The 288,358-nt window shown below is 44.9% G+C and overlaps 4 protein-coding genes across 4 annotated transcripts; 3 read left to right on the forward strand and 1 right to left on the reverse strand.

Moving 5' to 3' along the window:
* Positions 1–39,222: 39,222 nt before the first annotated feature.
* On the forward strand, positions 39,223–211,476 carry LOC8030752. Its single transcript, XM_029987492.4, has 28 exons — positions 39,223–39,329; positions 51,375–51,556; positions 53,006–53,124; positions 54,015–54,080; positions 56,989–57,385; positions 59,287–59,976; positions 87,327–87,434; positions 91,462–91,652; positions 166,628–166,822; positions 171,240–171,464; positions 172,475–172,618; positions 174,205–174,387; positions 175,056–175,240; positions 176,442–176,535; positions 177,259–177,423; positions 179,057–179,237; positions 179,815–180,078; positions 181,326–181,456; positions 182,399–182,755; positions 186,491–186,535; positions 190,961–190,993; positions 195,319–195,513; positions 195,677–195,785; positions 198,981–199,160; positions 200,244–200,362; positions 200,890–201,066; positions 203,635–203,822; positions 205,080–211,476. The coding sequence occupies exons 1-28, from the start codon at positions 39,223–39,225 to the stop codon at positions 205,825–205,827; spliced, it is 5,778 nt and encodes a 1,925-aa protein (XP_029843352.2). The 3' UTR covers positions 205,828–211,476.
* A 19,157-nt stretch (positions 211,477–230,633) lies between these two features.
* Positions 230,634–232,252, forward strand: LOC121836492. The gene is made up of 6 exons (XM_042291404.1): positions 230,634–230,649; positions 230,732–230,919; positions 231,141–231,229; positions 231,321–231,534; positions 231,633–231,887; positions 231,985–232,252. The coding sequence occupies exons 1-6, from the start codon at positions 230,634–230,636 to the stop codon at positions 232,213–232,215; spliced, it is 993 nt and encodes a 330-aa protein (XP_042147338.1). The 3' UTR covers positions 232,216–232,252.
* Positions 232,253–239,868: 7,616 nt separating this feature from the next.
* LOC115326541 (testicular acid phosphatase-like) lies at positions 239,869–240,840 on the forward strand. Its single transcript, XM_029987451.4, has one exon. The coding sequence runs from the start codon at positions 239,869–239,871 to the stop codon at positions 240,838–240,840; it is 972 nt and encodes a 323-aa protein (XP_029843311.2).
* Positions 240,841–264,394: 23,554 nt separating this feature from the next.
* LOC115326544 (methyltransferase-like protein 7A) lies at positions 264,395–276,155 on the reverse strand. Its single transcript, XM_029987452.4, has 2 exons — positions 275,539–276,155; positions 264,395–267,085 (listed from the first exon to the last, which is right to left on the reverse strand). The coding sequence occupies exons 1-2, from the start codon at positions 276,049–276,051 to the stop codon at positions 266,849–266,851; spliced, it is 750 nt and encodes a 249-aa protein (XP_029843312.2). The 5' UTR covers positions 276,052–276,155; the 3' UTR covers positions 264,395–266,848.
* Positions 276,156–288,358: the final 12,203 nt, after the last annotated feature.

A 288,358-nucleotide genomic window follows, 5' to 3' on the forward strand; every position in this document is an offset into this window, starting at 1 on the left:
ACCCCCAAGATCACGTGACCCCCAAGGTCACGTGACCCCCCCTGGTTAGTTTAACCCCCCCCCCCCAGTGCCCTTCCCTCCTCCTCCTCAAGAGCTGCGCTCTAATTCGGCGTTACAGGGAGTTGTAAACAGCTTTCACTTTTTTTTCACACAATTTTTTTAAAAATATTTTAGCGTCCTCAGGGAAAACAATCTAAGTATTTTTTTCACCGCATAAATGAACCATACGCCACCGACTGCCAGGTCTCCGCCCCAAATGTAGCGCTAGCGGTCCGGACCAGGTTCCAGAGTTTCAAAGCTTGCCGTTATCTGATTTAAAGGTTATAAGCGATTTTCGGAACTTTTCAATGGGAAAATGGCGGCCGACGACGGAAGCCCGCGAACACATGGAGCTGAATGGCGCCAGCTACCTGAAACGGGTTCCATATCTTCATCGAATCTCTCAATAAATCAATTATAACTTTCGAATAATATTACGGCCAGCTTCAAAATTATGGCATCTAGCTGGTCCGAATCGCTAGCGATACATTTGGGCTAAGACTACACTTTCGGTAATGCGTAGTTATTATTATTTTTTTTTTTACATACATTCAGGAAGAACTGGTTTAAATACGCTACAGATATGATACATCGGGATTAAACAAATACATATGATCTAAGTAAAACAACACAAACATGTATAAACTGCTCTTGGTGAAAAAAAAAAAAACATTTTGCAGGGTTATAATATACCTGGCACAAGAAACTACAAATCGGTAACCAGGTAATTTGTATAGTATATACGTAAAATATAACTAAACCTTGATCTCTCACAACAAGATCTGTACGAGAAGTCGGACCCCCAAATCTGCCGGGGAAAAGTGGCTCTGCTAAAAAAAACGTAGCATTTTTTTTTTGTGTCACAAGATGGGGCGGAATATGTACCTGGAAAGTCACTGGCGGCTTAAGAAATGCAGGTCGTCTCGAGCATCTTATTATTGACCAGGGATGGGCAGTTTTTCAAATACAAGTATTTAAAATACGTATTTCAAATACTTTGTGTATTTTGCATTTGTATTTAATTACAAATTGGGTAATGTATTTGACGTGCGTATTTAAATACTAAAACGGGTATTTCAAATACGATTGTAATTAAATACAATTTTTTGGGCGAAAATACATCCCTCAAATGTATTGTCACTGTCCAGAGCAGGAAGAAAACTACGTTCTGCGCCGAAGGCAATGTCTCTCAATCAAGCACCAGCGTTTAGTGACTTTGTGATTACGGTGCTAGTCCAAGGCAAAAATAGTGACGAAATGGACGTTCACGGGCAGACTGGCTAAATAAGTGCCTGTGACAACTTGTGATGCTTTCCAGCCTAATTTCCATCCACATTTTTGCCTGGAACATTCTAAAAGCGTGGGTTGTCCAGATTTTCGTAACTGGTGCGAGTTGCAACAATAAAAAATTCTCTAGCTAGTGCTGCGCGTCTTGGTCGTCTCGGTTCTTTGTTGGTCTATACCAAAATGTAATCGACTAAAAAGCTGTTTGAGGTTCTGCACTTTTTTCACCTATTACGTCCAAGCTGATTACACTTTTTGTGATGATATTTCTATTACGTTACTAGAGCCTTGCACACTAACTCCCGGGTGTGCGATGCAAAATTAAAATGAGATGCACAGAAACCCGTTGCAGGTGCCCTGAAGTCGCTGACGCAAATTTTGAGGAATGTATTTGGAAAATTATTTGGAGGAGACCAAATACATCAGGTTGTATTTGTATCTTGTACTTAAATGCTTTTTTGTAAATGTAATTAGATTTGTAATTAAATACATTCTTGACGAAGTATTTTGTATTTGTATTTCGATACATATTTGCGTGTATTTTGCCCATCCCTGTTATTGACATTTGTCGGTAAGAACACAGAAGCGTGGACTTGATCAATTGGACGGTGTTTAGCACCCATCCCTGAGCAGTATTTTACAGGAGAGGGCCACTGACACAGCATTCCTGTTCTGCGTGGACGTTGCTTTGTGTAGGGGAAGCCTCTACCGTAGTAAAGTCGCGGGATCCTGGAAAAGTAGCGCCGCTGCCTTCCCTGCCTGCTAGCCGGGCACAAACAGATACTAACATGCAGACGACCAAACTTCGGAAGGTGATTGGCTGATCGGTCTCAGTTGTCATGGCAGTCGCCACTTTGGTCCATTCAAATTTTCGAAGCTTCGAAAGGGTCGTTCTGAACCAGTTGCGCCAAGATCGCTATGGAGAGCCATCGCACTGAAAACGTTCATCGCCAACATAAACGTCCTTGGCACTGTGCAGGTGATCAACTTATCAATCAAGCTGACCTGTACAGATCTCTTATATTGATATATTATATTGTTCTTCTCGCGTATTTCAACAGTGATGTGATAGCTGCGTTGATTGCGCGAAACTGCTGCAAGTGGCTAACCCTGCTACATCCTGCTACATTTTGCCAAAATATGGGCAACCTGCGTCAAGCCTGCGCCAAAAAAATAATTTCGGTCTCCTTTCGAAACCGAAACTAAACTGAGTACCGTAATTGAGTATGCGTGTGTTATGTGGCGCAAGCGGCCGCCCGACACAAAGTACCCTGCAGTCACGTAGCCAGAATTTTGATTCGGGGGGCCCGGCCATGGACAAAATGCTGTATGAGGGAGAGGGGGGAGAGGAGATCCCAGCAAAATGGCCGATTTTTAGGGTGCCTGGCACCATGCCCCCCCCTCCCCCCCTTCTCCCCTTCCCTGGCTTCGTGAATGGCACCCTGCATCAATCGTCCGTTCGGTCTTGCATGGTTTTCCCGCCGCCTCGCGTTTCGCGCTTTCGTCGTCTCGTGGGCCTCGTCTCGCGTCTCTTGAAATATTTTCAACGATAGACGCGGGGGTGTGCGGACGCTCCGACGCTAGCGTGCCAGGTACCAGCATATGCCGTCATGCTGTGATACGAAAGCACGTGTTTTTGCGCGGCGGGAGTTATTTTGTGAGCTGAAGCACTCGCTTCTGAAAGCAATGGCCGTGGGAAAACTACTTTTGGTCCCCGCCTTCCAGTCACCGTAATCGCGCGACGTCGGGTGTTGCCGTCCCCACGTCGCTGCAGATATTGCGCTTTCTAAATTGAAACTAAGTACCGCCACATGTTCATCAAAATTTCTGTTTCTTGTGTAAATCATACGTTACTACAAAAATCCCTTTTTAACTCAAAGACTGCTATGTCCAGGCATTGATTACGTAGGTTTTCTCTCGGTGGTCATTTTTTCGAGGGGGACCCCGGTACGTGAAAAATCTGCCGCGGAAGAAAGTTGGCGAAGAGAAGTGAGCTAATGCAAGGAAGGCAATGTCTGCACGCTGAACCCGCACAGCGTGCTTGTTTGTTTCGAGTTCAGTCGTTGCACAAAGTGCTCCAAGAACTTTTTCACCCTGGCTCCCGATGTTTCTCATCGGTGCGCTCAGGTTCTTTTTTTATGTGTGTTTAGCTTGTACCTTGTTTGCCGGCCTGGGAAGCACGCGCCGCTGGGATTTTCTTGTTTTTCGTTTTTGTTTTTTTGTCGTATGCTTGACAGTTACATTTTGCATACAATTTTGGGAATCAGTTGGTGACGAAGCGGAGTGGCATGGTTTCGGTTTCGATCGAATAGCCGTTGTCTCCGCTCGCGCGACGAAGCACGCGCAACTGCAAGCCTGCCGAAGTTGCCCTCACGTGCATGCGATCATGATTGCACGACAGAGGCACCAGCCGGGATGCTTGCAATCCATTGTTGTACGTTTTCTTACTTTTGACGAAAATCTGCACGTCGGGAATCGGTAAACCGGTGGCAAGCAATTTTTCGGAATTGCTCGGCAGCGCCTACAGCACTGTCCACTTGTGGGATGTCTCAGCAGTAAAAACACTGGCAGCGAGTTTCGTCGCAACACATCACATCAGAACGCAACAGAAAGTACATTCGTTTATAGAACCCTTAAAACAAATATTTTTGTTTTTCTAAGAATATCTGCTCCAAAAGTCACTTTTGCTGCTCTAAAACACTGTTTCGGTTTCTCCAAAGGCCATATTTGCTGCTCCAAAACGCTGTTTTGGCTGTTCCGAAAGGTGCTCCCAAATGGCTTAGGCCAATCAGATCACTGATTTCAAGAAAGGTAAACTATTTTTAAATGCCGCCAACCGCCGACGTCGCATGTGGTCCTGTGCGAAGATGTGCCCTTGTTACGCAGCTCTGTGTCGATAACAAACTGGGTAAACAAGAAATGTGTTTATAAAACAACCTGTCGCCGTAAATTTGAATCGGCTCAGCAAGAATCGAGAGGTCGATGAGAAACTGCTCGGTCCCTGAACCAAAATGGCGACCATACGGGGAGCTCGGTGCTATCTGTTCAAAGATCTGGTGACTCTACTGCTGAGAAGCTTCGTCGGCCTTTACGGCGTGCGCTCGGGCGTCTTCCCTTGACTGCGCGTGCTCAAGAGGCACAGTTGCTGACGGGATAGGAACGACATGGATGTCTCGCAGCAGTAGACATTAAAGGGATACTGAACCAAGGAATTTGGTGTCCATAATAAGTGGCGCACGTTCTTTCCACGAGCCAGCAGCCGCCGGTGTGCGCGAGCACACGCAACAAAAATGACGTCACAGACCTCCATTCGTGGTTGAGGTGACAGTGAAATGTATGGGTTTCGGACCAAAGGAGAATAAAGACAAGTTTTTCATCTACACAGTGGTGCCTGGTGTAAAAAGTAAGCGATGAATTGGTCTAACAAGCACGTAGCTTTCACTTGCAGAGATGAAAAGCCTGTCTTTATTCTCCTTTAGTCCGAAGCCCATGCATTTCACTATCATCTCAACCGCGAATGGAGGTCTGTGACGTCATTTTTGTTGCGTGTGCTCGCGCACACCGGCGGCTGCTGGCTGGTGGAGAGAACGTGCGCCACTTATTATGGGCACTAAATTCTTTGGTTCAGTATCCCTTTAAAGCCCCTCTATCATAGAAACAGTGGCGCCATTCATTGTTGTGGAACTGCTCGAGACACGTGCCGCGCGCCACTTCTGGGAAGAACATGGTGTCTGAAATCTAGCTTAGCGCTGCGCTGTGCCGCCATGAGCTTCCCAAGGGCGTGCACGTACCTCGTGCATCGACGCACCTTGCGCTTCTTTTAAAACGTAAAGGGGGTTCAGTAGACATGCCATTAGCGGGAGCAGTCAAAGCACGACGGAAGGTAGCGTGCGCACGATGGAAGGCAGGCACCCGAGAGGGACGCCTCTTGTTACTGCTGTCAGCGACTCTAAACCGGTCAGGCTGGAGGTGGAGCTTCTGCTGCAAATATTGTGTTGCAACGGGCTATAAGGTATCGTTAACTCTTGGCGATTATAACCTCATTTAGTTTGCACTAATTTATAGTTAAGATGCGTTAATTTCAGCATCTACTTTCCTGGAATCTTCAACCCCCCCCCCCCTAAAAAAAAGGAAAAAAAAAAAAGAAAGGTTTTTACCTGCAAAAGACGGCCCTAAAGGGTGAAATCGTAAAAAAAGGACGCTGTTCTAGACATCATCCTCACATAAATTATATTTTTCCGAGCAAGGTGAAGAGTGATGATCGAAATTCACTTGGCGCCAGATACCTGGGACGAAGCGTCCTTGTATGAAGAGTCTTGGGAAAAAAATCAGCGGACCTAAGCAAAAAGCTAAACGCGTCCCTGCAAAAAAAAAAAAAAAAAAAAAAAAAAGAAATTGGATTGTTTTTTTTTATGCATTATTTGCAGATCTGACACATGCAGTTCCACGCAGTGTCACGAAGTTGAGAGGAAATTATATGTTTATTAGCCTAATAAGGTATCTCAGCTACCATTCAAGTCTTTCTCAGTTAAGATGTTGCTATGACATCAGCTGTTCATTAATTGGCACTAAATTCGTTCTCACCCCCCCCCCCCCCCCCCACACACACACACACACAATGTGGCGTGCAAAAATACATTTGAAGTTACTGCACGTTCACCTGCATAAATTTGGAAAGCATTATTCCTGACACGTACCCTAGCTACACTTGGCACGAGCAGATGCAACCGTCTCAATTTTTGGAGTGTCTTTTGCAACCCAGCCCCTGGAGCCTCTGCGCAAAGAAAACTTCACACAGATAGAGAAATCCTTTGAGGCGCGTTCTACACTCAACCGGAGTCGGTGCTGCTCTGTACGCGGGCAGCACAGCGAAGATAATATCACGGTCCCCCGTTGATCATGGCTAGCATTCTTTTCCGCAAAGCATACGAGAGGGCTAATCAATGATGTTTAGAGCTAGAAACAAAAACGCTCTGCTCTGACACTAAGCATGACATTTCACCGTGCCCAATGCCACAGCGCAGAAAGCTTTTTTTTGTTTTGTTTTTTAGCATGTTTTTAGTTTTTTTTATTTGCCGAGTTCCCTCTAAACCCCAGCGTGCTATGCAGGAAAGTACACGCTTCGGATTCAAGGATTTGTTCAGTGAAGTTATCGAATCCAGGAAAAAAGCTCACCAACTTTTTGCAATAGCGGATAAAAGCTCACTTTTTTTTTTGTTTTTACAAACCCAATAAAAAATTATCGTTTAATTCTTTTTGTTGTTTTGTGCGGGTACAGAAAAAAGCTCGCCTTTCTTTTTTTTTTTTTTTTACAAGCCCAATAAAAAATTTACATTGATTTTCGTATTGTTTTTGCAAGGTGGTCATTAGTGTTTTCGAGTGGTATTGCAACCAATCAGCTATACAGGTGTCTTCTATACGCAAACGGTACACACTTCAAAGCAGGGCGGGTACTTCGTATTTTATTAGTCGTATATGGCGTAGCCTGCGTAGAGAAAATATATAAAATCTCCTCATTTGTTAATCGTAAGAGCTTAGAATTGAAAGCGGATCTTAGATAAATGGTTAATTGTGAAGCATTTGTCAATGCAGTGCGGGTACTACATACTTTCAGATTTCGCAAGGTATTCAAGCTGAAGTCGACGAATCCCGGAGAAAAGCTCACCGGAGAAAAGCTCACCGGAGAAAAGCTCACCGGAGATAAGCTCACCGGAGAAAAGCTCACCGCAAAACCGGCGGATGCGGAGAAAAGCTCACCGGCCATTGAGCGTGTGCGCAGAAAAGCTCACCGATATTTTTTCTTCGTTTTATATGGAAGCTGTTGGTTCGTGCGTGACATATCTCAATTTATTATCATAAAATTCGTCAGCTTTGTAAAAAATAAAATGTCCTCTTTTGTAATATTTGTTAGGCTTAATGGGCATATTTCTCCCAAATTAATAATTGCGGGCCAGTGTTTTTTGTGGCTTACTCTCTTGGCAACGAAAGCCTAACTAAAATCTTTATGAACTTGAAGAACAAGAAAAAGTAAAAAAAAACGTAATGATGACTGCCTAAAATTTAAAAATCAAAGGTGTAAATGCCGAAAATTCAAAAGTCTACGCGCTACACCGCGGTGCCAGAAATTCTCTTTGAAGCTTTTGTTAACATTTGAAAACAGGATAAAACAGTCAATAGGATATCGAGGCTTCCACGGACATGCACGCTTTCTAGCCGTTCGTGATGGTGTTTCCACACGTTCTTTTTGTGTGATAGAGCCTTTCTACGGTGCGCCAGCCATGACCTTCAGAGGTGCACACTGTCCCTGTTGTTACTCGTGAGCTATATAAGAACTTGTTTTTTGTAAGGTAGGTAGCGAATTGGGCGAGCTGGTAAAAGTTATACATGATGAAAACCGCTCAAACGACGACGACGGAGTGAAGACAACAAACACGACACGACGAAGCTGTTCTCGGAACTAAAGTTTTGTTAGTGGAATTAACAGAAAGAAAACAGCGTAGCCGACACTGATTACATTAACAAACATCTACTTATCTATTAGGCACTACGCAATATTTGGACCTCAAGCGATTCACACACCGCTATTCATATTAGCTCGAAAAAAACAAACCTCTTTATCTGACAGAGCTACCGACGGCGCACCCTCAGCTGTCAATAAATTGTTGCCTTTTTTACCGGTGTACGATATTCTGATTTTATACTTGCGGTTTCATTAATTTACAGAATGGGTGATTACTAATTCCTAAAAAATTAGTAAATATGCCCAATTAACTTTAAGAATATTACAAAAAACGAGGACATATTTTAATGAAGTAACGAATGCGAATTGTGTTAAATTGCCACGTTTTACGCAGAATCAAGCTGAGCTAAAAAAATATCGGTGAGCTTTTCTCCGCATCGGCCGGTTTATCGGTGAGCTTTTCTCCGGTGAGCTTATCTCCGGTGAGCTTTTCTCCGGTGAGCTTTTCTCCGGTGAGCTTTTCTCCGCCGCCCGAAGTCGACTACGCTGTTTATGTTCGTTCCCCAGCTATCCTTCAATAACCATTTCATAGTTAAAAAAAAAAAAAATATTAGTTGTTTTATTGTTGTTGTGCCACCAATGACGTGTATGAGATGGTATAGTTGAAAAATAAAAGTTTTCTGCTGGTGAAATGCAGGATGATCGCATGCACATATGACATTCAAACAGCACGTCAAACAGCGCAGTCATAGGTTTGTAGGTGACCCTTTCTCCGTGCCTGTCAAAAGGCTGGTGAGCTTTTCCCCGCACCCAACAAATCTGCTGTGAGTTTTTTTTTTTTTTTTCACGGGGATTTTATTTTTGGTGAGCTTTACTCCGGTGAGCTTTTCTACGCCGCCCGAAGTACTCTCACCCAAGGTGTCGGCCAGAAACCTCACTGAACCTCCCGCGTCCTTGTCTAACACTTTTTGCCGCGTTTTTCGTATATTACCTTCTTTGTGGCCGCCTGCCGTTTTGGCAGGCGTCGTTAAAACTGCCGCCATCGTGTTCACGTTGATTGGATGGACGTCACCCTGAGCAAGGCCCCCGAATTCTTTCTACCCTCCAATTTCTTCCTTTTTTTTTACGAAAAAGACGTTTTGGAAGTAAAGCCTAGGGTGCGAAAAGAGGCTGTTAGAGGACGAGGAGGTTGAAAAAAGGGCAGCTGAGGTCTGGCCTGACCAGGCGGACAAATTAAGGAACACCGTTAACGGACGGTGTGTTCCTTTGATGACGCGGGAAGGCCGCTCTTTATGACTGCATCTTTTTCTTTTCGCTTACTTTCATTCGTTCTGAGTTTGGCGGGGGGGAGTCTGGTTTTGAAGTTAGCATCGACAAATTCTTGCTCCATCGTTCAAATGATGGTTTCGGGCTGTCGTATAACTCTTTCCCCGGGTGTTTTCCCAGAGAGTGAACTTTATATAGAGTTAACCCCCTTCTTGCTCCGACTCTAGTTTACTTCAAGGTAAGCTCCAATTTTTATTGGTGTATTGCGTTTCAACTAACTCGTACGATGTCGGGAGTTAAACGTGGCTTACCGAAATTCCACTCGTCGACAACTCGAGAAACGCGGCGAGTCCTTGCACGCATCTCGTTATCATCTCATTATCGTTCGGGAGCCAATGAGAGTGCGGCATCAGCCGCTAAGAACGACGCAGAACCAATCGCTAAGCAAGACGCGTGAACGTCATAGGCCACGCCCCGCCTTTCCTAAGCTGTCATTGACTGTAGTCCACTCGACGGAAATAAGAAGGGAAATTGGTCGCGGGACAACTCGTGATCGTGCAGCCGCGCATTCAGTGTTTTCGCGTGATGTTTTACGAACGCAGTGTGACGCAGTTATGCCAACTTGGACTCCATTATGGTGCATGTATTTACCCATTTTTTTGTTTCTCTACTGACACTCACTTAAAAGATGAGCTCGCACAATGCTGCGTGTCGAACACGAGAGATCCATATTTGGAGTAGAGGTCGCGTTTCGTCCTTTCGGACGTTTTTGGGAAGTGTGGAAGGGTAACTACAAGGTAATGCACGGAAGGAGAGTAATTAGAATCCAAACGCGCTAAAACCCAAAAAAAACAACACTTTCAGTCTTTCTATTTTGGTGAAGAAGGAAGAGCAGCGATGCTGTAGTTAGGAAGGATTGAAGTAATGGCCAGCCGCAAGTCGGCAAGCCAGAGTGGAAAGACTCGAAAGGTTGCCGCCATCTATGAACGACGGTGACAACCAGACAACCGGCAAGCCGGTTGTCTGGTTGCCGCCGTTGATTATAGACGGCGATAGCTGTTCAGAGTCCTGTACCATCAGGTCATTTGAGGACGGACACAATCCTGGGGAAACTAGCCCTCAACACTCCGCTGTAATAAAAAAAAGGGGACGATTACGCGGCGGCAGCTTTGCTGCTTATTCGGCGATATGGCGATGGCGATCGTCATTTTTTGCGCCAAATTCAGCGGAAAAACCGAATTGGTGCATAGGTCACGTGACGTCAATTCTTCCGTTAAATTTAGCGGGAAACCTGAATTTGTCCGTGGGTCGCGTGACGTCAGGTCACGTGACATCAATTTTTCTGCCAAATTTAGCGGGAAAACTGAATTGGTGCGTAGGTTTTTCTGCCAGATTTAGCCGGGAAAATTTTCGTTTACGTTCACGCCGTCGCGAAACGGGGGGAGGGAGGGGGGGGGGGGGGGGGAACACGTGCCCGTAACAGCTACCGTTTAAAAAAAAAGTAATGAAAACGATTAAATTTCACGCTATTCATTGTTTTGTTGATGACTTTCATGGGTACTGCACGTCCACCTAAATAACGTCATGCATCTTTTTTGCCACCAAGAAAACAACACGTTGTGGCACCACCAGCTCTACAATGATTATAACTTCATAATATCCGCGGAACTGTTTAGGGATTACAACTTCATAATTTGCGTGTAACTTTTCAGTGATCATAACTTCATGACGTTCGATGATTATAACATCATAGTATTAAATGATTATAACATCATAATGTTCAGTGATTATAAATCCATAAAGCTCAATGATAATAACGTCATAATGTTCAATGATTATAACTTCGCAATGTTCAATGCTTATAACATCATAATGTTCAATGATTGTAGCGTCATAATGTTCAATGATTGTAACGTCATAATGTTCAATGATTTGAACTTCATAATGTTCAATGATAATAATGTCGTAACGTTAAATGAGTCACTTCATAATATGTTACATGATTATAAGATCATAATTTTCAATCATTAAGACTTCGTAATCTTCAATGATTTGAGCATCATAATGTTAAATGGTTATACGTTTATAATGTTAAATGATTGTACATTTATAATGTTCAACGATTATAACTTTATAACGTTCAATGATTACAGCTTTATAATTGTTCAGTGGCTATGACTTTATAATTTCCAAGTAACTGTTCAATGATTATAACTTTACCATTGTTCAGTGGCTATGACTTTCTAATTTCCAAGTAACTGTTCAATGATTATAACTTGATATTGCAGCGCAGAGTTCGTCGACCTCCCACACGCGAATACTCACATCACCTCTCAAAATCGCAATGTTTCTCCTACAGGAACTATTTCGTAGAGTTTAAAACTCCATCTATCGTAGCGCTGGGCCAAGTCACGACCTTAGCCGGCCTCGATTTCACAGAAAAGCGACGCTGGATCCAGGCACGTTTGTGAATATGAGCCTGGCAAAATGCGCAGCTTCCTCCTGAAATATTCACGGCATTCCTCTAAGCTCTTCTTCTTCTGCCTCTGCTTTTTCTGCTTTGTGCTTCTTACTCTTCGTCTCTTGCGAGTTTCTGTCTTGGCTCAGGAATCGTTACAGCTTGAACTCTATTGTTTAAATAATAAATACAAGCGCACAAAAAACGACAACAATAACAAACAAATAAGCGAGGTAATGGTGCACGTAGCGTATTTGATGATGTTCGGAGCTTAGCACGATCGACTAGCGTATGCCTACGGCCACACCCAAACGTTGCCAATAAGCTAATAACAGAAAAATATAGACAACTAAAACACCAGTTGTCAAAAATAAAATACAAATTTTAAGGAAAAAAGATTGTAGAGATGAGGCGACATTTTCTGGAATTCGACCCTTCCCAAGTTTAAAATCAATAAAACACACTCTAATGCGTTTTGCGTGATAAAGAAAACGGGAGAACGTTTTTAAGCGGGAAAATAAAGTTAAATACGCTGAAAAAAATAATAAGATAAAAAAAAGGACGAGCACACAATTGTGCACACAGGCAATGATTGAAAGTGTATGTGTGTGTGTGAGTGCTTTACACAATAAAGATTCACCAAATTCTTTCTTTTTCTTTATTTTTTCCGTATGGTCGTTTTCACTTGTGAGGTTATCGCCGTCAGTTGATCTGCGGTTAGCGCACTCGAGGCTTTCGTTTGGTATGCGGCTGTTGTGCAGACGTTCGATCAGTCGGTGAGTGTCGCACAAAAAAGGTACGTGAACGCGTATCGACGAAAGGCTAGTGGTAAGCGTGCGCAAATTGTTCTGCTATCAAATCGGACATCTTCGTTTGTCGCGAATGATGCAAAGACTGCTGCGTTGCATTCTTCGAAGAAAGAGCGTATTCTTGGGTTTCTTGGCACGGGAAATTTTTTATTGAACGAGAAATTTTCCTTGCTTTTGCGCGAACCAAACAGGCGTGGATTTATCCCATAAGAAAAGACGCCGAGAAAGTTTTATAAATTCCCTTTTAACGGTTTGCCGTGTATTATAGATACCTTGCTCAGTTCAACTTTTCATGTGCGGAACGCCATTCCATGCAATTTCTTTCTTTCCTTTTCTCTTTTTATTTCCCTTGACGCTATTGCGAAGAAGCGGAGCACGTTCGATTAGTCGAGTAAGCGCGCCGCTTTTTATAAAGCGCCGACATTAGAAACGTCTTTTGTTTGCCGAACGTAATCTACATTTCGAACAGGTCAGCGAAAAAAAGCATCGTGTGTCGTTTTTATTTGGTAAACCTCCCGCTTTTCGAAGTGTGCGAGTCCTCGGGGAATGGCTGTCGTCTGCTGGCTTCGCAAACTCCGCGCTCGTCTGCTTCGAGCCTCACGGTTTTGCCGCACTCGACGGCTGGCGCCACCAATAAGCTACCTTTCGTTCTCTAATATATATATAGATATATATTTATCTGCTTACAGTTTTAGAACTTTGTAATACATATATTCTTTATTTCTTTTCGATTGAAAATTTACCGTTTTCCCCCCTTGTACGTTTGTTTTGTTATGATGCTATTTTTACTTTTACGCATCTCGCTCACCACGTCAACCCTCTCTCGCTCTATCTCTTTCTCTCCCTCGGTTTTTCTTATTTTCATTTAGCTTGTCTATTTTGCGCGCTCTGGTTCGTTTTTGTAGTTCTTGCTCTCGCTGTCCCCTTCAATGGCGGCGCGCAGGCGGCGGCAGCACGGCAGAAACAGAGGGCTGCTGCTGCGACGCGTCGAAGGGTGGCGTTTTTCCGTTGGACGACGTCTCTATCGGCGAGCGGAGTCCGTGAAAACCCCTCGCCGTCGTCGCTGATGACCGGCTCACGACCGCGCCTGCGTTCCTTCCGGAAGAGGGAATGTCTCGCCCGGATTGTCAGATAACCGCACGCACCGGTACTTCTCCGCTTGCTCCGAGATGAGGATGACGCTTCGCACCTCTTCGGCGGGTGAGACTTGATTAACTCCCTCCGGTGTTTCTTCGCTGTGCTCTTTGGGTTTTTGCTTTATTTGATATTTGCTTACTCGCAGCTTATGATGCCTTTCATGTCATTGATTTTATTCTGTCGTTGCCCAAATGGTCTGAAATGCCTTTTGTACGTCTCCTTCTAACGTTGGGTTTTACGCCAGACATATCGACATACGCGGTCCATTAAACATATTATAATTATCAAGATTTTTAATATAAAGTGTATGAATTGAACTGCGACAACGGTGAGTACCGATCACGATCGTGTTTCGCTCGCAGGAATACTCGCGCGGGGAAACTCCACTCCACGAAATGCCCACTTTCCCACACAGCTCCGAGCGAGCCAATCACCGCGGTTACAAAGTGATTGTCTCTCTCTCTCTCTCTTAGCCATTGACGAGGTCGGGAAGAACGTTTCAACTCAAATATGAAGGCACTATTATAAAAAAAAAGGAAACAAAAAACAAATGAACTGGTTGTTTACGTTTTTACTTTGAAATCGAAATGTTTTTTCGGGCCTGATCCTTCGCCGATCCCTTTCTGTTGATCGTGGGGCTGGTTCATTAAGTGCTAAGCGGGAATGTAATGAGCCTTTGGATGGATGGATGGATGAATCCGGCTGAGCCCTTTGGATCGGGCGGTAGCTTACGCCACCTAGCCATTTTGTTTTACCATTTAAGCTTAGAATATTTCCGCGAATGTTGGGCGCCATCTATCTGCAGCTGGAGAAACATTTTTGATGGCCTGCCTTGCTTTCGGTTCTGTCTGCTCTAAGCTATGTTGGCTGTCTGAACGCGGTCGGTAAACGTGCTCAACGTTTGTTTTTCCTTACCCAACGCGATCGACGACAAAATTTTTTTTTTTTTTTAATGAACGCGTTGATTACGGACGGCTTCCTCCGTTCGCAAATTTTTTTCCGAATGACTGACAGCACAGCTGAAGCTCTCTTCGACAAATGATAAAGTACAAACGGTTACGTTAAACTAGGATTAATGTTACTTGTAGTACCGGCCAGCGGCGTACACTTTACATTTTCCCCCGGGGGGGGGGGGGGGGGGGGGTAGGGGTAGGGGTAGGGGGGGGGGTAGGGGGTAGGGGGGGTGGTGCGCGTTACCTATTCGCCAGAACTGGAGATTGAAGCTGACAAAAGCACGCTGAGATTCCATTTCCCATATATTTTGTCAATAAAGGAAACGTGGGCGCTATTTTGTTTACATGCCACTACTATATAGAAGCTCGTTACATGGCACGTAAACAGCGTCTCGGTAAGGATCATGGCCCGAGCCCGGGGGGGCTCGAGCTTCGATGCACCACCTAAGTCTGCGCCTATGGTACCGGCAGTAAATTCAGAAAAAAATTCGAGAACAAAATACAGTTAAGGCAAGCTTTTTTTTTCTATTTGTTTGTTAACCTGCTCAAAAATTTCAATTGATAAAGATGTATTCTCATAAATGTGGAGGCTCACCCAAAAATCGTCCGAAAAACTCGGCGTTTCCACGTACCAGTCTCAAATTTATATCAAAGGTGTATTTAAGTCGTAGATTTCACCTTGTGAAATTTCAAAGCGTAGCTTCATTCCTGTGAAAAGAAGAGACAAACAAGCTTGCCCGGGTCAACGGCGGACGCGTTCGGGGACCACTAATTCGCTTGCGAGCGCCGCGAACCCTGGCAATTAAGTTTGTTGGTCTCGTTTTTTTACTTGGAAGGGAGTAACACTTTGAAATTTCTCAAGGTAAAATTCACGACTAAAATACATTCTTAATAAATATCTAAGATGTATACGTGCAGCCGCCGATTTCTGAGCGAGCCTAGGTAATGATGTCTCCCCATTTCGGGCTATAGCTGTGTGTGACTGTGTAAGTTCTGAATAAAAAACACGAAATCGGCCAGACCTCTCTATTTTGAGTCTTGCGCCTGTAGACAATGTTTGGAAGTAATTCTTTTACTTGATGCATACATGAAGACAACACATCAAGTTGATTGCTTCCTCTTTCTTATTTAACCACTAGACCAGCAGATTGCAGTCGTGGTAGTGAAACAGCTGCTCTCATTTATTTCTCTTTCCGGGTATGCACATAGCAACAAACTTTGCAGCGTAGACACTTTACCTCAATGCTTTATAAATATTTGGAAACTGTGGGCGATTTCAACCTTTACAGCAACCAAAAAGCAGACAGGCAGTTTCTATAGCCACGCGAGACCGTCACTTTAGCGAGAAAAAATGTGCTTCAGTCAAACGCACCATCACAGAAACGCGAACTCCGAGGCTCTCGCACCGCGTGGCACATAAGCGAGACGACATCATACCTATTGCCGACTTGTATTTCCACACCAATAACAAATAAAAAAACAAAAACTTAAACCTTTCATGAAGTGGAAGGTTTCAGAATCCGCAGCTGTTGCTTCGTCGGTTGCAGGCTAGTAGAAAGAGACCTAAAGAAACATAAACGGCGACAACGCTTGCTCTCGTTGCTGCGGCCGACAACGGAACAGCGTTGGAACACGTCGAAGAACTTCGAAACGCGCGACCGCCGCTGCCTCCCGCAGTCGCGAGCCGGACGCACCACGCCACCAAAAATGACGGACTCCTGTCTGCTGCTGCTGCGCATGCGCCGTGAAAACTCCGGAAAAGGGCCATTGAGCTGGCGATTGCACGCTGTCGCTAGTAACGCAGTGCGTGGTGCTCTCGTCCCATTCCCAGTTCAGTACAATGAAAACTTTGACCATAGTTTAGGACGTAATTAATGAATTGAATATTCAAAGCGCATTCCCAAAATGCTTGCCTCAATAAAGAACAAGAAAAATACGTATCATTGTTTGGATACGGTGGGAGAGTTATTGACATAATAATAATAATAATAATAATAATAATAATAATAATAATAATAAGATGTGATCGAAATTTGGGATGGAGACTGTGAAACGTTAATAAAACAACCACTTCTAAGAGTTAAAAATTCGCCTAATAAAGTTTTCAATTCAGTTCGATATTCATTTGATGAAGTGAAGAATTTGACGTATATTGTGGGATCGGCTAATTCAAATGAAGCCTTGTAAAGGGTGCATAATATAAGGTCTACAAATATGAACGTTGTACACGATAGGTAATTACACGTCAAAATCTACACTCTAAAAAAAGTTTGTGCGTCTACTTTCACGCACAAAACTCGGAGAGCCAATCACCGCACCTTACGGAGGCAGCTCAGCGAATGACAATGCCGAAACATGTGTTTAGACCAAAAAAACGCAGTCTGAGTTGTGACATAAAGCAATGCAAAACATCACGCTTGCAGTGCTTAATGTCACAACTGAGTCTGCGTTTTTTTGGTCTAAACATATGTTTCGGCATTGTCATTCGCTGAGCTGCCTCCGTAAGTTGCGGTGATTGGCTCCCCGAGTGTTGTGCGGGAAAGCAGAGGCACGGGCTTTTTTTAGAGTGTAAGGGACTTTCACTGTGAGAAATATAATCTCGCGACGAAGGTGTATGTACAACCATAGCCTCCTCTATACTCACAAAGCCTGGCAGTTTGACGACGTAGCCATAGAGTGTGCGGTCGCAGATATGGAGCGCGAGGATCTGGTAGAACTCTGCATCAAAGAACCATTTTTCGGGGAACCTGGACGTCAGCGCACAGCTTTTGCAGCGGCGAGGACCCGAAACAGACTTCTTCGCTCGGGAAAAGTGTGTTTCGGCGTCTAGCCGCAGCGAGGCGCCAGTTACGTGGCTTTCCTCTCATCAGTTGTCTGCCGCTCCACCTTCTCGTGGCGATCTGCCAGGCTTTGTCAGTATATAGGAGGCTATGGTACAACAGCTTACGGTGAAATAATAATGAAATATATACACCAACAAAAGAAACTGGTTGACGCGTCACTTTCGCTCTCATTATGACATTTAGTTTCGTCACTAATCCGACGTAGTGACGTTAAAGATTGACAACCGCGTCGCGCATTTTCGCTTTTCTTTTTCACATGTACTACGTTGTAAAATAGCTCTCTGCAAACGCGTAAAAAAGAAATACGTGAAAAGTTTTGCGAGAACGTTTTATAGTAGCGTTCTAGTGTCCGCGCTGACGTAGCTCCGCACTGCTGCGCGAGCACATGGCTTCGACTTCATTTGCGTCTGGTTTGCGCGCTTTCTCGTGCGAAGGAAGTGCCAAACGAAGCCACGTGCTCTCGCACCTTTTCTCATTATTATGCCCGTGTCCCACTAGAGCTACATACAGAAACAAAAGACAACGACAAGCCTCAAACCACAGTCTTCCGCGATTTGAGAGCTACGCTCAAACACGAGCATCATGCACGCGAGGGTAGCTTTGGCAGGCTTGCAATCGCTCGTGCTTACTTCACGAGCACCGAACGACTAAACGCCTGCCAAAGGTACCATCGCGAGCACGCTGCATGGGTTTGAGGCTTGTCGCTGTCTTTTGTCTCCTTCTGTCGCTCGAGTGGAACACGGGCATAATGACGCTTGTCTTGACAACGTGGAGTTTCCGAATATCAAGGTGAAATTCGTGATAATATTTGACTCTCCATGCAAGCTAAAACAATATATTAGTTTCTTTTCTTTTCTTTTTTTGTTGTTGTCCGGAGCACGGTCGCGCGCTCCATCACGTAACCACTCTGCAAAAGTGTAAGGGCTGGTTCAGATAGCACCGGTATCTTACGTTACGAAGCCTCGACGTCCGGTGTCTTACGTGTCGCTTACGTCGAGGTACGCCCGCAAGTCACCGCGGCACATCCGTGCTACGCGTTAAGGAAGCAGCTTGGCACGCGGAATACGAAACACGGACGTGCCGGTGACTTGCGGTCGCACCTCGACGTAAGTGTACGTAAGCTTCGTAAGAAAACGGTGTTGTCTGATCCAGCCTTAATTTCCCGTATTAATCTTTCGACACAGGGAAGTTAGTTTGACAAAAGAGATGTATCCGCTATGCATGAGACAGACAGTGCGATACGACCGCTAACATTTTTTTTTATAGGTAGCTGTGCTAGAACATTCTGAAGCGTACAAACCTTCTTCAACACACACACACACACACACACACACACACACACACACACACACACACACACACACACACACACACACACACACACACACACACACACACACACGCACGCACGCACGCACGCACGCACGCACACGCACGCACGCACGCACGCACGCAATGTTATATTAAAAATTGCGTTTTAGATTTTTACGTTTTTTTCTTCTAAACTGAATAAATTATTCTAGAATGCTTCTGTAGTCGTATCGAATTGGTTCCTTAAACAGTCGTGATCTAAGAAGAAAAGCCTCATAGAGCGCTCATCACACAACGAAAACAAAAGCGTTCTTATAATTGCTTGGCGAAGAGGATTGGGGCCAGTTTGACTCGTGCGTTATCCAGAACACGATTAAAATAATTTAATTACTTGTTCAAAACTGATCCAAGAGCAAAAGAAAAAAAAAATTAGAAAGCAAACAAACAAGGAAGAGCACGGAGAAACAACAGAAGCATAAAAAATGTATCGAGCGAAACAAACTAGAGCCTTTTCTTTTTTCAACGACGCTGCGGTTCATTAATTCGTTGATAATTAATTTATTAAGCCTCATTAACGTCGTTTTCAAGCTGCAAAATTTAATTCATTTGCACTTGTTTTTTGCTCTTGTTTTGTTTACGTTAGAGAGTGTCGCCATGGCTAACAGACCCTCAGCTATTTACATTCTTGTGCGCTCGCATCTTTTGTTTCTACGTATTTCTGTTCTCGGTTTCATGGATTGATGACGATCGGCTGTTCTGAACGCTATCCCAAATAAATATAATATTAGTGAGTAGAAAAAAAAAGATTAGATAAAAATGAAGACTGGAGAAACCGAGAAAAGCATGCAAGCAAACCAAAATTTGATTCTCGTGTTCAAAAAAAAAAGAAAAAAAAAGTAACAGTATAAGAAGTAGCGTGGGCATGGAAAGAGGGGGAAAAACCAAAAGAGAAAACAATCATTTTTAACTCGTTATCTCGCCTGTTTGGCGAAAAGAGAGAGACATTTTTTAAACGGCTGGGATTTTTAATCATGGCTAATGCATAATCCCCCGACGCTTCCCAAAAATTTACGGTCGTCCATGCTTCTCGCGCAAGTTTCGACGCGCGAGCTGAGATGTTTTGACCATCGCGTGGCGACGAACGCTCACTTAACTTTCATACGGGTAAGGGATATCGAGCTAATCTCCTCTGTTTTGAATAGTTTACCCGGGTAAAAACTATAGGAAGATGTCTGTTTTAATCTTTTGACTGTGCTTTTAGCACAGAGTTCAGCAAAGGCTGTATACGTGCGAGTGGGGAAGCTCTGGAAAAGCGCTCCCGTTGCGCGAAAGCGAGTACAGACCTTAGAAATGTGATACCCTGAGAAGGGGAGATGTGCAGGGGAGGACAGAAACCATAAGAGGGTGCCACCTGAAAAGTGTCATCTTCATGTGTTTGTGGATGTGACACATCCTTTGTTCGCTTTTTGATTCGACGAACAGACGCGTGCTGGGCTGCACAGATTGCAAGCCGGGTTGTTCGTGTGGTCAAGCAAAATCTGCAGACGGATAAAACACAGGAAGGCCTAAGCGCCCCCACCGCAAACACGCAAACAAACAAACAAACAAACAGGAACATGATAAAAAATATTATCTGCTCGTCGTTTTGGAATATTTTCGAGGTGCTCTAAATGCAGAGTATTTTTAGGACCTCAGTTACATCACAGTGTCACGTCATCAGCGTGACGTCACGATCGACACTACACGCCAGGCTTGGACAGTTAAACCCTAAGAGATGGCCCTATACATGCTAAGCATTAAAATGAAATAACGGTCAGTGGAAAACGAACAGACCAATAAACAGATGCCGTGAACGCCGTTCCTACATCTTTTTTTCCGTGTACCTAGCCGACGCTTTACGTTTATAGAATTCCGACTCGTGGTATGTAACACGCACTCTCTGGTCTTGCGCCGAAAATAAAAGAAAACAATAGATACAGAGCCTAAAGCCTGGAAGACAACAGTCGAAATGTTCGATCACTTTGTCGTCTTCCGTCTTGTTATGCTGAGATGTCAGACGCATTCTCAGCTGACTTTTGGCGGATTACCCGGCTGTTGATTACCGTGGCAAACGGCCACTTTACTTCCTCGTCAATTTTCATATCTTTTAATAGCGGCTGCCAGACCTCCTGTTCTGCGGGCTGAGACGGTACGCGAGTGGCGATGTATCGCATTCGGTTTGTTGAAAGGCCAGAAGCAGACTCGCGGAGACGTCCGAGGCTGAAGCGTGTCGTCGTGTGACGGCAGTATATGCTGGTCGGTGAGGCGACGATCGTACCACGCCTTAAACTCACACAAGCAGCCTCCCCATATATATATCTATATACTATATGTATATATTTACATCTACTGCGTTTGAACTTGGCACGATGTCGGGTCAATACGCGCCGCACGCGTAACCAAGCGTGCGGGGCGCGTGCGATTCCGTGTGCCTCGTGTGTTTACTGTGGACGTCTTCGGGGGAGCACGCGGTTGTACTTCTCGATTAACGGGTGCTCGGTCGATAAAGAGGCGCGTACTCTGAAACATCCAGTGCGTCAACCTTTCCGCAAATCATTTGGGGATCGCCGTTGTCTACGGAATGAGGGCAAGACTGAAAATATGTTTAAACATAAAAGTAGAATAAAAAAACATAAAAAAACCTGCGCCCCGACATTAACGGTGACGTAAACACGCGAAACGCCATGTTCTTTGCCACAGTGCAGAGAACGTTTTCTTTGGGTCTAACCATATTATGAGCCCCGTCATTCGCCGAGCGCCCTCCGTGGATTGCAGCCATCGACTTACCCAAGTGTCTTGCGAGAGGGCAGATGCTCCAGATTCCTTAAAATATGAACTACCCCTGACTACTCAAACGCGCGACTTCTAACAAAAAATAAAAAAAAAGATAGGCAGTTATATTGATTTTTGAAGTTCTATAATCCATCCAATGCATTACAGGGCATTTGGGGAGAGAATTGGTCTGGATTGTATAGGTCACGTGACGTCGATTTCCGCTTACTAAATTTAGCGGGTAATCTGGATTGCTGTCCTGGTAACAAGACGTGAATTTTGCCCAGCGCGTAACTGAATTGCTGTAGAGGTCACGTGGCGTCAATTTTCCGCTAGATTTAGCGGGGAAACTGAGTTGATGTATAGGTCACGGGCCGTCGATATCCCCAAGGTGTATATGTCGTGTGACGTCACGTGACGTCACTTTCCCCGCTAAATTTAGTGGAAAATGCACGGACAGACGGACGAACGGACGGACAGTTTTTTTTGGGATTGGGCGGCCGCGTTAAAAAACATTTCATACTTAAAGAAAGAAAAAAAAAAGTTAATGGTCATTTTCTTTTTTCGGGATATTTTTTTATTTCAAATATTGCGAAGAAATAACGGTGAAACAAGTGGCCCGCAACAGCGTCTGACTACGCCGTGAGAGCTGATGTGAGCGGAACAATTGCCTACGAAGCGTGGCAACCAATCCAAGGAGAGTGGCTTTGCACGCCGCATCCGAAACCCGCGGATGTCCCCTTGACTTCGACGACGGCGCGTCTCTTTCGGATGCCTCCAGCAGGCGCTCGTCTCCTTCCGGCGTGCTTCGGCTGCGAGTGCACGCTCACTACGCGCTGAAGCGTTATCGAAGGCAGGAAGCTCGCGCTGGGGGCGGGAAAGACCTCCCTGTCGTTCCCATTCCTCTCGGCGACAAGAAACGAGCCAACTCTTCAGTTTGAGAGCTTACGAACCACTAGGTTTGGGAGCGAACTTTAGAGAACGCACACAAATGACGAACAATGGCTCGCTGCACGCGCTGATCTCTCGCTGCTTCGGCGAGGATGTCAAGTCCGTCGCTGTCGGGATTAAACGATTGTTCCGAGCGCTTGTCCATGTCGCGTCTGACGATGTCTCTCCGGAAGTTTGTCGAACATGTTCGGGTGAACGCATCCCCTAGGTCTGATGCTTCTAGGCCAAAGGAAGTTCCTGTCGTCACAGTTATTAAGCGTGCTAGCTATTTCTATACTTCCGAACAACGCGTTCTTGGCAGGATACGCTGGCGTAATCGAAGTTAATTGTACGGTAACCCCCGCGCGAGCTCGCAAAAGCTAGAATGATTCTATATTACCATCACACAGAGTCACATGGTGTCGATAGATGGTTCCTAATTTTGTCGTTTTTTTTCTCCGACACGATTCAGAGTAAGAAATCGGTAGGTATTTAATGAAGACAAAATCGGCGTTTATCGGCGTTTATCGGCGCATAGACGGCACGGCGTCGAATCCAGTAGACGAGATTTGCGAAAACGTCTTGTGAAGAAACAAATGGAGGTACACAGAAACAAGGAAAAGTGGTACGGTCAGAATGGTAAATTTGGCAGACTGGACCTTATCGTGATCAAATATCGGAAAAGCAACGTCTGTTTCACTGACGTTTTCACATATATGACATATACCTACGTGCAAAGATCATTATGCACAAAGTGGCAATAGGTGGCGAATCATTTCGGTGTACATTTGTAGGGATTTTGGGGGGAGCTATAAAACTGGAAAGCCTTATACCAAGCGCGTTCAATCGGAAGTTCGGGCTGCACGCGTCGAGTCAATATTTTCTGAAAAAAAGTATCGCGCACTTACTTTTTAAAAAAAATATATTTATACATCGCGCGGGCCAAAATGGTCAAGCATGTTGAGCAAACTTTTTTGAGAACACACCCTGCAATATTCGCGAGCACTCGATCGATTGATATGTATATATATATATATATATATATATATATATATATATATATATATATATATATATATATATTAGAGCTCAGCAGCGCTGCGGCTGTTTAGACTCGTGGTGTTCTTATTGTTTCTAATGTCCCTGTTCGAGATGGAGGCGACAGGCCTTCGTTTTGAGACCCGACTGCTCGTAGACTGATATTCCGTTTCTCATCTTGGAAGTAAATGAGCTCATGGTTGACCCATTGTTGAGTTTGGAAGCGAGTGTGTGATGTTTTGGTGGGCAGTGCAACGAATGAATTGGGTAATTCATTATTTTTCTGTAACGCGTCCTCCAGCGACATAACGTCCAAGGTATATACCTGAAACAAAATTGCGTATCTGCTTTCGGATGTTCTTTGTGACCCTCGCTTGGAGGCTTACTCTGTCCATCCAGGATACAAATGGGACTAGAGCAAAGACTAACTTGCAGAAGAGTTATTAAACTCCGTGACTGGGACCTAAACGGAAACGGAACCGCCATATTTGAAGACTGTAGTCTCTGGTTGATGTTTAGCATTGTGATCTTTTGGTTTTGTGATGTTTTACTTATGATTAGGAGACATTAAAAGGACGCAAAGGCCTGTGCAAACCGAAATCGGCTGCCGTATCAGACATCCAATTTTGGCAAAAAAAAAAAAAAAAGTGAGGCGGCCACTTTAGAGTCGATTTTATGTTTGCACGCATCCACAACCCCCCCAGCTCTGAGGTTCGGGCGGACAAAAAGCCTTTCACCCTCTCCACATTCTTCTCGCAGGCGTCCGTCCAAAATCGGGAGGCATTGGGGACGACCACGTGATGTTTCTTCCTCTCCGGACCAATCCACACGACGGACCAAATTGCTGGTTTGGTCCGCGGGCCGCGTATCACGTGATCTTACGTCACCGGTTTTCGAGGTTTGCCGGCGGTCCGCGGCCCGCGCTTCTGAGAAATGCCAAGCGACTTTTCTCGCCCGGACCTTGGCGGCGGACCGCGGCGTTTTTAGTATAATTGAAGTGCGAAGTCTGGCAACAAGCTGACTTTTGTTGTTTGGATTGGAATCCAAATCAAAAGTCGTGTTCTTTTGGCGCCAAGTGTTGAAGACGAAGAAGACGAACCTTTTGTTGCGCGACGATGGCGGCATGGTGCGACGATGCAACTTTTTACTTCATCGCGCTCGTGGAACAATTCCCCGCTCTGTGGGACAATAGATGCATGCCCTTTTCGGTTCACTTAAAGGGACACTCAAGCGGTTTTTGGAGAAGCTACTTTTTGGTGCGATGGTGTCAAGGAAGTGTCAGTGAATGAGTATCTTCAGTTTTAGAAGGCAGAAACGCCTATTAATCTCGCAGGAATAAAATACGTGCGGACTCTTTTCTGTACTTGCGAGGACCAATGAAATTATCGTATGTTTGAAAATTTTGGCGCTTTTTTTAAAGTTTCGCTAAAAAAACAATTTTCAGTTCATTTAAATATGTTGTGCATGATAATTTCACAAGACGTCAAATATTTCTAGTTTAGAATACGCGGTAGCGCAATTATCGTTTCACAAACAAGGAACTACGTTTTCTATTTGCCTTCCTCCGCGGGGGATGAATTTCCCGTTCCCCAGGGATGCGCGGAAGCGCACGTATCTCCGCGCGTTGCAGGCCGGTCGTGCCGGTCGCGGGCCGGCCGGCTCCTTCTATCCGCAAACGTGGCGTCGGTGGTGATCGTCGGAATGGACGGCCTGGTGAAAGCTCATCGTTCCGCGTAAAAGCGCTATCCTTGACTGTGAATTTTCGTCGTGTTTCGCTATGATAACCCAGCGCGTACTAGAAGGGAACATCCACCTACTCGTGCGGCGATGTCGTGGCGGCACTCTCAAGATAGCAGAAACGCCCGTGCCGTCGTGTTTGTTTACTTCGACTACAGTGGTGCTTTCTAAGCATTTGTGTCCTCGAACATCGCCCGGATTTCTGATTTGGCGCATTTCATGCGTGTGCTCAAGTTCAAGGTATTACTGGCGCGTACCGTATAAAGGATACGAATTTTCACGCGTTTTCATCACCGGAGAAAAGTGATTAGTGTTAGCAATCCTGAACGCTCGCAACGTCTATCTGATCACGAAATCATATTTCTACGTTGCTATATGGCTGCTAAGATTACATTGTCTTTTATAATCGTAGAAAAGGCGTGTGGCGATATTTGTACTATTGCAATGTCGTGTATTAGAGTCGTGATCGTCCAAGACGGCGCTGCATCTTTTTATTATATTTTTTTCATTCGCTGTACCCTGCAAGCCTATCAAGAAAAAATAATAAAGCTTTAGTGCGTCCCCTTTTTTAGTGCAGTGCGTCCCCTTTTTTAGAGGGGCCGCTGACACAGCTGACGGCGGCGTACAGAAGCGGTCGCCGTGCTGACGACCCCCTGCGCTTGTTGTAGTGGTTACAGGTGTGTGTACGCGCGGCGCAGTGCGGTCGTTCCGGTCGCTCCGGTTGCAACGGACGCAGTTGTAGGTACGCGCTCGTTGCACATGTCTGAACCAGCCTTCCCCCCGTTCTCCCGAGGCGAAAGTCAACGTGGCGACATCGTTTGACATCACGTACCAGAGGTAACGCTGCGATGTCAAACGTTGGTTTGGTTACGACTTGCCCCAACCGCAAATCGAAGAACGCCCGAAAAGGTCTGCGTTTCGTCGTCCTCGGAACCCGAACATGACTCCGAAGCGCTGCTATCGTCCACATCGCACGTCGGAGTGGCGTCATAGGAAATCATCCCCAGGTCGGCTGTCCGCCGAAGAACTTCAACCTCTAACGGCGTCAGGTCCTCGAGCGTAGAGAACTCCGCCATGATCGAAGCTCGAATGACAAAGAGGTTCGGCCGATGCGGCTACCTCGGGATCACTGCGCGACGGAACGTCGTCCAACGCCATTGGCCCGAGATCCTTTTGATAAGCGTGCGACGACCAATGAGAGTGGTTTCGTTTTCGGATGGATCCGAGACCTTATGCGAAATTGCTTTGTGGTCTGACAACACTGAGAGTGTCGCCATTTTAATGTTGGCAAGCGCTGTCGGTACCGAAGCACGGTGGAGGCATCGGAGACAGCCGCACGGGCAATGTGCGATGGCACAGCAACTGTTTCCCGCCTTTTGACCATGTTATGTGAACGAACAGTTTAAACAACCTACCGTAACTGTCTGACAAAACTCTCGGAGGCCTCTGCACGCTGGCGACAACCCCGTCGAAGCAGCGGACCAAGCCCTACGCCTTCGCTGTGGAAGCTTGTTGTCGCCAGCATGTGCACCAGGCCTCCGAAAGGACTCGGCCGTCATGCGTTTCATCTTTGAGATCATTTTTAATTATTTTTTCGATGCGAATACGCTTAAAGTCGTACTGTTTAGCGGTATGCTGCTCCTTGCAAGCGCATAACTAAAAATGAATTTTTTTTTTTTTTTTTTAGTTCTTACTGGCGGAGGGTTGTTTTGGTGGAACACTCTGGTGTTCTTGTAAAAGAAAGCCCAGGGCAATATTTTTCAAGCGTTGCAAAGGGCTAAAATTGGTTTCAGATAGCATTGACCTCAAGCACAGTTGACGGATGTTGCGCTATTAATGAAGATTTGTTTAACCCTGGCAGAATAACTGCAGTGACTTTCTCAAAACTACCCCCGAGCTTCTTTGCACAAAACAAAAATTCTACCTCGGCTGCACAAAAAGAAAAAGAAAAGGAGGTTGTAAAATGGAGTTGGCGCCGCCCGTGTTGCTTCATTCGACGTCCGCAACGTAAACTTTTGCCGCCGCCGACATCGAAGTTTTAGCCACTGCAATAAACATAACCCACACCGTCACCTAACCATACCACTGTTAACCATACGTATCTTCAATTATGGTTGGTGGCGTAGATTATAAAAACTGCAATCTTATTGCCTCGCATAACAGCCTTGGTCTCGTCCGCATGCATTGAGCTGCTTGCGCATCAAGAAAAAGGCCAGGCCGACACTACAACGCACATAAAATAAAAAAAGGAGGTCATAAGCAAATTTGTTACAATTTATAAGAAAAGTATAGGGCTCAGTTCAATAGTTGTAAATTGCTTCACGCCGCGTGATAACGTCCGCATGTTTCTTCGCGTTGTCACCGATTGTTTTTGTCACAAGCCGCGTCTCAAGTGACAAATAAAAATAAGCAAAAAAGGTGAAACCTGTTCACGTTTGCGTTCACGTCATGCATGAATCGAAGGTTTATTGCTGCATCCGCAGCGGAACGCAGCAATCATTTCTCGCCACTAACAAGATGGCGGACGTAGTTCTCGGCGCGCTACTAGATGGCGCTCTAAATTTCGCATATGGCTTTTATTAAAGAAATAATCACCGTATGACTATACTTTTTGGTTTTTAGGGATACTTAAGGCGTCTAAATTCAGCTGTCATTATCAAAACACGAACTCAAAAACCACTTGACTGCCCCTTTAAGTCCTCCTCGTCCTCAATAGTCAACGCCAGGGCCACCGCGGCCAAACTAGCCAAACGTCTCTTTCGTTCAACCTCCATCTTGGCTCCTTACAAATAGCCTCAAAGCAGCTCGCTGCATGCGTTTGGCGGAGCTGTGAGGTCGAGGGTTAGACCGGCCCGTTCCATCTGTCGTCTGCTCTTTTGGTCCGCCGTGTGGATGCTCATTGCAGCCGGGCGGCCCGCGGGCCGCGCATCACGTGATCAATCGGTCCGCGGCCCGGTCCGTCGTGTGGATACACCTTTACCGAAATCGGATGGCGGATCCGACTGCCGTCTTCGGTTTGCACCGCGCTTAATCGCGAAACGATTTTCCTACTTCTTCCTTCTTAGCTTTAATCCTCAACTCAAATGCGAATTGTGAAATCACCTGGTCGTGACATTCCTTCGGCACCGGTGCGATGACTCCTAGCGTCCACCGTGCTTTTTATGCACCCCATAGAACTTGTCATTCCCCAGTGACGATAAGTTCCGTCTGGGCACTCATTGGCCACGAACGCGAATCCAAATATTCGTCGACGGATTGATTGTTGACGAGCGCATACGTCCGAGTGACGCAGTTCTCGTGTCCAATGCGTGAGCTGGGCTCTGCTGACGTCAGTTTGGCGCCGGTGACGCACTTTTGGAACCGGGGATGGATCATAGTGAAAAAGCGGAGAGCTTTCGAAAGCAAGAAGGTACAAAATAGTCCGCTATATTTTCAAATGTTCGTACCGAAAAGCTGGCTTTTGACTTTCTAGCCTCTTTCGTTTGGCCAACTAAACGATATGCGATTAGTAAAGTCCCAATTTAAAATCATTCATCCCAACCCAAAATTCGTTTCATGAGCCCTTTAATGGGACCGTGGGAATAACGTTGAAGAGTCCGAGGAGACTCTCCTTCCTTGAAAGGGAGGAAAGGAAGGCGTCTTTTATATTTGGCTCAAGCATGTTAGAAACATGTTTGTGTCATTCGTATGTCTGCCATGTCTGCAGACCGTTTATATATATATATATATATATATATATATATATATATATATATATATATATATATATATATATATATATGTGTGGTGTGTTTTTTTTTGTTTTTTGTTTTCTATCGGGTGCAGCGAGTTTGCGGTATCAGTGCGATCATGGCGGCGCGCAAGGTCGCGTGATAAGTAATCCCAGCGTTTGATGGGACCGAATCATTTACACGCCCCTAATAGACCCTTTCCGAAATTCAGTGCCATCTGGTGGTTCGTAAAGCAGTTTAGGTTTTGCCATATCAATGGCGGAAATGAACTTGTATCGGCACCGTGACTTTCGCAGGTCAACGGCACGCGAGGAATTGTTCGGTGTGAGCTTTTTCTCGATCACTTTCAGTTCGATGGTGACCAAGAACTTGCATTCAGAACAAAGGTCCAACCCACTCAGATGCGTCGAGAAAATTCTATACTCCAAAGTGCTTTAAAGCCAATTGTGTGCCCCCCGCAGATTGTCTGAATCTGAGTTATTAGAAATAAACGCTTACGTAGCTCGTGTGTTCCATTCCTTCGTCGCGTCGTACTGACCCCCCGAATGTACAGGCCTCGCATCATCCGCTGAGGAGCATCTTCAACGTCTTCCTTTATCAGTCACTAGAAGGTCGCCATTGGTATGGAACAGATGCTGTTCCACAGATGATGATAGTGATCAAAGTGGCCAGACTGAATTTCGGAAAGGGTCTATTTCTGGCCAATGCGAGAACCGACTCTTTACTGTCCGTCAGGTGCCGGCTGTCGACGGGCTTGCGCCCGTAATGTGGGTGGTTGCCGCCTGCCTGGACGTACTTTACCGATGCGTTTGCCGCTGCTCCAATAACGACCTGGCAGAATAACAAATCAGGATAAGAAGTAATTTAAAAAAAAAAAGAAAAAAAGATGAGCAAGGGGAGGGAGACGCGTCGAAAACGCAGAGGGAGAGAGAGAGAGAGAGAGAGAGAGCGAGCGACGGGACACGCTATTTCGAGCCTAAAGGACAAACTTGGAAGGGCCTGTTTTTATTAACGTTCGTTTCTGGTTGTTGTTTCTGCGCCATGTTTTTTCAGTCTACGATTTGAAGACCCACAGAGAGGTTCAGGGAGGGTGGAAAAAGTGTGAAAAGTGAAGTTGTTGAGAGGAAAGGGTAGAGGGTGACGGGGTCTTGGGGGGGGGGGGGTGTATTTGTTTTGATTGGGCTATGTGTTCTTTTTGGCAACTGGCGCATTGCCCCACTTCGGGTCACGGTTACGTCAGCAGTGGGTGCGCTGAACGGTTTTGGGCTCGAAGCCAACCAACTTAGGAAGTTGCCTACATTCAACGGTGTAACCGTGAGATCAGTAGCATGCGAAAATATACAATATTTTGCATGCTGTTAGAGGCAGCTGTTCGGCGCTGCTTTGAGTGCTTGGCATTTACCAGGTTGTGTATTCATGGTTAGAGGAAGCTTTGGTAAGTGAGCTATTGAAGGCTTTATAGGTAAACACCACATGATCTTACGATACAGGAAAGAAAACAGTATCTAAGTGTTACCTAGACGCAATGACTGATGTTTACATCCAATATGAAAGCTTTTGTTTCATTTAAAGGATGTATTTGAATACATTGACAAACCATCTTATTACGATCAAGCCATCAACATGTTTGACATTAAATTATATATATATATATATATATATATATATATATATATATATATATATATAAGTTAGGCAGTGAGCATAATATGGTCTCATTATTTTGAGCGATGCCCTGCTAACACGAAACGCCCAAAACCATGAAATAAAATTAATAATTGAAAAAAACATAAGTTATTAAAGGGGTACTCCGGCCGTTTTTTTGAGATACCCGAACTAATCGCATTTTCTGACTACCCGAACTTTAGTCTTCACGGTATGCTATTTATTTTCTGGAAATTCAAAATAGCAATTGAGAAAACCGTAAATGAAGATGATGCCGAAACCAGCATTCAAAGTTTCGCGCGCTCTTTAGTCGTGTGACGTCACAAATGGTACGGACTTTCACGTCATGCAGCCAGTCTTAAACAGAGTATGTCGAGTGTTGTTTCAAGTTTCTTTATTCCTCTTCATACAAGAAGAGAGGGAGGAGGGAAGAAAGCAGTACAGAACTGCTTGACAGTGCCCTCTCCTCCCCCAACAGCAACAGCAGAAGAGACACTCAAAACAAAACCGCCCTCAAGAGTAAACAATCAGATTTCTCACGAAACTAGAAAAAATTGTATGCGTTTTGTTAGAACAGTTTTCAATTGTAATATTCCGCGATAAAAAAATTGTTTAACATTTTGGGCAGCTGGTATCTCACCATCTGATTTCCGTAGTTTGTTCTCGAGCGCGGGACCGTCCAGGCGTCGGCATGGCGGGTGGCATACGAAGTGTTTTGTAAGTGAAGGGAGGAAAGAGGAAAGAAGACTGTTTCCCGGGTGGTTTATCGCTGCTTTATATGCTAGGGCAAGATCATACTCATAATAATTCGTGATTGGAAGAATTTCAAATTTACTGAATTACGGTACCGTGTGGCTGGCATGTGCTTCATTACACAAAATACGAATTACCTTTTTCTGAAGGATATGAATACGATGAATACCTGCAAAAGTTGTATTTCCCCATACCAAGAAACAGTAATTAAAACAAGAGTAGAGTAAAGAGTTATAAAGAAGTCGTAGTACAGACTGGGTTAAGGTTTTTCTATGCTCATAAATTATGCCTACCACCTAGATAGTTTTTTCGCTATCATCTGAACTGTTTCATTCCATCGCATGTATTCATTAAACATAACACATAGAACTTTGACATTCTGCACGATTTCTATACCAGTGAATCAGCTACCAAGCATTCTTTTCCCACCATCAAAAGTCTTGTAATCAGTTGGGAACATCGCTTACTGCCCACTTTGTACCATTTCTGTCGTCACACTTCAATGTGGCCAGTAAAAGCTCCCGATAAAAAAAAAAAAAAAAAGAAACACGATGAAAACGGAATTCCAAAATCCAAAACTTCGCGAAATGTTTTTCTTCTCGCACAATACTTGGGGGAACTTGTAGAGCCGTGTCTATCGGTGCCTTGAGCCAATTGTGAAGCAAATCGGCGACCATGAAAAAATCGCCGGAGTACCCCTCTGGGATTCACTCGCTTGTCACTCAATGGGCAAATTTTCGCTACACAAATCTGAGTTTCAGGAATGTACAAGGTGTTGATTGTTTTGGAAGTTCATTACGAAGATGTAATGAAGGTCCTACGGCCTTAAAGTTTACTCTGAAAGTGCTGTAGATTTTTAATAAAATCCAGAAATATGACCGTTTCCACCCTTTTGAGTGTATTTTCGGGCAATTTTAAAATTAATGTTACTCAGAAGACAAATCTGGCAAAACGTATTGTAGTATGCACTAGAGGTTTCTCCCCCCTTAATTTTAAGACCGTAGCACCAATACTAAATACAATTGTATTTGCGTATTTGTGTAAATTAATTTGAGCGGACTGATTCAGTTTCATCAAGTCCAACGAGATGGTGACACCAGCATCATGTCACTAGGTGAAGACATTCATTGTTGCCCTGAATGTGCCAGCGCGTGACACGCTCTCGCGCACTCGGTGCGTGACTTGGGCGGTAAAATGGCGTCCATGCGTTAGCCAAAGCTACGCGTTCGAGCTGAGTGGCACCGGATTGCGCGCACTTCAAAATGCGTAAAAAACGATTGGGCGGAAAAAATGGCTGAGATGTCACCACCCAAGCAAAAGCGCGCGTATATATAAAGGCACTCTACATGTGCCTCATGTGTCCCAAAAAAACTAATTTGTTGTTGTTTTCAATTCTCGAGCTCGCACGGACGGCGCCTCGCGGCACGCGTTTGCCTACAAGATCGGTTTTGCCCATCGACGAATATTTCCCGTCCTCCATTCTATGACCTGTGTGATTTATTTCGGCTGCGCCGCACAATAAATGGGACCAATGAGAGGAAACGGATGTTTGACGTAGTGAGGTCATGGCAACGTGCAAGTTGCGATGTCTCACCGCCGCGCTCAGTGCTTTCACTTTAAAGGCCCGTTCACACTCTTGCGACTGAGTAAGACCGAGAGACCAGACCGGTTTTTAAGCCTCTTGTGATCTCTTAGGACCAGCTCCGCAGCAGCGCATCCGGTCCTAAGAAGTCGCAAAAGGCTTAAAAACCGGTCTGGTCGCTCTGATAGACCGCAGCCGATGCCTTAAGCTATGCCAGCCAATCCAGCGATAAGAACAGTATAAAAACGCTGCTTTTGGGTCTTCAAATTCGCTCGCACTTATGACAAAATAGTGATGTGGCGGTGTCGGCTACCTTAATAGAGTTCTCTTGAAAACGTGCCTTCTGTTGATACTGTGGAATCCTTGCACAATGGCAGACGCAAAATACACCGTTAGTGTTGGAAGCCTAGAGGTTCTACTAATACCGCTACACTTCCAGCTAACAAAGTTTTAGTATCTTGCGTTTTGTTGTATCACTTGTTGCGCAAATTTTGCAGTGCTTGAGACCTCTGAACAGTAGGTACGTGACTTTCCAAAGGGGTCTATTGAGCCTTATATATATTCTACGAGCTCGTGCCGAGAGATGCAATAGTTAGTTGACTTTATAAACACATAAAAGAAGATGGGCCAATGAATAGCCGAGATGTGTCAAGCGAACGCTACAAGCCACCGTAGTTACTCCATCACTGTGAGCATATGCCTTTTGGTTTGGATATGGTGCCTGGAACGCGTCTCCGACTGGTGTGTTTACCGCGGCCAAAAAAGTGGTCCCTCGATTTCCGCCTGATGACGTCATAAAAGTGTCATGCTGTCGCCGGTCGCGACCCTGGCGGCGTCTCAACAGTTGTGGTATAAGTGGCAAACGCCTGTTGTGCTGCAGGTCGCTGTCCACTGTGACAGTTCACGGAAGCTGAAGCAGCCGGAAGTTGGGACGCCTAAAGGGACAAAATGACGACAGCGACACTCGCGTTCGCTCGTGCTTTTCGCCAGCATTTCTATGGCCAACCGCCAGGATCGCAACAGGCAACAGCATGACATTCGCGTCATTTGTTGCCACATTGGGACCACTTTTGATGTATGGGCGGGATAGGGCGCTAAACACACCAGTCGAAGACGCGATCGAGGCACCATAGTTTGGATTCGCGATTCGCGGAGCTTGATGTAACGTGGGGCCGGATTAACTGGGATACAGCCACTCTGGGATAGCTCGCTGCACGTGCCGCGGTCAGCTATTGAAAGTGAAAGGAAGGCCCACGGCGGCGAGGTATTGCGAGTTACCATGGCGTCACTGCTTCATGCATCCATCGTTTCGAACCTATTCTACGGCAATGAAATCTAGCTGTGTCAAGCAAACGGCGCCTGCCACGCTCCGTATGCTTGACACCACTCTCCGTGGCTATGAACCTAAAACATAGAAGAAAAAAAAAATTGTGTTGTCTGTATGTTTATACAGCCTGAAGTTAGTCTGCCTTAATGGACGACTTGTCTCCCAGCTCTAGATGAGCAATTTAGTCAGTACGGTACAACCGCTAGCCTGGGGTCTTTAGCGTGCATCACGCAGTGGTGATACACGACCGCACGTCGGTACGATGCTCAGTCAGATCGAAACAGGCAGGGGGGACGATTGAGCCCAGGATCCCTGGGTTTTGCAGCGCCAGCTTGCGCTCCACGTGCTGCGAGCTGCTGTGCGCTAAAACACTCGACCACCGATCCCGAACGTTTTCTGACGTTGGACACGAACAATAGTTTTGGTAGATCGTATTCTGCACAAAGCGTGTCCAGCGGGCGCGTGCTGAATCCGTGCTTCGAAGTGACGGCACGAGCTCCCGCTAGCAGAGCGTAGTTTTAGAGTACGGTCTACTAAAACTGCCTAATAATGGCTGATTCTCACAGTTCCGTTTTTATGCGTTACGTTACAGGAACTTACGTCCGCTTACAACGAGAGTCACCGGGACATCTTACTTCGTATGCAGCATGGCAACAAATTTAAGGAACAACTTTGCACATGACATTGAAAGCACGGATGTCCCGGTGATTTATAGCGTAACATTAGAAAACGTAAGCAAACACGCCTGTGTGAATGGGCCTTAAAGATCCGTTCACACAGTACCGTTTGCTTTCGTTGCATTATGTTACGGGAGCTTACATCTGCTTACTTTGGCTGTCACCGACTCACCTGTGCTTTGTATGTGCTTTGTATGAAGCGCAGCTTCATATATGTTCTTCATACGAATCACAGAAACTTCAAGCACTAGCTTTGCGCGCAACATAGGAGGCAAGGACGTCCCGATGACTCGTAACGTAACGTAACGTAAGAAAATTTAAGCAAACGCTCTTTTTTGAATAGGCCTTACATGCCTCGAAAAAAGCAAGAATTACAAAAAAAAAAAAAAAAAAGTCGAAAGGAAATTATTGTTAGCGTTTTGATAACACGCTAAATTTGATGTTCTAAGTCTTTTTACAGCGGAGCTGTTAAGGGCTAGGTTCCCCAGGACCGTGTCCGTGTATGTCGACACAAACCTACCTGGGCAGCTGCCGCCATCTATAAGCGACGGCGGCAAGCACACAGCCAGTATGGTTTCCGCCGTCGCTCGTAGATGGCGGCAACCTTTCGAGCTATAATAGAAGAATGGATAGTTGGGCGCGTTGGTGGGAATTCATCGTAGGAAACAGCGCGAAAAACAGACGACAACGAAGAAGCACACAGTGTATCAAGTACAGCTCCGCTGGTCTTCCTTCTTCACGAGAGTGGAAAGGCTGAACGTTTTCTTTTTAACGTTTACGCTTTAACATTGTGGGTTAAAAGGTGATGATGGAACTTTATACACCGTTTCCATGTTCACAAAATTCCAGCCCAGCCTACTATCTTTATAGGCTAGCACACGAATCTTCGTCGCTTAGAAACGCGACTATAGTACCCGCCACCTGTACGAACGCTGAAGATCGCACTGGCCAGAAGGTGTTTATTTACAAAATGCCGGGCTGAGAAGATGGCATGCTGGGCGCAGCTCAGCCAACACCACCTAGAAGTTCGGTCTATAAGTGGTGCTGGCTCCAGGCACGTAGCCAGGGGGGGTGACGAAAACGCAGTCCCAAATTATAGACCCATTTTTATCTTGCTCATATTTCCAAAGGGACTAGAAAACATAGTTTGCGTCGTTTACACGATTTTTTTATTAAAACATTCAGTGCTAACTGACTCTCAGTGTGAAATTCGCGAGGGAAAGTCTGCAGAATGTGCTCTATCATTGCAAAAGGTACTTATAATACATTATAAAGGAGAGAAACAATTGACGCGGGGACGTTTCACTGACTTCAGTAAAATATTCGACTGTCTTAACCACACCACGCTCTTTGGAAAGTTCCTATTTTATAGTGCGCGGGGATTTTTTTTTAAAATTTATTAATTCGTATTTGGAACAGCGTAAGCAGTGTGTCTCAGTGAGTGATTATGTTTCTCCTTTGGCACTCTTGAAGTCTGGTGTGCCTCAGGACAGTATACTTGGCCCGCTGTTATTTAATATTTATATTAATGATATTGTCAATATTTGCCCGCAATCATGTGCTATTATGTATATGTAGACAATCGTTAAAAATGAACTGTCAACATTGGTAGCAGCCAGATCGAAATAGTAAACCAGCACAAAACGCTAGGTGTAATTTTTTCAGAACATATGCAATGAGTTGACAATGTTGAAAACTTATTTCATAAACTGGCAAATATAGTTGGCATAATCGGTCATGGTTGTTTTCCCTTACCTACAAGTATTAAAGTTCAAACGTATCACGCAATTGTTTGGTTCGCATATTAACTATTGCCATTCTGTTTGGGGTACGCCAACTAAAACTAATACAAACTAATGAATCTCCAAAGAGGATACTACGTTTCATTGCGAATTTTCCTATACGGCACTCATGCCGAATCATTATTTTTTAGCGAAAATATTATGAAGGTTGACAGTGTCTATGAGTGTCGTTTATTTATTTTTATCCATTTTTAAGTGTAGTGTACAGATTTTTGTATGAATCCGGATCTGGCATTTGGGATCGTTGCCCATTACCGTACTAATTATGCACTTCAAAACCTCTTTCGTCTCCGGATACATTGACATTCGTCGCTTAAATAAAAACAATGTGCACTAGGGACAGAACGAGCGGGTTAGTATGGATAGTTCAACTTGAGGAAGAAAACGTCCGTCCTTTCTCATTTTCTTCCTCAAGTTTAAAAATGTGCACTAATTTTGTTCAGGTGCGTAATGTTGTTCTTTCGTATTATTATTGTATCTTGTTCTGGTACGTGCAGGGACACCGGACCTAGTGAAGCTTCCTGTTTAAATCTTCTTGTTCGGTGTACTCAGCAAAAAGTTGTTGTGATAAAGTTGAAAGGTCGAAGTTCGAAGGGGGGGGGGGGGGGGGGGGGGGACTTTGTCGAATTTTGCCAGAAGTGCAAAGGTTCGTCGAATTTACATTTTTGAATAAAGGTTCGCGACACTCACAGAAAAAATAGCGAATACCCGACAGCTGGGGGTACGACGCCGTATTTGAGTATGCTGTTCACTGCGCCAGCTGGGAACGTGCTCTTGCTAAGAACAGCAGCCTTGGCGTTCTGGAACGCACGTTGCGGTCGCACCGTAAAAGTATCGTGCCTGGTTCCTCGATTTCCGCCTACTGACGTCATAAAAGTGTCTTGCTGTCGCCGATTGCGATCCTCGCGGTGTCACAGCAGCGCTAGTGGACGTAGCAGACGCCTGTTCGCCGCGGTCGCTCTCCAGCCACACAGTGCGCGAAAGCTTCGGCAGCCAGGAGTGGGAACGCCGCGACGACAGCGACACTCGTGGCGTTTGCTCGCGTTTTTTTTTCTTGCTGGAACTTCTAGGACCAACTACCAGGATCGTGACATCCGACAGCTTGACACTCCGGCTCTTTGTGACGTCATTTTGTTGCTACTTTGGGACCGCGTTCGGTGCATGGGGCGGAATAGGACGCTAAACACACCAGCCAGAGACGTGCTCCAGGCAGCGTATAGTGGAAATCTCGTCGTCCGCTAGCATTCCGTGGACTCAGTAATGGCCGCTGGAGCCCTCTTAAAGAAGCCGCGCTTAGGTGTATACGACACTGCGGCCGTCTCGGTACCTAAAACCTAAAACCGCCGTCGCCGGTTATCCGAACGTTTATCTAAAAACGCTGGATATACCTTTTTCCCCGTCCTCCGGAGACAATAATAGAGTTCGCCACGGAGCAAAAACAGTACCGGTCAAGTTTTCTGTCACTGCATCTATACTTTGTCTCATCCTATGATTTACTAAAGGCCAAAGCCACGGGCCGTTGTCCAATCACGTTTCACGCTAAGCTATGACATGCCTGGCATTGATTAGGGGTGGACAAATAATGCTCCAAACCCGAAAACGCTGCGTCATTTCTATAGCTTCGACACTGCAAACAGCCTGTACGTCGTGGCTTTTTTTACAAGGTAACATTGTTGAGTCACTCACTGCTATTCGATTCAAACCACTGTGTGTGTGTGTAAGCGTTGTGAATAAGATAGGAAGGGGGGGGGGGGGGGAGAGGGCCAATTTCGAACCACTGTCCGCCCATCCTCATCAGTGATCCGAGGGGCACTGATACGTGCATCAAAGCGCAATACCACGCAATTTCTAAGTGGCTCATGATTGGATTTGTCGGCCCGTAGCTTTGGCCTTTCGCCCACCGTAGGGTGAGACGAAGTATAAAGCTTGGAAAGTTGCTTTTTCGAATCGTATACCTATGGCCAATCGCGCGCGCCTTCTACTAAGCACCAACATGGCGGCGCCCACAAGATAACAGGGAGGGGGATTGGAGTGCCGACGCTCTACGCGTAGCTTATCTTTTTTCTCCGTTTCACTTAAGGTCCAACCGCAGCCGACAATCCAATGCAGCCAGTCAAAAAGCAGCGCCAAAAGTACATCGTCACGGCGCTCGTTTTCTCTGGGTTAACTATCACCGGCTAAACCAATCATGCGCAAAAAGAAACTAAAACAACAACGCAGGATCGCGGCGCGTTCATTGTGCGTGATTAGTTCAGTCGCTGATAGCAAACGCACAAAGGGGCCGTGTGCCGTGACGTTGCACTTTTGGCGCGGTCTGATTGACTCCCTATGGGAACGTACTGCATAGCTTCGGCTGCGATCGGACTTCAGAGTGACACGGGGCACAGTGACTCTAATGGCCGGCAGTGAGTACACCCTCTTCTCGTCCGCACCCGGTGTTACCAGTGTCTTAAAAGAACCGCTCGGTGTTCTTGTGGTCCGCTGCAGAAGGTCCAGGAGGCGAGGTGCGCGGCGGCCCGGGACCGAGGAGCCCCGGTCGTCGTCGAGGAGCAGAGTCGGCGCTGGAGACCAGGGCTCCGTCGGCAGCCTCGGGGATCCGTTGAGGAGCGATGGGCAACAAGTTGAGCTGCTCTTGCGCACCGCTCGTCCGCAAAGGCTACCGCTACGAGGATACCCCATGGCAGAACACGCGCCGCAGGGACGGACACCTGCTCAGGTGAGCCCGGAGTTTGCAACTTTGCTCTCGGTTGAGAGAAACATACTTTTATTCCAGTTTCACTGCCGTGACATACACCGTGTGTTTTTTTTTTTCTTCTGCTGACGAAACAAAGTTGGCTTTTTGGTAACGAACATCGAACGATCACTCGCAGTGCCAGTACTTAACAAACGTGTTTTGCGGTGGCCGGGGGGGGGGGGGGGGGGGGGGCTCAAGTATAAAACAGATCGATAACAAGGTCTCTGTGACATGTGTGCGGCAAGTGTATGCGGTTGTACTTAGAGTCGTTGGATCCTATCCGCGCCTGAAACCATGTAATGCTGTTGAGCTACGTTCAGCTGAACTTAGTAAACTGATGTCCATTATGGGACGCTTACTAATATGGGCGGCTTGAATAACGGTTTTCTTTCTGTTTCTCTCTTTCTTACGGGGTTCTTGCATTTAAAGAAACCACGAAATGAAGTTTGGGCTGGGATAATTGCCTGTAGGTTCGGAATTCACTACTTGCATAACGTTTAATGGGCCTAACAAAACAAAATACAAAATCTAATACACGAGGGTAGAAAAAACAAAAAGCACGTCAGCAGAGCCCAGCTCAAGCATCGGCATTGGACACGAGCACTGCGTCACCCAGACGTATGCGCTCGTCAACATTCAATCCATCGACGAATATCTCGATTCGCATTCGTGGCCAGTGAGTGCCGTGACGGCACCTATCATCGCTTGCAAATGACAGGTTCCATGGCGTGCTTATAAACGACGGGGGAAGCTCGGGGTCATCGCATCTGGTGAAATACTACGACGTCATGACCACGTGGTTTCTCATTTTGCTTTTAAGTTGAGGAGGAAAGCTAAGGAGGGAGTTGTTGAAAAATCATTTCATGGTCCCTTCACTGTGTCACACCAATGTCTCTGTCACGACATCCGAGCTGGTGCTCCCTCCATACGTGCCAACACGCGCCGTGTGCACGCGGATGTTACTTTGGCAGGCTTGCACTTGCACGCGCTTGCTCGCACGAGTGCACATAGTGGCGGCCAGAGGATCTGTTTGAAATGTATTCCAGCGACAGGGCGAGCACGTGCATCACGTGTGCTTATAAATCTGGCATGCTCCTTAGAGTTCCTGTTATTTAGCAAGAAGGGCTAGCTCTTACCTCGAGCAATTAGCACCATTTGAAGGGGGGGGGGGGGGGGGGGGGGGGGCGTCAGCTCCGGATAAACTTTGTGATTCGGAGCTCACGCAGGACGAGGCAACTCCAGAAGGTCCAAATGTAGCCTTTCCACAGGCTACACGTCCTTTAAACGATGCTTCAGCCATCTTCCAGTTACGTGAAATACCCAAAAATATAGCGGTCGTACTGCACTCGCCAACTTTCCTCTATATAGTGGACGCAAAAGTGCAGAAGTTGCACGTGATATTAATAATAATGCTGATAATAATAATATTAATAATAATAATAATTTTATTTCCACAAACAATCAAAACACAATACAGGATACTGGTCTGCCCAAGCCAAGTGAGGCTTGTAGGGCAAGGCCTGGCAAGTCGCGCCGCGCAAGGAGGAAAAAAAAAAAAAAGGAAAGGAAAGGAAAGGTCAAAAGGTAACAGAACAACCAATACTACTATAAATATAAAAAAAACCGATAAGGTGATACTACAGTGATATATTTGTCAACATTTTTTTCAACTTTCTCATCGTATTTGCATTGAAGATGTCCTCGGGAAGCTTGTTGAAAATAAAAGGCACATAATATGAGCGCACTCTTTTCCCTTAGCGCGTAAAACATTGAGGGTCACAAATCGCGCAGTATGACGAAGACTTCTACCAGGGATGAAAGGGCGCTTAAATTTGTGAGACCAAAAATGGCGGAGCACAACACTTTGCACAAAAAGGGAAGAGAAATTTGGCAGTCGTAAAAATGTGAAGATATCGTCTTCAGATGAGGTCACCAAATTGTACCCAACGCTCTTTAATAAACCCTTCAAAATACGATCAACTTTGATGTGCCACAGCTCGGAGCAGTTTGCAAATATTGTAATTCCATATCTAAGAATGCTGTAGCCAAGAGCGTGCGCAACAAATTTCCTTATAGCAAACGGCATATAGGTTCTATTATTGAAAAGAATACAACTAACGCTTCGAAGTTTCCCACACACGTAAGATAAATGTGAATTCCACGACATGTCGGAGTCAAAAAACACTCCTAAATACTTTACACAATCAACATACTCTAACATAATGCATGCGCAATTGACACACCCTGACCTGTGTAAAGGAAACGGCAACTTATGGTCCACTCTCTTTAGAGGATTTCTGAACCAGATTAATGTTGTTTTTCTTGTGTTAACTGTAATTAAATTTTCGGCGAACCAGTCCATGACTCGCGCGGAGTCGTGGCTCAGCAGCCGAAGGGCTTGATCGTACTTTAGATGACGAGAGATAAGGACAGTGTCGTCAGCGTACTGGAAGATGATGCAACTCGATACTCTTGATGAAATGTCCTCTACATACAGATTAAAAAGTAAAGGTGACAAAGTGGATCCCTGTGGGACGCCAGCTTTTATTGCTACACGCGTGCTTGTAAAGTTTCCTACAGATACCATCTGAGAGCGACTAGAAAAAAATAATAATAATAATAATTACTATGATTATTTTTTGATCCGTGCTTCAGAACTACCGAAGTCTTGATATGGGGCACGTTCGGGGTTATACAACTTGCACAACACACATATAGGAAAGCGATAAGGTTATGATGAGTAAACCAACGTTTCAAGTTCACGTTTAAAATACGGATAATTTGTAAAAGAATCCAAATACGTTGGTCAAATGAAAGTGAAAGACACTTGCATCCGGGTAATCGGACACACTTTCTCCTGAAAATTAAACGCGCAGAAGTGCCTGCTGATACGTAGATGCACTTGAGAGTTAACAAAAGACAGCAAGCTGCTATGTATATGCATGGCCACAAATCATTCTATGCAAAATTAAAATATCCCCCGAAACTCTACGACTTGATAAAGTCTGTAAGCTGAGAGTATCAGGCATGTAGGTATAGTCATAAGAACACCTTCGACCCAAAATATCGATCGTAAACATTTCGAATACAATTATTTTGTACTTTTTTTTTAATTTGCAATGCATAAGTTTTTTTTTTTTTTTTTTTTTAATTACACGACGCTTGCCAGCTTGAGGTGGGAATGAAGGATACTACAAAACAAGCGAATAATGCACAATGGATTCAGAAATTTCTGGGCCAAACGACAAATCATGACCCGCAATCTTACAGCTGAACCAACAATTTGAGAGATATGGTAAGAAAAGAAAAGATTACCATGGAAATAAACACCATGGTCAGGAACTACAGACACACGTAAAATAGGATTGGAGCCAAGAACGCAGTAATTGAAAATCTTCGTCTTCTACACATTTATAGCACTTTGATTTTATCGGGATTGATCAACAAAACAATTACACGAACACCACTCATGCACGCGTGACACGTCCTCTGGTCACAAATGCACGGTAAGCGAAAGACCGTACATTCGAAGGAAACTTCGAGTCATCAGCAAATATGAACATGTGAGAATTTTCGACGCACGGCTCCACGTCATTAATAAATATAAGAAACAAGAATGGTCCCAAGTTAGACCCCTGGGGCACTCCAAACAAAAACATATAATCATCAGAAAAAAAAAAAAAAAAACTGCTCACAGTTTTTACAGTTGTTTTGCGATCGGTAAGATAAGACCAGCTGGTGAGTGCAGGAGAAACTCCATACATAGAGAGCTTATGCCGAAGCAAGTCGTGGTTTCCTTTGTCAAATGTCTAATACCCTCGCCACACCGCAAAGTAAACGTCATTTCCATCAAACGACATAATGTGACTGGCGAATCAGCTCGCAATCCTGACCATCAGCGTCGCGCTCGCACCGAGCTCCGCCAGAAATGGCGCGTGCTGATTTGTGGGTCACATAATATCATTTAGTGGAAATGACATTTACTTTACCGTATGATGGGGGTTTTAGACACGTAAAAGTAGACAGTGTCAACTTGGCCGTGACCAAAGACAAACGGCACAAAAGAGTGAAAGAAAGAACGGAGGATTGTTTCCGCGGAAGGGTCCTTCAGGAAACCATACTGAAGTTCGCTTATCTTGTCCCGAAAATAGTCAGACAGACGGGCATACATAACGATCTCGAATACATTAGAGATAATAATAATAAAGAAACCGATATATAGTTGTTAACAGCAGAAACATCAATGTTTTTGTGAACATGTACTACAACTGAACTTTTCGATAGGAACGGGAACGCTACCAAATGCAAAGAAAAGTGGAAAATGTGCCCTAAAAGTTGCCCAGGATAGGATGGGCTTCGCCGCTTTGCTCCGGTGTGTTTGGAGAAGCGACTGACGATGAGGAGCGGGTTAGCTGGGCGGTCTCAGAAGTCTAGCTTGGGCGCTTGGTATATGTTTTTTGCTTAGTTCTTAAAACACTTCAAAAGTAGCGGATGGGCGTTTATTGCGACATCGGCGCACGCTCACTACTTTATGGTAGACACTATTTGAGGAATCTGACGTCACGGACCGATGCATCGTCACTGCCGAGGCGTTACCCATATTTATCTTGTTGACCTAATAATTGCCATGTCACCAGAAACTAAACATTTCTTTCTATAAGAAAAAGAAAACACACTGTCTTTTTTTTTTTAAATGAAATGTTTAGTTTCTGGTGGCATGACAAATATCACCAGAAACCTTCATAAAGGTTTTTTTAATAAAAAAAAGTTGACCCTAAAAGGCGTAGAAGAGGGGAGGGGGAGAATTTACCACCGGGATAACTGTTTCGCATACAGCGCAGACACCGCTCGTCCACTCGGGCCGAATAACTTCCCGCTGTCTAAAGAAACACGGAATACGATTACAAAGTTTAGCTAAACTTCGCGTGTAGACAGGAGACTCAGGAAATCACTGAGGTTGAGCAATCTCTCGCGTTATTCAAGCAACAGACACAAAACGCGATTCCTACAGAAACCGAGTGTCGTCGCGCGGAGGAGCCGTGAGGCCGCTCTGAGCTCAATCGCTCGGTCAATCGGTCAGCAGTTGGTTCCCTAGCGCGACATCCTACAGCAGGACACTTGTTCGAAGAGTACCGACGCGGCGACGCGCGTGCACCTCAAGCGGCGAAACAGCGCGGACGATGCGCGTGAACATCGCTGCCACCGGAGCGGAGCAGGAGCCCAGCGGACGCCACAGTGGCGCCGCGTTGCGTTACCTATTCACAAACTTTGGGGGGTGGTCGATACTTGGCTGCTGCTCCAGGAAGCCGCCATTCGAGACACGCCTCTTCCGTGCCCGAGGCGGCACCCGCGCACCCCGTCCTCCTGGCTTCCCACCCGCGCTTTCTCCGTCCATCGCCTTTTCCCGCCCTTTAGTTTATTTCTTTTTGGGCTTTCTTTCTGAGTATGTTCTGGCGCAGTTTTACGTGATTCATTTATTTAGCTCGAGAAACCTCCAGCAATACCGGCGTTCTTGGAGGAGAAGAGGCCCGATGCAGCCGACGAGATATCATGCTTCGCGAAAGTTGTCGCGCTTTGGTTTAAGGTTAGGGGGGTGACGGCTGAGCAGTCTTGGGTAGTATCGCGACACTTGTATCGCAATGCTGTAACTCGTTCCTTTTTTGGTAACTTTTAACTGTAACTCGATACATGTTTTTGAAGTAGGTAACTGTAACGATTGCTTAAATACTTTTTTTTAAAGAATTAACTAAAAAGTATTTGCAAAGATAAAGATACTTTTTTGCAAAAAAAAAAAAAAAAAAATTACCCTATTTTGTGAACACTGCAGCGCGTTCGACCATGTGCGGAGGTTGGGCCCCACATTAGACGAGACAAAACAAAACAAGAACTCAAATCCTTTTTCATCGGAGCAAAGTGCCGGCGCAGAGGGCAGACGTTTTTCTACATCTGTTTTTCCTTTCTCATCGCGCGGAAAAGCGCATGTAGCATTTGCTTTATTTCAACCTTTTTGTGCGTGGCTCTATCGCCTCGGCTTCATTCTTTCTGGCCTTATCGAACACCTCCGCCTCTTCAGCCGGTCGACAGAACCACCTTGCGGAAACACGCGACGCGTGGACACCTAACCATAACAACCTAACGGTGAGCTGCCTAATGCCGAACGAGCGCCTTCGTCGTCGGTGCGGCAGCAGTCGCGGCGATAGCTTTCTTTGAGAAAGCGAGCCGCCGCCAGTAGACACTGTCTGACCGGGGCCACATACGATGCTTGTACTGGTCGACTTGCTCTTGAACAGGGGCCGTGAGCCTGTGATCCACGGTTGAGTCCTTTGTTCTGCATTGCATATACTTCATTCAACCTTAAGCTGAGACCAGATGCTCCGCCTTCAGCGCGAGCTTTCTCCCCTTGTTAACACAAGGTTAACACTTGTGTTAAGGAACAACTACAAAACAAGTTTTGCGAGTAGTTCTTTAAAGCAGCAGCTGTTACTCCGCAAAATCGAAGTATACGTCCAGGCTTCAAGCGGGAGTATCTCTGTGTTGTATGCATATTTTTTTGTGCGTGCGTACGTACATGTGTGCGTATGTGCTTTTCTGTGTGTGCATGTGCGTATAAAAAGACGCGTGAATATTTTTGTCGGTATTAGAGGGGGGGGGGGGGGGGTGCATGCGTGCACGTTCACGCACGCTTGTATATCTGCGCTTGTGTATGTGCGCGCGCGCGCTCGCGTTGGATTGTTGCGTATTTATTTTTGTGCAGAATAGCATTATTGTCTTTTCTATAGCCACCGGCCACCCCGGAGATGTTCCCGCTTTTTCTTTGTGATTTGTTCTTTGTGTTCCTAGATTCGCAGGACTCGCCACGCTCTGTGTTTTTTAAATTGGCTATAGTGACTATAGAGACAGTCATTTTATAAACACAGAGTAGGTGCGCAAACCAGGTGGTATGAATTAAACACAATCACGAAAAAAATATACCGAGTTTGTAGGATAAAATAAGAGACAGGACAAACATGAAGTTTCAGAATTTGTGTTTGTCATGTCCATTACTATATCGTAGTCTCGTACTTTTTTGTAATTAAATACATTTTTGTTCATTCAGAAGAATCATGATTCAACCCCTGAAACTCGAACGTACACTTAAAGTGACAAGTCTGTACTAATCAATGATCTTTCGAATTTTAAATCCTTGCCGGTCATATCTAGCTGTTAGAATCGATTTCCTATTAGCACAAGTTAAAAACAACAGTTACTATTTACCCTCGTATGTACTACTCCATAACGTGTTACTGCACAAAAGCTCTAAGTTTAAGGCACGGAATCACGCTATAAGGTGAGCGCAGAAGTCTGGCGGAAGAAATTCTTAGTTAAGAGCTGAACAAGAGTTCAAAACATGAGTGTACCGATTTACGAAATGCTTGGGTGCACTCTTCTCATTCGAGTTTCCGCGCAAACAGAACCGGCGCCTGAAGCATAATCTGCAGTCAGCCAAGGCTCCGAGTGGAGTAGATGGATCTTCCCCTGGTAGTACACGAATCGCCGTATGCAGTAGCTGCGAACTTTATCGAATTTTTCAGGGCGCTTGTGGCGTCCCCTCTTCTTAATGCTGAGCCGCGGGGGGGATTCATTCGGTGTCGAAGAAGAGCGGCATCTTTGGCGTGCGCCGCCAAGGATCGAAACATTTCTCCCGTTGGGGCTCTTTTCAGCCTTGCCGCCCTCTTGTCCTTGTGGATTTGCGCCTTTCTGTTCCTTTCTCTGCTTAGCTGGAAAGCCGGCCGGGCCGATCCGGGAATCTTAACAACGATTTCGGCGAGGACTTGGCTTCTCTTTCGCCTCGGCACGTTCCGTCAGGATCCGGATTCTTCAATACGGAACGGGTCGATCTCGGCGCGCTTTTCAACTTCTTCATGATCTCGTAGTACTCCCTCTCTTTATATCCTCTTTGTTTTTATTATTTATTATTAGGTTTTTTATTATTCTTATTCCGTCCTCGTCTCGAAGCTTGTCCCTTCATCCGATTTTTGTTCTTTTTATTTTTTATGAAGACTTTACCACTTGCAGTTAAAAAGGCTTCGTCGTTGGCTCGTTTTTGCTCTGATGTCGCTGGGATTTTCCCGTCGTGTTTTATTTTTAGAGTTAAATATTTTTTTTATTCGCTTTAGATTAGAAATTTTTGTTTGAGTCGCGTTCATTCTTGAACTTTGCGTTTGTAGCGTGTATATTTGTTTTTGGTAGATTTCCATTTGTGTTTGAGGGGGCCCAGTGAATTTGGGGGAACTCGGAAGTCTCTGCTGGGTGAATGGAAAAGACCGTTGGCTTTTCAATTCTAAGGGCGTTTTTCTTCCTCATTCTTTTATCGAAAGACGAGTCGATTGGAGCGGTTTCTCGCTGCTGAGTTCATTCCGCATATCAGGGAAGAGCTGGCTTACCGCTGAAATGCACTCAGCACGGCTGTGTACAGTACGCGGCACAGTTAGCGCGAACTCGGCTTCGGAATTTGTTTTCCCCCGCATAGTGCCTAACATTGGAGTTCACTACTGTGTCCAACATGTGCACATTCCACTACGCCTGTACGTTTAATGGCAACATATCATTCCTATAAAGCAGCGTGATAAGTGCTACGTCACGTTGTTCGTCTTCCTTCCGTGCCGGCTAAAGGAATCGCGCTCGCTGAATGTGCCATGACCTCGTGGTTTCAGTCTGCGCGTTCGCGCATTTGTGTGTCTTGTAGTCTTTGAACGTACTTTGACGACGCAACTTTGCCTCGTTTTATCACGGGTCCGTGCGCAGTCAAGGGCTAGGACATATGGAAACACGAACACGCGTGTCTGCTAAAATCGCAAAGCCAGAGCGCATTCGCTGCTCTTGATTTGTTTACTCAACGATGACGCTGCATGATTGTCCCTCTCGGGTCGGGGCGTAGGTTGCGCTCGGACTGGAGAAGAAACGATGCACTGCGTATGGATGTTGTTCAAATACAGCACGCTACACTCTCGAAGTCGTGTACTACTAGAAACCGAGGAAGAGAAGAAGACGAGAGCGGGCAGGGATGTCAAAACACTGAGCTCTGGTTGGAACGGTTAGTGGGTAGACGCAAAGCTAGCTGCCTTTGCGTCCATTGCACTCGTCGAACGCATTCGAAAAGTGAGTAGAGACGAAGGCAGCCGGATTTGCGTCTAGCCTCTAGTCATTCCAACCAGAGCGCGGGGTTCTGACGCCCCCGGCCACTCTTGTGTCTTTCTCTCCCTCCTTTTCTATCCATATTCTAACGTCTTCATCTGCGCCTTTCTAGAACTTTGAATACGAGTGGTGATCTAAAGTAATCAACACCAATGTTTTCGGAAAGCGTACAAAAAGGATATTCTTTACGAGCCAGTTTATATTTTTTGTTTTATTTTTATCACGTGCGATAATATCACCAAACTGAAAAAACTCCTGACAGTTGTACAATCTCTCGTAGTATATAAACGTGCATATTAAAAAAAAAGTCCGAGGACACCTAAGCACTTCTTATGAGTTGTGAATACGAAAGGATGCCGCCTGCGGCGTATTGCTTCCGCCCCGTATTGTCGAAGGCCCTCTTGCTGCCTGAGACGCCTTGAATCGCGATCCGCTTGCGCCTCCCGACGGCCGCGGCGCACGCTCTCGTAAAGAAGTGGCCACGCCGCGCTGGGCTCAGCCGTGCAACCCCTCCGGAATCTACCCGTGCTGGCTCTGCTGGCTCGGCCGGCTCGGCGGCCAGCCGCTCCCTCTTAAGTGCGATCCAAACAAACACATTTTTGTGCGCACGAAAGTCGTGCGCTTTCCGGAAATTGAGTATTTGTGACTTTTTTGCTGTTTCCGGTGCGCTTTCTGAGTCACAAGCGTGCGCGTTGGTTAGGACGATGCGCTTTCCGGCGAGCGGAAAGCAAATACGCCCGACGGCGAACAAACGCGGAGCCGGAACTGGTGTCCTCCGCCGACTGGCCGGGAGAAAATATGGGAGAGGAGCGTCCTACTACGTCACAGCGCGTTATTGTGTGCGTTCAGAAAAAGTTGAAATCATCCCAACTTTCTTATGCGCGCCTGGAAGGTGCAAGGAATCAGCGCGACGTCACGAAATACGCAATTTCCGGGAAGCGCACGACCTACGGTTGCACAAAAACGCGTCGGTTTGGACCGCGCATTACCGGCAGCCGGGCCGCTGCGCCGCCATGGAGGGAGCTTCTCTGGTGGCGTTCCTTGGAACTATCCCGCGCGAGAGCCAATGGGAGCCTCGTTCCTTGAAACTATGACGCGCGCCGGCCAATGGGAGCCTATCCATCAGATCGCAGACGACAGGCTTCGCTCACTTGGGTCAGGGGAGTTTAAGTGCCCTTTGACGCGGCTTCAAAAGCTGATAACGCCGGTCCGCTCCACAAAACAATTAATGCTTTCGCATAAAAAAAAAAAAAATCCTTTTTGACGATCGGTCTTGAATCTCGCTTGACGCGTGCAAAGTGCTATCTTTTTACGTTCGCAAGTCGAGCTTGCAACACGTCTCCTGTTTGTAGGCGCTCCCACCATGTAAATAAAGTTTATACCGATGTGTCAGCTTGCTTCCGCTCTTCTCCGTGTTTTGTTCTTGTCGAAAGGAGGTTCTGGCAAGTGACAAGGTGACGCGAATCCCTTAATCACGTCTACTTGCCGTCGTCGTCGTCGTCCCAACGGGGTTTCCAGTTTTTTTTTTTTTTTTTTTTTTTCATTTTTTCTAAGCCTTGCGTTTTTGTTGTGTCGTTCTGTCCGACAAGCACGGTTACGCGCGCATCGCGCTTTTGATTGAATTCGCGAACGGTTTTCTTTATAGAGTGCCACATTGCGTCCCCTGAACAACAATAGCGAGGCAAAGGTGACGTGGGACGAAGCCTCGTCGCTCGTCGATGTCACTTTTGTTGACGCTGGGCCTGTCGCGTCGAGTCGACGTTTCGATTGAAATCCCGACGGTGACGACACGGAAACCCTGTGAATGGGTGCGACCGACAAACGCCGCTGTTTCCGAAAAGTGTTCTTACGTTTTGGCTCTGTTACTTTGTTTTTGAAAACGGAAAAACCGAAGCTGGTCGATGGACCAGAACCATCTGTCGAACTACGCTACCAGATGCGCGCCATTCGGACAGGTCTTGAAACGTTATTTGGCTAGTGATTTCGAGGTGTTGCGCGTAAATCAAATAGATTAAAATTTGACCTTTGCTTTTTATTAGCCAGGATTGAAATCAGAAAACAAAGCTTAAATCGATACAAAAAAAGCACTGTTTGTGTGTCAGGCGTCGCACGGCGTGTCTATAGGATGACCCGCAAACCCGTTTTGACACCTCACTTTTTAACATGTTTTCGTTTGCATCGTGTGGTGAAGGCCGGTGAGCAAAGCTTCTTCCGGACGCTCCATTCATCGGCTACAGGGACACTAACCGAGGAAAGAGGACTCGCGGTTAAGCACTAGTCGCCTTGGCAGCAGGCCGCTGGTTCAATCCCAACCCAGTTACGATCGCTGCGCGTTAGCGCTCGTTGCCCAAGGAGTGATCACGCGCTGAATGTACGAGCCCTGAGCCCGAGGGCACGGTCCTCAGCGGGTGATGGTTTCCTCCAGCAGGCACCGCCACAGACTATTACACGCTCGTTCTGTTGAACGGTCCAGCATTCGTATAACTTCGGGAAGAAGCTTGGCGTGCCGGGCATTGTTTGGGATCCATGTTGCTATGCTGTCGCTTCTACAACCAGCCATCAGGATTGCAACAGTCTGTAGCGTTCCTCGGCGGCTCTTGTGACGTATTGTATATTCTTCTCGAGACGCTAAAATACGTGCGTGGTACTAGGCGCTTAACATTTCTTAACATGACTGACAGTTCAGGAAACGCAGGGTTTTGCCTATTATGTTCACACTTCATTGAATGCCCTTATATGGTCCTAAAAATATACTTGAAATGTTCGAAGCTACATGATTCCAGGCAGCCTATAGTAGGAGGAGTGCTCTTGGTGTGGCGTGCGTCATTCTGAAAGTTGGCGTGATTCTCGCAGACTCTGGGCCGAGGTGTTCCACGTGAGTGGCCAGGGCGGCGCCGTCAAGTGGCAGCAGGTGTCCGAGGACCTGGTGCCCGTGAACATCACCTGCGTGCAGGACACGCCCGACTGCGTCTTCCACATCACCGCCTACAACTCGCAGGTCGACAAGATACTCGACGTCAGGCTCGTGCAACCAGGTGCGCCAGGCTCGTCTCGCTTAGTGTATAGAACCACTAAATGGGCTACGCTTCGGAGCAGCGTCACTGGGGTCACCCTTGTCCTTCAACTTGGGATTGCCACATTATCCAAAGTTTTGTCCAAAGCCGCAGGGAGCGCTTGTTTGTTCTCCGGAATTGTTAAAAGAGTCCGCGACAAAGACAAACGCTATTGTTTGAACGTCCTGACACTATATCTCAGGAAGTCGCATTTCCAAATAAGTCACGTCTGGTTGATATTTTTTTAAATATTTATTTATTGATGCCCACCAACGGCAACATGCCTTCCCGCTGATACATCACAAAACAGACGAAAACGAAAGACGTAAGCGTATCGAACACCCTAACAGTAAGCCTACAAAAAATGTCGAACGGATATGGACGCGGACATTAGAGAGTTTTAGTAGATCGTTTTGATTACCTCCGATAACGATACCCGATATCGATACGATGAACGTGCAAAGGCGGCGGCGGAGTATCAGGCATCGTTATCAGAGTTATCGGAACGATCTACTAAAACTCTCTAATGTGGGTAGCCCGCTGTATAGGTGCATTTTTCGGAGGACGAATTGGGTTAGTACATGCATTTTTGTCTCATTAGCATGGACAACTCACGTAACGAAGGATTGCTTGTGGTGAGAAAGGAGGTGTTCGTAGTAATGAGACATGACTATAGTAGTGACCGTCTTTAATTGCGCTCGATCTGCACTAAGCACCAAAATGACGTCGCCCACGAGACAAGCGAGGAAAGAAGTGCCATTTCTTTTAGCGTATTTAGTGCCTGAGTTCCGTTCATCTTGAAGAACTTGGGAGGTTGGACTTGAGCTGGCGGACCGTTAAACGTTTAGGGGAGCGAAACGTCTGCGAAATTTTATGAAAGCAAGAGCAAGGATGCTGTCGACCTCGTTTGGTACAATAGACGTCTCTCAAAGCATAGTATTATTGTAGTTTTCCGTTTTTCTTCACTGTCCGGGATCGTGTTGTGAGTGTATTTCATGAAAACAACCAAGTCTGGCGCTCAGGCAAACACAGAAGACGTAAAACGGTCACGGCGATGTTTTTTTGAACTCCCTAATGTGGTCAAAATAAACACTTTGTGCTACAACTAATTGCTACACATAACCGAGGTAGCTTGGCACCGGCAACTGCGTAGCAATAAGGCATATTTTCACGAGCTGTATTTTAAGGAGTTAGGGTTAGGTGGGGTTTTAAAGCCATTCATCAAAGTTGACATAAAAATTATGACAATAAATGAAATAAAAGATCGTAAACGACGTATATTTATGAGGAAGTATATTTGAAGTTAAACTTGGAGGCACGTAGATGTAGCTTCGGCTGAGGTCCATAGTAGGACGAGGTGAACTGAAAATAGAAAGCAGTTCTTTGAGGAAATGACAGCGTGTGCCACCTAATCTTTCTCTGTTCGCCCAGGCACACGGTTGGGCCAGGCGTCCGAATGCTTCGTCTACTGGAAGGACTCTCACACCGGAGACACGTGGGGCCTCAACTTCACTTCTCCTCTAGACGCCAAGCAGTTCAGAGAATGCTGCGTGAGTTGGGTTTAGTAGCCTGTCCTCTTGGGCAGCAACGGCCGTGTGTATATCGCAACCCCAACCATCTCGATAATGCTGGGATCTCAACATCACCTTGTGAGAGTAACCACGAACCCATCTCACAGCGACGAACGCCGTCATGATTAGCCACGTCCTGTCGTAAGGACCACATACTTGCCTGTTAAGCACTTAAAAAAAAGACTATACTTCGTTTCAGCTTCGGTCCGAGCGCGGCCGATGTTATGGGCAGAAGGGCCAATAAAACACCGCAAAAAGCAAAACGTCATGGCCTGCTCTCTACAGTTGATAGGACCATCCGGTATTCGCCGAGTCTCTGTGCGCGCTCCTCCGCCGGCTAGTCCTCTCAGGAGCAGAGAGCACGCCATGACGCTGCGCTTTTTGTGGTGTTTGATTGGCCCTTCGACTTATAACATCGGCCGCGCTCGGACCGAAGCTGAAACGAAGTATAAAATCAATTGAAAGCCATTACTGGATGTATCACGATTTCGTCTCTGTGACACCAAGAACGGGTTGCCTTGTGCTTTGGGCTTGAATCGAAGAATGCTCATTTGTCAAGCGTTTTTTATACCCAGCGGTAAACTGTTTCATGCGATTCAGAGAGCCATTTAAGACATTTTTTATGAAGCTGTGCATATTATCAGCTTGATAATTAGGATGGTTGGGCTTGGCTGATTTATGCATTCTCCTCAGTTTGGGATTGAAAATGACAAAAAATAAATAAATATAAGAAATGGAAGTAGACGGTAAAATTCGAGGTCGTCGATGGTTAGCAGGAGAGGAATTTCTGGTGGGCAATGCTGAACCAAAATTGGAGTGACCACTGGTCGGTGTGGACGACTAAAAACTGTTTTCTTTGTCTCACACAGTCCCCGGCTTTCAAGTTTTCCCGCAAGGCATCCTCCTCTTATTCGCTCAAGCTAGAACCCCCAAAGGTGAGCCTTCTTCATTACTAAAAACATATCTTTAAAAGTCCCAATCAAACGATAATATGCTGGCACAAGTTTATACCAATCATAGAGGCTGACCGTACATTGGCCGCTCTCTCTTATTTGGTCCTGTATAATAACCCGCACACTCTAATTGTCAAGTAATCCCGCGGTCGTCCATGCGCTCGCTCGAGGACGAAGTCGCTAATATTCTTACGCGCACACAATCTGTCTCTTCTGGTTTTTTGTTGGTGCCTCATAGATTATTGGCACATGACCAAGTAAAGTACTAATCAACAATAACTTTGCTGCACAAAAAGAAATTAAATAAAAAAAATAACAGCACAAAAGCAGCACGAAATAAAGGTAAATAAAGGTAAAAACCAGGCATGGTCAAGCGCTACCTCCGTGTTCTGTTTACATTCGTGTTGTTGCTACAATGATCAGATACCAACTTGGCCATACTTCCATTTTCTTGGATAGCGTTGCTAAGAAGAATCGAGGAACCGAATTTTTTGTTTGCGCTGTTCACAAACACTTCCCGAGACACATATGCTGTTTATATTTATTATACTCGATAGTTTCTGAACGAATCCTACGCGATTTTTATATTTTATTTACTTTACAATACTCGAGGCCATTGCAGGCCCAAGCAGGGTGGGTCAATACAAAGCTTGAACAATTTACTTGGTGTGCTGAAAAATAAAATAAAATGCACAGTACCATGGTGTGCGCTAACAGAAGTAAAGTTATGACAGCGGCAAAGACAAATATACCGGCAAACAAAATGTTATCAGTACATGAATGGCCTACACACAGGCGTATAAATAATAACACAAAAAATACAAGAATACAAAACACGCACAAATCGAAGTGTTACATCATTACACAAGTTTAAACTACAAAGTTGAAAAAAATTGGAACTCGATGAAAATATTATGAATGCAAATACTCGTTGTCTAGCAGACTAGGAGTGTTTGTTATTTGTTTATTATAAAGGATCATCACATTTAAATTATAGAAGAATATGCTTTAGCAAATCGCTTAACATATGAACATTCCAAAATTTCGTTCGGTAAAAGGTTTTATTCTTCTATAGTCCGGGAAAAAAATGGAAATTTAAACACACATATTGTCGATTGAAAGGCACGGATATGTTTCGAGTTACTTGTTCAGGTAGAGTGTTCAAAGGAGGCGAGAAAGTACGACATAGGGTCGATACCCTTTTGTTTTTTGCAATACAGTACAGTAGTTTTAATCTTGATAACTTTATTCGAGTAGGCAACAGTTCAACATTTGATAATGACATTGATCGGATGGAAGTTTTGCAGGCGGTCAATCTTGTCGTTGCCGAGACTAATCTGAGCTTTCTTCTTCTAAAACAAAGTATTAGAAATGCAGATGAACATATCTTTTCTATGTGCACGCCCCGACTGAGGCCTGGTGTAAGCGTTATTACTAAATAGTTTACAAAATCGACCTTGGACTGTTCAGAGCGATTAAACACGTAGTAAAAAATGAGTGGGCCTTTCTTTTTAGTATAAGTTATAGAAGCTGTCTTTTTTTAAGGTTAGGTTTCATCTTTTATTTTTGGCGCTAATCAGATACCATGCTCAAGCTGTTGTTGAGTGTAACTTGATCATTAGTAGTTTCTACTTTTGTGTACAAGACACAATCAACCGCGAAGCCTGTTTTTAATTTGTTTCATTGCATCCGTACGTTTAACTGTGTCCATATATCGGTTTGTAACCAACAAGGCAGGCGATTCGCATATGTAATATACCTACCGCAGTTATGCATATAGGGGATAATGCCCCCCACGAATGTGATGTGGTATATTGGCCTTTGATCGACCAGTGATATATTGGCCTCTGAACTATATATTGGCTTCTGAACGAGTTGTCAAGAGTCTGATTATGTTTATATACATATACTAAGAGGGAAACATTCAAATTGCCGGAATGCTTTACAACAAACGTGCCTGGTTGGTCGTGAGAGTCCCGTCCGCGGGAAGTAGACTGTTGGATCAGAAAATTTGGAATTGGTTTTAAATATAATAGAAGACGTCGTGGTACGTTGACAAAAATATTCCTAGAATTACCACATCATTTATTAAACAGCTTAAACAATCATTAAAAAGACACGGCGGTGCAAAACGCTATCGCATTTAGCCACACTCTGCGCAGAGATTTCGACAACTATTTTCTTCATCCGAGGATTGCTAAAATTCGCGGCTTATCGGTTTGAATTGATTTTGATGAAACAAGATCGGGAAATAATTTTTTTTAGGGGCCGGGGGGGGGGGGGGTTATTGGTAAATATTGAAAACATGGAACCATAGAAAGTCGCGGTCACCTACTGCTCACCCATCGTACAAAAAACAAGGTGTTCACACTGCCGTCATGATCTGCTGACTCGCCACAGGCATGGTCGAAGCGCGTTGTATACTTAGAACATATATACAGCCTTTTTTGTATGACCCAGAGCCGTGGTATGACCAACGTGAGTCATACAAGGACGCCGCAGACCGCAGCTTGTCCGAGGCGTGCATACGATGTCCCTGTCAGGCTGTTTATAGACCGACACGCTGTTTACGAAGAATCGGGCGTTTGCCCACACCAGGTGTGGGCACTGCGCGTGCGCAGAACCCGAATTCGCGTGAAGCGTCTGCGCATGCGCAGTGTCGTCGACAGCGCCACCGCAGCTGCGTGACGTCAGGGCCGCGTGTTGGCCTATACAAAACCTGCCTGCAGACACGTTTGAAGCATCCATACGTACGAAGAAAACGTGCTTCGTGCTCGCTCGACGCGCGTCCGAGGGCAATCCTGCCATCGTGTCTGTCGCGAAGAGCGTGTTTGTTTTATTGCGCGATGCACGGGCCTTAACTCGTTCTCCGTGGCGTTCTGGAGCGCAGCAGAAGAGCAAGAGCAGCAAGCGCAAGCCCCAGTCGACGCCCAGCTCCCCGTCCCGGGGCCGCGCCGAGCTCCAGTGCACCTGCATGACTGCCGAGAACCTGCACCGGGCCCGCAACGGCCGCGTGCGTTACACCGGGGGCGCGGCCACGCTGCCCAGGGCCCAGCAGCAGGCCGTGTCCTCCTCGTCGGCGAGGCCGGACGCCCACGGCGGCGGGAGGGGCGCGTCGGCCACCGCGTCCCGGGCCCAGGCCGGGCGCACGAAGACCTCCCAGGCGTCGACGGCCGCCACCGGCGGGTCGAGCACGACCACCACGGCGGCCAGCGTGCACGGGGGGACCTCGGCAGCCGCGAGGGGGCAAACACAGGGATCGACGCATCATCGCAGAGCAGCCGCCGGTAGGGGTTCCTTGTTTCTTTTGCGTGATTGGTTTAGCGGGGGATAGGCAATACCCGAAAATGACGAGCGCCGTGACTGTGCGCTTTTGGCGCTGTTCGACTGCCTCCATCGTATCGTCGCCAATAGGGTCGGACCTAGAGTGAAATGTTGTATAGGGTTTCTCGGACACAGGGTTGATCGCAGTTGGACCAGTCGTGCTTTTGGGCACGTTATTCCTTTACTATTACTATTACAATTTCAAATGCCGAGAAGTAGTCGATTACTATTAGAACTACGGGCACATTATTTCTAAAACGTAATTTGGTTACAATTACGGATGCTTAGTAGTTAATTACGATTAGAACTACCGGGACGCGAAGAGTGGTTTACTAAAATTATAAATTAATTTCGGAAACTAACGATTCTTTCTAACGTGGTCTGCCCTGCTTCGACGATGGTGATGTTTTGTCCACACTGAAATGTATGTGTCAATCTTTTGTTTGACCCCGAAGGGTTCAGAGTGTTCGGAATTTTACTTTTGTCCAATTTCGTGTCTGTCTCTTACCTACTTCAATATTGGCGTGATATCCTGTGATCTTTTTATTATGGTGCGAATCAGTTGTATTATTTTGAAACGTTACCAAAAATTTCAGTGATCTTTTTTTTTTTTTTTTTACCACTGCTTAAGTTAAGAGCGATCTCTAAGTGTTAATCGGCACCAAAGGAATCTAATCGAGGCTCAACTTTATTTTTGAAAGATTTGGAAAATATCCGACAGCAGCTGTTGAAGGGATGTTCAATGTGTAAATTTTGATCGTAGCATTTTTATTTCTTCCCTTCATCCTCAAAATTTATGGCACTCGCTTTGTGTGGGGCATCTTGATGGCATTTCCTCGCTACTGCGCATCTTTGGAAATTGCTCGCAGGCGTGCATCTACGGTCGGCGTCCTGACGCTGTCTCGGCGCTTTCGATGCACCATGAGTTGTCAGAATCGCAGTGAGGTAGACATTAAGGGAATTAGGACAGAACTATTAAACGGGTAGATTATTCTTGTATTGGAACGCTCATAGGCTACTTAGCACATGTAGTAAGATTCGATATTGTTAGAGATCTAGCAATTGAATTAATTAATTTACAAATGTTGACCAATTTTATTTGGCGACCAGGCAACACTGTGCAAGTTAGTCACATCGTGGTATGGTGCCTGGAACGCGTCTCCAACTGGTGTGTTTACCGCCTCCAAAAACGTGGTCCCTCGATTTCCGCCTGATGACGTCATAAAAGTGCCACGCGCACTCGATGACATCAAGTGCGCGTCCTGAGACAGACAAAAACATACCGGGTCAATTTAGATATTAAAGTGCGAATATTAAAGTTATCCCGATATGCCAACGGCTTTAGAGTTTGAGGAGGAGGAGGATCAAAATGAAGATAACGTCACTGATGTGGTCAATATAGACTGTGCGAGAAAATGAACTACGGTTCATCGACACATTTATATCGTACGCACCTTGCGTACTTTGCAGGGAACCCTATTTGTGAATTTTAAAGGCCTTCAGAGTTGCCAGGAGTGTTCGGAATATTGGAAAGGAAGGGGGAGAAGGGGGGGGGGATCCGACGAAAGTGGGGATTTTTTTCCCATTATCCCTACTTGTTTACTAGAAACGTATGAAGTATCTGAAGGCCCCCTGCTCTGTGTTCCGTCGCCACTGCACATGTTCGTCGATTTTTAGTAAAATCGCATCGCGGCTGTTGTAACACGCATGCGCGAAAGTGTTCTCCTGGCTCGCACGTACAATAGGGGCCCTGTAAGTATGCGCTGTGTCAGCGTCAGACGAGAGCCAGATGGCTTTCTCGGTTGCCCAACCCTATTGGCGCAACTGTACAAAGCGCACGCCTGTCCGTTCCTCCCCGATGCAGCGGGACCGTCTCGCGGCGGCGGCCCGGGCGGCGGTGGCGGCGACTCCGCGCGTGCCCACTACGCGTCGTCGTCGCGCAAGGAGCAGGCCAAGAGCGTGGACTACAGCCCGTCCAGCCCGCAGCTGCAGGCCTCCAGCCGGTCCAAGAGCTCGGACAACGTGTTCGAGGAGGCGTCCGGCCAGGGGGACCTGGCCGCCCTCAGCCTCGACTCGAACACGCTGAAACGCATGCTGGACCCGCTCCCCCCGTCCTCTTCCTCTTCGCCCGACCAGCAGCCGCCAGCGGCCACGCTACCTTCGGCGCACCGGCGAAGCCTGGCGTCGGCGCTGACGGCGTCCCGAGACCGCCAGCACCGGTCCGAGTCGGGAAGGAGGCGGAGTCTGGAGCGGAGCGTCGGTCTGGACCTGGCGGACGGCTCGCCGCCGTCGGACCACTTCCTCTACGATAACCTGTGCTACGCGACCACGCCGCCCAGCTCGAGCAACGAGAGCAGCTCGGATGAGGGCGGCCACGGCGTGGCGTCGTCGGCGGACCAGCGCGGCAGGCAGCCGCACGAAGAGTCGCCGACCAGCAAGCTGCTCATGGAGTACGAGACGCACCTGAGGAACGCGCTGGCGCGGGGCTTGGACGCCGAGAGCTATAGTCTGCACACCTTCGAGGCACTGCTCACGCAGAGCATGGAGAACGTCGGTGAGTCGCCTCGCTCTGGGGACGCTGCTCTTCTCCTCTGGTCGCACCCTTCTGGTTGCGTAGCTCTGAGTGTTTGCAGGTCGTGTCTGAAGTTTGCTGTGTGCTCGAATGTTTGAAAGAATTTCTTCGCGGTAAGCACTTGAGCCGACTTTACCAGGAGTGAACCATCAGACTTTTCTTGTAGACCGGTGGTTCTCAACCAACGATGTTTCGCGGGCCCCTTGTGGATCGGCGGAGATGATGGAGGACCCCGTTCGGGGTGATGGGGGGGGGGGGGGGGGGGAGTATAGGGTAAATATAATATTAAATGAATAAATGGATTTAAGTAAGGGCTAGTGTAAAATAGACCTTTCTTATTGACATGCACGCGAGGAAACTCGCCCAAAAACTGAAACATTTCTTCTAGACCTGGAAAAAAAACTTTTATTGCCGGGCTTGACTGATGAACGCGGACCCCGAGACTTCCTTCGCGGACCCCCATTTGAGAACCACTGTTGTAGACGAACAGAGGTCTTGTTGGCAGCCTTAAGGGTATACTGCGCGGCACAGTTAGTGCGAACACGGCGTTTTTGGCTTTTGCACTTACGGGCTGTTGACGACCGTAAATGTATCATTTTTTTAGACCACCTGAGACTGTATACCGCTTTGGTTGGTGCCACAGATAGGCACGTTCCATCACACTATAGTGGCCGACAGGTTAAGAGTTCAGTGACGCAAGTTTACGCCAAAAGCTCCGCCAGTTATGCACCCGCTTCACATCCATCCGTTGTGTAGAAAATAGTGCGTCGTCTGCTCCGCAACATTGTATTCATGCGTGGACGAGGAGAAAGGGGGGGGGGGGGGAGGGTTAATTAACTCCGCTGCTGATCTTCTAACTAAACGAGAGGTGAATGATGGCAGGACACGACTATGATCTTGTTCCGTGACGTCTTCATTCGTGATCGAGTAATCAAAGCCTGTGAATCTACGATCTCCCCGTAAAGCCATCACACTGGGATGGCACCAGCTCAGTTTTTGGACCCGAATCCGACTCAGAGCGTCCTTTTACGCATTGACTGGACACAAGACTCGGCCGAACCCTATATCCAGCACTCGTGCCCAATCCGCGCCTGCCCCAAGAGGGCACAGATTGGGCCGCTTGGGGCAGGGCCAACCCTTCCCAAGCGGCAAAGACGCTAAAGCTTGGCAAGAGTCACCGCGAAGCGGCAGACGCGTCGCCGCTTTGCGTCGTCGCGGGCTAGGGTCGCGCTTGTTCTGAGACGCTGCAAAACGCGCTGACGGACACGCTGACGCAAGCTACAGGCAGAGCTGCGTGGATACATTAGTGATGACGTTTTCTTGTTTGTTTTTTCATTTGGAGACAAGGTCTCCAGAGAACAGGGCAAAAGGCAGATACATACTTCCTGATGCGAGGCCCAGTCACCCTAACTCATTGCGTCGGCTAGCACTGGGAAACAGAACACAAGTAATAAATATAAGGAAAACAAAACATGGGCAGATGCCAACAGCACAATTACTATAACAAATGACAAAACTACAACAACAACAACGATATGTGGTAATACATTGACGAATTATATTTATTATGTCGGATACATAAGAAAATACCTTTTTGCTGTTTTCTAAGCTACGATGAGAAACACTATTTTGTCTTATTTCCATAATATCTTGATAATTGTAAAAAACAATGAGGTATTAAATATGCTAATTCCGATTCCTGAAGGTCGTCCTTAACAGTGGTATTTTATAGGATTTATTTCTCGAATTATATGAAGTATTACCCCAAGAATATATCTAAAAAAAATCTTGCTTGGCTTTGAATTACATCATTCCCAATATGAATTGAAGTTTTAGATTAATCAATTTGCTAATATTGAGTAAATTGTGCTTTAAAAACTACGGAGGGAAAAGTTGCGTCTCGATTGTCAAAGAAAACGAGCGAATCCGCCGTTCGCTTGTTCGTGTAACTCTGTCGCTCTCTGCTTAATGACGTGGTCAATGGACAATCGACTCAAATGTGTTGGTCAGCAGTCAGTGTCACTGAAGCGTGGATCGCGAACAAAGTATTCTCAGCGTCGACGAGCACGAGCATCAAACAAGAAACCTCCGATATTAGAGCGTCATAAACAGAAAATATCTGAAGAGCACGATTCGAGTACTGATCTGCTGCAACGCTTGCGTGATACTGTCTTTGCATTGCGGGCACGACAAGAATATTGTCGTCGCTGTAGTTACTCTTCGAGGGTATCTGTAATTGTTAAACACGTTTGGCACAGTTGGCGACGTTGAAGCACTCGGCAGTTCTCAATGACGAAGTATCCTTATTTATTCGTTTTTATGACAATAATTTGTCTAGTATACGCCTAGCAGACTACGGTCTGTTGCGGGCCAAGAATAGAAGGACAAGCTCCTCTTATAACACCTCCACTCTTTCCAATTTAGCAGAGCGAACGCTGGAGAGGGGCCGGCTGGAGAGGGAAACACCAATCGTGGCGGGCAGAGAACTTTGAGGGAGCGGCTGGTCTCGCTATTTGTAACCTGCAACAAATTATAGTCCGCGGCAAATGCTCGAGAGTTATTATGTACGGTGGCGTTTCAACCCGAGACTTTGGCAGTGTACCCGTCAGACACTGTACCGAATGCAATACGTAGGTGGTCGAAGCTAATATGTGAAACCTAACAAAAAAAAAAAAAAAAAAAAGAGAAAACAAAATATTGAGGAGATTTGGCTTCTTGACATCTTTTAGCGCAATGTCGGCCGCCATTCGGAGGGCCACAGGAAACTCTTGTCGAAAATACGGTGTACAAAAAAAAAAAAAAAAAACAAAAAAAAAAAAAAACGAAAAAAACAAAACAGGAAAATTGATGAAGTTTTTTTTTGGTAAATGCAGCGTCTTGTTTTCGATGGAAGAGAGCTACTGCGCACTCTCCGAACGTGTTCTACAGCCCAAGAGAGAGAAAAAAAAAACAATAAAAAAAAAAAAAAAGATGGCAGCGCGCTGAAGGCGATTATAGGAAAGGTCTATTCGCGACTCCAATTCACTACAGGTGGCGCCACTCGTTTTCCAAAATGGCGGTTTTAGTGAGTGTCGGAGATGCGTGTCGGTATAGTACCAGTTGCTGAGCCTGTCTAGTGTGCTGGCTTCACCAAGCCACACAAATTATTCCTACCTATACAAGGAAGCAAGCGTGTTATGAGCGCAGGTCACCTCCTTATCCTAAAAACTGCTTTTAGCGTAATATCTATGCCAGAAGGAACGTTTTAATTCTGGAATAAAACCGAAACTAACCTCTCTTTGGGATTTGATTTCTTGGTAGTTCATTTCGGATTCTTTCATAACTCGAACCGTCTCGGAGTGTAATTATTGAACTAAAAAAGTTGCTCGCGGAAAAATTATTTTGTGACGTACGTGTCCGATCCAAGCACTTCGAGATATTTTGGAGAGTTCTGTGTCCCTTTTTGATATTTGTGTTCTTGCTACTTTTTCTCGCTCGGATAATTGTCGTGTGAAATAATGAACTACGGTCTTTTTAATGAGTTTTTGGGTATTTTGATAATTAATTGTGTTAACATTCTTCCCAAACACAAAAATAACACAATCGATCCGAATTTTACAAAATATCGCTACGGGTGATGAGTTTAGAATATGTTCACAAAACATATAAATTAAAAAAAATGCTGTTCTCACTGAAAAAAAAAAAAAACAGACAAAATTTGAGTCACACAGCATAAGGGTGGGTATTTTAAAGCAACGCAGAGGCATATGACTTTATATCATATCCAGTGTTTGACTGTTTGTCTATCTTGATAACGATGTCAGAGTTTTTTCTATGCTAAAAACAAAACAAAATGAGAGCTTTCTGGGAAAAAAAAACTTTTATGGTTAAATGGGGTATTTTTGTGATCCTGACATTTATTGGAAGCACAAATTTCCGCATTTTCTATTAATAATAATAAATATAATTGATATTTGTTACTACATAGTTTTTCAAGCTCTAATATAATTTGTTTTTCATTATCTAACTTCAAACACGCTAACAAGTATGGCAATCGAAACTGCAAATTATCCTCACTGGTGCCAATTTCCGCTTGTTTAATTAACAAGTTATAACAAGTTATCAAATAAAAATAGTCTAAAATCAATGAAAACATTCTAGCTAATCTTAGAAATTCATATAAAATTACACAAATTGTGTGTCAAGTTATCAAAGTCGCGACTTTTGACAGTCGGCAAAACTTCCAAAGTCGCCACCAATCCTTCCAAACCAAATGCCCCAAAAGGAAAAAAAAAGAATGGATTTACTTTTTTTTAATACTAATCTTCGTAGGACCTTTACTCTCTTTAATTTTTTACGCGCCGTCGCTTTGCCAATCTCCGCCTTTCATGTTCGAAGGAACACCTCCCCGCTTGCACGCCTGATCACTGCAGCAAGTGAGTTTTAGTATTGCGTATACGAGCGAAGGCAAGCACTGTGTGTTTGCGATACATGTTTCACACTGCGCGTGCCCGAAATTGCGGTCTTGGGTTGGAGCACGGCGACGGCACGCGTGCACAGCGTGGACGCAACTCTAACACAAACGCACAGCGCTTATGTTTGCTCCTATACGTAATATTAAAACTCTCTAACAAGGTGCTATCCCATACCGGCTGCAGCGCTACATTGGCACACTGAAGAGTGTTGTTTGTATTCGGAAATGACATTTCGCGAGCCATGATCGCAAGCAGTTCCGCCGTGCCCGCTGAGCAGGAGAAGTGGGGGACCCTCAGTAGAGTGCTTCCCGTTTCGGCCGCGGGAGGGCGAGCAACAAGCTGGAGACGCAAATAGAGTCACCGACAACTCAAGAAAGGCCGGGCGTTATCGGTCCGCCGCCAATCAGGTTGCAGCATTAGCCGATAAGGAATATAAAGAGCCAATCACAAAGCAGCAAGAGGCCTGAAGTCAGTGAGACACGCTCATGCGCTTTTTGAGCTGTCAGTCACTATGCCACGTAAAACGTTCCGAAAAAAAAAAAAAAAAAAAAAGTATCGCAAGTTATTCTTATTGTACTTTTTGGCTTAACAATTTTTCATTTTATCAGCGTTGATGGGGCTTTCTCCAGATTCGTTCGAATATTTCTGCTGGGACACCCGGTATAATTCCCGGAAACGCGAGAAAATATCTTTTTAGGGAAAAATCGGGACAGTAGCCGGTTTCAGAAAATGGAAACTTATTCTTCGCTTCAGAAAATGAAAATCGAGTTCGGGTATTTGATGGCACGAGGCACGTGACCTTCTATAACGAATCACTCGTAAGATAAGGCTGCACCTCTACGACGAGGAAGGAACTTTCTAGAATGAACTCCAGGGGGGGCTGTATGCAAGATGGCGGCACAAAGGAACCGGGACATCGCCGCCTGCTACGATTGGTCAGCGCCACGCCGTTGACCAATCGCAGCTAAGCGACGATGTCCGGGTCCCGCCGTCTTGCATAGACCGCCTGGATGGACTCCACCGAGACCGCAGAATGATTTCAGGCGTATTGTTATTCCGTTCACGTAGATTAAAACAACAACACCGGCTGTTAGCTGACACCAGAAGGAAAAAAACCGTCGTGGTGTGCGACGCGCCTTTGAAAAGCAACGCGCGTGTTTTTTTTTCTTATTTTCTTGCTGCTTTTTGAAGCCTGGTTTTCGTTTGGTGGCTGTAGACGAATGCTCATGTGCTCGTAGGGTCATCATTCACGATAAAAGACCGCAGAAGTCTGGTCGAATGCATTGTTTTTGTTGTGGTGCGCGAGTTCGGGGTGGTTTGGGGGGGGGGGGGGGGGGGGGTTGAATGCTTTGTTGCCTTTTCTCTAATCGATTTTGCGATTTGCTCGTTATGTTTAAATTCTGCGTGCCCTGCGTGTTCTTCCTCGACCAAATACGAAAATGACTCAGCCTGGGTGGAAGTGGGCGCCTGGGGCGCGACTGAACTCGAGAACTCGGCTGGAGCGAGACGTAGTTTGCCGCCAGTTGGAGGGCTGAATTGGCGCAACCATTTCTTGTTTTGTTTCCTGAGTTAGTCGAGAGACCCATAAGACTTCATGTATCCGTTTGCCGTTTAATTAATCTCGATTGACTTATTTTATTCCCCTTGCGTCTTTCTAAGTCAATATTAAAAACAAAACAAAATATCAAAGGGGTTTCACTTCGTGTTTAGTGGATCGATTGTTGCACAAGCGAGCATTACTCGCAAGAAAAGAAAACAGAAAAGTTTCAAGAAACCTTTAGCGAGTAATACACAAAGAAGTGATGACGGCAGGGTAGGGGCCACAAAAATGTTTTGATTTCTACGTAGCTTCGGAATAATTACTCGCAAGCGCGCGGTGTCGTGTTCTGCGTTATGGAATTCCTTAAGCACTACCGCTTACGAAGCGGGAATTGTCTGCTTTAAACTTGCATTTGGAAATTGAATAGAGTTTGTTTTTGATTTCATATACCTCAGGAGCTCAAATAGCCTACTATTTTTAGAATAAATATTACATTAATGCGACTACAATCTTCAAATTAAAAACAACAACAACAACATTACAAATAAAACAACTTTGCAAAAAAAAAAAAAGAAGAAAACTACCTGAAGCGATGTAGAGTCGCCATGGACATGAAGGCATAACATTATATACGGCGTGCTTGTGCCCTTTATTTTACCTCTGCAGTGTTTCAACGCAGGGCATCGAAGAGACAGCGCAGAAACATTGAAAATCTTGAAATACACGAATCGGTATCCATTGCGAAGGGCATGATGCCTTATAACTGTTGTAAAGAACACAAGATACTTCGGTGCGTCTCGTCGAATATTATCGTTAACCGTTTAAATACTGTATTTGAGCGGGTACTTAATTTTCTTTCAATCATTTTATTTGTAAGCAGAATGTTTACCTATACACGTGCGCGTACGGAACTTGGAGGTAGAAGCTCACACTTTCACACTCTCACATTCCAAATGATATCTTCAGTGCTAGATAATAATCCTCCTTGCATGTGTCTACCATCAAAACATTTGTTGTTGTACCCTGAACTATTCGCCGAAGCTGTTAGCTGAGATATTTTTAACTTAGCAGCAATAGCGTGACTTACGTTACAAGTCTATAGCCACGTGTAGGCGTTACGTTTTTGAGTGCTCCAACGAGAATCTTGGGTTCCCGGGATTAGAGCTCTGTAGATTGTAATCCTTGACTTTATTGAACCTGCAGTCGCGTTCGCGACTGTGGCTCTGGCGTTCCAGAGATTTCGTATTTTAATCGTGGTTAGAGATTTTTTTACCTACTTCTCCTTGTGCATGTCTTTCTAGTGTGCATATTCGTTCACATTTGTTAAACAAACGAGGACTACTATATCTCGGTAGTAATCTCGAAATACAGACATCAAAGAAAACATTGAATAACCTAGATATTTACATTCAATACTACCGGAAAAACTAGATTGTCGATCCAAAGGGGACAATTCCTTTCTCACTTCAATACGGATGATGTTTTTTGTGCTGTTCAGACTCGAATCCATCGCAAACTGAGTCTCGGGGGACAAACACGCCGTGTATACACACTTGGACCGAAGGCGCGCCGCGCCTTCCTTCCCCAATCTCGCAACGTTTCGCCATATCTCGCAATTCCCTCTTTCCCCAACAACCACGCTCTTCCCCAGTCTTCCAGCGAACACACAAGACAAACCGACCTCCGAGCGAGCGAGCGGGCGAAGCATGCCTTCCCCGCAGAAAGATATAGACGGACAACAAACAATCTGTCCTCCGAGAGTCGTGAGATTCTCCATCTCTCCCCCTCCCACAAAAAGGGGAGAAGAGTCAGCGAGGTAGATGACCTCTCCCTCCTTCTCCTCCCCCTCACCATCTTCACTGCATTGCCGGCTTCTCCTCATCACTAATTAACGTACGGATGCCTCTTCCTCCCTTTCCCTCTTCCCGTTAGTCCACTTCTGGGTCGCGCATAGGCCTCGCTGTCTGCGATCGATGAGAAGGCCGGCCTCTCTTCCTCGCCTCCTTCTCCCTTCTTTCCATTTCCTTTGTCACGTTTACCGGACCTTTCTTTCCCTTCACACTGTGGAGCACTGCTGCCGAGGCGACGCTACCCCCACTTCTCGGTCTAGCGAGGAACCGGGACAGAGTTCGGGAAGCGAAGCTGCTCCTAGGTTCGGAAGGATGGGTTGGGATATGATGGGGAAAGGGGAGAGGAAAGAAAAAAAAAATTGGTCTAGGGGGAACCTGGTTTTCTTAGTCTCCGACAGATGGCGGCACCGCGTGGTGTGGCACCGCCGCGATCGATGCACTTGTGTGAGGGGCACGGGATGGTGGGGGAGAGACGCGCTTTGCGTGACGTCACGGATGGCGGCCATGCCGGTGGGCCGGTACAACAACTCCTAGTCTTCGAAAATTGCACGGTGCTGACTGCCACTTTATAATTTGAGCCGAGCATGAGGCGGGGCATTCCGAGCCTCGCTGTGCGTAAGGATTCCAAGCTCTGTAAGACGAGCTTTTGTGCATTCTAGTTAAGACTTTGAGGTCAGTGCGCAAGGGCTCGGTATTTACCACTAAATGTTCTTTTTCTTTCTCGAACAAAGCCTAAAAGACGACATTATTTAGTGACCATCATCAGCACGCAATCGTTGACCCGCCTTGCGTCGGTATTGCCTTAGAAGTCTTCGAGGACAACTAAAGATGCAATTCAATTATCACGAGCGTGTTGGTAGCGCTTTTACAGTACGGAAAGAATAAGCACCGCCCGTACCTTTGCTATTTTATTCAATGGTGCCTAGTAAACATACCAAACAGGTATCAGTGCTCATTTGAGGACGAGAAACTTTGTCTACTTTATGGAGCAATCGCGTGCTGTTGGCTTAGATCAAAGGTGGCCAAACCGCAGCTCGCGAACCGCATGCGGTCTTCGCTGGTCCAAGTGCGGCTCGCGGATCCCTCGTAAGGGGACACCCCCCCCCCCCCCTCCCCTCCCCTCCCTTCCTCCCTTTCCGCGTTTCTCAAGGATTTCATATTAAAGAACAGCTTGGGGTTTGGCAGCCTTGTGCCCCCATACGTACGGTCGAACCGCTTTTCACTCTTATGTTTCCACAGATCCTGTTTCTTTCATGGTTCGAGGGAGTTTGCCGGACCCTATGGGGAAAGGCATCAAGGACAGGGACTGTCAAACCATGCATGCTCTTTGCCCCCCCCCCCCCCCCCCCCCCCCCCCCCCCCCCCCTCTGCGCCTCTTGCAAGTTTCTTGGTTTTGTTTGCGGCTCATAGGCCGGGTCAGCCTGGCCACCCCTGGTTTAGATCGTGAAGATTTAGCTACCATTGAGGCTGCGAATTGTTTCCTGACCGACGGGTACTGGGAAAAGTATAAATGAAGCCCTAGCGAACACAATAAAATTAATAATAAATAAAAAATACCAAACAATGACCAGACTGCTCCGTGTTCTAATTGATATGCCAGCAAGCACCAAACTTCTTGAATCAAAATTCCTGTGGTTCGACAAAAAGATTGCATTTCTGTCCGTGTTTTTCATTGGCAAATGATGCAACACAATTTTTCAGCGTCCCACAGTGTTTTATTGACTTGTAGTAATTAATAGATAAGTCCAGTTGATTTTCTGGCGAAGCTCTTGTTTTATTTTCGAGGTTGGTAAAATCGTAATTTTTAAATTTCTCTCACCGGATGCAACGAATTTATTTATCTTATCATGAGCATCAGAGACAATAAATTATTTTCAGGTTTCGTCCGAAACCGCGTTTTGTCTGTTAAACTACGAATTCATCGCAATCGTGGATACACCGATTGCGATTGAGGATATTACAGACAACAGGGTGCAAGCAGCTAACTTTTTACAGTCAAACACTATAACAGACTAGCTACTTTTGATCTTTTCAAAGTATACTTACCATCGCCTAAAAAAAAAAAAAACAATTGCTGGAAGGAGAATTAAGAAAAGTTTTGGGCGGTTATGGTAGAATTTTTAGTTGACTAAAATGCAACATTCGTTGCAATTTAGTCAATTATCTAGAAAACAAATGAAGCCAATTTGTTTCCGCCAAAATTTTCGAAGTTTAACGAAAAATTGCAGGAATTTCTTTCCTCCCTTTCTGAAGAATTTTCCCTTGCTTTTCTTTAGAAGCACAAGATTGTTAATTTCACCTTTAATGCTTACCTTTTTGTTCCAAACTGTATTTTATGGCCGTATTACGTATTGTGTAGTCCAAGCTTCTAGAATAATTAAATGAGCCTGCTACTAAAGCATGTTCAAATAAAAAAAAAAAGCATGAAAGAAAGAGACGGAGTTAACATTTTTGTTAGCTACGCTGCTTTTCAAATACTCCTGTGACTCCCAAAATATTTTATTTTGAAGTGCAGAGACCGATTACCAGTTCTCTAATAAATATCCAGTGCGGTTGCGTTTGATCTGCGCTTTATGCTTTTTGGTGGCTTGACCTAACCAAAATTTCGCTTTGGGCACCACATTTAAGACAATCCTAAGCTAAAAAATCGGTTGTTTCACTCTTTTTTTTGCGTTTAAAAGTAAATATTTTTTTTTTGTTTCTTTTACGCTATTCGACCATTGCGAGAGTACAAAAAATAATTGCCAATTGAAGGCTGGCTTGTAAATTGGTTGAAGGGCTCCGATGTGTAAACAGAGCTGGCGGGGATATATTCCGTGCAAAAAATGAAACAAAGAGATGACCCAATTCATTATTTTGTGTAAGATCTTTCCGTTTTTTTCGTAGCATTGTTATTAGAACATTCGGTTCCTCATGACAAAAAAGGAACCAAGAAAATACGGAAGTGATATTTTTTTTCTGGGAGGGGAGATCTTACCTCATGGCGGCTTCCTTCTTTTTTTTTTTTTTATATCCAATTTTGTCCACAAACAACAAGCTTTTCGTTCCGCTCAAAGTAAGAGTAAACAGACGAAGAAAAAATAAAGGGGGGGGGGGGGAAGGTGCACTGGAATCGATGAGCGGTTTCTTCACTTATATTTTTTATACTTTATCCAAAAACAAACAAACAAAACAAACTGACAGACGTAAGCTTTAGTTTCCGTCGAACTTGGTGCGTTTACAACATTGCATTTTTTTTTTTTTTATGCTGGGATTTTGTAGAGAAGCTTGAGCCGTTCGCTGGGTTTTCGGAGAAGACGACTGTTTATCTGGAGCGGCGGAACAACGACATCGTTTCGCCCAACGATTTTTTGAAAGCGAACACGCCCCATCTTTCTTTTCTTTTTTGCCAGCTTTGACAGAGACGCAACTTAACGAACTGTGTCTCCCTCATCTTCTTCCGATTCGTTTCACATTTTTTTGCGTCTTTTGTGCGCACAATAAAAAAGAAGCAGACATTTTTAACGCTTCTTTATATATTTTATTGATTTTCGTTTTCGTTATTTTGTTCTTCGTTTCGCTAGTTGCTTTTCAACGATAGCAACGATGTGGAAGTAGAAATAATACGATATAAAACAATTGGTGCAGCTACTCTATGAAGGGGTTGTGTGTGTCGGTGCGGTTTCACCGCGCAATTTCGTTTGGTTTTAGTATGCATAAAGCGTCGCAGGTTTCACTACATTCCGTGCTCGTTCTGATTTTGTTTTGTTTTTTTAGTTATATATAAAGTGCTCTCTTTTGTTTTGCTTTTGTCTGGAGGCGGTCTCCTCAATTTTCTAGCGTTCCGGTCTGTAAAATTCGCGCTCGTTCTTCTTTTTTTTTGACTGCATACTTTGCGGTTGCAGTGTAAAGGAATGGTGTTTTCGTTCTTTGCGCTTTTGTTAGCCCACCGGCATAGTTTATCCTCGTTTTTTTCGCAAAGAGGTGAAAGAAAAAAAAAAAGAAGAAAAACCTTAAAGCAAAGTATGGCAGTCGGCACGTCTAGGTTATTTTTGTTTCAGCACAAAAAAAAAAAAAGATTTTTTTTTTTTTTTGCGTTTTGTTATGGAGTTTACGGCACAGACAGTTTTGATGTGAATTTTTTTTGTTAGTTTTTGAAATCAACGTTGGAGTGGTTTTGGTTGTTTAAATTTTCTAACGGAAATCAGTTCTGCCATTTGTCCTCGATGTCTTGATTTTTACTTTTATACATGTAACGGAATAAGAGTTCAAATTTCCCCGTCTTTTGTCATTTGCTTTTTTCTTCGGTTAGCGAACAAGCTTTTTTTTTTTTTTTTTTTTTCGTAATTCTTTTGTCGTTTCGATTGGGATGGCTCATTTGGGAGCCGAATATATTTTTGAATGTGCTTATATTGAGTGCAGTTGTTTGGAATAGGAACCTGGGTCGATATGAGAAAATAGAGTCGTCGTTAATTCGTCGAGAAATGCTGTTGAATGAAACTTGGAATGATTTCTAGACGAGTTATAACTAGGATTTTGTGAGTGTTTTCGGAATTTATTTTTCGGCAAATTCGGAGGGTCTTTTTCAGAGTTTATTTTTTTTTTTACGGAAATTCAGAGTTCATTGGACTTTATTTTTGTTTGATTTTAAATTTTCCGAATTCACGAGTTTATTTTTATTGTTTACTATTAAATAAATAAATAAATATTCGAGGGTAAACGTATGCTAGATAAAAAAATAAAACGCGCTTCTATCAGTTCTTATATCTTCAGCAGGATTTGGCGTTTGTGACACTGTCATTAGCAAAACTAATTTGTCACACGACAAACGTTGCACACAAGTGTTGCCCCGATAAACGCCGATACCTTCAAACCAAAAAACTCCTGGAGGTGGTCGCTGGGAAACTCGTTTTCATCCCATCCTCCTATCCATCAACCATCCCATCCTATTCCATCAACCAACCCCGATGCCGCGCGAGGTGGAGTCGTGAATGATGCAATAGAGAAGCTTCATCTGTCCCATTTTCCCATCTTATGCAATATCCATGGTTCATTTCTTTGACTGTTACCTCAACACCCTTTCTTCTCTTAAAGCACACATAGTATCGTCCAAACTGGAAACCAAAACAGTGGCCTTTCTCGTGACGCGAAAGTACAATGTCCTGTTCTGGGAGCTATACTTTGACAATGGTTCGAAATTTGAAAGATAACTCTGGCACCAGTCTCTCAGAGCCATTGGCCCTGTGCACTGATTAAAATTAAATAGAAACTACCGTGTTTGTTTTTTTTTTGTTTTTTTTTGGGGGGGGGGGGGGGGTAGAGGCACATACAAATTTCGAGTTGATAGGAAAAATTCGAATTGACCAAAATTTTACCGGCGGGTGTTTTTCGGGGTTTTTCGAATTTATCCAAAAACACGGAGCCCTACTTATAACACAAGAACGTAAGCAACTATGCTGCACCTTATTAATGAAGCAGAAATCACAGTACCATGAACTCCATTATCAGCCAGTCATTGCGCACGCTAGGAATAATGTCTCGCTTAACTAGACCATTTATCACTCATCACTGTCTCTTGAAATTATATAGTACCCATGTACGTTCGAAACTAGAATTTGCATTTGTAGTCTGGAACTGCATATCTATAACAGCAAGTGAAAGTATAGAACATGTACAAAAGCGATTTGTGCGCATCATTTACGACCGATATTTTGGAAGAAAGTGTTTTTATGAATATAATTCGATTTTAGCAAAATTAACATTGGGCACCTTAGGTAAAAGAAGGTCCATTCGGGATGTTCAGTTTTTACATAGGCTAATTCATAATGCAATAGACAGCCCTACTCTCCTCACCTGTGTTCACTTTCGCATACCACTTAGAACGAACTCTAGAAATCCTATAGAGTCTTTTACCCAGACCTTATTTGAAACGCATCACCGGTTTCGCGTATCCAACATGTTTTAAACACGCAATTTACTGACGTCGATATTTTTAGTACAAACCTGTCTTTTGGAGAACGATCATTTTGATGCATGTGTTCTTAATTGGCATATATACACGTTTGTGTGCTTGCATGTTTTTTTTTTCACAACTCTTTATTTTGTCTACTCTGCATTTTGGGTGTATTTCAATTGTGTGTGCTTAACCCAGTAGGCTTTCGAGCTGTTGGTTAACACAAGAGAAAAATAAACATTGATTGATTGATTGATTGATGAACGTGAAAATATACCCAGGTTTCTTTTGAAACCAGCTGAGTCCGGGTTAGTAATAATCAACCAATCAATTAGTCAGCCAATCAATCAATCAATCAATCAATCAATGTTTATTAAAGTGTCCAGGAACAACCAATCGGTCTTATTGCTGGCTGGCACAGTTAAAAAAAACAACGAGTAAAAACCCATACATACAAACACATACACGCGAGTGCAGAAGGGGAACGCAGGTCACCAGTCTGAGAATAAAAATATTAACAAGTACGAAGGACACTCAAATAAACGAGGGGAATCAAAAGCACAAAGCAGAGACATTCCCAAGTGTGAGAGCAAAACGCAAATACTTGGATATCGTACTACAAACATCAACCCTTCTACTGATCAGCCCTTTTCTTGCAAGAGGAAGTTGCGAATAATAATAATATAATAATAATAATAATAATAATAATAATAATAATAATAATAATAATAATAATAATAATAATAATAATAATAATAATAATAATAATAATAATAATAATAATAATAATAATAATAATAATAATAATAATAATAATAATAATGGTTTTTAATTTGTGAGTTCGTGGATAATTATAATGTGCCCACATTTTCATTTTCTGATACATTTTAAAAGGAATGAAGAGTGCGCGTGTACAGCTTTGATGGGTGCTCAAGATGCTCAAGCGTGCGTGCGCTCATAACTTTGACTGCATAGCCACATAAAGTTGTCCGCGAGTATGGTCGAAAGGGTGCCAATTGGGTCGAGACTGAAACATTGCACAATCTTAATCATGCTGACAAGGACCTGCGAACACAGAATATGTCGAGCGCAAACTACCCTCTAGCAAAACCACTTCGCAGAAATCGACGTCACGTAACTTGAGGTAACACGACGTGGACACGTCACGTCGATTTCCCCGCTAATTTTAGCGGGGAAAATTGACGCGGCGCTTCCTCATGGCGGATCTCCATGACGGTGTTCTCGTACACTTGGGCTTCTAAAACGCAATCTACGTTAAGAAAAAAAAAATATGGTGCGTGGTCTGTATATACTATATCCACTGCTAATCTGACGAGGCTGTGAAAGTTATAGGTGCTCGCCGGACCCATCGATAGCCTTCTTTTCATCGCTTGACCTCGCTCTCTGCGTATATGGGTATCAGGGCGTAATTACGCTCTGCAAGACCGACGGCTGATTGGTCCCAACGGCACGTAGTTCCCACCGTTCCGCGAGTCTATCGCTAAACGATAGTTCAAATGCCCGGGTTCTTCGTTTCATCGTAAAACATAGCGCAGGCAAAGGCTGAGCATATGCGAACACGGATACACACACACGCACACACGCACTAAATGTGCGGAGTCGCGGCAAATTCACGTCGCTCGAATGACTTATAGCGGACGATAGCAGACACCGAGAAAGGGAACGAGGGTCGTGACATTGCACTTTTGACGCTGCTTGATTGGTTCTATCAACTCGCGGTGTCGTACAGGGGGGGGGGGGGAGGGGATGCGTAGCAGACTGTTGGATTCTTTAAATTAAAATACTTCTGAATCCTCCCAGCGTCGACGAGGCTGCATTAGAATGACTGATTTCGAGATATTTCTCGATTACCATATAGCTAAACTTTCTTTATATTCTTCTCCACGGCGTTGCGCCTGCACACCACATTTTAAGCGTGCACGAAGGCGTCTGTCTGACTAGCTACGTTTGTGCCCGTGGACAGCTTAAGAAACACCTGGCTTATTAGGTTGACACTTAAGCTCGCTCCGGGGATTCGTTCCTTGGCGTCGTTATCGGCTAATGCTGAAATCTCATTGACTGAAGAGCGATAATGAGATGTCGGGGAGTCGACACGACCTGCCTTTTTTAACCTGCTGATGACTTGATAGGTGTGCTTTGCCTCGACGTAGCGCGCCCTTAGCGGCTTCGCCAAAACAAAAACAAAAAACAAAAAACGCCCCCTTCCATCAAAAACACACACACACACAAAAAAAGGAAGAAGAAAAATCGCTAATCGGCACTCACTTTCATTAACAAGCACGGCACTAGGTGACCTCTCTGGCTTTTCTTAATGATGATCCTTTTTTTTTCATACGATATTTAGGAGCAACGTTAATGACGCAATTGCTGTAAGCGCTAAACTCAACAAACCTATACAGATAAAAAAAAAAAAAAAAAAAAAAACCGGGAATTATTTATCAGCTGTTGTTGTGCCGGCAAACATTACGCTTCGCCACCGTAATTGACGGCTCCTCATTCTTCTTCTTTTTTTTTTCTCTCACAAAGCCGAGCACAGAGCTGCCCTACATACTCTTATCGCGTGTGCCGTACTCCAAACCCTGGACACGTTCCCTCCGTTTTGTTGTTAGTGACAGGGACAATGGCTTAAATAGCAGAAAAGGACGGACGGAAGCAAATGCCTCAACGAAAAGTTCGCTTTTTTTTATTTTGTTTTCCTATAGATCAGGCTTATCTTAATATGGAAATCAGTAAAAAAACGCACTTTTGTTTGGCGTTGGTTTACTTTAATTTTTGTTTTTTGCTGTACGCTCGAGTTTACGCTTAGGAATTCCCGTTCAAAATGTGAGACTATGTTTGCCTTAGAACACGGTGCGAAAAATGCCCCAATTTAAATGCACCTTCGAAAATTACCTTTTTATTACTTGTTTGTTTGTTTTGTTTGATCTTCATGTACGGCGGCTTTAGCAAACGAATTATTATTCAACTGTATTTAACCCATTTTGTTTTGTAAAGACAACCAGTATTGTAGAGCCTTTTAAAGCGTTGACAGAATCAACTTTAAATACCGACTGGAGCATTCTGTTGCTTCGTTTCTTTACTGGGGACAATAATAACTTGGCAAAACTGAAACCGTCAAGAAGGACTGATTGAGGCTTTTGTTCATGCCAACCTTTCGGAAAAAAAGAAAATTCTGTTTTTTAGTGTTCGTGTTGTTAAAGGGGCAGTGCAACAATTTTCAGACTTTGTCCAATTAACTGCGGAAATTAATCTGCGTCACATATGGAACGAAAAACCGAAAGCCGCATTTTCTTGCGACCGCTAGTTCTTATTTAAAAAAAATTAACCAAATCGAAGGTCGAAGTGCCTCCCAACTCTCCACGCCGACTTTCGAGTGACGTCTCTGGGGGTTCACGTGGTCACCCCTTGGGCCTTCTCTTCAGAGACCCCAGCCGCTTCCTCCGCGATTGTCGACTTTCAAAGGATTAGCCTCGTCGAAGGTCGCGGCTAGCGATAAACACAAAGGACGGTTCGCCACGGGGCTGACGGCGAGTGTAGCAGCGGAGGGGGACAGGGTTTGTTGACTTCCGCGTATCCCCCAGAGACGCCGTCATTTTAGTTCCCGTAGCCGCCACCGGCGGCTGCAGATCGGCAAATAATTCGTTTTTTGCCTTGCGATTACGCAGCAGAATAGCCGTTTTTTGGGTAAAGGTGACGCGTTTTTGGTCACTTGGGCTTGTATAAACGATATAAAAAATGCAAACTGGCAATTCTTTCAACATTAAAATCGTTGCACTGCCCCTTTAACCCCACTGCGTCGTTCATGTTTGTTAAACGATGTTCTAAGTCGTGGCGACATCATCTTTTTATAGAAAATGCTAAGTTTTGATGGAATTAACGAAGAACATGCAAACGAGATGGTGAACTTTCATTTTATTTCAGCTTGTATCGTCCTAACGTTTTTGTTCCTTGGTCTCGGAGTTTCAGGGGGCTACGTCTTTTCCTCGTTTTTTTTTTTTTTTTTTTTAGATTCCCTGTATCGGTAACATATCAACGAGGAAGGTTGGCGTGATAAAGAATTCAGTGAAAAATATTCGCCAAAGATAGCTTCTTGTTGAAGTTAATTTATTTATTGATTTAGTTTGAGATACTTTTAACGTCACTGGGAGTCTTTTGCAGATGGTGTTAAAACAAGATATTGCACAAAAAGTAAAAAAAAAGTATAATGAAATGTTTCAAAAGGAACGTATTTGCGCAAAAATATGCCAACCCTAGTAAATAAAGAAACATGTAGCTAAACCTTTTCACGGCATGTTCCCAATACTTTCAAGAACTACTCAGCTGAGAACGAGTTGACATGCAAGGGAGATTACTTTATTCTTCAGAAGTTCATGAAAAAAAAAAAGAAAAGAAAGTCATCGCATGAAAGATAAGTCAAAGTAACTTATGCCCTATCACGTAAAATTTTCGCGGATCAAGCCAGTTGTGAGGTAAATGCCTTGAAATGGTTATGCCAGTAAGTAAAGAGTATAAAAACTGTTAAGCACCGTGTCGATAGCAACTGAAAAGAATCCACGTCGTTTTAAATACTAATGATATTTTTTTCTAGAGACGTACATGTTAATATAGTATAAAATATATAAATATAAAGTAAATACAATAAGAGTAATAAAAAAATGAAGTGTTCTAGTTCTAAAGCATGTCCCGCTCTCCCCAGAAAAAGCATTTCTGTAGGGTTGGCTTCACCTGTAAGAGAGCCACTAGGCGGAGAAGTATCCTTCCGGGCTATGAGCTGTTCAGCGTTGTCAGGGTCGTTGGCCTACTAACAGAGATGGGGATCGGTGGCCGAGAGGGCAAGCGCGCACCAGCTCCGTCGGAGCACGTGGAGCGAAAGCTCGCACTATAGAACCCAGGGATCCTGGGTTCAATCGCCACCCCTGCCCGTTCCGATCTGGATTAGCATCGTTGTGGCGTGCGGTCGTGCATCACTACCGCGCGGTGCACGTTGAAGACTCCAGGCAAGCGGTTGTACTGCACTGGCTAAATTGCTCATCCACAGCTGAGACACCAGGCGGCCATTTGGGCTGACTAACTTGCGGCTGTAATAAAAATACCTACATCATAATTGGTGACCGAGTAAGGTTTTGGTCTTTGAGAGGCCTGTTGCGCTAAGGTGGGTTTTCAGTTGCTTTATATATAGCTGAGCTGTAACCATGACTGTGTGGCTGCTGTTGAACGGGACTTTAAGATTCAGAAAAGCTTGCCGCTCGATGATTTCAGGAACGTCAGATTTGTAACCCCCATTTGACTTTGTCAGTCTGAAGATGGCACGCTCAGGCAAACATGACTAAATATAATCGCGAAGGGTTTTTTCCTGCAAAATAGTGAAACCTCAGCGCAGTAGATATAATAATTTGAACGAATATGTTTATTATACAGTTAGAAGGCAGGGAAACAAAAAATAACTGAGATGATACAAATAGGGATGATTTACCAGGATATTGTTACCCGCGTTATGGTAACTAATACATTCCTGAGACTTCATGTTATCGCACGTTTCGTAAAGCTAAAAGATTACTACATTTTAATTTGTGTTATTTATCATAGCGATACAGGTCAGATAAACAGGGCGATAGTAGTAGATTTCTTTTTATGTGGGTCTATTTGTCATTCTACTTGGGACAAGCGATTTGGGGCACCGAGGGGGATGAAAACTATAAGAAAAGAACACGGGGAGAAGTAACGACGCGAGAGAGGGCAAAGAAGAAAGCCCTTTTTTTTTTCTCTCACAAAAAGGACGAATTGCCACCGCTCTACTTCGCTATCTGCTCTGCTTCGAAGGAGGTTAATGGACAGTGTCCCCGAGACTGTCGAGAAAACGAGGAACAGTCAGTTTTTGGCTTTGCTGCTTTTGTCGCCTCTTTTAGTATCAACGTTTTAATCTGACTTCGTCCAATGTAAACTTCTCTGGAACTGTTTTGCATGCAGTTAATCCCTTGGCTTGTTCGCTTGAGCTGGCTCGATTAATTCGAATGGTGAAAAAATGCACGTTTCCAGTTGGCGAACTTTTCAAGTGGAGATCTTAAGTTTTCTAATAACGCCTTGGAAATGAACATGTTTCACTTAACGAGTGTCGGTGTACTTCTGCCCCCGTTTCCTTGATGGCATCGCAATATTTGTTAATGTGTAAAATTTCGGCAATTTCAACTTTGTGCAGGGCAAACTTTGAGATCCTTGTTCAATTTAAAACGATTCACGGTATGTGAACTGGGGAAGTTTCTTAGGGTTCCCCGTAATTTCTTGAAAACCCGAGGCCAAAGAACAAGATGTTGTAAATTCTCGAACTTGTCTATGTTCTTTGCCATTTCTATCCTTCCTTGTAATAATTGCAAACGCATGCAACCGCATAACTTATTTATTGTGAGTGACACTTACGGTAGGCTTTCGAGACCTCAAATATAAGGGTTAAAGAACTTTGGCTAGCTCCCTTTCATTTAAACCTAGGAGAAACGAATATTTTTTTACCTATAATACCAACAACCCAGCACGATACAGTCGTACAAATTAAAATAAGAAATTATTGCCTTATATAATGCAGAATTGTACGGATATGCCAGAGTGAAATTCAAAGTACACTTTTAACAGGCGGGGGTACCAAAGGGTACACAGATGACTGTTTCAAGTTAGAGCATAATATATTTATTTTGATCATAGTACCCTTTAGCTTGCGGCCGTATACGAATTTAGATGCCCTTCTGGGCTTCGATCTTTATCTCATCCATACCGTTTCTAATACACGACGAGCAATACTGTTCGTTTCTTTTTTCTTATTTTATTTTTATAACTGACGAGCGAAAGTTGGGGCCGCGATAGGTGATCCTTTGGGCGAGCCCTCGCTGTCAACAATATAAAACAAAAAATAAAGTAAAAAAAAACAACAACACTGAATGGACAAAAAAAAAAATGGAAATGAATGGAGCACGGATCAGGGGGATTTTGCGAGGGGACGACGTGCTCATGTTTCTTTCTCTGTCATTTTTATCTTTTACGTCTCATCCTTCGTCTGACCTTTTTTTTCCTTTTCTTTCATGAATTTTTTTTTTTTTATGTATGAGACTTGGTTAGGTGTCGCCTTTTCTCCATGAGCTGGCTGGATTTCGGCGAGAGCTCTATTGGCCGCGTTCGGACGAACGCTATCTCTCTTTCTTCTTTCTGCCTCTCGTCTCTGGTCGAGTGATTGGATGTGATAAGGGATGATCGTTGGCGACCCCCTCTCCTTGCCCTCCTCGAGATGAAGGGATTGTCGCGTTCGCGTTCGGCTGGCCCCTCTTTTGCGTCACTTATCCGGACGTCGTTCAGCGGCCCACAGAGTCTGCTTCGAGAATGTGCCACCGTCTGTCCGCCAAGCTCGGCGTTCTTTCTTATCTGAGCGTTATATTTTGGTTTCTTCTTGAGGGTGTCTTTCTTTTTTTTTTATCGGACTCTAGCCGAACTTTTGTTCGCAACACTTTATTTTTTTTTAAATTATAATTGCTGATATGGTCACCGACAGCATAGGAAACACAGGACATGGCGATTCCCGATTATCTTATTGTGGCTCCGCAGCAAATAAGATTACAGGCGTTTGCCGATAAAAACGCAAACGAATGACGAAGCATATGAACCGCGAAATGAATAAACCACGTACTAAGTTCATTAAGTCATCGCCGACTATAGAGTAACTTCTTTTTATGTTTTAGAACAGTTATATATTCTGATGTGTTCTATCTTCAAAGAATTGTGTGGATATAGGATAATATCACGGCGTGGTTTTACCTTACCCAACCTTATATCATTTTGGATTGTCTCCGGGAAGGTAGGGGTAATATAGGGTGATTCCACGAGAGATCGAACCTGCAGGTCCACTCAGCATTTTAATCTTTTTTTTTTTTTTATGTGATGTACACACAAATGAATCGTACGAAACTGAACCGTTTTTCTCGAAAACGCGTTATCACTACGAGATGAAGAAATAGAAATGTTTCCAGATTGCGCGACGGCCCTGCTCCCACCGCGGACTGCATTAGTTGCCACATTTGTGGTCCTATGGAAAGCAGGCAAAGAGTGGTAGGCCAAAAATGTTTTCTGTTTCATGTAGTACACCAAAGGTTTAGAGGCACGACGCCTCGGGTGCAAGGGTACGGGGCGTTTATGTTGCGACGGAACCAAGGGGGATGGGTACGTTTTCCCCGCGGTAAACGCGAGCTCAAATATCTTACCAGCTCCTGACAGCGACCTCGAACCACGTATACCGCGTGGCAAACATAAGTGAACCTCCTCCTTGGTTTCGCCGTAACATAAGCGCCCGGTAGCCCTGTACCCGAGGCGTCATTCTTTTATTCCCTACAGTTTTGTTAAACGAGACATGCGAAGTCTAAGCGCGATTAAGGAGCGTAAACTTTCATCAGTGCACGTAAACAACCACAAGAAAAAAAAAAAAAAAAAAAAGTCAAGAAGTTTTTTTTTTTTTTTTTTTACAGCAAGTTACAACATATAAATCTCTTATTTGTAACAAAAAGAAATACCTAAAAAGAAATGTTGGCGGGGTGAAGCGAAAAACACTGGAGTCAAGACACCTCGCCACCGCCACTTTGACCGCTCAGAACTTTTGTGCCAAGCAAATGATGCAACATGTTTTTGTACATTCTTTTTGCTTGGTGTAAGGAGAGGTGTACCCCAGAGTTTTAATCAAATCGAGACTGGGTTTCCTTTATTTTGTTTTTTTCCATATGGGTATTTAAAAAAAAAAATAAGTTTATTCAAAATATTGTTTTTTTAATTTTTCTATTTTTCTTGGAAGTTCATATTTTGCAGGTATAATTTAGATGTCCTGGCCTATTTTTTGTATAGTTTTCAAAGCCGCTAATGGCACGCATATTGAGGTAGAAGGCCTAAAAGTTAGTGTATTTGTTGCGCCTGGTCGAAAGTTATAAATTTTGCATTTATATTTTAATTCATAAAGGACATACTAATCGCATGCAGTTGACTAAAACTTTAGTGTACTACATGAAACAGGAAACAGTTTTGGCCAAACACTCTTTGCCTGCCTTGCACAGGACCGCAAATGTGGCGACTAACGCAGTCCGCGGTGGGAGCAGGGCCGAGCAGGGCCGTCGCGTAATCATGAAACATTGTTTTTTCTCGTAGTGAAATTGCGTTTTCGAGAAAAAAGAAGTTCAGTTTCGTGCAATTCATTTGTGTGTGCATGACGTATAAAACAAAAAAATATAAAAAATGTTGAGTGGACCTGCAGGTTCGATCTCTCGTGGAATCACCCAATAGGGGCTGCACTTGCCGTGTACTATATATTACTGTTGGGCATATAATTAACAGAGGATCGCGAGTCCCAGAAGAACAACATGATACAATCGTTTTGTTTAATTATGTATTCCTTTCTTGAAAAGCCAAACCTACTAAAAACCGTTTTGCGCACTCTCCGTTGTTTTGTTGTTGTTGTGCGAGATGGTCTGTTGTCGCAGTTTTTTGTAGCTTACTGTGACTAAACAAAATTAATAGAATGAATGAAAAAAAAAAACTCTTTTTTTGTTAACGTGGTCACTTTCGGTTTGTGGTTTCGGTTGTAAGAAAGAAAAGAAGAAAAAGGTCAATTTTTCCTGGACTCAGTGGACGATTAAACACAAAGACGGACACGGAGGAGAGAATACAGAGGGCCGTATTCGATCCTTGTTGCTCCCGAAGTTGTCCAGGACCCCAGGGAGGGATGGCACAGTTAATCAGGTTGGCGTTAATCACTTGGGGATTGTTTTTTGAAATCTTTTTATTGGGAGATGCTGCGGATAATCAGTCTTTTTAAGGACACAGGAAGCTCAGCCGTAGAAACTCCAGCAAGAATAGAAGCGCTTAGCGCTGGGTCAATGAGCATAATAAGAGAACGTGAGACTTCATGCTCGGTATCAGAGACTTGAATTCACGCTTCCAGGAGAGCTTCATGCGTAATGCACCGCGGTGCAATCGGAGCTTTAAATATTTAAATTTTTTTGGTACATTCGTTATTGAGCAGTGGTATAGCGCTCCACCGACCATGTACGTATTACGGCTAAAATGCAGCCAGCTGTTTTGCCGCTAAGAGCGCCTAGAGTCATTGAAGCACGATAGCGCCCGCTCCGTTCAACCCTAGAAGCTAATTAAATGGAATCAATTAATAATGCTGCAAGCGCATCATGTGTCAGTGGGCATGCAGTCCTTTCTGAGAAAGTAGAGTACATGAGGTTAGTGCGGAAGGCCCTATTATCTCGATGCAAGCACAGACGAATGTGATTTGTCTAAGCTGCAAAACCGAACGTTCCCGTTCAACCAATTTATGGTCCTACCACCGCCTTCTTTAAGGGAACACATTCACCAGTGAGACCTTTCTGTATCACTAGTGAATGTGTTCCTGCTGTGTCAAGTGCAGACATCTGCATATTTACATTCCTTGTGCACCCTATACTTGTTAACTCTTTAACAATTGAGTTGAAAAACAAATATTGACCCGTTTTAGAGTGGTGTCAAGGATGGTAGAAGTAGAGAAAACTTAGTACTTTTCATCGTTGAAAAAGATGCAACGTACGCGTGAAGTAGTCAAACAACAACAATCAAATAATTCATTGCAATTTAGCTACTCAGCGCAATATTTTGGAAAAAAAAACAACAAAAAAACTGGTTGTTATAATTATACATATATGAATTTCTTTTTTTATCCGAGCGTTATCTCCTCTAGTTTCACTCCCGTGGGTCGCTCACAAGGACGCGAAAATTAGGGAAGGGGTGAGGAGGAGTTTTTTCCACGAGCGTCGCGGACCCAATTGGCACCGGCGGGCGGCTTGACTAATTCCGTGTCTTTCTGCCTCGCTCGTGTAGCTCCCGCCTACCGAAACAGGGAGAGCATGGAAAAAGGTGCGTGTCGTCAGTCATTTGCTTTTTGTTTTGATCTCTTCTGTACGAAACCCCTGCTTTGCTCTTCCTTTTTTTTTGTTTTTGTTTTTAGGGGAACGAATGCTTCCTCTCGCGCACGCAAGCACGTTTAATTCACCTCTCATTTTTCCTCTCGCTCGTTAAAGCGATGTCAGACGGCGTTAACCATCTTTACTACAGGGTGTCCCCAAAAAGCAATTCTTTTTTTTTTCACCGGAAAAATTAATTATGTATAGCCGAACTCTCATCGCTCACGCAAAGGTAGTACTAGTGGTCTGTTGACCAGGGGCCAAAGTTTCAGAACTATCCGTTATTTTATTCGAAAGCTGAGAACACTTTTCGGAAATTGTTTAATAAAAGAACGATGGCCGACGAAATTCACAAATAGATGCGGATGAATGGTGTCATCAACCGGGAACGGACCCCATTTTTCCAATGTAAGTTTCAGAAAAACGCTTTTAACTTTGGAATAAAGTAACGCAAACCGTGGCACCTGGTCTGGGCCACTAGGGCTACATTTGAGCCGAGACCGAGCGTTTGGCGATGCATATTTATTTTTAGCGGTGAAAACAACTGCCGGAAACCATTTTCGGGGGCACCACTGCACATTTGCTGTAATACTCTAAAAAAGAAATAACCCTCAACCCCCCCTCCCCCTCCTCCACCCAAAGTAAACCATCCATCGTTCGAAGCGCCATCCAAAAGTTGTTTTTCAAAAACTGAATTTTCGGATCCGATACCGCGAAGCGCCATCTATGCTTTGTGCCTCAAAACCGGTGTATTCTATAGAGTACACTGTTGTTACTGTAGAAGCCATCCCTAAGAAATAGTGGCGCGTCGGACGATCGGAGGCGGCGAATCTTCGGGCGAGGGCGGAGGGGGGGAGGGGGGGGGGGGGTGTACTGCTCGTGGAAGCAGCGTCTATGGACAGTTCCGTGACTGGGTTGATCTAGTAACGTCGGCGTTAATCAACACTAAGGGACGCTGAGGCTGCTTCCAATCCCCCGCTCGACGCGCTTTCGCTTATTTCGTCGGCTAATCACGTTAGTGAGCTTTCACGGTGAACGAGGGACGAGCGGAACCCAAACCGGGTTTGTTCGATCATAGCGAGATGTTGGCTTGTTGGTTCGCTGGATCGGTATGTCGGTCGGAAAGCTAACCAGGTTATGTCGTCCCCGCTCCTGTGCACGTACGCACGTATACGCGCGCGTCGTAGGCTTCTTTTCCAGGTAATGTGGCGGCAAGGAGAACGGAATGTATTTTGTTCTTTGTATGCCCCCTCCCCCATTTATTTATGCCTATTTTTGTGTCTCTGCTTGCTCGTGCACGTAATTTGAGAGCCGTGTTTAAAATAAAGACTGAGACTCGCTTAAACAAACTCGCGCGCCTCGATAGTGGGCAAGTGTTTGTGGGATTGGACATCTTTTTAGATGAGGGTATGCTAAAACGAATGCTTCTTTACGTGCCTAGGTGCATAACTGATCGCCGCGTTTCGCTTTATTTAGTATGTTTTATGAATTATTAGTGGGTTCTACTTATTGTAAAGCAAAGTAGGAAGTACGCGTGAAGTTGAACTTCGGCTTTTTTTTTTACCGGATTATGTCACTATTTTGTCTATAAATATTATTGGTTACGCGAAATAATGGGGAGGGTATTCGCTGATAAAATGGGAATTCTGTCATCAAACAGATACATTTCTGAATACTTTTGTGTTTGGGTGGGATGAACTCGCAGCTTAACGCCCAATCGACCCGAATGTAATGGTTTAGTCGACACTAATGCTCCGTATTTCTGCGGTTGCATAGCTTCATAAATTTACGACAATAATACTTTCTAAATTAAATACAAGTAATATAATAAGTTTCACAGGCGTATATTTTGGATTCCTAATTTAAATAGAAAAACCAGGCGCCACGCGGTTAATTGGTTTTGATTCGCCGGTCGGCTAAATGAGACTCGTTGAACGTTAATTAACCACAGACTGGGACAAATGTTATGGGTCATTGTTAGTTGGTCCTTTTATTGTTTATTTCTAAACAAACTACTAAAGATACACAAACTCCAGGTAACACTTAAAAGCAGGTGCATTTTTTGGAAGGATGTCTTGCGTTCTTGTCTATACAGTGCCTACCAAGAACAAGCTGTGCCCCTCTAAAACAACAAAAAAAGTTGTTTGTCCTGGAAACCACATCTGAATAGGCCCCGAAGTGATAAGATCCTTTTGTATCGAAACTTCGTACGTTGTTTTGTTTCTCAAGAGGATAGGGGATACATGATGATTTTGCATGATGCTTTGACAACGGAGCGCCTTCGCAACGCCTGCTTTCCCGAAATTGCTCGATGATACGGCGCGCCTCATAACGATGACTTCGGTCGATCCGCGCTGAAGCCTAGCGCTCGTGGTTCCATCATGAGGCGATTTCACCTCTGTCGCATCTTTACCGCGTATGTCTTGTGGCTTGCTGCACGAGGCTACATAAAGCGTTTGTTTGTTCGTTCACGTGACTGAGCTGTTTCTTTCTTTCTCTCTTTCTTTTCTTTTTTGTCCTCCATCCTCGCCCTTCGTTTTTTTGTTTTTTTTTTTTTGTGGTCGCGGAATGCAGTGGCCCTGATGCGAGAAGTCCACGTGGAGTTGGAGGCCATCCGAAAGGAGGAACATGCGCTTAAGACACAACCGAGTTTACATGGCTTCCGGGGACTGCTCGAACAGCGTGAGTTGCCCGTCCTCTTTGATGTGGTTTTTTTCATCAAGCACAAAGTACATAATAATAGAGGCGTGCGAAAAAAGCTGTCACAAGGACAACTCGAAGGAGCCGCGGGCCCTCACATTGACATGTGTGCAGCACACACACCCACAAAAAAAAAAAAAAAAACTACATGCAGTTCAATTTCCAGCTCTAAAAAAAAAAAAAAACAACGCAGAAATAAAAGTCGCCATCTTTAAACGCCCCTGTCCTTCAAGTTTTCCAACATACCTGTAGCTGCCTAGATTTCAGAGTGTTTCCAACTGTTCGATCAGGGTCACGTGATTTATGAACGGCGTTTGTGACACAAGCTACAAGGAGGAGCCGAACGCATGAATCGTCTGCAAGAGTCTGCAGGCTCTGCGCAGCCTTTCCACCGACTCTCCCGCGTTTCACGTGGCAACTGACGCATGCGCACTAGCACAGAATATGAGCAGGAGAAGTTCGTCATTATATTGCAAACGCTGTCCATGTATTGAGTTGCTTCCTCTCTTAAATCTAGGCTCCCGATAGCTCTCAAGTTTTAAGCAGCGCCCCTGGCGAGCGTTATAGGATATGTTTAGGTCGCGTTTCTGTTGTTGTGCGTCGCGTTGCGTCCCTTCAAACGCACTGTTAGTGTCCTTGTATGGACGGTGAGGGACGCTGACATACGCTAGTTTACGCCGTGGATTGTGCATGAGGCGACGCTATGACGCCACTTCGCGCTAGCATTAAATAGTCGCGTTTCGTGAACTCTACAGCGCCGCCTGGTCGAGAGAAGCAGGCATATAAGTATGATTTTTCCAGGTTGGGCGTCGTTTGAAGGCTGACGACCGTGATCGTCGCAACCAAAGTAAAAGCAACAACTTGGTTGCACGAATGATTATACTGAGGACAGGTTTTTTTATCGCGAGATGTAATGAATATGATAATATTGAATTGGTCTGTACCCCCGCCGCCAAAAGGAGCTACAACAATCAATCCGCATCTTTTTTTACGTCTGCGTTCCCACAAACGGGATTATCTCGCTAGTTGTCAAAAAGTTCAAAGAATAGGATCTAAACCTTGCCTTTCATTCTTTGTAAAAAAAAAAAAAAAACTGTTTGCAGTAAGCGACATGTAGGCCAAGTACGGATGAAGGACTTCCGAAACACACGTTGTACACATAAAGTGCACTATGACCCGAAGTTTACCTCTCGAAAGTAGAAGACTTTCGACAAGCTCACACATTGTTTTATTCTCTACCGTACAGCTATGTTTGAAGAAAAAAAGCTCGATGTACACCTAAGCACTTCTCATGAGTTGTGAATGCGAAAGCATGCAAGTCGCTCGTCCACTCCCCTTTTCGTCTGCTGCGTACTTTTCGTCGCCGGTCAGCGCGCCCTCTCCTCGCCGCTCTGACCTAGGAAGCTAGGACGCTCCGTGTTAACGGCGGGCTGTTAACAGCGACATGTTAACCGTGTTAACAGCGACATGGGGTGAGCCTTCGTGGAAACTGACGAGCGCAGCGGCTGACGGAAGCCCCGTCGACGCGCGCCAGCCAATGGAACCGAAAGCGAAATCGCAGAAACTAGGTGCCGTTTTCGAGCTTCAAACTGATGACGTCAGCTCGCTCCATGGGACAGTTAATGCTTTCGCATTAATAACAACGACGAAATAATAGTAACGATGATGGTAAACAAACCCCGCAAGGAAAGGTAGTCAAAAAAGAAAAAGTAGAGGAAAGGCATAATCATCTGAGAAAATGAATTCACGGTTGCTCTCTCGTTGCCTAAAGCAACGTCAGCAAAAAAAAAAAAAGAAGAAGAGAAAATGAGAAATAGAATTAGTAGGAATCATAATTTTTCCTTAACTTGAATTAGTGGTGGTCATCAAAACTACCACAGCACATACATTGCTGCTTTTTTTCTTCTTCTCTGCCCCTTCCCCCTTCCTTTCCTTATACGCACAAAAAAAAAAAAAAAGGCGGATTAGGGAAAGATGGGGAACGCCCCTCGAGACTCTCAAAATTAAAGGTGACATTGTCGACGAGAAAGTTGAGCTGGGGCGCGGGAAGCAGCAGCAGTCACTCGGAAAGTGGCTAAAAGCAGCGCGCCAGCTCTGCAACCAGCCAACCAGAGAAAAAGTGGTCTTAGCTGCAAGAAGCAATTTAGGGAGGAACCTACCCCGCTCCCTTTTCCCATACACATGCACGTACGCACGCACGCTCACACGCACGTGTACGCACACGCACACACTTCCTTACGCACGCACCCTCAAACATACACACTCGCGCAGGCACATTCACGATAATCTCACACAGACACACACACGAGCACGCACACACGCGTTCCCTGTGGTGTACTGCCGACGCCGCCGCCTTCCCTCCCCCGCTTCATTAATCAGCGGTGGTCGCGTGGTCGCTACGCCCGGGCTCTTCTCGGTTAATGAGCCCCAGGAGTCCGCCGAGGTCGGGAAGCCTCCCGGCGGAATGAACACGCGCTCTCCATCGGCGGCATCGTCGTCGCCGCGCGCACGTCGACTCGGCGGCGAGCACCGTCCCTCCCGGTTCTCGGGGTCAGGTGACTTCGTGTCGGCGGCGGCAACCCGCGTGGAGGCGACGTGATGGTCGTCGCAGCGCGCCTCGGGGCGACGTTTTGCGGTCGTCATACTGGGGTGCGGTAATTTGCCGGATGGAGAGATTTTTCTTCGCGGTTGGGGTGGTTGAAAGTGCGGTCGTCATCATCGGGTCGTCGACGGCGGCTCCCCTCCCGTGGACGACGTTTCTCGTGGTGACGTGGAGGGTAGAAGTGGGTTGGGGCTGTGCAGTGCTTTGTTCGGGCTGCGCAGAACGCGGGAACATAAATTGTGGCCACTATGGTGGCAGACAGCGCAATAAATGCAGGGTTTTGTGGCGAGTTCTGGGAAGCCTATTTTTGCTCCACATTGAATGAGATCGCATCGTTAGTTGAGAGGAACGGCAAGCAAACGAATCACGGCGCAAGAATCGCGGTCATATACGTATTTATAATATAGGCCGCACCTCACAATTCTTAAATTGTCGGTGACGTGCATTCGTGTAATCGCAAAGCAGCGAAGCATGTTTGAAACCATATGCGAGCTGTCCTGCAGAACTGGTCAAATTCTTTGTCTACAAAGGAGACACAGCTTTCCCTATTTTTAAGTAGCACGGTTAGTGTAAAGGAGTCGTGTCATTGCAATTTGCAAATTGGCTCGTAGTGTATGTCCATTCTTAGAAACGAAGTTTTCACTTCTTGGTTTTTTTCGATGTTTGCAGCTGAATTTTCTGGCAGTTTGAGTGCTTCCAAAACTCTGTTTATGACATGTTTTATTAGTAAACATGGTTTTAATCTACTGTTTTGTATTTTATCTTTTTATTTTTTAAAAATATTTGTGTTTTTGTTTGGTTCATCTGTCTAAAAAGTGAACGTTCTCTCCAGTGCTCGCACAGCGCTGAACTATTGCAGCGCGATAGACACGACACAGACTTCGCGCCATATCAGCGTTGTATAAGCGCTGACTTTGTTATCTCAGTGCTGCGTTGCGCGCGTGAGCTAGCCTTAACTGTAAACGCGAGCTCTTCGACAAATAAAATTGATAATAATAATACTAAAATTGTCGATATACGACATCCTATGGTCTCCGTGGAATGCAGTTGCACTCATTATTCGTAAGAAATAACACCCGCATATCCAAAATGTGGTTTATTGTACGTTTTTCCTTATGTCCCCCTCGTCGCATCCCATCCCTCGATTATCTTTGTATATCTCTGTCCTGACATCAATGCTCCAATTCTCTTTTTCTTTCCCCTGACATCGCTGCTGCCGTTGCTGTTGCTGCGCCCGTGGCTCTCCACCTGAACCGCCCCCGCCACGACGCCGTCTTCGACTCTGACTTGGACCCCGTCTCCTGGCTTGGGGCGCTCACTTCTCTGCGTCTCCTCCGTATTTTTGTTTTGTTTTGGGCGACGTTTTCGGCAATGTCGCGCCTCTCTCTCGCGGGGGGCTCTTCTTAGGCCTGGCGCAATCCGGCAAGGCGGGTGGACTAGCAGCGATGGCGGCGGCGGCGTCTTCGTCTTCGCTGTCTCGGCGCTCCACGCTGCTATCCCAGGCGGCGTCTTCGCTGAGCGTGGAAAGCAACCACGCCCTGTTCGCGCAGGCATCCGTCGAGAGCACCGACTCACGCATCTACCTCACCTCCTCAGAGGTCAGAACAACACTTCTCGCCCTTTTCGCTTTTCTTTCTTCTTTTTTTTTTTTTTGCGCCTCGGTTTTAGGGACGCGCGCACTTTAAGAAATTTGGATCGTCTACTTTTCCCCAAACCACTAGGGAGATCTTTTTTCCTTCTTCTTCAGTGCACAAAAAATGCAGCATACAGACGCACCGTGAAGATACACACGAACCGTCGAAATATCCCTGGGCTGATTATAGTTTTACCATTCGATAATGTTTATTTATATGAAATTAACCTTATGCATAAGAAAGAAAGAAAGAAAAAAAGATGTATTTCTATAGAATTACCGCCACAAAAATGAGCCTCACGTAAAATAAACGAAAGCACACACGCACAAAAAAAAAAAGGAAGTCACGTTGAAATAAGTACAAAGTATGGTGATGTGATTAACCGAGAGAATGTTCTCCAAGACGCAAGTGCAGGTATATACGGGGAGCGTTGTAGACAATGCCCGAAGAAAGAAAGAATAAAAATTACAGACATTTACGGCTTCTCTGTAATGCGAACTCTTGGGTATTTTGATTTTGCGATATACTATGGTAAAAGAGTTTGAGATATATACACATGAGTGATTTCATCTAAAATCGGGTATGGTAAATGTGCCTAAGGTTTTTGTTTGTAGTTTTACGAAAAAACAAAAAGTTTCGAGAACATTTCTAAAAAGAAGGAGGACACAAACCGCAAGTTCCCCGTATTTAGTGTTCTCTAGTTATGGGGCGTAGAAGATGCTGCGGCGTATATTAGCGTTTTCCCTGCCGTCGCAGGTGTTATATTTGACGCCTTCCGTTACAGATATTTTTTCTTTACCTCCTAAAATGATTTCCTATTCTTTAGTGAGTACCATTAAGACACAACATGTGAAACTCCCCTTTTAGAGTGATGCTTGGTCAACTTTGATAGGTCGCTATGTTGGTTAAACTTAAAGTAAATTTTATTTTTGTAGATGTATAAAAAAGCCCGAAACAAGCTGAATATAGATATAATATTATAATTTAGATTTGACAAAAAGCCATTTCGCTATCGTCGTATAAACGGTGTATGAAATAACAAAAGTTTCAAGTTTCAAATTAAGTTTCTCAAAAATTCACTTTTTGATTTTTTTTTTTCGAATTTTGTTTAGGTATAATCAGTGGCGCACCGACCCGGGAAAGAGGGGGGGGGGGGGGGGTTAAAAATTTAAGCTTCTCCAGAGCTTTCTTTTTTTCTTTTTTATTTTGCGTCGAAGTTTGGTGTTAGGGCACCGTGGTATTAGGGTGAGTGAAAAACACATTTCTGCTGCCGGGTTGGAATCTTTCCGAAGTTCAGTCTGCTCGCTCAACTCGTTATCATGATCGGAGTGTTGGACATTTGTGACAACATGCTATACCTGATTATAGCTAGCAGCGTACATTCGTAGTACTTTGTTCTGTATCATTTTAAGCGGGTGTAGAAGAAAATGGTCGGGGGAGGCAGGCAATAAAGAAAGAAAGAAAAATATCGGTGGCCGAGTGGGTGAGCGCACACGAGCTCGGGGCATGTGGAGCGAAAGCTCTCCCTGCAGAACTCAGGGTAGAGTAAACTAGAAACGACTGAGTGGGGCGAGCTACAGGCTCCGCTCATGCTTTCAGTTCCCTTAAAATGTAGAAAGCGATTCGGTGGAAGCCACTTCGATCGCAGCGCCACCTTCGCTGCGATCGAAGCGAGCGACGACACAGGTCAAGGTCATATGGGCAATATAGGGGCCATATTGTATTTTGTTATGGTTTTGGCGTCAGAGTTAACGTCAAAAAACCACGTCACAACGACGTGACGTTACGACAACGCCACGACGTCATCATCGACCACGACGTTACGCGATGCCAAGATGCCGTCGTAAGGCCGTCGTGACATCGCATCGCGTCGAGGACGACGCCGTTACGCGACAACAACAAGTCGCCGTTGTAACGCGGTCGTGACGACGCGCGGCATCGAGTACGACGTGTGCGTGGATTTGATCGTCGATTCTGATGTTGGCGTCGACGCCCCACGCAATGTCAAACATCGCTATTACGTCATGTTAACGTGGTCATGACTTCGTCGTCAACGCCAACGTCACAACGACGTCACGACGAAACCTTGACGGCATGTAACGTCGTCGTCTTCGCCAACATCAACGTTGACGCGCCCTCACTATGAAGTCTTGACGTCGTGTAGTGCCGTCGTTGTCATCGACGATGACGTCGACGTCGTGAAGTTGTCGGGACGTCGAGTTGCGTCATGCCGACAACGAACGTCGACGATCTGACACCAAGCGTCTTCATGACGTCGCATTGACAAGGACGCCGTCATCTTGACGTCGCGTGACGTCGTCGTCGTCGTCGTCGTCAACGTCGTTGTCAAGGGAATATGACGTCAGAACACAGTCTTGATGTCATGTAACGCGCGTCGTCAACGTCAATGACGACGTTGACGTCAATGCGTCGTCGTGATGTGCATGGCTTGGTGATGACAAGTGAGGTCGCAGTGACGTTTGTATGGACGTGACGACTGACGTATAGGTTGTATAAAAAATATAGCCGGGCGTTTTATTGTTTCTATGACCTTGACCAGTGCGCCGGTCGAACTTGGCGTTGGAACGCAACGCGTTTTTCATAAAAAAAAAAACCAAAAAAACAACCGGCTAATTTGAGCCACTTCCCTTGTAGCGCCCAAGAGGGCGCTACGAGCGGAGTAGCTTGGATTAGCCATTTTTTCCACATGCGGAGGTGCAGAAATAGCACTCCGCTCGCCTCACTCGTCCTTTCTAGTACACTCTACCCAGGGATCCTGGGTTCATTCCCCAACCCTACCCGTTTCGATCTGGATGAACATCATACCGGCGTGCGGTCGTGTATCACTGCTGCGTGGTGCACGTCAAAGGTCCCAGGCTACCGATTGTACTGCACTGGACAAATTTCTCATCAACAGCTGGGACATAAGTCGCCCGTTGAGGCAGACTTAGTTCTAGGCTGTATAAATATACCCACAATCCAATTTCTTTTAGGAAAAGGTCTTGGAACAATTGGTCTCAAGTACAAGGTAGAAATAGAAGATCCACCGATCACAGTGAAAATGAAGTACAGCATTGTGCATTCATTGAATGAAAATATACGGTTCCTCAAGTAGAAAAAAAACCCCAAAAACTGAAGATTGCTTTTTGCCTATTAACGAATCTATGCTGAGCCTTTTTGTGCGAAATCATCAATTGGCATATTAGGCCATTGTGGCGTTTACAAAGAATGCAAAAAAGATATAATAGAAAATAAGCAAAATTTACTTAGGTATCCTTTTCAATTTGTCAAAATAAACACTGCAGTGACCCAAAAATGATTTGTTGTTTACACGCGATCGAAGTATAGAAAAGGCATATTTTTGTCTTTATGCTCCTTTACCAAGTGAACAAATCACACTTCTATATTTTAACGGAACAAAGTCCACCTTGCTATACCTGTGTACCTAATTACACCGGAATTAGTTTAAAAAGTCGAGTTGGCGCTCAATTTAAGTCTGGCCGCCTTCAGATTCTCCCTGTATATTTTATGCGCGAACAAGTGAGGGAGGTTTGTAAACTGCTATTTTAGTAACGTTTGCTGGGATAATAAGTGGGTGCGGTGAAAGTGCCAAATATTTTTATGTTATTTAATAATTTAGGAGATTGTTTAAATTGAAGTCCTTACTCAATAAGGAGTGTCATAAAGTTCTAGGTTTCTAATATCTTCTGGTAAAATCGCCTCTCATCTCCGTTTTTATTTTTGTCGAGAGTCATCTACACCTTGCACGTATTCCTTCCCCCTTTTCCCCTTTTTAAACACGACAGGCAATAACACGCACGCACACACACAGACACAGACACACACACACACACTCTCTCTCTCTCTATACAAAAGAGGCAGTCAGAAATGTTCGACCGCACGAGGACGTATATAATTGATGAGGATTTCAATTGTTAAAATCCATTGAGGCTACAGCGAGAGCTGTCGCCAAGTGCGGGGGTCACTAAAGTAAGTGAACGGTGAGCGACCGAAAAAATCCGCCTGGTCCTGGTACCGAACCCGGGACCTCTCCATTACAAGTGGAGCGCTCTACCACCTGAGCTAACCAGGAGTTAGACGTCAGTTAAGCAAACGGATTTTGTCAGCTGCTACCAGTCTAATACGAACAAGAGTGAACGGCGTGCATTCATTGCAATATCACCCGATAGTTTTTTTTTTTTTTTGGACCAAACCCGCGTTTTGAGAAGGACGGAAAAATTAAAATGGCAAGCAGCAATAAACAAAACCATCTGCCAAAGTTCAAAAGAAAGGAAAACGTCGCGACGGGTTCAAACTTCTAACAAAAGACCAGCAAAGTCCTAAATTGCCTACACCCGCTGTTTACAACGGAAAAAAAAAATACCGCCGGCTTTTCCGGTGGTCTGCGAGAAATCTAGGGGTGCAAAAGTATCGATAATACTATCTATAGTATTGATAGTTGCCAGAAATCTGACTATCGATAAAAAAAAAAACTATCGATATTTTTATCGATAATCGACTATCGAAAACTCACTATCGATAGTACTATCGATATTCGACTATCGATAGTTTTAGAAAAGCTATAGATAGTATCGATAGTCAATTTATCGATAGTTTTGCATCACTTCAAAGCACCTCATAAGGGGAACCTCGTCACCTATAATGTGGATGAATGCACTCGGTCGTACATATGGTGTATTCCTTTGAAGGTGCGCATTGCGCAGGTGCGCATGTGTGCGTGTTTATCGGGAGAAGCGACAGTACGCCGCCGCGTCGTCGGCAACGAGAATTAATTACGAAACAAATAAAAGAGAAACGGACGAAGAAAGCAGGATCTCTTTCTCTCTGCTACTCCTGAAAATGAATGCCGCTCCTCACGGTGTCGACAACGCCTTCAGTGGCGCAATTTCTAAAATATTGTGAAGAAAATGCTACCGCCTTCATTCTTCAGGTTTGAAGAAAATAACATGAATACAACATTGGAAAAAAAAAAAAAGAAAACGAAGAAATGGAGTCAAAAACATGGTGTTACGTAAAAAAAAAAAAAAAAAAAAATCCCCACTTAGAAAGGGTACAAAAAATACTGGCGAAAAAGAAAAATGTAAATAAAAGCGCGGGAGGCCCAGGGCCACCCCGTCCGTATTTTTTTCGTTTGTTTATTCTGGTTTTGTATTTGAGCTCCGTTTCACTTTGCGTTTGACAGCAGTGGACTCCATGGAGCACAGTGAATGTGTCTCGTGGCTCCGCTCCCTGCGCGTAACTGCTGCTGGACACGTGACACGAAGGTCACGTGACACTCACATGGCGTTCGATTGGCTGGAATGGCTCGTAGCGTCCCCTGCGGTCCATCGTAAGCTGAAACGGGTCATACGTCCGTTTACGAAGCAGCAAGTTTCTCTCGGGTCTTCGCTTCTATCCTACGCTGGTTTCCGAAACGGGGAGATCCTTTTGTCCCAACGCCGGCGCCTGGGGCACGCGAAGACACGACCCTTTTAGGGAAGTCAAAAAAGGCTCGCGCCGAATTTGATCTGCGCTTCGTATTCTTATATTAAAGGCGTCCCTCGTACGAAACTTTGTCTGGATATCATAGCGGTGGAAATGGACACCGATGGTCGAAGCCTGCAAGCTCATGGTCGTGGCACGGAAGCGCGTAAAAGAGTGCCACTGTCGGCTCCCAGGGTGCATCTTTCTCTTTTTTCCAACATGTGGACTTGCGTTCGTTTTCCTGCAGCTAGCTGTTTCTGATTAGTTATCTGGTCCACTCTTCCTTCCCCCCAAAACAATTCGGGGGAGGGGGGGGGGGGGGCGGTTATGGATGGCTGCTGCCACCGTCGTCATTGTCTCCCAAAATATCTGGTCAAAAAAAAAAAAAAAAACAGTGAACGGGCGACCACAACAACCAAAGTGGGGTTGAACCTGTGGGGCCTCGTTGGCCCTATCGGGCCGTGACGAAGGAAGGAGGTTGGGAGGACGAGCACCAGGCATTGGGAAGGCACTCTCGCGAAAGGAACGGGCGACGACGAACGTGCGCAATGGTAGCGACCACGACGTCCGGCGACGGCCCGGCTACATGATCAGGACTTCGTCCCGGCTCGACCCCCGGGGCATGGGGCGAAGACTCTCACGAAAGGAACGGGCGAAGACCGACTTGCGCGGTGGTGGCAACGGCCCAGTAACATGGTCTGAATCCAACCTCGGGTCCGAACCTGGGGGCATTGTGAGGAGACTCCCGCGAAAGGAACGAGTGACGACGGACGTGCGCGGGGGGTACTGTCCACGACGTCGTCACAGGGCCGGTGACATGATGTGTTTCACCCTTGATCCAACCTTCGACGGCAGTGTCTTAAGGCCGGTTCACACATGCAGCGGAGCACCCAGTTAGAACTTCATGAGCGCTGGAAATCGGTGCCACATGAGCGCTGCTTCCAGCGCTCATGTGGCATCGATTTACGCGTGACATAGCGCTCGGTTAGCGCTTCAGAAGCGCTTCAGTAGGCGCTCAGTTATCGCTTCAGAAGCGCTCCAGTAGGCGCTCGGTTAGTGCTTCAGCAGCGCAGTGTAAGCGCTCTCACGCTTCTTGTGCCGTGCTTGCTGCTGCGGAACAGCGCGTGCACGGCGATTACATTGTTGTTGTTTTTCCTTTGGCATTAAAAGAAGAGGAAATAAAAGAGCCGTTCTCCAAGCAAAGGGTCGGGCAGGCGATCTAAAGTCGTGGACTTTAAGCGGCTAATTGATTGGGTACGACCTCATCGTTTTCTATTCGATATGCGTGACTCTGGTTTCAAAGACACACAGTTAAAAAATAATCACCTTCGAAAGAGCTCTGTGTTTTGGTCCCTCAGCCCGGAAACAAGGTTCGCCGAATACCCGTCGGTATCTCGGTGGCGAAAGCTTTCGCGCACCCAGAAGGCTCTTCTGGGCGTTAAGTCGTCCAAACACATATGCACTAATTGCGTATATAAGAGCATTTGTCGCGTTTCTATTTCGGCGTCCCATATCTCCGCCATGATACTGTTGATCCTCACTCAACAAACAGGAACCGCAGTGCACGCGCTAATCCGCAGCATTAACCGCCGTACAGGAAACGCTAACAAGGCGCTACTCAAGCGCTAACAAGGTTCTGCTGAAGTGCTAACAAGACGCTACTAAAGCGCTTTCAAGGTGCTACAAAAGTGCTAATCTCGCGCTATATTAGAACGAAGTCACGCGCTAGGAAGCGCCACATGAGCGCTCTTTGGAGCGCTCACGTAGCGCTAACTTAGCGCTCCGCTGTATCTGTGGACAGACCTTATATGACAAGCTCCGCTGAGACTATCGGCAGCAGCTGCAGCGATGGAGGCGCACCTCCCCAAGGATTCCTCGATAATTCCTTCCCGATCCCCAAACCTCCACGCAGAATGTGAGTGCAGTGAAGCCTTTTTGCCAAGAGCTAGGCAGTGCTGTGTCAGGTTCATCCTAGTTCATCCGGAGACAGGCGACTGGAGAGTCGGAAGAGAACCCACACACTTTGAAGGTAGGCGGCCTGATTTTTATGTCCTCGTGCCTTGGGCTAAAGATGCTACTTCCTTCAAGAAATATGTTTTCGTCCTGGATTCCGAATAGGTTATTGCGGTCGAAGACCGACAGTCTCCAGGCCAGCCTCCACCGCTCGAGCTCTGGAAGACGGTCAAAAAGACAACGAAAACGCAGATGTTAAGTCTCGTTTACTGCTTCACACCAAACATACGTCTTAACTTTAGCGCAAGAAAAAAAAAACCACAAACAAAGGAAGATTTGGCGGAAAATGTAGGTGAGGCGTCATCCCGGGGGACGGGGGGGGGGGGGGGGGGGGGGGTAGGGGGGTTGCTTTTGAGGCTTGTTGGGATGTCCTTCGCTCGAGAAGAAGTTGGTACGCCACTGTGTGCTAAATTTATTAGATTAGATTACAATTTATAATTATTCAAGAGTAGGTTCTAAATGTTTTACCGTCCTTCCCTCTGGGTATTTAGGTCGATAATTTTCATTAGTTTCAGGTAATTACATTACTGGAAGTATTTATTTTCAAGACAACCTAAATTACTTTTGCTTTTAGATAGCCGAGTTTTTTTCTCATACTCGATGGCCATGGGAGGCGCGGCCATGCGGCAATACAGCCCCGGCAGGACACCTGGTTGACTCTGGTAGCTCGCATCGGGTCACGGGAGCTGTAGCTTTCGTCGTCTGCGAAGTTACGTGGAACGGAGTATACAGTAAACAACTTGGTTTTCATAAAGACCCTAATAACCTGAACACCTAATGTCGGCAATTTCGCGATCTGAAAATATTCGCGAAAAATGTAAAGCACCGCGGTCCCAACACAGCACGTCGAAGTTCTTTTAATAGCAAGCTTTAGCTCAGAAATAATTGAATAAAAAAAAAACATTCCGTAGCTTTGCTAACCCCTTTTTTCTCTCCCCCCCCCCCCCCAACACACACACACACACACACACACACTTTTTGCGGGCCCGCCGCATATCAGTTAGCAAAATTTCCAGAACGACTCCCAGACGAAAATCGTGGGTCCGCTAATGGGTACAATAGTGGACTATAACAAAACGCAAACTATATATATCATATTTTGGTTGGATGTCCTCTAGCTGAGCCGCAATCTTGTGAAATATGTGCTGCTTTGGATAAAAACAAGCATCCTTACTGACCTTGGGTACCTATGACTTCTAACAGACATTGTTATATTTGTCTACGTTTTGAGACACGAACATAAAATAGACGAGCAAAGGGCGACTACACTTCGCCGTGTCACTTCAAAGAGGAATTTACGGAGCTACTCCCTGCAACTTTGCGCCACGCAAACGCTCTGTAACTTGATCTGTTTCTCGGCAGCGAGCGCGCGCTCTTTGGCTTGTAGTCACCGTACGCTCTGTTCTAATACAGTTTTAATACACAACTTCCCTTAGGCGTCTAGCTTATACGCGCCAGATATGAGGTTTGACAGTCACTTTCGCAAGCAAAGGACTAGAAACCTGAAAGACCACACTAGTTGCTTCGAGGTCAAGTTATCGATAACCGTTTATCAACACTGTCCTGCCGCTGAAGTGAAAATTTTGCACCAGCGCATACACGAGATAAAACACATTTCGAGCGAAGCCCACGACAATATTTATAAAGAATACTAAGGATATTCGTAGAGAGAGGAGTTATACACGGAGCAAAAGCACCTCCGAAGTGGAGATCTCAAAAGCAGACATGCACAATACAAAACTTCTCTAACGCGGAGTTCTATGAACTAAGTGTACCTTTCTGGCGCATTCACACTGGAAGCGTATCCGCGTTCGCAAAGCGGTTGCGGATGCCCGTTCGCGAGAGACCCCCCTCAGACACACCGAGAGGCGGTTGGTGGTTTCTCGGCGATAACGCTTGATCTTTTGAGACTTGCGTTTGGCAACCCTGTTTTACAATCCACAATCCACTTTAATCGACAATCCAAATTCAAAATTTTGCTATTTTGGCGCCGTGAAGATTTTTCTCCGGGACGTTCACACGCATCACGAGTTCATTCAGAGAAAAAAGAAGCATGGACCTGTGAACCTCGCCTGTGGTTCCCTTGACTTCGCCCACGAGCAAAGCCCAGCTAGGCGTGCCTTGCTGACCCAGAGCAGGATGCCCCCAGAGATAAAATAGTAAGGGTGCAGGCGAGCTGGTGGATGTTAACCCTGTTGAATATACCTGAGACTGGGGTAGAAAAGAACATATGTTCTTTTATACCCCAGTCTCAGGTATATTCAACATGGTTAACATAGGATGCCCCCGACCTTTTCTTCGAAGTGGACCCTTCCCACATGAATAGCTGACCTCATTTTCGGGATAGAGGGCCAGTTTTTCACCTTGTTCGCTTTTATCATTTTCGAAGTCGTCAGAGGTGGGGTGGACCGTGGTGCGGGGGAGTGTGTTCGGTTCTAGCCGGTCGTGTCTTTGTTGGTGGCGGACACTCCTCTTGTCACTCGCGCGTCGATCGAGTCTAGTATTTGTTTGACATTAAGCTCAAATAAACGCCGTATGGATTGCCTCTACATCGTCTGGTGCGTACACTTTATTCCTTGAGTAGGTTCCCTTTATTTATTTTTTTAGTAGTAAACGTTACAGGTCGAGCTAGCGCAGGTACCCTGCCCGCTCCGTGGTAGTGCGTTGGCTACGCAATCAGGCTCACGACGTCTCTGTCGGCGTTCGTGGTGGTCATGCACGGTGAAAAAAGCTTTCGTTAGTTCACGCGACTATCTTAGTGGGTACAAAAGCTGACATTTCGGTGGATCATGGGCGAGTTCCGACGTTCTGTGGACAGAGACTAACAAGGCAGCGAGCTTCGGGCTGTGGCACCCGGAATAATGAACAAACTCTTAGCCAAACCATATCACCGGTGCGAAGCCCGTTAAGATTACGAGTGAATTCTTTTCGCGGCGGATTCAAGTTACGCACGTGAACATCGCGTTTCTCCGTTGATTTGTCTGGTGTTATGTTATGACTACAGCGCCTTGAACGCCTCAGGCGACAGGTGCCATCTTGTTTCGAAAGTCACTGGCGTCACGTCAGCGTCGCGTTGTGATTGGTTACCGCTTTGCGGTTCGTGAAAGCGGTTGGGAGAAATCGGTCCCGAAGCGGTTGGCAAAAACGCGCTCCAACCGCTCGATCCTAGCCGCTTTGCGGTTAAAAACGCGCGAATCCGCTTCGCGTTTGCGGATCCGCTTCCAGTGTGAAGGCACCATTACAGCGAAAACCTAGAGCAGCCGCATACATGCGTCAAGGCATGCACGTACCACTTCGCGCCCTGAAAGTAAATCATCAGTGCGTGTGTGCTGGCATGTTAACGAAACTGCGACCGTAGAATGCCTGGGTTATAGACAGTGCAAAATCTACTTCACAGCTACATTGAACTAGCCATATAATGCACTGTCTTCAAAGAACGTGCCATTGACTTTTTTTCTTTCAAACTGTTCTGTGCGCGAATTTTCGTATATTACTTAGCTGCGGGAACTGTGCAGTCATCCGTCGGGGATCTCCAAGCTTTGAGGGAAAAAAAAAACCTGGCGTGTATTTTCAGAAGTTTCATGTACGAGATTTGAAGAGTAGGGAAATATTTAATTAATTCGTAATATTATGAACAATCAATATGTACCCTCGTTTATTTTAAACCTTAATATATAGAAACAATCTTGACACGTTGCGTGGCCTTATTATTTTAGAGCGCAGCTCTTAGGCGCCCTTGTCTGGGTTGAGTGGCGTCGGCGTCGGCGTAACCGCGCGTTGCATTATGAGACGTTTCCCATAATGACGACATACGTTATGTCACGTGTAACGTCACGAGGGTAAGAGTTTTCCGCTAAATTGGGCGGGAAATCTTCCGCTAGATTTAGTGGGAAAATTGACGTCGCATGACCTGAACACAAATTCAGTTTCCCCGCTATATTTAACGGGGCAATCTTCGCTTAATTTAGTGGAAAATCTGGCGAAAATTTCCCGCTAAATGAGAGGAGAGCAAGAGAGAAGGAGGGGAGGGTGCGGAGGGGGAGCAGGGGCATACCCTTCCCTCGGTACCTTCCCCTCCCCCGGCCTCCTCAAGAGCTGCGCTCTAATTCGACATTGCGGAGAATTGTAAACGCCTTTCATTTTTTTTTTAATTTCTTACTCGTTTTTTGTAGTGTGCTTATATGTTTTTGTCTTATACCAAATTCTAAATTATAATAAATATCAAAAGTTCATCGACTTTATGATTTGTTTTACAACGTGACCAAAATAAAAATAAATGTTCGAAATCACCGAGACGCCAAAGGTCGGTAAGGACACGTGCTGCTTATCCAAAGGAGGACTAATTTCACAAGATTGCGGCTCAGGTAGAAAACAAACAACCTAAATAGCCTACTTCTAGCCTACTGTTTAATACCATTATAATATCTAAAATATTTAAAAATACTAAAATTAAAAAAGGTGTTTTGAGAAAATTAGTTTTAAACGTGCGACTTTCGTTATTTTATACACTGTTTGTTTAAGCGACGATAGCGAGATGACTAATTGACAGATCTGAACGTCATTGTTATATTTATAATCAGCTTGCCTTGGGATTTCTATAGATATATAAACAAATATCATTTACGTTAAGTTTAACCAAATTAGGGACCTGTCAAAGTTGACGAGAAGTCAACCTGGAAGGTCAGTTTCACATTTTGTTAGAAAAAGTAAAAATTACTCATAAATTTGTATTGTATTCATAATGTCTTTATAGTACTTATTAAATGCTGGAAAAAAAGTTTAAAGGGGGCAAAGATAAATTAACGGTAGCAGAGGGTGTCAAACATACGACCTGCGACGGCAGAAGATAATGCTAATTTCTCCGCAGTGCCTTCTGCGCTCCATAACTCAAGAACGAATAATAATTAAAAAAAAAGGTGGGGGAGGTGGAAAGTTGCTACTTGTGCATTCATTTCTTTTAAAAAGGCGCCTATCTTTCGTAAAAAATAAAAAATTAGGCGCTTTAAGCCTGCCAGTTTTGAGGTGAAATCATTTATATAAATAGGTCGTCCCAAGTCACCAGGCTGGATCTAAAATGAACTGTAAAAATCGACGCCTGCACGTAGCAGTCGAAACTTTTCGTCATAACTGCATCTCGCAGGTCGGTTTTTTCTTGTAAAATTACAAAGCGTAGCTCTCTTTCTGTAAAAAAAAAAAAAAAAAAAAAAAAAAAGGGCCAGACAAGTTGCAAGGGTCTACGGCGGGTGGCGACGCAGACGACCAAGTCGAGTGACGGGGCGCGTTTGGCGCTCGTATTGATAGATGGCGCTACCCCAAAGCTAGCAGTGGCGGAACGCGATGATAACCTAATTATCCGCGTTCCGCTACAGTTAACTTTACGCCTGCTTCACGAGTGATAACTTTAGCGCGCCCCCGAGTTCCCCGTGAGCTTCAAGTCGCTCTAAAAAGAGTTGATTTAGTGGTTTTCGATGACGCTCAGTAAGTTCTTAATTGAAACCATATGTCTATTTTCACTAATTAAAAGTTGTTTGACGGATTTTATTTAATTAGCTGACTTATTGCAAAGATTAGCCACGCGCATAATGTACCCCTGGCCTGCACAAACCGCATAGGTTTATTTTTCACGACTTTTTTCAAACAAACCTGTAAAGCCTAAAAAAACACCCTCTTTCTCTCTCTCTCTCTATATATATATATATATACATATATTATTTTTGTTTTTTATTGAGGGAAAGCCAGAGTGGACGAGGAGGGTATGGTGTGGGCCCAGAAATAAAAATTCTCGTACTGTTGCATTATGGGATGTCAGATAGCTAAACACCAATTCAGTTTCTCCGCTCAATTTAGCGGGGAATTGAATAGGTGTATAGTTCTGTGACGTCCCATAATGCAACGCGTGCCGTGTTGCATTATGGGACCCTTAAGCCGGGTCAGACTGCTTATACATCACATAAAAGAGAGTCTGCATTCAGATTCGAACGCGAGTCATCGCGAGATCCGTGCTTCGGATGCCGCATGGCAATGAGTTCAAAAAGAAGACTTGGTAGGGGGAGATCGAACCACGGATATTGCGGTGAGTCGTGTTTGCAGACTGTCTTTTATATTATGTATGAGGAGTGGGATCCCGGCTTTAGGCGTCCGTTCTCGCATATTGCGGTTGCGCCGACGCCGGTGTATGCGGGAACGGGCGCTTAAGATCTGCACTCTAAAACATATGAGGGGGGGAGGGGGGTCGAACACACTTACATCATTCTTTCAAAGAGCAACGACATTTACTGATTTTAAGCACACTGGGAATTTTTCGAGAACAGGGGTGCACAACTAAAAAATTAGGCGGGCCAAATTTACGTTTTTTTGAAAACTGTGCGGGCCGCACCTTGTGCGACGTGTTGCACATTTTGGCTGCGGTCAGGATTCCGATATCACGTGTCATCGCACTCACTTCCGTCTTTAGCACGTCTCGCAATGTTATGTCCGTTCTGGCAGATCGAAGGTGGTTTCTGTTGAGAGTCATCAGTGGGAAGGTCTGCTCACAGACATGCATGCTCCCGAAAAGTGACCACAGCTTCAGCCGTGGTCCACCAGGTTTCCGTACTAGCTCCTGTCCAGGTTTTTGTAGAACTCATGTGGCTGAGATTTAATATCCTAATACTTAAAGTCGTATAAAAATCATACCTTGACTTTAAAATACGAACAGTGGAATTCAAGATAGTATCAAGTTTATTCTTAGGCACCGTTCATCTTATGAACGTCAGAAGTATCGCATATAAATAAAATACTTTGGGACAGGAGTTTAGTTTCGTCCCTTAGCCCCGACTGAGGAAAGATTTTAAAATTAAATGTCATCAAACCCTTCACAAAGTGGAGAACAAGATGATATAAACTTCGTGCTGTGTAACTTTCGATAAGGCTAGAGGACATTAGATTTAAGATAGATGAATGACCTCGCTCAATTTTTGATAGCCCTTGCTCTTTTCGGGATCAACATTTATTTACATTGAAGTACTTTGTGAAAAATCTCGTTTCCTATATGTATATGCTTTTTTCATGATTCGTCTTAGGGCTTCGTTTTGGAAATGACACGACGTTCAAGTTCGTGATTAGAACGTCGCCATGCTTGATTAGACAAATGGAGCTGCGCCGCGATACCCTCGAACGTTCGTGTGGGCCCCTGGGCCTACACGAACAAGCTTTGTCTGCAGACAAAACTTGTTCGTGTGGTATTTTGTATGTATTTTATTAACCAAGCTTTGTCTGCAGACAAAGCTTGTTCGTGTGGTATTTTGTAAGTATTTTATTAACCAAGCTTTGTCTGCAGACAAAGCTTGTTCGTGTGGTATTTTGTATGCATTTTATTAACCAAGCTTTGTCTTCAGACAAAGCTTTCTTCGTGTGGTATTTACATTCTGGCTTGGAACTAGCCATGAGTGATGCTTTTCAACAACCTCAATACATATTAGATAAAATCGTAGAAAAAATCCTAAGGGTTTCATGCAGTTGGTTCAGATCTATTTCTGGCTCTTCAACAACCTCAATACATATTAGATCTATTTCTGGCTTATTAGGAACACATATTAGAGGCTTGAACCACGAACTTGCGAAAAATTCCAATTATCAATAAAGCTTTTTTTGAAGGTGGCACGCGACGATGACAACCTCAGAACCTCGGAGAATGAGTTCAAGGAGTACACGCGACATGTTCGGAATGAGATAGACGGTCACTTGCCCGCGTGTTCATTATTGCGAGGTGTGGCAATGACTAAACATTACGGCTCTTCGAGCCCAAAATGAATGCCGACGAAGCGTTTTCATCGTTCAAAATAACTTACACACAAAAAAGCGCAAGGAGCTTGCTGACAAAAAATGAGAGGATTAACATGTGCCTATTTTACAACAAGGTAGAGTGAAACGAGTGGTTCTAAGATATGTTGCCCTTTGCCTTTAGATGCTACGAACGTTTATTGCAGTGACTAAATATCATGTTGCCTTCTGCCGGGCTTTGTTCCGCGCGTGCGACGAAGTGTTATCAAAGGCAAAAGACTCGCGATCAAGGCGGATCGTCTCCTGGATTCTTAACCTCTCACCAACCACGGGCTGAATTTGCTCTTGTTTCGCTCGACGCAACAATAGTCCTCAAATATGCAAAAAAAGAATTAGTTCAATTTACACACGAGTAAAATTTGAATTCCCAATGGGCACTGGAAACCGGGGACCCCATTTTTAGGTTATAATACAACATACACGCGTAGCGTCTTTATTTGTGGTAACCAAATACAATTGTCTATCGAATTGTAGTTGATATAAAACTGCCGCAGTGATGTAGGGAAATTACAGCTTCGTCGAAACCCCGTTAAGCGATTGAAGTGAACGCGGCACCGAAACAAAAACGCTCATAAATATTTCAATAAAATGTGGTTTCTTTTTTTGATAATAACCAATGACATGCATAAATAAATAATAAAAAAAATGTTCCAAGTCACGAACATGGCAAAAGGATCGTATACATACCCTGGGAAGAAAAAAGTGAAGTAAATTATGTTAATTATATTTTGGAATAATTATATAGTGCGTTATGTTTTTGTCCTTCAATTACCCGAGTTGAGAGTGGTACAGACATGTTCCTGTTTGTAAACGCCCCCCTTTCCCCTGTCATTAGAACTAATGTTGTATGAAGGTTGCACAGTGACAGCTACTTGAACCTGTTCGGAATTCTGCAAGCGCGCTAAACGCAGGATGTTTCATTTTGAATCTTCAAATGGGCCATAGTAGCGACGGTATACGGTCGTTGCAAACGCTCTACCGTGTGGTTTACGCAATTTCTCTTTTCTCTCTCCCCCCCCCCCCCCCTAAAAAAAATTGATTTCGTGTGTTTGTGTGCGTCTCAACCTGGAAGGTAGTCGCACGTTCGGCTTTCTGGTCGGAACCGGCATCTCGATGTGAAAAGGCTCCCCGGAGACCGCTCCATAATTGAGGATGATCAATGAAGGCCGCCTAAGTTTTATTCTTACATTGTTTTCTTTTTGTTACGCGGTTCTTGGGGAGGCTGGTGTCTCGTACAATCGCTTCAGGTTTATTTTACCCCGGATGAGCTCTGCGTTGAAATTGGACAAAGGAAAATGCATGCGAGAAGATGGGGGTGCTGTTCCTTTTTTTAATTCATGCAAGGCGTGAGTGAAACTGTTCCTGTACAGGATCTGGTAGGGTTGAGCAACATGAGCGCAATCGAATGCTACAAATAGAAAATAGAAACTGTTTATGAGCTTTTTTCGGGTAGAAATTGGTATGCAATCTTTCGCAATCGATGCTGTGCTCCATTCCATGATAGATTTGTACCACGTGCCTTTTAATAAACGACTCACGTTAAACAGGAGCAGAAACAGACAGCTGTACATATAAGGTACAGATAATACAGACAGAAAAAAAGTTTCTTTAATAGGAAATCAATAATAGCAACAAAAGGTGAAGTGCAAGAGCGTTTTTGTTATTCACTTCCTAGTGCAAGGCGGGGTGATGACAGTACCATAAATTGCTTATAATATCGCCTGTCCGATTTTATTTTTTTACAGTATTTTCGCAATGCCACTTGAGGTGATGACTTCTGTTGTAAGTCGTTTCACATTGTTTGGAACTGTCCAACTACACTCTAAAAAAAAAAAGACCGTGCGTTTACTTTCCCGCACAACACTCGGAGAGCCAATCAGTGCAACCTACGGAGGCAGCTCAGCGAATGACGATGCCGAAACATATGTTTAGACGAAAAAACGCAGTCTGAGTTGTGACATTAAGCAATGCAAAACGACACGCTTGCATTGCTTAATGTCACAACTCAGACTACGTTTTTTGGTCTAAACTTATGTTTCGGCACTGTCATTCGCTCAGCCACCTCCGTAAGTTGCGGCGATTTGCTCTCCGAGTATTGTGCTGAAAAGTAGACGCACGGGCTGTTTTCAGAGTGTAGTTCGAGAACATGTGTTCCTCGTACGTTCGTGTTTCTTCTATTGACACTGACAGCTTAATAAACGCAGAGCGTGGCAACTACCAGGCATCTGATCATATTTGAGATAAGATATGAAATCATGTGTAATGAGAAAAAAACACGTAGTATGTAATCATAATGTCATAAAAGTATTGGTTTGATGTGAAATGATTCGGGCCTAGCGTGGCACGTTTTGAAAACAGGTAATTAAAAACCCGAAAGTTTTGAGAGATTAATAAAAAACGCATTACCGTATAAGATAGCACTATACTTGTTTAAATTTCACAAAATAGAAATATTTCGGCTGAGAGAAGACCTTTGGAACATCTAACGTTGATCGTCTGGGGGTATCCGAACGTTTTTCAAAGTGCCATTTGCGGGAGATAAGCGAAAAAAAAAAAGAAGAAAAGAAATATGAAATCGCTGATGCTCCTTAGGCTGCTTTTTGTTTACAACGATGCGCAGGAACGTATTGTTTCGGGAACAAACACGTATATTTGTGATAAGCGCACCGATAAGCCAAGCGGCTGCATTTGGAAAACTAAGATTCTTCTTTCTTTAAGTCGGACCGACTTCCACACCGCAAAGAGCGTATGGTTTCTGGGGGCCTGGGAGGACATTGATAAACGCTGCTTCGAATCCAAAAACCGTAATGCGACAGAACAAAATCCGGACGCTGGGGAATGAAATAATCAATAAAAATTACCGACTCGGTTTTGAATCCTCGACTGTGCTGATATCGGGCATTTCTAGGGAAAGGATGAAAAGAGGGGGGGGGGGGGGAGGGGGGAGGGGAGCAGCAGACAGTGGACTCTTGTATCCCTCAGAAGTCATTTGATAATAAAAGGGACGTAGAAAAGTAACTTTTTTGTTTGTTTGAATTCGTTGTTTGAATGTAGAGGGAAAGGAGTAAACGGAGATCGATACAGCGTTTGCAAGACACAGTATTCTGCTTAGTTTGTGTAGATTATACCGTGATCGATTTTATTTCTCGGCTCGGCGGCGATTATGCGCCACATGCTCTGGCTGGTGTCGACGCATCGCGTCGAGTTCTTGTTTATTTATTTTAGGGTAGAAGGGGTTAACTCTTTTGCTTCTGCTCAACGGCTTGCGGCTTCTTTGTACCCTTCTTTCGATCCTCCTTCCTCCTTCTTTTTCCCTTTCGTTTCCCGTTTTCATCCTCTCGCCCTCACGACTTCCTTCCGGGATTGAACCCGTCGCCTGGTTCGAGTTTATTGTGTAGGCTTTGTGTGGTTCAAGACTCACAGTCTCACACCGTGTTCTGTCATATTTTCTTTTTCTTGGCACGTATAATATTTATACCCGTTTCTTTTTGGGCGCTGTGTCGAACTCTTGGCCGATCTGTCCCAGTCGTCGCTCAGTTCGTGTTAGCGTTGAAGTTTCCAAAGACGCGAAACAAACCCCCCCACAAAAACAAGGGCAAAAATATTTGCACACTTTCATTAGAATTTCAGACTCGCAGGAGAAAATTTCCTCGACATCGCTTTACTTCGACGTATTTATTCAGTTATTCAAGATGCTCAGTCGATGTTCACGCCCAGACGCAGTTTTTCTTCCCTATTTTGCTCGCGTCTTTTTTTTTTTTAATGCTTAACACGCGCACTTGTTTCTCCGGATTATACATCGCCCCCTGTGATTATAATACTAGCATGTTTCTAGCAAGAAACAAAGATTACACGACATAACATGTCGTTGGATGGAGGACAGAATGCGAAAATTGTGAGGGTGGCATGGAAGGCAATTCAATGGCCGTTCATAAACAGGAAACGCACTGTCACGTGTGTTTTAAGCTCTCTAGCTTATTGTTTTTATTTAGCTGCGTGTTTCTGGGTTGTTTCGTGCGCCTCGTTGCATCAGAGAACAGCTGTCGATGTGGTCAGCGTGACAAGGCGTACCCAGTCGGGATTGTGGTTTACGCAAAGAATCTTCATGATTCTGTCAGTGTGACTCTGTAGGAGGTTGCGCGAGGTTTCATATGCGCCCTTATATTTTCTAATCTGGTCATATTTTAGCGGTACTACTTGTCAGAAGCTTTGAAGCATTCCTATCTCCGTTAGAAATTTCTAATTTTTACATCCACTCTTTTTCCGTTAAGAAGTGGCTCAAGAAAAAGCATTTAATGAGGTGGAAAGTGGCTGTTAAGGTTTCACCGGTTTTATAACCGGGGGCATGATAGACTGCACGAACGGCATTTGCTGGATTATTCTTATAGAGATATTTTGTTACTAACAGGCCACAAACAAACGTGTCCTAAGTTAAACAAATTCAAGAATTGATTTTGAGTCAGATTCAGTTCACAGTCGTCTCCGACGAAGTTGCACAGTTCTAGCTGTTCGTCCAAATTCCTCTTCTATTGAGCACCTTCGATTAAATTTATTGGCTGTACTGGTTGGTGGGGTATAATGCTTTACAGTCACGGCTGAAGCACAAACGGATTGTAGTCTTGCCTTTCAGTTGAAGAAAGAAAAAAGAAAATAGAAAATTGCTGATAATAATCCCCGGAGAAGGGGAACAAGCGGGACAAAGGACAAACACAAATTTCCAAACACAGCTGGGTGACTGGTGCGCGACCGAAAAAATCCGCCTGGTTCTGAAATCGAACCAGGATCCTCTTCCTTTCCAGTGGAGCGCTCTACGAACTGAGCTAACCAGGAGGTTGATGTCCTTTGTCCCACTTGTTCACAATAATTATCATTATTCTTGTTCAGCTCGCTTGCACCTTTGCATTAATTTTATTGTCATAATAAAATTGCGTTTTCTCCGAGTGACAGTAAAAAAAAAAAATGCACGCTCGCACCATTTCAATTTGACAAACTTCCAGCAGTGGGCTATTCAGTCGAAATAAACCAGGGCAGTCTAGACTTACCAATACTTTCCAGAAGCGCTGCATATTTGCAAACTACACAAGTTGTCGAATTTGGTATCTATAACTTGGAACAAGAAATTAAGACACTGAAAGGTACAAACTGGCGGCTATGTTTTTAAACGAAATGTGGACCGACATTTCCGCTATGTCCTTAAACTAAATGTGGGCCGACATTTTCTATAAGGTACAGTCATGCATGGTTAACCTCACCACGCCTAAATTGTCTAGTCCTAATTCTTGGCTCGTAAAAGCTGCACAGTGGATAGGGTGTTGAGTAATACATCTATTTACGGATTCGTTCTTATACCTTTCGTACGAAAAACAGTCGATCAGGACCTTCAATTTTTCTCAATTAAAATAGAGGCCCTAAAACCAAAAGAGTTGGCGTTCAGAGTGTAGGTGTTAACTTGTCGCATAAGTATATGTTCTAAAACGCATAATCAACGACTTTCGATCAAACATGCTGCTCTGCGTCGCTTTCTTCGTAACCCCAAGAGCATTCTATTAATTTTATATGCGTAGACTTCATCGTAACCGCATGAGTGTTTTTTGTTATACTTATTTACGTAATACTTGGTGCTCGGTTTTTGTATTTGTATTTGTATTTCGCAGTCTCCACTGCGAAATAAAATTCGCTTTGTATTTCGCAGTCTACACTGCGAAATACAAAGCGAATTTAACATTGAGGCTATATCGCACATTTCTTGTGCATAGGGCGAGCGGCAAAGGTTTTCTATTAAGTTGGCACAACATGACCACATTCGACTACACGAGTTGTTTTGACAAAAGCCTTTCACCCGTGAATTGAAAACGAATCAAACCGGAGAGGTGACATGTTTGTGCTAACTGTGTCGGGCATTGTGCCGACTACCCCTGATCTGAATTAAGTAAAATCCAAAGATGGTCAGACCTCATGAAAAACTGACTCTGTCCTTTTCGTGGCACGGAGATTTTAAATTCAACGGTTTCTTTTTCGTAGAACTGTCTTCATTTTGTATTTTTCTAATGCCGAATCTAGAAGCTACAGACTATGATGGAATATTGCGATTGTTAGTAAATTGCACACAGAAGAGTAAATGTTAACAAAAGAAACGACGAATTGTTGACTGAATTTCTGGTGTCCGCGGATTAATATTTGATAAAACGTCAAAAAATTTGGAAGACGTACATGATTGATCTGCTTATCTCCTTAGGTGTTATTTTGATCTTTTTAGTTGCCCCAAAATGAATATAACCGAAAATTATATGCGTTTCTTTCTTACTCCGCGATGCATGCTGTATGCGAGATTCGGATGATTAAGCGAGTCGTATACATTGCTTGCACTTCCGTAAAACAAAACAAGTAGTTTTGAATTTTGAGCTTGGTCGGTTCAATGGTGAGACTACAGAGATAAAAAAATAACGTCCTTTTATATTTGCGAACAGAATCGTTAGAAACGTCGCCATTGTTTTTGAGCGCGGAGCAGCTGATGTGAAAGCGACCATTTCACGAAAGGTTTCCAGAGAAAAAATCCGCTCTTTCCAATGCAGGCCCGAGTTTAAATGAACTGAGCGTGTTTTGGGAGAATTGATCTCATTGAACCGAGATTCAAATTAGCACCTAAAATGCAAACACGGTAGTATAGCATTTTAAAGTAGGCATCGAACAATAAAGACCCGCTGCCGTGCCTCCGGTCACAATGGAAGCTTCTTGAATGGTTTTAAGCCATCTCGAAGTTTCACAATAGACCCTGTGTTCGTAGTTCGAGCGTAGGCAACCTTTAGTACGTTCTAGCAATTGTCGTTTCAAACCAGGCCCCGATTTCGAGTTTCCGGAAGTTCAGGTAAAAATATCGGTTTTGTATTTTTTAAATCAAAGTTGATGGTGTATCTGGCGGGTAACCGTCACCAAAATTTTCAAAACAAATATGACATAAGCTTAAGTCCTTTCTACCTTTATAGTCAGACAGAGCTCAAGAAATGCAAGGCGTGGCCAATCTTTAGCGAGCTAATCTGGAGCCAATCTCAAACTAACTGAACCATTTCCCCTGGGAAAAGAAGAAAGAAAGGAGATGCACCATATACTGTGCTACGAACGTTGCGTTGCTTTAATTCGTAACGTTTAACCGAAGAAAGTTGTTTCATTGCAGTCTTTTCAAGAACACGACCCCGTTCATATTGTCATCATTTTATTGTAAATCACAGTGCCGTGCGCTGCAAAATTGATGTTGCGGAATTTTTCTAAAGTAGGTTCGCTTCACCCGACTCGCACTGTATAGTTTCCCCATTTTGGGAAAAAGAAAGAAAGAAAAAAAGAATTTGCTTAGCGGTGTTAAATGTTTCACTATGCGTGCTTTCAATATTGGTTCACTGCGTTTTCGATGTCGTGCTCAGCGTGCTTGTGGTCCCAACCACGCTCTTTATATTCAGCTATTTTTTTTTTAGTCTTAGCTTCCAATCGACCGATCGATTATGGAAATTTTGACGGGGGAGCCCATATGCAATTAAGGCGCTGCTTCGCGGATAAGTATGGTTCTCAAGTATGCTCCGAATACGTTCTCGAAAGAGTTAGGCGCCGCTGTCAGGATCACGTCCAGGAGAGAGGCCCCTTCGTGATAAGCGGGACACTGGAAGAGCTATGGACATTGTTAGACGTGAGTTCGAAATATTTGGGTCATTTTCCGAGACCTAACAATTTTATAACGCTATAATTTGTTTCACAAACTCTCTCAGGTTGGTAGTTATGTAGTGAAAACAGGTGTCTTACCTTGCACAGGGAACATTCCCGTAAAAACTTTCAGTTAAGTTTACACTTAATTTGTTTGTTCTTAATTTTAATGTATTCTTTAATCTCGGCACACGTTACAGGAAACACTACCAATACCCCAGGTGGGAGATTGCCGGTGTTCAAGAAGGTTTCACGCACCATAGCCCGAAAAAAAAGCAAGGTCTAAACATTGCGCAAATATGAGACAAAGCATAGCCAGGACCCGACGGTGAGTCTAATAGAGAAACACGAGAAACAGTTTTTCGAATATGAAACAACTGCACAATCCAAGTTATGCTAATTTTACAGCCCTAGGTAAAAGTATTAATTGGATAATGCCCCGCGGTTTCTATAGGGAACTAGCAAAATTGTCGCAGTATTGTCGTCTTTGTTACTTTCAGTCTTCGTAGTGAGCCTTCAGTAACAGAAAAAACCCACGAAGACAATAATAGTAATAACAGCCAAGGTAGCCCGACGTAATACAGCTCGATGCGATGTCATATAGCCTATTTTGTTATAAAGACGACAGACTGGGTTAAATCCGTGAAAGCTTTCTGGAACATTACGTTCTCGTAAATGTTATTATCAGAATGATCTACCCCGGGTACGTTGACAGTGAAAACCTATAAAAACAAATAATGACTCTGCACATTTTAGTCATTCGTAATCGTGACGACTACACCTGTTCGGAATTTCACCAAAAATGTGCAAAAAATACAAACCAAAGACAAAGAGTATTGAGTGATGAATGAAGCGTGTTGGTCTTCCACAGCTCAAGATTCAGGTAACGTGTTCGTCCAGCTAACACGACCTCTGAACGTCATTTCATGACGCCTACTTCAAACACCCTTGCTGAAAAAAAAAAAAACACAAAAAAAAAACAAAAAAAAACAGCATGGCGGTCGTGCGCAAGAAGCCTTTTGAATACTACCACTCGAGTGAGCCGTATTGAAGTCCCCATGCGGCAAATTTGCTTCGAAACAAGCGGCAAAATTTACCCGGCGGCGTTCCCTTTCCACGTTGCGTCAGTAGAGCGGCTGTTTACGTCAACGGTGAAGCAACGTGCCGCCGGGCGAATTTCGTCTGTCGTACACCGCATATTCGCTCCATGGAGTCCAACCGAAGATCAGCTGAAAGCGTGAATTTTTAGTTCAGAAACATATCGTGAGTCGCACGCTGATTATAGTCTCTCTCGTCTTTCAGTTATGAGCGTACATTTTTTTTTTTTACGTGCTGGAAGGAGAGAGAGAGAAAGAGAGGACCGAACACAACAATTGGATACGTCACCGCATCCGATCGCTGACAAAACGAAATTGTGATTAGTGAAGTTACCATGTTCGGAGGACGAGTTATATATAGACGTTTCACTGTGTATACTTGGAACAAACGCGACATTATATATCTTATTTAAAGCTTTCTCTTTTTAGAAATACCTCGACCGATATGTTTGTCTTTGGCAGGAATGTTCATTCGATACAGTCAATGATTTGCCTCCAAGGGAAATTTGATACCACCATCTGAAAACTTTCCATACTAAATCGGGATATATATATATATATATATATATATATATATATATATATATATATATATAAAGAAACCGACGCTATTAAAAGAACACATAGCGTGAGTGTCTTCTTTCTTCTTCCCGTACGTATGCTTGCGAAGAACGGTGCGTGATCGAGAGGGTGCTCTCAAACCACGCTTCCTGCTCCCCCTGGATGCGGGCTTCGCCGCATCAAGACTAGTGCTGCGGAAAAGCACGCACTGCGGGGGAAGCTCCGACTCTCCCCACGCCTCGGTCTCCGGCGGGGGTTAGCGCGTGTGTATATATAGACCGCCGAACAGTGGCTTGCTACACACGAGCGGTTGGTTTCACGCTAGTATTTGTTAAAATTTCTTTATGGTTTTTTTTCTCATTTTTTTTCGTGACTTTCGAGTAAGACAAGATGCAATCCTTGTTTTTATTTTATTTTCATTTCTCTAAATGCGTGGAAGCCGTTAAGAGTTTATTTCGTCACATAGTATTTTTTTTTTTCAGCAAGCTCTTTTTTTTTTTTTTAACCTTCATCGCCCTCTATGTACGAAGTTGTGTTTTTGCATCCGTGGGGTTTGCAGCGTTTTTTTCTTCTTTTTATGCTACAAAGCGCTCCGACACTTTTACTTGTTTTTGTCCGCGGTCGTGCGTACGTGCACGCGTGTATGCACGCGTTTCGACATGCGTGTGTTTGAGGCCATATTTTGTCGCGTCTGGTTTTGTTGAGAAACAGACGTTTGCAGTCTCTTTTTCTTTGTGTTTTAAACGGGACAAAGTGAGTAGACTGAGCGTTGTAATTCGACGACGCTATCACTTTCGACTCGGCTCCGGGTTAGAATTCCCGCTGCACTTCTATCATCCCGCTTTCTGTGTGCCTCTTTTCTTTTTCTTTGTTCCTCTCGGGTTTTCCCCAGCGGCGCTGTTGGGCCCATGGTTTGTGCGCGTTGTAGTTCCCGCGTTGGGGCGACGTACGACTTGTTATTGGGGCTGAAGAATGTGCGCGCTCTCTCGAAATGGGCTGCTGCTGCTGCTGCTGCTGTGGCGGCACATGAGAAGAGCCCCCAGCACTCTTGGCGCGGAATGACATAGCGAGGCCGTGTATTTCGTATCGGAAATTGGCAGGGAAACATTTTGCCCCCCCCCCCCCCCACCCTTTCCCATATTTTGCTGATATTTTTCTCCCCAACATTATTGCGTTGTTGCGTGGGCTGCTAGCATTCGCCGTTGTTCGTTATATGTTTTTTTTTTCAACGAAAAGAGGAATGAATGGGGAAAGGCTTTCGTCACTTGGGGTCAGCTATGATTTTGCTAGCGCGCGTATGCCTACGTTTATAACGATAGGGAAACAACCCCGTACCGCTATTGCGCTCAGTTTTATTATTTCATTTTTGGATGGCGGCAGTTTATAAGGATAATGAAAAGTAATAAACCTATTGTTGCGTTCCTCATATCCGATGAATTATTGCCCTTAGTGTTACGGAGATAACTCTTAGAGAGCCTGCGACATCTTCTATAAAAAGAACATATACACGGCAGCTTGCTCACGTACGCCTCTTGTATGCACACGTACACGCGCACACGTAGGGACACGAGCCCAGGCAAAATGAGTTTTTCTTGTTTTGTTTATTCGCTTAAAAGGAACAGACGAAGAGTAGATCGACCGCGACTCTGATCAGCGCCTGCGCCGCGCCCGGGGCTCTCCCAGCGCCTCCCCGCGTCGAGCGTCCTCGTTGACGTCACGGGGGCCGTTACGGACGTCATATCCGGCCCGGTTTCTCATTGGCCGGCGGCCCGGTCCGCGTCTACTTCCCGCTGCGGCGGGCGCTACCCGGGGGCCGCCAACCACCGCGGCATCGGCTCGTGGTTCGGGCGCACGAGAGGGACGCTGCGCGGCGGCCGACGGCGGCCGAGTGGAGAAGGCGCTCGCTCCTCCAATCCCAGTCCGGAGCGGGGCTAAATATAGCTCCAGGGCCGCGTAAGAGAGCGAGGGGACCACCGGGAAGAGAAAGGGGCAAGAGATGACGCGGGAGGCGCTGAAGATGGCGGACGCCTCGGCGGCCAAGACTGCTGGATCCGTCGCTCGTGCCGGCGTTGCGGCGGACGGCGGCGGCGTTTTTGGTGTGGCAGCGGACCACGGAATGCGTTGGGGTTCGACGAAGGCTGCACCGCGTCGGGAGATCGGGAAGTAGGCTTCGGCGGCGCTCTTGGGGCCGCAGATTGCGCTGGGGACTGTGCGCGACGGCGGCGGAGAGCTCCCCTTGGCAACGAGCATCTCGCCGACGGTGGTCGGTGCTAGGCCTAAGCGTTCGACATGGTGATGGCATTGGACGGCCTGACGAGGCTCTGCCCCTCGGTGCTGTTCGACTGGAGGCTGTACGCAGAGAGGGGCTGCCCGTCCTTCTTCCACCGGCATCGAGGTCGCATGCGCGTCGACGACTGCGAGCTGGCTTTCCTCAAGCAGGTAACCCACTCTCGGGGGCTTCTCCGGCGCTCCTGCCGCGCGAGACCCGAACGCTTCTCTCTGTGTCGAGGGCTGCCTGCTCGCTTCTTTCTATGAACGAGCGAATCCAGGTGACTTAGTGCTGGGGAACGTCTGGCGACGGTTCCCCCTCACCGGTACACTCTCTCAATTTTCTAAAAGAAAAGATTAAAAAAATAAGAAAAGAAAACGTCAACGGACAGTTTGTTGCTAGAAAGGTCGAGCCGTCGTGTGTAATGTGAAAGCTTTCATATATAAAAGTAATCTGTTTCTTACTTGGTAAGTTTTCACGCTTAGAGCTGTCATGTTTTTAGTAGGGGCGTGCAAATCGTGCTTCGATTCGAATGGCGGAATATCCTCCTTAGCTTAACCCTTCTTAAGAGAGGATGCAGCGTGTTATTCGATTTGAACCACTATTGAAAGACCTCTGGTTTAGCTTAAACGCGTCACAATCGTACTTGAAACGAAAGAAAATGGCGAGATCTGCGTTATGAGCTTTGTCAACTAGATGTCGCGGCTCCCAAATTCGCGCTGTTGAACTTCAAAATTGAATATATTTTGTTCTCTAAATTTCAATTTGGAAGAGATTTGTAACTTGCTGGTGGGTCGGATAGAAGGGCAATAAGGTTATTTGAAGGGGGCTAGCCAGAAACGTTATTGGCTCGTTCGAACTGGGGGGTTTCACGTCCCCCAAATATTCCCGTTGCGCGATATGAACGTCGACCTCGCGAACCTTATTGAGAGTTTAGCCGAAACATATTAACTTCAAACCCGTCGTCCTTAAGCCTTAAATCCGCGACGCTGTGCACCGTGCAGAAATTGCAGTTTTGTTTGATTTCTGATGTACAATTGTGACGCAAGCCGAAATGCCACTCGTCTTGGTTGGCTCTTATGGACGATAAACACCACGCCTGCTCCATAAAAACTAAAAAAAAAAACACCATTTTTTTATCTGTCAACAGCGATTTTTCCCGTCGAATTATATTGCGAACTTTGATGGCGACAAAAAAAAAAATGCCTACGATCATTGAATGTTCCTATTGGTGCTTGGATGACGTCAAGAATCTCTATAGCCACGCCCACTGTGGTGCAACTATTGAAACGACGCAACGACGCTCATGCCATGCATCTAAAGCTGCGTTTATGGCTTCTAAATTCTGCAACGCAAAATCATTGGCAGAATGTTTTTTTTTTTAATATACGTAATGTTTCTTTTTTTTTTTTGTGTGTGTTTGTATGTGTGTGTCTGCATATTAATAGTACAAATTGTAGTTTCGATGTTTTTTTCCATTGGAGGCTTTGGTATTAGTTGTGAGAGTAAAACGCAAGCTTTCAGCTCTCTAAAAGCATAAAGGGAAGGAAATATTTGATAGAAAATAAATGCGGTTGGGAACATGAACATAGAGCAGGTCGGCACAGATGAGATGAAACACGAAGTAATAAAACACATAGGGACGGACACACACAGACAGGACAGTTCTCTCAATTAGCAATTCTTTTAATGCTAATTGAAAGAACTGTCCTGACTGTGTGTGTCCGCCGCTATGCGTTTTATTATTTTGTGTTGCAAGTCAAATGCGGATGCTTTGACATTATTTTAAGGCAGCTGTGTTAAGTTCCCCTTTTGTATTCAATCCGTATATACACTATTTTTTGTTTACAAAGATACAAGGAAGGAGTTATGTAACTACTCATTTGTGGCAGTGAAAATGAATGAATGCAAATAACAGCAACTAGAGAGAGAGAGAGAGAGAGAGAGAGAGAGAGAGAGATGCACTTAGCTGAAAAAAAAGAGAGTGAAAGTGTTAAGTTATCACACATAGTTGGTCGGTTGCATCTAAGACTTGTATGCAACTTGTATTTGAAGTGTGTGAGTAGTTGGTGCACTTGCGTACGTACGGCTTTCCGACATATACTGTCGCAACATAAAGGGCTCAATGCCGAGGTGCCAATGTTAACCAGTAGCGTTTGCTTGGTACTCTCCCCTGCACAGTACTGTCGCATAGTGCATTATAGCGCATTCTTGGTGGTTGATTGTTTTCTTTTTTGTTTGAAGAATATAGTGGCACACGCATTCTTGCTACATTGCTTTCTATATGGGCCAGCGGTGATGTTCGTGTCACCAGTGACAGCTTGTAAAAAACGTGATATGGCTAATTATGACTGCTCACAGTGGCTTTTATTGGTTGATGGTTGTCTTTGCGTTATGTTGTGACCCCCTAGGATATCCAGCGATAATGATGCTAGCTGGTGTCAACTTTCCGAGGGAGGGGCACTGGAGATGGAGATGACTGACGATGATAAGTTCTTGGAAGTTGAAAAAAAAAAAAGAAAAAAAAAAGATGTACGTTTTTGTTCCGCCGAGAACATAGCGACAAGGTCGATGTTTGGTGGCCAGCGTGGCCACGTTTATTACAACGTCAGAAAACAAGTTACACACAAATAAACCTTTGTCCGAAAGATTTAGCCCTAAGCATTCTTGTCCTCGTTCCAAAACCGAATCTCTCGAGTTCTGTCGCGCGGCTCAATTTGTAGACGCGCGTGTATATTTTTTTTTTCTTGTCTAGACAACACACGCCCACGTCTGAAGGTTGAAAAAGTGATGATGAACCGACAACTGCGTTGCTGTGCTTTTTGTTTGCCCCGACCCACTACTGCAAACTCGGGCGGCGTACGTGCAAAATGGCACGTATGCAGAGGGCTGACGTGCTCGAGCGGAGATGTCGCATGGCGAACTGTGCTCAAGTGTCTCGCTAGGCGCGTACGGTAAGAACAGAATACTGCACCAGGCATACAGATCATAATCTCTGCGATGGATGGCAAGCCAACCCGAGGGGCATCGAAGAAAATTCCTCCTCTGCAGACGCTTCTCTTTTCCAGACAAAAAGAATTCTAATTTAACAGGTGGAGTAGCCATATTTTGCGGTTCTTGAGCTATAACTCTACTCAATAGCCAATGTTCCGATACATTTTGAGCATTAGGCGGAGCTCTCTTTTTTTTTTTTTGTAAACACCAGTCTTGAAAAATAGCGCTAAGGAATGCTCTTTTTTTTTTTTCGGTAACGGCCAGAAAGATAGGATATTGTGTCAGCATTTGTTTCTGGGTCCTCGGGTACAGAGTCCCTCCAGGAGTTATGATGTTGCAATACTCCATTTCACTCCAAGTCTGAATGCAGCCGGCTCTATAGGAGCCTATGGGCTAAACCAAGCACAGCCAAAAGCGCAATGTCGCAAAGTCGATAGATTTTTTTTTTGCGCGAGCGTTATTGCCGCACAGAGTGCGGCATGACCTTTGAATTTAGCATGTCCGCGTGCTTTTGAATGTGTTTAGATGTTTCTTACGTGCAATAAAAAAACAGTCTAAAATAACGTTAGCGTGCCTTTTTATCTGCCGAGAAGTCGAGGAGGGAATCAATTCAATGTTGGCAAAAAAAAACAAAAAAACTTAACAATTTCGAGCTAAATAAAAAGACTGCGCCACAAGCCCGAGCATAATTTGACTTTGATGAAACGTGCATGCTCACTGCAAACCCTAGTGTGTGGTCTTTACCTCTCTTCACTTTAAGTCCGACTGCAACCGAAGCTAGGATCTGATGGGGCCAATTAAACAGCACCAAAAGTGCATCGTCACGGCGGTCATCGCTACTATGTGCGTAATCGGTTTTAGCGCTACTCGACAAACTCCATCAAACCCTACCTTTGCTTGCGGTCGGACGTGAAATGAAACGGACTCCCCATTCATCCGATTTCCGGACTCGCCATTCATCTAGCTGTCTTCAGATCGGGGAGGTTGAAACCTTCTGGAGGCGACGCGACGTCACTAGGGATGAAACCGGAGGAAACTTCCGGTTTAGAGGGACAAGCCCCCAACAAACCCCCCCCCCCCCCCCCCCCCACACACACACACACACTCTAGCGATTGGATCTCCGATTGCTCTGCGGCAAAGCAGACACGCAGGCATTTTTTTCTACAGCGTGACCATGCATCCTGTCGTTCATGGTTCGCTTTGGGAGGGCGTCCGCTTTGAGGGCTGCTCAAACGGTTGAGATTGGCGTGGGATTCTTCCCAGCTGGTTAGTGGCCACGAAGGCCCTACGGGTCTTGATTTTCTAGTAGTTTTGGATGCATTGACGCTCCCGTTTTATGGATGGTTCTTTAGCTTCCGAGTTGTTTTAAATTTTTAATTTCACTCGTTGCTTTAGCATAATTTTCTGTTTAGCTCTTTAGAAAGAATATCCCTTCTGCTTTTCTTTGATTTGTACCGGATAGTGTGATTTTGTTAAGTGAATGAGTTTAAATTCGTTATATCTTAATAATTTAATTCAAGTATAATATATAAGTAAATTTCAGTCCGCTAAAAAAAAAAAAAAGTACACAGAGTACATCAACAAGTTTGGAGCTTGACTTCAAATGTAGTTGTTCATCTCCTTGGGAAACGGCCAGTTTGTCCAGTTTAAAACGGCAGCTAGCCTCGAATATTTAATGCGAATCACGAGCAGCGATTACACTAATGGGCTCGTGCGCAGCTTGAATATTGGATTATAAATTTAGCAAAATGTCAAAACAGCAGCGCGACATTTTTTTTCTTTACTGCGTTCTGTTTAGCTGTTGAGTTACGCCACACTTGAGAGAGTGTTGCGAACTGCCGAAAACAGAGGGAATTTAATATAATAATATTATAATAATAATACTCTTTATTTGCCCCAAAACAACCAAGGTCTTTACTTTAATACACCAACGTCAACAAGCAAAAAAATAATAATAATAATGCGTACCAACGTACCAAGCAACAAATATAACAAATCAAGAGGCAGATAAGTGCTTATTCAATTGGCTACAATACAATGTAATTGATGATGAAATGTCCAGGTGAGGTGGAGCGGTGGTGTTATACAATGACTGGATCCGAGGAAGTGGTCAGGAGTTACAGGGCGAGTGAACGTAAAATCCAAAAACAAAAATCTGGTTACACCTAAAGGAACATGAAAATTAACTTTCCCAAGAAGTTGCGCAGATTCAGTTGTCCCATTTATAAAACTATGCAAAAACACAAAGTCACTGACGGTTTTTCTGGTAGACAGAAGTGGAAATTAAAACATTTTTGGTACATATTCATATGTATAATAAAAGCGGCGCTCAGAGAATTAGATCATATACAATTTGAATAACCTTCTTCTGTACATTTCCAATGCTCATTGCCAGCGTTTTGGATACCGAGTTTCGTGTGATAGACGCTAATTCAAGTCGTGACGTTACTAAAGAACTGAAACGACACACAAAATAGTGGGGTCCCTAAAATTCTTTGTTAATTGAAATACTATTCCTCATATTTTATAGGCATTTCCCACGACAAAAAAATATACGGTTCCTAAAAGTTCGACCACTATCAACACACACGCCAAGATCTTTCGGGATTGATACACGCTCTATTGGTATTTCGTCGAGATCACATGTAAAATCAGAAATAGCATGCCGTCGGCAAAAGTATAACACCTTCGTTTTCTGACGGTTGCTAATAATATTGCTAAATATCATTAGCGAAAAGTAGCAGTTTAGAACTACTTACACAAGGCACTATATCATTAATAAATTTAAAAAAACTAAAGGGGGCCCAGGATTGATCGTTGAGGAACACCCGATGTCGAACAAAATAATTCAGGGAGACTGTCAGTTACTGTAACAGTGTTCGAACGATATGACTAATAGCGTTCAAACCACCTACATAAATCCCGACAAACTTTTTATGAAGAGAGTTTACGAAATAACAATACATGACTAACTCTGTCGAACGCTTTCCACGTATCACTATTTATCTGCCTGACTATAGGCGTGGCATATTATAAAAAAAAAAGTAAGAAATTAGTTTCCACAGACCCGCCAGGTAGTCCAGGTAATAGTACATGTACCTAAAGATACCCCAGTTATTTTCATCCTTTAGGTATTTATGCGGTAGTTTGTTGTCATGCATATATCGACACTCGAGGGAGCGATTCTCGGATGTCTTTTCATGAACCGGTTACAACATACCAACAATTGTTGCAGCGTACTGACAATATTGCTACCAGTAAAAACAAACAAAAAACAATCAGATAAATGTGGAACGGAAAATGAAGTATTAATAAGGCGAATACTTGCGGCTACACACCTAAAGAGAAAAGTTTCACGACAGGAGGGCGACTTTCCCGAAGCCGCACGTTACCGCTTCTTGAGAAATGTTCTGAACCAGAATACACGACGAAAGATGAGAATGGGCGGGAACTTTGAAGAAGAACAAAGCTTGGTAAAAGTAAGAACCGAGTCAAGCAGTATTTGAACCCCGTTCCTCCGCGTGGCAGCCGAAGCGTTGGCAACCCTGCGTGTCATGCGGCGACATGTCAATACAGCGTTGCTTTTCTCGGAGATATAATAATGAGAGAAATTTACACGACTAATTTAAGACTAATTCCACTAGGTGTACGACTACACACATATATAGCAAACGAAAATTTAGGGAATTTTGCATATACATAAAAACATGAATGAAAACTTTCCTAGAAACCATTAAAACATGCTTATAGAGTTTGCAGCCCTTATTTAGTGGCCGGCTAACGACGCTATGCTTTTGAGTGAACAACCTTTTTTTTTCTTTTGTAAGATCAATTTTTTACAATGGCCTGGCAGCTACCGAAAGAGTAACAATTGAGAACTACGGAATAGTAAATAATTGGTGCGAATAACATCTTGAAAGTTACGATATGATCTTGAATTGAGATATCTGCTAACTGTCGATTCTGCGCTCCAAAGACAAAAATTATTAGAACTTTTGCCTGCAGATAGTTGGGACTACTGTTCAAGTGTAGTTTGTATCTACGAAAACTGTTTAGACGGGAATATTGAAAGAAAAGCGCTAATGCGAGATAGAAAAAAGTTGAGAGTTAGTCTACTCCGGCCTTCGCGCCTTCTCTTCTCGGTATTACACTATAGTTCCAAGAGTTACATTCCAGTTTCCCCTCTTTGCTCAAAATACTCACGCCGAAGCGACTTTCTTTCTCTTTTAAGGCATCGCTGAGCATCGAAAAGTCACCCAGGCAGAAGGATAGCGCGTCAGTTAAAATCTCAAATACTCCGCGCGTCTATAATTTTCGACGCTCTTTCCTTCTCGGCGATCGGTTAGTCCGCACCCCTCACCCCCTTCCGCGTCCTCTCTTCCTCTCGGTTCGAAGCGGATAACCTCCCGCCCCCAGAGGCACATCCTTAATTTATCTCAATAAACCCACCATTAACGTCCCGAAGGACGGCTTCGGCATTACTTTTTTTTTTTTTTGCGTATATTTTTTTTTAAGTGCAGGAAGCGACAATTTGGGTCGCAACAAAGCAAGCGCTGCGATAAAGAAACAAACAAAAAACACTTTCCTCTACCTCTTTCCTGAACCCTCGAAAACTTTCCGTATCGACGTGGAATGTGCCTTCTTCATCTCTCTCTCTCTCTCTCTCTCTCGTTCTTTTCTCTCCTCTTTCTGGATTTTTAAAAAGGACGATATCTGACAAGGGACCCTCCCGAGCCCTGTTTTACACGGTCCTCAATTAAAAATACCTTCATTTAATCATGCTTGCCTCGCTATACTGACTAGCAGGCCCGCATGGCGGCAGGTTGGAGGGTCATCTGATTTGGTGCAGGAATATGTTTAAAATCAAAACACACTTCGCTCCTTTTCTGTGTGTGAATTGTATTAATAACTTTTTTTTCCACGGGGTATCGAACGGTCTCGTAAACTACATCCTTTTATTGTACTTTCTCCCCATATGCTACATGCCGAATGCGTACGATCGTGTTATTATTCGTTGCACTTTCGATAGTCCCGATCAAACCGTACTTAGAGAAAAAAAGATATACACATAACGAAAAATCCAGATATTCCATCAAGTGGGCAATCTGATATTAGCATAATACTAGAGAGTTTTAGTAGATCGTTCCGATACCTCCGATAGCCCCGATAACGATACTATGCATGCGCGAGGGAGGTGGTGGCGGAGTATCGGGTATCGTTATCAGAGTCATGGGAACGATCTACTAAAACTCTCTAATAATGAGAGAAGGGACGCTGTACGCCAAAGGCATGACTACGTATTTGCTTTATTGTCTGAGAATGAATTCGGTACGAAGATGGGAAGCTGCTCGTCAAGACTTGGACGTACAGAGGGGCACGAAGAGCGACCAGTTTTTATAACAGAACGTGCAAGTGGGCTGGCTGGTACAGGATTAGTGCGTAAAAGCGCTAAGCACAAGGAAGACTGGAAGCACGGAGCGCTCCGTGTATCCACTCCTACACTTTGTTCTTGTTTTTGGCGTTTTTACGTAGTGACCAGTTTTCGACCTGTTGTCCGACCTGTTCGGTCGGTCAGCGCCATATGTCGGATGTTTCCGGCAACTCTCGCAAGATTAGCTGTCTCAGCAGAGTTTTTCGCCTTGCGTGGGACTTTGCTTGCTTCATTTGGGCGGGGAGGGGGAGGAGGAGGACGAGGAGGAGGAGGAGGAGGAGGAGGAGGAGAAGGAGAAGAAGGAGGAGGAGGAGGAGGAGGAGGAGTGGCCTGTAAGAACGTTATGTGATTGCGTGCACGTGCATACTTTCGAGGGGGCTTCCAGGGAGTGACTTAAGTCTTGACTCTGGGTGCATTGTGCCTTGCTGCTCTTCTTCATATTTTAGACAGCTGTACTACAAAACGTGGTTTTACTGTTGTGCGGCGATTTCGGACGCGGAATGCCGTAAAAAAGCGTTGTACGCTTACCAAAAAAAAAAAAAAAACAAAAGGGGGGGGGGGGGGGGGGAGAGACTTGTTATACACATTTCCATAAAACCGTATGAGGGCGTGTTTATTGTAGTGTTTGTGCGTTATTCACGCGGCACTGTGTTCTATGCTTCGTTTCAGCTTAAGTCCGGACGCCGCTGACGCTAATATAGCGCGAGATCCGGGCTTTCAGCGTCCCTGCCAAGCACGCGCGCTCGTGCAGTGTGTGCACTGCTCAAGGCCACCTGCTCGAGCTTGTAGCATCAGTTGCGTATGGACTTAAACTGAAACGAAGTATAGTGCGTGAGGACCGTAATTTTTTTAAGCATTGGAAACGTTCGTTTTCCGTTCATCCTTAAGCTGGGACTGCGGCCAATGCCACAAGCACGAGAGCTAGAGCTTTTTGCTTCGAAGCATTTTTCCGAGAAACGAGTGCTCGCTTTAGAAATGGATGTCTCAAAGCCAGGAGCGTGGGCTAGCTCGCGCTTTTAGCTTTGGCTGCAGTCTCAGCTTAAGGGCGGACGGAGTATAGTGTATGTGTAGTAATTTGTTGCATACTAGTATTGTAGGGCCTTACCAAATTTAATAAAAGGAAAAGAAAAAGTTTACGGGCCCAAGCCTATCTTTTTTTTTGTTAGAAATATAGGCTCGTAGCTCTCAAATTTTGAGCAGCGCTCCAGGCGAGCAGAATAAAATATTTGGCTCGCGTTTCGAACATGCGTCAATACGTTTCCTCACTACAGTTTTAGATGCGGAGCATCTCTTGCTCGCGTCTATGTCCCGCGGCGTCCTAGTCCGCACCCACACTACGCATGCGCAACTCTCCTCCTTCCCTCTCTCCAACAGCTGCGCGTTACTCTCTCCGCTCTCTCTCTCTCTACCAGCTGCGTGCAGTTCGCGTGCGTTCGCTTCTACTCACACCGCGCGCGCATGCGCAACTCTCCTCCTCTAGTCTCCTCTCCGTCAAATGTGAATATAAGCAGGGGTAGCGCGCTGCGCGCGTTCAGTTCACCGCAGTTGACTCCACTTCACTCCGTTCTTCCGATGAAGTGTGATGGAAGCAACAGTCCCGTCAGTTAGTGGGTTGGCGCAAAGCAAGCGTCAGCACCACCCCACAAACTAACAGCAATGCTGCGTCCACTGAAGAGAAAGCTGCGAAGGGCAGGCGACGCTGAGCGCAAACGCTTGAAGCGAGCGGCAGACCCTGAACTACGGCAACGAGAAGCGGCGTCCATTCGTCAACGTCGAGCGGCGGATGCTGAACCACGACAACGTGAAGCAGCGGCGGTTCGAGAACGTCGAGCAGCAGAACCTGAGGTTCGGAACCGTGAAGTTGAACGTAAACGTACGAAGCGAGCGGCGGAACCCGACCTTCGAGAACGGGAAGCCGCGTTGGTTCGTGAACGTCGAGCAGCAGAACCCGAGGTTCGGGACCGTCAAATTCAACAACGTTACTAACACCGTTAATAACACCGTTAATAACGATCCGCCAAGCTCGGCATCACCCCATGGTTCCCCTCGGGAAGATGGTATAATTTTTTTAATACTCCGTTCCATTTTAAGTGCCAGCATAGCAGAGGCTACAAGAGCGAGCTGCGAGCTTTCAGCGACCCTGCCGAGCACGCGCGATCGTGCAGTGCGAGCATCGTTCAGGATGACGTGCTCTTGCGAGTAGCTTCGGCTTCGCTATCACGTAAAGAGAGATTTGGTGCCCGAGTGGGCTAGCGCACACCAGTTCGGAGCACGTGGAGCGAAAGCTCGCGCTCCGACCCCTGCCCGTTTTGATCTGGATGAGCATCGTACCGGCGTGCGGTCGTGTATCACTAGCGGTTGTACCGCTCTGGCTAAATCGCTCATCTACAGCTGAGACATCAGAAGCCGACTGAGGCAGACTAACTTCCGGCTGTATAAACAAACATACACACAACAATTTGCTTTGCTATCACGTAAAGTGAAACATATCTGCTCGCGGAAGCTATAGAAAGATGAAAGTTACGTTTAATGGGACGCTGTGGCCACGAGCTGCGTAATAATTTTTTCTTTTTAAAATGTTTTCGACGTTTTGTTTACGTGCATCTACAGATGCCGACAGATGCTTTTATTCGAACGTGCCACGTGCAAAAACAAAGGTTACAGCGCCACACGGATGGTGTAGCCAGAATAACGTGGTCGCGTCTTGCGTATTCCGGAAGCGCTCGCGCCCCCTGCCCCAGAGAAACGGGTCTATAGAGAAACAATACCAAAGAACAAACTGCTCTTATATCGTCTTATGCGGTTTTTCCACCGTCCATATATGTTTCTTCTAGACTTGATTTAAGAATGCTACTAGCACCTACACACAACCGCCCGCATATCACTGTATGGTATCTTCAGAAAGAAAAAGAAACACCCCGCATTTTTTATAGATTAACGCTCGATTACTTAGGCGTCTTTAGCTTTTTTTATTTGGAAGGCTACTAATAAAAATTTTATAGTGTTTTTCTTTGACAGTCATTGCGTACACATGCACGCACGCACACTAAAACAAACTTCGTTGACTTACTAAGTGGTGCGATTGATCGAAGAGCTCAATCCGTGACCCTAACAAACTTGTTAAAAAAAGAAGAAACATATAATTTGGAGTTTCCACGAGGGGCGAGTTTTTAGACACGCGTTCTGCGGCACCCACAAGTGTCATTGTCACTGAAGATAGAGAACGAGAATGATTACGATGCTCTTAGGCATTGCTTATTTGTCAAAAAAAAAAACAACAACAAAAACAACAACAACAACAACAACGAGATTGTACTAAACGAAACGGATCTAAATAAAAAACGAATCGTGAAACTCTATCTCGTTAAAATTTTATCGACACCATAATTGCATGATAAAACACACGGGAACATACTTTTTTGCCGTAATGCACTTGGTTGAGCTAATCGCTGCAATCTATGCTGCAGCTGGGCCAGTGACAAAGATCATAATATATTACGACCTAAAAAACACACCCCAAAAAGCAATCCCCTTTGTAATATTGCAGTACATGACGTTTCACGTTTCATATTTGCTGAAGATATCTTCTTAGGCGTAAATTTTATTTTCTTACCTTCGTCGTTTGTTTTTACTGTAGACTGCGGCGATTAACTCCTCCGAGTGTTCTGCTGGAAAGTAGACGCACGCACTTTTTTTTTAGAGTGTAACAAACCATAAACAAAATGTGCGCCGTGAATTTTTTTTTTTTAGGGAAGAAGCATTAAATGAACGATGCAACGGCGATAGGAAAGATAACGATTACATAAAAGAAGCGGGATGAGTGCTCGTGGCAGCGTACGGATACACCGTGCTTCCGCCGTCTGACTCGATCCCTAAACCGGAACGATCCGTAATAACGAGGTCTGCACTAACGAGGCGGCCTCTTTCTCAACGCGTAGGTGTACGAGAGTGAAGCGGCTCGTTTCTTTTTCTTCTTTTTTTATCGGGCAATCAAAGGAGCATTAAGGGCAGCGTGGGGGAGAAAGCTCAGGGAGGAGCTGTCCAGTGGACCGAGCGTTCTCAAACTCAAGGAAACAGTCGAGGTGGAAGAGGAACAATGGAGGAGGAGGACGAAAAAAAGAAGAGAAGGAAGAACATATAAAGAAAAAAGAAACTAGACAGAAAGCAGAGGAAAGTAACGAGCTTGAACAGCAACCATAATAGTAGAAATGATAAATGAGAGAGTGCAGAGGGATAGTAGTTGGTGCGTTTAAGGGGTCGGTTTGGTAGGAAAGGGGGAGGTTACGATTACGGGGAGCTTCTTCTTGGTTTGAAATCGATCTGTACGATCGGGGAAACGGTAGCCGCTGGCGCTGTGCTGTCTGTTCAGCTGTGTACTTGGGGCCTGTCGTGTGCTTGGGGAAATGGGGGACGGGGGAAGGAGGGTGCATTGTTGCGCGTTTTGGGTTTCCGGGATGGTTCCCTCTTTTTGTTTTTCTGCGAACAGCAGTAAACACATGGAGCAGAGAGAGAAAAAACATACACACACAAACAGAAGAGAGAGAGAGAGAGAGGCTGTAATTAGAGCTGACCTAAAGTAAGAAATGTGCAGGCTTTGTTCTAAAAAGCCCTCATTTAATTTTTTTCCCAAGAACTGTGATCGTCTATGTCGTTTCTAGTTTTTCCCCATTTTTAAGATTTGGGAAGTGAGTGCTTTTAGCGGTTAGACAAACCGTCTTTGTCGTTTGAGTTTGGTTTAAGAGCCAGAAAGGAAAAGAACAATGTGATGTTTTCGTGGGACGACAGTACGACCGGTGCTACCTCAAGGTTTCGCGCTATGATTGATTTCTATCGCTAGTCCACGATAATAAATTGATGTGTCTCAATAAGATATTATTCGTTTTTTTGATAATCAACTGTCTAAAGGCATGGCGCGCTTAACGAAAGAAAAACATATAAACCTCGACTCATCGAAACATTATGAAAATATGAAAATTCTACAACTTTATGAAAACCAACGCTCGAAAATGAATCGTTCGGGCCACTGCAGTAAAGATAACCTTTCCGAAATGAGGTTACTCTCAATGAGATTTCATTTGAGGAGCTATCTTTTTACAAGGAATATGGATTAACCTTTGAAATATCTCTCGTGGGATACGCCCCGTTCCGGATTTAGTAATTTTGGAGTTTAAACGTACATGTGCGACACTGTTTGGATAAACAGGACACGTTGAAAAATAGCGCACAAAGGGCAAAAAGACGAAAAAGAAAGATTTAGAACACGCAATCCGTGCTTTTTCCCATTTCGCTCAGAGAGGCTCATTGATGTTCACCACATTTTTGCTCCGAGATTTGTCCTCAGGATAAACAGTTTTCGCCACACTGATCGGTTTTTATGGGGTCCTTGTAATTTGTATTGAAGTACAGTTTAAAATAAAAGCATTCATTGTTCGTGCTGTCTTTGTTGCGCTTTATACGTCTCAATATCACACAGGAAAAACATTTACACCTACCGTTCGAAAAAGTTTCAAGCAGTAAGATGCTCGAATAGTTTGGATCTGCGTGAGAAATTAACCTTTCTCCTTTCTCGCTCCTAAAGGACCGTGCAAGTTATGTAGACTCCGGTTCGGTTATAATTGAGTTATCAAGCTTGACGAGCAACGTAATATTTTGTCCGATTCGGAACGAATAAATGTCTCAGTTTTGTGGTAGGACTGTTCAGGCGTGCTCTACACGAAGGTGAATTGCGAAACCGTATTTACTCGAGTAATAACCGCGCTGTTTATGAACAAAACCTTTGGATCTGCTTTCCCGCAGAGCGCGAGAATAGCGAATCACCGCGATCGGCAGTGAAATGGCAGCGGTTTACGGGAAAGTTCTAACGTCTTTACGAGAAAAGAATATCTGCTCAGATCGGAATTTTAAGGAGAATCGCGTTCTCGACCTCGTTATTCGCTGCGTTTTTTACGCAGAATGCTACGATTGGCTGTATGTGTGCTCTGCAGGCAAGCACACGCAAGGGCCTTGTTCATAGAAAGTGCGGCTATTACTGGAGCAAATACGGTATGTGCCTGGACGGTCGTCTTACGGAAAGCGATACTGCGCGTGAGCATTTTGCATGGCCATCGAGCATATGAAGGGCGAACCCGGCGGAAACGAAGGAATTTTTCGGCGCTTCAAGAAACCAAGTTGTATTTTCACAGGTGCACCGAGTTTCTCACTTTATTGGTATTTGCTATGCGAGGTTCCGTAGGTGCTGTGGTTTTTACGTTTTTTGTGACAGTTGCGAGTGCCCTAATCTACCAGCTTAGAAATTGTGTGGAAATAATCGAAATGAATTGGTCCTTAATGCACTGGTTACACGGGCATTCTTCACCGCAGTAAGGTCTGACCTCTGTCACGCTTAACTTCGGTTAAGGTTGGCCCTTGTGACTAGGGTGTAAAAATACCTAAATTTTGCTTCCCCTTCCTCTGTCATTCTCAAGGTTTGCTGCTTTTCTGAGGTGTTTTTCTTTCTAAATGTGTGTCTGTTTTTTAAATTTGAATAAATTAGCGTTTTATGTTTTTCCGGAAAAAAAAGAAAGAACTTTTTTTCGACAACGTTACTTGAAAAAAAAAATACGATAAATAAAATGATATGCAAAAGGAACAATAGCTCAAGCAAAATACACTTTAACCTTAAGAGCATTTTATGCAGCGCTGTAGCAGGTTTGGACGCAAGCGGATCACTTTAGAAAGCGATTTCTCGGCGCGCGCGCTTCTGCGAACAAAAATGTCTGTACTCCTTGATCCTTCAAGCTAAAATCTTATTTGGCGCGTAGTTCGTCGTACCCTACGCGGGATAGTTTTTGCTATATTTGCTTGCCAGAGGAAACATTCAGGTGCATTTTTGTGTTTAACGTGTAAGTTTTAAGAAAATAATGGATTTATTTATTTATTTACAAGATACTGCAAGCCTGTGAGGCGACCCAAGCATGAGTGAACGCTGTTTTTCTTCGCATGAAACCCAGAATTTATATATTAAAGAAAGAAAAGGGCAATTAAAAACACGTAAACCACATAAAAAACAAATTACACTTCAAAAAGTATGCAATTAATTTTAGAACATTGTCCGAAGTAAAGATAGGGGAGGTAAGGAGTTCCATTATGTTACACTTCTGGGGAAAAAGGAGTATTTAAAAGCATTTGTGCTAGCGAATATGGGAGTTATTTTTCGTGTATGGTCATGTCTGGTCTTTCTAGTGGATGATGGCTGAATGTAGGGCGAAAATTCAAGGCGAAGTTTGTGATACCAAAGCTGAAAAAAGAATTTTAATTTAGCTAGCCTCCTGCGGGATTCTAGAGGAATGATGTGGTTAGCTCTAATTTATTTTCTAGGAGAGTCATGCCGGCGATAACGAGTTTATATAAAACGAACTGCTAGTCTCTAGACCTGCTCGAGCCTGTCAATATCTTTCTTCGTAAAAGGATCCAATACGGTGCAAGCGTACTCCAACCGAGACCTTATTAGCGTTCTATAGGCTAGACGTTTGACGCGAGAGGGCACGTATTTAGGCTTGTGACTCACCAGGCCTAGCTTACGACGTGCAGATGCAGAGATGCATTCAATATCTGAGAACCAAGAGAGGTTGTTAGTAGTTGTAACGCCCAATGTGCTTAAATCTGTCTGTTTGAGAAATGATTATATTGGCAATAGAGTAATCTAACACATGGGGGCATTTTTTGTTGGTGATACGTATAAACACAGATTTGCCTTGATTAAGTTTAATTCCCCAGAGATCGCACCGGATAAAATTTGTGTTCAGACTCTCATTCAGCACAACCTGGTCGCTGATAGAGTTAATAGCCTTCAACTGTAAGCAGTCATCTGCTAATAAACGAATACTCACGTTCTCGTTGATGCATGAGGTTAAATCAGTAATACAATCTGAGAAATGTAGCGGACACAGGACATTTCCTTGCGGGACACCAGAATTCACGGAAAGGGGATCTACATGATCACCCACATCGACAAATTGTTTCCGGATTTTTAGATAAGAGCAAATTAATTTTACATCTGAACGGGGATCGCCAAGTTCGTTAACTTTGAATAAGATACCGGAATGGAGGGACCATATCAAATGCTTTGCTCTAGTCGAGAAAGATTACGTCGACTTGGCCGGGTTTGCCGACTATTGCGGCAAAATAATGTATAGTTGAAATAAGTTGTGTGGTAGTAGAAAGGCGTTTACGGAAGCCATGCTGAAAAGGTGAGATGATGTCATGCTTGTTCAAGAATTCAGACATGAAGTTGAAAATGATATGTTCCAAGAGCTTACATAATGTGCTGGTGAGCGATATGGGATGGTAATTAGTTAGCAATCAACAATATTCTGTTTTAAAAACAGGTATAACCCCTGCAAAGGGCCAATCCGAGGGAACAAAGCCACATAAAAATGAGGAACGAAAAATGACAACAAGGAACCTAGCAAGTGAGTCAGCGTAACGGCAAAGGAAGGCGTTGGGAATGTTATCAGGACCGCATGATCATTTCGGTTTAAGGTTAAGTAACAGAGAAAAAATGACGAATATATAACTGCATTATGATTATAAGGAAAAAAATGCCTTCAAATAGTAAGAACTCTGGACTAATCACGGTTGAATTACCGAAGGAGCTTTGTCGCGGGCCGGGATGTGAAAACACAGATTAAAAGAACAGTTTAAATTCACTGGCTATATTTTACTTGTCGTGACTCACGGTTTCACCAACTTTAGCGGAATCGATGGGTTTCCGTCTATATGTGGTGATATGATACCAAAACGTTGCCGGGTCAGTCTTAAAGGAACCGCGTAAGGGTGTTAGAATAATAAAACTCCTGCGCGAATTTCCGCCTCAAGTGTTTGCTTTAAATTTTGAATAGTTTAACCGTTAGAGCAACGCTTTCGATTACGTTTTATTTTCTGTATCAGATGAATTATGTCGCGGGTGATCCAGGGGTTCTTACGGTGTACGTTTTGTTCTTTTCGGGATAAAATGTTGAATACAAATATTGTTTTAAATTTGTTCCCCAAATAATCAACATCACTCCCAGAAAATAAATCAAGAGCTAAATCAAGGTAATCAAGAACAGATTCATCATTAGCCATCGAAAAGTATTTAACAATTTTCCGCTTCTGAGCAGCAGGCGCATCCGAGCTGCCAAGATGGCACGTGAAAAGGACAAGTTTAAGATCGGAAACCCCCCTTCAACTGTTACATGCACATCAGAAAGCGATCCACTATGAAAGGGAAGGTCTAGCATAAAAGATAAAGTTCGCTGCACTCGCGTGGGAATACTAACGGCTTGATCAAGATCGCATAAAAACATAATGTCGAAGACGGTTTGGTCACACGGTGAAATGAATGACAATTTATGCCAGTCAATGTTCGGCAAATTAAAATTACCGGCGATTATTATGCAGCTTTAAAAGTACTTGAGAAAATGATAATGCAGTTTAGACAAAAAAACTTTGTGTTTGAAGAAGAGAACGGTACACCGCGAATAAGATAAGATGATTCATTTTTCATTGTAATCTATCCGTAGACACAGGTTTTCATGATCAGGTACCTGATCTAACAAATCAGCAGATAATTTGTTTTTTAAATGACGGCTACTCCCTCGCCACGGGAGGGTTTATCTCTTCTATACCGTATTTACTCGAGTATAATAGCCGCACTGTTTATGAAGAAAACCTGAGGGTTCGCTTTTCCTTGGAGTATGCGGCTTGCCAATCACCGCGATCGGCAGCACGATTCCAGCGGTTTACAGCACAGAGATAACGTCTTCGCGCAAAGATACCATCTGTGAAGATTGCATTTGAATGGAAAATCGTGCCCTCGATCTAGTTATTCGCTGTGTTATTTATGCGCAACGCGATGATTGACTGTATATCTGTTCTGCGGGAAAGCAGAGGAAAAAGCCTTGTTCATAAATAGTGCGGCTATTACTCGAGTACACACGGTATATATTGTAGTAGCCAGAAACTATATTTGTGTCGCATATCTCGCCGTTAAGCCAGGTTTCGATTAAAACTGTCACGTAACGGTTGTGACATCGCGCAGTGCTATCAAGTTCCGCATTCTTGTTGATAATACTTTTTGAGTTAATGTTTAAAAGGCGTAAATGCGTCAATAAAGAGAAAGGGGGGCGTCATTCGCTGTCAGGGCAACGATATGCTGACGAAATTTTAACTCGTGCTTACCTACCGTCATCCCAGATAAACGTGTCGTCGTCAATTCGTAGCTTCTCGTTTACCATGAGAACACGCTTTCCATTCACCCTATCAGACTTAGGACTTTCCCACTGCGAATTCCGCCTTCGAAGTGCACACCTCGAATAATAATTTTCTATAAAAATTCGAGTGCCTTTAAGCTTCTTTAAATTCTTGAGTATAGTTTGTTTTTCGTCGTAATCTTGGAAACACAAAATAACAGGAGGGGTTCCTCCTCATCGGCCGAACCTGTGAATTCTACCGATCGAGTAGCACTTCACGTCTAGTTTATTTTCGAACATTTCCTTTACTACCTGGTCTTTGCGTTGAATATCTGTTTTGTCCTTGGCCTCCGGTAGGCCGTACACCACTTGATTGGAGCAACGACTGCGGTCTTCGAGATCAACGAGCTTTTCACACTGTAGCGCTGCTTTCCAATGAGGCAAATCTACTATTCTAATTTCATATTGGATTATTTGTTTCATTTTAGAAAGTAACACTCGGTTACCTCTCTGCTTACACTCTCGAAATAAAAAGAAATAAAGAATTTTAATTCTAATATGTAAGTAGCTAGCGACAAAATGCCTAGAAAGTGCGTCCACCATGCTTTAGCAGTTGCACTGTCAGACTGTTGCGTTGAGCTAGAGGGGTAGGTAAGTGCAGCACGAAATGCTGAAATATAATGAAACGAAAACTTAAAGAAGGGTACGTGAATGACGTTCCTAAAAGGCGTGTCTGCCTTTTAGTTTAAAAAAAAAGTGTGTGTGTGAGAGAGAGAGAAAAAGAGAGAGAAAGAGAGTTAGATTGAGAGATAGTAGAAGAAGAAAGGAATCCGTCATTAAGAAAGAGAGGAAGTGCGTGGGAGAAGCATAAATGACAAAGGAAAGGCAAAAATGATCCAAACTTGTGCGATGCACGCGTGACAATGAAAAAGTCGCTTCGCGCTAAGGGCACCGGCCGCCATTTTCTAGATAAAAGAAGGTCTGCTGGCGCGATGTCGCGTTGACGATGATCCCATCCATCAGCGAAGAAGAACCAGCGGAGCTGAGGCCGCGCTGCGAGATCCGTGAAACAACGCACGCCAGCATGGATGTCGTAAGGAGGTACAGACCGTGACGACGTCAGATATCGTGTCGTAACAAGAAAGATGTGAGCCCAGATGATCGACGGGGACGTCGATGGTGCTTTGAACGCGGAAGTTGATGAATTACTGCCTTTACGCGCCTCGAAGGAGCTGTTAGGGTGGTTGTCTTTTCTAGAGAAAACTGCAAAGTTGATTGATACGAAATTAAAAAAAAAAAAAAAAATCTCCAACTTTTTATTTTTTTCTTGCGTACGTCCTTGTTGCATTATAAGTTTGAATATTTAAGGACTTCGTAAAAAAAGAAAACAACTTTGTTGAAATATATGGGTGGGTAAGTTAGAGAAAGTGAAGCGGGTACGAGTGATGGAATAGCATGCGTCTTCGCAATGTATACGTTTACAAAGAGTTACAACTTCACCGACAAAAGGCATGTGTTGACATTTTGCTGAAAGACGGCGTATTAGTGTTATCGTTCATTGTCTTCGTAAGACAATTGCTGATTACAGTCGTTCGTGCCCGATTTACTATACTTTGTTTTAGTATTACGCCTGACCGAGTCCAAAGGTCGTGGGCATATTAGAAAAGGAGTCCTCAAGCCTTCAGTGACGAATCCCCCGGTCGCTACAGCGCACAATCTCGGAAGCGGAAATAACCAGTCAGACGAAAAACAAGCCCGTTTTCGTTGTTAATGCGCTTAAGTTCCTTGTCTGTTTAACGAGAACGAATTATTCAGCTTTCAAACGGGAATGATGAACTCGCGTATTCTCGAAATTTTTGCGAGCTTTTTCGTCTGTCCGAGAAGAAACCGCGGTGCGCTTCCCTTTGATGTCCATCTTCCCTCACGGTTCGGCGTGCCTGCATCGACGGCGCAAGGCGCTTGTTAGTGCTTCTGCGTGATTTGTGCATGCACACTCGGGCTTCGGGGAACAAAGCGGGAAGAGAAGATTCAAAGTTCCCGACGGGGGCAAGAGCTCTTGGGGGGATCCGGCAAAGAGCACTGCCTTTGTTAGGCCCTAATGAGTACTAGATAGCTTCGCGGCACTGTTGTCGACTGCCGCCGCGTTCGCGTCCTGCCGTCTCGTTTTCTGTTCTTTGGCACACGCGATCTCTTGCCATGGCGCTCTCTCTCTTTCTCTCTCCGTTCCCCTATATCGTTCGCATATTCTCCTATCATGTGAGTCTTTCTTTGGGTTTGCGTTTTTCTACAATGTCTTTAAATAGTGTTATTATTTTTTTTTTCAAATATACGAGAGTAGGGGCGTGGCCAATAGTGGTTCGAACCGAATAGAGCTGCGGAATTTGTAGCTTTCTCAGTGCTAGTTAAACCGACGACATACTGGCTATCTTTGCAAGGTTGAAGCGAGAAACGACGCTGCGCTGAAACTTTCCAAGCAGTATTTGCACACCCCTATTAAGGAGTGTTTTGGAGACCTTGTCATTTTGTTTAATATGTTGCACTTCCTGATTTTTGGAGGGTGTCGGCAACCTTTTTTCTGATTTTGCGTAGCTGCGAAAGATATTTTATAATTATTTCGATAGCTTCGCTACATCGTGTAATTTTTGTTTTGTTGCAATTTTGGGTTTAAAAGTTTTTTCCTAAGTCACAGAGGTCCGTAAATGGGGCCTATGAACTATGGGCTTCCAAGGCATTGTCTATAAGCCTGTAGCACTCAAGTTTGAGCTGCGCCTCTTGCTAGCCAAATCGGATACTTTTCGGACGCATTTCGGTTGTGCCTCATTGCGCTCTCTAACATTGCTGGCGGTCACCGAGCTGGCCAAATTTTTATTAGTGGCAATGAATTTCCGAACATATAGCCAGAACAAAAAGCAACAAGAAATGTATTCTTATCGGTTGAGGGTTGAGCTTGTTGGTACATACTTGTAAAAATATCAGCTTGAATTATAGAATGATAGTAACTACAGCACTATAGAACCTAGCTGTCTTTCTTTGTGTACAAATTTATTCATTTAGTTCAAGTTGACCGTTTTACATTTAATCTGGCTAATGGTAATGGTCAACTGAAACAATACTAGACGGTGCAACACGGATGTGTTAAACACAATCCGTATTTTAATACGTATATGGCCTTTCTTCTGATCTAAAATGATTATTCTTTAACAATGCTAACAGGATCGCTTTATAAAATTTATGTTGTTGTCGTCTTTGTGTACGTAAATAACGCCAGTATTGAATACAAAAGATATATTTTAATGATCACTCAAAAACATGCTTTCTTTTTGTTCAAGCGTTCTTGCTTGATCTCTTTTTGTTCCTGGTCGTTCAACGAATGGCACTTTGAAGTGTTACATTATTATTATTATTATTATTATTGTTATTGTTATTGCGTGCCGCATGGCGCCCTTTTAGTTAGTGTAGCACGCTGACGTGCTCAAGCACCCTGTCATGCAAAAAAGAAGAAAAAAAATAAAAGAGAGAAAAAGCGCAAATTGGGAACATAGTGCTTTTCTCCCCGACCAGAGGAAGTAGATCAATAGATATTGCTGCTTACTCAGGCAATTTGCTCGCTTCTCTTGAACTGGAAGCGCAGTGTTTACCCTAGGACGTCGACTTTCTAGACGCTGCAAAGCTCAATTGAGTCACGTCGTTGGTAAATTTTGTTACGCATAACCAAGGCGTGCCTTTAAGTGGGTTTTCGCGGGGAGCATTACGTAAACAACCTTTTCGTACCTCGGGAGAAAAGAATTTTTTTTCTTCTGCCTTTTTAGTGCTCGCGCCATTGGATAGTTTACATTTGTTTGTTATATTGAATTCGCTGTCGGTTGTTTAGAACGTCGTTGAACACGCAAAGTCGAGTTTCGACGTAGAGAATTATATTAAACTCACATTTAACGAACCGAGGTGACTTGCGACCGAGTGGGGATTTAAGGAAGAGAAAAGTATTGAGCCAATTTATACAACTGCCAATTTTTACCGATACTTTCTTTTCCCCTAAGCTTCGTAAAAAAAGAAAAACGATTTCGCTTCCCTTGTTTTTTTATGAAGCTGCAGATCGCTATATGCGCATTTTATTTCGAAAATCTGAGTACTTACGGTAAAGAAAAAACAAGAAAAGAAAGATAGCTGAGGCATTTTGTAGTAGTAATGCTTTTCGTGGCACTTGATGTTCTTTTAGAAGGATATAAGTGCGCACAAACAAGCTTAACACATTTACCTTTAATCTCGCGTCATATTTGAAACTCATATTAATAATGGAAAATTTATTACACGAATGGGGCTGTCAAATAGAAGCGAGGGTATCTATATATTGAAGATTTCGAGAGAAGGTAAGGAGATATCTGATATTTTTTTTAAAAATAAGTATTAAATTCGAGAATCTTTTTGGAATCTGAACGTACTCTAAATATTATGCACTGGATGTGGTTTTTACGTTCCTTCTGACCATTAACCCTACCGAAAAATCCGGTATAACTTTTCGCTATCCGGATTATGGAACCGGAAATCTATCTGGATTCTATCTGGACTCTATCTGGAATTTAGGTTTTCAGAAATTATTCCTTTGTCTGCAATCTGGATTTCGGGTTTCCAGAAACAAATTTCCGGTTCCATAATCCGGATAGTGAAAAATTATACCGGATTTTTCGGTAGGGTTATAAACCACAAATGCCACGCCCCTTAGCGGTTTTACGTGTTTCTCGAGTCTCCTGAGTGTCGGGATTTTGCCAACGTGTCGCGGTGTAACTATAACACGTGTCATTAGCTGTTTCTGGATTTGGATCTTTTAATTTTAACCCCATTTTTCTAAGACCCCTACCGCAACTGTAGTTAAAACTGAACGCCGGATTATAAGACACGCAACAGTTGGACCACCCGGCTCCAAACGTTAAAAATGTAGCAAGCTTAAGGGTTCAGGACACACCATACAAAGCACCGAGCTTTGTGCCCATAGATGTTTATATATTGGCAACTCCCAAAGAAGGCGCTGCCATCTAGCAGCAAGTTCATCACTTATAGAAACAGGGAGCTCGCGCCTGTCGAAATGTACCGCAAAGACATCCGCGCCCTGCCAGCAACAGTGGAAAACAGTGGAGCGGGGATTCAAGGATCATGATTAGAATCACAAATACTAAGTATTAAAAAAAACACGTTCAAATAAAATTTAAAAAAAAAACAAAAAAAAAAAAAAAACGTAGACGATTTATGTTATTTCTGGCTTCGGCACCGCGGTCGGGATTCGCACATAATCTACCCACCGTAACAACCCGAGAGATAACCCACTTAAAATCGTTATAAAGTTTGGTGAAAATAAGAGTGGGATAACGTTCGGCGTGCGATTAAGGAGAGGAGAAACCACCTCTCTTTTTATCACGTACCTTTGCCAAACTTGTTATCGCGGCGAGGGGCTAGGAAGCAAAAACGACTCTACTTCCCAGTCAGCATTGTTCGCTTAAATCCCGCCGTGGCAATCTAGACGCATTTACGACGAGGTCATCATTGATCCGAACACTGCGATTACTAGGAATGGGCTAACTTTCGGTCTTTAAAAGGAACTAGTATATCAAGCCTTTCGGCGGTGCGGCATCTTTCGGGATTTTATGGTAGTAGATATTGTTTGTGAGAATGTCCTTCCGGAGACGTCGTATCATGTTTTCTTTCTGGCTACGCTCGACTGCCGACCCGTAGTCACCCGTTTACGGCCGGCGTGCCCTGGGCGTGTCCTATTTATTAACCTTGGCGTGGAGTTGTCGCTTTGTTGTCAACGGCTTGTTACTGAGTTGTTTCTGGACTGTCGTTGTCCTGTCACGGTTTTACGTCATCCGTTTTTCGGGCTTCTATTTTTGTTTTAGTTAAGAGGGAACGTTAACGGTGGGCGTGGAATTCATTTTCTATGAGACAATTTCCAGGCACGCGACCTGGTTTGCTTCTGCCTTTTTTATTTGAACACAAAATATAAGTATTCCGCCTGTTCCTTTTTAAGCTGGTACTTAATTTTAAGAGCTTCAGTTGTTTTCGGCGATTCTTAAACATTTAATGCAGATAATTACCGAATAGTGCCAGCATTTTTTCACACACACACACACACACAAAAAAAAAAGACGGAACCAGTGATTTGTGTTTTTGTGCTAATGACGCATAATTTAACATAACCGGTTGTCTCATTATAGAAGCCCGCGTTTTGTATGTTTGAGGGGAGGTGCTTAGTTAAAGTTCCCTCCCAGACGCACGCTAGTTTTCGTAATTGCAGTTTTAAGATACAGAAGAGGTTTTGTAGTATATGTGGTCTGATTATTTCTGGGCAAAAAATGTGGCGTCATTTAGGGCATAAGATCCGCTTTTAAGCTCTTCCTACTCCCCCATCTTGCGTCGAGTGCAAAAAAAATAAAAAAAAATTATTAAGTTAGGGCTGGTTTGTTAGAAGAGCGTCTTGGCTGAGACCGTGTAAAAGAAAGCACTGCAAATGCTGGGGCGTGCGAGCGTCTTGAGACGCGGTTCGAGTCCCGCTCAACTCGTGCGTTGGCTTTGGCAGTGCGTTCTTTCATCCAGTCTCAGGTAACACACTGCTTCTAACAATCCGGCACTGCTATTCTTTCTTTTTTTTCCGGTTATGATGTCTAATTTCGAAAAACAAAATAAAGAAAGAAAAAACGGAAAAAATAGGACACTAGGTTTGCGAGTCATTTTTGCATGCGAACCTTTGAACCAAAACTATTTTTGCACTTATGAAATATTTTTACATTATTAACTTTTATTGAATGTAGTTCAACAGTTACTAATTAAAAAAAAAAGCAAACAGCATCAATATTACAGCTCCCTTTTTGGTACGTTAAAGGCACTAAGTTTAATTGCTGCTGCAATCAAGTTTAGGTTCTTACGAATAAATTTTAGTTTGTGTAGAAGCAGCGGTGTCATACCACTTGCCGTATTCTATATAACGAATAGATAATTAATATAGATTCACACTATAGAAAAAAGTTTAAAAAAAAAACTTGAACGGTTTAACGAATTTAAAGAAAAGAAGCTGTGAAAGTTTGAATATAGACGCTTAAGAAAATGTGTGCATTTTTTTATATCCATGTTATTAATAAACTTTACGTGATCAAAAAACAAAAAAAAAAAAAAAAATTCTCGGTTGCTCCGCCCCGTGCTGCCCAAGAAGCAGTAGACCAACTAGCAAAAGCGACGTCATCGGCGGAGTCAGCTGACCCCTGTTCGCCTCTCATCTGCCCAGGATATGCTGTCGATAACGTCAGCATGATGATTGACAGTTAACAGTCGTCAGAGAGGTTTGCCGCATGCCCTGCTGCATTTACGGCCAGGATTTTGCAAATGGACGCAGTTTTTTCTAAACCAAACTTAATCTTGGCAAAATTACCGCATTTAGGATACAAAAAGATATAGAAGATCGATACTAACGCGTTTTGTACAATGTTTTTGCTTGTTTTTCTAATGTGCTAGGGATGCTTTTTTATGGAATGAGATAGTAATAAGTACACGCACTGAAATCGAATGCAAAACATCTCTTTTATTATTTTTTTTTTGGGGGGGGGGGGGGTAAATGTCGCTACTGGTACTTGTTTTTGAATGTGCACATGCATGCGTGTGAACATCAATGTAAACATCCATTTGCAAAACGAATGCTGGTGACCGCAGCCTTTTCCAAAAGCCCGCGCCCACGCCTGTCCGCCATTGCTTGCTCAGATACACTGAGCATGTATTGGATACGAGCACTGCGTCAGCGTTCGGCGGGGACTCGGATCCAATCACACGCTTTGTGTTCAAGCAATGGCGACCGCCAGTGTTGCTCGATGGACTTTTGAAAAAGGTAGATTGGACACTGATTATCGACGCGTAGCTGGCTTGGTGCGACGAAACCGGCAAGGGTACTTCACCGCAATAGAATCCTTACTGCGGGAAAGCACAACGCGTGTTTCGTTAATATTTATGTTTGGCGTTTAGTGCGCTTTCAACAATTAGGTCCACACAAATCTGCCGTTTCACAAGGGATCTTTTTTTGTGTTACTTTATTTACCCACAACAACGAGTGAAGATAAAAAAGGTTTTTGTTAGGAGCTTTTATCTTCTTTTTTTTTCTAATCGACGTTTTGCTTTGCCACATTGTTCGGTTTTGGCTTGTGCATTTTATTCCTTTAAGGTTTCATGTTTGTGTCCCAAACCAAGTTGCAGAGCCTTATAGATATAGACATAACTAAAGTTGGGTGTTTGGCATCCTGGCTTTCTAACCATGTTTGTTTTCTCTCCTGCCACGAACGATAGTTTAAGCCGACGTTATAGTGAGATATACGGCGAGAATATTTTAGATGAATATTAGTAAATGTAGGCACGGTTCTACGGCAAAATAGCATTTTTCGTAACGAAATTTATGTTGTAATGTAAGTGATTATTTCTCACTATGGAGAGGCTGCTGTTTAGTGGTGTGCGGTTGTTGAGTTGTAGCCCGTGCACTTGGTTTTACGTTTTAATCAAATCCAGAGTAGATAAATCAGTTCAGACACCTTTTTTTTGCGTCTTGATTTTGAACTGTTCATAAATTACTTATAAACCCAGGAACCGGCAAAAATTTCTGCTTTAGAGTTTATGTTTTCCTAACTCAACCAGTTGTTTTTCTAACCACTCGCCACTTATTCGGCGGCTCACATACAAAACCGCAGTTTTACATTTACGCACTGATACCATTAGATTATTAGAATTTCAGTCAACTTTTGCTGAAAAGAGCAACATTACTAATTCCTACTATGCGAAGTTTACAATGAGTATGAAACTTCAAGCACATAGTGGAATTGTTAACTTGAGATTTCGCTCCTTCGTTCCTCTCAAAAAATAAATAAACAAAAGGTGGAGGAGAGTGGAAAAGCAATCCGGCTAGGTTAGATTACACGAGACCTTCGTGCGTTTTATCTAACGATTTGCTTGCTGGCTTAAACAGATAATGGTGACCGGAATCAACGCTAAAAAAAAAAAAGATGTTCTAAAAAAAAAAAAAGTAACAGCAAGAAAGAGAACAAAGCTTGGTTTCGTTAAAGTCACGTAGTCTAATGAGGGGACGGGCGATTCAATGGGCTTATCGTGGCTGCGAGTAGCCTTTCTCGTGTTTAGTTTCGCGAAACAGAGAACGCGTTGTCCAAATGGCGGCAGTACGTGCTCTTTGATTTTCGCCGAATTTGGTTTAAATTGCCCGAGCATTTGGTTTCGTTGGCATTTTAAGTACACCAAGTCAAACTCTCTGACGTTACGCTGCTGGGGGCGCTGCTGGCATTACTGCGCATGCGTAGACGCTCTCTCTGGCTCGATATTGGTTTCAGCGCACGCGTACCGCCCATGACGGGTGTGGGCAAACATGGGTGGGTTTGTTGAGGACAGCGTGTTGGCCTTATACTGTACAAATACAAATTTTATTGTAAGAAGTTTTGTATTTTGTAACCGTCAAACCGGAAGTGAGATAGGAAATAAAGTAAGAAAGCGCGCGTCATCAGGGGGGAGCTCAGATTCAGATTTACGTTGTTTTGTCTTGCAATCGTGCAGTAACTATAAAAAGAAAGAAACGCGTGCTTTAAGTTCGCGGAATATTTGTTGTTGGAATTCTCATCTGGTTTCAGAATGAGACCGCACCGATAAAGTGGCGATAAACAAATGACTGGGTGAATGGCGTTGAGAGTGTAGTGGAGATGTCCGCTACATAAAACTGTTCATTATACTTAACTACCCAAGATAAAGTAATACATGAGCGTGTTGGCCCCGGTGCGGGCGTGTCCCTCCGGCTCCGAAAGTGTAACCCGAAACTGTTTACTCAGACGTCCGCGCCCTCCGGCGGCATACCTCCGCAGGCTCTGGTTACCAGACGCCGAAAGCGAAACCGAAAGTATACGCGGGATGTCCAGAAAAAATTGGAACGCTTCGCGTATTTTTTTTTTTTAATTGTGTGGCAGAAACACGCAGTGCCTTCACCTAGACTATACTATATGCGGAAGGAACCGCCGTACCCTGAGGTGCAGCGGTCTTTTGGGAATCGTGCAAACCATTTGAAGTCGGAAGATTAGAAATCGAATTTCGCAAATTGTGACATGCTAAATTCTAACCATGGACTTCGTTTATGGTTTAAAATTGTACTCAGAGTTCCCAATGTGTAGACGCGTAACGAAGCTCCTGTGCATTTGAAGCTTGCTGTTCCCGACGGTTTATATAATCTTTTTCGTGTATCTTCCAAACCTCATCAGCGATCAACATTTAATAAGTCTGTTTTTTAACCTGATGATATTAAGATGCCACTGAGAAACCATTGGATATATCCGAGATGAGAATGTCTAGAGCAGAATTATATGTTTGTATTAAGCTCCATTCGTCACAATGCGCGTAACTTCCTTAACTGCACGCAAACTCAGGATCTTAAAAAGCGCTTGATTTTATTAAATAGACCCCAAAGCGTAGACTCAAAAAACAATACGAAAAAGGTGTGGTTTGTTAATGGGGATAATTACCGTTCTATGTTAAATTTTAATAAAACCAAAAATTGAAACTACATTTATGTTATTTTAAGACTTAAAACTAAAGTTAAACTTGCCGAGACACATAGGTGAGAATTTAACTAGACGTGGGCCAATGACCAAGCAGTCGTCCTGGGTTGGAATGAGAAGGGTAATAGTAATAAGACGGTGAAGGCGTGTTAATGAACGGCGTCGTACTCCGTAATAGGGTCGTTTCTCCTCGTATTCTAGCGCATACGAAATGGCCATTAGCCTGCAATTTTTTTTCTCGCCCCTGACTATCTCCCCCGTTGTCCTCCCAAAAAATGTAATTTTCCCCGCGCTTTAAAAAAATCATTAAAGAAGAAGGAAGAAGAAAAGGCACGCAAACAAGAAAGAAAAGAAGTTGGGCGCAGCGACGCCTTGCTGGGACGTCGCGGTAATTCAAAATGAAACGGCTTTCCCCGACGTAGAACGCCGATTCCATCTGCCTCCACTAATGCATTTGCGCCCTCTCCCCTCTCCTCCCCTCCTTCCTTTCCCGTCCACCGACAGTTGGAGACAGAAACACGCGTATGGATCCCCGCAAACGAGCTCTAGAGAGAATACTCCTCCCCAACGCTCGAGAGAGGCACCCCCCGCCACCGATCAACCGAAGCACCACCAGCACCGCCTACCTAGTTCGTATTTATTTAATTCGCGTATCACCCGTGGCAATGTCGACGACATGTCAGCGGGACGATTTACCTGGTTTCCCCTTTCATCGAATCGCGGCGGACGTTACGAGCCGTCGGAGCACGTCCAATCACGCCTGAGTGTCACGTGACCAATAAAAAAAAAAAAGACAAGCGACGATGGGGGTGCGAGTTATGTGGTACATTTGGAATGCTGGAGCGGCTCCGATGTCTATTGTGAGGTTTGCCTGCAGTCCATCGTCAGGTGAAACGAAGCAGAGTACACGAACGGCAGGTGGGAAGAAAAAAAGAAGGTTTAAGAATGCACGCTTTTGAGATTCGGCGGTCGTGGTTTTCCGGCAAGCTCGGCGGGGTTTGAGACTTTGGGGGAAGAACCGGGTTACTTATTGCTGCCCCCTCCCGTTTCCCCTCTGTGAACCCTGTTGATGCCGCGTGGTATTCTAGGGTGCTTCCGAGAAAAGGATGAAAGAGGAAGTTGCCGGAGGGGAGAAGTCGGGAAGAGCGGGAGCGCTTTGGGTTGCCATGGCAACCGCTCCTCTGACGCGCGAGTTCCTCTCCTGGGTCACCTCTTCAATCCTCCTTTCCCCTTTGCCCCCGTTTTGATCCTCCTTTTTCTTATCCTTTTGGGGAAGCGTCTCACCATCCCCATTTTTCTTTCAGACTTTCTTACTCTCTCGCTCTCTCTTTCTCTTTCTCATATGCCTCGTCTGTTGAGAGGCTCTTGGTTTTTGTTCTCTCCTCGAACATTCGAAAGAAAGAAAGAGCAGTGACGTCGAGACTGAACTCATGCGCGTCTCTTCCCTGCAATCATTCTCTCTCTCTTTTTTTTTTTTTTGCACCAATTTTTTAGAGGTTTAATTTTTTTCTTGTTCTTTAAGGCGTTGCGTTTTGTCTCGTCTTTCTGCGACTACCTGTGTGTAGGGCCGCGTTCCGTATTTTTTTAATGATCTTGTTTTGTAGTAATTTACGATATCTTTACTGTTCTTTCGAAATAATATAAAAGAGGGTTGATGAAGCACATTTGCTCCTTGAAAAAGACCGTGCAACGTTTCTGGTCTTGAGTTTTATTGAGTGTTTCGCATTCGCTCCGAAGATAATAAAGATAACGATCCGGAAAGAACTTCCGCTGTAAAAGATAAGAAAATTTAAGCGGTTTATACTTTTCTCATTATACGGGAATCCTGCACGGACCTTTGTTGCTCGCGTTTAGGTCGATCGCACCGGCCATGTGAAGAAGTGGCCGAAACAGAGCTCAGCTGTTGGTTTGATGCCATGGCAAGTGGAGTTGCGCCTACTTAGTCGGGTAGGAACTGCGCAAACAGAATATGTGAGCCAGGCGAGTTTTTTTTTTTTCTTCTTCTGCTTAGGCATGCTTTGGAACTTTGTTTAGATTCACTAGCGATCAGAAACGGGGTACTCGTCTTTACTGAAGAAGACAGCGAAATGTGGCTCACATATTGGGCATGAGTCTGGCGTTATCACTCCTCTCGCACTCGTGCAATCTTAGTGCGACGGTGGACACTGGGGCAAAGTTTCGTGACTCATGAATAGGAGGTAAAAGCGCTAAAAAACGACGGACAAGTTGAAGAATGACGAACACCACAGAGCGCTATGTGGTGTTCGTCATTCTTCAACTTGTCCGTCGTTTTTTAGCGCTTTTACCTCCTATTCATGAATAACCAACTAGCCCAAGTACACACCCTTCTACAGTTCATTTCGTGACTCGTCATTCGGACAACAAAGATTGCAGTGTTGTGGGAAACATTGCGAGCGTTGACAATTTTCAAAGTGCGCGTGACTGTGATAAGTATCGGAGGCGGAATCGGGAGAGATAACATGCGGCAGCTTGTACTTAGAGAGACTATAAAGACAATTTCAGCATTTTGTTTTAAAGGAAGGTGTTTTCGGACGCATTGGGGTCCTAGCATGCCACTTAATTTGTTTTTAGATCTCTGTAACTCTTATTTTTGTGCCCGCAAACAAATTTGCTAAACAGAAAGAAACATTCGGACGTGACGTCGACGAGCACTGTTGGTTTTCGGCAGGATATAGTGGATGCTCGTGCTCCTCCCGTGGTTAGACATAGTGCACGGCGGTTTGGGAACTGGAAATTTCGCCGACAACGCCGTGCTCGCAGACAAGTTTGAGGTGCCGTTTAGCGACCGCACTCCCACGGAACGGGAGCGGCTTCGCAGGATGCGAAACTTTCGATTGGCTCTTTACGAGGGCGCTCCAAACTTGCCATCCACACCTCGTTCGCTGCCGTCCCCACCTCAGAGCAGGCGACTCTCCCGACGCTCCGGAGTTGCGCAGAAATACTCTCAAAAGTATTTGGAAATACAAATACTGGTATACATGGCAAAACAGCTAAAATGCTGACACTGAAATACCTTTAAGAAATGTATCGAGATACGTATCAAAATTACACTTGAAAAAAAAAAAAAGACCTTTACGACTCACGGTAACGCCGAATTAGAACGGAGCCTTTGAGGAGGAGGAGGGGAATGTATGCCTCTCTTCCCCACGAAGAACAAAAATAAGCGTGTTTTAGAATACGAGCGTTTGTTTTTAAACCAACAAGCTAGTTCTTACTGCATGTTGGAGCCTAAATTAACTCCAATAAAATTTAAGGCAAAGTTAACATTTTGTATTTTGCAAAGTAGTAAGGAAAGCAAGCGATTTTTTCACAGTAGTTCGAGCGCGGTTTTATTTCGGTATCTCTTATCTTTCTGAAACAAAATCCCAGGGACCCGGTAAGCAGTTTGGGTACAACTTTCCTGCGAGAACTTAATTGTAATAATTTATTTTCAACAAAAAAGCGAAGAAGGATTTAATTATTTGCCCAGGAGGTACGTCACATGCAATTTTATAATAAAAATGCATTGGAAGAATGCAGCAGAGTAGGCTTGACTCTCGAGTTTGTGCACGCAGCTTGCGCTAAGCATTGCGCAATCACCACATGGAAATGTTTGGCGCGCGCGTATCTGATGAACTATTCTGAACAGTTCGAAGGATGGTGCAATTTGCGCGTGAAGCAGTTCATTGTTCACCCCGTGACATTTATCCGAAACGATGGGGTGTCAAGAGCGACTTCATTTATTCGTTAGACAACCCCGAGAGTGCAGTCAAGCGAAGGACGACACACACACGTAAAAACACTTTTCATGTGTGTGTCGTCCTTTGCTTACCTGCAGTCTGGGCATTTTTGTTATGGCTACAGTGAACTAGAAAGAATGAAGAGGACGAGCTACGGGCTCCGCTCATGATTTCAGTTAAAGCTCAGAATGTGGAAAGTTGGCGTGGCGGTGCTGCGATCGAAGTGGCTTGGTTCCCTTGGATTTTCGCCGAGATGTCGTCGCCGTCGTTCGCCGTCGTGATGTGGCGTCGCGTCGAGGACGACGCCGTTACGCGATATCAAGTCGCCGTTGTAGCGCGGTCATAACATCGCGCTGCGTTGAGGACGACGTGGACGTGGTCGTCGGCATTGACGCCGACGTCGACGCCCCATGCAACGTCAAACGTCGTCCTGACGTCGCGTAACGTCGTCGTAAACATTGCCGTCAACGCAATGTCACAACGACGTCACGACGAAGCCTTGACGCCTTGAAACGTCGTCGCCTTCACCAATGCCAACGTTAAAGCGCCGTCACGGCAAAGTCTTGACGTTGGGTAACGTCGTCGTCCTCGACAATGACCTCGACGTCGTGAAGTTGCCGCGACCTCGTCGTGACGTCGAGTTGCATACTGTCGACAACGACGTCGACGACCTGACTCCAAGAATCTTCATGACATCGCGTTGACGACAAGGATGCCGCCGTCTTGACATCGCGTGACGTCGTCGTCGTTAACGCGATATGACGTCAGAACGCAGTCTGGATGTCGTGTAACGCGCGTTGTCAACGTCGATGACGACGTTAACGTCATGGCATCGTCGTGGTGTCGCATGGTGTTGTGACAACATGTCGCGTCGCGGTGACGTTGTGTGTTGACGTGACGCCTGGCGTCAATGTTACTAGAACAGCTCCATTGGGAAACTGCTATAGAGCCTGCTTTGAAAAAGTGGCTTGGATCCGTACGCAAGAATTGAACTAATGGCGATCGCGACGCCGCCATTTATATGCGGCGGCCACTCTGGGAACTGCACGTCTGCATGTATCGGTTTAGGTTGAGTCGCGCAAGGGCCGGTGACGCCATCTCATACTGCCGCTTCGCAGTATCATTATAAATAAACTCTCATGTTTTGACTACTCGCTAAAGGGTGTGCCGGCCGAGCATGGCTTTGGAACGGAACGCTTTTTTCATACAAAAAAGGCTAATAAAATACATTTTGTGTTCAACATTATCTGCGCGTATTTTCAAGAGCTTCTCTTATAGCGCTCGTTTTCTTCTTGTTTATGCAAATCCATGCCACTTCGCTCGTAGCGCCCTCTAATAATATTTTCGCATCCGGAGCTTAGAAATAGTACTCAGGATGTCTCACTCAATCCTTTCTATAGTCGGTGGCAGGTGAAGACGGAAGTGGAAGCTCCTCTTACCTTTTTTCAATTTAGAAGAGCGAACGGTGGAGAGGAGGTCGCCTCCTCTCCACCGTTCGCTCTTCTACAGGTAATACAGGTTTCAGCGTTCGCTCTGCTGAAGTGGAAAGAAGTGGGAGGAGCTTCCACTTCGCTCTTGACCTGACACCGACTGTAGTTAATTCTAATATAGCTAATCTTCATCAGCTCGTTCGCGCCCTGACATTCTGCTCAGTTACTTTTTCTTCTTTTCACCATTGTGAATTTACGGGGTAGGCTACGACATTGTAGAACGTAGTAAGCATTATCTTTTTATCGTCTGAGTGACACCTTAGATTTATAGGTTTCCTCAGTGCAGGGATGGGCAAAATACATGCAAATATGTATCGAAATACAAATACAAAATACTTCGTCAAAAATGTATTTAATTACAAATCTAATTACATTTCCAAAAAAGCATTTAAGTACAAGATACAAATACAACCAAATGTGTTTGGTTTCCTCCAAATACTTTTCCAAATACATTCCTCAAAATTTGCGTCAGCGACTTCAGGGCACCTGCAACAGGTTTGTTGGTATCTCATTTTAATTTTGCATCGCACACTCGGTAGTTATTGCGCGAGGCTCTAGTAACGTAGCAGAAATATAATCACAAAAAAATGAAATCAGCTTGGATGTAATAGGTGAAAAAAGTACATCGCTTCAAGCAGCTTTTTTTGTCGATTACATTTTGGTATAGACCAACAAAGAACCGAGACGACCAAGACGCGCAGCACTAGCTAAAGAATTTTTTTATTGTTGCAACTCGCACCAGTTACGAAAATCTAGACGACCCGCGCATTTAGAATGTACCAGGCAAAAATATGGATGGAAATCAGGCTGGAAAGCATCACAAGTTGTCACAGGCACTTATTTAGTCAGTCTGCCTGTGAACGTCGTTTTCGTCACTACTCTTGCCCCTGACTAGCACCGTAATCACAAAGTCACTAAACGCTTGTGCTTGATTGAGAGACGCTGCATTCGGTGCAGAACGTAGTTTTTTTCCTGCTTTGGACAGTGACTATAAATTTGAGAGATGTATTTTCGCTCACAAAATTGTATTTAATTACAATTGTCGTTGAAACACCTACGTTTTAGTATTTAAATTCAATACCCAATTTGTAATTAAATACAAATGCAAAATACACAAAGTATCTGAAATACGTATTTCAAATACTTGCATTTGAAATACTGCCCATCCCTGCGTCAGTGTGAACGCGTGCCTTGCTTCAATTCAATGACAAGGGTGTGTCCACAGGGTACGCACTCCAACCATTTCTGAAAGAGGGGATCGGCAGTTTGATACTTTAGATTAGTGTTACAAATTATTAAAAAAAAAAAAATACAGGGCGCGGTATGGAACAAAAATTAAACAATATGATTTTCGTGTAAGGCTCGTCAAATGATGAGGCGCTGCAAAAAGCCGCCTCCTGCGTTAAGTCCTTCATTCGAACTCTTTCTGCTCGTGTTCCGCCCATTCAAAAGCATGCAGGAAGCGCCTGAGCACGTACCCCGTATCGCTGCGCCGCAATGTTCTTCCGCAGCAAAAAGGCTGTCTGCTTTCATCGCCGTAACCATGCCAACGAACGCCGAATGACCTTTTCGGATGGCGCGTGTATCACTGGGGTGCGTGTCAACCCACTCCCCGCCTGCATTCACCCCCCTTCGCGGCGACAGTCTAGAGCTGCTCATTACAAAACTATTAAACTTTGGCAAACAGACGGCGTTCGGAAAATCGGCGTTCGTTGCCATGGTGACGGCGACGAAAGCAGATGGCCACTATGCTGCGGAAGAACACTGTTACGCAGCGATACGAGGTGCGTGCTGGGGCCCTTCCCGCATGGTTTTTAATAGGCGGCACGCGAAGAAAAAGAGTTCAAAATAATGACTTAACGCAGAAGGCTGGCTCTCACACGCGCCTCATAATTTGGTAAGTCTTACACGAAAAGCATGTTTTAGACCGGTGTTTGGAGATAGATTTTTTTCACAACATGGGTCTAAAGTATCAATGTGCCGAGCGGATCTAAGGTGTAAAGCAATTATGTGTGGAAGCTGATCGCTGGAAGCACGCATACGCAAGAAGACTAAGAAGAAGAAAAGCTAGAACAATTCATTTTGTTTTAAGAGTTTGATACAAGTTAAAATTTCGAATGCACAAAAGAAAAGTGAGGTTACGTGGTGCTACTGGTGAACGTTATGGCATTGTGTGATGGGAGCAAAGTGACCGGCCAAGTGCCTGCGGGAAAGCAACGCAGAGGACATTTTACGGCTATTTCATTTATATCCGATGCTTGCGAGGGAAGGAGAAAATAGAAAAGACGCAGTCGAGTCTTCGAGTGAACTTGAACTATGGTGGATAGAAAGGAGAGGTGCCAGCATCGCGTATGTTTGTTTATTTTGGGGTGGAGGGAAAGGAGGAAGCCAGGAGATGTGTAGGCCTCCAGTCAGAGGCAAGCCGCTGACTCGCCCCCGACTGGAGCAAGCATCGCGTAGCTTGCTCCGTGTCTGGCAGCGCGCTAGTATATTATGACGACAATAGGTGGCGCGCTCGTCGACTCCTAGATGCCAATTGCAAACTCCGCGCCCGGAAAGGCTCGTTCGCGTCGCTAGAAGTACTCGTTCGTGGTGCACTTCCCCGAAAGACTGCCCCATGCGTCCAGACTACCGCGATGGCAAAACGGCAAACACACTGCTTTGCTCCCGGATGCTTACGAGGTACATTTCCGCGAGGAGAAAGAGAAGAGAGGCGCCTTTTTCGCCGTTCCCGACGACGACGACGACGTCAATAGCATCGGCAGGTTTATTATTGTGTCACGTTAACCAGATGTCCAAATCAGCATAGTTTAAATTTCAAAAGTATTTTTAGGTGTTCTTATCGCGCGCGATACTTAGTCACGGAGCAAGACAGTACCGAAATCGCAGCGGACGCGAGCGGACGACGCATCGCAGTGTCGACAGCTGAGCCACCACTTCATCCCACCGGCTACTCCTTCTCTCGCGCGCCGATGCTGACACCCCTCCTTCTAGCGACCGTACATGAACAAAGGACGCAACTACTGTAGGTCGCACTTTCTCTGTACTACGAGGTGTTTTTTTAACCTCTGTTAAACTGAATAAAAAAAAAAGGTGATCGAAAAAAAAAAAATGAAATATATGCACAGAAAGAGTGTGCATACTACTGCTGCTTCTCTAGATATTCACCGCACGTATTTAGGCAATTATTATGATGTGGAAGAAGCTTTTAAATTATCTCCTTAAGAAAAGGTAACCGCCTTCGTTGTCACAGGTTTTCACACTATCACACGTTTGAACAAAACCATCAGTTGCCATAAACTTTCTTCTCTCGCCCCCATCATCATGGAGGACTGTTCGTCCTCCCCAACGAGGTAGATGGTCTTAGAGCGATAAACTGGCATCTGAAGGGGACCTCCCAATTGCCGCCGCTATGTTGCACAGTTTTAACCACTAGGCACGTGACCGTGTAGTTTTACGTCTAGATTTTAACGAAGTTCCACGCACATATAATTGCTTACTGATATTTAATAACAGTACCGACGAGATAAGTTATGTCTTGTTTGCTTCAAGTCCAAAATGTGCTTTTACGGCAAATACACGGGCAGCTTTGCATTGCCTGCGCTAGATGCCGTCGGCCGCGGTGCTGTATTTTGGGTTTTTATCGGAGCTAGACACTCCTATGGTGGCTAGAAGGGGAAGTGTGACGGGAGCCGTATGCGCGCCATGTCAGAGAGGGGCGCGAGCTGCGATGAAAATCTTCGCCACCGCGACGGGCGCTGCAGTCTGCAAGAGATTCAGCGGTCTCGGGTGATCTGTTGGTTCGCGGGCGCCGGCGCTCTTCTGAGGCTGCTACAAGTTCTGCTGTTTTGGCTGTTCTGCTGTTTTGACTGTGAGTAATCATAATATACAGTAGGCTCATAATAAATAAGTGTATCCAGATAAGCTCAAAGTAATCAAGAGTCGTCCTAATGTCATTTCGGACTAATTCGAGTCCACTGGATTAAAAGTAACTCAAAGAAATCAAAAGAGTAATAATAATGTAGACTGAGTTAATTACAGATCATTTGGAGGTTTAATAACACGAAGTAATCAAACGAGTAACCAAAATGCCAATTAGGCCGAATTAAAGTCCATTTGGTCAATAGTAACTCAAAGTAATAAAAGAAGTAATTGAAATGTCAATTGAGCGAATAATAAATAATTTATTACATATTAGCTCCCCCAAAATATAACAGTCATCGCAATATCAATGAGGCCGAATTAAAGTCCACTGGATCAAAAGTAACTCGAAGTAATCAAAAGACTAATAATAATGACTGACTGAGCTCACAACCGATAAATTGGCTCTATAATTACACAAAGTCAACAAGAGTCACCAAATGTCACTTAGGCCGATTAATGTCATTTGAATTGAGAGTAACTCAAAGTAATCAAAAGTAATCATAATGTCAATAATCATCGCATAAAAATTCAATTTGTTGAATATTAGCGGAAAGTAATGAACAGCTATTACAATGGCGTTTAATTCGAATTTGTGGCCAATGGGTCAAAAGTAACTCGAAGTAATCAAAAGAGGAATAATAATGTCAACTGAGTTTATTATATATCAATTGGAGCAATAATAGCATGAAGTAATCAAAAGAGGCATCATAGATTGCTATTATATTTATATAATCTGAATTGTATCAATGATAAGTCGAGTAATAAAAAAGTTTAAACAAAACGTCCATTCAGCTAAAATAAATTCGAGTGCGCTATAATAACTCCAGGCTACAAAAAGAGTAATGAACATATCAATTACGGCTTGTCAAAAGTGGGACTAGTAACTCCAAGTAGTCACAATAGTGATCAAATGATCAGTTGTCCCCCAAAAATGTAAGTGTATAAACAATTCTTCTCAGTTACCAAATGTGTAAGCAAAACGCGACCACTGAAGGCAATTAGTGCATATACTATGTATGTTGGATTTAATTGACTGACCCCGGGATTAAAGTGGGTAGCGCAAGGATTAAATTGTGTAGCACTTGGATTAAATTGGGTGGTACTGGGATTAAATTGGACGTCGCTTGGATTAAGATGAGCGGGAAAACCTGTAGTTCAGTGTGTGGCATCTCCGGATTAAGCGGCAATCAAACATTTATCTGCATGCGCACTTTTCCTGGACATTTCTTTCTGACTTATTGAAATAAAATACTCGTCGCGCTTACTAACGCCTGTCCATGAACTCTTCCGAGAAAGAAAAAGACTGCCAATACAAAGCTGCTTCAGAAGCAAGTAGTTTCTTCCTTCGGCTTGTATTCTTGACGCAATATCTGTAAGAGTAAATAAAAGTGAGTTCTACATTCTGTGTCTTGCTCGTAACATTTGTCTTCTGCTGCACTTTGAAGCATATGAAGAGTCCACGATTCATAAAATTGTCAAGTAAAAAAAAAAGTCCAATTTCCCCAGCACAGAACATATATGCGACAGGGTGGACGTTCACCTGCTCCAGCGCATTTGTTCTAGATGTAAATCCCATAGTGTTTTTTTTTTGTTTCCTTTCTATTGCGTAACAAGGCGTCAGTAGATTCAGCTCTCGAAGAAAACGTCGAGTTATCTTTTATTTGCTTATCGACTATTTTACAGTATTCGTAACAAGGGGAAAATATCGCGCAGCGCTTCCTTCCTATGCTCCGCACGCCAGCGCTAACTCGCCTGCTGCGAGCAGCGCCCTCTATTATTTTCATCGCAACTCTGTGCAGCAGCCCTTTGCTCCTGGCCGCCACACTTCTCCTTCCAGCCACCATAACACTGACCTCTGGGACTAACAGTATTGAAAAAAAAAAAGTAATTTCTCGTGTTCTTTACAGCGATCGCATACAAATCTAGGCTTAGTTTTGTGTAAAGGCCTCAGGATTTGGTACGGTAACGTTTCTATAGTCCGTTGCAACTCAAGAAGGTAAGGCAAGGGTAAGATGGGCCGGGGAGGAGGAAGCAGACGGAACACTAAAGTGAGGAGGAGGTTTCCCCCTGTCTTCTTCAGCGTTCCCTCTGCTTCCTCCTTCCTGCTCCGTCTTACCCTCGCCCTACCTTCTTGAGTTGCAACGAACTATAGTGGTCGAAATTGTGCAACGTGGCGGGAGCCATGTGAAGGTTAATTTTTTCTGGTGAACGGGATACCAGTTTATCGCTCCAAGCCCCTCTACCTCGTTGGTCCTCCCCGATACATCGTGCCATTTGGGAAACTGCCACTGAGCCTGCTTTGAAAAAGTGACTCCGATCCGTTTTCGACAACCGACTAACGGCGATCGCAACGCCGCCGTTTCTCCCGCAGCGGTCACTCCGGGAACTGCGCTACTGCACGCGTATTGGTGCAGGCTGAGTCGCCCAAGAGCCAGTGGCGCCATCTTGCAGTACCATTTCACAGTAGCTATATAAATAAACCTTTATCTTTTGACTCGTCGCTGAAGGGGGACGCTGTTATATTTAGTTTGGTCCCGGTGGACGCGAGCGGTTCGGGTTCCCAACTGAGTGTTTTAGTGATGTTGCATCATGTAAGTCACATGACTGTGGCGACCGACGGTCTTGTGGGCGCGTCATGGGACGACGTAGGAACGCCTTCGTTTCGTTTCGCCTACATTAAATAAAAATAACCTCGACGCTTGTTGGAAAAAGGCAAAAAAAAAAGTTATCACGCATAAGGTAAATAGTATTACGAAAAAAAAAAAAATCAACCCGAGTCAAAATTCTTAACGCCGTGCATCAATGATTTACGGCAGTGCCACCTACAGCCTGTCAGACGATTTAATGAAACACTACTTGGAGAAATGAAATAAATTGGAGACCGTGTCAAATTTTTTCTTTCTCGAAAGACAAAAAGAAAAGTTCTCTTTTCTTTTTGTTCTCTTCGCTTGTTTTCAAAGGTGTATTTTTTTCCGTATAGGATTTATTTTGTTCGTTTAAGATAAAGAAACGAAGAGAGAAGAGAAATCACTGATTCTGAAGATGGTGGCAGCTGGAATATAAGTTTCCATTAATTTGTCGGTCGAGCTTGAGAAATAATGGTCTGCTAAAATTTGTCACTTTCACAATCTGTAATCTTTTTTTTTTCTTTTTTTTTTCAATAATACAAATTGAAATTGGAAACAAAGAAAGGGATCTACGTATCTATATTGTTTTACTAGTATTGAAGTTTGAGAGTTTGACCGAATCGCGAAAGGAATGATATATAATATATATTAATATAAAAACAAAGCAAAGAGGGAAAGATGGATAAATTTAAATCTGGGGTAAGTCACCGTAGTTGGGTCATTCGCTTCAAGGAAAAAAAAGGAACTATGTAGTTTGTAGATAGATATAGCGTGGGGCGCCGACGTGAATGTCAAGTGGTTACATGAACGATCCACTTTAGCAGTTTATTTGTTAGGTTATAAGAATAAGCGACGCTTGGATCCAAGAAGTAATGATTGAGGAATGTGATCAAAGAAAGCGGACATTTATGCTACATAATATCCTACTTTATTAATATCACTTTGGAGCTAATGAGCTACGTATATAAATACAAATAAATAAATCTGGGATAACTTATTTCCTGGAGAGGCAGATGGCAGTGTTTTGATGGGTGATCCTCATGCCAAACAAAGCAGGGACGTGAACCTCCTATTTCGTATTATAAGGTTGCCATGTTTACTCACCTTAGTAAACAGCTTCTTAGTCTTAATGGTAAATTGATTTAAGAAGACTCATTCAAGGAAATTGTTACACGAATAAAAATGAGACGTACGGTGTTTGTCAACTAACAATGCTATAAAGCTGGGTTGAAGTCGATGATGTACATTATCTTTACGTGTATTGAGCTCGAGCCCTTCGGGAAATAATGTCAAAACAAAGATTGCACATTGATTTGTTGGCGGAATTATAGCTTTATCGTCTTGCCCACCTTTTTTCTTTTACTAGTTCACCCGATCCGCTGGAGGCCCATCATGTTCGTTTTTGCATGCACAAAAATAGCTCGCAACCCTTAGCCGTAGCCTAGATGCCTGCGGTCTGCCATAAAACGAGAGAGAGAAAGAATAAAAATAAATGATGGTTTTATTTTTTAAAAGTCAATAATCAATATATGAAGCGTCCAGGAGACTGCGCTTTGTTTTGTCTCTACCTCCATATATGGGATGCTTGATTTCCAGAGGTCTGTCTTCTACCGCTCCGCAGCCTCTCCCTGAAAATATTGACTCTGCCTATTACCGAAATTGGTACAGAACGCATCTTCTTTCGCTACACCCAAAGGTTTGTTGTCTTCTTGCGTCGCATTTTTTGTTATTTTTTTTTTTAAATTTCGTTTTATACATTACTATAACGTTATATATATAAAACAAAAAGCCATGAACATGTGCACAAAAATTGGTCTTTCGCTGCCTTGGGTTTTTACGAACATTTGCGAACCTAAAAATCTCCCAATATATCCGCACGTTTTTAATGCTCACGTCTTTTGAACTGAAGCAGGTCTTCGAGCTTGTTTTACGCGTTCAGGTTTGTCTGCAGCTGTAAATGAAACAAATCAGTGTAAAAGCCCCCCCCCCCCCCCATTTTTTGTTTTGCATTTTAATGCAGTATGTCAAAGGTGCTTTCCCAAAACCCACATTTTGTTCGTTCTACAAATCATTACATTTTGTTTTTAAGGGGGCATATGTGTGACACATTTAGGCGAGAGAGAGGTTGGCGTTGATTTATTAAAAGGCAGTAGGTTTTTTGTTCGTACAATTGGTCGATAAAGTGTCATCAAAAAACGAAAAAGACAAAAAAAAAAAGAAGAAAACGCAGCGATGCGAACATGTAATTTTCTTGTTGTATTGGTGAAGTCTTAATATTACGACCTACGAAATGTAGAATTACTATGGCCAGCGTGTAATTCGCAAAAGACTCTAAAATGTCCACTCACAAGGCGACAATAATAAACTATAATAAAACGTAAAGTGTTCGACTGCTTCCTCAATTGTTTTCATTCATTCGCGCCGAGCGTTTCACTTTTCCCGCTGCGAGACAAGTGGAACGGTAAAAGACGCGCTGTCGCGTTTTTTTACGAATTGCTTTTTCACTTCGGGTAAGTGTTGCGCGTCCATACTGTTGACAAACGTCCGCCATTTTTCCCATTAAGTTTCCTGTAGGTGTTCAGTTGTTAGCTTCGTTTTTGGTGTTGGCAAAACGCAAAAGCACGGCGAGTGGCTCCGTCGACGGCAGAACTCAATCAGCACGACTGGGGACGCATTTGATTCTTCGATTTGCATAGATCTACCCTTACTCGGTTTTATTCTACTTCAGAGTTACCTCGGTGGCTTCTGCTGATGCTCGTTTCGCCACCAAAGTGTCAAAGGCTCGAGTACCGGTTTTGTCTTAGCTCTGAGCGAAAACCGATACGCACAAAAACCGCTTAGAAGCCGGCAATTGTTTTGCGCCGCCGACTACTCCGGCAAGGGAAGTCGAACACAGCGCAGGAGAACCTGAGTGAACTGAAAAAACTGCCTCCGTCCAATATAGTGTCTAGGTTTCTAACATCGATTCCAGTGTGATTCTGAATCTGTCCCATAAGACACGCAAAGAACAACAGTAGCGTAAGTCTAAAGGCTTTTTGTTTCGTTTTAGTAGTTATCTACGAAAAACAAAATCAGCATAAGAACCCGCGTGTAACTCATTCTAGAAATGTCGAGTTATTGATATTGTTCTATAATAAATCCCACTTGAGCGTATAAGCTGGCCGAAAAATACATAAAAATCCATCGACAATGTGCAAGGAACGATGTAAAAGAAGGCGCGCTACAGAACCTTTCATTTTAAAACCATAGTGACTCCCGGCCCCAAAACAAACCTTCGAACAAAATTCCAGGGCTGGTTGTATGTTCATCGAAACCTTCCGCCCAAAATTGTCCAGACGCTACACTTTGTGATTAATGGAGCCTAATTTCAGGTACGTGAATAGCTGCGCGCCGATCACGCTCGCCCCGGGCGTGATACAGCGGCAGGAAACCCACGCAATGTGGCTTCAAAACAGGACGGACTGCTCGAAATCGTGACCGGGAATTCAAAACGTGCAGAGAATGATGCACTACGATCCTACCGGATCCGTTTCGTTCTTATGGGACGTTTTGGACGCTCGTATTCTTCCGAAGAAAAAAAAAAAAAAAAACATCCACGACAATAAATATATACACGGACGTATAAGTTATGATTCACGAGGTGATTTCTGTCGGACTGAATTCATACGATTTCCCGTCAACGTCTGTTTAATGTTATTTTGCTTCGTTCGCTGATTTTCTTTTTGTTATTTTTATGTCGTTTGAGTCGGGCCAACCAGCAAAATTTATAGCAAGCGATTCGCCGGCCTTTTTTTTTCAAGTTGTTTATTTGAGAGCACGCGTTTGGGCGCGACATTTTCTGCCCCCCTACCGCGCCGAGCGCGTCGTCTCGGCCCACGACTCCCATATTTCAGAAACGTCGTCTTCAATTGCTCCAGCACACGGTTTAGGGAGGTTACGGAAGACGGGTACGAGATGAGAACACTCTTCCCTTTGTTCTTCCTCTTAAATTTTTTTACTCGTTTTCCCCCCTCTCTCTCTCTTTTCTCACAGAAATCTATATCTAAATTCATTCCTACTTTGTTTCGTTCATACTGCTCCGTTTCTCGGTCATTACAATTTTTAAAAATATATATGCGTTTTTGTTTTTACGTTAAATACATTAGTCTGGATTTTGTTTTTGGGAAGGATAAGAGAAAAAGTGTGGTGAGGATGAGCGTGCGAGCGAGCTGAAACACAAAAAAGCGACCAACACGAAACAAACTTTCGTCCGACGTTTGTTTTTCAAACTCCAGTTTGATGCACGCTTTAGGAGAAAAGTATAGGACAATAAATAATTATACGAAAATAAAAAAATGCAAGAAAAACAAAGGGAAGAGCGTTATTACAGAGATCGAAGCATTTTTTGTGGCAGTAAGTTTGTGACGTTGCCAAAGCTGAAGTCAGGAAATTTGTAAAATTACAACGCGACCGTTGAGTTGTTTACATTTTTACTTGGTGGAGGTTTGCTTTCGACGTTATCGCTTTTTCTGAGGGGTCGCGTTTTAAGAGGGGAATAATAGCAGTCTGGTAATATATGTCTGATCAAAGTTTGATTTTTGTAAGGGCAAGAGGGAGGCAGAGGCAAATTTTATCGCCGCCTCTTTGAATACGCCTTTTGTGCTACGCGTGTCAGAAAGCGGATCCGCGGCACTGACGAGAATAGTAGCAAATATAGCAAAAATATTAATACAAAAAGTTAGAGTGGACGCGTGGGGCTCTGATGGATGAGAAAATTTTGTTTTGCATGAAACACAAAAATATGTAAAAAAAAAAAAAGAAAACACACACACACACATAAGAGTGGGAACGCGACGAAATTCTATTTCCTTTGTTTGAACGCCGGGTGCTCAAAAGCGTTCCTCGCTGTATAAGAAAAAAATATTATTGAGATAAACAAAACAGTGAAAAGCTAGGCTTTGAAGAGACCGGGATACAACTGGCTTCAAAATTGCGTTTCTTTTTATTTTTTGGGGGAGGGGGGCTTTTTTTACTTTTTCTTTTTTTTTTTCGTGAGTCATCTGCGTCGAGCTCATTCTTACACTTACCTTCTGACCGCGCGCACGCACACGTGCGCGTCAGTACGAGCGCGATACAAGGGCGAGCCTAATGACGACGGGGGAGAGTGGAGAGCGATACCCACACATAGGGTTGCTTCTGGCTTCTTTTCCACGGCATTGATTTCGCGTTTGCTGCAGTCCTTTCTTTTTGGGTGTTAATGTTCCCTCCGTTTCTAGAATTTTTGTCTGTTTTTTTTTCATTTCTAGTCTTATTTCATCACTCGTCTTTGATGCTCTCGTCCAGATTTTTCTTTTCTCGTCGCTTGTTTTAGGAAGTTTTTTGGCCTCTTTGCTTTTTTCCTGACATTAAGGAAAGCTGCTGCTGCTCGATGCAATTTCGTGTTTTGGTCTTGTCCGTTGCTTTCCGAACGTTCGACGTCCCGTTCCTTTTGTCATGCCCGGGGTCGTCTTCCCTCACTTGTGCGCTGGAGAAGAATTAGAGTGCTCGATCGCGCGGCTGCAGGGCCGTCCTCGATTTTCAAGCTCGCCCGACGATGGAACGTAAAGGATGTGTCGCCCGGCTCACTTTCACGGATTTGCTATGACATGTTCACGAGAGTTCGCGTTAGAAGTAAATCGTTTATTATTGTGGTGCGTGCGGTGTTGCGTTTGTGGTCATCCCACTAGTGGGAATAAAGCGAGCGGTTTCGCGGCGCTCTTTATGTATATTTTTTCATGCGAGGGTCAGCGCGAGTGCCTTCACGCTCTACGGTATTTGAGAAATCTTGGAGCTCATTATAATCACCTCAGATTCACCGCGCCATTCACCGTTAGTTGCTTGAGAGAGATAGAGTCGTGGAAAGATAGGTTAGGCAGTTAAGTTAAAACAAAAGTACGTCTTGGTAGCTCAATTTAGTTGTGCCCTGCCCGAATCTTCTATGGCTACACGTGACGCGGGCCTTTTCCATTTTGCTGCAGTTCGTAAAAATAAACATAGCTAGCTAGACCTATAAATGTTCCCATTGTACGGCATTCTAAATAGCCCGCCTGAGGGGAGAAATTGACCTAGTCGAGCTTTCTGATTGGTTGGTGTTGGCCACTTCGACGCTGGGAGGAAAAGAAAAACCTGTATCAAACGAGCGAGTTTTTAGCATTTGGCGTCCTACAAGCGGTGTAAAGGTGAGAGATGTGTGTTACGGTTGATCGCTGGGCTAGATGGTAATCAATGAACATACTGAGCTAAATTAGCGTAAAAACAAAGATAGAAAAGGAAAAAAAAAAAGAAACGGGACAGGAAGAGCGCTTTTTTCTGTCACGCGTTGTTCTTTCTATATTTCTGTTTGCGTTATTTTATATCACTATGTTCATAGATGTGTAGATTTTTGCTAGGTTTTTATTTACAAGTTTTGATTTTGCTGGCAAAAAAATAATTCCGCTTCACTTATTCATTTTCGGGCAGTGTCAGATCTTCCGCCCGGGTTTGATCCAATCGCACAGACGCGCCAATTTCTTGCCTTCAAATTCTACGCAGAGACGCAATTTCTATAACCAAAACCTAGGAGTTCCTAAGTAATTAGTAAGCTCGTGTATATGTTGTCCGGTATTGAATTGGCAAACAACATTTTTGATCAAGGCGTCGAGCAACGTATGCACTTTGTTATAATTTTTTTTTTATTGAACTCTTTGGGGGTGCCCTAAGGGTCACATACACATGTGTGAACACGCGGGACCTGCAGAACGATTTTTATGGTAGTCTTAACTACCGTAAAATTCTGCATATTGGCCCACCCACGGTGAAGGTATAAAATAAAGTAATGGTGAGGTTGAGGATAGTTTGGGGATGGGCGTTCATTCGGGATTTTTGGGGTGTGATTCTTCTTTTTTGTCAACGCACAAAGCAAACTGGTTTTTTTTTTTTCGGTGTAGTGGGACCCTGTCTTTATGGAGGGCAGCTCGGAGGTCTTACGGCGCATCTTGCCTCTTGTCTCCCGCTGTCAGATGTCGGACGACGAGCGGCTGTCCCTGACGACGGCCGTGAGCGACGAGGACGAGACGGGCGAGCCCCGGTCCGGATCCCGCGCCGCGGGTTCGGGCGCCGGGGCCGCCGCGGCTGCCTCCTTCAACTGCACGGGGGCTGTACGCAAGGCGGGCTTCCTGAGCGTCAAGAAATGGCTGCTCAGGAGAAGACATCAGGTAAACCGGAGTGTGTAGCTTTTTGCAAGCATGAAGTGTTCTTTTTTTTTTTTTTGCGGAACCTTCTAGTTTTAAAGTTTTGTCTGTTCGTCCATCCTTTCGTTCGTTCATTTTCCGTTAAATTTAGCGGAAATATTGACGTCACGCGAGCTATACACCGATTCAATGTTCCCGCCACATAAAGCAGGAAAATTTACGTCGCGTGACCTAAACATCAATTTGGTTCCTCCGCTAAATTTAGCGAGGAAATATGCGTCAGATGCACACCAGTTCCCTCCCCCCGAGCCGCAAAATCGAATGTGTCCGTTCGACTCTTCTGGATAGATAAATTTAGTAAAGAATCCCGAATTGGTGCATAATTATACACCAATTCAATCTGGGAAGAATTGGCGCGAAAACGACGTCAGCATTTTTCTCAGAAATAATGCTCCAAGTCTGAATAAGTGCGAAGGATCCCGAATGCCACAACATTAGTTGATAGTCTAGTTGGTCAAACATTGCAAAAACTGCACGAAAAAGAATGGACAAGTACGAGACTAGACAGGACCATCGCTTTTCCTGTACACTCTTTTTTTTTGTTGTTCTCGCTAACCGATTTTGTAATCAGAAATGCTATCGCATTACACCCCTTTTGGCAAAAAGTACAAAAAAGGCGTAGTGTTTTTTTGTTTTTTTTTTTAAAGCGATAGCTTTATGGTCGAGACTTTGAAAGAGATTTCGTCCTCGTTCGCTGTCGTCGCCGCGCGCGCGAAAAGCAAACAAAAAAAACAAACATTTTTTTTCTTGTTTGTGAGGAGAGGGAAGTTGGGACTCCCTGCTTGCCGTCAGCCGTGCCGTACGAACCGAGCGAAGAGGGCAGTCCTGGCGTCCCGCCAAGGATTGCCCGACAAACGAAGAATCCCTGTGTCGTCTCCTTGAAAGACTTGTTTTCAAACATTACTCGCGTTATGCGAAATCCCACTTTAGCAGTATCCAATTTTCAATATCCAATTTCCACCGCGCTTCCCCGCTTACTTTACGGATCACTGGTGGCGGTCGTCAGCTGCACGACGGCTATGAGAATTAACCACGTCGCACCTCCGTCCTCAGATACGTGACGGCACCATTCCACCCGTACTGCTAGACCGTATTTCAGATATCGCTTTCGTTTATTCGTCCATTCTAAAAAAACAAAAAAACGACAATTTTTTTTTTTTGACGGGGCCAATTATGCTATCAAAACGTTTCGGGGAAGGGGGGGGGGGGGGGGAAGGGAAGGGAAGGGGGAAGAACTTCAGGGTAGATTTTTCAGAATCTTTTTGACAGCTTCACGTTTTTAACGCCAGGTAAGGTCAGGTTTTGGGGCTATTGCAAATCCGGGACTGTGGAATAATATACCGGGTGATTTTGTTTTTTTTAATTCGAACAGATTTATTGCATGAAGTCCGTAAAAGATGCACTAATACGGTTTGTGAGGTGAGTTATACAGCCAGGGGGACATTATGTGGGTAGCTAATCTTTGCTATAAGTCAAATAATTAATTAAAATTCGTTAATTAACTTTTTAATTTGTGAAAATAGACATATGGTCCTAAATAGAAACTTATAGAGCCTTATCGAAAACCACTAACTCAACTCTTTCTAGAACGACATGAAGCTCGTGGGAAACTCGGGGGCGCACCAAAGTTACCACTCGTGAAGCAGGCGCAAAGGTAGGAGTGGCGGAACGCGATAATGCGTTCCGCCGTTGCTAGCTTTGCGCCTGCTTCACGAGTGGTAACTTTGGCGCGCTCCCGAGTTTCCCACGAGCTTCATGTCGTTCTAAAGAAAAGTTGAGTTAGTGGTATTTGATAAAGCTCTTTAAGTTTCTATTTGGGACCATATGTCTATTTTCACAAGTTAAACAAGTTAATTAACGAATTTTAATTAATTATCCGACTTATCGCAAAGATTCGCCACCCACATAATGCCCCCCTGGCCGTATAACTCACCTGCACAAACCGTATTAGTGCATCTTTTTGGGGCTTTTTGTAATAAATATGTTCGAATTAAAAAAAAGAATCACCAGGTATAGCTTCACCCGTCTGATCTATTCGTGCAGTTATGATGTCGTTCCCTACTACAGATGTGTCAAAGTTTAGTGCAGACAGGGGCCATAACGTTTTCTGTTAAAGGGGCACTGACACCCCAAAGGTCGTATTTATTTTTATTGTCTAAAACGGTGCAAGTTGCAGTCATAGACACGCAAAAAAAACCGCATCGCGAAAAAAAATTTTCCCGCGCGCGCGCGCGCCTTTTTATTTTTGGCGTTTGATTTTCCCGCGTCTCGCCTCCTCGCTTCTTTTGATCGGTGACGTCAAAAATCAGGAAATTTAGAAGCTTTGTAGGCGACATCTCTATAACATTCAATTACGGCAATCCTAAAACATGTTTTTTAACGCAATTGCGAACGCACTACGGCCCTTCTTTTTGAAATACCAAAAATCGGGAGTTCATTGTGGTGCCGTCTCCTGGATTTGTATCCTCCAACGGAAAACAGGCGACACCGCTCAAAACCGGTCCGCCGCAACGCCGGGCGCTCGCTCCTTTCCTCCTCGCTTTGGGTCGCCATGGCAACAGCAGGGAGTGGTGAAAGGAAGTCGACTCTCAGGTCTGCGCGATTTTTGACGTCAAGGCACCGGCGCCGATCGCGCGGGAACTTCGAATTCGGCATTTGGAAATTGTTTTTTTACTTCATAAATACTGAATTCCCAAATCTCAAATTTTGAGGGTAATGTCCCGGCATCGTTTTCAATCGTTTCGGATAATAAAAAAAAAAATATGATTTTGATGTGTCAGTGCCCCTTTAAAGGTGATGGAAAATAGCTTCACAGGAGTGGGCACTGCCTTTTCTGCAGAAAACGAGAATATATTTAAAACTACATAACTAGATTAATTTTACAGCAACTTACTCAAAAATCAATTTCCCAAAAATTATTTAAGTTTTTTTTTTTTTGCATGAGTATTAGAGAATACAAATTGCACTTTTTCTTTACGTCCAATACAAATCACTTCGTTTTCATAAAACACGCCCACACACATACACACACGCAGACACCTGCCCTTTATTCTTGATAATTGCCCAAAAATATTATCGGAAGTTCGTATGGTAGACAAAAAGCTTAATGGAATCTTCTTTATTTTATAGTTTGACTCGCTTCCAGAGTTAATGGTATCCTTTTCAAAGCATTTCAGGGCTTGTTTCAGACGCCTTATTCTCAGTTATACATGAAGCATGCTCAATAGGTGTTGAGTATGCTTCGTATTTTAATTAGCCTGACTCTGGAGCAGGAGCAGCAGCGTTGGGCGCTTAGGCAAACTCGTTGAGCACCAGTGGCTATGATGGTGTGGCGGATTTGTTGGGGGGAGCGGGGGGGGGGGGGGGGGGGGCGCTGTCATGCTCTCGACTGAAACATAGCCTGTACACTGATGCAAGGCTCAGATGGGCACAAAGGTTGACAGTACTATACGTAAAATTTTAAACATGACGCTATCTTGTTTCAAACCACCATCGCTGCCAATCTTGGGAATGTGTCAACTCAGTGATCCCCTGTAGGCTCTAGCCATTCTGAAACGATACCATTAAAATGACGGGTTTGCAAGTTGTTCACATACTCTTGATACTTAAATGCTGCAGGTCAGATAGATTAGCAATGCATAACCGTACAATATTAACATGTGTAGCGATAACACACAGTAAAAGGCGTCGTGGTAATAACTAATTGTAAATTCGCGTTCTGCTGTTCATTGAACTCTCACTCTTCAGAACTAAAATCTGTTTATACTTAGTTGTTGAGGCTCAATTACCATGACACTATACTTGTTGTCGCGTGAAGGAAAAAAAAAGTTTTGTGCATACTTAAAACGCTGCACGAAGTAGTTCTGACCATAATGTGAATGTCAGAGGGGGAACAGAACATCTATGTTATATCCGTTGGAAACATGTTTGTTATTCGCTTAGAGATTTGATCGGCACGGCTCGTGTGGCGAAAAGCAGAACTACGCTTTGTTTTACCCTTACTTGATCAAAACGAATGCCACGGACCCCAGGCCTTAGGAAGTATGAATGCAGCGCTCGTGCACTGAAATCAACTGCTAAGAGCTAGGGCTCCGTACCCTTGCCCATGCTCTGTGCCAAGGGAATCGCCACGTGTCTCATAGGGAACCGTGAATAAACAAGAGCACGCTTCCCCTAATTTCAATTTCAGTCTCGGGGCGAATAACAAAACAACAAATGAGTTATTATGACCACACATACAAGTATCTTAATTCACCGCGCAGAGATGGGAAGATAGTAACGCTCCGCCAAGAGCGGAATGCTCATTATATGCGTTCTTATGGAGGTGAAAAGGAGCGTAGAGCGACCAAGAACCAATGCCCCTGTTCTTGATTATCTTCAGGTGGAGCTTGCCCGCAAGCGCGGCTGGAAGGGCTACTGGGTGTGCCTGAAAGGCACGACGCTGCTGTTCTACCCGTGCGACAGCCGCGACGGCCGGGCCATCGACTCGACGCCCAAGCACCTTATCATCGTGGACGGCGCCGTCATGCAGCCCGTGCCGGAGCACCCCAAGCGGGACTACGTCTTCTGTCTCAGCACCGCCTTCGGGGACGCCTACCTCTTCCAGGTGACGCCTCGAGTACACCTTACACCTCCCAGAGGTCAAGGCCGTATCGCTTTCGAAGGCGTCTTACACCTCCTAAATGACAAAGCCGTAGGGCTGGGATTTTTACGTCATGGGCAGATACTGGGCACGAGTGCAGCCCCGGCGTTCGGCTGGGACTTGTGTTTTCACTGATCAACTGCTAACGCTAGGCACGATCCCAATCCTATCTCCGCGCTGGCCTCCAGTTGCTGACGTAGAAACTTTAGCACCATGGCCCTGTTGTCATAAAACATATTCAAAAGCAAGCTGCAAAAATAATGTTTTTCCTCGTAATCTTAGGGGTCATGCTATTGTTTTGGATGATGTTGTTTGATGAATCGGGAGTAGTGTTTCAGTTTTGAAGGTTGCCTCCAATTCTCGTTATGATATTGCATATTCTGGGAGGCTTATCGCATAGTTCGTTTACCCCCTCAGCATCACAAAATGTCCACGTAAGCACTTTGGCTTACTTAAATCTTTAAGATTATTTAGAGTGCGCACAAATGAGACGCAAACGGAATTCAAACAAAGTATAGTCAGTGACCTGCGGCATCTTATTATATAAAGAAAAGTAAATAAATAAGCTTACAATCAAAATACGCGTGATTTGTTGCTATAAGATTTTCCCCGCAAAGTATCGTATGCGTAAAGGGTTGCGCTGCCCGTCTTGTAGATAAAGGCACCGTTCTAATCATACGACTGCTGGCACACACTTCAGCTTTCTTCATAGTGCTTCCGAACCGATCGAAATCGCGGCCACATAGCGTGACAAGGCTCCATGCAAAGACGGTGCGCAGCCCGTAGCGTGAACGGATTCAGTTATATTGCTCCCGGTTGGCGTGTGTCTTGGCGCCGGGGTGCGTGCGCTTCCCAGCTTGTGGACCTGGTGTATATGCACGCATGCGGGCACGAGGTGGCGTGCGAAGGCGCGGTGAAGTGTGCTGAAGAGCGCGACCGCTGCTGCCTTTTTGGCGTGCGGCCACGCTTCGCAGGCGCCCTGTCAAGTGGAGCTGGAGAACTGGATCAACAGCATCCACTCCGCTTGCGCGGCAGCCTTTGCGAGGCATCGAGGGCGCACGGGAACCTTGCACCTGCTCCAGGAAGAGATCTTTCGACTCGAGAAAGAGATTGAGTCGGTACGCCGAGTTTTTCTTCTTTTGCATCAGCATGCTTGTATTTTGTTTTTGAAAAAAGATTGCTGTAAATGTGAACATAGTTTTTTTTTGTAGTTTTGTATTGTATGAATGATGATGAATAAATTTCAGTTCCTTGCAAGGAATGTATTCTTTCTGAGCGTAACTTGGCAAGATAAATGGTAGGGCCCTTTAAGTCAACCAGAGGGACGAAGCAAAGCACGTAACCTCTCTCTAAGGCGAGATACTTTTTCACGTGGCTCGCCTCGAAGCTCCGATTGGCTTGTTGGGGCCGTAGCTTTGGCCGTTTGCCGAATTATGGTATACCGGAGAATATGATGTGTTCACTCGCGTAACTTCATCCACCATTTCGTTATTATGAGATGTTTGGTGCGTGCTGAAGGCCAGCATTTCAAGGAGTCACGTGACACTCTTAAATGCCTAGTTTTCTCCTGCGAATACATCGTGACGTGCTTATAAGCTCGTCACGATGACGTGGAGCAACAAAAAGGAGGATTAACGTGGTGCGAACACCCCGTATAAAATCAGGCAGCCAAAAAGGCGTGAAGCTTACGTTATTTTCTCGCGAATAATATTTCTGGAAGTCCCTTAGAAGGGTAGTTTACCTTTCATCATGAGGCTTATAGCTTCTTTAATTCCCCGAAGAAGGTAAATTCTTTGGTAGTTTCCGTTTTGAGGCTTCGTGAAGGACATATTTCAAGATGCTCGATATAGTATGGTGTTCAATCAAGCGACCAACACGTGCTTGTGGCAATGCAGTTTTGTGCTGACCATTTTTTTTTCCTCTTCTAATTAAAAAAAAACTCGGCAAAAGTTTGTTTTTGATTTACAGCTTGAACTTTTCTTTATTTCTGTCGGATAATGTGAATGTGATCTGAGAAGGTTTCTTTACCCAGCTCGTAGCGTTTGTTACGTTTAGTATAGTCACCGACAAGATGAGAACGACTGGGAAAAATTTCAGTTGTCCCGCCTCCAGCGCGAGTTTCCTCTAGCTTCGATAACGCTTGAGCGTCTCGCGAGCCTCGAGCGTGCACGCGCAACTGAAGCACGGCGGAAGGCAAAGAACGCGTGCTCGAGGCCGGCCATTCGAAAGAGTCCAACCTGCTGCCGTTCTCATCCTGCCAGTGACTATAGGAAAGAAGCACAAAGAGAGAGAGATAAGGAATAAAGAGCATATACGGTGACGTCCGGGAGCCGAACATTGATTGGAAGGACTGAGGGGTTGAGGCAAACGCTATAAGCTGCCTTTGTCCATACCACCTATCTCCCCTCCCATCAGAGCGAACGCCTTCTGCTCCTGGCGCGTGGACTGGTGTTTGAACGTTGGACGCCGTCGTTCGGTGTACGAACGCCAAAACCCCGGCGCGAGGAGCAGGGGTTAGTCTTCCTTGCTCTAGTCTGTGGCAGACAAAGGCTAACCACCGTCCTCCCAATTGGAGCTTGGCGCTCTGACCTCGCCGCACGCTCTGGGCTCCTCCTCTCTTCCTCCTTATAAACGCGGTCGGTCTTTTATTGAGTGGTAACATTCCCCCTTCTCCCCCCCCCCCCCCTGATTCCCTGGCGCGCAGGACGCGAAGCTGAAGCACATGGCCGAGCTCCAGCTGACGGTGGTGGTGGACGCGGAGTCCCGGCAGACGCTGTCTGACCAGATCGGCCAATGGGAGGAGAACCTGGAGCGGTTGCACTGCGAACAGTTCCGCCTGCGTTGCTACATGGCTTCGCTGCAAGTGTCCGAGCTGCCCAACCCAAAGGTAGGCGCTCGTTCGCCGCAGGTGGGGACGACGCTAAGCTGCTTGGAGCTTGTGGGGAACGGTGTTCTTTGGAACTCCCTTCTTCGAGGACTTTTCTTTTAACTCTACGAATTCAACCGTTTGTTCCCGCTATTCTTACACGTTTGCATTCGTTCGACTGCAAGAACAAGTCATTACGTTTCCTGAAAATCATCAGATGGCATGGCGGTCATTTGCACTTCGGGACAGATAAAGATTATGACTGAATTTGGGCGGATTTGTTTTTGGTCTTGAACACGCACATACCGCCTAAAATTAAAAAAAAAAGTCCCTAATGTGCCTTCCCGTGTTACGGCATTTCCAGAGTATCGAAGGTTTTTATGTGCAATGTACAACTTATTTTTTTTAGTAACTTATATCTGGAGATGACTGCAACACCCTTTTAGTTGAAATATGCCGATGATATGTAAATGCAACAATGCGTTGCATTGTGCGAATTGGGATGTTATGACATTGACTTGAAACGTTTCTATTTTTATAACACGATCCCGCCGAAGATAATGCGAACTGACAAAAAAGTAAGTATTCTTTCCGGTTAACAGAAAGTGTTAAACCATAAGTTCCACCGGCACCGATACACCTGACAGGTTAACGAGTGCACATGGTTGTCCGGTCTGGCGCATGCGCAGAACCTGCTGACGCACGTATCGAAGGCGACCAAGGCGACCCTGAACAAGCTGGGCGTGTTCACGGTGTCCTCGTTCCATGCATACATCTGTGCCCGGAGCCCGTCCCTCCTGACCAACCTACTCTCGGGACGGGGCGCCACCAAGCGGAGGTCCCGCGCCGCCCTCTCGAGGTCCAACAGTGCAAAGTGCGTCGCCTCGTCACGGATAGATGAGCGCATACACCCTACTTCTTTGCCAGCTACACTGTAACTCTTGTTGGTCTCTATTGCTCGTTAACTTGCTGTTTGGATTAGAAGCCTATGCTTCTTACCATTAGATTGCATACTATAGTCAAGTAGAGGTCAATAATACGCCAGAAGCCTTTCCAACACCCCTTTACAGCCAGCCACTGTTCCTCCGCGATCCGCAAATAGTCCTTTACCGAGGCGCATGTCGCGCTGGCGTCACATTACTCTTCATGGCTCGTGCCTTTCCTGATTGTTCCTCGGATCTATTTGATGCCGTAATTGGTACGTTGTTTGTTTTTCTGGTGCATCTCTTGCTAGCATCCGATAGGAGCCTTCCTCGTGGCCTGAGCGTTGCTGTCTGTCATTAAACCTCACGAAAACCTGGACTGTAAAATGCGTTTCCTGACTTCTGTGTTTATGACGGAAGATACTGAGTGGGCATTGGGCCTTTTACCTTAAAAGTCATGAGGCCAGGTTAGACCTTCCAAGTGGAGGGACTAATGTTTTTGTTTTTTTTGTACTAAAAGTGAAAGTAGAGTGGAGTAGCGGCGGAAAATAAAGTACCGTTTATCACGCTACACGCCGTGTCGGCGTGTTAAGAAGCCTCTCCTCTAGCGTTTTACCTTACATGTTATGCACTGTTATGCATAACTCACCTTCGCTAGCACTGAGCGAAGCGTGTTCTGTCGCATGAGATGCAGCTTTTTAGGCCGCCTGTCCTAATTCACCTCAGGAGAGGAGATGCCGAGCTATTAAAGGCACAGCTACACGAACTAAGCAGCATGCTGTTGTTGTTTGTTCGTTCTTTGTTCGTTATTCAGTTGTCGTCCATACTGGCCTAGCAACTACGATGTTTTAAGTTTGGTTCGGAGAGAAATGTTTTTGGCAGCGCACGGGCATTTCTGGGGTCTCTGCCTAACAAATAAAGAGTGTAGAGATCCAATGCACATCCAACTCTACAACTAATGCCGCGTTGATTTAGTCGAATAAAAAAACTCGTTAAGCTGAAAGATTATACATCCCTTCAATTATTTTTGATTTTAAGTTATCCTAATGACCGCCCCAGTGACTGGTGTAGAACTTTCGTTTTCGGTGCTTGACATGTGGGCAGACTAAGCGCGGTCGTTTGCCTAATGCATTGACCCGCTTGTTCCAGAAGGCTTCTGAGCATGCCGTCGTCATCGATGCAAAGCAGCTTAGACCTCCCCGCCTTAGGAGAGAAGAGTGTGAAGATTAACTTGCCAGATAATCAAGTAAGTGCTCGCCTTTTCTGTGCTTATTTCCCAAAGGAAGTTGATAATGATTCTAAGTTTCTTGCATGATGGAGAAGTTACACAGTTGCGGCGGTTTTTGATCCATTAAACTTCTGTTTTCACGAAAAGAGCTGAACGTTATATCTTAGACAGAAGTGGAAGACAAAACGGCCGACGTTTTTTACTGTGAAATAATGATTTAGATTAGTTCGTGATTTTCTCTTTTTTTCGTAACATAACTGACATCTTTCAGTTGTTGTTGGGGCCGCCATATGGGGGATGGGGTCATGGGGTTGGTGTCGCTGTGGATCACATGACTACGTTACGTGACGTCAGGTCATGTGACTTCACGATGGACGTCGTGTTGTAACGTGACACAACGTTAAAAATGTTCGTAGTAAGGCGACTGCCCCACCCCCTTTCCCCCCGTTTAGGTTTAGATGGCCATTTCCGTAAAGGACTTTCGTAACGTATTTTCACAACACTGGCAAGTTCCTAGTTCTTCCCTATAAACTATGATGCATTTGCTTCTAGAAAAAAAACGCAGAGCTATTTTTTTTTCTTAGAAAGTTGTCTTTTTTTTGTTAACACTTCTTATACGAGTAAAAGCAAGGGAAGCCAAGAATTGAGAGATATGCCGACGCAGAGCTTCGTGTTTTTGAGGCGTTTTCTGCCGAAAGCAACGCCATTTCCCTGACTTTAATTTGGGGCGGGTCGACGCAGGCGGTGATCGTGGGAGTCCGAGACAACATGAGCGTCGAAGAAGTGCTCTGGGTGGCCTGCAGCCGAAGGCAGTTGTCGCCCAACGACCATTTCCTGCGCTTCCGCAGGAGGAAGGACTCGGACGAATGCTACGTCGCGGCGCGCACTGAGATCTTCGACAACTTGGTGAGCAATTCGTTACCTGGTATGCCCGTGTGCTCTGCCTCTGTGCGTTTTAATGCGAAAGCATTAACTATCCCATGGAGCGAGCAGACGTAATCAGTTTGAAGCGCGAAAACGGCACTTTCATTCCTTTCTCCAAGTGAACCCAGCTCCCAGCTATGAAACCACGCAAAAAACTTTGACGACACCTAGTTTCCCCGATCCCAGAGGAGCGGAGTAGAGCTGATGGATTTTCGGCTTCGGTCCCATTGGCTGGCGCGCGTCGACGGGGCTCCCATTTGCCGCTGCGCGTCAGTTTCAACGACCGCTCACCTCATGGCGCTGTGTGCCCGTCAGTGTGCCGTTAACACGGAGCGTCCGAGGTCAGCGCTCCCAGGAGAGTGCGCGCGCTGACCGGCGACGAAAAGTACGCAGCAGACGAAATAAGGGAGCGGACAAGCGGCTGGCATGCTTTCGCATTCACAACTCATAAGAAGTACTTATACCTCGAGACTTGTTTTTGGAGGTTCCTCCTCTGAATTTATAACTTTCCGAGGAAATGTTCAGCTTGAGGGAACGTGTTCTTCTCGACAAAAAAAAAGAAGATTAATTTGAGCCGGTAAAACTAACAATTTATCAAAGTAGAATAAGCTTTCAAGGACGCAGAATTAATTGATATGCAGGTACCTACGAGTTGTCGTCCTTCCTACGTGCAGTCTAGTAGATGATCTTGGTGGTAATTTTATATGACGTGGTTTATTTCATATGCACGACGGTTTGAACGAAAACCGCCTTGCGTAAAACCTGTGTTGAAATTTTTTTTTACGTGTGCGTGACGTTTTATGCGCTTAAATCCGACTACGCAAACAATCCAAGTCCAGGGTGTGCATGCCATGCACTTAGCCGGCTTCGTAATCCGATAATTCGCGTCGACACTGCGAATACGTACAGTTACGTCCCACTACAGAGTTCTCGACCAGGCTCTTGTCTACTGAAAGTCTGCCATGGAAAAAAAACACGTGGGGAATAATAATTAATAACTCGATAATAATCGGATCCCAAATATTCGGTTTTCTCCAAGAAAAGAAAAAAACTAAGCATTTTTTTTCTCTTTTTGTAATTTATAATAAAGCCAGCCGTAGTAATCTCGCCGGTTCGACCTTGAGTCCTATGATCCTTGCTCAACATTGACTTCGCCCTTATGTGTAATATAAAATGCATGCCGTAAAAACGCTCAGTTTTGATTTGTCCTAATTCGAAAGCTGGGAAGCGAGGATTTTTTTTTATAACTTTTACACTGCTGTGGAAAAAGTCACCCCTGGCAAATCTAGCGTGCACTTTGGTAATCCACAGAAGAGCCGAGCCCGAAAAGACGCAACTTTCAGACCTCTTGACGAATTACCTGCATAGACTATCCATTTCTTCTGTGAATTTCGTTGAAAATAAGCCGTGGTTATACTTATTATTATCCCTTAATATCTTAGACATTGTCACAAACAGTTGCTTTCCGATTCATAACCTTGCTGGCTCTCTGACACAGAGGCTGGTGTCGCGACTGCCTATTGTGCTGCTCAAAGGCTTGGTGCGGTAGTGAGCTTAATGCTTACATGTTCTTTTTAAATTTCATCTGCCCTCTTTGTCCTCTTCCGCTCTGCAGAGCTTCGAGAGCCTAGAGGTGTGTGCCAAAGTGTTGTATCAAGTGGGGCTGTCGAGGAGTTCCCTGGACCAGCTGTTTGGCTTCAGCGTCGAAGCTGAGCTGGTCGAGAACACGGACCACCAGGACGAACTCTGCGTCTATGTCAGCAGGGTAGAAGAAGGCAGCCTTGCTCACCAGCAGGGTAAGATTCAAGACACGGTCGCAGCTACCCAAGGGCTACCAACCTGCACCAATGTGCCATTTCATTATTTTGATTGTTTAAACGCTGACGTTTGCTCGGCAGGAAGGCTGCTAAAAACTTGAGAGATAAAGGTTCATTGGCGTGTCTACAAGGACGCTTTGTAGTGCTCGCATTTTGGGACGAGAGATTCGGCGTTTTCAAACCGGATTGAATGACTCTCACTTAAGGGCGTCATGGTGCGACTGCCACGCGTTGTTAGACTTTTTTCAGAGTAGTAGGGACAATACGCGTGACTTTCGCTGAACCGCTTTACACGTTAAGCTTAGCCACGGTGAGCTTAGCTCACGCGATTTGATTTTACTCGTAATTTCGAAGTTGTGACCTCGAGCACCGCAGCTTCCATCCCGCATTTTTGACAAACGAGCGACGTTGCAGCTGGGAATACCATCTTGTGAATCAGGCGTTAAACGTTCGATAGAGACTGAACGGTTGGAGTTTCGAATGGTAACTCAAAGCCACAGCCGCCATATTGCGCGTGTGTCACTGATGGGTGCGCGGTGTTTCCCGTTTTCTGCAGGTCTGATGAAAGGGGACGAGATCATGGTGATCAACGGCGCCATCGTGAGTGACCTGGACATGATGTACATCGAGTGCGTGCTCCAGGAGGAGCTGTCGCTGTGCATGATGATGCGCTCGTCAAGAACCGAGCCCCCGGACCTGGCGAGCGCTATGCGCACCACGGACGACTACATCGAGTCGCTCGTGTGCCCGCCGCCACCCAGCGACAGCGTACTCAGCGACGAGATGATTGGAAAGCTCATCGTGCCCTCACCCATATGGGGTACGTAGACGCCCTCAGAAGATGTCCCTATGACGCTGCTGCGAATGCCACATGCAGGTTTCTAAGCTGAGGCTATGTTGGGCTTGCTGGTGGGCTGAGCGTATGCTTTATAATGTATCAGTCACTCATCATGGAGCTTATCATCTAGGGAACACAACATACACAAGTAATTGCAAGGGGGGCAGGAGAAAGTAAGTGCGACTAAATGTTCGCTAGTGCTTTGGTATGCATTTAAGGGTCAACAGCCAGAACTTAATGTTCACAAGTTTGAATGGGAGTTTCAGCAGTATGATCTCGAATATAGAACTAGTAGATAGCATGATCAGATATTAAATTATGTATAACTTGGTACCGTTATCGGTACAATGGGGGGGGGGGGGGGGGCAATGCGTTATTGCCTGTTATATTTTATTATATTATCTATCCACGCTTTAAATACACCTATTATTTGAGAGAATATAGCCCTCAGCTTATATAACATATGGTACATAATTATATACGTTATATTAGCTGCGATACTCTGAAGTACTTGATTCGATTGCCGGAGCTAGACTCAATACTTTTTTGACCATCCTGTATCAAGATGACTATTCTTCTGGAATAGTCATGTTGACTGCGATATGAGCGTGGTCATGGTTTATAGTTTCTGACTTATTTTGGTGGAGAGATGGTACCTGTCATGGAAATGTGCCTCCCAGAGTCAAGAGCCGGAACTGCGAGAGGCCCGGTTAACTTCCCCGCCCATGTCCCACATGCCCTCGCGTTTTCAAAGCATGGAATGCTTTATAATTGAAACCCCCAGACATTTGTTCGTCCATGTGTCCGTGCGTCCCACCAAATCCCATGTAAAGGCATAAGATATGCGCGAGGGGTAAGTGGTACGCGGTCATGTGGCATCAGGCCACGTGACATCATGGTGTCTCGTGTCACTGTGCCATATGATTTGATGTTTCATTCCCACTCAACACCTGCTTGGAACGCAAGCGCTTAGCTTGAAAGGCTGACTTCGATGCCGTGACGCCACTTGACCTTGTCGCGTGACGTCCGTGTTATTCACATTGTGACGTCACGTGACGTGAAGAGAATATGACGTCGTAACATCAGGCGTCATGTTTAAAAGATGGTTCTTTAAATACGGCATCGCGTGCATTGTAGAACTTTGAAGGTAAACATCGCTGCAAATTTTTCTTGCATACGCCTTTCTTTCTGACGCCTGTCTCGTGCCCTCCCCCACCAATGGTGTCCAGGTTCGCAAGAACGGTCTCCGGACACGTCGGGTCGCCCGACGCCCTCGCCCGTGCCGCCACAGGACCAGGCCAGCCTCTCCTGCGAACAGATCGAAAGCTTGCTCAAGGTCATCGAGGACTCCTGCAAAAAGGTCACACGCGCCTTTCCACATCAGTCGGAGTATTGGTCGCGACATAAGAACCGTCACGACCACACTACGGTCAAAATGAAAAACCAAGGGTCTTGAGTCAATGAAGTGCAAGCCCGAAATTGCTCTTGACGCACGAGTCAAGATATGTTTCCGAAGTGGCGGCGCTATACCTGCTGATATCAGTATGGTTCTACAAACATTCAGTCTGTTAAAACTCTTAAATGGAAAGTTTTAGCGGGTCGTGTTTTTGTTCAACAATACTGGTATCGGGAACACGTTTTATCTTCGGCAGTAACTGCCTTGAAGTGCGCTCTCGAAATGGTATGGGGACTCCTAAAGTTACGCGCCAAAACCTTTTGTTATTCTACAATTGACTTCCTACCCCGTCGGGGCAAAAGCTACGACACCGAGTGCTACTTGCTTTTAGTGTCTTCGTGTAAAAGCAGGGAAGTAACGCAAATGTCGTTGAAGGCAGCATGTCGGTGTTTGTGGCGTCGGAGTCATTCATTCGTAAACTAGAAGGGAGCATTACCTCGGGCAGATAGATGACTGCGAAAGTGAGGTCGAGGTACACCGTTGAAAGTACCCCACTTCCAGGCCTCTTGTCGCTCTATAGCCTTGTTTCAAAACGGCTTGCAAAAAAAAAAAAAAAAGTGTTCAGGGAAGCTCGTTCGGAAGCATCGAAATTTTAACTCTATGACGACAAAACTGGAATGTAACAAAACACATTTGAAACTACATTCCCTGTTGCGAGCGGAGATTGTGCAAACCTATTGCGCTTACGGAGATGCTCAGCGACAGCTAACGCTGGATGATGGGGCAGTTGCTTGGCGCAGACCGCGGAGCAGGTTTTATAGCCTATATTAATGTCCCCCTGAATATTGGATATGGAATCACCGAGCCGCAGCTAACGTTCGGTTGTGGGGCGGGTGCTCGGTGCAGACCGCGGAGCAGGTGACAGAGTACTGCCGCGTGCCCGCGGAGCGGCGGCGCTCCAGCCTCGCCGGAGGACTGCCTACGGCGGCGGCGGCTGCAGCGGCCGCGGCGGCCGCGGCCGCCGCTGCCTCTCAGCAGCAGCACCCGACGTCGCACCACCAGCAGTTGCAGTCTCAGCTGTCCCAGGGCAGCAGCAGCGGCATCCCCTGCGGGCCGAGTCCCGCCGCGGTGGCGGCTGCGGCTGCAGCCGCGGCGGCCGCGGCCGTGGGGCAGGCGGCCGCCGCGAGCAAGCACATGTCTGACGTGGAGAGGCTCCGCAAGGTCATTTTGGAGCTCGTGGAAACGGAGAGGACTTACGTCAAGGTAGGGGCACCCGTGGCCGAGCATAAGGTGTCGACGCGCGGTTTGGGTGGAGAACTAGTCGCACTAACGCGTTGTCGGTATCTTCACTCTTGACTCAAAAGTTTGGTGCACCGTTTTCGAGGGCATGCATAAGCGTGCGAGCGCAGTTGTACGGGTAGCAACTGATAGAGAGGAGGAGATAAGAGCGCGCGGTGATGTCAGAACAGCGGGCGCTGGTTCGAATAATTAGTGGGTAGAGGCAAAGCTAGCTGCCCTTGTCTCTGTCCCCCTTTCCAAACGTGTTGTTACGCCGAACAGCCGGCGTCCAGCGTTCGCGTTCCAACAGCGAGTAGAGACAAACGCAGCTAGCTTTGCGTCTACCCACTAATAATTCCAAGCGGAGTTCTGAGTTTTGACGTCTTCGCACGCTCTCATTTCCTTCTTCCACTTCGTTGCTATCCGTGTACAAAGTCGTCTTGTTTGCACAAACACACACGTAGAAAAAAAACAAAAAAACTCTAGTTTACGCGCACTCGCCTATGCATCTTTCACTGTAACCTGTGGCAGCGGTGAAACTTAAGAAACCTGTCTGCCACCTCTTTGTATCGACACAAACGTCGGCATCTTGTCAGGAGAAGTATAGTTTTGCGGAGTTCGGCGAAGTGTCAGATGAGTTGCTTTTTGGCATTGTTGCGAGATACTCAATCATTGGAATTTATTTTGCTGTTGTTGCGCCCATCAGCAAAAATCGATATGTAGCTCTGCTATCCGAGGTGTTAATTTTCTTTTTCATCCACAATTTCCTGATGCAGTTAGTCATATCAGTTTTGTCTAAGAGATTTGCCAAGCAATAAATGCAACAAACCAATCTCCAATGCAGGATACGTTGACGCCAAACTGAATTCAAATAGTTATGCTTTTACGGTGAGATATTGGCGTTGAGGTTATGTTTTGGGTAACGTCAAGCAGGAGCGTTTAATTCGCTGTTTACAACGTTCAGATCATCAGTAATAATTTGGCCTGTACGGGCCTGTTATAAAATTGATAAGGCTCAAAACTGCACAAATTATTGCTCAATTATTGTGACTAACTTCTCATTTCTTCAACGTTAAAACTCACTCCCTAAGAAACTCAATTTTTTTGTGCGATTGAAAACTTTTTCTATTTTCAAAGAAACACGTCGCAGCAATCATATGCTAAATTGGAAGTTGCGCTTATCTTGATCCTGCTCGCGGATTTTTTTTCCAATGATGGTGAGAGTTTTTATTAAGTAAGCCCGAGGGATTTCGATTAAAGGGACCATGAAGTCAATTTTCGGCTGCGAAATTATGATTTTTCTAATAGCATATCGTTTAGTATGCCATAATAAAACTAGTGTACGAGCGTAGAAAGCCTAAAGCCCGTTTTTTGGCCCGAAAATTTGAAAATACGGCGGGCTATTTCGTACTTCTTCCCTTCAAAAACTCTCCGCCTTTTCACTGTGATGCATCCGCGGTGCCCAAGCGCGTCAGCCGAACCCAGCCCACGCAGTGGACAAGAGCACTACGTAACTCGAACGTATGCGCTTGTCAACAATCAATCGGTCGGCGAATATTTGAATTTGCCTTCGTGGCCAATGAGTGCCCTGACGGCACTTGTCATCACTTGAGAATGACAAGTTCCATGGCGTGCTTAGAAAGCACGGTGGAAGCTTGGAGTCATCGCGTTCGGTGCCCAAGCACGTCACGACCACGTGATTTCTCATTTTGCTCTTGAGTTGAGGATTAAAGGTAAGAAGGATGAAATTGAAAAATCATTTCATGGTCCCTTTAACGCAGAGCATCTGAACAGTCAATGAGGACCTTTTAGGAGAAACAGGCCAGCGAATAATGAGGCATCTAAATCGATTTAACATTTATTGTGTTTTAAATCACTGCGAAAATGGCGTCTTATAGCTAGAAAAAAATATCAGCGGCTCGTCATTTGCTGCTTTTTCTATAAAAGGATTTATAGATCCCTGCTTGCCTTGTGGAAAAGTAGACGCGAGAGCTTTGTTTATCAAACGTTTGCCCTATCTGGCAGGCTCTACAATGCTTCTCTAGCATAGTGAAAAAGTTGTAGAAATAAAAACGACAACAAATTCGTAGATCTCATCTCTTCGTGTGTTTTAGTCACATGATAAATATGCAGGTCTACTAAATGTAATTTCAAAAATCAACTTGCGTCGAGTGTAACTGTTGGCTGGCTTTTTGGTTACAGAAAAGGTTCGTCAACGGTGCTGCATTAGAATGTTTTACAGGGGTCATATAATTGGGGTTGTTGAAACATTTATTCTTCTCTAATGCAATTGAAGGAAGGCTCCGGGTAATGACAAAATGTGGTTTCATTGTTTTTGTAAGTTTCTTATATTGAGAATATTCGAGAGTCTAGCTATTCGGACTGTTAGGCATAGACTATACATATGTGGCGTATTTCTGGTTGTACTACATCTGTTTGTTAGCGCACCTGGAAGAAGTTGATGCAATAAAGATTGGGACAATTTAGTCCTAGTTTAGGAGCTCCTCGAAGTAACCGCAGGAGTTCCTTCGTGCGTCTTGCCTTTACCCATTGAATGGCAACCAACTCGAATATTTCAATGTATGTAGGTTCACAGCTCGTTATTTGTATCGAAAAAGTTGAATGAATTCATGCTCAAAACAAACAAAAATAGGGTACATTGCACTGCGCATTTGCAAAAAACGTTTCTGCCAACGAACTAAACATTTCGTCTGGTCGTTCGATGCAACCAAATATCTCTTTAAATATATGCCTCCACCAAAGCGATTTTTGGATACAGACATTCCTTGAAACTTTTTAGGTGTGAATATGACAGTGCGCATGCTTCGTAGTTCCGTGTTTCTATGTGCTTTATCTAAGGGCCTAAGACGATGATGATGATGTTTTATATAGCATCTCAGAAATTGAGGCCCCAGCACGTTCTGCACTTGTGCCCTCGTGATCACTCCCAAAGTCAAAGGAAAACGAAACTGAGAACGCCTTGGAAAGTATGTTGTACACACGTACTGGTCGTCACAACGCGCGCTTCACTATGCACTTTCAATATTGAAATGATCGTATTTTACTCCATCGATCTTCTACCGACGCGGTGGTTATGCATCGGTTTCTTTTTGGCCGTTTAATTAGATTTACGAACTTTGTTTAAGTATCTTGAAGCGAAGAAAAAAATGCTCTTAATGTTTAAAGGAATATGTTTCAGTTTCCTTCGGCTGGTGACGCTTATTGGGTGTTTTTGTGGGGTTTTATTTTGCTAACGGGCCATCATTTTCTTTGGCCACCATCCTAAAGTGCTTAGTCACGTTTGCTTCCGTTGTTTTGAGTTACAGGTTTGTGAACTCTAAGGCGACCTTACGTTGCTCGGAGATTTTTATATAATGCTGACTTTCCTTGCCCACTCCCAGAAACATCTACGTTGTACGGTTTTTGAATATTTGTAGACTATCATCACAGTGAGATTACCCTGCGAAATATACAGAGGTAAATCTTCCAAGGGCAGGTGCGTTTTTTCCCCGATTCTTGACCTCTTTTTGAGGGATGATATTTTTGGTGTATCGTCCCCGAGGGGTTTTGAATTTTTATTTTTGGATTTTCACTCGATGGTCAAAACTAGCAACAAATTTGTAATTGTAATTTGCATATATGTATTTATTAAACGAAGTGGGGGATTATGACCACGAGTGTCCGCTGTGACGGTGGCGTTCCATTCTTATGTTATCGCAGCACATGAGCGAGCTGGTTGAATGGTATGTGGCTGCGTTGCAAAAGGTAAATCCAATCCGTCATCACTACGTTTTCCGATTTTCCTTCTTTTTTTCATCTCTCTTTGTTGCTCTTTGTTGCTTTCCCTTTTTTTTTTCTTCATGGAAACTTTATCCTTCCAATATTTTTTTCTCATATCCCTCGTCTTCGTACGTGCTCTAAAACGACGTTCACCTATCACTCGTTAGATACCCGACGTCACATCGTTGGTGTTTCTTCCTTGGCATGCCTGCACGCTCAGAAACGCTGTCAACGCAAAAACTCAATCGGTGGCCGCGCCTGAGATCCAATAATAAAATATTCGCGAACATTTTGCAAAAGTAGAAAATATTTTACATTGGCCTAGTTCAATTTGTTATATTAGGGATGCCCGTTTTCACTATTCACCTGGAAACGGAAACAATCTACGCCGGATAGACAGAAAGGTTATTCAAGATAACCGCCTTTAATGTCTAACTACAGCTGTTACCTTGTGTTTTGAGGTGAGAGAGGTGATAAGAATGTGAACAGTGGACATGAAAGTGTAATTTTATTAAAGATACGTAATCGCAAAGGCTAAATAAGCAACCAAACTTCATGTTTAAACTGTCTTTTATACTCAATATTAAACAAAAGATTATATATATATATATAGATATATAATTTAAAAACATTATTTCGGAACAACCTTATCGAGTTAGGCTGACTTCAGCGAAATAATTACCTTTTTATATATTCGTCTCAGTTGGCACATTTCAAATTACAGATTTGTAGCTCCATTGTTACAATAGGCACTTGCTAAATTTAAAATTTCTAGCTTTAATTTTTTGTTTTTCCCGCTTGACGGGTGAACGGAGGTAATCAGGTGGGCGCCACGCCCAAACTAAGAGAGCAAGTTCGCTCTGAAGCAAGAAGCTCTAGAATATTGAAGGCCTCCGAACGCTCCACTCTTCCTCGAGGAAACGTCATCACGGTCGGATGACGCCAACTCAGCAATTGGACCCGAGCCCGAGGCCGAGCGTCTTTCGAGGCGTTTATTGGACACGGGGCCAAGCCGAGCACTGACGTAGGACTCGTATCCAATCCCTGTCTTCGCTCGATCTCACTCTGATGACGTTAAAATTCTTGTGCACAGGCTTTGAGTATTACAGGTGGTGTGGGCGGAAGCCGCCGCCAGTAAGCGCGCATGCACTCAGTTTCTATATCACTTATAAAATCTCAAACAGATACGGCTATAGCGAGCCAATCAGAACAGGGTTGTGAACCGCGGGTTTATGTACCGTCGGAACGCAGTCCTGCCATAGAAGATTGTCGCGTGTTTTGCGTCTCTATCGCAATTCACTCGAGGGGGCCGTTGCTTTTGCTCAATGCCATGCAATGGAAAATAGCACAGTGGCGATGTACGTTTGGGATGTTTCGCACTTTTCGCTCTCGAGTTTGGTATAGCTGAACACACTAGTGCAAAATAGGATTTTGGTATAGCGCGCCACAGGATTGTCTTGATTGAAGCATAAGAACGGCTATGACTTGTTTTGACGAATGGCTGCTAATATATTGGACATGTGTCTGCTAAAATAGTATTTAATTGATAAGTTATAGGTAATTAGTTCACTGATTATGCTGAGTTAATTGTAATCTACAACCTTATCCCGAGGAAGGCGATACATCTCTCTTAATTAAGGCCATTTTAATTATCCTTTTCGGTATAGAATAAAACAAATGTGTTGCATGTTCATTCCCACTCCAGATCAGCAATATATAGAACAAACTTTATTTGAGCGAAGTAAAAATCAAATTATCACCCCTAATCGCGTCAAATAATAAACGTAGAAATTTGGGAATTCTAATTATCTAGGAATCTGTGACGGGGGGATTTCAAACCAAAGTGCACGGTGTCGTCTTGTTATTAATTGATACCTGCAAGTGTTGGCTGCTTTGTGCTAGCGAACCGTAAGTGGTCACTTGTTGGGTTTTTGCGTATACAGCGTCAATTAATTTAGTATTTCTCGTCGTTTGATTGCAATTCTCCCGCATGTATGTGTAATGCCGCTCTATCGGCTTGCTTGCCCGTGTCTGCGACCGTTTGCATGAATTAAATAGCAATGTACTACCGTTGGATCTCATTCATCCGGGAGTTATTTCTGGTGTCAAAAAGTCAATTCAACCTCGAGTAAATTGAAATTAAAATTTGATTCTTAATTATTCACCAGTTCGAATGTTCTTATTGTGTATCACTTATCGTCACCACCACTTTTGTCCCAGGGGTTGTGTGGAAAACTTGCCGAGACAGAACCACCATAACGGAGCTTTGCAAAATGCTTTTCTCTGTGCGAGATCTCGTGCAAGGAACTGATTGGGCAAAGCTGCACTCTTCTGTTCTTGTTTGGTTTGCACACAACTCGTGAGATTTACTGTATATCGGCCCCCCCCCCCCCCCCCCCCCCCCCCCAGTGTCACCACTACCAAATCATCTCCGGATTCCCCAAAAGCGTTTTTCGTAAGGCGTTATTTGAGTAAGGTGAAGACCTGGGCGAGTTGGTTTTGCATATTGAAGATTAACTACAGCGCGAACTAGACGAAGGAAAAGAGAAGACGTAGACTCCTCTTGTCATTCGTCTTGTTCGCGCTGTTTTTGATCTTCAATACGCGTTATTTGATACAATATCTACTACACCCCTCTGGCTGTGTGCACCCTCAAAATATTCACTGCTTTGAATGTTCGAATATTGATGTAACCCTCCCCAGCTTGGATATTAAAAAAAGCGTTCGCACTATTTTTTGTAAAAATAAAAATCTACAATGAGAATATTTTTAGGGGAATGTCGATACCAACAGCTTTTTAATTAACATTTTTTACAAAAAAAGAAGTTGCGTTTTGTCGTCACATACGAAAGTCAAACGGCGTAGTCTTTCACACACCGGGTCTCGGACCGCTGGTTTGTCATTGGTGACATTCGGGGAATAATTATTAAATAGGTGACGTTCAGTCGGATGAGTGCGTTTCAACGTCCGTTAGTGGCCGTGTGTTGTGGCTTCATAGCAGTTTGAGACGTAGTTTCCTCGCCGAGCACGTGTTTTGCGTAGATCAGTCAGTTGATTTGCTTAGGCTTGTCTTGTGAGTGGTTGCTTCTGTTCTGCGTGATGAACGGCGCAAATTTGAGGTCGCCGTATCACGCCCAAGGACATGTGCTGTGGTGACGTGCTAGATACTAGGGTGTCATAAGGGCTCTCATGCTTGCCTTGGCGCCTTTAGTGTCAGTCGGCAATGGCGACAGTCAATCTTTGTGTTGGTCGTCTAGCTTAACTTCAAACACTTATATTGGTATTTAGTATTTTTTCATAGAGATGAGCATGAGTAGGTTTCTTTGTACTTTTTTGTATGGTTTAATCGTGTCCAAGTTTTTGTATCTTTTGAAGATTTATATATTTTTTTTTATTTCATGCAACAAAAGTTAGAGTTTTGCCTGCTTACTTCCCCACTGAATGATTAGTGAATAGAGCTTTGCCCATTGTGTTACTTGTATCCCTTAGTACGATTGCCAACTCGCACAACTTTAAGCGAAGATCACGTTGTTTTTTTTGTTTTTCTTCAAGAAGTGTTTGCAATTTCGAGGTAAACATTTTCGATTGTGTTTGGAGCAAGATGCATCACAATAATTGCGTTGTATGAACGACAAAAGAAAGACAGCGTTAACGCCGCTCCGACAAGACAAAGAAGTAGAAGCAGAAACACACTCTGTGTGTTTGTCACTTTGTCTTCTCCAAGCGTTTTTGCGCGTCTTTGGTTTTTGCCACCAAATTGTACAAACTTGCCCAACTACAAGTTTCGCTGCGATCGTAGTGACAGCGAATCTATGATGACCATAAACATCTCGAAATAACTCGGATCTTCGCCTAATGTTTATCTTGTCTGAACTCCAAGAAGTATTTTCTTTTGTTAACATAAATAAAAAAGTCATAGAACCAATTTTGTTTTGTTTTGTGGGTCCGAATTTGTTTGATAAACAAAAGGTACGTCAGCAGCTTGGTGAGTCCCGCTTACGTACAAGGGACGTCTTGCGGCGCCACACCTTGCAACGCACGCAGGAGTTGCAAGGCGTTAATTGTCACAATTGTCAATTATTGAAGACCTTTGACAATATATAGATCTTATATGTCTAGTGAAAAAAGCAAAACGACAATTATCTGGCCCCGGCTTTTTTTTTGTTTATTTTCCTGGTAAGGAAATAGCAGGGTGCCATATGGGTCGAGTTGATGGAACGATTTATTTGAAAACGACAACGTTCCGCACATTGACGGAACTCATAAAATTGACGGAGCGATTGATGTCCTGCAACATCATGGTCTCGCTGCAGACTTTTCAGGCTGCTGAGATACCGCTGACATGGTTGCAGACGTTTTCACGAAGGTAGTCAGGAACATGTGTCGTTTCCGCCGCTTTTTGTTTTTCAGAGGAAACCCCCTAGTACTAACGAAGTGAGCAAGGTGAGTGATCCACTTGAAGTTCAGCGCGCACACGGCAACGTCCCAACCCCCTTTTTGCCACTCCGCGGCACACTGCATCATATACCTGATGGAAGGCTGTTTCACACGTCATGCGTATGACGTCACTACGGCACATGTTCGAATAGACTAGACTCCCCTCTTTCCTTTTTTTTTCCCAGCAGCTTGCAGTGGCGAATCGGTGAATTGGGTTCTATGAAAGGAAGACAAACATAATATAACGCCAATTTTCTTTGAAGTGCCTTCGGTGACCCTTACTCAGAGCCCCTTGAAGGGCATCTTTAAATTCTCATTTGGCAAGTGCACGCCGAATTCTGCGATGCGGCGGATTTGTGCCTTTGTTTGTGGCACGACGAAAACCTCTATCATCTCTTCTACAATAAGACTACTTAAGCGCCCATATACCGGAGCTTCAAAGAGAGGATCCTAGTTTCTGTTTACATAGCTCATGAGTTGATTAGGAAATTAAAAAAGCAATTCCCCACTTCAGAAAGATCACATTGCTATGAATCAGTTTCTGAAGTATTGAATAGTGATTCGAGTATCGAATAGGGGGCAACCGAAGGATCGGACAGTAATCGAAATGTCGAACAATGATTGAGTAATCGGAGGTGTAATCTAATAAGGAAGGACTAAACATTCGCAGTGGGAGGTAAGTCGCTGGTCATTCAAATGACATCAGTGCGACCACGATAGATGAGGCCATGAGGGGATGTCGTAATACTGCAACACACATGTGTATTGCAGCCTGCACTGGTTGGCTTGGTCGACAGAACTGCATGTTCTTATGCATGCATGGCTTATGCTCACACTATTTATTCTAAGCATTCGGGTGCATGAAGTTTCTTTCAAGGTTCTCGGTGGCTGGGAAGCTTTCAGGTGGCGGGCTATGTTCCCGATGTTTAGTTTCTTTTTTTTTCCCCCTTACAATTTTTTTTAAATTTTAACTAAAATTCACTCTGGGTCTTGAGATTTGTCAACAACAAAGTTGGTGCAAAAGTTTACGATGCGCGACGGTCAGACCCTCGACGACGACACCGCACTTGTGTAGCCGAAGTCTAACCGGCGCGCTCCGCCAACTTTCAGCATCAACTTTGTGTTTGACGAGTCTAGGAGTCAATCCAGATTTCGTGGTTGGACGTGGCAGCCCATTTTCGATGCGTCTGCTAGCGATTAAGGAACACTAAATATTCAGACATAGCTTTAGACAGAGCGGGCTTTCACCCAACGGTTTCGCTAGCTACCAGGGTCATTCTGCTGGAGTGACTCTTTGTCGCAGAAAAACGCTGCAGTTTGTTTCAATTACGAAACGTCCTAACAAAACAGTAAGGGCGGAAGTTAGCTGGTGAAACATTGTCATAATTACAAAGCTGCATAGACGTCCCAGTTTTTTTGCTTGTATTTTTTGTTTTCCTTCGGCACATTCACATCGTGTAGCGTTTGACTGTTTGACTCTTTTGCTGACGCTTATGTTGAGGCACGACATACAGCTTGTCTTTCAATCTCGACGCTAGCCTCTGCAATTTGCTCAGACGTAGTAAACGATTTTTTAGTGAATGAGTATTTAAACTTTATTAACAAAGCACCCGTTTTCTCAGTTCTGTTAGTTTCATTGTCTTCTTGGCGTGTTGAGCACCATGCGTCCACTTTCACGGGGCCAACTTCGTTCCACTTCGTTTTCGTCGTTGACTGCATGCAGCATCTTTCGTTCATCTGTTTCAACGGCATGAGAGTTCTTCTCGTCACCAGACGTCATTTGTTTGGGCACATTTTATTGTTTTATTTTCGTTGTTGTGAACGCTACGAACGTCCTGCTGGTTCAAACTTCAGCACCACGAAGAGAATCGTAAAGATGGCACATCTCGCGTAATGTTCGCAACTTCCGAAAAATTTTTTTTTTTTTTTTTTTGTGAGCGCGAGTTTTTGAAGTGAAGTACATTTTCGGGATGAGGGTAGCTTGTTGAGACGTAAGACACGAAGGGCAGATGCGAAAGCGAGACGTAAAAGTGTTTCGACCGAAAGTACAATATACGGTGCGCACCGTGGATCTTGCGCTGTAAAACGAATCGGAAAAATTGGCGCCTGCACATAGAAAGCTCAAACTTCCACCAAATGTGCGCAGAGGTGGTGCAGTTCTACCTCGCGAAATTTCAAGGCGTAGTTCTTATTCTGTAAGAAATGAGATCATCAAACTTATGAGGGTCAACTGCTGACGTGTTCCCATACAACCGATTTTGCGATGAATATAACTTGTGGCGCCATCTCCCAGCAGGCGCACCGAGCAGAAGACGACGCACTCTGTTGTATACTAGCTGCGCCTATAGACAGATGATGCCACGAGTTACATTAATCGCTAAGGAGGTCGTCGGTGAGCACGTCTGTCGTTGCCTTTGACAAGATTGTTGATCTGAATAAGTCGAAAGCCTTATATGTGTCATCGTTCAGTCGACCTTCAAAGTTCTTGCGCGAAAACACGTCGGCGACATGAAAGGTACCAAAACGTTTACGTGACATCTCAGGCGAATTAGAGGCAATGAAATTAAGAGGATGACAAAACGAATTAAGACGAATCAAAGTAAATTCCTAGACGTCGTCTTTGACTGGCTTTCGCCTTCCTACATGTAAACTGTCTTAAATGTACACGCGTAATGTTTTTTTTTTTTCAAGAGAGAAAACTACTTGAAGTTTTAAAAGGTAAACTGCACCACGTCAATACACGTTCGGTGAAAGGTTGAGCTTTTTTTTGTTCAGGCGCCGATCTTTCCGGCGCGTTTTACAACGTAAGACTGTGCGCACCCTATGTAAATTAGTGTCATTACTGTAACGAGGCTCTCCCGGGTGGTACCTCACTCCCATTGACTGGCTTAAGCGATCATGTGACCATAACAAACACCGATGGCGTTCTCGTCGGGAGCTGCTGCACGAGTCTCGAAGCGTAAACGAATCTACCGAGATTTACCGGCTCAAAACGTATTCTACGTATTACGATTTTGTCGGGTAAGACCAAACGACTTCCACTATTCGATATTTTTTTTCTACGACGTTAGTCTACTTTAAGAGGCGTTATAGTCGCTACTAATGCAGCTTTTTTTCAAATTGACATTGGCTTTTATTGACGTTTCCGGTCACATTACTACGTTTCGCTGCGCAGTGATGAAGTAATCAGAGGCACCTACAGGCCTACAGTCACAAAACATTAAGAAATGTCGGGAGTCTGAAACCTGTTTGCCCCATATTTAGCAGGTTTACAATATACATTGCGTTTCTTACTTCATGTCAAAAGGCTTTCGCCGCGTTGTGGCAGGTACGGCTGCGTGAGTGAGGCCTTGGGAGGTGATGTCGTTGTGAGAATCCTCGCACAGACAAGGCATGTAAAAAGAGCTTTGCTTTTGTGTCCGTATCACAGTACTGCACGCCACTCTTGACATGAAGTACAGAGTGCGTGGTGGCTGCTTATGTTACAAAATACTAGCGCGACTGAAGTGCACTTTGTGGTGGTCCTAAAGTCGTAAAAATTCTGTAACATAAAGGCCCGCTCATATCTCTAACATTGCTAGATGTTTTAAAATACCACTTCAGCGGTTTATGATGGTTGTCGTGACTTAACTGTTTTGAAAATACTCTATTCGTTTATTATTATACGGTTAATGCGAAGTGTGCAAACATTATGAACTTGTGAACACCTACAGAGTCGTGGAAAACATGCCAATATTTATAACGTCCTTCGCTGCACGATTTCTTGACTTCTGAAAAGTATTACAAAAACAGTGCACAGGAGTTAATTTTGAAATGAAAAAGAGTGCAATGTGACCACGGTCGACATACTAATATCCAGGTAGGCAAAGTGCACCTTATAGTGTGTTCCGTGTCACCCAACGGGCATTGCGTGTTAAACAATATTGTATGCTATAAAATGTACTCAGATATATAATACGCAGAAACCTTTTCGAAACGCTGTCTAGCATGTAGTATCTTGGCATACACACGCATGAACAGATTATCTGTCACGTAAAGTAGAAAATCATCTACTCGAATGAAGCAGCAGCTTGAAAAATATTTGAACGAAAATACCCAATATTTTGCACTTAACGTTTAACTTCTGTACCGAGTTATTTTTCCCCTGCATCTTTTTAAAGTGAAGACGTATATATTACACGTCAAAAGCGACTCCATTTGTAATTATTATAACTTAATATCCCATACTCCGAGGTTCCGCCAGGAAAGTGTTAGTTGGGTATGCCATGCTCTGCTCGGATCTTGCATTATTTCCCCGTTTCGTTTGCTCGCCCGTGCGTTCCCTCCCGAAGCACCTGAACAACCTCCTGGAGCACTACTTGGAGCCGATGAAGAAGGAGACGCTGCTCTCGAACGCCGAAATCAGCGCCCTCTTTGGGAACATCCAGGAGATCGTGCAGTTTCAGAGGCAGTTCCTCCAGAGCCTCGAAGAAGCCATCGCCGCCGAGCCCGACTTCCATCGGCTGGAGCACCCGAGCCAGTTTAGGGTCAGTATTTCACGTTCAGCTGCACGAGGGGAGGGGGGGGGGGGGGGGGGATAGAGAGAGACTTATGCCATCTTACAGATAGTTCATAGAAAAGGCTGCTTGATAATATGGGCTAAAGGAAAAGATAGCAGCTTATTTTTACGTCGCTTTCTTTCTTTTTCAGAACGTGTTGTTTTCCCTCGGAAACTCCTTCCTCTACTACGCCGACCAGTTCAAGTTGTACAGTTCCTTCTGTGCTAGTCATTCCAAAGCTCAAAAAGTCTTGCATCCCAGTGAGTACTCCGGTTCTCAATTATAACCTCTTGGTTCTTTTTTTAAAGCTGTTTTAGTTATTCTGCAGAGTTCTTCATCATGAGGAATGTTTTCTTTGTTCGTTGGTTTGTGTGATGTTTGTGTGACCTTTGCTCTGTAGTTTTGTTATTGATCAAATCTACCCTCAGAGGGTTGGTACGGGCTCCGTCGAGCTGTCTCGCAAATTCCACTCTGAGTTTTGGAAATAATACATAACTCATGTGAGCGATACAGTCTAAATTCGTAAATTATACTATATGGCATATTGTTGAAATATGCATTTGTACCGTTAAAATGTTTTCACTAATAGAGAAACATTGTACAATAATGGTAAAATTAATGCGCGCAGCACTATTTGCAACAATAGCTTGTAGCATCTAACTGCTTAAGCGGGTCGTACTCGTCTGAATCACTGCCTTTGCCCGGACGACATAAGACCCTTTCCCCTTTGGTCATTGTAATTTCCACGTTTTCTAAATGACGTAAACATAAGCGGTAAGCAATACAATCGCTTGTATTGTGCATTACCGTGAAGTCTAATGGGCCTGGCCAGTTTGATGACATATGTTTTTTGGCATATCACAGGGTAGCACTTGAAACTTAGGATTGTTTGTTTAACATTTTACTAAAACCTTGAATTTTGCCAATAAAGTATTCTGCGTAAGCCACTGCATTGCGTTCTGTCTAACAAATAAACGTAGTCAGACACACACAAAAAAGACATGTTATTAAGGCAGCAAACTCTCCAAATGCTATAATCATCATCACCCTAGCTTAAAAATAAACATTGTGCGATTTTATAAAGGATCAGTAACTTTGTTTTAAACAGGGCCATTCACAATATTAAAGCTCGACGCTTTGCCATGATATTATATGCATTTCCTTAAAAAAAAAACACTTTTACACATGATCATAAAACACTAGGCTCCCTCTAGGCTTTACACTTAAGTCAATCTGTGAACTCGCTTTCACCGTGCTCTCCTACTTGAAACAGAAGGACGAAACTCTCATGTGATTGATAATCTCTAACGTTATGGCTAAACAAAAATCTTGTTAGTGGAATTTGCTCTTAGGCGCTATTTGGACGACAGTTTCGTGTTTCTTTTTTTTTTTTTTTCCGCTGGAGACATCAGTTACAGGATTAAAATTAAAATTAGTATGAAGCTTATTTTTGTGCGCTTTCTTTTGCTTCCTTCTTCAATATATGATTGCAATTAACATTGCGCTTTTGTAGTTTTTTAAAATTAATATTGTTTGAATTTGTTAACTTTTTTAAACCAGGTCGTAATTTGCTTTGTGACTGAAGGGTCTTTTTAACCTCAACGAGACTAGGGCTCAATGGTTTTTTTTTAATTTTCTATTTGAGCTCGCATTCTGTTAAAGATTTCCATCATCCTCGAAATGGTGATGGTACTTACATAATTTATGGGAGATAAAAGGCTTTAGCGTGTATGAGCACGTGCACTAAACTTGGGGGACAAAAACATTATTTTGAAGAAACAATATTTTTATTAACGTCTGTGATGAGTTTTTCATTTTTTTTATGGTTTAGCTGTCCAAAACCAGCCTTTAGCCGAAATTAGTTTACATATCCATTATCATGCCTAGGAAACTGCTGTGCAATCGCAGCGAACAAAAATGTAGCAAATAAATTTCGCGGTACAATTTTTTTTTATCGTCAGTTTGGTTTAAATGAGAGCTTAGCTCGATGAGCATCGGACTAATAATGTAGATCTATTTCTTGTGAAGTGTGTAAGGTTTTTGCGTAAACTTCAGCCTTTCTGCCTGTTCTGTTTGCAACCTAAAACAATAGCAGCATATTTTTAAAATTGGGCCCACCTTTTTTCTTTTTCCTTAATTTTGTGCCAAAACCAGAAGCTGAAGGCCGAATGAGTGAGTACAGTTTGAAAACGAAATCACTTCTCCTAGATTTTAGACACATTCTGTGTATCTTCTGTTCTCGAATAAAAGTGCTTTCGTCCCTGCAAGAAAAAAAAAAAAAGGGCAGACCGTAGTTTACGCAAATTTGTGAGTTTTAGTAGATCACCTTGGCGGTCCGATAATGATGCCCGTTAATGGTATACGATGCCCGCGATAAAGGCCCCAGATGAGTTCGGGTATCGTTATCGGAATGCAAAAACAATCTACTAGAAGCTTCTATAACACAATCAATTTAGAAGGATGTACTTGTATTTATTCTGTTTAGTACAATACTAAGCGAAAAATATATTTAATAATGAAAAAAAAGAGGTATAAAATCGGCTTTAAGAAATCTCGTGAGGTGTGCCGGACTTTATGCATCATAACGTTTGTTGCTACAACTTATAAGGCGCTCACAGTTCACGAAATTACTTTACTTGGAGTGGATGAGGAGAGCTCTTTTCTGGTAGTCCAGTACTTAAAAAGCAAAATATCTCGGTGTGAAACAAATCAGAATTTTGGAGGCAGCGGTCACTCACGTGCTTGGTTTGTGCACACGTATAGTTTACACGACCAGTGGCTGCAGCACGAGAACTATTAAAAGGGTAGGTTAATTTTAAAGGGTCCATGAAATGAATTTTGGGCTGAGGTAAATGATTTTAGATTGCGACTTTACTAATTGAATTTCGTTTAGCGGGCCAAAAAAAAAAGGTAAAAAGTAAAACGCCAGTTTTTTGGTTCAAACGTTTGAAAATATAGCGGACTATTTCGTACCTCCTTTCGTTCGAAAGCTCTCCGCCTTTTCACTATGATACATCCGCGGTACCTAAACCACGTCAGCAGACCCCAGCTCACGGATTGGAGACAAGAACTGCGTCATTCAGGCGTATGCGCTCGTCCAGAATCAATCCCTTAACGAATATTTGGATTCGCGTTCGTGGCCAATGAGTGCTCTAACGGAACTTATCATAATTCGCGAATAGAACTTCTCTGTTTTGCTTCAAAAGCACGGCGAAAACTTGGAGACAACCTGATTTCTCGATTCGTCCTTGAGCTGAAGATTAAAGCTAAGGAGGAAAAAGTTGAAAAATCATTCCGTGGCCCCTTTAACGTACGACATAACACGTCCCAATTCGCAGACTTTTCGTTTACGTTTGGGACCTGTATATCGGTCGGGGTAATGTAGTCCTTCTTGCGACTGCGTCCTTTCAGTGTTGAGAGGGTGCTGACGCTTTTGTTCTCTCTCTCGGTTGCAGGCGAAGGCAATACAGCCCTGTCCGACTTCCTGCAGACGAGGAACCCGAAGGGGCAGCACAGCTTCTCCCTGGAGTCGTACCTCATCAAGCCCATCCAGCGGATCCTCAAGTACCCGCTCCTCCTGCAGCAGCTCAAGCACCTCACGGACCCCGTCACGGAGGAGCATCACCACCTCACAGGCAGGATCCGCGCCATGCGTGCACGACAATCACCCCGACACTTAAGCCGGGGTGACACCGCTTATACATCATACGAAAGACAGTCTGGCAGACATCAGTCACAGCGATATCCGTGGTTCGAATGCCGCGTGCCAAGTTTCACCTTGAACTCGTTGCCATGAGGCGTTTGACGCACGAATCTCGTGGTGACTTGCGTTCGAATCTGTTTTCAGACTGTCTTTTGCATGATGTATGAGCGGTGTGACCCCGCTTTAGGAATCTATGGCCCAGTGTGAAAGAACGCACAGTCTAGCAACTCGCGAGCGCGTCGACTTGGCTAGCGGAAAACATCGCTGAACGATTTCAGAAACAGCGCAGATGAAAGCAGCCATAAAATATATAGATTGCTTTTTTTTGGGGGCTCAATATTAAAGAAAACAACACTGTAGTTTAGCGGTGAGCGGAAAATGAATGATTCAGTGAATTTTCGGACTGTTCTTTGTGACCAAAGAGTGCTGTGATGGAAAGCTGTGATGTCTATCTATCAGTATTGAGGACGCATATATACTCTGAGCATTGCCAACTACGACTTGAATGCAAACGCTGCTCGATTTTCTTAGTTGTTTTGTATTGTGCGAAAATGAAGCCGAGTTTTTACAGAGGGTGTTTTTTTTTTAGTTTGAAATTTAAAACAAATACACTTGAGTTAAAAAAAAAAAGTTCCTTCAGAATAACGTTTACCTTCCGCGCCGGATGTCAAGGTACGAGTGTGGCGTTGCAATTAGCAGATTGACTACTTAAATTTTTATAATTGTAAAGACTGGATGCAGAGATAAGTAAATCCATCAACTCGAATTAAATTAGTAAGCTAGTTTTTGCCACATATTGATTTATTTGACAATTTTTTTAATATATTTTCATTGAAATAGCTCACCTATCAGCGCATCTGAAATACTACTCTCAAAGGCCTCGAAACGATAATAAAAATGTCCTTTGACTGATTGTGAATGCCAAATACTAGCGGGGAGACGGTACTGTATTCATACACAATTATTAATTTTGATGTACGTTGACGCTTTCGTCCCCACACTTGTGAAATTGCAGAAGCTCTTAAAGGCATGGAGAGGGTTGCAGAACACATAAACGAAATGCAGAGGATCCACGAGGAATACGGAGCCATCTTTGACCACTTGTACCGGCAGCACGTCAAATCTTCAAAGCAGGTGAGCTTGTTGCACTTCAGGCCACTTGCTGATTGCACGTTTGTACTTGCTGAACGTTTAAATAATTAATAGATATTGAGTGCAAGCGAGGGCTTTTAAACCATACTGTCAGTTGCCTCTACACTCTATAATAATCATCTTTATTTTGATGTGTCCGCAAACAGCAATAAACCTAAAAAGTGATGCATTGTTAGACGTGTACCGCTCTTCATAAAAATAAATGAACTTAAAAAGTCTTAGCCCCGGCTTAATTTTTATGGCATCATCTATTCAATCACGACCACACTTTCGCGAAATGTTGAGTAGGTAAATTGAGGTATAGGTAAAGCTTCAATAATCAATAATAGCAATAACGCCAAGCGTTTTCCTTATTGATTTTATCGGTAACTAGGACTATATGTCTTAGTAGTTCTATGGTGAGTGAATACGTAGTCTGCTCAGTCGCTGTAGGTATAAACAAACATTTTCTGATAGAGGCATCACGAAGCGCTGACAGCAGTGATCGCCCGTTTCTCCCTGCCACGCAGCACGTCGACCTGAGCCCCGGAGAGCTGTTGTACTACGGTGGCGTGGAATGGCTTAACATCTCCGAATTCTTGGGGAAGATCAAGAAGGGACTGGAGCTGCATGCCATGTGCTTCGTGTTCAAGACGGCCGTGGTCTTCCTCTGCAAGGAGCGGATCAGGCAGAAAAAGAAGCTCATGGTGCGTCGGGACGCGTTTCCCCCCCCCCCCCCCCCCCCCCCTTACTCAGTCTTAACAGATTCCATTCCGGTCGCGGTCATGAGATCCCAAACATCGTCTATCATACAACCACGAAAGTCCAGTTTCACTTATCTCAGTTTCCATCGCAGAAACCGCAAAACTTCGTGGCTCGTTGTTGAAAGCGTGCGACAAGACCGCGGCGCCACAGTGAGGCTCCTAGCAGAATCATTTCGCGTTCATATCGTGCGTAGCAGCCGGGCTTAGTTTCTAATTGCTGCCAGGTAACCTGAGCGCAGTGCTTTAAAAACGTTTAAAGTCGCACGTTAATAATAACTTTTTTTTTTAACGAGACTTGGGTATTGAGGACACAGATCCCCTCTATGCGGTGGCGAAAACAGCCACGATTATCTCAATCCCAGTACGTCTACTCAATCCACACCAGGGAGCGAAGAACAATTTGATAATAAGAGGGCAAGAAGAATACTTTTGTAGATTTTATCGCTTACCAGCACTGGCGAGTGTCGTAATTTCCGGACCGTAGAACACACAAGCGCTTCATACAGGTATGTGCCGAAAAGGGAGAGGAGAAGACTAGAGTGCGCGAGGACGTCAAAACGCCGAGCCCCGGTTGAAATGATTCGTGGGTAGACCTAAAGCTTCGTCTAGAGCCTTTGTCTCCACTGCCCTCGTCGAACGCGTTAGAATGCGGAATGCCGGCGACTGGCGGGAAGTTCTCGCATTTGAATGCGTCCCACGAGTGCAGGTGAGACAAAGGCAGCTAGCTTTAGGTCTACCCACGAATCATTCGAATCAAAGCTTGGCGTTTTGATTTCACCGCGCGTCTCGTTTCCTCTTCTCCCTCGGTTTCTTGGCGCATATTGCAAAGAAAATGAACGAGAGAAAAAAAAAAAGTAGCGATGTGTTCCCGTCGTTGCCGCCTACAACTGCGGGAAACACGATCGACCCCGAGCTCCGGGCAATCCCTGCGATTCGAATGACGTAAAAACACTTACAGAGCAACACTGGACGCGGGTTGATTTTCGAATGCCAAGGTGCGAATATTTTTTACTCGGGGGCGAAATCGAGAAAGCGGCAGTGGGGAACGTATAGACCGACACGCTGTTTACAAACAAGCCCGCGTTTGCCCACACCAGGTGTGGGCACTGCGCATGCACAGAAACCGAATTCGAGTGAACTGAAGCGTCTGCGCATGCGCAGTGCCGTCGACAGCGCCACCGCTGCTGCGTGACGTCAGGGACGCGTGTTGGTCTATAGACGCGACGAAGGCGCCGCGTGCAGTGCTTCTTTATATGCGACGTAACGCGGACGGTGTCGTTGGGGGCGCTGCGAACAAACTGTCAAGCAAGGAGGTTATAAGTACTAAGAGGGGGCACGTTGCAATATTGGTGAAGCCTAGTCATAAAAAGTTTAAACGATTTTGTGCCCAGCGTGACCACAGATCTCTCTAGCGATTGGTGCGCGTGACATGTCACGTGTGAGATGGATGGTTGATTGTAGGACTCCTTGCAGCTTGCGCGCGCTCCGTCCGGTGGGTTTTATCAGATCGAATGCTAGACTGTGGTGTATTCTAGTACCCCATAGCAAAACGAAGGCTAGCTACGGTCACGTGATGTGGTCACGTTGGCATGGTAAGTGAGGAGAGTGAGGAGGAAAATGAGAAAGAGGCGACGCGTCAAGGGAGCATGGCTTGCGGAGGCTACGCGGCCGACGTCATGCCCTCTCCTACCCTTCTATCCTCCTTGCTGTCAAGGCAATGCGGCGCGCCCCCTTTAGGTGTCACATGCTCCCACTAAACTATTCCAGTAATCGCCTAATGCCCACTGCCATTTTTGTCTCCTGGGCTGTGGAGAACATGCGCAATCGCTCCATTTGGCGGAATATCAAACACTGCTCATGAGTGCATCGCTCAGCGACTCGGCATCTTAAGTCTGGTCGATAAGCACTAAAAGATGCAGAAGCTCTACGGTGAGCGCCTCTCGTAAAGATTAAATCAGTGCCCTTTTCTCTTCTTCTGGTGTCGTACTATCCATCAGGCAATCTAACCTAGTGGTGCAGAATATTTGGTATTTGACGACGATCAGGAATTGTTAGCTTGCAGAAAATGATTTGAATGCTAACTGGCAGCATAACTAAACAAATATGATGGCTTCACACAAACAAAAAAAAAAAACAAAAAAAAAGGAAAGCAAGATAAGGTAAAATCAGAATAGCTCGAGTAAAGGTCCCCGAAACTTGGATTTCGTTAGCGGGCCCACTCGCCTGGCAGATTTTAGAATACATGTGGTCGAAAACAGTTAAAAAGACATGAACGAAAGAGGAACATACGCGATAGGACGACGAGCGCTTGCCCTGTCATATATGTCCCTCTTCTGTCCTGGTCTTTTGCGCTGTTTTTGATCACCATGTACAATAACCACGAACTAGCTCAGCTTTTAACTTTATTAGAGTTTAGAACGGCCACGGTGGTTAAGTGACAGACAAAGCTTGCCCATGAGACGAGCTTGCCCATCGCTTCTGCGCGGTCTGACTCGTGACTGTTGCTCGCAGGGAGGGTCAAGCAAGAACAACTCTGCCGAGGTGGAGATAATCCGCTATCAGGTGCTCATACCGGTCACAGAGGTGCAGGTGCGAGCGAGCAGCCAGAAGGACGCCGACTCCCACTACCTCTGGGAGCTGGTGCATCTCAAGTCGCAGATACAGAGGCGTTCGGAGAAAGTTTACCAGCTCTCCAACAGGTGAGGACTCTACCTGTGGTATGTGATTGGGGTCGAATAATTGAAGGGGACGTCCAGCCATCTCCTAATTAGCGACCCAAGGCTTTGAGGCCTACTCGGCTTCTTTTTAAGGGGTGACTATGGGGGGGGGGGGGGGGGGGGCGATGGCCGTTGGCCGTTGAAGAGCAGTATGATCGAAACAACGAAAATACTGCTCCTCAACAGCCATCGCCACAGTCACCTTTGAAGAAGAGGGTTGAGCAGGCCTTGAAACGTTGCGTCCCTAATTAGGGCTTGGTTTGACGTTCTTTTTGACTCCCCTCCCCATCACTAGACAGGTTTTTTGTAAAATTTTCACGTTCAAGATCACTAGCGAGTGGGGAAATGGCATAAGAGCTGCTTGTTTATCGTGGAGCCAAGGGGAACACGAAAAACACAAAAGCAACATATATATAAAAAAAATGTGTGCTCGCCACGCAGTTTTTGGATTACGGCGATGACGTGCTCTCTTCAAGTCACCCTCCAAGATGTAGAACGCGAGTAGTCAAGGTCGGGAGCTCATACGCCGACAGTCTTGGACTGCCATTCGCATAGGCACTTCTTGAAATCTGAGTGAGGAACGAGTATCTTCACTTACCGTGCTTGTGATCGATCAGGGGAGTTAGGTAGTAGTGTTTGGTAGTGTAGTACAGTAGGGGCACATTATCTACATAGACATTGCGTATATAATGTCGCGTATAGGTTATGTTTAGGGCTCCGTGTTTTCGGATAAATCTGAAAAACTCCGAAACACATCCGGCGGTAAAATTTTGGTCATTTCGGATTTATCCAATAAACGCCGAATATTTATGTGCCAATGCCCCCCCACCCCCTGGGTAAAAATAAAAAAATAAAATACTTTTTTTTTACAGTGTTTTGCCAATGTTCTGGGAAAATTCCACCATAATTATCTTTTAAATCTCGAACCGTTGTCAAAAGCGGTCTTGCCGCTTGTCTCTTCAAGGTTGATCAGGGCAACAGGTCGTTCGTTGTGCATTCGGGTCATGACGAAACCACTCTTTTGGTTTCCAGTTTGGGCCATGCGATTTGTGATTTACAGAAAAGAAAGGGTGTGTTTCAGTAATCTCCGAATCTTCGGCAAAAAATAAACTCCGAAAAACACGCTCCGAATTCGACGAAAAATAAACTCCGAAAACACGGAGCCCTAGACTTATGTTTCACTTCGATGATGTCGTCCTCAACGGACCAGCCGCAAACCGTCGCTTCTGTCTTTCGCAGCACGAGTGAGTTCCGGAACGCGTTCTTGCGCACGATCCGCCAGATCATCCGCGAGTCCGTGCGCAACATGACGGTACCGGCGACCAAGCCCGCCGTGCGTGAGAAGCCCGGCACCCTGCGTCGCCTGGGCGGCGGCAACGGCCACGACAGCGGGCCGTCCAGCGCCGCGGGCCCCTCCACCTCCTCCATGTCCCGCACGCTGAGCGGCAAGAAGCGCAACAAGTCCGCCCAGCGGCACTCGGCGGGTGACGCCATCGAGTCGTACGACAACGTGACGGACCCCCGGCTGCCGGGCCCCAGCTTCCGGGGCACGCGGAGCAAGACGGTGGCCGACTCCATGAACGGCATGAGCGCTTCCGCGAGGGACCTAGCCTCCGAGGAAGCCGGCGACTCCGAGCGTTCGGACAGGTCCGACCGGTCCGAGCGGTCCCTGGGCGCGCCCAAGGCGCTCAGCCTGAGCAGCGCCTCTTCTCTGTCGTCGTCGAGCGCGGCGGCTCGGCTGATCCAGTCGAGCAACCCGCCGACGTCGTACCAGCCGGCCGCCGAGCAGGCCGGCTCGCCCGTCTGGAAGCCCCGGGCCTCTTCGGCGGACCGCGCTGGGCCCTCGGGCCTCAACCGACCCGACGTCAAGGAGCAGTTCTTCGTGTACGAAGACTACGGCGGCGGCGGCGCGGCCGTGTACCAGCAGCGATCGCAGGCGCCGGCCCCCGCGCCGTCGTCGTCCTCTTCCAGACAGTCCGAGTGCTGACTGGCGCCAAAGTATAGCGTTTCTCGTCGCCGGAGCGCGCGGCGGCCCGGGTCTTGAGGGACCCCCTGTACATAGAGCGCTCGGCGGGCACTGGGATTCTCGAGCAAGCGGCCTTTGGGCCAGGACTCTTTCACCTCTCTCACACTCTCACGCAACAAGCTCAACTTTTCACGTAGATGCCAGGCAAAGTAACGGAGAGGACTCGAGGCGGCATCGCGGCCGTCCCCTGGTTCCGTTATCTTTCTCGTGTATGCGCCACGGCGCGTTTCCTTTCCCAGATCAGAGTACCTGACTTTTACAGCGGGGGAGGGAACGGTTTCGTACCTAACGGCGACGGCAAACCACGACACCGCTAGCGACAGCGACGCTTGGGCCGATGACGCTCGCGAGGCAACGCTCTGGTGCTCGCGTTCGATGGGGAACCCGCGGACATCCTTCGCACGGTCGGCGTTTTCTTTGAGACGTTGTTTGCCTGGCTTTCGTTATTTCGCTTGCGCTTCGAGCGCGCGTCAGCATTCCTTGTTTTTTGTTTTTCATCTCATTTGGGTTTTTGTCGTTTTGCAGCTCCAAAAGACGTAGGTATATTTTCAGTCGTCGTTTGCTCCGAATTCGGCAGCCATAATGCATCTGATGAATCGGAGATAAGAAAAAAAAAATAACGACCTGTAGTCTAAAAAAAAAAGATTTTTTGGATATGCAGATTATTTTCCCAATTAGCTCCACTGCATTCAGGGAACCGAAATTGTAATCGTTTACATTGCTTTCTTATGTTTCCTCATCGTGTTTTCTCTTCAATCGCTCACCTCATTTCAGTTTTCCCAATCTCTTCAGCTGCGTTTGTAGTTTTATTCCGTATCGAAGACATCGCTAGTCGCCTTTAGGTTTCTTGCATAAAAACGAATGTAGCCAAGCCACCGACGGAAAATCCTGTACTTTGTCGCGCGGCTCTCGTCGACAGGGCTGTTTTTCGAAGGTACAAGAGGGGACCAGACACCAAACTCTTTTATCTCTTTCTCTCTCTTCTGCCTCGCACACTCCCTGGCTTTCGCAGTAATCTTTGCTTGGTTCTCCGTCTGAAGGATGTTCTTCTTCGCTCGCAGTCCCCTCCGCCATTACGCTCCGGAGTTCCGAATGACGCTGCTTCCTGCCTCATACGACCTTTGCGTAATGCTCCCCTCTTCCTCGAGGCTTGGATGTCATACCTTCGATTGCGATGATAACGCTGGGGTAAATAAGTGCGACTCCGTGTGATTGTGGTTACCTGTATCGGGAATGTATGGAGGACACTTTTTTTCGCTCGAGAAGTTTCGTGCGACCTTTACAAAGCGTTATCGCATTGGAAGAATTCTTGCCGCCGTTCTGCCGGGATTACGATAGGACAAACGCATTAGAAACTGTTATGTTCGCTTACTGTTTTGCTGTGACGAAGCAAGTCGCCCTTTGATGGATGTCGGAGTGTGGCATATGGCATATCAGCTGAGCGACGCTTGTTTAGTACTAGCATGGAAGAACATAATCGGCACGTAAAAGAAACTTTTATCCACGAGGGATCATTTGTTCTTTTCCTGAACGATCTATCGTGCCAAACCTTATGCTGATTTAAATCTGGCGTTTTCATTTTCTTATGCACACCCGAGTTGGTTTGTGAACGCCTGGTCGAATGCCATTTTTAAATGGTGACTTAGAAAAATAATTGGTTCCTGGGAATGAACCGTATCCGCACAGCAGCCTACGACCCAATGGCCGACGGCCTCATGGAACGCTTTTCATGGCTCTCCTAAAGCTGCTTTCATGACCCGCGGAAACCCGACTAGGTGGAGAACCACCTGAGCGATAGTAAGCAATCAGGACTGTAACAATTAGATGTGACATCTGACAACACGATTAAAGTATCCCGACATTCCAGCGACTTCCAGATATAAGAGGCAAAATAGTAAGCTGTACAACTTTCTGTCGAAGAACGTGAAATCCCTTTCAAGATTCTGCGCACGCATCGATTGGTGTGGACTGCCTTCTTTTATGTTTATCGTTTCTGAGATTGGTTCGTCAATCTTTTAAGTATTCAATCTTAAACACAATTATATCAAGTTGCTTATATGATATATGTGGTAATCCCGTCTGTATGCGCTTTCCGCTCACAAAAATGTAGGAACTGTTCGTAGGGAGAAGGTGTTTGGCTTATATTTTGATGGCCGCGTAGCCACGAACTTGCCTGCGTTTAAATTGCTGGTTTCGTGGGAAACCGCGAGAGATTTGCCTTGCGCTGGGCCTGTTCGAGGAAGAAAAGAGAGGCCAGCGCTTTGTTTTCTACGTCGTGAGAAAGTTTCCGTATACTGAATGCTTCGGAACACGAGTCGCGCTTCGCCTGTCCTTCTTTCCTCTCATCGCCTCCGGCGCTCTGAACATTGCTTGGTGAACTGAGCGACATTTTTGTTAAAGAAGAACAAACCAAACACCGACTTTTGTAAGTTAGGAAAACAGTTGTGTCGCTGTCCGACCATGCTCAAACAGTTAGTACGAACTGTGCTTTGAAAGATATCGTCAACACACAACAAAACGAGAACAACGCGCAAGAGGCGCTAGCGTAAATACGAAAATCATAATAACCGCATAATAATTGTCTTCTAATACTATGTTGTATAGCTACTGGGACGAATTCCCTACTGTATATATATAAGTCGAAGGAGTAAAAGAAAAAAAGAACGATGTGTTTTGAATCGACTCGTCGGAGCAAGTGCGGGTCATCGCGACAAGCTTCTTTCCTTTTGGGGTGGGGATTTGGTGGTGACATTGAATTTGTATAGCTGGTCTAGGACGTCTTGTTGCAAATCGATATCTGAATAAGCCTGGCTGTTTCGAATGTTCTCGTGCATCTGATGTCATGTTATCTGTACACGTGTCGCATGCAGCGTACCTTCTCAGGTTCTTACGTTGTGCGCGCGCTCCTCGTTTCTTGGTTTCGTGGCGGTTAGGTTTTAGATAGCAAACGCAGTGCGACCTTACTTAAGTACTTCCTCCGATTTTCTACGTGGTCCATAGACAATACAAGATGTTGCGTTCGAAACGTTACTCCTAGGCGTACTAGCTTCGTAGTCTTGCATTAAGACAACGTGTGGCGTCGTCGCAGCGTGCAAGGACAAGACACAGGATAACGAGTGACTAGCGGAGAACTAGTTTTTACTCGACTTCTAGGAAATAAGTAATAACTAACTTGAACGCTCACGAAACCCCGTCTTGGAAGTATTCAAGGTAGGATATACTAGACGGCATTTATTTGTCCCCGTGAGGAGGTCACACGAAACGTTGGCGCCCAAGCCACTTGGGACTTATTGCACAGCAGAGGTATTTTCAGAGTGCAGCAATTTCCACAGTGGAGTGTCGTGGGGAGGCGTCGGCGGCAATGTTCAACACGAAGAGCTTTTTGACGGGGGAAAAGAAATCACGAAGGGGAAAACGTCGTTTGGTGCAGCTGTAGACCTTTGTAGAAGTGAAATATTTACTTTTTGTGTACTTACGCGGGGAATGCATGTTTTTTTTTCTTCTGCATGTGCGTGAGTGTGTGCGCGTTTGGTTCGCGCATCCAAAGATTTTGAGAGTGCCGCCGGCGAGGTTATAGACGAGTTTCAAGAACGATACACACACAGACTGACTTTTCTCTTGAGCGAAGATCAACCATTATACCCAATAGGCTCATTTTTATCAAGATTCTCATACGTACTCGTTTGATAACTTCGGCTAATAACGCCTCTGTGTCGATATAGACAACAGTGTGAAACTTTTATTTGTTTTGATTTTTTTTTTGTGTCACGCACGAAGTTTTAGTTTTTTTTTATGTGCTGCAGGGTCATTGTGGACGTTTCTGTGTAATAATAGTTGATAGGTTCACTGGTGATGTATCGGGTGCTACTGGTTTTACTGTTCTGCTGTTTTCTTGTAGCTTTAGCGGTTGCTGAAGTAGGCAAAAACGAGCTTTCTCGACTTTGACGAGCCTATAACGCATTTATTGCTCCTTGAGAAGTTTCTTTCGTAGAAATATTTTCACTTTTTTTGCAGAAATGCCTTCACTATTGACACCGTAACATGAACCTAATGCGAACATGACACATGAAATTGACCACTGTTCATCGCATGAGCTGTGGCCAAAACTGAGTGTATTTAAATATATATATATTTACATGTATATATGTATTTTAAATGGTCCCTTGTACAGCTTAATCTTTCGATGTTCACACAAACATTTAGTCTGGATTTTCCCCCGTCGTTTTTATTACTACATAGACTTATCTAAGAAATGTTAACTTTTGATTGAGAGAAAGGTTTCGCTCTATTTCTAATAATTTATTTGCTCTTTCTAATGAGTGTTCGTGGATAAGAGAAGTCACCAAAAAATGTGTGCTCAACATGGAGCATACTGCACAAGCGTCAGTGGTGTAAGCAGTTCGTCTTGCTTGGTAGGGTGTGGCTCGCGCGCTTCACCGAGGCTTCTTCGACTTGAGTACGTGCTTGGCGTGCGCTCGATTCCCCCCATAGAAGGGAGGTGTGCCAAGGTTATGGACTTTTCTACGCCGAAGAGCACAATGCTGGTTCATGACAACGCCCGGAGCAACAGGTTTGCGTCGATGTTCTTGTTTCTCTTTGTGTGTACATATGAAATAAAGCAACTGCTCGCCACAGAAGTGAGGGATTTGACAGGGTTTGACAAGTCAGCCTGTAGGTATCGCGGAGGACAGTCTGGCTAGGGCTGTTAAACGCGCCATTGCCGTATTAAACTATCGTCCCTTCTCACTCGTAATACCTTACAAGTTCTTAACGGGTTGTCACTCAAATTTTATTCGGCGTTTTGTTTTTACATGAGATTGTTCTCGAGCAGCTTTAACAGCACGCAGTTCTTACGTTTATCGGTTGTAAGCTTAAACGACAGCCTTTGAGGAGATCGGCATCGTCTTTCGGTCACGTTTTAAACTCCATTAACCTTTGTTTTCCTGAGCACAACGTCCTTATATTCCCTCGGAACACTTTTGCGGCGTAACACTGCACACAAAGCGAACCAACGAACAAAGGCAACGTAGTTACTTACGGTCAACAAACCGCTCACGTCCTGCTGACAAGTTGGGTTCCTTGCATTACTCGATCGTGTTTTGCTCCCCCAACGCGCCCGTGTTGCGTACAGTAAAAAAAAAAACTAAATAAATAAATAACAAGTACGCGAGCCCTACGCAATGCTGATGGAAGCCTCTCGACAAGACAGACACGAAATTGATGCAAACACAGACCAAAATTTGGACGCGAAAACTGCCGCATTTGATGGACTTGTTAGGGACTGCACGCCACGATGTTAGCGTCTGTGGGTGTGGCGCAAGATGGCGCCGTTTTTCGAGGTGGCGGTTTTCAGCAAAAGCAGAAATCCTGCGTTTTATCATTTTTTTTATAGGTGATAATGTGCAGCGACGCTCGCATTCCTTGCTTTTTATAGTCGACCCACAGAAACCGATGTGCTGGTTCGGTGACGGGGGTCCCAAAGGCAGGAGCAGGACAGGTTTGACTGCATGGCGAACTTATAAGCATTGAAAAAAAAAAAGTATGAATCTACTCTTACAGATCTCTAGGGTGACTTCCTCTGACAATGAGTGAAATAAAATGAAATTATTAACCATTGTGACGGTGTATTTTCATTTCGAGTTTCAAGGTGTGAACGAATTTGAAATGATGTCCCGCCTTCCGAGAACATACCCCGCAGCTGAATTCTGATATACTTCGTATCACCGTCAACTGGACTGCTGTTCTTGCTCTTGGAAGTGCGTCCACTGCACAACCACGCTTAAAGGCAAGCTGAAGTACTTTTCAAGAAAAATGACTTAGAAGCGGGCTTCTATGGCTTTTGGTCCCGCGAATTCAGTTAGCGCGCTTAACTTTGGGCAAAGGTAAACGTAAACAACATTTGTAACAAAAAATACGTACACCGATAGCCGTAGCAGGGTTCTCCAAACGTTTAAGTTAAGTGCCCCGATTGAGGACCTGTGACAGTCTTGAGGGCCGGAAAATATTTGAGACAATATAAATTAGAAAATTCTAAATAAATATCTGAATAAGCATTTAAATACAAAAATTTAAGACAGTGCAAAAATAAAAAAAATGTAAGTTTCATGAATACATATTTTTTACTTTTAAATATAATACTGTGCTGCTAATTATCACATTACAAAAGAATTGTAACCCAAAGAACTCGCCGGGCACAAATCAAAGCCCACGGGAACCTTGGCATACTCACACAGGGCAGAAAACTAATGGGAATGGTAGATCTGCTGATGGACAATATGCAAGAGTTATGACCATAGGTCGGCATTTTAAGCTGTCATCACTCAAACTCACGATCACCTCTTTTTTCTCAATGAGAACTCACGCCCACTCACGATCACGATTTATTCAAAAGAATGTCATCACCCGGACTCACCCTCATGGTTCAACACAAAACCAAAACTCGCTCGCCGTCATCATCACGATCATAACGCTCACAGGTCATCACGAATCATCAGACTCACAGGTCGTCACGCTCATCATACTCGGACGTCATCACCCTCACCGGTCATCACGAATTATCAGACTCACTGGTCATCACACTCACAGGTCCTCACGCTCACAGACCGGTCCTCACACTCAAAGGTCCTCAGGGTCACACACTCACAGGTCATCACGCTCATCACACTAAGTCATCACGGCCCTCACGCTGCTCCTCTCGGTACTCACACTCACAAATCATCATGCTCATCTCACTCACAGGTCCTCACGGTCCTCACACTCACAGGTCCTCACGGTCCTCGCGCTCACAGCTCCTCACGGTCCTCACACTCACAGGTCCTCACGGTCCTCACACTCACAGGTCCTCACGGTGCTCACACTCGCAGGTCATCACGGTCCTCATACTCACAGGTCCTCACGGTCCTCCCACTCACAGGTCATCACGGTCCCCCAACTCACAGGTCATCACGGTCCTCACACTCACAGGGCATCACGGTCCTCACACTCACAGCTCCTCACGGTCCTCACACTCACAGGTCCTCACGGTCCTCGCGCTCACAGCTCCTCACGGTCCTCACACTCACAGGTCCTCATGGTGCTCATACTCGCAGGTCATCACGGTCCTCATACTCACAGGTCCTCACGGTCCTCCCACTCACAGGTCATCACGGTCCCCCCTCACAGGTCATCACGGTCCTCACACTCACAGGGCATCACGGTCCTCACACTCACAGCTCCTCGCGGTCCTCACACTCACAGGTCCTCACGGTCCTCGCGCTCACAGCTCCTCACGGTCCTCACACTCACAGGTTCTCACGGTGCTCACACGCAGGTCATCACGGTCCTCATACTCACAGGTCCTCACGGTCCTCCCACTCACAGGTCCTCACGGTCCCCGCACTCACAGGTTATCACGGTCCTCATACTCACAAGGCATCACGGTCCTCGCGCTCACAGCTCCTTACGGTCCTCACACTCACAGGTCCTCACGATGCTCACACTCGCAGGTCATCACGGTCCTCATACTCACAGATCCTCACGGTCCTCCCACTCACAGGTCATCACGGTCCTCCCCCTCACAGGTCATCACGGTCCTCACACTCACAGGGCTTCACGGTCCTCACACTCACAGGTCCTCACGGTCCTCGCGCTCACAGCTCCTCACGGTTTTCACACTCACAGGTCCTCACGGTGCTCACACTCGCAGGTCATCACGGTCCTCGTACTCACAGGTCCTCACGGTCCTCACACTCACAGGTCATCACGGTCCCCCCACTCACAGCTCCTCACGGTCCTCACACTCACAGGTTCTCACGGTCCACGCGCTCACGGCTCCTCACGGTCCTCACACTCACAGGTCCTCACGGTGCTCACACTCGCAGGTCATCACGGTCCTCATACTCACAGGTCCTCACGGTCCTCCCACTCACATGTCATCACGGTCCCCCCCCCTCACAGGTCATCACGGTCCTCACACTCACAGGGCATCACGGTCCTCACACTCACAAGTCCTCACACTCACAGGTCCTCACGGTGCTCAGACTCGCAGGTCATCACGGTCCTCATACTCACAGGTCCTCACGGTCCTCCCACTCACAGGTCATCACGGTCCCCCCACTCACAGCTCTTCACGGTCCTCACACTCACAGATCATAACGGTTCTCACACTCACAAGTCCTCACGGTCCTCACGCTCACAGGTCATCACGGTCCTCACACTCACAGCTTATCATGGTCCTCACGCTCACAGCTCCCACACTCACAGGTCATCACGGTCTTCACACTCACAGCTCCTCACGGTCTTTTGTTTCTCCCAAGCCGTTGGATTGTCTTCGCGTGAGTCGTGCGGCGGGTTAGGAGAAACTACCCCTTAACAGTGAACTTCTGAACCGCTTATCCTATTTGAAAGAAAATTATTATATTTAAATGTATGCTCCTCACATTTCTATCAAATTTCGTTAACCTAGATTAATTACGAAAGAAACTTTAACTGGCAAGCTGACGAAAGCGGGTGTGTCGAACTTTCGCGTGCTGACAAGGGCGGCGGTAAAACAAACGCGCCTTCCGGCAGGTTACACACACAACGTTGCAGCGATTAGAGCATCGCCTCGCTGTGCATACCTTGCTCATATATGTACACAAAAAAATGATCACTATACTTGGTTTCAGCTTAGGTCCGAGCGTGGCCATTGTTATGACCCGAAGGTCCAGTCAAAGAGCGCAAAAAGCGCAACGTTACAGCGTTCTCCGCTCTTGATAGGACGAGCCGGCGGAGCAGCATGCACTGAAAGACGGCGAACGCTGCTGGTCCTATCAACTGCGGAGAGCGCGCCATGACGGTACGCCTTTTCTTGGCGTTAGATTCGCCTTTCGGCTCATAGCGTCGGCCACGCTCGTACTTAAGGGGAAACAAAGTATACATATATCACCCCCCTTTTTATTGTGCCACCAAAACGTATTTTTACGGAAGTTTGTGCAGCATATTAGACAAATAAATCGACCTAATATTTTTTTTTTGGGGGGGGGGGCGGTATTATTATGTAGGGCGGTTTCACATGACGTACACATTGCGACACTGTTATCACGAACACGACATCGGTGCATCTTCGCATTTTACTTCTAAATAGTATTAGCTCGTATCCAGCAAGCACGCGCTCATTGCGAAGGATTGGGTTTTGTGTATGTTTATACAGCCTAGAACTTGGTCTGCCTCAACGGGCAATGAGTCTCTCAGGCCAGCTGTAGGTGAGAAATTTAGCTAGTGCAGTACAACCGCTAGCCTGGGGTCTTTAACGTACACCACGCAGTTGACGGACTAGGCTGACATAATTGTTTATCCAGTAAAACACGTTTTAGGCGAATGAACCGAAAGGCGGAAATATTGACGTGATCAATTAGTACCACAACATTTTCAGCGGGCGAACACTCTAAGGAGTTCAGAGCACGACATTTGTACCCTACTTCCTTTTTTCTTTTTTTTTGTTCTTAATTTGAAACGTCATTGTATTGCTGTATATCCAAAGAATTGCTTTAACCTGATATTCACACGGTTGGTTCTCCGCATAGTATTCAAATGCGTAACGCATATTTCTTCTTTAGGGTGAAGCGCACCTTCACTAACGTTTCAGTATTATTACGTTAAGCAGCAGTGTATAACGTTGAAGTTTGGGCTAGTTGGTATTTCATGGTCAAAAATTAAAAAACAAAACAATGGAAAGACATGAACAAGAACAAGGAGAAAACAGCGCCGTGTTCGTCTACCCTCTCGTTCTTTTCCCTGTTTTTGCGCTGTATATTTTTCTCAATGTTTAGCTGTGTATGATGGCGAACTAGCACAAATTAAGGGCAGTAATTAGTGCTCAAAATTAAAGTAGTGTTATGGGCGACTGACCGGTGCTCTACAAGAAGCCGTCACAAAGTTAGGAAGGGGAACTTCATTTTTTTTTTGTGCCATCTTATCGCGAACGATACTTAAAAGCATGATATCGCGCAATGTGAAATATCTCTCTCGAAGCTTCGATCGATCATGACACCGCCTTTGTTTCACTTCCTAAGTGATGACTCATTTCCAAAAGGTACAGCAAGGTGCGCGGAAAGATAAAATTGTTTGTGCGACTGAGTGCTGATGAGTATCATGTGAGTCACTTAATTTTATCGCAGCTGTGCGAACGTTATAGTTTACGCAGTCATAAAATGCTATGCCCACCGGCACAAACTTGGCAACAGGACCCGAAATCCACACGAGCCTTTCAATGCCACAGGAAGAAGGGCACTAACCGTTTGGAGCGCTTCCACAACTCCGACGTTATTGCGCCACCCCGAAGCGCCATCGGTCCGTTGTTGTCTCGCCGTCTGCCGTGAAGCGATGAGCGAACGCCGAGGCGAGACGCAACCGAACTCCCCCCCCCTTCCCTCATACGCCCTCTGCCCTCCACAGCTAGTTGACACATAGCGGTGGGCGCTGGCAAGGAGGAGTCTGCAAGAACACCCCCCCCCCCCTCCTCCGTCCTCCACAGAACCCAGCGTGTCGACGAGGCGGAGGAGCAAGCGAGCGACACCCAAACCAACCCTGATCCCTGCGGTGTAGTTGCGAAGCGAGAGTCTCCTCTTCCCACTAAGATGGCCCGGGAGCTCACGTGGCCAACCCAGCCAAGATAATACCAGCGCTCACAGCGACTCATCATGGCCATGGTCCTCAGACTTGCGTCACCACGCAGACTAAAGCAATCACCGGACTCATATGCTCATATGCTCATGAGTCTCAAAATTTACGATAAAACTCAAGATAATTCAAAACTCACGCTCATGAGTACTTCACTTAGAGTTCTCCCTCACACTCACACTCATGAGTCCTCAGAACTCATGCTCACACTCACGCTCATCAGTTTTCAGAACTCACACACAAACTCATGAGTTCTCTCAGGACTCAAACTCACACACAAGAGTTCTCAAAACTCACGATCACACTCACGATCAAACTCACGCTCATGGGTTCGCTGGGCTCACACTCACACTCATGAGTTCTCAGAAATCACGATCATACTCACGATCACACTCACACTCACAATATCTCGAGACTCGCAGCCTCACTCACGATTACCTCAAATCTGACGGTGAGCGTGAGTGATCGTGAGTGATCGCACTTATGAGTGAGAATGCCGAGTTATGGCCGAAACTACGTGCGACATCTCAGATCGTGCGCTCGACCCGTACTCCTATGAACGCCGGGTAGCACAGACTGCGCCGCAGTTCAACAGGTGAGATCGGAACAGAGAGTTACCGACGCCACGGGAGGAAACGCGGTCAAAGCGTCCAAAAACACAGGACGAAAGGCGCGGCGAGTATCAAAACGCGCGATTGGACTCAAGAAAGGTCCCGCAACAACGTTGCTTTCGCTGTAACAGCGCCAACCACCTAGTTCGACAATGCCCAGAACGGCAGAACCCCGGCTCCCAACAGTCGGGAAACGAGCAAAGCCGCCGATAATCAACCCGGCGGCTCGAAACGGCACGGAGCAAGAGACTCCTTTGCCTACAGCCTACAGAATAGCCTTTCCGACCGGCACGCTAGCGCCATTCTTAGCCCTGACGATTGTCGGTCGAACGTTCAAGGCACTGCTGGACACAGGAGCCAGCGCCTTGCTTTTCGGCGACAAAGTGTTGACCCTCCTCCAGCAAAACTCAGTGCATCTGAGGGAGGGCAACACGGCCTTTCGACTCGCGTGTGGTACCGCCCTTCAAGCGGTACTGAGCGGTTGGTTGCGAGATGGGAGCATCGAGTAAGACGGCAAGGCTTCGTTCATCTCCCCAGTCTTTCCGTTCCGATCATCCTAGGCAGATATGTTCTCGCAAAAACAGAGATCGTGATCGACGTGAGTAGCGGCGGCTACCGAGAGGGCACATTCGTACCTCTGAAACCCTTCTGCGAACCCCAACGCCAGGTAAAGCACTCTTTAATGGGGCCTGGCAGCAGCTGCCAAGACGAGGCAATAGAATCACAAAAACCGAGTATCAACCCCTCGACACGTACCCCGACGCGGTTGCAAACAAGCGCCGTAGCGTCAAGGGTGACCCACCACTTGCTGACTGAGTCGATCATGCTGCGGATTAGGACAAGAAAAAGCCCGTTTGTCGACATTGTTGCGACGCTATGACGCCATATTCACGGAGCTTCCCGGGTGCGGAAACGAAGTGCGAAACCGGATCGACACGGGCGATGCGCTTCCTCGGAGGCAAAACGCACGACCCGTCAGTCTGGTTAAACGAAAAGCCATCGACGTCGCCTTGGACGAAATAATCGACACCGGAGTTATCCGGCGGTCATACAATTCCTGGGGATTTCCCGTTGTGTTGGTCCCAAAAAAGGACGGCAATTCACCGTCTCCGCGTAGACTATCGCCGTCTAAATGACAACGCGGAAAGGCGCATATCCGTTACCGAGCATTGACTCGATCCTTTCCAACCTCGACAGCGCACGGTATTTCACAACCCTGGACGCCAGCCGAGGCTACCTTCAAGTTCAAATGGAGGCGGGTGACGAGGCAAAAACAGCCTTTGTGTGTCACCGCGGGCTTTTCGACTTCACAAGAATGCCCTTTGGTCTGTGCGGAGCGCCAATAACGTTCCAGCGCTTGATTGACCGAGTACTGGGAGAAGCCAAATGGAAACATGCAATGGCCTATCTCGACGACATTGTCGTCTACTCTGACACTTTCGCAGATCATCTACGAGATCTGAAGGATGAATTCGACAAGCTAAAGGCCTCGGGTATCACTCTAAATTTAGAAAAGACGCAAATAGTCGAAACCCGCATAAACTTGCTTGGGTTGACGCTCGACTGCGGGCGCGTCGCGCAAAACCCCGAGGAGCTAAAAGGCTATCCGGGAGTTCCCTGCGCCGACGGACGTGAACTCACTCCGTCGCTATCTGGGAATAGGGAGTTTTCGTAGATCGTTTCCGCTGTCCCGCAACCTTCTCCACAACCCGCCACGAGATACGGGTTTCTTCAGTCAAGGCAAGCGGCGCGCAGGCGCAGGAGCGGCTTCTTCGTTGCGAAGGGCTTAGCGGAGAAGGAAACGCGGTCCGAAAACTCCCTAGTGATGAACTTTTACTCCAACCCATCCCAAACTGCGCGTCACTCCAAGCGCCACTAACGCGGCTACTGAGAAAGTCCGTGAGATGAAGTTGGGGATTCAACCAGGAGGCGGCATTCCGCTGCACCTCTAAAACGCTCGCGGACACAGCTGAACTAAAGCTGCTCGACTTGAACAAGCCTTTCATGATCCAAACGGACGCGAGCAAACTGGGCTTAGGAGCGGTCCTGCTCCAAGAGCACGAGGGGGTGGTTGGTCTGGTAGCTTTTGCTAGCCACTCGCTGACACCAGCTGAGGTGAACTACAGCACATGTGAACAAGAGTGTTTGGCCATAGTCATTGCCCGGAAGCACTTCGACATTTGTATCGACGGAACCACGTGGACGATCGAAACAGATCACCAGAGCCAAATATGGCTGTCCAGACTTCGCGAACCCGCGGGACGGTTAGCGAGATGGGCCTTGCTACTGCAGAAATACGACTATGTCGTGCGGTACAGAAAAGGCAGCACAAACGTGGTGGCCAACGCACTGTCGCGAGCCCCCGTAGACTGCGCAAATCTTTCCTTGAGGACCCAGGCCGAGTCAACTGCAAACTCTAAGCCATGCGAAGCCAAAAATCAGTCCAAAATGAAGGCAGCACCACACTCTAAGAAAAAATGGAGGAAGAAAGTAGCAACGACGCGCCTTCCTCCCTTCTACCGACGCGCCCCCAAGCGGACACGAGAAAAGGGGAGGAACGAAATGTTTTTCTCCTTCTCCAGGCAGACGGGAGAAAGCTTTCGCCCTCCCGACTCATCGTCTTTCGGTTTCGTTTTTCGAGCAGGTCGCGCACGTTGTTTAATAAATAGCTGTTGAGTTGATTGAGCTTCAGCAGCAGCGAAGGCCTCCTGTAATTCCGTCTTCCAGTTTAAACGTCCAGAACATTTCGGTTGCATTGACATTTTTATCACTAATTTTATCAAACGAGCAACCGAAGCCGCTAGAAACAGCGAAGTTCCGGAGCAGTGCCAGCAGCGCCACGTACACTGGGGGATGGCCGTCTCCGGATTGCGCATGGAGAATAGAAGGGTAGGAGAGGGCATGACGTCGGCCGCGTAGCCTCCACAAACCATACTCCCTTGACGCCTCGCCTCTTTCTCATTTTCCTCCTTACTCTCCTCACTTACCATGCCAACGCCGCCAACGCGACCACATCATGTGACCGTAGCTAGGCTTCGTCTTGCTATCGGCTACTAGAATACACCACAGTCTAGCCTTCGCTCTGATAAAACCTACCGGACGGAGCGCGCGCAAGCCTGCAAGGAGTCCTTCTACAATCAACCATCCATCTCACACGTGACATGTCACGCGCACCAATCGCCAGAGAGATCTGCGGTCACGCTGGGCACAAAATCGTTTAAACTTTTTATGACTAGGCTTCACCAATATTGCAACTAGGGATGTCGCGAACCACCCTAGGTTCGATTTCGAAAGGTTTCGATATTTGCGAAGCGAACTGAGGTTCGATTTCGAAAAATTTCGATATTTTCGTACCGACCGAGGTTCGATTTCGAAAAATTCGCAACTTTTGTCCACAGCGGAGTTTCGAATTCGAAAATTTCGAAGCTTTCACGGTTTCTAAAATTTCGAATTCGAATATTTCGAATATTTTTTTACTTCAGGTTCGATAAATTCGAAGATTTCGAAATTCTTTGTAAAAAAAATTCGAAAACTTCGAACGCTTCGAATTTTTATAGACATAAAGTTCGAACAATTCGAAGATTTCGAATTTCTTTTGGCATAAAGTTCGAAAAGTTCGAAAGTTTCGATTCTCTTTTAACGCTAAATTAAAAAAAAAAACAAAAAAACTTCGAAGATTTTGAATTTTTTTTTTAATCCAAGTTTTCAAAGTTTGAAGTCCGATTTTCAAGTTTTTCTACAGTTGCAGTTTCAAATAACGTTTTCACGACTCACTGGTTTTCACAAAATCAAGTTTAGAAAAGTTAGGGTGTGACATCTAGATTCTGCGAAGTTGGTCAGGCAATTAAATGAGACACGAGTGTCCCGGACGTGCTAGAATATTTGCCAGTGCAGAATTGTGACCGCCTGCCCCGGGGGCGGGGGGGGGGGGGGGGGGGGGGAGGTCTTTAACCTGCATCACGCAGTAGTGATTGCACGAACGCACTGTTTTACGAGACTCATCCAGTTCGAAACGGCCAGGGGCGAGCAGGATGTTGAGGCTCAGAAAAACCTTGAAGTGACCTGGTAAACTACCTCGCCACCCCTTGCACGCTGGTAGTAATCCGATCCGGTGAAGTTTATAATTGTCCTGGAGGTTTATTTTCTGGGACGGAGGAATCGCCTCGCAAAAAGCACAAAAGCCGACACAACTCGAGGTCGAGGAGCGTTCTACCATACAAGTGGCGTCGGAAGAGGAAAAACGGGGGGAAAGAGGGTAGCGGGGGGGGGGGGGGGGGGGGGCTTCAGCTTCTTTTTCCCCCTTGCAGGTATTTCGGACTGTTAAAGAAAACAATACGGGGAAAGAGGGCGTGGTCGAGCTTATTTTAATCTGAAATTATTTATGCATATGTATAGCTACTGTCGCTCTTCACTGCATAAAAGGTTGCGTAGATGGTCACTATTAGAAACTCGTTGTCAGAAGGCACTGCTCGTCACATGCTTAGTGGTTCGGAAGTTCAAAGCTATGTCTTTTCGACCTAAACACCTGTGCCGATAGTAACAAAAGAAAAAAAAAAAAAGAATAAATGCAGGAATAAAAAGCAGGAGAAAAAAAAATTATCAAGAATTCGTTGGAAGTGTTCTATTCTTGCATATTCAGAGGTTCAGAACTTCGAAACAAGTTTCTTTTATTAAAATGTGTACAGGCTAAAAGAAACACGTCCCAGGAACGTAAAGCGAAAAAAAAAAAAAAAAAAAAAAACGTTTTCTTTTAATGACGTGCTGAACTTGAACACTACTAGAAATCTTCTGCAATGAGTTAATTTATTTCTTAACGTGAAAAAAACAATAAATATATTATTTTGTATTCTGCAGATGGCAATGATATGTACTGTCTGTGGTGTTAATTTAAATGCGATACCTCAAACAACTTAGACGAAAATAAATATCAAGTTTAGGTCACAATTGCATGCAGATACATGTTTGGACATTTCTTCGAAACTCACGTTGAATAACAATAATCACATCTTAAGACGGCACTTACCTAGGCTATACATAGATCATTCTTAAAAAAGTATAACATATCTGCCACAAATAGCTCCGGCTGCAGCGTGCTTCAAATCTGGTACAAACGATAATCGTCAAAAACCCGTCGTCCGTCCTCGCCCCTTCGGGGATTTATTTCTTTGAACCTAAGCATGCCAGAACATTGAAATAAATGACATTGTCTTTCGTAAGAAACGCAGCACCGCGTGTAAAAGTTCGAGAAAAAAAAATTACGAATGTACCCCACTACTTGAAATCAAATGAAACCGTCCGCCGGTCTTTCGAAGTTCGACGAACGTCGAACTTTTACCCTAAAAGTTCGAAGTTCGTCGAACTTCTGACTTTTCAGAATTCGAAAGTTCGAAACTTTTCGAATTTTCTTGATAAATAAGTTCGAAAGTTCGAAATTAATCGAATTTCTTGGTCAGTCAAGTTCGAAAGTTCGACAAGCATCGAACCTTGCAGCGCAATAAGTTCGAAAGTTCGAAAAAGATCGAATTTTTTAGCGTAATAAGTTCGACGGTTCGAAAAGCGTCGAACTTCTTAGCTTAACAAGTTCGAAAATTCGACCTCCGTCGAATTTTACGATATAGACAATTCGAAAAATTGAAATCTTTCGAACCTTTCGAACCGCTTGATTCGATCATCGAAACTTCGATTCGAAAAAAGTTCGCGGCATCCCTAATTGCAACGTGCCCCCTCCTAGTACTTCTAACCTCCTTGGGATTGCGGGACTCGCGCGGCACGGAACTACAGCCACTGCTGGCTACAGCACTACAGACTACAGTAGCGAAAGCACGCGGAACTGTGTCGACGTTTTCGACGTTATGGAAACCGCAGGAACTGCGTCCAAGACTGGCAGGTTTTGCTGCCGGCTGCCTGGGTGCCTTCCCCCCTGAGTTCGGTTCTGTTCTCCGATGCCGAGTGCAACCGGCGTTCAACGTGATTTTGTGTTTGTGCGTGTCAGCAACATAGCTGCAACATCGTGATGACAGTGTTAGGTTGTGAACAAAAGACTGGAATTATCGTTGATGTGACCATGTGTTCGCGTATCAGTGGTGTAACAAGAAGATGAGATCGTAAACTGTTGGGCATTGATGCTGCTGGTCGGGCCGTGATCGGAGGGGGCGGGGTGTCGCAGGTTGACATTCCGCTTTACATTAAAAAGTTTAATACCACTTGAGGGATTACGTGCAATCGATCAACGTGCGGATAGTCATGTTGGAACGCTGGTCTGAACAGTAGAAGCTCCTATCGTACAGTGGCCAATGTGACTGTCGGAATGGTCTCGTCCCCGACAGCGATTGCGCTCTGGGGCAAGGACTGAACAGTACGAAATCGTGACGTAAAGTACGTATATTTACAGTATGGAATTTCGGCATTAAAAACAATAGTAGGTAAAATCGAAAAAAAAAGCTACCCTTTATTTTGCTGTTTAATTATCCTACGGTTGCTGGAGAAACTGCCCTCCGTGGCGTGCTGGGATGAGCGCTAGAAGTTTTCGGGCTCACCACGGCGTAGTTCCGTACACTTAAACCTGCCGCAAGTCGCGGCTTTGACTGCATTCAAGTTGATCGAAAAGCAATTTCTCAGTCCGTGAAGCATCACTTCCAGCTGACTGAATATCCGCTCTACAGAGAATAATTCAAACGGCAATTGCAGCTTTGCGCGAACAGCACAAATAGAAAAACAAATAGAAATATAAGCTACGACGTGCCGTGTGGGGAAACAAACTCATGGCTTCGAACCGCATTGGAGCGGCTTGATTTATTGGCTTTCAAATAATTACGGCATGATTGAGCGTTTACTTTTTAATAAGAGATTCAACCCCTGAGCCATTCAAAATACTTTCAGAGGTATGACATTGCAGGGAAAAAAATCAACATGCTGGGAATATTTTTTATTGCTTAGGGAGTCACCGAAAAGTTCCGCACGTTCAAAACGACCAGTATAAAAGACGGAAACGCAGAGCACGGGTGTAGTGTTCGGGTTAGTGTGGTGTTCCGTTGTATTGATATTTGTGTGTGCGGTGCATGTGCTTAATGTATGTTCACCTTATGCTAGTAATAAGTGTATGGGTGTCATGTGTGTATAGTAGAGGGTCCTCAAGCGCAGTAGTGGCCTAAGAGAAGCAAATAATTTTTTGTAGAACATGAATTGGGCGGCACCTAGCGCCACCTAGCCTAGCTACTTGCAATTACTCTGCTTGACCCCGCCATCTGGTGGCTAGCGATTTAACCTTCTTTCACGCTACGCGATGAACAGCGGCTTCGAGTTCGTTCTTCCGAGAGCGGCTTTTGGTTTCGCGGAGTGAGTTTGCCCTTCTCCGTGATGTGCGGTTGACGAAGGAATTGTGACTCGAGGAGCACCAAAGGTAAGACACAAAGTGCGCGAAGTAACTGGGTATCGGTTGTCTCCGTTTAACATCGCAGTGCTGTCGACGAGAAGACTGAGTAACTGCTTTGGAAACGCAGGTTTCTGTACCTGTGGGGGGAATCTGGCTTCGGAAATAAACACAGTTTGCGGAAAGCTCGTGTTGCGCTTTCATTTGCTGCTGCTCTCGTCCCGTACAAGAGACGTAGCGTCCTCGTTAAGCCTTATTGGGCTCGATTTGCTCGATTCGGGGCCGCCATATTGAGATGCAAGCGACGGAGGAACTTTGCTCCCCTGCTTCAGGGACGAAGGTTTCTCCCTTTCTAAAGGAACATAGGTTACAAGACCGTTCCTCCCGTAAGGGAGGACTATACGTACCCTTTTTTCTAAGAGTGCACTGACCTGCTCGGACGAAAACGTGAACTCCATAGACGCAGTGAGCGCGGTGGGGATCGTGTTCAGCAAAGAAGAGCTACAGAAAGCTCAGCAGAATGATCCGTTTTGTCGAAAGGTGATCGACGGACTCTCGAGTGTGTCGGACTCCGTGGAGTCGGGCGGTGCGTCCACTGGGCTTATACGACTGCTGGTATTGCAGTAAATGCCGAGAGTCGAGATGTATCTGGTACTGATACTGACACGCTAGATCAATTTCTGCTGAACGCCGGCGGGCTCCTGCGAAAGTAAATCCCATCTGAGAAGGACAAAGATAATGTACGTGTTCAAGGTGGTAGTGCCAAAAATCTGAGGTGCGCAGTAATGCGTTACTATGACGACTCGCACTTGGGCTGACATGCGAGCGGCTCTAAGACTTACACAAAGTTATGCCACATCGCAACCTGGCCGGGCATGAAAACGGACGTATTCCGCTACACCCGCACATGCCAAACTTGCCAAAGCTTCAAACCAAGAGGCGGCAAACCTCCGGGCCTAATGCAGCCGCTCTGCAGCCAAGAACCATGGTCTTTGGCGGCTTGCGACGTGGTCGGCCCTTTACCAAGGAGCCCGAAGGACACCAGTAACTGTTGGTTGTCACTGACCACTTCAGCAAACGGGTAGAACTTTTTCCACTATACGAAAGCTGACGGCCCGAGCAATCACTGAAATTCGCTGAAGCTCTTCTAACAGATAGAGCAAGCTACTTCGTCGGGAAGGTATTTGCCGACGCTTGCAAAGCGCTGGGCATCAAGCACAGAAACAGCACACCACGCACAGGTGAACGTCACGGAGCGATGTAACTGAAACATCAAATCCATGTTGGCAGAATTTGCCGAAAAGCACCGCGACTGGGACGCATACATTTCCGAGATTGGGTTCGCTCTCCGTTCCACTGTCAATCGTTCGACAGGCTTCACCGCCGCCTTTCTCACACTCGGAAGAGAATTGCCGGGGTGAGCGACGCACAGTCGAAACAGACTAAACATGCGCGCACGCCACAAACCCGGATGACGAAAGCTTTCTCGGAGGCCCGTTGCTATCTCGGGGTGGCGCAAGCTAAACAAAAGGCTCAGTACGACCGCTCTCGCCGAGATATCCGCTACAAAGTAGGCGATCTCGTGCTCAGACGAAACCATGTTCTGAGCGATGCCAACTTTAAAGGCTTTTCTGCAATACTGGCACCAAAGTGTTTGGGCTGGTACCCAGTGCACAAAGTATTTTCGCCACTCGTGTACCAGCTGACTGAGAAGGACTCGAGAAAATTCAGCAGGCCGGTGCATGTCTGCGATCTCAAACCCTACAATGAAGGGGAAGAGAAGGACGAACAAATGCAGCCCCCACGGCAATATGCACGCAAAACGCGAGACAACGCCGACGATGAAGAAGACGCGTCTCGCTACAATATACGAACTGGGAAAAACTGTTATCCGAAGTTTTCGTAGAGGGAGCCCCAGTAAGTGGCGAAATGTCACATGCAAGGGAACTGCAAATCACAAAGCATCAGCTTAGCTGCCTTCGCGAACGCGTCAAACACCATTGTTTGCTGGCAAGCAGTGACCTATATAGGAGGTCACTTCAGCGTTCGCTCCCGGATCAACTATAGGGGAATCCCCCAAACTACGGCATCCGATGGAAAGGGTAGGCGAAACGGCCACTGGTCAGCAACACGTCACCGCAAGCAGCGTTGCCAGATGGTTAAATTCGGCACCAGATTTAAAAAATCTGGTAAAATGGGGGGGCTACTGGTGTTGGTGTACCGGAATGGCTACACCAGACAATATCTAGCAAAAACTGGGGGAAAATCTAGAGAAATGACCTTGTCACTTGCATTAATCAAATTTACACCGTTCTGTTAGCCTTCCATCCGCATCCCATAGGTGGTGCCACTTTCTTGTCCACATCAGCACTCGATCGCTCTAGGAAGCAGCCATCGACATTGAGACTTGTTGCTTGTGGCACTTGTGGTGCAGCTGCCGGCCTGGCGCATCTTGGTCTTTGTTGTTGGACGCCGTCGGAGTCGCAGTTACTTTTGAGAGCGCAGCTCTTAGGCACCCGTTTCCGGCTTGAGCGGCGTCGCTGTCGGCGTAACCGCGCGGTGCATTATAGAAAATTTTCCCCGCTAAATCTAGCGAAAAAGTTTCCTCCACTAAATTTAGCGGAAACAATGTCCGCGCTAAATTTAGCGGGGAAAATTCCCCGCTGAATTTAGCAGAAAAATTCCGCTAAATTTAGCGGACACTTTTCCCGCTAAACTTAATGGGAAAATGTTTCCGGTAAATTCAGCGTAGAATTGTTTCCGATAAATCTAGCGGGAATTTTTTCCGCTAAATTTAGCGGAGAATTTTTTCGCCAAATTTAGCGGAGAGGGGGAGGGGCATAGCCTCCTCTCTGTACCTTGTCCTCCTCCTCCTCAAGAGCTGCGCTCTAATTCGGCGTTACAGGGGATTGTAAACGTCTAATTTTTTTCTCTATGGTTGTTTCCCAATCCCCGACTTCCTTCGGCGGATATTCGCGACGCATGGTTGTGTGCGCTGTGCTGTCATTGGTGCGAGCCACGCCACAACGCGAGCATCACTGACGTTTGGTACGTAGCTGAGTTACGTTCCTTATGGAGTACGAACATATGCATCCCAGAGCACGTGGCAATTAGAAGCGCATCACAGGCTGCATGTACACTGTTGTCGCTATGGTAGGGCTTTTTTACGCACATTGTATGTCATTTCATACGCGGTGTTATTATTGTTTTCACATTTCTTTCAATATTTTCTAGGCTAGAGAGATTGCCTAATGAACTGTCAAAGCAAGCGCAGAAAAGAAAACAGCGGAAGCGGTTCTGACAGCGGTGGTGATGCTCATAAGTGTGCTAGAAGACTAAGAAAGTCGTACGACGGTTGCAGGAAATATTTGGATTTGTGGTAGAAAGGATTCCCATGGCTGAATAGTGTGGTGTCAGGAAACACAAGGCTTCCGTTCTGCAAGCTCTGCCGTAAATCACTAAAGCCCCGCCGCGTAACCCTGACAATACATGCAGAGGGAGCACAGCATAAAGAGATAGTGAAGTCGACATCAATGTCTCAGGCGCAAAACTTTTCTTTAAAAAAAATGAAAAAAAAACAACAAATCGAAGTGTGCCCGACAAATTGAAGCGCACTGAGTTGCAGCTAGCTGTGGCAACATGCTGCCACTGCTCAACCACAGCTGTCGATCACCTCGGTGTCGCCATTAAAATGAATGGCACAGGCAACGCCCTCGAGAATCTCCAACTTCATCGCACGAAGTGCACGGCCTTGTTCAATTCAGTGGTTTCACCTAGCCTCAAAGATGAACTCGTTTCTGGCATGAAAGGAAAAAATGTTTTCGCTCATGGTTGACGAGAACACTGATGTGGCTGCCGAAAAGCTGCTTGCAGTGTGCGCACGCTATTTCAGTGAGAAATCAGGCGAAATTAAAACTGCTTTCTTGGGACTGTTTACAGTAGTACAAGCTACTAGGGAACGCCTTTTCCTCGCTCTCAGGGAACGACTTTGAGAGCACAGTCTAGCGTTTGCCGATTGCATTGGCATTGCCTGTGATGGCGCAGCTGTTATGGTCATTAATTTCTCCAGAGCATTCGACAAAGTACCACACCAACGTTTTTTTAACAAAGCTTAACGATATTAATATTCATCCCTCTGTCCTTAAGCGGATTTCTAAATTTCTAATTAGCCGTAAGCAATATTCCTCCGTTAACAACGTAAAATTTCCCACCTCTACCGTAACGTCACGTGTCCCCCAGGGAACCGTACTTGGCTCCCTTCTGTTCCTCATCTATAGTAATGATCTCCACCTTAATATAGGATCTTTTGTGCACCTGTTCGCTGACGATTGTGTCATTTACCGACCCATTCTTTTATCCCATGATCATCATGCTCTCCATGAAGACCTTGAGTCTGTAATCCATTGGTGTGAAAAATGGCATATGACATTAAACTTTAATAAATGTAGATCCCTATCATTTTACCGCAGCTCGCGTTCCACACCGTTTTTGAATTACCTCAGTAACACTCAAGTAATATCATGCTCAGCATATAAATACCTGGGTGTTCATCTCACCTCTGACCTATCGTGGACTGCTCACATAACTTCTGTTATTTCTGATACCAACCATTCTCTCGGATATTTGCGCCATAACCTCAAACTTGCTACACCCTCCGTAAAACGACTAGCGTATACTACTCTTATAAGATCAAAGTTAGAATACGCCTCATTTATATGGTACCCCCATGGCAGTCCCACCTTGCAAATAATCTAGAATCCGTCCAAAACAGAGCCCTTCATTTTATTTATAACAACTACTTACCATATACCAGCATATCAGGATTACGCCAATCAGCTAACCTTCATTCACTTTCCCTTCGCTGCTGAGTATCACGCCTTTTTCTCCTCTATCGAATTTTTTATCACAATGTCTATCTCAAAGAATCCCTGCTATCACCTCCCCATCGTATTTTCCCGCGTCTAGATAACCTACGTAAATTACGTCCAATTCGATCATCAACTGTTTTTCACCAGACTTCCATACTACCATTGGCCGTCGAGGATTGGAATTCACGGGCTACGGGCCGTTCGTCGAAAGGCAATTCGTAACAGGGCAACTCGTAGCAGGGCAATTCGTTACGTAGGGCAGTTCGTCATAGGGCTATTCGTCGCTAGGGCAACTTGTCAAAAACCGGCGTGTGTGTGTGTGCGTGCGTGGGAAAAGGGGGGGGGGGGGGGTCGAGTCATAGAAGTTTGTGCAGAAGATAAGGCTTCGATGTTTCTTTTTATTTTTCTCCAAACGTCAAGCAGACGTCTGGAGACTTCTTTAATGCCTATTATCTTTACCACCTTTCTTCCTTATCGTTCGGTCCCTGTCATCTTTACCGCTTAAGTTCAGAACAAACTTTTCAAGGCTTACCGCTTACCGGGGGTTTGGGGACGTGGAACATGTATACGTAAATGGTAAAGTTCAGAAGCATTCCAAGAAAAGTTCGACCACCACCTTGTTGTCCGCGTACTTTTGGAGTTTCAGAAAAGTCGGAGGCTTTTCTTCTCTAGTCGTATCCTGTTTGGAGAGTTCACAATCCTTTGCCCGGTTTCTATGACCTACAAGCAGAAGTTTGGAGACTTCTTTGGTGCCTATTATATTTACCACCTTTCTTCCTCCTGTTCGGTCCCTGTCATCTTTAGCGCTTTTCCCTGGCGTTTCATTCTGGTGATGATGCGACTGTCTAGACCCACTGCTGACTTAAGTGCCTTTGTTATTTCGATTTCGCTTATCTTTTTCGGAAAGTTCGGAACTAACTTTTCAGGGCTTACAAGATAAAGTTTTGAAGACCTCTTTGTCAGCCACATCCTTTTAGGTCCAAGCGCATGCTCGTACATCTGCCGAATGCTATAAAATATTTTGTCTAAGCGTGTATCTTCGCAGTCGCCATGGAAGTCATCGGGACTGCAAGAGGTGGAGAGATGCTGGTTTGCGAGGGATTTTTATATACTGCTAACCGAAGGACTGAGCAAACCATCTACTGGGTATGTCGAAGAAGAGAGACCTGCAAAGCAAAGATCACGACTGATGTCTCTAAGCTTCGCGTTGTTAAGGTCACAAATGACCACAATCATGCTCCGGACCCAACTGAGGTTAACTGTCTGAAAATTCGTTCAGAAATGAAGGAGAGCGCAGGTGAGAATACATGAGTATTTTTTAGTGTGTTTTGTCGTGGGGATAAATTGTATTCGAGAGTAATCTTCTACTTCCCTTTTAGTTGGAGGACGGACGCCAGTGCAGCAGATTCTTCTGGACGCGGCTGCCAAGATCACGGACAGCACTGCATCACAGCTGCCATCTACGTCAACGCTTCGACGTACAGTTAGAAGACAGAGGCAACGTGCAACCTTTGTTTATGATATTCCTCCCAGCAGAGAAGATATCCATCTCCCACCTGAATTCAAGGTAAGTTTACTAAAAATACTAGAGAAAATGGTTCATAATCATGGAGTTTTATTATGCAGGTGAATTTCAAGCAGGAAGCGTTCCTACTACACGACAGTGGCGAGGGTGACGTCAACCGCATCATCTTGTTTGCTACGAAGCGGAACTTGGAGTGCTTAGGGAGTGCAGCTGCCTGGTTATGTGATGGGACGTTTAAGGTAGTGCCCTCACTATTCTACCAGTTGTACACACTTCATGCCCTGAAGAACGGGATCGTCGTGCCCATGGTGTACGGTCTACTGCCCAACAAAACCGAGAAAACATATAGGAGGTACACCACTAATAATTGTAACCTTGTTAGCTATTGTAACGTGAAGTGATTGGTTGTGCAAAATCGTGTTCATTGCGTGTTACCTTACCAGGTTCTTCTCTGTCGTCATCGACAACGTCGGGCCCTGCGCTGTTCGTGTGCTGTACACGGACTTCGAGATTGCTGCTATTAACGCTGCTCGTGATGTCATTTCGGACATCCGGATTCAAGGGTGTTTTTTTCACCTGGCCCAGTCGGTTCATCGTAAGCTGTGCGCGCTGGGGTTTCAAGCACGTTACGGCACGGACGAGGCATTTGCAGTCAAGGTTTGTTATTGTGCATAGATAAATAATGTTCGGTGTCTCTTATGATAGAGCCTCGCTCTTAGGTGGTGTACCCTGTGTAATAACTGTTTTAATTCCAGATGAAAATGCTCCCAGCCTTGGCGTTTCTTCCTGTTGAGGCTATCCCAGAGGCGTTTCAAGACTTGTTGGAAGTATTCCCACAGGAGGCGATCGGACTGGCTGACTACTTTGAGGACGTTTACGTCGGTCGACCACGTCGAAACGGCGTCAGCTCGGCTCAATTTCCTCCGAAACTCTGGTCAGTGTACGAGGCGGCACTTGATGGAATGCCGCGGACAAACAACAGTGTGGAGGCGTGGCACTATGGGCTACAGGTAATTGCTCATAATTTTATTTCTACTTAATTTGTCTCGCATACGCAATTTACAGTTTTTATGTCGTATTTCTTATGCTAATATTCTCGTTTTTCAGAGCAACGTGAGATGCACTTCACCGAACATCTGGGTGTTCCTCGACTCCTTGAAAAAGGAGCAGGCCCTAAGCGAAATGAAGCTCAGTCAAGCGGCAAGCGGGTTCACTGCCACAAGGGTGTCGCGGAAGCAGGAGGCATTCAACAAGCGCCTCCAAAGAATTCTCGGACGCTACGATGGAACAGACAACATGGATATCCTCGAGGCTTGCGCTAGAAGTATAACATTGTAAGCGGAGGGGTATTTGCAGAGTTACAGATGCGAATAAAACTCCTTCGGTGAACTGACATCTGTGTGGTTGTCCTCTAAAAATTAGTTGGGCACAGTTATAACTCACTGTGGTGCACCCACAGAAGTAGTTAGTATCCATTTCGAAAGTAGAGTATTTAGGCCAACTTTTAAACATATACTGCAAAGGAAAGTACCAAACAAGCGAGGAGCTCCGTTCGTGAATATTCATTTCGAAGCACTATACTTGATAAACTGGGAAAATTAAACACATAAGAAGCTTTTTCAATAGGGTGACGAATTGTCATCATGACGAATTGCCCTATGACGAAGTGCCCTCTGACGAATTGCCCTATGCGACGAATTGCCCTGCTACGAGTTGCCCTGCTACGAATTGTCTTTCGACGAACGGTCCATTACCCTTTCTTTATCTAACCTACCTATAGCTATAGCTTACAATGTTATAATTGTGTTTACTGTTCTCTTTTTTTTTTTTGTTCAAGTGCCACCCCGTTCTATAATGCCCCACGGGCCCTCAAGGAAAGTAAATGATGATGATGATGATGATGAACAGTGTATTTTTGCCGAATCTTTAGAAAAGTACAGCAAGAGTTCGGCTCCGCCGAAGCCCAAGATGCGGCAAAAGTTCGGCCCATCACTAGTAAAAAAAATGCGACCCAGAGGGGGGGGGGGGGGGGGGTTGGTTTGCCCCCCCCTCAAAAAAAAGTTGATACGCCGCTGGTCCCGCACCTACGAAGAGGATCTCCAGCTAGGACGTTGCTTCGCGCCGTTCGGGGGCTGCTGTCTCTTGGCTACGGCAGTTCAGTGGCGTCCATGGACCACGGCTGCGCGCGACTCGTCAGGCAGCCCAGCGACCCCAGCTGGCCGCGGGCCAAACCAGCGACCCGTCGTCTTCGTGCGCCGTCGGGATCGACATCCGGCCAGGGACTGCCCGCTCATCATACACGGGACATGCGCGGCGGTCGGACAGTTCGCCGACCAGGGATTAGCTATTCCCGTTCTTCTCGTGACAAGTCCAAAGGGCCCCGCGATCCACTTCCACCGAATACACTACGCCATAGTGAGCGTGCGACTGCGTCGTCGGGAACGTCAACAAAAACGTCGAATTTTTTGTTAATCTATGCATGTGGGTTCCGGCACCGCAACGTTGTTTTGTTTTGTTATCGAGAGTCGGTTGGTTAATTTTTATTTTTCTGTTCCCCGCATCCCTATCTAGGCCTAGCTAAAGCAGGCCGTGGGGCGTCGCCATGTGGGGGCGCGTCCCGGAAACGAGGGGAAGCCGTATTCCCTTGCGGACGGGTTTCCCTCGCCCTTTTCGGGTGATTTGCCGAAGGCACACCCCTCGGGATCATGACTTGGACGCGTCCGCCCCTCCGGGAAGCCAACCTACAGGGTGATTCAAGGAGCGGCCAGGCTCTTTAAATCGACCGCAAAATTCGGTTTCTTAACCTCTCGCGCTACGTCGTTGTGCAGCGTTGCCCACAGATGGTGCTTTTTGTGTGTGTGTGTGTGAAATGTGCAAAGAGCGAACTTACCTGAGGAAAAAGTAAAGAAAGAAAAAAGGCTTAGCTCCTATGGAAACGCAGCGACGCCACCGGTCTTCAAACAACACGGCGCCGTTTCGCATGGGAGACAAGAGATGGCGCAACGAACGAGCATTCGGCGCTGAGAGCCAGCGTCTTTAGCAGACGACCTTTTCGACTCAAAAGCGGCGCGCGTTCCGCAGGTGGCGACAGTCGCAGAAATAAAAACAGGCGCGGCAACAACAAGGAACTGCAGTTGCTTGTCTGCTAAAGACGCCGGCTCTCGGCGTCGTATGCTCGTTCGTTGGCGACAGTTGGCGTCGCGACCGCTTGCGCCATCTCTTGTATCCCGTGTGAAACGGCGCCGTGTTGTTTGAAGACCGGTGGCGTCGCTGCGTTTCCATGGGAGCTAAGCGTTTTTCTTTCTTTACCTTTTCCTCAGGCAAGTTCGCTCCTTGCAAATTTTACAAAAAAAAAAAAAAAGCACCACTTGTGGGCAACGCTGCACAAAGTCGAAGCGCGGTGTGTTAAGAAACCGAATTTTGCGGGCAATTTAAAGAACCTGGCCTCTCCTTTAATCACACTGTACATCCGACCCACCCCGGTCGCGTCCATTTCCTCAGGCGGCCCTAATCCAACGGCGGAGACTCTCGCTGGGGAAGGCTCTGCTCGACGGAGCCTTCCTTTCTTTATCTGATCCTTAAGCTCCGTGATCCCGCGGACTCCGACCGGCGATCTCGTCAAAAGAGACAGCGCCGTTATCTCTGACATTCTTCGCCCTCCGGCAAGCGTGTGGCGTTATCATCAAATAAATACGTCCTAATCCGGACCGAAGGAACTTCCTGTGTTTCTAAGTGGTACCCCCTAAGGGGAAACCCACAAGTTAGAATGTTTCCTTCTTTCTGTTGTAAGCAATCATGCGATAACTCACACCAAATTTCGGAGTAATAAAATAATATGAACAATCAAACATAACGGCCTGAGCGGTATATGTGTACAAACTTTAGCTTTCGATGCACCCTTAACTTTCGATGCGCTCAACGCTAGTGTCACATGTAGCGCTGTTTCAACCTTAATCAGCATACCATGTGCGTGCTACAACATCAAACTCTACCTTTTTTATTTTTGCACACTACTACTTGCGCGCATAAATCACCAAATTAAGACTGGTACATCGCTTAAACTCTGTGCAGAAGCTATCCGCAGACCCAGAATCTTTTCCTGAACAGTCATTGAATTTATCACTGAGCTCATATTAAAATTCTTATTATTTGTTACTACAAGTGAATTTTTAACTTCGGCATTTTTTTTTTTTTTTTATTATGACTCCCACACCAGTCCTACTTTGGGTTTACCAAACTTACCGCCGAATTCAGAAACCTCACTCAAACTACACTCAAACTGAAGGGTCCCTCCACTTCCTCGAGAAAGACGCGAGGGCCGGCGCTGGCCAATCGCGACGGCGGATCCGTCCTCGAAATTGGCCAGCGCCGGCCCTCGCGCCTTCCTCGAGGAAGTGGAGGGGCCCTTCAGTTTGAGTGTAGTTTGAGTGAGGTTTCTGAATTCGGCGGTCAATATCTAATTCTGAGTGTAATTTTTTGTGTCTTAAAGTCTCGTGGTTTTGGTCAAAATAAACACCCAGATACCTAAATAAGACACACCTGACGGCCCAAACAATAGTTAATTTCTTTTGATTTTTGACGTATTGAAATCTTCAAGCTAGAATCTTGGGAACCCAAGTCTATCATCTCATCACGTCTTCCTAGACAAACACATGCACGACAAAAGGGCCGGCCCGTTATATAAATCTGATCACATTGAAATATGTGTAATAGGCCTCCGAACCCCCTGCGGAGTGCTAACGGCGCACAGGCAATTTTATATTTTTCAACGCGTCGGCTGCTTTGTTGTACATGTGTATCACCATTTGGCTGAGGACGATTTTCGCGTTTTGTTCTGACCACATTTGCTGGAGACGTGAGCTCGGAGCGTAGGCAACTGACCCCCTTGCACGAGAACTGGCGCAGCAGTGCGCGCTTAAAAAAAAACTCGCACACAAAAAAAAAAAAAAAAAAAAAAAAAAAAAAAAACAAGCGAAGGACTAGGGATGTCAAAATCAAAATATATATAAAAAAAAAAAAAATACCCCACTGTATCGAAGCGCTACCACACACGATTTCTCGCTTTGATGCGCAGCTCTGGAAGGCAATCCTACCGCCATCTGTTGGTTCAGAATCACACTGACCAAGGGTGGGGTAAAGAGAAACTGAATCGGTTCCGTATTTGGAGAAAAACACCTAAATCGTCTAATCGTCTTCATTTGGCCTTCAAGATCGCAAATATCGAGATTATTTTTCAATTTGATGCACGGGGATGACAGAAATTATTTTTTAAAGTATCGCTCCTTCCCGGGGTTTGACGTCATACTATGAGTTTTCGGAATCCCTGCTCTCGCGCATCTTCAGCGCTTGTCAAAGCTATGCCCGAACACCCTTGCTACTTTTCAAAAAGGTCGGAAATAGACGTTACGACTGGCGTCAGTAACATACCTCGCGAGCTTACAGTTGCACGCGCTGCCCAGACGAGCGTCACGCGCTTAGCGGCCCAAAGATCCTTACATGACGTCACCAATGGTCGGAGGTTTTTCGCGTTTTCTCGTGTTTAGTTACATCTTAGGGGAAACTAAACGTGATAGTCAGATTCACGGGATAAAAATACGCCTAAATTCACCTCAAACTTTTTTTTTTTTTTTCAAGAAGTGTGTCAGCTTCTTTTTTTTTTAAGTTTGTCGTAACTTATGAAACGAGCGTCGAACTGGTTGAACGGTTCATCGAAAAGCCCCGTCTTGGTCAGGTGAAGGCTCTTACTACTTCTTCGCAAACTAGTAGCTATTCAATCAAACGTCGCCCAGATACAATGTTGCAATGAGACAACTAAATATGCGGGACAACGCATGGCTAAAGACATCCTGGCATCCAGAAAATATTTAGTTGCTCCGGGCGTTTATTTTCGGCGGGTGACCCGTGGGATAGAGAAAGCACTGGGCACAGTCACAGCGACCCCGACACAACTGAAGGTTGGAGAGAACGCAACATTACTAAATAACAGTGTTGGGTAAGTTCTTAAAAAAAGTAATTCGTTGCAGTTACAGTTACTTTTAGAAAAAAAGTAGTGAACCCGTTACAGCTACCGATACAAAAGAGTAACTCGTTACAGTTAGAGTTACTTTTAAAAAGTAACGACGTTACTCTTCAGTTAATTTTCTATAACACGAAAAATTTAGGAAAAACTAGAAAACGCCTCTTACCAAGGTTTATTGAATAAAAATAAAAAGTACGCTTTTCTACCTTTTAATGTAACTTAGCAGCAGTTGCTTCTCGAAATTAGTGTCTGAAAGCTAATTCCCTCGTTTGATGGCGAACACGTCCCTGCCCTTGCTGAACAGAGAGCGCGTAACCAGAGCACCAAGAAAACACCGCGCAAACAGCGGTAAATTTTGCCTCGACTTTTGACACCATGCCGGAGTAGTGGCGCCAATCAAAATGCAAAATATGCGCAGTGCTCTCCGCATGTATTGTTGTTTCACGGTTGATTCGCCCGATTTAAAAGCGTTTGCGCAGAAAAAAGAACAACCGCAACATAGCCAGTGCTTCAAGATACTAAGATATAAGTGTTCAGTCAGAAAGTACTAGCGCGTGCGTAAAGATAACTAGATTTTTATTTCCATCACATCTACACGTGGCTATTTTCGGGTAGTGACTCGCGAGAAAGAAAGCACTCGCAAGTTTGTGCAAGGCCAGCTTGACACTCGAAATGTCGGAACAGACAATTTGGATAGTGGAAGGAGTAGCTTTATTGTACTCGTTCCATGATAAATTATTCATAAAAAACTGGAACGTAATCAAAATATAACGTCGATATTTTCATTGTTACCTGAGAAAAAATAATAGAACAACAGTTACAAGTTATATTTTTGAAAAAAAAGTAACTCGTTACAGTTACAAGTTACCAAAAAGTAACGAAATTACAGTAACGGGTTACTAATAACGGCTTACTATCCAAGACTGCTAAATAAGCCCCCCCCCCCCCCTCCTTTCCGTCAGCCCCTGAAAATACAGCTGATCAAGTCACGACCGGCTGTCATCGGGCTAACCATGTTTCGTCTGTCTGGAACATTTTTTATTCAATTAATGAAGATATTAACCGCTCTAAAATGCAGCCGGTTACTAATGCTAATGAAATAAGCGCGGACCCAGCGTTCGCTTTAGCGCATCTGCGCGCCTTTTCCCAACCAGTCGATCACTCGAGGAAAATCGGGGCTATGAAGGACTCCACAACAAAGCGCCTATAGGTTGAACTTTGAGCCTGCAGATCAGGGATCTGTTGGCCCACAGGTTACCTCGGGGCAACCTACCAAAAAATCTCTGTGTTAAAGCAGGAATAAAATAATTGAGCAGTCCTGTGTTATCCACAGTAGAGTCAGATAAAGCCCCACTATCCTGGAAAAAGTGGCGCCATTCATTGTTGTGGAAATGCTCGAGACACGTCCCGCGCGCCACTTATGGGAAGAACATGGCGTCTGAAATCTAGCTCAGTGCTGCGCTGTGCCGCCACGATCTTCCCAAGGGCTGCACGTTGCACGCGCCTCGTGCATCGACGCACTTTGCGCTACTTTTGAAACATGAAGGGGCTTTACAGTCAGAGCGCTAGCTGCCACACGTCACGGCGATGTTGTTGGGCACCGGCGTTGCGTTCACGCACAGTTGGATCACCGTGAGTTGGATGCAGGATCAAAAGCGGTTGGAACAATACCCTTTATAGTTAGAACAAAAATAAACATCTGACCCTTTTGTTCCAAACGCTTTTGTTTCTTTTTTTGGAGCGCGTGAAAGTGCGTTGCTTGGCACGAGCTGTTGGTGTTGACAGTGCTACAACGCCGTTTTTGTTATCGTTTTTTTTTTTTTCAGAGATTGCGTGCGATGGGCATAAGATACTACAAAAACCTTAAGTATAAAGCGGCCTGTTAACGCTGTTGCGTAACTCAAGTATTACTGAGAAAGAAAACAGAAGGCTGCGGCGTCAGTGGTAACGCTTTCGCTTCGCACGCAGCGGGCGCTCTTTTTAAGGATTTGACAACATCGACGACGGACGCCCCCTAACGCCAACTACAACAACACTGAGAAGAGCCCATCACAGCTTTCTCTGTAAAAGGTACGAGGACGAGGCCGCCCCAAAGTGATCATTTGGCGCTCTAAAAGCGAGTCCTTCGGGGCGCCTTCGGCTAAGTGCAATTTTCACCACTTCATACATTGGTAATATCTTGCGTAATCTATATTTGTAGCCTTGAACCTTCGGAGGCGAACTTGGTTCTAACTTTGTCGAACTTTTGTTCAGATCGTGCGTCGTTTGCCGAAATTTCGAATCCAACCGTGTGGAAAGGTCGATAATCGTCGAATTTCTTGACGCGATAAATTCAAAAGGTTAAAAATGTCGAATTTCAAAGCGCGAAAGAGTCGGAAGTTTGAAAACAATCAAATTTCTCAGCGCCAAAATTTCGGAAGTTTGATCATCATCTTTCGCAAAGTTCGACATTCGAAGATTGCGAAAATTTTGAACCTCGGGTTCGCAAAAACTTTGCGGCATCTCTAATATAAATCAACGCCTCCTGTACTTAGTACAAAAGGCATTGTCGAAACTGAGGGTGGGGGGGGGGGGGGGGCTTGCAGTCGTGATATCTGGCTCTCCCAACAGTTTTATTCAGTGATGGCGGTGGTGAAACACATCAGACTAAAAACGACGGACGCGAAACTCAAGTGTACAGTTGTCTAAAAATAAAGTTCCAGAGGGGGACCAGAATAAATAAATAAAGAAGAGCAAGAAAGAAAGAAACGCAAAAAGATAAAAATAGAAAAGAAACGAAAAAGGAAAGAAGGAAAGAAGGAACGAAAGAGAAAAAGCGCTTTAAATACACAGAGCACATTTCGAACCAGTGAACACGGTCTTCCTCAGAGCCGAGTGAAGGATAAAGAAGATCACACGCACGGCCTGGCCGCCATGACGACCGATCCATATACAGCGGGGCACCGAGACCTTGGACGTCGTGGGCAGTGACAATGTCGAGTCCGGGCGGCCGCCCTAAGAACGTGCATGGCGCTCAGTGTCCGAAGAACATCCTGTACGCCCTCGTCGTCAGCCGCCACGCTCAACGAACTCCGGTCACCGACTGCACGGCCCTGCTTAAGTCCAACCCGGAACCATGCGGCCAGCTGACGTCAAAGGGCCACGAACAGGCCTTCCGCTTCGGACAGTTCCTGCGAGCCCGCTACGCGACTCTTCTGTCAGCAGACAAGCCCGGCCAAGTGCTCGCTACCCATAACTACCTGGACCGCTGCCGTGACAGCATCGAAGAGATCATCCGGGGGCTAGGTGTGCAAGCCAAGCCAGACTTGGACCCGACAAGGTACGACGTAATCTTCCAGGAAAGTTTACGTGACAACTTCGACGCCCTCGTACGGCATCCGGCTAAAGGCGGCTTCGAGACCATGGGCGACATGCTCGAGTTCATCGCGAAAAAGGCTGGCGCGCCAACCAAAGACAGATCCGAGCGTTTCTTAGCTATGGACAGCTTAATCACCAACACGCTCAACGGGAACCCGATGCCAAGCTGGGCTGTGCCACACTGGGACGACTTCCTGTGGGCGGAGCGCAAGATGTTTGGTATGGTGCTTTCGGGCCACGAGCTTAACATGGCTAGAACGGTGCTCACGCGCATCCTGGACACCTTCTCGCTAAAGTTTGAGGCCGGCGTCGACCGACCCGACAAGCTACACGTCTTCTCACTCTCGGACACCAGCCTGTTTTCGGTGTTGAAGCTGTTCAACCAGTCGTACGACGGCCGGCCCTGCTTTTGTGCCAGCGTGTTCTTCGAGGTGTTGTGCGAAGGTAGAGGGAAACCCGTGGTGCAGGTTCTCTTCGCGACCGAGGAGAACCCCCACTTGGTTATGTTGGACAAGCTAGAGAATCCGGGGCCCCTGCCGGAGTTCGTAAGCTTCGTCCGCTCAGTTCTAGGGTCCAACCCGATATGACCTTGCACAACGACGGGCCACGGAACCTTCTTGTTCGGGTTGAGGTATTCTCATACTTTGTGCTGCACACTGTAGGCTGCAGCCAAGGGTACACCGGCGCTACCACGACGCCGTTTGCGGCCTAGAAAAACGATAAATACTGCGATAGTTCTACACTTCTCTAGAATGGATGTGCATACTGAGAGTTTGTGACACTTTATAACCAATAGCTGATTGCTTAGGATTTGAGGGAATGCTTTATCTTCAAGTTGTTTAGAGTTGGAGCACTTCCTAAGTATATGCATCATCTGGCCGGAGTCTGCGGTATAATCTTTAATAGAAGTGGCGTGTTGCATAGAATGAACTGACTCCTACGATTCATTGGGATCCTAAATAAAGCAGTATCACCAATGATCTCAACGTATTTAACAGTAAAGGGAAAGAACGTACAGTTTATTTTCGTATTTACGCTTTTTCAGGGGTCGATATTACACTCCGTCGTCTCTTTCGGCAATTTTTTGTTGTATTTTTAAACAAAAATTGTCTCGCACCCGCCGGTATGCCTATAAAGATGCACAACACAATTCACGAATCACGAATGCAGGACTAAGCTTTTTGCGTAGTTTCCTGATGCCCTTATCAGATCGAACTAAAGTGCCTAATAAAAACAAATCTTGAAATACTAAAATAGAACGAAAAAACAATTTCGTTAAAATGTGGACTCAAAGAACTCCAAACATAGTGTGCCCTATATGTAGTCTACTAAATTGAAACTTACTGGATCACTCTTCTTACTGCGGACATAATAAATCTCGCTACTATGATAAGTTTTTATTGCTATTAGAAATACTTTTATTATAGGAAAATATTCCTGTATTCTTTGATTCTTTGTCATACAGACACCTTTATACACGACCGTGTTCGACAGGATTCTCAGTATGAAAATCCTGTCCCAGACATCGCCATTGCCTGTTGCCATTGCCTTCCCTACTAGCAGGTGGGAAGGCAATAGCGCAACTTTCCCAGATCCAATGACTTTAGAAATAGCGTCTCAGTTGAGACTGGGGGAAAGAAAACACTGCCAAAGCCAGCGCAAGGGCTGAGCGGAACTCAAGACGCGTCTCAAGACACTCGCGCACCCCACCCTTTGCAGCGTGCTTTCTTTCAATCAGTGCCAGCTGGAGACGCTGTTTTAGCAAGCCGGTCCAGGATCACAACTTGTGAAGTTTCCTCGCGCTTTCCTTCCGTTTTTGGGAGTCCCCGCAATCAGTGTTGCGAAATAAAATCGAGCGAGATGCTCAGTGCTGCCCTGTCTTGTTCTTCTATGACCGGGCTAGAAAGCGGTATGCTCTATGGCCCTTCACTCTTGCTAGGAGCAATGGGACTTCTTTAGCCGCGTAGGGGTGGCACCGTATACCATGCCCTAAAGCCCCCCTATCCTGGTAAAAGTGGAGCCATTGATTCTTTTGGAAATGCTCGAGACACGTGCCGCCCGCCACTTCTGGGAAGAACGACGTCCGAAATCTAGCTCAGTGCTGCGCGGTGCCGCCATGATCTTTCCAAGGTGCGTCGATGCACGTGCCTCGTGCATCGACGCACCTTGCGCTACTTTTGAAGCCTGAAGGGGCTTTGCAATGCCCAACACAGCCTGAGCCATCCTTAACAACTGTTGCCCGACCACTGCGATTGAAAATCTGTGCCATTGTGCTTGCTGGAAATAACTGGTTAGCCGATGGAAATACGTTTCGGCTTACGATCATTAAATGCTTGTCAATACAACCTCGTTTCTTGAGGAGACGAAGAGAAAGAGGGGTTCCGCCTAAATTCCTGCAGGCAGACGGCCTCAAAACTTGTGGGTCTGATTACTTTAGAAACTTCCCCAACTCAACTCCAGAGCAAAGAGGACAACATGGTGAGGAGGAAGTGCCTCTTAGAAGGAATCAAAGCGCTGTAGGTGCGGTAGGGTTACAGTGACCCTTTCGAGCTCCCGTCGCAGGGAGCAACTATACTCCCCGTGCAAAGGCCGTAAGAGATCGCGCCTGTTCACTCTAGCCCGGTCATTGTCCTTCCAACTGCTGAACGAGGCAAGCGCATGTTAAATAGCATATGCGGCTTCAAACCTATACACGTCAAGAGAATAACACGGAGTGAAAACTTGGGCTGCAAGACCCAAGAATTATCGACTCAAACCACGCCGCCGCCCACACTCTTAGGAAAAAGGGTACCAAAAGCATGGTTGGGCAGAAATACTCAAAAATGTATTTGGAAATACAAATACAGCGATACCTTAAAATAGTAGCTAAAATACTGATACTGAGATATATCTGTAAAAGTGTATCGCGATACGTATCGGAAATACATTTTAAATAGAGGCAAAAAGTATTTGGAAATACAAATACAGCGATACCTTAAAATAGTAGCTAAAATACTGATACTGAGATATATCTGTAAAAGTGTATCGCAATACGTATCGGAAATACATTTTAAATAGAGGCAAAAAGTATTTGGAAATACAAATACAGGAATACATTTTAGAGAGGGCAGAAATACAAGTACAGAACTACTGATACTGCAATACATTTTTGAAATTATTTTGAGACGCCAAATGAGATGAACCTTGAAGTTGGAGGTTGAAGTTTTTTATCTGAAATTATTTTACCGTAGGCTTGGCACTTTGCCTTGAAGGTAGTGATCTCGGACGACGAGGAGTCTTCAATGGGCTTGAAAAAACGTTCCATCAAGGACTGACTGCGGTCCCTTCCCTGACATCCTGTCTGTCTGATGAGGGGTGCGAAAAGACTTCGATTTCTAAATAAATTATATGTAATCCAAAATCACCACTCCCCTGTTCAATAAGGACGCTCCGGTCAGCATTTATCACATGACGTCACGGTGGAATAAACTGGCATTCTTCATCTGTAGGTGTGGAAAGGAACATGAAACTTTAACACGCTGCTCTATGAAAGGACAATACGTACTTTCGTCGTAGGTTACCTCGTTGAAGATCGAGCAGGCAGTGTCATTTGGATTTTTCGAGAATAGTGGACTACCTGAAGCATCCTGGAACACCTGTCTTATCTTTTCTTACGGTTAGAAAACGATATGGTGGCATCCCTGTTGTAAAAGTCTTTCCTGTCGACCCCCTGCCACCGACGCATGGATTGCACTCCACAAGTTCTGACTTGCATACTCCAAATAGAGACCTCGCGGACTGCGACCTGATATTGCCGGCACAAGTGCGAGCTCTCCGAGAAACAGCGAGCTCGAGACGAGTCGCAGGTGTACGAAGTCTGGGTCGGCACACTGAGGCCACGTCTGACTTCCTTCCTGGGTTTCGGATCACCAGAGAAGCGGGTTACTTTCAGGTCGGCTGATGACGTAGCCTTGAGCAGTGCAATATTACGAGCGCAGCCGCAGACGCATTCGAATATGTGTTGAACTTCACTGCGTGAGTCATCCTACTGTTTCAAGTCAACCACCGCCCGGCTCTTGCTGCAACGGACTGTGACTCAGCTTTGCCGGCCGGGTGTACTGCGTGCGCTAAGGCAAGAGAGACAGTTGGCAGCGGGCATTGGATGTCAGCAAATAATAACTCAAGAAATTCCTACCTAAGGACCTGCGGCAGAAGATGCTCTGACTCCACTCCTGGCACGCCACCTAGTTCGAGTCCCCGACTACACAAAACTTCTCAGAAGGGAAAAGAGGACGCATAGGAAAATAGTTTGGAGAATCGGAAGGAACCTTGGTCAGTATGGTAACAATTCCCCAGCACCTCCTTGGCCCTGGTGCCCTCAAAAAAAATAAAAAAAATAAATGCGTTGGATTTTTTTTTGAGGGGGGGGGGAGCTTATTTCTCAAGAAATGTAACGAAATACATTTCACCCTGATTGTATTGCAATACAAAGGAGCATTCAAAATGTATTTCGATACAGGAATACAGATACTGGTGAAAAAAATGTATCGCGATACAGAAATACAGATACGAAATGTATTTCTGAAATACTATCGCGATACTGCCCAACCCTGACCAAAAGGAGGTAACAGACCGCCAGTGCCACCCTCCTCCCTGCCAGGGGAGAAGCGCTCCGCTTGTTACCTCCTCAGACGCAGCAGACACTAACGCCCTCTATTAAAAATGCGTTGCTACAAGGTGAAGGTCGCCGCGAGGGAGCAGCAACGACGTAAATATTACCTTCTAGTGGGTGCCCACCTGTTTAGGCGCTGCGATGGGCTGTGCAAAGGCGCAAACAAGTTCGCTAATTGGTCTCCTCGTATGACACGTCATTCTTCGCGCATGCGTGGGCGAGCGCCTGCCCGGTGCCAAGCGCGTTTCCCGCAGACGATCCTTTCCCGTCATGACGGTCCTTGCTCTCGAACGTTCGACGGAGGCGTCTCAGCGTAGGAACGTTCTTTATTGTTTTGTTCGGTTCAGTCTCTTCTTACGAAGTCACCGAGAGTGCTGCATTGACTTCAGTCGAAGGTCCGAGTCGTGTGTACCGTATGCAGATAGGGAAATGTTCTGCCCGGGGCAACACTCGGCTTCGGCTATGACTGCCCCGGGAAGCCGACCCCCGTCTTTCTTGGACAAAGGCGTGGCGGACGTGTTTTCACGTTTAAAGGCGTCGAGCGTTCGATGAAATTATTGTGTGGCGCGAACGCAGACACGGTTTAGACCGTTCCGGCGAGAAAATCATATGTCGTCGAACGAAAATTCGATGTTGTGTATAAAAATGATGGTGGAAGTTTGAAGTCGTCGCCTTCTTGCACCAACAGCGTCAAGGTTGACAGTCTGATATTGGGATTAATTTTTCCTTCTTTGACGTAAATAGGAGCACTGTCGGATTGTCAACTTCGACGTTGTTTATTGAGAATGAAGCGACTTCAAGCACCCACCATTCTTTTCACAGACATCAGCAAACTAATCTAACGCATCGTTCGACGCCATCTTCCTTTACATGCCGCCGCCATGTTTCGAAACCACGAAAAGTCCAATCCTTGAACTACATATGATAGCAACGACGAAGTGGAATTTACTTCAATTCACTCCAAGATAAATAAACAGGCATTTTTTTAAGGTTCCAGCTTCCCAACCGCCCGGGTTCTGTTGTGTACGCCATCGTGCAGGGATTGTTCAGCTGTCAACCTTATCGTAGACAACTCGCGAAGAGTGTTATGTCTAAAACTCAGTAACTGGGCGTCACGCTGAGACAAAAAAGCTAGTCATCGTGGCTCATATCTGGCACTCAGAAAAAGGGTAGAATAAACCGCTTTCCCGCGACGTGCACTAAAGATAGGCCAGACGCTCATCGTGCCGTTTTCCTGGTGATTAATTTCCGAAGTCTTAAAACGCTTGGAATTGTTTTCTCGGAAAACATGCACTAATCATGTTAAATATCTCTGTGCTAAATTGGGAACAATCGTGAAAATTCTTAACCCCCCCAAACACAAACATATTCTTCCAACAAGTGTAAGGAGCGTTTTATATAATTCGTTATTTTATTCCCATCTGTGTTATTGGAATCGAGTCTGGGGAAATACATCTTTCTCGAATTTAAACACACTACATTTACTGCAGAAAAAGGTGACTAGAATAATTGCAAATGTCCCCTACATACATCCAACACAATCATTGCTTAAATCATACAAAATTTTGAATATACAACTGGTCTATGGTTATCGATTAACCATCGCGTAAAAGTATACGGCCTTTGGGCGCTCAGATATAGTCCTGAAAATTTCTGGTTTAGAAGAAAAATCTGACTTTTATTCATGTAGACATTACCAGCCTTGGCAGATTCCGAAGTGGGGGACCAATTGCGGTAAACAGAAAATAAGTTACACGTTGCCTATTTTACTGAATACCTATCTTGATAGAAATATTGATGTTGTACATCTGTCCAAAAGCATTATTCTTAAGCTGTTCATTTAGCATCTTAAGATGTCCATTATATGTCATACTCACTCACTTTGTAAATAGAATTTCCTGTGCTCTGTCGTAGCTGCCGGATGAGGGACCGGAGCTTAGTCAAGCTGTATTTCTGCAGCTTTTTTATCCGGCCTTCCATTCACCGCATGTATATGTGGTGAAAAAATAAACTGGTATCGTATCGTATCGTAAATAACCGCAGTATTGCTTTTATAACAGCAATTGTTTCGCGGCAACGTGTCCCTCTTGGTATTGCAAGCGCTGCTTGGTGCTCCCGAAAATTCAGTTAAAAGAAATCTCTCGCAGTATACCTGGGTGACTAATTCAATAAACGTTTTCTGAAACAAAACCTCTCAGGCATGCCGGTTTGGTGGCTTTAGCAGAAAAATATTTCTTTCAGTATAAGAAACCTCAGCTGAAGTGAAAATTGTAATGGATTACTAGTAACTCATTACTCAAACAAGTGTTTGAATTACATAATCGTCACAGCTCAAGAAATGTAATGGAGGCGTTACAAATTGTCTATAAAATGTAATTGACTACAAGTAACTTGTAACGCGTTGTGAACAAGTCTGCTCTTCAATCCGCACTGCGCGATCTACGGAAAGGCCCTAATATGGTATAGATCCTAAACTGCGGAATGGGGGCCCAGCGAACGTGTGCTCAATCTGCACTCAATGTTATGCCACGAGCTTCTACTGGTTTTCGATAGCATCGCAAGCTTTTGTGAATGGCCTAAAGATTCATAATGGTGATTCTGCTCGTTATTTTCTGTTTCGAGGTCTCGTTGGTACGTGTTTAAGTCGGAGCGGTGTGGTTGCGCTGGGTTGACAGCATGAACTGCTGCGTTGTTAAGTACTTAAATAGTTATGCGTCATATCTCGTGGGGACAAAGTTTCACAGTTTTTCATCTCGCCGATGTTTTTTGGGACAGCGACAACGATGGACCAGTGCCGTACGACGCGAGAAACTTGGTCTCGCGATCATGTCTGCCACTGTGTCGACACGGCTGACATATTCTACACTGCCGCTTTGCGCTCTGCGTTTGTTTTCGTACCAGTAAAGCCTACATATCTCAGCTCGAACTGAAATGCCATCCCACACTCGCGGGTATGCAGTGCCAATTTCGATGAAGGAATTCCCCCCGAAGAAGTTTCGTCCCCATCGTACGTGTCGATGATATTTCCGGACCAGTATGGCACGCAGTCTGTGCTTCATGAAGAAAGATTCGGACGGTACAAAAAGTGACAAATATAAATCTAAGGAAAACTACAATTAAACTTGGAATCCCTGGACAATCGATGTTTGAGCATGGAAGTTTATGTGATGTGCTTTCTTTTTTGATCAGCCTCCTTTTGGATGTGGAATTCGCTGACACCCCGAGTCTTGTAGACAACAATTTTTTTTATCTATCTCAAACTTGTTAGAATTGGAAGTAGCGTCCACTGGTACCTTCCTACCTGTAAAGTGTGCACCTCCCGGCCATGACAAGTGGTATTCTCTTGACAGCATTTGACGGTGAAAACCGGTTCTCATTTAGTTACGCCGCCAAAAATATTTACACCTGGTTAAACTATGCCACCTCTTTTAGGTATAATAAGTGTTTTGTCAAGTTACGGTTGTCCAAGTACCTGTGTGCCGAAAATCAGCACCTCGCACAACCAGATTGCCACAAAATAGCTGACCGCAAAAGCCTTCGACGGCCAAACCGTGTGTTGGCCGGCAACTTGGTTTTCTCGGCTTTCAAGCCACCTTTAGTAGGTTGTTTTAATTGGAAGTACAGTGCACTAGTCCCTTCCTAGCTGTAAAGTCTCCATCTCCCACGACGAGTGATATTCTCTTGACAGCCCTTTCACGGTCTAAACCGTTTCCCATTCAGTTACGCCACCCAAACCAAATTTTCACCTGGTTTCCTTATGCCACCTATTTTTAGTATTATAACTGTTGTGCCAAGTTACAGTCCAAGAACCTGTGTGTCCAAATCTGCACTTCGCACAGCCCGGTTATAAGTTATAACAGAACATTTTGGGTCCAATATTGGATATTCCTGACAGCTTTATTCCTTTTTTCGTTCGAACCATAACTTTCACACCTGCTGTCTTAAAGGGTAACTGCAAAGAAAAAAAAAGTGCAATTTTTAAACAGCCTAAATGGGACAAGCATGTAACAAAAGAATTTTTCCAACAAAAACAACATTTTTTACAGCAATATTTATCGCGCGGGACTGATTTTAGTGTGCGGCTATTTCGTCCGTTTCAAATCGCGCGCCACAAAGTTGGTATTATACATCACGGAGGACGTATTCCAGCCACTCCGCGGGGGTCGAAAGAGCGGGAGCTTTAAATGTGGAGAGGTTGTGACTCCGATTAAATTACGTCTTCTGGCGTAAATATTGCTAACAAAAATTTGTTTTTTCGCGGAAGATTTGTTTTGTGACATGCTTGCCCCAATTAGGCTGTTTAAAAAAACACTTTTTCTTTTTTTGCAGTTACCCTTTAATAAAACTTGGCCCACTTACTGCGCAAACTTAGTGAACATCTCACTCGCCTCCAAATATTATCGTCCCAGCAGTCCTACGTTCACAGCGACGAGCAAAACAAATTTCCCACTGAGAGCAATTATGGTGGCGCCCGTCTTGCTCTTCGGAAAATTGCTCAATTCCCTTTCTCGACCGCAACTAAAGAAATTACCCCCAATAACGAGTCAAACTCAATATATAAAAAGCGGAGAACAGCTAAATGCCCTTCTTAAATCTGCCCCAGCACTCATGCAACGTCACCCTCAACTTATCGGCTCAAAAAGCAAAAGTTCCGTCCGTGCGCGCTTCCGCCGCCACAGCTTCGCACGCGAAAAGACGCCGCAGGCTGCTGAGCGCGCCTCACTGTCGAACACCAGCTCTTCCGCTAGCGGCGCTACGCGCGTTTTTCCTTCACATATATGATGACGCTCCCTAGCGTTCTTGGCACGGCTGGTTCAGATCAAGCCTTTCGAAACTTTGAGGATTGGAAGCGACCGAAATGCCGATTGCCATGGCGAAAGAGACCGATCAGTCAATTGCCTTGCAAGGTTTTGGTCGTCTGTGTGTTGGTTTATGTTTGTGTCCTGAAACCAGACAGCGAAAGCAGTGGCGCCACTCACTCAGGATACAACGCCGATATGTTTTTGTGGGGCCCTCTTAGGGTTTCTATCCGTGACATCACGACAAAAATGTGCCTCGCCGTAGCGTCACGAGTTCCGGCCCTGGCAACTTATCATCAGATGCGACAAGGAAGATGGTGTGTTTTAAAAGCAGAGTAGAAGCTAGGAGCCAGCGCGTTTTCAGGCCAGCACCGTGATTTGGCCATTCGTGAAAAGCCGGAGTGCACCGAAATATATTTAGGCTGTATTTTTTTTTTGTATCGCTTACTTTCAACAATCTATGTATCTCTGCAATTTTCAAGAAATCATGACCCTCTAAAAAAAATTATGCTAACAACTCTCGCATTTTTTTTTTAGATGGATGGAGGTTGTTGTGAAGTAGATGCGAATGCTTCGTTATTGTGCACCCCAAGGTTCGTTTTGGACGTCTTGTCTTGGGTCATACGTGACAGCCTGCTCTGTTCTCCAAAGATAACACATCTTTTCCAGGACTTCAATTTCGACCATTCTCGTAGATTCCAAAAGTTGAAGGCGCTGCCGGAAAGTGCCGACTAAATTCCCTCGATAAAATTCGCGCTTTCGAGTACCGCCAACCATTCTTGTGGAAACGCGCAAGGCACGCTCCAGGAGCGGGTGCTCCACCGCCGTTCGCTTCCAAGGGCAATTTCAGTGCTGCGCCGCCATCTGCTTCCAAGGGCCACTCGATGCACAGACATCGTGCACTCCTGCACTTGACGCTGCTTGCAAGAAAAACGCAAACAAATAAAAAACCTTAGTCTAGCAAAAAAGCAATTAGGCTGTGGGCATGTTCATACAGCCTGAACTTAGTCTGCCTCAACGGGCGACTTCTGACACAGCTGTACTGTACATGAGCAATTTGGCCAGTGCAGTACAACCACTAGCCTGGGGTCTTTAACGTTCACCACGCAGAAGTGATAAGAAACCGCACGCCGGTATGATGCTTATTCAGATCGAAACGGGCAGGGGTGGGGATCGAATTAGTCCAGACAGATAAAGTAGCACCTGTTCATTCCACCGTGATGTAGTAAGTTCACTGTTAAAAAAGGTGTTCATAACAGACAATAGCATAGTGGGCTCTCGAGATTATTTATGACGACACTAAACTGATTTTGTGGTTCATGTGATTTTGCCTAAAATTAGAAAGGTAAAAAAAAAAACGAAGAAATTTACGCTTCACCTTTGGTAGAAACGTATTTTCTTCTCATTGAAGGCCCGCTTGGTTCTCTTGCCGTCCTGAAAACGGGAAGTATTAAATTTGCAAAAAAAAAAATTGTTTCGTGCGCAAAAACGCAAACGTCAAAAGTCAATTTGCATCTTACAGCAAGCACTTGTTTGTTAGTTAATAAACTATTTTGTAGGGGTTGTTTAAAGTAAGATGCATTATGCTTCTTTTTTTTATATCGACTAGCGACCCAGCTAGGTCCACAAATGATGAAAATATCTGAAATAATGTTTCACAAAATAAATATATTTCTGAAAAAGTGTCTTACCCTCTTTGCCATGTATTCAAGTATTTCTTTTTTTTTTTTTTTTTTCCAAATACATATTAGGGTTTTTCTGTTGAATGATGAGGCAAGGAGTAACCGAAGAAACTGAACGTCTAATGGGGCGAACTTGTGCCCAAATCAAAATAGAAGTAAGTTTGTGTCGCAGGCGTCAATGTCGGCGAAACAGCAGGCCCGAGCGCTGCAGCGAGACTCACTTCGACTCGGCGTGCGAAGTCCCTCATGTACCCGCGTGGGTTTCTGGATTATTCGGCGTAGAAGGTTCGGCGACTATTACATTCGGACCTCGAACAAGCAACAGGGTTCTCGAACTAGCAACACACATTTACTGGTGTCTTTAAATTGCAAGTATAAATGACAGACGCGTTGGTCCTAGGAATCGAACCCTGGCTCTTCGCGTGGGAGGCAAGCACGATAACCGTTAGGCCACGGCGGCGCTGTCTACTTGGCCACCTGCGCGCGCGGCAACATGACGCACTGATATTTAATTACTCTCTCCGCGCCTGCTGGCTTGCCCGAACCCCAAGAAATGTGGAAACCGCAAAATAGGTAGACGCTTAAATATGATTGCAGTGCCCCTTTAAGACGTTAAAAATAAACAGGGCGAGTTTATTTACACAAATACAAAAATACAACAACATTAAGTTTTCTCGTCATGGTCTTCAAATTAATATTAGAGGCACCCTTAGTACGTACGGTCAAGCGTTTTGTCACGCTTGTCTTCTAAATAATATTAATTTCAAAAATATCTCACAACAGGTTCAAAACAGTCGAAACAGTTATATTTCTGCATTTTATTTAAAATTTCCAGCCCTCCCAAGAAATATTGTAAGGACCGTACGACCATTATTGCGTCTTCATAATTAAGCCCCAAAGGAATGAATACACTCGTGCATTGCTGAAGCTCAGGTTTGTGTAGCGAATTTTGCCCATTGACTGACGAGCGGGTAAAAAGAACACTGACACCCTCCAATTTTTTTTTTTTTTTTTCACTTTTGGTTAGGCGATTTATATGGTGTCGGAAGACTACCCAATCAATATTTTGCAACAGAGTCATGTATATTTTTAATAGAGTCAAAAAACACAACTGCTCGAAACCGAAACTGAAGCCCGCGCACGGAGGTCGGAGAAGTGGAGATGAGAGAGTGAGTGGCTGAAGTCACGGGGCTATACCCAACCAAGCGCTTTTCTTCAACCTTTTTTTTTTTTTTTTGTGCGTGCAGCGGACGACATGCGTTTCGGGAACCGTTTGCCGTGCGATTCCTTTGCAGTTGTGTTTGTTTCGCTCGCTGTTCTGCGCTTCAAGATGAGTTGTTTCGTACACTGAAGAGTTGGAGATAAGTAGCGAGTGCCCGTGGTGAATTCCGTGATCTGATCGGCTCCGAAAACAGTATCCCTAAGGTGTTGCGCCAAAAGCTGCCTCACATGTCCTGCGCACGAAAAAAAAGTGGCATTGTGCGGCAGAGTCTGCACATGTTTCCGAAATTTCAACGGGATCGGGACCAATGGCTGGCTGCAATTCCTGTGGAACATTTACGGGCACTTCGGAAAGCGGACGCTACCCGATTTATATGCTCCTTGCATTTTGTGGAAAGTGAATACATTGAGTTCGCCGGTGTCAAAAAGGAAATCCCATACCATTTCGATCAGCGACGTTTTGTCCACAATATTTTTCTTTCTTCCGTGATAATTGTAAAAAAAGAAATGTAAATATCGCAAAGCGTTTGAAAAAAAAAGTAGGTTCACACTGGATCGAACCTGGCTCCACCGCGTGTGAAACGGACGTATTCCCACTGAGCTACTGGGGAAACACTTTCGATTGCAATAATGCAGCCGGTCAACTGTAGGATGGAAAGTTTGCTGCCAATTTTCCTCCAGTGAAAGCACTCCCGAGTCGAAGTCGGGCAGCACCACGCGTTGGCCACACTCGCACCTAGTACAGTAATCGTACGCGTGCATATTCAACTCGAAGTACGCACTTCGTGCTTTCGTGCTTGACGTTTGCGCGAGCGATGTCTTCAGCACCGAAGGGTCGGCGACGTCTTCATGCAAATCCGCTTGGTAGTCGGGCGTGTAGTACGGGATGAATGCCAAATCTTTCGATCGGCGCAAAGTTTCTCTTTCAAAGGAAGACAGAATTCGCCGGTACCGCTAAAGACAGTTCTGAAGTAATAGAGGTCCCACGCCCGTCGTCCGCTGCCATCGTCGTCCCCGCGAGTCCCACGATACGCGAAACGACGGCATGTTGAGAATTACGCAGCCAACGCACAGAATGCTTCCGGTTCTCTGTGTAACTTTTTTTTTTTTCAATCAACCTATTTGCAGCTCTTCAGAAGCCACAAAAATGGGTTTCATATTTTTTTTCTATTTTTAATATTGAGTGTTTGCTTTCAACGACCAGCGACATTGATTAAATCTGGTGGTTCTGTCCAGACTTAGGCTCATTACTTTAAAAAAAAAATGTAATGGATTACAATTACAAATTACCGAGCCTCAAATGTAATGGATTACCGTTACAAATTACTTTTGCTCAAAAGTAACGGATGACTTTAGTCGTTACGTTACAAGTTACTTTCACGTCACCTTCCCGTACATTTATCAAGAAAACAATAGAAACAAATTTGACATTTTTCAAAAATGTTCTGCAACACTAATTTTCATTTCTGATACGCCCGTAGGATGGTAGTCCTTGTAAAAATAGAATGTTGTATTTAAGAAAAAGACTGTAGGTGGCACTCCGTTCACCAGTAAGCTGGCAAGGCACCGAAAGCTGCAACCACACCCGCCATTTCTGGGGAAATGATCCCCAGAATTGTGCAGACAAAGCTATAGTAGTGCGCATGCTCAGTAGCAGCGTCTACGTCCGCTACGAGGCTTGGAGGTAAAGATGCGATCTACGAAAGCTCACTTTTGACACGGCTGTTTCGCGTGTTATTCACAAGAAATGAAAAACCTGGTTGTAACGTTACAATGTATAGCCAATGCAGAATGCAGGTGTCCCAGCTTACCTTGATGTGTTTCCGTAGATTAGAGATTGCTGTTCTTGCTGATGACAATATGTGTTTTTTTGTTTGTTTTTGTTTTGGAAAGCAAAGTATGAACTGAAACTATAGGTTTCCGTTCTTCTTAATGCCCTGAATTTGGAACATATCATTAAGAGATGGCCATTGAGACGACGGACACTCCACGACCAAAAACTCGACCAGTCAGAGAAAAAGCATTGGTTCTCACTTTCATACCAATTATTGGTGGAGGCCGGGGGAGGGGAGGGCATAGAGAGCGAGAGAAGCGTAGGCCATCGGTCTCACAAAACAATAGAGGATCACACCACTTTTAAGCGTTCTCCCTCTTTCTCTCTGTCAGCACTTCTTAGATGGCCTCCCCCCCCCCCCCCTTTTTATGTTGACAGGTGACTGTAAAGTGAGGAGTGGACTCGACCACCATGCCAGGACAAGTAAACCAAAAGACCTATCGTCCGTACCCTCGAAGTCGATGTTCTTAGGCATGGCTGAAAACGCCATGCGTTTTCAGCCATGCCTCAATAGCGTGCTAGAATAAAGTAGAGCACATCAAAGACAAAGAGAATTCGTCCCCCTTGCGCGAGGCTACATCGTCTGTTACGCGAGTTGCGAACCCGCGAATCGAGGGGGTACGGACCCGCGTTTAGTGTCTGTGAAAATGGCGGGATACGTCGAAGTAGTTGGAAAGGGTGAAACGGTGCAAAGGACAAAAACAAATAAACACGAAGAGCCTTCTCCAGCCCGTGAGAAGAAGAACATACCATGGAAGGCGACGGAGAGGCTACTCGGCGTTGTCTTACTCGATTTTTGTCTTTCGTATATTTGCACATGACTGGCCCGTTTTTCTAGTGGTTCTAGTGACTGGTCATACAAAAAAATATAATGTTTTCTTTTCGACTATTCTCCCCTTCCTGATGTTTTATATTTTGTTGAACTTGCTCTCTTTATACTGCTGAATGTTCTGCTCGCATTGCTCTAGTTACGGTATTATGTTCACATTTTTTTAAAGTAACGAGTAATTAAAGTAATTTGTTACCAATATTTTGCAACGAAATTAAGTTACAAATTACTTCCGCAAAAAGGTAATGTGGCAATTACAAAATTACTTGAAAAAGTTACGGATTACTTCCCAAGTGTGGTTGTGTCTAAACCTTAGAAAACGGCCCGTGACCCGAGAAAAGGTAGTGAGCGCGACTTGAACCGGCCAGTTCTTGATCGGCGGTTTTCGTGCGGAGAGAAATCGAATTTCGAGCCGCAAATTGTGTTCTGGGTAGTTGGGCTCTCATATGTCACGTACAACTAAAAACCTCGGCGAGCATAAATACCCTGTCGGTGTCCCTTTAAAGCCCGGGGACTTTTAATGTATTCTCTTATTTTCCGCACTCCTCCATTCAGCTCCTTTAAAGGATGAGTATAGTGCAGCGTTTAGGGTTGGCATAGAAATGAAGCCATTGATGAGGAGCGCATAAAAGGATACAAGTGAGGCTCAGAAGAAATTTTTTGTTTTTGTTTTGGCGAATTTTTAATAAAAAGAGTTATGAAGAAGTCGATATATACGGGTCATTTCTCTCTACTTCTGTGCTTTTACCTTAACAATGCATTGACGCGTAATGCTTTTACAATACCAGCCCGCGTTCTATACTTATGGCATTGGCAGTGAAGCTTGGTGACATTGCCTTCATCAGTTATCTTGCTAAAGATGAGAGACCTGGCGGATGATATGCTTACTTGAAATGGGAAACAACAACAACAACAACAACAATGCCAGTACAGACACTAACCATGAATCCAAGATAAAAAATAATGGAGTTCCCTTCAAGAGCATAATTTCAGAAATTGGCTGTTGGGAAAAACCTCTGGGTCGTTATCTACAAAAGCATTCGTCTAATATCATCCTCCTTCAGCCTTTCAGAGTCCAATCCTCCTCTAAATGAATCCCCCGCTTCAATTCGCTTCATTTTTGTTCCATTCCGCACTCAATTATGTTTTTCGACATATATGTATTACAGCCTAGAACCAAAACTCATCTCAGATTCTGTGAATAATGCGATCCATGAACATGGAATTTGCGACTTTCTAAATTCCTCCGGTGTTTCGGTTGAGGGCTTCATCGACTTGATAAATAATTACTTGCAGTCCACTTCAGTAGAATACGAAGGAAATATTTACAGACAAAAGAAGGGAGTTTGTATAGGCTCTTGCATTGCACCTGTCCTTAGTGAAATATTTCTTTTTTGTTGGCAGGGCTATCAACGATCATATGGACAAAACCTTCCAGGGTTGCCTAGTGTTTAGCTATATTGACGATTACTTGGTCATTTATCTAGACGCTGTGTCAGCTGACAGCATCTTTGAACTTTTCAAAGACTGTGCGGCGGGACTAACTTTTACCCGGGAAAATCCTTCAAAGGAAAGATTACAGTTTCTGGATTTACGGTTAGATCCTCATTCCTCAGGTCTTTGTTGGGCCTTCCAGCAGAGATCGGAGAAGCCAGTCCTTTCTTTCACCAGTGCTCACTCCAAGTCATTTAAGCATGACATAGTAAGGTCACTTTTCAAGTCCTCATTCTCCAAGTCGTGCACGCATTTCTCCGAAAGTAGCCTCACGTCGCAGCAGCAGAGGTCGGAAAAAGCAGGCTTTCCTGCTGACCTACTTCGTTCCACCCTTGAGAGATTCATTCTCAAACCACAACTTCCGCAAGCTGTTGCCAAAAAGAAAGGTCGTTTCGCTGTGATTCCCTACATGCACAATTCCGCGCACCGTTTAAGATCTATCGCGTCCAAGTTCGACACGAGTGTTGTTTTTTCCTGTCGTATGCGCCTTAAAAAAATGGGTAAAAAGGTTATGGGAGCCACAGACCCGGAGGTTGCATTGTAAAGCATGCCAAAAAGTTTGTAGAATCCGAAAAAAGAAAGGTTTGCTTATATTTCACTAAGCTGTGGCAGTCAGAACATTGAACAGACTCGAAGATGCTTCAACCATCGACTCAGGGAACACAACTTGGAAACTTCAAAGGCTTCAAATGAGTCGTATAACCTAATTGTAGTTCACAACCGCACGTGCGATAACTGTACTCCTGATTTCTCTGATACTAGAATACTGGGCGGGCACAACAACAGATTTGGAAGAGGAATCATTGAATCTTTGCCATGGGGACTGTAAACAACATTTCTGCACCTTTATTATCACTGACAAAGACAGAGGTCAAATTCGTAACACCAGAGATGAGTAGATTGCTGACACCTCGCCGTGACGCTAGAGCTTTTTAAGCTTTTATATTTATAGTACATTTCCCCTTGGGACTGTAAACAACAAAATTTCTGGACCTTCATTATCATTGACAATGACAAAGGTCGAATTCTAAGTAATCAGAGATAACTAGATTAGTGATACCTCGTCGTGACACCAGCGCTTTTTAATCTTTTATATTTATAGCAAATTCAGTTCCCTTTTAAGAATTATCTCCTTTCTTTCTTTGAGAACGTCGAGACCTTTCGGGGGTAGTTTTATCGTTGTGCCATTCTATCTTGTTGATAAATAAAAGATGTCCTGCTCCCGTCCTCGTTCTCGCTGTTTTATACTTTAAATTTTCCGTAAAAAGCTGCGTTCGCCCAAATGTGACGCCAGCGCGGGTCGGATCAGTCGCCAATCTTTTAGAACTTGCCGTTATGCAATACGAACGTTAGAACCGATAAAAAGAAAAGAATCAATGAGAAAATGGCGGCTGACAAAACTTGCGCCTACATGAAGAAATATGGCGTCTGCTAGCTGGAACGGGCTCCATTTTCTCCTTTAAAAGTACCGAGAATCGCTAAAACTATTGAAGTCCATAGCATATGGGTAGTTCTGACTCTTTAGCATTCGGATTCTAATATATGGAAGAAGGATGAGCGTTCAGCAATACATAACCTATATTTATAGAGAGAAAAACACAGTTCTCTTTTTTTCCCAAACATCCTGTACTTCTGCCGTATTGAACATAATACAGTTAGTGAAGGCGATAGTAATCAAATATAAAGCCGCGGCGAAATAAAACATTGACAGTTCTTCAGAGGAACCGAGTCTTTTGATTTGATGTCGCAAAAGGTGTCCGTGTTTTTTAAACAAAATTTTCGATATAAATGTACTACTCTCAAGTTGCACATTTTAATAAAAGAAGACACCACGTTACGCCTTCTGCTTTGATGCCCTCAAATGTGTCAAAAGATTTCCGAGTTTCTCAACACGAAACGACTTATATTTTACGAGCAACAGGCAACACCGAAATACAAAGTGGCTCTTTTTTTCTGCAAGTGGAACGCTACGGCACTAATGAATTTACCAAACACCCCTATTTGACCAAACCGGCTAGAGAAATGACTCGGTTATTTCGATAAGAGCGTCCTTCTCTGGGAATAGCTCTTGGTGAAGATACACCACGGGCGATCCGTTACTCGGAGACGTAAATCGATTGCAAGAAGGGAGCGCTTCTTAATTAGGAAGCGGCGATAAAAATGCGTATTCGAGATCACGGGCGTGCGTGCGGGCGTGCTAGGCGCCCATCTTTTCCCTCGCTATCGCCACTTCTGAGGAATGAGCTTCTCACGGAGTCTACAACGATAGCCCCGAAACTTTCTCGGGCTTTTCATCTGGGAAGAGTTATGACATCCAACGTTTTTTCGCGCAACTGACATCCGTTGCGACCAACTAGGACGGAAGTAAGATGCGCCGTAGGACTGGGTCGGACTTTCAATTACGGTATTCGGTGTTTACGCATTTCTGATGAGGCGGCGGATTGAATATAAGCGCCGTACGAAGAAGCTCGTGTCAGTAGCCATTGCGGTCGCCGAAATCATTGTTTTGTAATTTCACGCATGTGCATGCTTTGTTGTTAGTTTGCACGCTAAGGATGCTTTGAAGTAAACAAAGGAAAAATAAAGCTAACGTTTACTTTGTTATAAAACCCTGCAACCTCCTTTTGGGAGGGGTTAGGGAGCGTGCTTTTTTGCTGCGTTTGCAGCCATCCCAGCGGACAATTTCTGCCTGTTATGTTACATTCTAGCGGCCGTAGTTAGTACGCGTGCTACTCAGCGATCGCACACGAAGATTAGAGAGTTATGTTAGATGTTCCGATACTTCCGACACCCCCGATAAAGATACCAATTGACAATACGATGCATTTGCAAAGGGCAGCGGAGTATCGGGGATCATTATCAGAGTCATCGGAACAATCTACAAAAGCTATTTATTAATGGAGAATTTCAGTGGATCGTACGCTGCGGAAAGCGGGACCAGCGGTCGTGTGCTCAATAGACCGATCTCACTAAGTGTTCCACGCATGCGTGACGCCGCCATAACTGTAGTTCACAAAAGGTAGGCGCCCTTGCACGAAACAGCTCGTGCCGTCTTGTGCTCTGCTTGCGCAGACCTCTAGCGTGGTTGTCGCGCATGCAGAAAGACTACAGTTTCCACGACGCATGATGGCATCGGTGGCGTACTCAAACTAGCTGGTGAGATCGGTCTATTCATGCTTCGATGTGACGGCACGAGCCAACGTTAGCAAAGCGGTTGATGATGATAATTGGAAGTTTTGTGGCACAAGGGCAACTAAGGCCATAGTGTGCAAAACGCTAGTTTTTCATGAAGCATAATCGTTATCCGAGAAGTGATTAAAACACAGGTGATGTAAATAGCCTATTTTTTTGTTTAAAGAAAGTCACAAACACGCTGGAATGATACTAAAAGTTGGTGACCAAGTAAAAAGTATGGATGAAATGGAAGATGATGTCGAAAAAAGTTCTGTGAAGGAGGATCGGCGCTGAGCATCTAGACCTCTGCACTGCCATAATGTATGCAGGACAATCGGCACTTTTCCACAGTTCTCACAGAGCTTCACATCCTCCCTACAAAGCAAGTTCAAATGAGCAAGACGGGAGTGTCCAATTAGTAAGCGACACAGGACATGAAAACGGCGTTGTCTATGAGAGGAACTCTCCCAGATTCCCAAGACAGGCTAAATGGAATGAAGCTTGTTGTCAGTTTGCATGCCCCAGTCCAACTGCGCGGAGTTAATGATTGACTTTTTTACAAATTGATCCGAGATCCTGGTGGGGCAGGCTGAGAAACGCTTGAATACATTCCCTCAAAGGGGCAATAAGTTGATCTGCTTTCTCATTACCGGGAAAGCCCACATGGCTACCCTGAGCAGAATGAACGTGCTGCACAAAAGGGTTCTTACACTCAGCTAAGGAAGAGATGAATGTGGGGCCCCTCTGTGAGTGAACAGAGGGAAGTGCTTGCATTATATTATTGTCTACAACATAGTGGATGGCTAAACACAGATGGTGCACTTTTTTTTTGTAAAATTTGCAAAGAGCGAACTTACCTGAGAAAAAAGTAACGAAATAAAAAGGCTTAGCTCCTATGGAAACGCAGCGACGCCACAGGTCTTCAAACAACACGGCGCCGTTTCACACAGGAGACAAGAGATGGCGCAACGAACGCCGCCAACGAACAAGCAGACGGCGCCGAGAGCCGGCGTCTAGCAGACGATCTTTTCGACTCAAAAGCGGCGCGCGTTCCGCAGGCGGCGACCGTCGCAGAAACAAAAACAGGCGCGGTAACAACAAGGAACTGCAGTTCCTTGTCTACTAAAGACGCCGGCTCTCGGCGTCGTATGCTCGTTCGCTGGCGGCAGTTGGCGTCGCGACCGCTTGCACCATCTCTTGTCTCCCGTACGGAACGGTGCCGTGTTGTTTGAAGACCGGGGGCGTCGCTGCGTTTCCATAGGAGCTAAGCCTTTTTCTTTCTTTACTTTTTCCTCAGGCAAGTTCGCTCTTTGCAAGTTTCACAAAAAAAAAAAAAAAAATGCACCATCTGTGGGCAACGCTGCACAAGGTCGTGGCGCGATAGGTTAAGAAACCGAATTTCGCGGTCGATTTAAAGAGCCTGGCGTCGCCTTGAATGCAGTTTTTGATTTACAGAAACCAAGGAGGTTATAATGGGCAGGAGGTGGCGTCCCTATCCCCAATGCATGGAGCGAAGTGTAACGGAAGTAGGCGTGGCCACGGGCCGCAACGAACATTTCTTGACCAATGGGAAGCCTAGTGAGTGGGCGCCGCCATTAATTTCGGTGCAAACAACCGCGTTGCCATGACATTTCCGTGGCAACACGACTGTGTGCACCGAAAGTAATGGAAGCACCCACCGTTATTTGAAACAGCGCTTAACGGGAGACTTTTAAACCGGTATGGTCGGAATTGAATGAGATTATTATAAACGAACGCCTGGTTGCCCAGCGGAAAGTAAGTGACTAGAATTGAGACGCTCTAGACGACGCACCGTGAAGGACTTGGCGGTGCGCAACGCATTTCTTAATAGACAGCAGCAGCGGATCGCACGAGCGCGCATGCAAGCCAGGAGCGCACAGAACAACGGGCTCGCGCTTCCAGTTCTGACTTCGCTCGCACATAATGTGGAACAAAGTATAAACACTCACGCTGCAAAGCATTTGCATCGTGGACGCCCACGGCGGACGCCGACCGCATCGAAAGCTAGCCTTGTGAAGCACACGCCGGAGCAGATTAGAAAGCAGACGAACCGCCGGTGCGCAACCCCACCGCCTCGGAACGGGTGCGCAAGGCAGTCTGGGATTAAACGCCTCTTCCGGCTTCACTCAGGCTGACGTCATGCCGGGTCCTGTCTGTTTAAACGTCCTTGACAGAAACTGATACTCATCTCTTACAAACTGCTGCTGCCACTGCCGCTGCGGCTGCTGCTGCTATTGGCCTTGCCATTGTTGCTGGGCCATATTTGACAGATGCTCTAAAATGGCAAAAAAAGCACGGACGATGTCTGTCTGAACTGTAGCGAAGACTTTTCGGGAAAAGGCTCGCAAATACCGTGCGTTAAATGCCAGTACTCTCACCATATAGGTACTTGTTCTGTCATCTCGGAAGAGTTCCGTGTTGGTTCATTTAAATCTTGGCGTTGCCAGACATGTAAAACGGCTAAATCGCGAGGCGGTCAAAGCGGCAAACAAAAGAAGGAACCGGATGTAGGCACTATGCTAGTCACCATGAACGTTAAACTGGGCCCCTGCTGAACTTAAAAGAAACAGTGGAGGCAATGGGAGCTGTCACTTCTGCCGGTGTCAGCGAACTATAATGCAGTACTGAAGCAAATGGGTGAACATGATGTGTTGTCTTTCCTCACGTTAAACGAACTTTTAGGAAAATAAGAGACTTTAATACAGGAAAATAAAATTAAAGGTTACACGTGCGGCGAACGCACACTTGCGTGCCGCCATCTTGCTCGCATTGCTGGCCGTCTGCCCAATGTTGCTCCCTTCGTTTTCAAATTTCGCTAACAGATGAGAACATAAAACTACTAAGAAAAAAGATTACACACTTGGAACACACTGAGCCGATAGCAGAAATGATCAGGCTGAAGCAAAAAGGTCAGAACCTTGAATGCAGGATCCGCGGACAAAGCATTGAGATAGTCGGGATCCCCAAGAGCGAAAATGAAAACCCCAAGGTCGAGATACATAAAATAGCAAAACAACTTGAAGCGCCCGATTTAAAAAAAAGGTTAGACCATAGTTGCGCATAGCTTCCCTCCCGCCATGATAAGATGAGCCAAGCGGCACGGGACTTGTGGCTCGAGAAACGGGCGAACCTGAATCGGGCTAAGAGCAGAGCCTATCTCTTGGAAAACTTAGCACAACAAGATAAAACACTTCTTTGGGAAATGAAGGAATGGGCAAAGGGCAGAACGATACCAATATGTTTGGTACAAACATGAAAAAGTACTAGTAAGGGAGAAACATGGAGCACAACAAGCACACGTAGTGAAAACTGCGAATAATTTGCAGACGCTTGAGTAGTTCTGCTGCGGGTGGTTTCTTTTGAATGTCTTTTTTTTCTTTTCACTATGAATGACACGACCTATTTCTTGCGAAGTGAAATCGCAATCATTTTTGGAAACCGACCGAAGGTGCCTTTTTCTTTGATTCACCTTAATGTACAATCCACACGGAATAAGTTTGATGAATTAAACTTATTTTTGGTCGGTTTTAGCTTTGTTTGATGTTAGTATGCTTACTGAAACATGCTATAAAATGCCGATGAAGTGAATAGGTTCAATAATTACGAAATATTTAGTGCGAACAGAACCAGTGAAGTTGAAGGGGGAGTATGTATACATGTAAAAAAAAGGTCTGGGTTGTAGACTTAATAATAACTTTACAACTATTATAAACGACTGTAAAATACTAACTATTCGACATGCAAACACTTTTTTTTCTGTTCTCTGTCGCCCGTCATATATCCTCCTTTTTCGAGGTTCTCGATGTGTATCTTAAGTTTGTTGGTGAAAATAAATACTGACTATTTTGGCGGAGATTTCAATATACACATGCTTGCGTCTTCCCCTCAAAGGATACAATTATTGTCTCCATATCAATCATATGGATTGCTTAATGCAATTTTTCAACTTGCTCGAGTAACACTTCGAGGTGAGGCGTTGCTGAATTTATTTTAAGATGTTTCAGAAATGGTCGTAGTTCCTGGCGGTGTCGGGGAAACTATTAGTGACCACCTTTCAGTATATATGCTTTCTAATGTTGACTATAGCTAAAAAAATTATGTGATCTTGAGACTTTTTTTAGGAATATAAGCACTATAAACATTGATCTTTTTGAACAGGTAAATTCTGAAAGCTGGTGTGCAGTGCTGTCTAGTGCATCTGCCGACCAAGCGTTTGTTTCTTTGAAATGTTTAACATACATGATTGCTGCTTCACTTACAAATTGCCTAATGTTCATCAAAAGTGTTATAAACCGTGGGTTACAGCTGAAATAAATATAAAAAAGCTTTCTACCATAGATTTCTACACACTAAAACCATTAACATCATGTTTGCATTAAAAAAAAACCAAAAAAACTTAGAAATCATTTAACGAAGACGTCAAGGAAGGCGAAACGCACGTATTTCAGCAATTTATTTAAAGATGACAAGAGATCGGATGTTTATTGAAAAAATAAATCGAATAATAAAACGAGGGTTGCACTCGGTTAGGGTAACTGAGATAATAATCGAAGGTATCACCGTAAAAGGAGGTGCTTTGGCGCAAACGTTTAATAATGATTTTGTTACACTTGTCAAAAGTGTACACCGTGCACATGCCGTTAGGTATATGTAGAAAATATCTCATAGTCTGTTTCTGTTTTCAACTGAAGCAAATACGGTGCTTTCTGTTTTTCAAAATTTTAAAAATAGTAAGAGTTCTGCTATATATTATTTTCAAATTAAAGCGATCAAACATGTATTGCAGTCGATTGTTCCCTGTCTGACGTATGTTTTTAATTTAAAACTTGGAAATGTAACTTTTTTCACAAAAAAAAAATGAAAGTGGCAAAGGTGAATATGTTATATAAATTTGGGGATACAAACAACCTCGGAAACTATAGACCCGTTTCTGTTCTACCCATTGTTTTAAAAGGTCTAGAAAAATAAATACATGACAGGCTACATAGTTTCTGCAGAAAGCTTTCCATTCTAACGCCCAGTCAATATGGATTGACGAAGGATTGTTCTACGGAATTTGCTTTGTTAAAACATAATTAACTTATTTTAATCAATATTGAAAAAAGTTGCCAACACTTGAAGTATTTATCAATTTTTCGAAGACGTTTGACCGCATCCAATCATGTTACATTACTTCAAAAGTTATGTCTTTACGGTAATCGTTGTGTTGCTTTGGATATGATTAGATGTTATCTTTGTAATCGCTACCAGTGCGTAGTAATAAAAAAAATCGTATCTTAGGACACAAATTTCCAGCGTGCCGCAGGGAAGTATACTGGACCACCTCTTTTTAATCCTTGCATCAATGACATTGCAAATATTGATGACAGCATAACTCTTATCAACTATAGTGATGAAACGAGTACATTTTTTTCAGGTGCTGATACTGATAAGATTATAAGTAGTGCAAATATATTCTTGGAAAGGTTAAATGCTTGTACAGGTTCAAACTCTTTACAACTAAATTGTAGTAAATCCGAAGCCGTGTTGTTCAGATCAAAATACGAACCATTTTTATTCCTACATTTTTTAACTTTGAACACAGTGTATAGATATAGTGAAAAGCGCGTAGAAGTTCTGGGAATTATATTTAATCGGTACATGTCATGGGACGACACTGTACAACAGATATGCGAAAGGCGATCGAGAGTTGTAGGTATTTTGTACAAATATTGCCATATCATCCCACATTCTGTTATGCTTCTTATATACAATTCCTTTTTTGACTCAAAGTATAAATATTGCTTCTTAGTATGAAAATACGACCGCCATAAACATTAAATTTGTGCATACTCTAAAAGAAAAGCTATTCGCAATAAATGTAACACTGCCTACGATACTGATACCAGTCCTTTATTTAATAGACTGAATAGTGTACAAATTCCAAATCACTAATATTATAAACTTTTTATTGTATTAAAAAGGTATCTTCGGCAAAATTAAAAATGTATTTATATAAATTTCCAACCTTAGTCTGAGGGAGGTTGCATATGAGACTCGCTGTGTAGACATGTCGATAGTGCCCCGCTCTAGAACGAACTATGTTAATCAGATATTGAAATGCAATGTGCCACGTTTTTTTTTTTTTTTTTTTTTTAATGATTTGACTGAACTGAAAATAGAGGTGTTGTGTGAATCCCGGCAAAGTGTTCGTTCAATGTTTCCGGGGGAGTGTCCCTGGAATTCTTCTGAATCTTGAAACTCTGGGTCAATCAATTCCCGTTCTGCTCCCTGCCACCTGATGTTTATTTTGAGTTTCGTAAGTATTGTTGCTAAAATATTACGTATATTTCCATGCTGTCCTTTCTGCTGCCTCGCTTAGGCAAAGGTTCATCAAGCAACAACAGAGTTGTTTTTTCTCTGTCTATATGTACTCGTTTTAATGCAAAATATGTACTCGTTTTAATGCAGCAATGTACTACTGTCAAAATTAGGGAGGCTGAGGGGGGGGGGGGGGGGGAGAGAGATTGAAGCTTTAGCGGCCCAAATCGATTCTAGCCTGAGTGGTGGGACACTCGTTCCAACCGCCATTTTTGCTCTCCAGTGGCTGACTCCTGGTTTAAACAGAACTGCACCAAATTTTAACCGGGATTGAACGAGACTTGAACAAGAACTAAACCAGAACTCAACCAGGACTGAATCTGGACTGAACCAGAACTGAATCAGAACTGACAAAGAACTGGTCCGGAGCTGAACCAAAACCGAATCAGAAATGAATTAGAACTGAATCAGAGCTACGCAAGAGCTGAACCACAACTGAAGCGATAAATGTTTTGGTTCGGCACTGGTTGCACACCACTTGTACGATGCAGCTTAGGAGAATGTTCATTCCTGAGAGCGAGGCCCCAGACTCATTGTAGGCACGCGTATCCGTACACTTGGCGGCTTATGATCGCCGGTATGGGCAAGTACGTCTCTTTGAGTTCCAGTCGGTCGAACCCGGCCTTCTTGAGAAGGTCTCCCGAACTCCTGTTCAGGCGGCATCCGCAGGCCAGCAGCTCCCACGCTGGGTCAAGCAGATATTGGAACCAATTTGCCCAGGTGCCTTTCGGCTGTGCAACGTGCTCCATGAAAAGCAGCCGACCACCCTGGAGAGAGAGGAAACAACCGCAAGAAACTCTGGGACAATAGGCACAGACCATCAAAAACCAAATTTTAAGTTCGTGTTTATACAGCTCAAAGTTGGACTTCCTTTTGGATGCGGCGACACTGGGTTACGCCAAACTTTTGCATATATCAAATACTCTAAGATACTGTATTTCAGATATGTTTGGAAGTAATTTTGTATCTTGCAAATATTTAGTACGCAGTTGAGTGACGGATAAATAAATTCGCTTGTCCTTTGCTTGGCTGACCAGTCGCTTAAAGCTGTTATTTTTACAAGAAAATAACTGTTTTATGGTTCTTGCTGAGTGTGTTTGAAATATATTACGAGTGTTTTGTACGCGCATTTTGACTCATAACTGAACAATATTAACGTCTAGCCTATCTGCTAGCTTAAAATGGTTCACATCTCAGGCATGCCGAACGTCAAACATCACAACCCAGATTATTTAAGATAAACAATGGATCATTATTTTATGCGGACAGAAAATGGTCAATCATTGTACGGTTTTAATTTTGGTTTCAGGCGTGTCTTATTGCGTATCACTTTGTGCCTCAAGCACAAGCAAGCCAGCTGAGAAAGAAAGTGACCCGCCATCAAATATTGCAGACCCAGACCAACGAGCAATCTGGCTACAAGCAATCAATCCACGGTCTGCAGCCTCGAGTTATCTGCAAAGACAGATATTTAGGCTACATCACCTGTGTCGTAAACGAACACTTGGTATGCTTCTCCTGCTCATGCAATATGACGAGAGCGAAGAACAATAGCCATTTGCAAGGTCTTATAAAGCACCTGGATCGAGGGGACTCTTGTACCCCTCAGACGAACTAATTAATCTGCTCGATATTCTCAGAATGTTTGCGGCAGATGTGTTATTATGCAATGACGAAGAACAGGCCACCCCTCGAGACACTTCCCAGATTCGCAGAGCCAGCAGTCTACGGCTCTGCTCTGCTGATTTGCCTAAGCAACAACGAGGCTCATCGCCGTGAACGTGCGCATCTCATTTGCACAAAGCTCTTCAGGCCCCTTCTAGTAAAATGTGCTTTCAATGAAACACTCACACAAAAATGAAGCGTACAAGACGTTTGTCTATAGTTCCTTTTTTTTTACGTTTCAAAAGTTGAGGTAGAGACATTCCACGTTGGGGTTTCTAATAAGCACAAAAACAAAATCAATGTACACTCCGTCACGCATACGGATTTGCAACTAGGATAATGGCGTCGGAGACATTCTTCTTCTCCGTGGTATATAGCAAGCAGACGACAGACATTGGCGAGAGGTCAATACCTTGCCCGTGGCCTCCATGAATGCTATTCAACGCAGTCGTACGGCTGCTTTGGGAGTGTATGGGTTTTATCGTATTATATTTGCTTCGTGTGTTCTACAAACGTGACATCAACCGCTTTCGAGTTTTTTTTTTTTTTTTCAAAATAAAAAAGTTTGTATTATGAAGTTTCTTGATTACATGATACGTCAGGCTCAGGTTATTTTTCATACGCGTTTTGATCCGTCTAAAACCATTTTGCTGCCCGTGGCTCTTTCTATGATTGATGTGTACACAGCGATAATCTCGGATGGCACTTAAAGCCGTCATAGCCCGCTAGATTAATGCGAGCGGCTGCCAAGGGCGAGTCGCCTTGAAGCAATACCACCTAAAACACAAGGCCTGCGTGTGTCCTCCTCTTAACCTCATCACTAGTATATCCACTCAGCGCCCGGCTTATAGCTAGCCCGGATGAGTACCATCGTCTGCTACATCGTCTGCTACATCGTCTGCTACATCGTCTGCTACATCGTGTGCTACATCGTCTGCTACATCGTGTGCTACATCGTCTGCTACATCGTCTGCTACATCGTCTGCTACATCGTCTGCTACATCGTCTGCTACATCGTCTGCTACATCGTCCCCGACATCGCCTGCTTCAATGGTGTGTGTAACATATAATGAAACAGATGCTCACGCCGAATGTCTGTTGCTATTCACCTCGAGATCTAAGAGAGTCGCCACCGTGCGGCCGAGGTTGGAAACGCTGCTAGTGTGTATATTGCCGCACGTCGTCTGCTCTAGGCGCACGTTCAAACATGGATCCTCGCGAGGGTGAAGGCTCGTTTTCAGCTAAACTGCGCTATTTTCGTTGCGAATGCTTGTGTCTTCGAAAAGATTGTATCGTTCCCCGAGAGTGGAAGCACACGAAGGCAAAGAATGCCAAGCCGGATGCTTATATAATGTCGCTGCAGTGGTTGTTCTGCTGATTCGGTTATTTGTTTCCGTTTCAGTGCCATTGCAAACTATTATGGAGTACATTGCCGACGGAAAGCGGTGTCTTGTCAAAAGCGAACAACTTGTGAATGCCGGGCACATTATTGAGTGCAGCGTTGTGGCCCCAACGACCACGTCGACGAGCGTACACGTGCGGAGTTACGTATACTGCAGTCGTTGGTTCTCAGCAAGGATCCCCACTCTGTGGATCTGAAGCTCACGAACGGTGCCACGATTGATGAACTTTCGTTCACTCGCCCTGCTGAATAACTAATGTTTGTAACTCCAACGGCCGGATGTGTCTTTGAGAGAATCGCACGATTCCTCCTCCCGATCGTTTTAAACACTGCATACGTAAAACCCGTTAATTTCGCGATCCAAATTATTCGCAAATTAGGCATAGGAACCTATTCGCGGAAGCTAATTTTCTCAAATCCTAGAAACTGAAATTATTGCCTCAGAACATGCCTTTATTTTTCGCTAATCTTGTAATTCTCGAAAATATGGGGCTCGCGAGGGGTTTTGCGGTAGGCGGTGCAATCACTTCCGAAAAAGAACAGCTCGAGCTTCGTACGTGGCACCCATCTCTTTTAATGGGGTTTTAGCTTTAGATGAAACCATGCCGTCTTCATGTAGCGTGATTTACTGTTGAAAATTTGTTTTTCAAGCGAAGTGGCACGAAACCTTCGTCACGCCGAAGATAAACAAAATTCATGGAGTATAAACAAGTAATCGATTAGGCTGGATAGTCCGTGTTGCTCCTTCGGCAAATTAACCAGTTTCCATCAGCCCTATTTACCGCGTACTTCCGACCGAACTTCAAGAAAATTGATCAGGTGCGTCCGACGCAGACGCAGGCACTGAGGGAGTCACTTCCGCTGCAGTCGATGCCTCCTTTAGTGTGTCTTAGTGTAGGGGGGGGGGCGTAAGAGTGACAATTCTACAACGTCTCAAAAGCCGGATTCTCACGCAGTAATAAGTTTGTGGCGTTTGCATCCTCTATTAAAAACACCACGTAGGGAGAACCCGCACTAAGGACGATCACATCGCCCATCAGCGAACGATTCTAGTTTGGAATGAGATACCTATTATTATAAAGTTGGAAAACAACTTTCTGCCCTCCTTAAAAAGATTCTTTCGTGATTATGAAATGCAGTTAGGCTAATTACTTTCTAGAACGTGATTTCTTTTGTTTTTTTGCGCATTGTATGAGTCTTGTATTCTGCCGCTTTTTGAACCTATATTACGATTGAACCCCGGACTAGCCTGAACGGCTATGGGTTCAAACAGTTTTTGTGTATTTTGAAAGCAAGTATGAAAATAAAGCATTGAATGAATGAGTGAATGAGTATGAATGCGCACGCTTCACGCGTACTATACTTCGAGCCCCTCGTGACACTTATGTAAACAGTTTTATTTTTCGACTTACCGTACTTTCCAGACTATAGTACGCGGACTGTACATGTTTAAAAGTTGAAATTTTACCCGGTGCGGACCATCTACAGGTGCGGACTAGACAAGGTTTTGTATTTTTCTAGATAGTTCAGTGTAACCGACTGTATGGCTAACGGAGTATATTAATAGTGATACGTGTACGAGACAAGCTTCTTAGAGAGCTAATACAACAAGCATTTGCCAAGGTGTGCTGTGTACGATTATGTTTACGTTCGGATTAAGCACCAAGTGCGGACTAAACGCCGGGTGCGTACTATAGCCCGGAAAATTCGGTACCTTGGTGGTCAGGCATCGTTAATTTGAAGCCTTCGGCGATGAAATGTTTCGAGCAAACCATCGCGTGAATCAGATCTCAACCTCGAGACCCACTATTTCCTCAGCGCGCTGGCCGCTGGATATCGGTGAAAACCAACGTTACTAAAACACTCAGTTGGGAAACTCCCATAGAGACAGCTTTGAAAAAGTGGCCCCAATCTGTCTCCGAGCGCCGAGCTAATGACGAACACAACGCCACCATTTCTCCCGCAGCGGCCACTCGAGGAACTGCACGTGACTTCTATTTTGGCTTTAAGAACAGATACAGCGGTAAAGGTTACAGGGGTGCCACCCCCGTCTCCCCGGCGGACGCGCCGCGTTCAGCTTCCGAAGTTAAAATGCACCTAGGGCGGGACGCGCTACCTGAAAGGCCCGCTGAGGCATGGTTGTATAAAAACAATATTAATTGTGCCGCAAAACCCTGCAACCTAAAGATTTTAAAAACATCACGCGCCCATCATTTGGTACTAAACTCCAATAAATTTCATACAAAAATAGTCTTTTGCGTTTGTTTTTACCCAAAAACAGGCTTTCAAAAAGCTCAAGGTGACCACAGTACAGACAAACGATAAAGAGTGGCGCTGTTGTCGCATTTAGCTCGGTCTCGGTGGACGCCAGCGGCCCAGGTTTCGATGGCTAGTTTCCCAACTGAGTGTTTTAGTAACGTTGGTGAAAACTGACCCCCACCTCGGTGCAATAAATATTGCACTGAGGCCAAGAAGAGTATGTGACCATTTTCTGTTAAAAGTGCTTTCACAATGATACTGTACAAGGCAATAAACGCGATATTCTGCAGGTTCTTGGCCGCGACCGTAGATAGCCTATGGGGCAGCCATCTTCCTATCCACACATTGATGATGATGATGATAGCGCGACAGTAGCGCCACCTTTAGTTCGATCTCGAGGCGAATAGCATACGATGACGTTAAACCTTCACGTGGGGCGTCAAAGACATGAGTGAAAATGCTTTACTGCTTTGCGAAGGGCTGCAAAGCCCTTCGCTGGACGCTTGCACTGGACGCCCTAATTACAAAATCATCAAACGTTGAGCTCAACAATAGCTTCAAAACTTTTGTGTGCATCGAATAGTTCAAAATATTTGGTACTCGTCTGTTTTCTTCGTGATAGTCGAAGTGCGGATATATTTTTTTTCTTAGCGAGCCCGCTAAAGTAGGAAACATGAAATGGCGAAGACACGGGCGAGCGGCGTAAATTTTGTGTTTATCATAGTAAACCCGACACTGGGACTGATTTAAACCTACATTAACGGTGACGGCTAGCAGTCGTACATTACTGGGTATATTTGCCGCCTAAAACGCTGCAGTGTCACCACACCTCAAAGTCAGACCAACCCGAGGCTGTGTAAGCAAGAACGTATATTTGCTTTGCTCCAGCGACAAACTCGGGAAGCTCAGCTCACTCACTGTTCCTGTGCATCTCACGCTGAAGCGTCAGGCCGTATCGAAGCGGCGGGAAAAGTGCGGTTCTTAATGCTATAGCGTTAGAATACTCGTTTCCATGAAAACTCGCCGGTGTTAGTCAGTGAGGGAGCTCCAGGCATGACGTCGCGAGGAGAGTGGGGTGGCAAGGAGGTGTCGTGTCGGCGGCTGGGAGAGAGGGAGAGGGTTACGTGTGCTGACGTCAGCGCTTCGGACCAATACGAGCGTCCCACAGCTGGCGCGAAGCCAGAGACGACCAGGCGTGGCGACGTTTTTGGTGGAATGCAGCCCAGCTGAGTTTCCGCTACGGCGGTCACACCAAGAACGACGACGGAAGAAAGCCAAGGCCACGCGTTCGTCGAATCGGAATCTGATGGAATTGCTAACGCGTTTCCATTAGATAAATTCCATTTAATGTCGAACCATTTTTTTAGTTCTTAAACGTGATGCTTTTTCGCTCTTGTACATCACTAGTTGTAATGTGTAATTTATTGTACATATGTCCTTATCCAGATATTCCTCACTGTGCAAGTTTTTATGCTTGCTAGATATGTGTGTATTTGAAAGCGTTATCAACTGTGTAAAGAATTCGTATCTATTGTTCATACGTCATGCATCAAGTTCATTCCTTGAATTTGAAGTAGCCGGTCCCAGAATATGAGAGCAAATTCTTCGGGCCATGAAATAAAAATTGAATTGATCAAGCGGTCGGCGTGTTTTCTCAGTAAAGAAAGATATTTTCCTTCGAAATAACATGATCACCGGAGGCGGACGTGGGGCCATGACCCAGAGGTAGTAATGATCGAACTACGTTGGTAAATTACTATTTTTATATAGGCGTCTCCGCTGGCACATTCCAGTCAGTGATGTAACAGCCGTAGTGAAAACTTATGAGAACACTTAAAGGTCAGAAAATTAAATTATGATTCACGTATTCAGTGGCAAAACATCAAGCTGTCAAAACAAAAGCACCATGTGGAGGAGTGTTCATCAAAAAGAGCGCACGCGACACGCAGTAAGTGTAAATACACCGTCCTGAGCACTTCACCTGTTACTCGTCGTCCTATCTACATGTTTATTTTTAAGCTTATATATATATATATATACATATATATATATTTTTTTTACAAGTTCGTGAAAGCTACATTAATCTGATTTGTGCAGGTGAGCTTTACAGCCAGGAGGAGTAACGATTGGTCGGCTAATTAACTAAAATATTTAACTAAAATATGTAAACGTTTTAATTATACACAAATAAACATATGGTTCTAATTAGAAACTTTCTGAGCGTCGTCAAAAAACCCGTAAATCTGTCATTGGAAAGACTCGGAGCACGCGGGAAGCACAATGGAGCACTAAAGTTACCACCCGCGCAGCAGAAGCAAGGTTACCTGTGCGATAAGGCGCCCGCGGGGTATTTCCGTCTTATCTACCGCGTCATCTTACGCCAGCCTTGTGTTTTTTGCACGAGGGGTAAATTTAGCGCCCTACAGCGCTTCCTACGCGCTCTAGGTAGGGTCGTCTGCAAATTACTAATTTAGTGGTTTGCGATGACGCTCAGCAAATTTCTTATTGGAACCACGTGTCTATTTTCACTAATTATATAGTTAATGAAAACATTTTAGTCAATTATTCGACCTATTGGGACGATTACCCCCTATACTGTATCCCCAGCGGCCACTTGACTCGCCCGCACAAACCGCATTAGCGTAACTCTCACGGCTTTTTTTTTTTTTTTTAACAAATTTGGTGGGCTGTAAAAGCAACTTCCTGTATAATCGGGTTAGACCTCAGAAGCTCCGGCCTCCAGCTCGCGCTCGTTCCCTTCTCCCGGGCTTTGGCGGCGCAACAACAAACAAACAGCAACACACACAATATCCTTTGTTTGTCGATTCTGGAGTGAAGGGAAAGGGAGGAGCTGGGGGTTGTGTATACGGCGTCCAGTTGGTTAGTCCCAATGGGCGTCTGGTGTCATCACTGTTGATGAGAAATTTTGTGAGTGATGTATCACTACACAAAAACGTGCAACACTCAGTAGTGATGCACGACCGCACGCCGGCACGATGCTCATTCAAGTCGAAATGGGCAGGGGTGGTAATTGAACTTGAGATCCCTGCGTAGAGCGTACTAGAATACGGGGTATACTATTGGGACCGGTGCGGCTCAGAAGTGTAGCTGCCGAGGCTGCGTGTGTAGACCAGAAAACAACCCCGTCGCTGCAGTCGTCAGAATAGTAGAGTGTCGCCGCAGCCCGCCAAGTTCGACGAATATTGCATGAGGCGTTCGCAACCATTCGCAACGCGTCAACGTTACGACTAGCTTAAAATCACTGGATCGTGTAAAAGTAGCGACACGCATCACGTATGGTCGTCATTTTGGTTCATAGAAAGGCAGTTTTTGCTTGACCTCTCCATACTTGGTGATCCGATCCACATTCACTGGGGACGTGTAGATTTATAGGGAGTACTCACTGGCGGCCACAGCTCTGTGCGCGACCGCTGAGGGTCCATTGTCCGCTTCATTCTTTACAAGTCACCCGCTATTCGCGCCGAGATGTTTCGGGGGCTCACTCTTATGGTTTCTGTGAGTGATGTCACGATCAGGATTTCCCTCGCTGTGACGTCACGAGTTGTGATCCAGGCTAAACTTATGATCAGTTGCGAGAGACATGTTCGATGGTTTGTGTAAAATATAGTGATGCGTGGCCATTGCATTCTTAAAGCAGCACCATCGCAATTGACAGTCCGACATTGCTTTAATTTCCGGCAGTGAAAGTAGAATGTGCCGAGAAAGTGAGAGAGAGAGGGGGAGACGAGAGCCAAAACCTCCTAGAAAACAATGCCGTAGTGCTGATAGCGATGCCGTCATCAGCGATGCCGTCATCAGCGAGGCCCAACGCTGGTCACAGGTTGGACCACGAGTCACCCTTTGCACAAAGCCGACACCGGACGTCCTACGCACCTTTGCGAGTACCCTCTTGCACTCTCCGAGGACCCGCTTGGCGTCTCGGACCGAGCACAGCAGGTGCGTGACGACCACAGCATCGAAGCAGCCGTCCGGAATCACGGCCATGTCTTCCCCGTAGCCACGAACGCAGCGCTCCAACTCCACCAGCGGGTTCTTTCCGGCCGCCTTCATGAACTCGGGCCCAAACTCCGCGTTGGGTTCGATGTTCCAGTACTTCACCTTCCGCTGGATGAACTCAAAGTTGGCACCAAAGCCCGCGCCCACTTCGAGAACCCGCACGATGCCGTCTTTCTTCAGCTCGGGGTCATGGGACTCCAGGTCGTTGAGACGGGACAAAACTTCCCGCCGGATCGCCACGAATTCATCCTTGACCAGAGAGCCGGCCGCGGGCATGAAGACACGCACGAAGAACGCTTCCCGGAACGTTTTGCTTAGCTTCAGCGCTACGAAAAATAGCGTGACGGAAGCGAGGATCGCAGCCAGCGTGTAGCTCAGAAAGGCGTACATGACTCGGTTCGCCGCAGCAGTGCAGTATGGAAATGGTATCCCAGACGTGAGGCAGCGTACCTTTCAACTGAGTGAGCCGTACCAGTGAGTAAGCCGAACCAGCTGGCGCTCTTCCAATATTTCTTTTATATGCTTTATTCGCGTTGTGTTGGCGGCAGCTGACGCAATGGGGAGCCGGCGCAAGTGCCCGGCACAGTACGCTTTATCGGTAGGTCGTCCGTAGGATTGCACAACAGCGTGAAGCGGTCTATCGAAAGCTGGCCATGAAGTCCACAATCACGAACTTGCGCTGCGCGCGTATGCCGCACTGAAATCTACTATATATAGGGGGCTGGACGGTGCATATAGACGCTTTGTACACGCGCCAGATTACAGCCGCCACTGCTGATTTGTTTTACCCGGATGCCGAGCTACCGAAGCGGGCATCGACAAGCCTCTACAGAGGTCAACGCTCGAGAGAAGAAAACGGTAGAATAAAAATGGCAATAACCTTCCCTGCTGTTGTCATGTTGAAATTAGTGAAGTGAAGGCGATAAGAGAGACAAAATCTGACAGTCAGTTATAACTACGCCCATGCACAGCTGCTGCAAAGCGTCTATAACCGCACTCCTAGCCTGCACTTAAAAAAAAAAAAAAAAAAAAAAAAAAAAAAAGAGGAATAAGGTAACAACGGCGCATTTTTCTCCCTTCAACTAACGCGTTCCCAAGCGGATTCGAGAAGCATGGGAGAAACATGATGAGGTCCTTCCTCCTGAGGCTAATAAAGAAAACATCCACCTTGCGCTTTCTTTTTTCTTTTTAGAGGTAGGCATCTTGTCATGCGCAGTTTAACTTATCCGTAAACAGCTGAGGGACTACGCAAGGGCGAATCAAGGCGAAAGCAGATACCGGCTCTTCTACGACAAACTTTTTCTTAACAATGCGGTTTACAAATTTGATCCTACCAACGGACAGATCGTGCCCTGTTAAAATCATCACCCTTCGAATGTAACCAATAGGCAGCCTTTTTAGTTTTTTTTTATTTAACAATACTGCAGGCCCCGCTAGTGCCACGGCAGGGGTTAACTATAATACATCATACAGGACATGATGAAAAGGGGAAATACAATAAAACAACACTCTAACACCAAAAAAAAAATAGCAAAACAAAATTCAGATTAAATCGCTAGGCTTGCAGAGATCGTAGCTGTTCAAGAAAGTCATCCGGCGATGGGCTGTCGACGATCTCTTTAGGGAGTCCATTCCAATCAGTTATTGTTCTTGGAAAATAATGAGTTTTTGAAAGTATTATTGTTACTGCGATATGGTTCCAGTAATCGACCGTGATTGAATTGCGTGTCACGATGTAAAGCAGGTGTTAGGTAGGGAGAAACGTCAACCTTCAGGTGTCCATGGTAAAACAAGTATAACAACTTGAGTCTCAAGTGTTTTCGGCGTAAATGAAGATAATCTAATTGAAGTATGTCTAACATTTGTGATGGACTGTCTAATCGCCGGAATGACTAATCGCCGGAATGCACCCAGTACACCACCATTAATAACTCTAAATCCCTCGTGCCCGGTAACCTCAGGCGTCCCTCAGGGTAGTGTACTCGGGCCCTTACTCTTTTTAATCTACATCAATGATATTCATGAGCACATCTCCTATCAGTTCGGTTATTTGCAGACGACTGCGTAATTTGCAGACCCATTCTCTCGCTCGACGATCACCATACCTTGCCAACAGATATTTCACAAGTCATTCAATGGTGCAATAAATAGCAGATGACTCTCAATTTCGACAAATGTAAATCCCTTTCCTTTTCTCGTCGTGCTCTTCAACCTTTTTCTTACCATTTTGACGCGTCCCCCATCACCGTTTGCAGTTCATAGAAATATCTCGGTATTCATTTAACATCTGACCTTTCATGGACGTCTCACATGAGTAATATAGTAGCTAGCGCAAACCGTACCCTCGGTTTTTTGCGCCGAAACCTGAAACCCGCAACAGCAGAGATAAAACAATTAGCATACTCAACTTTGGTTCGGTCTAAGCTTGAATTCGCTTCTTCTGTGTGGTGCCCTTGGCAATCTTACCTATCTAACAAACTTGAATTCATCCAAAACAAGGCTCTTCGTTTTATTTTTTCTGATTACTCACCATTCACGAGCATATCTGGATTGCGCGAAGCAGCTAACCTTCACACGCTTTCATTGAGGCGCCGAGTGTCCCGTCTCTCTCTCCTACACCGAATCTTTCACTATAACATGCCTCTTCGTGAATCTCTGCTTTTACCCCCGTGGCAGATTTTCCCCCGCTTTGACCACTCCTGCAAGTTGCGGCCCATTTTTTCGTCAACTACTTCATACAGTAATTCAACTTTACCTTTGGCAATAAACTATTGGAACATACCACCAAATGACATTGTTACCATAACTGACACACATAAATTTGCCGCCTCTGTAACCACTTTCATGTCTTCATTATCCGACTAGTTCCCTCTTCTATTGTGTTAAAATTGCGTGCGGAAGTGTTCGATTAAGAAAAATATTAACAAATGTACCACTCCCTTGTGTAATGCTTGTAAGGGCCTTGGCAAGGATAATAAATGATGATGATGAGGATAAATCTTGCTGCTAGGTATTTTTTCTACTTCTTCGGTGTTCCTTTGTGTGTATGGGTCCCAAAGCACGTACGCGTACTCTAAATGTGGCCTTACTAATGTTATATAAGCGATAAGTTTAACAGAGGGCGGGGCTAACGGTAGCTTCCTTCTTAGAGACCACAGAGTCTTGAGTGCAGTGGAGCACACATTGAAAATGCGAGCGTCCCAACTGAAGTTTTTAGTAATTGTCACACCGAGGTATTTTACTCGCGTCGATTCCCCAAGCCTAATGCTGCCAATTTAGCGTGGAAATGTTTTTTACTGTCTTTTTGTTTGTTACTCGGAGCAATATACATTTATTCAAATTAGTTGCTTTGCCAATCCTCGCACCACTAGAATATGTTTTGAAGAGCTCCGTTCAGTTTAATTTGATATTCACTGAATTCATAGACCACACAATCATCAGCAAAAAGGCGTATATTAACCCCTTCACCCGCAGTTTCAACAATGTCATTTATATAAATAAGAAATAGAACGGGTCCGAGAATTGACCCTGGCAGGACGCCCGATGTGACCGGCAAGGGACCTGAAGAGTGGAGGTTAATTTCCACAGATTGGGAGCGATTCGTAAAATATGAATGGATGAATTCTTCTAGGCTGTTTCTCATTACTATTTCGTCGAGTTTTTGTACGAGTTTGTTGTGCGGTACTTTATCAAACGCCTTTGCAAAATCTAGAAAAATGGCGTCAAGCTGCTTTCTTTTATTAATTGCTAGCGCGACGTCATGAAATATTGTAACCAGTTGGGTGACCGTTGACAGCCCATGCCGGAAGCCATGGTGTGCACTTGTAAGCAAATGTTTGGTTTCCAAATAGTCCGTAATATGTTTGCTAATAATTAGCTCGAGCATTTTAGAGCTAACGGAAGTAAGGGATATTGGCGCGTAATTGCACACACTTTGTGCATCCCCACTTTTCAAAACCGGCACAACGCGTGCACAACGCCAGTCTAATGGAAGGTCCTTCTTTGCAATGACAGGTCGAAAATAATGTAGAACAATGAAAGTAACGGGATATCCACTCGGCATATCACCTAAGAAATACCGATGGTATATTATCTGGTCCACTTGCTTTCTTAATATCCAGATTGAGCAAAAGGTTGACAATACCCTCTTGACTCAAATAGAGCTCTCCCATCAGCGATCATGACTCACTCGCTTCATTGCCTGCCGTTTGCCTATGAACACTGAAAGCAGACGGAAAGTACTGATTAAACACTACCGCAATCTTTTTTAGGATCAGTTGCATGGCAGTCGCCAACAGATATACACCCAACCACTTTTTTGCTTTGTCCCAGATAAGAACTTCCAGAACTTACTGGGTGCTTTTTTAAGAACGTTGCCGAGAGTGCCCGAAAAAAATGTATCCTTCGCAAACCTAATTTTTTTTCTTTTAATTCTAGCTGCATGTTGGAAATATCCGAACGCTCCTGAGGGTGGTTCCGCCTTTTTCGCTGAAGCCTCGTTTTACTTGTATTATTTCCCTCGTTATCCATAAAATATTAAGTCGTGTTTTTTTTTTTTGTTTTTTGTTTTCTTGTTTTGTCGGGGATGACCTTGTTGATGCAGTGATTACATTTTTTTTTTAATATGGTCCACAAGGTGACAGCCTCACATCCCTGGCTAAAATAAACAAAATGAGTCTCCAAATAGTCGAATATACTAGCATCACCAGCGGAGTTGTAATTTGTAACCACAAGTTTTTGTGTTACATTCTCGTGATTGTTTTTTTACAAAGCTGGACGTGAAATACAGCAACTTATGGTCCGACAGTCCGTTTTGGACATCAACAGTGTAATCTGGTAATAGGCGCCCAACAAAAATTAAATCCAACATAGTCTATGTTGTGGAACCCACCCTGGTCGGCGATGAGACTACTTGATTTCGATCACACGACAATGCACAATCTAGTAACAGTTCCGAACCACGAGTTTTGCAAACCTGCTGGTCTCATGTTTGGCCAATCTGTGTGCGGCAAGCTAAAAACGCCGGCTAAAAATAGCCGCACACGATAACTACGAAAACGAACCAAGTAGTCACTAAGACCTTCTATAGTTTTTATACTGGCATTAAGGGGTCTGTAAACAACACCCAGGACTATACACTGTTCCCATAAAAGTCTATCTTACACCATAAACTCTCGTGGTTGGGTATGCCTGGCAGCAAAAATGCTTTTATATCAGCTTTTAAGACAATAGCAACACCACACCCTCAAGACGGCCTGTCGTTCCGATATATTTTATGAATTGGCGGAATTATTTCACTATCATCTATTCCTGAATGAAACCAAGTTTCTGTTATCAGTGTTACGTGAAGGTCTAGGTCAAGTAGAATGGTTTCAAAATCTGTTAGTTTATTCATAACACTCCGTGCGTTAAAAGACACAAGGCGAAACACTTCTCTTGATTGACGTCATGGCTGGTCGGACACAGGCGCGCTTTTTGTAGAAAGTAGAACACGTGTCTGGTTGGTATCATCCCAAGAGTAAATATTCCCATTTATATGCAGCCTGTCGCGTACTAAAAAAAAAACCTTATCGCCATTTCTTTTATTAGGCATTGCGCTCTCCCAAAGCAACTTCTTTGTTCTGAGCGTCCCTTTTGAAAAGTCCGGCTTGACAGACATCTTGCTTCCTTTCAAGCGATTACAATTTTTAAGCACAGCCATCTTTTCTCCGTAATCCCCGAAGTGCAAAATTACCGGCCTAATCTTCGATCCTTCTTTTCGACCAAGCCGATGCATCCGGTAAACGGTGTGAACTGTCACTCCAAACTTAGACTGAACAATTTTAGTAAGGACATGGTTTTTAAGCGATTCCGCTGTTAATTTTTTTTTAATTTTTGTTCACTGTTTTATTATTTTATTTACGGCGATAGTTCATTGAGCCCAAAGATAACAAGATTATTCATTCTAACCCGGTCTTCTAAGTCAACAAGCCTCTTTTCCTGTAATTTTATTGAACGCTTCAGTTCACCGATTGCTGGCGGAAGGGGAGCGGTTCGGGCGTCTCTTCCGCGCAACAAAAGCACATCCTTTTCAACCTTATCCAGTCTAGTCAATACGTCCTTTATGAAGGTATCCAAACTCCCTTGTTTCTCCCTGATTTCCTTAATGTTATTTCGTATCTTCGTTTGACCAGCAAGAAGCTTGCCATGGCGAAGTCACCGAGTACACTGGAGTGCACAAGTTCGTTGCGCCAATTTACAGGCGAGGTAGTTGAAGTGATACTCCGATGATTGGTGGCGTCCTCGAAGCTGTACTCTGGGGGCCGTTGTCCGTGATTTGCCACATCATCGCTGACGGTATCTTCTATCAGCACCGGGTTGTTGTAGTCGTTCGCGGTGTCGCTTGCCACACGCCACAGAAAAACCTGAAGTATGAAGAAAAGACGCGTGTTTAGCGTCCCTGCCATGGCGAAGTCACCGAGTCCCGTTGAGGAGGTTGGTCAGCTGTCCTTTCTTGTCGCCAACTTTTGCAGTCTAATACCGAAACAGGAGGAGTTGCTCCCTTTTATTGATACATGTTCCGCTGACGTCATTTTGGGAACTGAGACATGGCTCAGCTCAGACATAGAAAATTCAGAGTTGACATGTGCAGACTTGTTTTCAGTCTATCGAAAGGACCGGTCTTACTCCAGGGAGGTAAGGTTATGATCGCCGTAAAAAAGAGCATTGAGATTCTGTGGGTTACAATCAGGCTTTCAAAGGTGCTTATTCGGAGTGTTCTATAGACCACCGGACTCCGGGGCAGAGATTATTGAGCACTTAACAGAAATTGTAGACGATTTACAGTCAAAGTTCCCTAACACTCCTATTGTCCTGGCAGGTGATTTTAACTGACCAGAAATAGACTGTACAGCAAATGAATATTCTAGTTACTGCACAAACAAGAGGGAATGTCTAAAAGTGATTGAGATGGTGAGTTATTTCCAACTAGAGCAGATTGTCACAACCCCTACGGGTGGAAATGCTGTGTTGGATTTAATTTCTACAACGCAGCCTGAGCACACGTCGGTTAATGTTATTGACGAAATTAGTGGTCACCGCTTTGTACATTGTACCTTCTCTTTATACGTTGCAAAGCGTGATAATTTAGGGAAACAAATTTTTGATTACAGGAGAGCAGATGAGAAATTTTTGATGTGAAGTTTGTCTATGTTTTTTTTTAGTGGGTTTGATGAGCGTTCCGTGAATGAAACAGAATGTTGTTTCGCAACAACCTGATAGAGTCTCAGGCTGCATGTATTCCTGTTTTAAGCATTGCACCTTGTCTACGTTCCTCATGGTTTACATCATAAATTAAACAAAGTACCCGGAAAAAAAGTGTTTAAAAAAGAGTTTAAATTAGCGAGCGAAGAACCCTGACTTGGACCTCCTATCATGCTCATGCCTTATGCTGCAAGAAATTGATAAGAGGCCAAGCAGGGCTTCTTTGACGTTGATCTCTCGAATATGCTAAGGTCAGACCCGAAGAAATTTTGAAGGGTTGTAAGCCCGCACTCTGCAAGTGTGCTTGCGTGCTTGGGTTCTGGTAACACCTTATACTTGGTGAATCTCTATGCGGTGCGCCAAACTGAAGGATTCAAAGCGCATTTGGCGGTAGCTATGGCCATAAAATATGTTATGTGTTCGCTTTTCCTGACCAAGTATGCTGAGATAATTTCAGAACACCGTTCAAACACAGACCTTGGGCATCGGTAAAAGCTCGTCCAAAAAGCCTTAGCGAGGACTAGGGGACGCTTGTTGGTCCTCCGTGGTCGATCTCAACATTTGCGAAACCTTGATCTCCAATCAGCATAAAATATGAGCAGGAGATATATGATGACACGAGGAAGACCTTATAGTAACTTCTGTGCAGTAGTGAGATCGAATTGATTGCCTTTTCTTAAAAGTGTATGCGCCAACATTGGGCTCAACTTTGTGACTCCTGTGAGGATGCGGCTTGTTTTTCGCCCAAAGAAGTAACAAGAAGCGGACGTTTGGCAAAGAAAATACAAAATACTCAAAGTGACCAAATTTAAATTTTGGTTCACCGGTACTAGACAGGATTATTGAAATTGAGCCCAAAAATACAATCGTGGGGCGAGGTGACTAAGTTACGCCTCACTACGTTTGCATACGCACGCACAATATCCGGCATGTCGAGAACCAAAAAAAGTGCCCCGGTCTTTTTTCTATATCGCTTGAGAATGAGAGTTTTGTATATTCATGGGAAGTCAGATAATCGGAAACGCAAACAGCGCATTCGGTCAAGGCGTGATGGCATGAACTGAAATTGTTCAATCGAAACCGAAACTGAGTGGCCAACTGGTTGCGTGACATTTTGCCGTGATGGGGCGCTTCGAATATTGAAAGAAGTCTATTCAGTTTCTCCGCGAGATTTAGCGGGAAATTGACGTCACGTGACCTCAACACCAAGTCAATTCCTTGATAGATTTAGCGGGGAATTGAACTGGGTGTTGAGGTCAAGTGACGCCAATCTCCCCTCTAAATTTAGCAGGGAAACTTGACCCGCTAAATTTAGCGGAGAAATGTTTTTACTAAATTTAGCGAGACGAGGACAGGAGGACGAAAAGAGAAGGAGGAGAAGGAGGAGGAAGAGGGGAGGAGGAGGGAAGAGGAAAAGGAGAGGAGGAGGGTACCCATACAAAAATGTCCTATGGTCAGCTACAGAAAATTCTTTGTATGGTCGGCTTTAGCTATTTGGCCCAATAAGCTAAAGAAGTTTCTACGGCTGGTCGTTACATTTCTGTGGTCGTGTTTATAGCCCTCTTTAGCTTTTTCTATGGCCCTATCACTGCCCAGCCAGCGCTCTTTAGCTTTCCTAATGGCTGGCTATCTATAGCTGCCAATGGCTTTTCCTTCGGCGTCTTTAGCCATTTATATGGTCTGCCAAAGAAGGCTGTATGGGTTTTCCTATGTCTCTCTTTAGCCAGTACACTCTAAAAAAATGTTTTTCCAAGTTTCCCCGACTTTAGAACGCTACACGAGATACATATATATCAATAAATACAAGTAGAACACTCCCCCACACAACAGCAAGAACGCAGCGACACCGACACCCTCACACCTCTCTACGTACGCTGAGTTCGCACTATCTCTATATATGGCAGTCTTATTTTTGAATCTGACTTGGCCGGTGACTGCCGTCATTTTTCGCATAAACACGGATAGGCGGAGAAAATATTACTCGTACTTAATACATTATTTGATTTGTTTCTTGGAGTAGCCCCCATCTCTTAATTCAGCACCCTGAAAAACGCAAATCTAGATCATTAGGCTAATTAACTAAAATGTAATAATTATATTTTTATAAGTTTGATGAATCATGTTGACAATGCAGTGATGAAATGCAGTACATTGTTGCTGAAGATTACAATTAAGCTATTGCTTGATTGCAGTGTTCGGTGCCAGTGTAATCTATTTTCACCATAGGGGGGAGGGGTGATAATTAATTTTAATGGTTGCACACGCATTTCAATTGATTTTTCAAACAAACAATATTACTAGTTTTCACGACTCGTTGCAGCAGCAGAGAACATACCCTGGGTCACGCTTTGCCACCGCTATTACAGAAATTTAGCATGGCTTTAATTTTCTAACCTGGAGCGTTTTTGCTATAAAACGTAAGTGCCGGTAGTGATTTTCTATAGGCGCGTAAAAAAACTGAATGGTTCCTTGTGTTAGCCGACCGTATAGACGACCATAGAGTGCCATAGCGGGTGATAGCCTGCCATATAATTTTCCATAGACGACCACAGACCATTTTTGTATGGGTAGGAGGATGGGCATAACCCCCTTCCCCCCTCCCCCCCCCCCCCCCCCTCCGTACCCTCCCCTCCTCGTCCTCAAGAGCTGGTTTCTAGTTTCGCATTACAGAGATTTGTAAAAATCTTCTTTTTTTTTAGCCTTACTGTTTGCTGACTCATTTCGAGTGATAGCTGAACCCCAAGATAGCTCTTATAAGTAAGGACAGTAGAGAGGCTGCAGAAATACCGTGAATTATGCCCAGGGTCCTTCGTTTTCAGGTAAACTCCGATATTTCCGATTCTCGCACCCGAAACGAGTTTTATGAAATTAAATAAAATCGATTTCTTCCCGAAAACCCACGTTGCCTGAAGCCTGAACCATCTGAAAGTATGGAAATTACAAGACATTCTAGGATGACTTTTACATGTGTCCACGAAGTCGTTAGTTTGAAGATCACAAGTATTTTCTAATTTGCCGTGACCGCCGACGCATATTCACGTCCAAACAAGCTCAAATGGCACTGTAGGCTGGAAGCAAGTATGTGAAAACTATGCACAACCCAATAATCTGTTTGTATGAGGCTATTGCGCGATAACCTAGCTAATAAATATTGCGCCGACAATGTTTAGTTATAAAAGAAAATGCGCTACTTCTAGAGGAAATTCAATTACTTCTTTTCTAACGTATTTCAATTGCTTTCCCGCCACTTTGACTTCAGGTCATTTGTAAGGAAATAAAGGATGTTGAGTACGCTGGGGGTAAAATTCTTAAAAGTGGTGCCGGAGCTGGGCCTTTAGACATTCATATAGGCATTATGTGTAAGCAGGGATGGGCATTATTTCAAATACAAGTATTTGAAATACGTATTTCAAATACTTTGTGTGTTTTGCATTTGTATTTAATTACAAATTGGGTAATGTATTTGACGTGTGTATTTAAATACTAAAACGCCGGTATTTTAAATATAATTGTAATTAAATACAATCTTGTGGGCGAAAATACATCTTGTTTTTATGCATATGGTTTTATGATATAGTCTCCATCCTTTATTCGGCCATGAGGCTTTTTTTTTTTTTCTCCTCCGGCTTTACTTTAAAGGCACTGTCCAGAGCAGGAAGAAAACTACTTTCTGCAACGAATGCAGTGTCTCTCAATCAAGCACAAGCGTTTAGTGCCTTTGTGATTACGGTGCTACTCCAGGACAAGAATAGGGACGAAATCGACGTTCACAGGCAGACTGGCTAAATAAGTGCCTGTGACAACTTGTGATGCTTTCCAGCCTGATTTTCATCCATATTTTGGCCTGGAACATTCTAAATGCGCGGGTCGTCCAGATTTTCGTAACTGGTGCGAGTTGCAACAATAAAGAATTCTCTAGCTAGTGCTGCGCGTCTTGGTCGTCTCGGTTCTTTGTTGGTCTATACCAAAATGTAATCGACAAAAAAGCTGCTTGAAGCTCTGTACTTTTTTCACCTATTACGTCCAAGCTGGTTACATATTTTTTTTTTTTGTGATGATATTTCTATTAGGTTACTAGAGCCTCGCACACTAACTCCCGAGTGTGCGATGCAGAATTAAAATGAGATACACAGAAACCCGTTGCAGGTGCCCTGAAGTCGCTGACGCAAATTTTGAGGAATGTATTTGAAAAAGAATTTGGAGGAGACCAAATACATTTGATTGTATTTGTATCTTGTACTTAAATGCTTTTCTGGAAATGCCCCCTCCCCCCGTAGTCTGCCCGGTGCCCCCTCCCCCCCCCCCCTTTCCCCCGTAGTCTACGCCTATGTTTCCCTCGTTATCCGTGAATTATTTCGCCGTGGTTTTTTTTATTTTGTCGGAGAGGAACTTGTTGGTGCAGTGATTACAATTTTTTTTTTTTTTTAAATATGGTCCACAAGCTGTCAACCTCACATTCCTGGCTAAAATAATCAAAATGAGTTTCCAAATAGTCCAATATACTAACATCATCGGCGGAGTTGTAATCTTTAACCACAAGGTTTTGTGTTGCATTCTCATGACTATTGTTTACAAAGCTTGATGTCGAAATAGAGCAACTTATGGTCCCACAGTCCGTTTTGCATATCAACAGTGTAATCTGATAATAGGCGCCCAACAAACATTAAATCCAACATAATCTGTTGTGGAACCCACCCTGGTCGGCGATGAGACTACTTGATTTAGATCCCAGGAAAATGCACAATCAAGTAACAGTTCCGAATCGCGAGTTTGCGAACCTGTTGGTCTCATTTTTGCCCAATTACTGTGCGGCAAGTTAAAATCGCCGGCTAAAATTAGCCGCACACGATCATTACGAAAACGAACCATGTAGTCACTAAGACCTATAATTTTTACACTGGCATTAGGGGGTCTGTAAACAAAACCCAGGACTACACTGTTCCCATAAAAGTCTAGTTTACGCCATAAACTCTCGTGGTTGGGTATGCCTGGCAGCAAAAATGCTTGTATATCAGCTTTTAAGACAATAGCAACACCACCCCCTCAAGACGGCCTGTCGTTCCGATATATTTTATGAATTGGCGGATTTATTTCACTATCATCTATTCCTGAATGAAACCAAGTTTCTGTTATCAGTGTTACGTGAAGGTCTAGGTCAAGTAGAATGATTTCAAAATCTGTTAGTTACTCCGTGCGTTAAAAGACACAAGGCGAAACACTTCTCTTGATTGACGTCATGGCTGGTCGGGCACAGGCGCGCTTTTTGTAGAAAGTAGAACACGTGTCTGGTTGGTATCATCCCAAGAGTAAATATTCCCATTTATATGCAGCCTGTCGCGTACTAAAAAAACCTTATCGCCATTTCTTTTATTAGGCATTGCGCGCTCCCGAAGCAACTTCCTTGTTCTGAGCGTCCCTTTTGAAAAGTCCGGCTTGACAGACATCTTGCTTCCTT

This window comes from Ixodes scapularis, unplaced genomic scaffold (assembly GCF_016920785.2).
Source record: "Ixodes scapularis isolate PalLabHiFi unplaced genomic scaffold, ASM1692078v2 PGA_scaffold2__306_contigs__length_199485367, whole genome shotgun sequence".
Taxonomy (NCBI): Eukaryota; Metazoa; Arthropoda; class Arachnida; order Ixodida; family Ixodidae; genus Ixodes; species Ixodes scapularis.

What these genes read in the sequence shown, in the direction of transcription:
- LOC115326544 (XM_029987452.4), bottom strand. Translation starts at nt 276,051, where the DNA reads ATGTACGCCTTTCTGAGCTACACGCTGGCTGCGATCCTCGCTTCCGTC. An exon ending in GCAAGAGGGTACTCGCAAAG is followed by an intron (nt 267,086 to 275,538) that starts GTGCGTAGGACG and finishes CTCTCTCTCCAG; the next exon opens with GGTGGTCGGCTGCTTTTCAT.
- LOC115326541 (XM_029987451.4), top strand. Translation starts at nt 239,869, where the DNA reads ATGTCGAGTCCGGGCGGCCGCCCTAAGAACGTGCATGGCGCTCAGTGT.
- LOC8030752 (XM_029987492.4), top strand. Translation starts at nt 39,223, where the DNA reads ATGGGCAACAAGTTGAGCTGCTCTTGCGCACCGCTCGTCCGCAAAGGC. An exon ending in AGCAGTTCAGAGAATGCTGC is followed by an intron (nt 53,125 to 54,014) that starts GTGAGTTGGGTT and finishes TGTCTCACACAG; the next exon opens with TCCCCGGCTTTCAAGTTTTC. An exon ending in TCAAAAAGTCTTGCATCCCA is followed by an intron (nt 195,786 to 198,980) that starts GTGAGTACTCCG and finishes TCTCGGTTGCAG; the next exon opens with GCGAAGGCAATACAGCCCTG.
- LOC121836492 (XM_042291404.1), top strand. An exon ending in ACCGAGAAAACATATAGGAG is followed by an intron (nt 231,230 to 231,320) that starts GTACACCACTAA and finishes TTACCTTACCAG; the next exon opens with GTTCTTCTCTGTCGTCATCG. An exon ending in ACGAGGCATTTGCAGTCAAG is followed by an intron (nt 231,535 to 231,632) that starts GTTTGTTATTGT and finishes TTTTAATTCCAG; the next exon opens with ATGAAAATGCTCCCAGCCTT.